The 224,308-nt window shown below is 43.3% G+C and overlaps 1 protein-coding gene across 4 annotated transcripts; it reads left to right on the top strand.

Annotated features, from left to right (window-relative positions):
- Positions 1–37,415: 37,415 nt before the first annotated feature.
- LOC115129601 (ecto-NOX disulfide-thiol exchanger 2-like) lies at positions 37,416–202,404 on the top strand. 4 transcript variants are annotated; one of them, XM_065018692.1, is made up of 15 exons: positions 37,416–37,560; positions 96,759–96,890; positions 118,842–119,000; positions 124,543–124,749; positions 126,188–126,421; positions 130,514–130,726; positions 135,998–136,104; positions 150,133–150,238; positions 169,332–169,534; positions 173,553–173,699; positions 179,912–179,968; positions 180,702–180,758; positions 192,060–192,168; positions 194,440–194,525; positions 201,472–202,404. In XM_065018692.1, exons 2-15 carry the CDS (start codon positions 96,773–96,775, stop codon positions 201,601–201,603), a joined length of 1,935 nt encoding a protein of 644 aa, XP_064874764.1. In that variant the 5' UTR covers positions 37,416–37,560; positions 96,759–96,772; the 3' UTR covers positions 201,604–202,404. The 4 variants fall into 4 exon arrangements, with proteins under 4 accessions (XP_064874764.1, XP_064874761.1, XP_064874762.1 ...); XM_065018689.1 differs by lacking the exons at positions 194,440–194,525; positions 201,472–202,404 and having other exon boundaries at positions 37,477–37,560; positions 191,348–192,143; XM_065018690.1 differs by lacking the exons at positions 194,440–194,525; positions 201,472–202,404 and having other exon boundaries at positions 37,477–37,560; positions 191,351–192,143.
- Positions 202,405–224,308: the final 21,904 nt, after the last annotated feature.

The following is a 224,308-nucleotide window of genomic DNA, read 5'->3' on the forward strand; positions in this document are numbered from 1 at the left end:
TTATTGACTAAAATGATTAAAATGATACAGTACTGCTGAAGTAGGCTAGCTGGCAGAGGCTGCGTTGTTGACTATGTAGGCTAGCTGGCATTGGCTGCGTTGTTGACACTACACTAATCAAGTCGTTCCGTTGAGTGTAATAGTTTCTACTGTGCTGCTATTCGGGGCTAGCTGGCAAGCTAGCAGTGTTGATTACGTTACGTTGCGTTAAAAGAACGACAATAGCTGGCTAGCTAACCTAGGAAATCGCTCTAGACTACACAATTATCTTTGATACAAAGACGGCTATGTAGCTAGCTATGTAGCTAGCTACGATCAAACAAATCAAGCCGTTGTACTGTAATGAAATGAAATGAAAAATGTGATACTACCTGTGGAGCGAGCGAAATGCGACCAGATTGTTGAGTGCAGAAGTTCTGTTCGGTAGACGTTGGCTAGCTGTTGGCTAGCTAGCAGAGTCTCCTATGTTAAGGACGACATAAAACTACACACTCTAAACTACACAATTATCTTGGGTACGAAGACAGCATAGACAACTATGTAGCTAGCTAACACTACACTAATCAAGTCGTTCAGTTGAGTGTAATAGTTGTGCTGCTAATCGGTAGACGGTGGACTAGCTAACGGTGGACGTTAGCTAGCTGGCTAGCTGCAGGGCAGTGTAGACTGCATTAGGACGACGAAATACGATAATTACGCAATTATCTATGATACAAAGACGGCTATGTAGCTAGCTAAGAAGAAATTGCTAAGATTAGACAAATCAAACCGTTGTACTATAGTGAAATGTAATGAAATGTAATACTACCTGCGGACCGAGTGCAGATGCGACCGCTCGCTCCAACCCGGAAGTTACTAGTTATATAGCTGGAAAGTGTGGTTGTGGGGTTGGGTTGTAATTCAGACAGGATTACCATTCCCCAATGGTCAAACACATAAATAGCACAGGACAGCTATAATAGTATTGTGGAGCTACATAGGGACTTTAAGGAATTTTAGAAGCCTGTCTTTCAGAGGAGTCTTCCCCTTATATACCCCCTCTCCCCCTCTCTGTAATCTCTTATCATAATGCCTACACAAAATCAGCAAGTCTGTTCTGTTGCACAACTTCATTAGCCTTTGTAGTTTGGCAGGTCATAATCTTAATCCACAGTACACTCACAATCAGCATTGCTGATGTCTTCAAAGCAATGTCTTCAAAGTGTGTGTGTTTGCGTCTGGCTTGCCGTCTTAGCTGTCTCCGTGTATCTTCGTCTATTTTCACCAGTAAACACCGCCTAGATCTGTCTTTAGATATTTTTCCTTCCCGACCCCTTTCCTTTTGAGATCGTCTGACAATAATCAGCATCAGACACCTGTGACCATCCTCTGTTTGGATTCAAACAGAAAAAACTGTCCGAGATCAAAATATTCACAGTTTCTAACATCTGGTATTTTACTTCCATCTTTTGACCACTTAATTCTGAATTCAAGGCTTTCAGCTCTTGTTATACAGTCCACTGTAATAAACCATAAATGTGACTCACCACCTGGATTCGGTCTTATGTAGCAAAATTTGAAATGGTGTTTTTTACATTATATAAAAGTAGACACTCAGAGCTACATAATTGTATTTCATACACTGCATTTGAGGAACAATGGGGAAGTAATTCTGCTTTGAAAGTTGATCAACTTGTAAACTCACTTGAGAGGAAATGGCCTTTGAATGTTTTGCTATCTAGTGAAGAGCTCTTTGTCTACACCCATTCAGCATCATTCACACCCTCACCCTAAGCTTTAGCCCCACCCATCTCGTTTCGCTCTCAAAGCGCAAACTTGACGCTCTGGCCGATGGTTTGTTTACCTCAGAATAACATGAAACAGCTCTGCTGGCAACAATTTCCTTAAACTTTTTTGCAAATCTTTACTGACAACCGCCATATTCAATGAGCCGGCCAGCCAGCCAGCCAACGTTAGCTAGTTAAACATTAAACAGTGCCAGCAATGCCACATTCAATCCCACAGCTGGGAGCTAACCAACCATGTTCAATGTTAGATCAACTGTAATGTCAATACCATTGTAAAGCACAATTTCTCCCCTTTCCAACAAAATCCATGCCGAGACCTCCACACTGCCCGTTTCTGCATGATTCAAGGAGGCAATGAGCTCCGTCTGGTCTTTTTTTAAATGGCGTGTGGGGAAGCGAAACTAATGCGTGATAGTGAGAAGGAGAGATGTCATGTGGGGAAACTGCTTTTTTTCACTCGATCTGTCCAATTTATCACCTTATCGCCTCTAAAATGTAAATAAAACACTATAAATAGTTTATATAATGTGTCATTACATACGTATTTAAAGGTTTGTGTCGAATTTGAATCGGGTTTTAGGGCGGTGCTAAAGCAGTCAACACAGTCACTACAGTCCCATTAGTTTTCTTTGCAGCCTCGTTTGAATGTCATGGTTGCACACATTAGTACGGAATGGGTTGAGTTTACATTAATAATAAAATCAGTTAGGGAGCCAGCTAACTTTAGCTTGAAATGAAACCACTTTCTGTCAAAATTTGAAAACGTGTAATATCTGAAAATGTAACGTTAGTCTAGCGTCAGCTAGCTATCTTACATCATCATGCATGGATGCTTCTCCTTGTCAGGAATGCCATGCCACTGTTGCCCTTAGTTTGAAGATGAAATCCGGAGACAGGTGTTTTCTCCATCTCTTTAGCTATCATACTCTAATTCCACTGATTCCAATTCCAATTTCTTGATCCTCCAGAAAGTGGAGAGCCACACTTATGTAGCTCCACTACACAATACATTTTTTTAAAGGCTGCTTTCGACAGGATTACCAACACAGACTGACGAGCTTCTATGGCAGACCAATCCGAACTCCTCTCTACATGTCCAACCCACTCATCATCTCAGCCAATCATGGCTAGTGGGAAGGTTGCTAACTTTTTCTGTGGCTTTACCAACAAGGCTCATAATTTTAGCAATGTTATTCGTATTTTCAGATGGTATACGAGTTTGTTATTATGGCACATGAAAGTTCACATGTTCAAGAAGGCATTTCTGCCAAAACGGCTCTCCTGTTTAATAGTGACTTGCGACATCCCTAAATCAGGTCACAAATCTTCACCTCTATTACAAATGTTTAATCAATCTCTTGTTTTTGGTACTATCCATGTGCTTCTTGTAAAACCCTGTGCATGGCTTGAGCAAAATGGGACTGAGGATTTATTTGAGTACTGTACTATTGTTATTATTATTATTATTATTATAGAATCATACAGTTTGTTCAAGAGTTCTGTTAACATTCCTGGAAACTTGATTTAAGCATCTTACTTGGAGAGCAAATGAGCAAATCATGAGGTGCAGCAGTGCTCTCATCAACTCCTCTTTGTTGGGTTTCTGTCCTATGATGATGTTTATGGGCTGAATGGGCTCTGCTGACTTGGTTCCTCCTCACAGAGCTGCTACATTGTGATCTATGAACAGGCTAATTGTCATTGATCTTTACTACTGTAATGGCCTCTGTGACCTGTCCGTTTCCTGTCTCTAAAGATTGTTTCCCGTCCTGGTTCAATCGTTTCCATCATCACGACTCATAAACCCAATGAGAGGAGCTGGTGGGAAAATATTTAATGTGTTTCACTGTGTTATTTGTTTGAATTATTTTCCTCTCTTTAACCAGACTCTCTAGCAGAAACAAGAAAGTGCAAACAGCTGTGAATGCATAACTTGCTTCATTCAAGCCTTCAGATGGTTATCTGACCTCCCAATGCTGTCAGGCCACATTTTTAGAATGGACTGGTCAGGCTGAAAGATCTGAGAATCCATCCTCTTGTGTGTTTGTTGGTGTTCACTGCAGCACTGCAGGGTCCCTGTGTTTTGGATCTCATTTAGGACCTCAGTAGTCTAGCTCTGCTTTCAGAACAAGTGACTTTTGGGTTCTCTGTATGGTGACTGGATATTTTTGTGTAGCGATGGAATCTCTCTCTGAATTATTGAAGTTCAAATGGGCAAAGAACTGCTACTGCTTCTTTGTTCTGCTACAGAGCTGAGTCACCATCTCAAACCTCCCTTGCAGTTTCTGTCAGGTTGGCACCAGGGGTCACATTAGAATGATGATTCAATCTGCCTGGTCTTCTTACTCTCTCTCTCTCCCAGATGCCTCAGAGCTTTGTTTCTCCGGAAGCTTTGGTGGAAGCCCAAGACCTCTGAATAAATCATCATCATTGAGTGTTCAGTGTGGTATCCACTTGACTAAGGCCAATCTGCCATGACCTCTACAGCTCTTCCATTTCCCATTTCCCAGCCCGCCTGAAATGGAGAGAAGATGTTGCTCTTCACTTGCCCTACTCTGACCATTTGCTTAATTGATGCCCTGGATATCAAAGTGGCAGTCTTGGAAACGGTACTGTGATTTCATATTTGGGTCGTTCCTTGTCATTTCAGCAAGCCATGACACACACCATTTCAGATTCTTCTGAAATAGTTTCTGTAGTTAGAAACAGATAAGATGAGCATTCCTGCAACATATTTTGTTGAAATATAATTGGATCTCTGAGAAATAAAGCATTAGGATTCCCCCAAAAATGTTCAAAAGCCACCAACGGACACACCACTCCAATCCCAACCCAACAACTAGTATACAGTATCAGTTCTCTATTGACAAGTAGGATGGAGCTGTGACTCAGAATATTGTTTCTTTATCCCGTGTAATGCATTTTCAGTTATTTATTTTTTTCCTCATTCAGACAAATTCATCATTGAAGTTGTAAGGATTATGTCCCATCCTACATCTTGATATTACCATTTTCTGACCACTAGGTTCGTGCTATTAGGTGATTAAACCAAAAAAATAAGCCCCTCCCCTGAATGTTAGAGATTGGTTTCCTTACACTTTAAGCAGTCTATGCCCAATGTTTCAAATGTTAACTTTTTTGTATTTGTTGCACACATACAATGCAAATCAATGGTGCCTACAGTGCTTCCGGAAAGTATTCAGACCCCTTGACTTTTTCCACATTTTGTTACATTACAGCCTTATTCTAAAATGGAATAAAAAAAAAAATCCTCAGCAATCTACACACAATACCCCATAATGACAAAGTGAAAACAGGTTTTTGAGCTGAGGTGCACCCTGTTTCCATTGATCATCCGTGAGCTGTTTCTACAAGTTGATTGGAGTCCACCTGTGGTAAATTCAATTGATTGGACATTTTTGAAAGGCACACAGTCTATATAAGGTCCCATAGTTGACAGTGCATGTCAGAGCAAAAACCAAGCCCCAGGTCGAATGAATTGTATGTAGAGATCCGAGACAGGATTGTGTCGAGGCACAGATCTGGGGAAAGGTACCAAAAAATGTCTGCAGCATTGAAGGTCCCCAAGAACACAGTGGCCTCCATCATTATGAAATGGAAGATGTTTGGAACCACAAAGACTCTTCCTAGAGCTGGCTGCCTGGCAAAACTGAGCAATCGGGGGAGAAGGGCCTTGGTTAAGGAGGTGACCAAGAACCTGATGGTCACTCTGACAGAGCTCTAGAGTTCCTCTATGGAGATGGGAGAACCTTCCAGAAGAACAACCATCTCTGCAGCATGACAGCCCACTTGGAGTTTGCCAAAAGGTACCTAAACATGTGTACATGATATAGAGATCTCTGAATCTTTTAATACCGAGACTAGACCAGGTTGAGAAAGCACCATCAACCATAGATGGGGGGGGGAAACTGGGTTTGAGGCTTCGCGGAGCAAAATAAGAGGTTTTCTGAAACCCAAGGTGGCGCCTAAATTGATTCCAGATCTTCAATGTTGTTTTGACACATATTTTTGGTGAAGGAGGAGTAAGGGCCTGTAACGGAGGAGTGAGCGACGGAAGACAATGATGCCGGTATAGATGAGGCAGCCTCCATCTCTAGCCAAATTGGGGGTGGGAATATCTGAATGATCCTTAGGTTAGCAACCCAGTAATAGAATCTGAAATACGGTAGAGCTAGACCGCCGTCTGGTTTGGGCCTCTTCAAAAACTGTTTTTGAATCCTTGGGGGCTTTTTGTCCCATTTAAAAGGTAGAATTAGGCCATCGATCTTTTTGAAAAATGTATTGGGAAGAAAAATCAGTAGGCACTGATAGAGATATAGGAATTTAGGTTAGAGAGTATTCATTTTAATAGAATTAATTATTGCGACTAAGCAGAGGTGTAGCAAAGACCAGCGTTCCAAATTGTCCTTAGTACGGGTTAAAAGAGTAGCAAAGTTAGCTGTGAGCAATTTTAAATGGCAAGTTATGTAAAGGGGATTTTTTTGCGGCATCAATTCACTTTTACTGAGACTCGGTTTATACCCTGATAAGTGACCGAAGAATGTGAAAGTGGCAAGGGCAGCAGGAACAGAAACAGAAAGGTTGGATGTATATAATAATAAATCATCTGCATATCAAGACAGTTTGTCTTCGTATCTGACTATTCCTTTGATGAGGGGGTTGGAGCGAAGTGCTATTGCAAGGGGTTCTATGGCGAGGGCAAAGAGTAAGGGACTTAGGGAAACCCTGGCGTGTCGATCGTTACAAAGGGAGGAAATCTGATCGAGTGTTATTAGTCCTGACAGAGGCTTGAGGGGATGAGTACAGAAGTCTTATCCAAGTCATGAGTGTAAAAATGTATTTTCATTCCACCCGGTCAAACGCTTTCAATCCGGGAGAAGCTCAGAGCCTGACGGTTACTCAGCAGAGTTTTATAAAAAGTTTAGAGATATAGGACTCGTTTAACTGTGGATATAGATACTTTTGCACCTGTTTCCTCCAGCATCTTCACAAGGTCCTTTGCTGTTGTTCTGGGATTGATTTAAATATTTTTCACACCAAAGTACGTTCATCTCTAGGAGACAGAACGCGTCTCCTTCCTGTGCGGTATGACGCCTGCATGGTCCCATGGTGTTTATACTTGCGTATAGTGTTTGTACAGATGAACGTGGCACCTTCAGGCTTTTTGAAATTTCTCGCATGGATGAACCAGACTTGTGGAGGTCTACAATTTTTCTAAGGTCTTGGCTGATTTCTTTAGATTTTCCCATGATATCAAGCAATAAGGCAATGAGTTTGAAGGAAGGCCTTGAAAAACTTCCACAGATGCATCTCCAATTGACTCACATTTTGTAAATTAGCCTATCAGAAGCTTCTAAAGCTTTGACAATTTTCTGGAATTTTCCAAGCTGTTTAAAGGCACAGTCAATTTTGTGTATGGAAACGTCTGACCCACTGGAATTGTGATACAGTGACAAGAAATTTGTGGAGTGTTTGAAAAACGAGTTTGAATGACTCCAACCTAAGTGTATGTAAACCTCCGACTTCAACTATATATTTATATATATATATATATATATATATATATATATATATATATATATATATACACACACATGCATATTTGCATTGTTTCACATTATATCGGGGAGTCAACTGTATACTCATCAACAATGGGTTGGAAATGAAAAAAATAATAATAATAATGATTCAAGTGTCGATGAACCCAGCAAAGTTGGCTTTGTATGCCAACCTGCTAACTAGCCTGCTAAGAAGACCAGCTAACCTACCATTTGTTCCACACCATGCGATACAAGAGCTTCGTTCACGTTTTTGTTAATGAAATTGGCCGCTAAAGCCAGCTCCCCGAATCTGTGCGTCTCAGTCAGTCTCAGAACCGCAGGGCCGAACTTCACGCCCGGGCATGTGCGTAGCTGGCGCTTCACAGCTCCAAAGTTAGCCCGCTTCTTTGCCACAGCTGTGGTGTAGTCCGCAAATATCGAGACTCGTTTACTCTTGTAGAGGAGAGGAGATGCTTCTCCCGATCTCATCAGTAACTCATTGCGGACGTGAAAGAAATGCACCCTGAGTCTCAGTCAATTTTGTGGGGTCAGCTATGCAGGGTGCAGTGGGCCTGGTCTAGCAGCGGCTTCTCCTCCAGACTAAGCAGCTCCTGAAGCAGCTGGGCCATGAACTCCATCGGTCTTGGGCCCTCCACTTCCTTCGGCATTCCCAGTAGACGAATGTTGTTCGTGTCTATTGATGAGGTATGCCACCCTAGTTGTTAATGAGCCAACGTTAGCCTCTAGCTCGCTAATGCGAGTACTGTGGTATGTAGCACTGCGCTCCAGCTCCGATAAGAGCTTCTTCTGTATACTCTCAATATATTTTGTTAAGCTCGTCTTTGACCATGGGATATCTCTGACCTGAGATTGGTAGAGAGAATAGAGTGAATTTTACAGAAAATATAAGCTTTGAGGGTGCCCATCACGTAGTGTAGTAACTCCACAGTCAGTGTTCCCATGGGGCCGGCATTAGCAGCATGCGGTGGCGGGGGTGAATCAAGAGAGGGCGCGGGCTTGCCTGCTCTTGCAGGTAGACGACATTACAAAGTTACATTTCTCAAACTTGATCTGAATTGTTTAGGGGTCTCTTCAGATGCCTGGCCTAACAGAAATGCATACAATTTTACAAGGTTAAATATATACATTTCGTCACTAACTCAGGAGCGATAAGGAAACGCGTTCTACATCATTGGCTTCCAACACCTCGCCCCAGTGACCCCAAACTTTTGAACGGTAGTGTAGGTGTTCCTTTTGTCCAGGTGGGAGAGGGAACTGTGGAGTGAGATTGAGATTGCGTCATCTGTGGATCTGTTGGGGTGGTATGCGAATTGGAGTGGTTCTAGGGTATCTAGGAGGATGCTGTTGATGTGAGCCATGACCAGCCATTCAAAGCACTTCATGGCTACCAACGTGAGTGCTAAGGGGCGGTAATCATTTAGGCAGGTTACCTTCGCCTTCCTTGGGCACAGGGACTATGGTGGTCTCTTGAAACATGTAGGTATTAAAGACTCAGTCAGAGAGGTTGAAAATATCAGTGAAGACACTTGCCAGTGTCCATTCTGGAATGTTCTCACAGAATAGATGTTTCGGCTGTTGTCTGTATTCTCGTCATAGGTTTACGAAATTTCTAGCTGCAGGCTAGTAATTTGTGTCTAAGATTTTATATTATTCTGCAAGACTCGATAGTCTCCGAATCTAACCATTTCCAGCCGTGTAGCCAACGCTCTGAGTACACGTCCTGGTAATCCATCTGGCTCCGCGGCTTTGTGAAAGTTGACCTGTTTAAAGGTGTTGCTCACATCGGCTAAAGAGCGTTATCACACAGTCATCCAGAACAGCTGGTGCTCTCGTGCATGCTTCAGTGTTGCTTGCCTCGAAGCGAACATAAAAGGCATTTAGCTCGTCTGGTAGGCTCGCGTCACTGGGCAGCTCGCGTCTGGGTTTCCCTTTGTAGTCTGTAATGGTTTTCAAGCCCTGCCTCAGGTAGCCAGAGAGCCACTATTTCAAAGTATTCATGAACTCATTGGTGAGTATGGCTTTTCAGCAGATCCTCTTTTTAAAATATTTTAATATATGACCACTAGTGGGACATAACAAGAGCAACTGCAGTTTGTATCATGTTGTAGGTGTTATCTGAGTAAATTATGTGTGGTTGACAGATGTTTTTAGCTTTAGATTGTTTGAGTTTGTATTTTTTAGTCCTCTCCAATCTGACATCTTTAGACAATATGCAATCAATATTGTGTCAGGGTTCAGGTTACCTAATTAATTGGTTGTTTTTCTGAAAGTGAAACCTCCTTGCCTGTCTCCCTGATTTGTTTGGAGGTAAGTAATTTGATTGTTTTAAACTCTCACTCCATCCTCTTAGAGCTACCCCCCTACTTTTTTCAATTTCCACCTTGAGACATACCCAAATCTAACAGCCTGTAGCTCAGGCACAGAACCATGGATATGTATATTCTTGGTACCATTTGAAAGAAAACACTCTGAAGTTTGTGTAAATGTGAATTGAATGTAGGAGAATATAACACAATAGATCTGGTTTCGATAATACAATGAAAAAAAACATACGTTTTTTATTTTTTATTGTTGTATCATGATCTTTAAAATGAACAAGATAAAATAAACATTCAGATAAGATGATGGGGAAAATTTCAGTGAAAAACATAATAGGGCAACAGTACTTGTACAAAGTGTCAGAATGATAACTTCTAAAATGAGTGTGCTACATGACATTTATCATGAAGTGGCCAAATTGGTGAAGTTATACATTTTGAATGGAATAACTATATACAAAATACCAAAACGGTATTCTAACACACTCCCCCCAAAACAAAATGGAGAAGAAAACATGAAGAAAAAATATATATACATTTACAAAATAACACTTTCAATATTTGGAAGACCCTCAGTCCTCCACACAATATTATGCTGCTGATGCCAGGTGCCATAGCACATCCATGCCTGCAGAAATAAATTTGGGCAGATGAACAAAATCTTCTAGCAGGAGCTGGATGAACCAGCTGTCGTGGAATAATCAGAATTTGTTGGTAACATATGTAAGATGTGTTATATTCATCATATGTTTGTAAGTTACTTCTCATCAAGAATGTTATTTTTGTATAATACTGTGGCAGGGTTGCAGTATCTGTTCTATGTCAAGACTAAGTTGCATGGGCCGCAGAGAGGGGAGAGGTCAAAGTATCATCATGTGTAAACATATATCTTGGCTCCACAATGTATGTGTGCCAGTCAGTGTGTCTCTGTGATCTTATCAAGATAGGATTGGTTGTATTTAGAGTTGGTTGTATCTAAATGACAATTTGATATATGCCTGTTGATATGGAGGATTGGATTATGGTTCTGGGGTTTGAGAGGAGACAAAGCTGAACGATGAATTATGCCGATGCTGTCTTATCCTGTGTGTGTCTTTGCTATAAAGGACCTCATTTGAAATGTGGAGGGGGCTCTCAGAGAATTCATTGAGAGACACTAAATTACCTGAGAGTCACAGGGTTGTGATAGAGCTCATATAATTAAAGATGAACTTTGATAACTAACTCTGACTTGTGTGTGTGGTTTGCTCCCATGATTTGGTAAATAGAGGAAATTTCCACAACACAGCTTCAGTGGGGGATGGACACCTTGGGACTGGGGGCTCCCATTCGGAGTCAGTGTCACTGTGAAAGAAAATGTTCAGTTAGAATAGTTTCACATATGAGCCCTGTATCAACAGGTATAATAAACAGATATATATAGAGTACAGGGAACATAAGGTTGAATATATTATTATAGACCTGCTAGATCTACTGTCTCATTTATATTATGACATTTCAGCTAGAGCTACAGTCTTTATTATATTACAACAGACCAGCTGTATCTACTGTCTCCGTTTCACTTTGGCCATTGTTGTGGGCCTGCCCTCCCCTCAACAGCCTCAAATAGGCTATTTCATTTCACAAATAATATTTTATATTATTAATTTCAAACAACGGCATTAGCATGAGAACAACTCCATTTGGGAATCGCTAAATGAATCGTCCTCGATCAATTTCTTCTAAAATTATGTGTACATCTATATATCTAGACTTAGATTTAGTTGTGTTACAAACAAACAAGTTGATTGCAATGAAACCAAACATGACTGGAAAAGTCACATTCTGTGTGTGTATTTACCTCGAGTGGGTCGTCAAATGGAATGAGACGGAATTCACGACACAAGCGGTTCACAATGTTTCGTGTTAGGCTATAAAAATGCATTTTATCAAACAATAGACCATTCATTGTGTAACAATGAGCATTGGGATTGCAGACAGAGGAAGATCGTCAAAGGTAAACTATTTATTTTATTGCAGTTTGTGATTTTGTTACACCTGTGCTGGTTGAAATAGTTGTTTTTTATGGGTCTCTATCCTCAGATAATCACATTGTATTATTTCGCAGTAAATCCTTTTAAATCTGACAACACAGTTGGATTAGCAAGATTCTAGGCTGTCAAAGCATGTGAGGCACTTGTATTTTCATGAATATTTAATATGACTATTTATGTAGCGAACACCGTATGTTGTCGAATTTCATCCCGCCACCGGGGAGGTTAAACAATATGGTCCCTTACAATCTCTTACATATGCACACATGCATTCACACACGCACAGCCTTCTGTGGGATAAGCACCCACACTGTGTAACTGGAATCAAGATAGTCACTTGAATAACTTCTCTCACTTTTTGAAACCATGGGTTCAGTCCAGTCAACCAGCTTCCTTTACGACACATCCGCCCGTCTTCCCACTCACGTGGATTACATGGAGATTACTTTTAATTAGAATAGATGCTAATCATTTTCCACCGGCAATGGGGAAACAACATCACAGATGTGGAGGAAATCTAGGGTAGGCATTAGCTTTTCAAGCCTTCGTCAAAGGCAAGAAACATGCATTTTGTAAACAAATCAATGGAGTAAATAGACTGTGAAATCTACAGAGCAAAAAAAACTGTTTCTTCGATGAGCAGTAAACAGGTTAAGGCAAAAGCGATGCAACATAATGGATTAGAGGCTGGAAAAGGAGAGGGTGTATAGAAAAAAGTCAAGGGCGATGAAAAATGGAGAACTCTGAAATTGTGTTACATATGAAAAGCTGGTTTTATGTGCCAGTTAGGCCTAAGCGTTATGCAATCTTGGAAGCTGTGTATTGGAAAGGAAGTTCCTAATCTTAAATGTTGAATGCAAATGGCTGTGTTAGTATATATTTTCTACTACTAATGCCAGTCTATTTTTGACTGTGTAATGTTCTAGTAACAGTTTTGACAATACACGGCATTGTGCTAGCTGGGCTGCTAGCCAGGATACCTGTTGACTATTGAACTTCTCTAAATTAGTCTGGCAGCTTTTAATCAAAAACTGTCATAGCTTCTATGTCTTTCTGGCCTCCTCCACTACTATGATTTGAGAAAGCAATACCACTGAATGTGCCTAAAGCAAAAAATGTAGGAACATTACTCTGAGAGCTGTGTTTACCTCTGGATCTTCTCCAAAGACACATTTCTTACCAGCTGAGGGAAAGCGAGATGAATGAGAGAGAGTGTTGGGTCTGTCTCTAAAAGGCTCACAGTTCAGCTCAGTCTAAATCAGGACAGCATTTCCTGACCCAACAAAGCACTTGGCACTTCCAGCACCCACCTTTCCCTTAAATACTGTCCGTCACAGGCTGTAGAGCGCCATGCCTCAATCCCCCAGGTGTTTTTGGACTGCTCATCGTAAATTACCACACCATCTGCCAAGGGACGTTTGTGGCTGGCAATGCTCAAATTGACCGTAAATATCACAGTAGCCAGTAAGTATACTGAACATAAATATAAATACAACATGCAACAATTTCAAAGATTTTACTGAGTTACAGTCCATGTAAGGAAATCAGTCAGTTGAAATGAATTAATTAGGCCCTAATCTATGGATTTCACATGATTGGAATACAGATATGCATCTGTTGGTCACAGATACATAAAAAAAAGTGTGACCACCGTCTTCCTCATGCAGCGCTGCACATCTCATTCGCATAGAGTTGATCAGACTGATTGTTGCCCATTGTCTCACTCCTCTTCAATGGCTGTGCGAAGTTGCTGGATATTGGCGGGAACTGGAACCCACTGTCGATCCAGAGCATCCCAAACATGCTCAATGTCTGAGTATACAGGCCATAGAAGAACTGAGACATTTTCAGCTTCTAGGAATTTTGTACAGATCCTTACGACATGGGGCCATGCATTATCATGCTGAAACATGAGGTGATGGCGGCGGATGAATGGAACAACAGTTGGCTTTAGGATTACATCGTGGTATTTCAGTGCATTCAAATTGTCATTGATGAAATGCAATTGTGTTCGTTGTCCGTAGCTTATGCCTACCCATACCACAACCCAACCACCACCATCAGCCAACTGCCCAGTACAGTTGAAACTGGGATTTGTCTGTGAAGAACACACTTTTCCAGTGTGCCAGTGGCCATCGAAGGTGAGCGTTTTCCAACTGAAGTTGGTTACCATGCCGAACTGCAATCCGGTCAACACCTTGGTGAGAACAACGTGCAGGCAGATTAGCGTCCTTGGGACAGTTTCTGACAGTTTGTGCAGAAATTTTTGGGTTGTGCTAACCCACAGTTTCATCAGCTGTCCGGGTGGCTGTTCTCAGACGATCCTGCAGGTGAAGAAGCTGGGTGTGGAGGTCCTGGGTTACAGTGGTTACACGTGGTCTGCAGTTGTGAGGCTACAGACAAAATTCTCTAAAAGGGCTTATGGTAGAAAAATTAACATTCAATTATCTGGCAACAGCTCTGGTGGACATTTCTGCAGTCAGCATGCCAATTGCATGCTCCCTGAAAACGTTACTGTGGCATTGTGTTGTGTGACAAAATTGATCATTTTAGAGTGGCTTTTTATTGCCCCCAGTACAAGGTGCACCTGTGTAATGGCCATGCTGTTTAATCAGCTTCTTGATATGCCACACCTGTCAGGTGGATGGATTATCTTGGCGAAGGATCTCACTAACGGGGATGTTTGATTTGAGAGAGATATGCTTTTTGTGCCCCTAGAACATTTCTTGAATATTTTGTTTCTGCTCATGAAACTTACACTTTACAATCCTAGCAACTTTTCTTCTAAAACATATTACAATATTGAATAATGCAACCAAACCATATTACACTCTTGAATAATGCAACAATCCACAAGCATGTGCAGGCAATTAATGGTTTATTTCCTTGTCTGTTGTCATTAAATAAGCTGACAATACACTGCTAACTAACTAACAACATGCTTCATGATCAGGTAGCAGTAGCATATCAATAATGAACCTTTACTTTGATATTCGTATGGAAGGGGTAACATTAACATTATCATATCAGTGTCATTCATTTTTATAATACAGGCTACACAGCTAGGTAATGTTAGCCAGCAAGCTATCTAGCTAGCTAAACAAAATAATTGTTGCATCCTCACATAAATGTCCTGGCTGTAGCTAAGTGTTGATGTTTACCTGAACCATAGCTAGATAGGAGCTTGTACGCTTACACTAGCTACCGTATTAAAGTTACCTTAGAACAAACCAGGCTTCATTTGATCAATATCATGGAAGTCATTACATGAGGTAAAAGCTAATTGGCACTAATGACGTTGATATTTTCCTGGGGAGTTGCTTCTTGCCTGGTCCTCGATGGCTCAGTGCAATCAAGTTTAAAAAATAACTCAGTTGAGATTTAAAGCTAAGGCGCTAATTTCTGAATGTAACAGGCTATTACTACAATTGCAGGTAAAAACAAATCTAAAACATGAGGAAAATGTCTAATTTCAGCTGTTTCAAAAACACTACTATGATATTAAATGTTTTACTGTAAGATTGTTGGCTCAATGAGACAATTCTGTTTACACTGTCAGGCGTGTCTTGCGCCACCTCCAGAGGGAGTGGTTGAGATGTGACAAGTTTGCACGTTTACATTGCAGTATACGTTAGCCAAGGGTATATTTGTGAAAAGTTTAGTAAGTGTGAAGACTCTCTTAGTAGCTATACGTTCTGTGAGAGCGCTATCAAACTCCACACACACCTACAGTGTTCCTGGTGAGCTGATGCAGGCCTTTTGACAGTAAAAGCTGATTAGACTGCAAAGCAAAGATTCATTAGTTTAGTATAATGGAATTGAGACGAGTGGATGGGAGATTTAAATAAATTAACCTTCAGCGAATCCCTAGGCCATGTAGAAATGACAGAGGGATCTGAGGTTGAATTCTCCCCTTGTCACTGATATAATTAATACTGATTACATTATTTTGGCACAGAGTCTGTTGTCATTTAACCCTGGACACCAACCTGAGCATGTTGGAGAAACAGCAGGAGAGAGAGCTGGCGGAATGAACTGGCTTTAATGTTTTCCCCAGGAACCAACACAAGATAAGCGAGTTTCTGACAGCTTAACAGTGACAACTTGCTCTCAGTCTGCTAACTGTGTCTTCGCTTGTTGATTAGTTTACTTACTTTGCCTTCTTTCCTCATTTTCCTCTCCTTCTTCTACCATTTCAGTCACCCACCATTCATGTGTGTGTGTGTGTGTGTGTGTGTGTGTGTGTGTTGACTTAGAACGTTAAGCAGAAGGGGGTTTAGAAAAATGCACAAAGATGTTCAAAGAATTTAGCATAATTTGAAAATGTCACATCTTCAGCCGTGAATAGATTACATTTTACCAGGCCCCAGCAGGGGACATTTTTTGTCATGTTTACTCCTCACTGCATAGATTTAACCTTCATTAGTGTCTTCTTGTGAAATGTGGTTAATACCCTCTGTGGTTTGAGTTCAGGCTATTAGTCATCTTTATTTTACATATTTGAGTTGTTGGCAAATATTTTAAATTTGACTTCCCACCTGATAGAACTCATTCTGAAGATGTTCTGTTTTTTATTTATTTTACATTTCTCTGAAGTATCTGAGCAGAGGGCTACATTTGGCTTTATACCTAAAGCGAGAAGTATTTTTTCTTGAGTGACTTGTGCGTCTCTCTTGTGCGTCTCTTGTGCGTCTCTACAAAGAGACAGTCTCACCCCAGCAATCACATTCATCACGGCCTTCCTTTCTCTCAATACACGGCTCAGTTGCATAAAAGCTGCTATTGGCCTCTTATCAGAAACCAAACACTCTCCATAAAACACACTGTACTGAAAAGCAGGTAGAGTGGTTCCTGTGTTTGATTTAAGCCTATTTTCACACAAAGGTGCTAGCTTGATTAATCGACCGAACTGGCACAAGTGTGTGTGTGTGAGCATGCACGTGTGCATTTGTCTAAGAGAGATACTGAAGGAAAACGTGAGTGTAAGATACTGTTTGTCCACGTATATGTATTTAACATGTGTGTATTTGTGCCTATGTCTGTAACCAACAGATACGTGTCACCACGGACTACAGTGACGCCACAGATTCAAGTGACCGACTTAGTCAGTCTTCTCAAAGCCTAGGTGTCACACACACTTAACTGCGCTCCGCATAGTGACCCACTTTAACAGCTCACAATAAACACTCGCACAGTTTGCCAATCACTACATCTCATCACTTACAGATGTTAATTATCACCCTGTTCTTGCAGGATATGCAAATGTGTAGTGTATTCAAGGTTTAAAAAGGCTTCTTAGTTGAACATTTCACACTTGATTTGCCCTAACTAAAAATGTATCAACCCCTACAAAAATGTCCCTTAATTGTAATCTACACAATAATTCAGATTTCCTGTTGCTGCATGATTATTTTCCTGCTGTGAGAAACTGCTTACATTTCTTTCATCAAGGCTGTAATCAAAGAAGCCTGTGCTTTCTTAGTCAGTGGAATGCATGAAGTAAGAAGGAGAAACCCTGTAATCAGACCGGAGTCAAGCCATTTTACATTGGATCCTGGTTGTTTAATACTTCTCAGTCAACACACAGGCCCCTACTTGCATCGTTTCTCTTTATAGTACAGTATATAGGCCTTGTCTCTGCGAGTGTGGGTGTGTGCATATGTGTGGTTTGTGTAGTCTGGACTAGTAGCTCCTTTCATGTCCTCACCAGACCAGAGGCAGGTGTAGACAGAGAGCCATTGCTTGCTTTTTTCTTTTAAGTTCCTATTCTTTTTTTTCATCCATAAAGACACTGCTTGGATTGACCAAAGGAAGCTGTGCCATCCCATCAACCAACAGTGTTTGTGCATCTGGGGCCAAAAGGCCTGATGCATTAGAGGTTTTTCTCTGAAACGGAGCTCATGCGTTAATGCTTCACCGGATTGAGGCCTTTTGAAGCCTGTAGCTCAGGAACCAAAAACAATCCTTCAAACCCGCCTTTAAGTTTTCCCTTGGAAAACAGGGCCAATTAGAAAAAAAGCACCATTAAGTTTGTTCAACCATTTACAGTATTTATGATTTGTGAAAAGAGAAGGAGGAATAACCTCTGAGAAAGAGGCTGAGATAATGACATATTGGTGCCTTTCACTTTTTGATTCACTGCCTGTTTCAAATTGAACTCTCTCTAGTCTCAAGTGCTATAAATACACTTCTCGCTGTTTGTTATCTATAGTCACTTTACCCCGACCTACAGTTGAAGTCTGAAGTTTACATACACCTAAGACAAATATATTTAAACTCAGTTTTTCACAATTCCTGACAATCCTAGTAAAAATTCCCTGTCTTAGGTCAGGAACACAACTTTATTTTAAGAATGTGAAATGTCAGAATAATAATAGAGAGAATGATTAATTTCAGCTTTTATTTCTTTCATCACATTCCCAGTGGGTCAGAAGTTTACATACATTAAATTTGTATTTGGTAGCGTTGCCTTTAAATTGTTTAACTTGGGTCAATCGTTTCTTCAACCAGATTCCAACAATAAGTTGGGTGAATTTTGGCCATTCCTCCTGTCAGAGCTGGTGTAACTGAGTTAGGTTTGTAAGCCTCCTTGCTCGCACACGTTTTTTCAGATCTGCCCACAAATACTCTATAGGATTGAGGTCAGGGCTTTGTGATGGCCACTCCAATACCTTGATCTGCTCCCCTCTCCCTCCCCCTTTTCCTTGACTTTGTTGTCCTTAAGCCGTTTTGCCACAACTTCGGAGTGTGCTTGGGGTCATTGTCCATTTGGAAGACCCATTTGCGACCAAGCTTTAACTTCCTGGCTGAAATATTGAGATTTTGCTTCAATATATTCACATAATATTCCATAATGATGCCATCTATTTTGTGTTCACCGGTCCAAGTGCACCAGTCCCTCCTGCAGCAAAGCACCCCCACAACATGATGCTGCCACCCCCTTTCTTCACGGTTTGGATGGTGTTCTTCGGCATGCAAGCGTCCCCCTTTTTCCTCCAAACATAACGATGGTCATTATTGCCAAACAGTTCTATTTTTGTTTCATCAGACCTGAGGACATTTCTCCAAAGTACCATCTTTGTCCCCATGTGCAGTTAAAAACCGTCATCTGATATTTTAATGGCAGTTTTGGAGCATTGGTTTCTTCCTTGCTGAGCGGCCTTTCAGGTTATGTCGATATATAGGACTCGTTTTACTGTGGACATAGATACTTGTGTACCTGTTTCCTCCAGCATCTTCACAGGGTCCTTTGCTGTTGTTCAGGGATTGGTTTGCACTTTTCTCACCGAAGTATGTTTATCTCTAGGAGACAGAACGCATCTCCTTCCTGAGCAGTATGATCCCCCACCCCCAAGATGTTTATACTTGCGTACTATTGTTTGTACAGATGAACATGGTACCTTCAGGCATTTGGAAATTGACTATGGGTATCTGTGTTGGTCCAAATGTGACCTTGGTCCAACATCAGTAAAGAGCTTCTGGGTAGAGACTGTGACCCTTATCAGAAAGGAAGAGGCAATGCGAGAGCTTTTACACTGCCCAAAATCTGTCTGCGTTTGCATGGAGGTCTATGAGATTTTTATCAAGATTACGTTTTGTGATGTTTAGGCTGTTACACACACTGATATAAGTGGATGCATGTGACATTCTGGCAACTTTTGATAAAAACAACTTAGTTGTGCCAGTTGTGTATTTACCCTCTCATTTGCAATGGTCCCACCTGATCTCACATCCTCCCACCTGCCTTCCATCTTTGAGGAAATGACTTTTCATTGTTAGAGCATTCACTTGACTATTTTGTCAATATAATAGAACATCTTTGTCCTTATTTACTATCTGACAATCAGACAGGAAATCACTGTTCTCTGAGCAGGGGCCAGCTGACTCAAATGTGACATTTTACATGACATAGTCAAACAGGGCAGTGTTGTAATCCACGATCATAGAAGTCACAGTGTGCTGGGACTTTGGTTTTGCTTTCACTGGTAAAAGGAATGACCCCAAAAAGGTAGACTATTCTTCGAAATACTGTTGGTTTAGTTCAATCCTGTGGTCGACGGGACAAATCTGTTGTGTTGCTGGTCATCATCAATTTTTTTTTTTTTTATTGAACTAGGCGAGTCAGTGAAGAACAAATTCTTATTTACAATGATGGCCTACTCCGGCAAAACTCTAATCCAGACAACGCTGGGCCAATTGTGCACTGCCCTATGGGACTCCCAATCACGACCGGATGTGATACAGCCTGGATTTGAACCAGGGACTGTAGTGATGCCTCTTGCACTGATATGCAGTGCCTTAGACCGCTGCGCCAATCGGGAGCAGCATCTTATAAATGCCTTTAGCAAGGCATTTAACCGCCAAGTAATAATTTAATGAAAACTGAAAACGTTGAGGGGCCGCGTGTTTTGTCATAGTGGAATGTACTTGAACTTCCACTCAGAGACCAATGTTCTTCTGGTCTGAGGTGGAGAGTCTGAGCCCCCTTCCTCTTGTCTCCTAATTAGACAACAGAAAATTGATTTTCTGCCCTCTGGTTACCCTTTACGAAGCTTTCACTAATAATAGCAGCCTGAATGTTTTCATTTGCCAACATTAATTCATTAGAAATGGGAAAATGGCTCTTCCGAGAATAAGAGTTAGAAGTAGAACGAGGCATGTTTGTGTGACTTTTTTTCAATCAATGTGCTATACGGAAGGAAAATATGAAACTTAGTTCAGAGCAGATTTGCTTTGACTGTTCTTTCTTGATGCAATTTCGGGGAAATATTTGATTTCTGTTTTCATATTAAACCATCTTAGTCCCAACTTCTGTTGTCAAATCAGACATTCTTTATTAGATAAGGTTGTAGAATGTGTTTCAGAGTTTGTCTTTCAGAGTTTGAGGGAGCGGAAACCTCTACAGTCATAATTGGTCTGATAAGTGGCTCTGTCAACCAGCCACAGCGTTTGGTAAGATGAATCCGTGGAGCTAAATGTGCAGAACACAGGTCTTTGGGGACAGACAGCTTTGACTTGGTAATGGAGTGTAAAACCTAAAAGAAAAGCAGAATAGTATTCATGAGGTCACGTGTTCCTTTCTCTCTCTCATATGGATGAACAGGCTTTAAACCTACCTGTTCACTTGTTCTTCATGCACTAGTAAGATGGATGGTCCGCTCCCTCACCTCATGCCACCCACATTGTTACCACACAAAAACACACACAGACACACAACAGACAAATGGTCAGCAATATGTTTGGAACATCGATTCGCGATAAAATTCCAGAGTCCAATCGCAATACATAGAATCGCAATACATATCTTATTGACCCCAGCGTATCGTGATAATATCATATCGTGAGGTCCCTTGGAATTCTCAGCCCTAGAAACCACCTATATATCTCAGCCAGTTCAGTTCTGTATTTAATAGGAAAATACTGGTCTTGTCTATTTGTCTCTGTAGGTTTACAGCCTTTCTTATCTGGTTTTAGCTGTAAAAGCTCAGGTTTGATCTAACATTCCTCTCAAACATGGGAAATTTCACAGTGGTCTGTCTGTCCCCTCAGGTGTTTCTGGGTGTTAACTCAATTTAGCTGGATGTCGTGTTGACCAGAGTGACAAATATGAACACACTCTACCTGTCTGCCACACACACTCTAGCTGGCAGACACAACCTGCCACACACACTCTTCCTACTACACATACTCTTCCTACCACACATACAGTATTAGCCTGTCTGCTATCTCTCTCCTAAGCTCTCTTTTTTCCTCTCTGTAACAGTGTCACGATCTACCTTTCTCTCCCTCTTTCTCGGTCAGCATCTCTCACTCTCTCTGCCTCTCTTTGTCTCGGTCAGCATCTCTCCCTCTTTCTCTCTCTCTTTGTCTCGGTCAGCATCTCTCACTCTCTCTGCCTCTCTTTGTCTCGGTCAGCATCTCTCACTCTCTCTGCCTCTCTTTTTCTTTATCTCTCCTGCTGGTATTTGTCAGTGCTATTATCCTGTCTCATTTCTCCAGCTGAGAGTGCTGCAGGCTTTTTCCTCAGGCTGTCATCACGGAGCAGCTCTGAAGCGTCTCAGAGACACGGCCTGCAGCCCTCCACCCCACCCCTCACAGGGTCCTCTGTGCAGGGAGGAACCTGCAGAATGACACTGAAGGAGAGAGAAGCGAAAAACCTTACCTGCTCTCAGTTAGCTCTTTGATATTTGTGTGTGTGCAGGGAAGCAGTGTTCTTCCCAGCATCCCAAATGCTCTCTTGTAGTTACAGATAGTCGTAGCAGATTATTGACCGTGTTAGAAATAGCATTGGGTATCATTTTCACGAGGGACATTAGCGATAGCATCAGTTTTTCAAAAATTGTGTTTGTGATAGAGGAATTTTAGATTCCTCTATGCTTTAATTGCCAAAACCAATTAACACTCATTTCTAATTCATTAATGAATTGTAAGTTCATTAATTATGCATGAAATAGATTGAGACCAGTCTTAAAAGCCAGGTAAGAGCGTTTAATTCCAGAGAGTACTGAATGCTTACACACATTTCCACAGGTTATAAACTGAAAATGACGTCAGCGTTTTCCAAACGTTCCGTTTCACAAACAGAGGGCCCCTCTAACTTTCAAGCCTCCGCGTTATCAGCACGAAGTCAAGGCCAGTCAGCATAAATCAACATTCCCGACCATTTGGAGATGGCCCGTTCCCACCACCTGGAGATTTGTACAACTGAATGAACTAAGGAACAGACCTATTATTGTTACTAACTCCTGACTACATTATATACAATTGGGAAAGGGAGCAAGAGGGATAACTCACATGTACCGTACATTATAGCATTTGGACTAGTCAGTTTCTGATTGGAATGTATACATAATTAGTCATTTCAACCATATTTTCCTCTATCAGTTTGCATCAGTAGTTCAGAGATGTTGGGCTATTAGATGACCTTTTAATGTTTTACAGCTTTGCTGCTGGTCTACTCTCTACCATCTCACGTCACTCCTTCCCCCAAACTGGTTGTGTCTGCATTATGTATCTTGTACATTGTGTCCTATTAATACCACATTCATATTTGTCCTCTACGTATATCCTCTCTATATCCTGTGTAGCCTATCCTTCCTGTCTGTGTACCCTTTGCCTGCTCACTGTAGTCCTCTTAAGTCAGGTTTTAATTCCTGGTTCCTCCCTCCAGCCCCCCATATTTTTATTTATTTAACCTTTTATTTATTTTTATTTTTTTTACCCCTTTTTCTCCCCAATTTCGTGGTAGTAGTAGTCACTGTCTTGTCTCATCGCTGCAACTCCCGTATGGACTGGGAGAGGCGAAGGTCGAGAGCCATGCGTCCTCCGAAACACAACCCAACCAAGTCGCACTACTTCTTGACACAGTGCACATCCAACCCAGAAGCCAGCCGCACCAATGTGTCAGAGGAAACACTGTACACCTAGTGACCTGCCTGGTCAGCATGCACTGCGCCCAGCCCGCCACAGGAGTCACTAGTGCACCGGCTAAACCCTCCCTAACCTGTGCGTCTCCCAATAATGCGGCAGAGCCTGGGCTCGAACCCAGAATCTCTAGACCACTGCGCCACCCGGGAGGCCCCAATTTCACCTTTATTTAACCAGGTAGGCAAGTTAAGAACAAGTTCTCATTTTCAACTGCGACCTGGCCAAGATAAAGCAAAGACGCTCCTCTCATTCCTGCTGCCCAGACCCACATCCCCGGACTTCCTATTTACCTTGTGTTATTTATTGTCTCCGTTGGCCTTGGGACTGATACTTCCCCCTCTTCTCCTTGTAGCGTGAGCTGTGGTTATGGCCAGATAGTTTTTCCCAAACAGACCATCCACCAGTGTCCCTGTGGGGTAGAGGGTAGTGACTCAGCAGTTCTCCAGGGTCACTAGAGCACAGATGCTGTGTGTGTGTGCATGTGTGCATGTGTGTGTGTTAGAGGCGCGTGTGTGCCTGTGTGGTGGCCACGTGTTACCACAACACAGAGAGAGATCTACAGCACATTAGAGAGAGAGAGAGAGACCAGGCAGTGACTCAGCCTCAATAGCCAATTTACAGTGCATTCAGTGTAGGCCATCATTGTAAGTAAGAATTTGTTCTTAACTGACTTAAATAAAGGTTAAATAAAATAACCCCTTTGCTTTTTCCACATTTTGTTACGTTTCTGCCTTATTCTAAAAATGATTAAATTACCTTTTTTCCTCATCAATCTACACACGATACCCCATAATGAAAAAGTGAGAACCAGTTTTTAAAAATGTTAGAAAATGTATTAAAAATAAATAAGTAATCAGACCCTTCGCTATGAGATTCGAAATTGAGCTCAGGTTCATACTGTTTATCCATTGATCAGGCGCATCCATTGATCATCCTTGAGATATTTCTACAACTTGATTGGAGTCCACCTGTGGTAAATTAAATTAATTGGACATGATTTTGAAAGGCACACACCTGTCTACAGTGCTTTTGGAAAGTATTCAGACTTTTTCCACATTTTGTTACGTTACAGCCTTATTTTAAAATATTTTTTCCCCTCATCAATCTATGCACAATGCCCCTTTATTACAAAGCAAAAACTTTCCTTTTTTTTTAAATGGAAGAATTTTGGAACCTAGAGCTGGCTGCCTGGCCAGACTGAGGGAGAAGGGCTTTGGTCAGGGAGGTGACCAAGAAACCGATGGTAACTTTGACAGAGCTCCAGAGTTCCTCTGAGGAGATGGGAGAACCTTCCAGAAGGACAACCATTTCTGCAGCACTCAACCAATCAGGCCATTATGGTAGAGTGGCCAGATGAAAGCCACTCTTCAGTAAAAGGCACATGACAGCCCGCTTGGAGTTTGCCAAAAGGCACCTAAAAGACTCTCCGACCATGAGAAACAAGATTCTCTGGTCTGATGAAACCAAGATGGAACACTTTGGCCTGAATGCCAAGTGTCATGTCTGGAGGAAATTTGGTGAAGCATGGTGTTTGCAGCATCATGATGTGTGTATGTTTTTAACTGAGACTGCTCTTCTCTGTATCACGGAGGCCCTCCGCACTGCTAAAGCTAACTCTCTCTCCTCTGCTCTCATCCTTCTAGACCTATCGGCTGCCTTCGATACTGTGAACCATCAGATCCTCCTCTCCACCCTCTCCGCGTTGGGCATCTCCGGCGCGGCCCACGCTTGGATTGCGTCCTACCTGACAGGTCGCTCCTACCAGGTGGCGTGGCGAGAATCTGTCTTCTCACCACGCGCTCTCACCACTGGCGTCCCCCAGGGCTCTGTTCTAGGCCCTCTCCTATTCTCGCTATACACCAAGTCACTTGGCTCTGTCATAACCTCACATGGTCTCTCCTATCATTGCTATGCAGACGACACACAATTAATCTTCTCCTTTCCCCCTTCTGATGACCAGGTGGCGAATCGCATCTCTGCATGTCTGGCAGACATATCAGTGTGGATGACGGATCACCACCTCAAGCTGAACCTCGGCAAGACGGAGCTGCTCTTCCTCCCGGGAAGGACTGCCCGTTCCATGATCTCGCCATCACGGTTGACAACTCCATTGTGTCCTCCTCCCAGAGCGCTAAGAACCTTGGCGTGATCCTGGACAACACCCTGTCGTTCTCAACTAACATCAAGGCGGTGGCCCGTTCTTGTAGGTTCATGCTCTACAACATCCGCAGAGTACGACCCTGCCTCACACAGGAAGCAGCGCAGGTCCTAATCCAGGCACTTGTCATCTCCCGTCTGGATTACTGCAACTCGCTGTTGGCTGGGCTCCCTGCCTGTGCCATTAAACCCTACAACTCATCCAGAACGCCGCAGCCCGTCTGGTGTTCAACCTTCCCAAGTTCTCTCACGTCACCCCGCTCCTCCGCTCTCTCCACTGGCTTCCAGTTGAAGCTCGCATCCGCTACAAGACCATGGTGCTTGCCTACGGAGCTGTGAGGGGAACGGCACCTCAGTACCTCCAGGCTCTGATCAGGCCCTACACCCAAACAAGGGCACTGCGTTCATCCACCTCTGGCCTGCTCGCCTCCCTACCACTGAGGAAGTACAGTTCCCGCGCAGCCCAGTCAAAACTGTTCGCTGCTCTGGCCCCCCAATGGTGGAACAAACTCCCTCACGACGCCAGGACAGCGGAGTCAATCACCAGCTTCCGGAGACACCTGAAACCCCACCTCTTTCAGGAATACCTAGGCTAGGATAAAGTAATCCTTCTCACCCCTCCCCCTTAAAAGATTTAGATGCACTATTGTAAAGTGGCTGTTCCACTGGATGTCTTAAGGTGAACGCACCAATTTGTAAGTCGCTCTGGATAAGAGCGTCTGCTAAATGACTTAAATGTTAAATGTTTTAGCAGCAGGGATTGGGAATCTATTCAGGATCAAGGGAAAGATGAACAGAGCAGAGAGATCCTTGATGAAAACCTGCTCCAGAGTGCTCAGGACTTCAGACCGGGGCGACGGTTCACCTTCAAACAGGACAACGACCCTAAGCACACAGCCAAGACAACACAGGAGTGGCTTCAGGACAAGTCTCTGAATGGTCCTTAAGTGTCCCAGCCAGAGCCCGTACTTGAACCCGATCTCTGGAGAGATCTGCAAATAGCTGTGCAGCGACGCTCCCCATCCAACCTGACAGAGCTTGGGTGGATCTACAGAAAATAATGGGAGAAACTCCCCAAGTACAGGTGTGCCAAGCTTGTAGCGTCATACCCAAGACGACTCAGGGCTGTAATTGCTGCCAAAGGTGCTTCAACAAAGTACTGAGTAAAGGGTCAGAATACTTATGAAATTGTGATGTTTCAGATTTTTTTTGGCTTTTTATAAAAAAATAAAATGGGTTTTGCTTTGTCATTATGGGGTATTGTGTGTAGATTGATCATGGAAAAAACGATTGAATAATTTTTGAGAATAAGGCTGTAAACGTTACAAAATGTGGAATCAAGGGGTCTGAATACTTTTAAATTGCAATATACCCCAAAGAGGCCATCAATTTATCTGGTTGGCCACTTTCCTTCAATTGTCCTGTCTCTCTCTCTATCTAGCTCTCTTTTTCTCTGCATTTCCCCTTTATCTCCTGTTATTTCCTCTTGAACCTCTTAAACTCTGAGAATGAAAAGCTGGCTTTATTAAACTTTTACACTTACAGTGAAACTCTAGTGTGTTTATGAGATGAACTGAAGCATTTGACATCTGAGAGAATTTTGTGGACTGTTTTCTGGGAAAAGAGTGAGAGGAAGAGAGAGGCTGCCAGATGGAGGCTGACAGACAGACAGAGCAGAGAGAGGTAGGAAGATGGAGGGTGCGTGGGTGGATTTGTAAGTGAGCACTAGGTGTACCATGTGATGTCCCACAAACAGACAAACAGACAGCCAGTCAGTCGAGAGGAGTTCCATCACTTCCTTTTCATTCGATAAAACATTTGACTTTCTACATAATGTTTACAGGGCAGATTTCCCTGCTCGTTTCCCTTGCTTTGAGGGAAGGCAATTCTGCTCTTTTCTTCAACAGATTGTCGTCTGTTTATTAGCCTGTTGTTTACCCATCTTCTCTCTTCATGTGGAAAGCCCTGATGACACAGAGAGAGAACAGGATGGTTGGTTCTCATTGTGATGGAAATGTGGTTAAATAAAGAACACTAAACAGAGAGAGCGAAAAAGGAAGGAGAAAAGGAAGGAGAGAAGTAAAACAGATTGGAGAAGGGCCTGATGTGGAGAGGTTCTATCAAGCTCTCTATAATAGAAAATGGGGTAGAAGGCGCATCATTTGAACGGAGTCAGACCTTTAAAATCGCCCTGTAAACACATTAAGGATGGTTTTGTGTTGTGGAGAAGAGCTAGAGAAACTTCCATAAAAATCCTGCTACCCATAATTGTATGAGGGTGTCGGAGTCCATTGGTAACTTTCTGAGCCCCCGATGCAGATCGGAAAGAGAGAAATACATAGATGGAGAGAAAGAGAGCTTTCTATTTCCATGCTGAAAGAATGCCTGATCAGTCACACTCACTTCACGGCTCCAAGTGATGTGATCTACATGCTTCACTACTTCACCAGTCTGTACTTAATTGGTACTCAACTTATGGCCATCAAAAATGTATGTGATGCAACACATAGGCCTGCTGTACTTCTGTTTTCAGGGGTTGAGCAGAAGTTCAGCAAATCACTTTACCACAGGTTTTCAGGACTTCAACAGCATGGGGCTGTGGTTTGTATTTTGTCTGTAGCTTGTCCCTGTATGTCCTGCCTACAGCTGCGGTCACTTGCTTGTCCCGAGCACTTAAAAACACACAAAGATAAATAGTAATACCTAATTCTTCATATGGTTGGAAGCCAGTGACCAATTCTCCACCTCAGCTCATCCTCCGTACCCTCAAATATGTTTGTTTCAAAGACCATATAAGGCCTCCTTTCACCATAACATTAAGCTTTGGGCATGAGCGTTCACACGCGTACAACTGCTTTGAATCAATAACCATAGCAGAGTGGAAATTCTCTAGAAATGATTCTAGTAAATGATGCACATGAACACACACACATCAAGTAATTGAAGGATATAAGGGATCTGATGGTGTCCTGCGATATATGTCTGTCTTCTGAGCCCTGTGTATTTCTACTCAGGGGTTGCAACCGGTTCAGGGAATAGAACTGAAAACGGAACTAAACAGAAACGCAACCGAAAACGAAAGTGATCCATACTGTTCCGGAACAAAACCGTTATATTAAATGCATGGAAAACCTGTACCACAAAAAAAATGCAATAGAGTGCCTGTGCAAAGCCGTCACTCTGTCACTCAGAAATGTATCCCAGCATCTGCCTGCAAGCTGAAAATATTTGCCAGTGCGTGTTTAGGCTATCTGATAAGGAGAGAGGTTTTTAATTAGCTAGCGAAGAATGGATCAACTTTTTCAATGATCGTTAATGATACTATAGGCCTAGTTATTCTGGTGGCGCTCTGAACACACAAGCTTGTTAGCTAGCTAGCTCAAAGGACATTTAAGCTGCTCCTCCTAGGTATAATTCTGTGGACCTAATTCAGATAATGCATGTCATAACAAAATGCCTAGCGCTTTAAGCCTGTTCCTCAACCCTCTCTCGCTCTCTCCACACATAGGCTACACTTTTCTGTCCATCACGCATCTAAACAACAAGCTTTCCTGCTCTAAGTGCACTGATTGGAGAAGTAATTTAATGAACTAAATGTAAAAAACTGTTCACAGGTCGAAAAAGGAAACGGATACTTATTTGGGGGTTCGAACCAGTTCAGAACTTTATTTTAACTGTTGGAATTCATTTAGGTTCCAACCCGTTTCTACTGCAGAGCAGATATGGACTCTCTGTTAAAGACAAGTTTGCTATTCTCCATCTTCAGAGATTCCGTTTTCTGACTACAACAAGGCCTAGCAAAACAAGTGTAAACCGAGAGAAGTGATACATTTTTCATGAGCATAGGCCTTGTCTCTCCCAGACCCTGTTCTGAATTATAAATAACACAAATCCAATTTTGGAACAGGAAATCACTGATATATTAGGGTCGGAACACAAGTTAATGTGTTTGTTTCCTGGGATTTTGGGGAAATATTCACATTGTTATTGTTTCCATAATTTATCAGCCTCTACTCTCCTTATTGCTTTATCCTTTGGAAGACGCTATCGGTCAGAAAAGTAGAAGGACTGGTTTTGGAAAATAATTGTCTGCTTGTAGCTGTTGGACAGATTGGCCCATTTCTATATCGGCACCTGTACTCACTTTAGATAATTTAATATAATTATATTAAGAGTGTGTGTCTTAGGTTCTTAACTAATGGTGGTCTTTGTGTTTTAATCCTGTCGTTGTTACTCTCAGGACAGAAATATGCTGGAATGGAAATTAAACTTCTGGATTAGTTTGGAGATGCTACCTAGTGTCCTCACTGTCTTAAGACCAGTGGCTTCAATTATAAACTGTGCATACGTACAGTACCCCAAAATGTGCGTGCACCAGTTGTCATGCAAAAGTGAGCATTTTTTGTATTCTTATATTTGAGTTGAGAAGGCTCACATCCCCACAAACTTTAGACTATAAGTACGCACAGGTTGAAATATTGTATTGCAAGCTGGCAAGTAAACATTTTGTGCAAATTATGACTCGCTTATTCATTAAAACTGAAAACACAAACAAAAATGCAGCCATTTGCCGTAGTGAAAAGAGTAAAAACCTATGCATTTTAATTTTAGAATCTAAAATAGTTAGACATAGGAATCTATTTCCTATTTATTTTATTTTCCTAACCATTACAGAATACATTCTTCACCTTTTCTGGCTGTGATGGGTGCATATTCCCGAAATAGCCATGTGCATCTCTCATTTAATTGTACCTATAGCCAAATCACTCTGAGAGAGTTCTAGAGTGCCTCCGGAAAGTATTCAGACCGCTTAACATTTTCCACATTTTGATACAATACAGCCTTTTAAAAAAAATACATTTTAGAATAAAAAATGCTCAGCAATCTACACACAATACCCCATAATGACACAGCTAAAACAACCTAATTGGAGTCCACCTGTGGTAAATTCAATTGATTAGACATTATTTGGAAAGGTACACACCTGTCTATATAAGGTCCCACAGTTGACAGTGCATGTTAGACAAAAACCAAGCCATCAGGTCGAAGGAATTGTCCAGAGAGCTCTGAGACAGGATTGTGTCGATGCACAGATCTGGGGAATGGTACCAAAACATTTCTGCAGCATTGAAGGTCCCCAAGAACACAGTGGCCTCCATCATTCTTAAATGGAAGAAGTGTGGAACCACCAATACTCTTCCGAGAGCTGGCTTCCCAGGCAAGCTGAGCAATTGGGGGAGAAGGGACTTGGTCAGGGAGGTGACCAAGAACCCGATGGTCACTCTGACAGAGCTCCGGAGTTGCTCTGTGGAGATGGGAGAACCTTCCAGAAGGACAACCGTCTCTGCAGCATTCTACCAATCAGGCCTTTATAGTAAAGTCGCCAGACGGAAGCCACTCCTCAGTCAAATGCACATGATAGCACCTAAAGGACTAAAAGACACCTAAAGGACTCTCAGACAATGAGAAATAGTCTGATGAAACCAAGATTGAACTCTTTGGTCTGAATGCCTAGCGTCACATCTGGAGGAAACCTGGCCCTTCTGGGAGGATGTTTTTCAGTGGCAGGGACTGGGAGACTATTCAAGATCGAGGGAAAGATGAACGGAGCAAAGTACGTAGACATCCTTGATGAAAACCTGCTGCAGAGTGCTCCAGACCTCAGACTGGGGAGAAGGTTCACATTCCAACAGGACAATAACCCTAAGCATACAACCATGACAAAGCAGAAGTGGCTTCTTGAGTGGTCCTTGAGTGGCCCAGCCAGAGCTTGAGAGGATCTGCAGAAAATAATGGGAGAAACCGCTAATACAGGTGTGCCAAGCTTGTAAACGTCATATCCAAAAATACTCAATACTGTTATCGCTGCCAAAGGTGCTTCAACTAAGTACTGAGTAAATGCTCTGAATACTTATGTAAATGTGATATTTCAGTGGTTTACTTTTTATAAATTAGCAAACATTTCTAAAAAACTGTTTTTGCTTTGTCACTATGGGGTATTGTGTGTAGATTGATGAGGGGTGAAAAAACCATTTAAGCAATTTTAGAATAAGGCTGTAATGTAACAAAATGTGGAAAAAGTCATGTGGTCTGAATACTTTCCCGAAGGTATTTAAAGTTTTTTAATCCCATAGGCAGTATGGTTTATAATATTCAGTCAATTTTAACAGGTGAACAGTTGATATGTGATGTTGCAGTAGGCCTATGCTACTGTAAGTAGGCCTACTGTAATAATACAAAAAAATTGTAGCATGGCCTAGACAATCCAGCATATTTGGGTTGGGGGAAAAATCAATGCAAAACATTGCTGAATTTAAATTTTCTGCTGACAGCTCCACAACAATTTCAAAAACGGACACAGTCCTTTGCTAGATACAACATAAATTACTGCAAAAGATTATAACATTCTGCCAACTACAGTAAATTGACAGTATGGGTAGGCTACAGTATTGCTGTTTAATATGAGCGTGACATCATTGCCTAGTTTTCATCTCAGAGCCTATACCAAAGCAGGAGATAGAAACACAATCATTTATTGATTTAACGAAAGATTGAACCACAATTCATATTTTGCATAGATGTGTGGGTTGTGGCATTTCGTCTACTTTTAAATTGTTTCGAATATACAATCAATCTTGCTATAGGCAGAATGCACGTTTAGTTTGAGAAAATCACTGCCAAATATTCTGCTCGCAGCTATACAGAAATGTGATCAAATTTGCCATTGTTCTTTCATATAAAAACTGATGAAACCTATTTCGAATAGTTCCAAATTATACAACAAATAAAATACATTATTGTCACCATAAATGGTGAATGGAGGGCGTTTTCCAAATGGAGTTATACTGCTTGTTCACATGAACACAATTTAAGGACAGGTCTAATTTATAATGGGAAACATGTGTACATGGCGTGTGGCAAGTTCAGAAATCTCTATGTTTTTGCCTGTGCAGTTTTCAAAAATGGCGCACACAGACAATTCATTTGAAACGCACCGGTTATAAATTGGGCCCCTGAACAGAAAGACACAACAATCTGTAGATTTTGACATACACTTGAAGTCGGAAGTTTACATACACTTAGGTTGGACTGTTTACAGACAGATTATTTCACTGTATCACAATTCCAGTGGGTCAGAAGTGTACATACAAGCTGACTTGTGCCTTTAAACAGCTTGGAAAATGCAATAAAATGATATGGCTTTAGAAGCTTCTGATAGGCTAATTGACATCATTTGAGTCAATTGGCGGTACCTGTGTATGTATTTCAAGGCCTACCTTCAAACTCAGTGCCTCATTGCTTGACATCATGGGAATATCTAAAGAAATCAGGCAAAAACTGTAGACCTCCACAAGTCAGGTTCATCCTTGGGAGCAATTTCCAAACGCCTGAAGGTACCAAGTTCATCTGTACAAACAATAGGAAGCAAGCATAAACACCATGGGACCACGCAGCCATCATACCGCTAAGGAAGGAAACGCGTTCTGTCTTCTAGAGATTAACGTACTTTGGTGTGAAAAGTGCAAATCAATCCCAGAACAACAGCAAAGGACCTTGTGAAGATGTGGAGGAAACCGGTACAAAATAATCTGTATCCACAGTAAAACGAGTCCTATATCGACATAACCTGAAAGGCCGCTCAACAAGGAAGAAGACACTGCTCCAAAACCGCCATAAAAAAGACAGACTATGATTTGCAACTGCACATAGGGACAAAAATCATTATTTTGGAGAAATGTCCTCATCAGGTCTGATGAAACAAAAATAGAACTGTTTGGCCATAATAACCATCATTATGTTTGGAGGAAAAAGGCTTGCAAGCCGAAGAACACATTTACATCATTTACATTTAAGTCATTTAGCAGACGCTCTTATCCAGAGCGACTTACAAATTGGTGCTTTCACCTTATGACATCCAGTGGAACAGCCACTTTACAATAGTGCATCTAGGTCTTTTAAGGGGGGGGGGAGAAGGATTACTTTATCCTATCCTAGGTATTCCTTAAAGAGGTGGGGTTTCAGGTGTCTCCGGAAGGTGGTGATTGACTCCGCTGTCCTGGCGTCGTGAGGGAGTTTGTTCCACCATTGGGGGGCCAGAGCAGCGAACAGTTTTGACTGGGCTGAGCGGGAACTGTACTTCCTCAGTGGTAGGGAGGCGAGCAGGCCAGAGGTGGATGAACGCAGTGCCCTTGTTTGGGTGTAGGGCCTGATCAGAGCCTGGAGGTAGTGAGGTGCCGTTCCCCTCACAGCTCCGTAGGCAAGCACCATGGTCTTGTAGCGGATGCGAGCTTCAACTGGAAGCCAGTGGAGAGAGCGGAGGAGCGGGGTGACGTGAGAGAACTTGGGAAGGTTGAACACCAGACGGGCTGCGGCGTTCTGGATGAGTTGTAGGGGTTTAATGGCACAGGCAGGGAGCCCAGCCAACAGCGAGTTGCAGTAATCCAGACGGGAGATGACAAGTGCCTGGATTAGGACCTGCGCCGCTTCCTGTGTGAGGCAGGGTCGTACTCTGCGGATGTTGTAGAGCATGAACCTACAGGAACGGGTCACCGCCTTGATGTTATTTGAGAACGACAGGGTGTTGTCCAGGATCACGCCAAGGTTCTTAGCGCTCTGGGACGAGGACACAATGGAGTTGTCAACCGTGATGGCGAGATCATGGAACGGGCAGTCCTTCCCGGGAGGAAGAGCAGCTCCGTCTTGCCGAGGTTCAGCTTGAGGTGATGATCCGTCATCCACACTGATATGTCTGCCAGACATGCAGAGATGCGATTCGCCACCTGGTCGTCAGAAGGGGAAAGGAGAAGATTAATTGTGTGTCGTCTGCATAGCAATGATAGGAGAGACCATGTGAGGTTATGACAGAGCCAAGTGACTTGGTGTATAGCGAGAATAGGAGAGGGCCTAGAACAGAGCCCTGGGGACACCAGTGGTGAGCACGTGGTGAGGAGACGGATTCTCGCCACGCCACCTGGTAGGAGCGACCTGTCAGGTAGGACGCAATCCAAGCGTGGGCCGCGCCGGAGATGCCCAACTCGGAGAGGGTGGAGAGGAGGATCTGATGGTTCACAGTATCGAAGGCAGCCGATAGGTCTAGAAGGATGAGAGCAGAGGAGAGAGAGTTAGCTTTAGCAGTGCGGAGCGCCTCCGTGATACAGAGAAGAGCAGTCTCAGTTGAATGACTAGTCTTGAAACCTGACTGATTTGGATCAAGAAGGTCATTCTGAGAGAGATAGCGGGAGAGCTGGCCAAGGACGGCACGTTCAAGAGTTTTGGAGAGAAAAGAAAGAAGGGATACTGGTCTGTAGTTGTTGACATCGGAGGGATCGAGTGTAGGTTTTTTCAGAAGGGTGCAACTCTCGCTCTCTTGAAGACGGGAGGGACGTAGCCAGCGGTCAGGGATGAGTTGATGAGCGAGGTGAGGTAAGGGAGAAGTTCACCGGAGATGGTCTGGAGAAGAGAGGAGGGGATAGGGTCAAGCGGGCAGGTTGTTGGGCGGCCGGCCGTCACAAGACGCGAGATGTCATCTGGAGAGAGAGGGGAGAAAGAGGTCAGAGCACAGGGTAGGGCAGTGTGAGCAGAACCAGCGGTGTCGTTTGACTTAGCAAACGAGGATCGGATGTCGTCGACCTTCTTTTCAAAATGGTTGACGAAGTCATCTGCAGAGAGGGAGGAGGGGGAGGGGGAGGAGGATTCAAGAGGGAGGAGAAGGTGGCAAAGAGCTTCCTAGGGTTAGAGGCAGATGCTTGGAATTTAGAGTGGTAGAAAGTGGCTTTAGCAGCAGAGACAGAGGAGGAAAATGTAGAGAGGAGGGAGTGAAAGGATGCCAGGTCCGCAGGGAGGCGAGTTTTCCTCCATTTCCGCTCGGCTGCCCGGAGCCCTGTTCTGTGAGCTCGCAATGAGTCGTCGAGCCACGGAGCGGGAGGGGAGGACCGAGCCGGCCTGGAGGATAGGGGACATAGAGAGTCAAAGGATGCAGAAAGGGAGGAGAGGAGGGTTGAGGAGGCAGAATCAGGAGATAGGTTGGAGAAGGTTTGAGCAGAGGGAAGAGATGATAGGATGGAAGAGGAGAGAGTAGCGGGGGAGAGAGAGCGAAGGTTGGGACGGCGCGATACCATCCGAGTAGGGGCAGTGTGGGAAGTGTTGGATGAGAGCGAGAGGGAAAAGGATACAAGGTAGTGGTCGGAGACTTGGAGGGGAGTTGCAATGAGGTTAGTGGAGGAACAGCATCTAGTAAAGATGAGGTCGAGCGTATTGCCTGCCTTGTGAGTAGGGGGAAGGTGAGAGGGTGAGGTCAAAAGAGGAGAGGAGTGGAAAGAAGGAGGCAGAGAGGAATGAGTCAAAGGTAGACGTGGGGAGGTTAAAGTCGCCCAGAACTGTGAGAGGTGAGCCGTCCTCAGGAAAGGAGCTTATCAAGGCATCAAGCTCATTGATGAACTCTCCGAGGGAACCTGGAGGGCGATAAATGATAAGGATGTTAAGCTTGAAAGGGCTGGTAACTGTGACAGCATGGAATTCAAAGGAGGCGATAGACAGATGGGTAAGGGGAGAAAAGAGAATGACCACTTGGGAGAGATGAGGATCCCGGTGCCACCACCCCGCTGACCAGAAGCTCTCGGGGTGTGCGAGAGCACGTGGGCGGACGAAGAGAGAGCAGTAGGAGTAGCGGTGTTGTCTGTGGTGATCCATGTTTCCGTCAGAGCCAAGAAGTCGAGGGACTGGAGGGAGGCATAGGCTGAGATGAACTCTGCCTTGTTGGCCGCAGATCGGCAGTTCCAGAGGCTACCGGAGACCTGGAACTCCACGTGGGTCGTGCGCGCTGGGACCACCAGATTAGGGTGGCTGCGGCCATGCGGTGTGGAGCGTTTGTATGGTCTGTGCAGAGAGGAGAGAACAGGGATAGACAGACACATAGTTGACAGGCTAGAGAAGAGGCTACGCTAATGCAGAGGAGATTGGAATGACAAGTGAAGCGTGAAGCACGGGGGTGGCAGCATCGTGTTGTGGGGGTGCTTTGCTGCAGGAGGGACTGGTGCATTTCACAAAATGGATGGCATCATGAGGTAGGAAAAGTATGTGGATATATTGAAGCAAAATCTCAAGACATCAGTCAGGAAGTTAAAGCTTGGTCGCAAACGGGTCTTCCAATTCGACAATGACCCCAAGCATACTTCCAAGGTTGTGGCAAAATGGCTTAAGGACAACTAAGTCAAGGTATTGGAGTGGCCATGACCTCAAAACTATAGAAAATGTGTGGGCAGAACTGAAAAAGTGTGTGCGAGCAAGGAGGCCTACAAACCTGACTCAGTTACACCAGCTCTGTCAGGAGGAATGCGTCAAAATTCACCCAACTTATTGTGGGAAGCGTGTGGAAGGCTACCCAAATGTTTGACCCAGTCAAACAATTTTAAGGCAATGCTACCAAATACTAATTGAGTGAATGTAAACTTCATACCCACTGGGAATGTGATGAAAGAAATAAAAGCTGAAATGAATCATTCTCTCTACTATTATTCTGACATTTCACATTCTTAAAATAAATTGGTGATCCTAACTGACCTAAAACAGGGATTTTTTTACTAGAATTAAATGTCAGGAATTGTGAAAAACTGTTTTTAAATGTATTTGGCTAAGGTGTATGTAAACTTCCGACTTCAACTGTAGTACTCACTTGTAGGGGTCTCTAATGTGTGTCCTTGAAGAAGTGAAACAACGTTAAAAGGGGATAATTATTATTCTTTAGTTTGAACTCCTGACTGTTAAATAGGGAACATTTGTTTTACTTATGGTTGAATATAGTTGTATTTCCACAGTCTTTGGGGGTCTTGCCTGTTTTTATTTAGTTTAGACTTCCCCAATGGAAGTCAAACACTGTATGGTATACATTTTTCTCTCCTTGTGCTCTCTCCTTCACATACCGTATTAAATCATTTGGAACCAACATGTACTCTGCACTGAATTGGATATATTGTGAATGAGTTTACACAATAGTATCTATAACTGATGGCCCATCAGCTCTAACATGGCTGCTTGTTGTGTTTCTGTCGTGGTTTGTAGAGCTATGGTCCATCTGGTTTAACATGGCTGCTTGTTGTGTTTCTGTGTGTTTCAGGACTGAATCCGCTATCCTTTGACCCGTCCTCCAACAACGAGCCACTGCAGTTCAGCACCTCCAACGGGCCACTGGTGTCAGACTGTCCTCTGGAAAACGGAGCTGAGAACCGCAATAAGAGGAAGAGACCCAGCCTACCTCCAGGTACAATAAACTATGATAATTAACAAGGTGTACATCAGTCGTACCAATACATTTTATACTGTGAGCCTGTGATTGGGGGAGTAATTTAAAGTGAGGTAGAGACTTGGTAGAGGCGCTTTCATGTTTTCCATCCTGAGGGGCTTATTGCCAGCTAGTCCTGTGGAGGTCAGGGCCATCTGTCTAAAGCCACAGGATTCTGCGTTGCTATGATTGCCGCTCTCACACCTTAGGCTGGCTGCTACCATGCCACAGCACCTGCCAATCAAAGCACAGAAGTGCCTTCAGCTTTCTCTCACAGAGTGAGTGACCTGTCGCACGGAAAACAATGTTCTGTGTGTGTGTGTGTGTGTGTGTGTGTGCGCGCGTGCCCTCATTCGCTTGTTGACTTCTCATTACTAAATTACACTTCATTTTAAATCTGTGACTGTGTGCATTCTAATTAAGGAACGCATCTCTAATTAATGGCATTATGACAAGTAGAATGAAGAGGGCCTTAAGACAGAGGTGTTGCTGTATGTGCTCTGCTGTCTTGAATGACCTTAATTAGTCGGGATTAATTGTCAGTGTTATGAACCACTCTTTTTACCATTCGTCTTTGTGCACAATTTTAAACAAATGACCTTAGTGAGTTTGAGTTCTCACTCATTCATGTCTGTTCATTTCATCTCATTTATTATGTCATTACCAACTCAGAACTAGACCTGAAGACCTTGAGGAGGTTTAGATTGCAGGTACAACGGACATGTTAGATGTGTACATAATAGACATTGAGTGTTAATGCAGAACAATGTTACAATGTCGATTAACAGATGCACTTAAATTGAGTAGAGCCACAGAGCAAATACCCTGAGTAGAATGAATACACTTCAATGATTTTTTATTTTATTTTACCTTTATTTTACCAGGTTAGTCTCATTGAGATTAACACTCTCTTTTATGAGAGCTGGCCAAAATAGCAGCACACAAAGTTGCAGACATTTGCAATTTTTAAAATCAAAGCAAAAAAGTTTAAAAACATTTTCACTCTTGCCTCAGTATGTGCTCTTTAGTGTGCTGCATGTCAATGGATGTTTAGGTCTTAATTGTGTAATTCATAGACCGGTTGACCCGACCATAGAAATATAATTTATTTCTATGGACTGGACATTGTGTGAGTCCCCATAAATTGGTAATTTTGAGATTTTGAAGCGGTGAGTTTATCCGAAGTTCACTTACAAAGAATCAGATGTTATGGTTATGTATCTAAGGTCTAACAGACCTTGAAGACCTCCGTTGGATTTCAGTGGGTGTACTGTATAGGCTATAGGCCTATTGAGTGAGTGAATAACAGAGAGTGTTAGTATTGTCCTGTATATATACCCAAACCACAGAGAGAGACACAATACAATATCAGCTCACATTAAGTACTGGTCATAGTGAAAACCTGTGTGAATGGCCGTTTCCGAATACCGGTAATTGCGTTCTAAATAGTAGGCTGATTGGCTATGCTAAAAATAGAATGTTAAACCTGTCTGACTGTTTGAGTACAGCCAGTCAGAGATTTAGATCAAAGACTCTGCACACAAATCTAATATGACCACTCATTATTTTACAGAATCTTAGCAGTAGAGAGAGTCATAGACGGAGAGTGACTAATCAGAGTATGGTGTTTTTAAGAACAGACTTTTCACACTAAAACCTTGCGCTGTGTGCTGGTTTAGACAGCAGTCACACCTCACTAAACCTCAGAAGTGGCTCTATGTGCCCCTGCTTAGCAACAGAACATTAAATAATGATGACATACAATTAACGACAGCTCTAGTCTTCAACAGCCTTTCATAACATTGGCCTTATGTATATTATTGCGGTGTGACAATCTGCAGCATCTGGAGCTGGGTATATTTAGTGGCGTTAATGTTCACTAGCATCACGAGACACAGTCAAGTCTTCCAGCTCTCTGAGGAGAGAAGATGCAGCTCGGAAAAGTTACCAGCCATGTGGGTTTACAGTCGTTAATGGCAATTCATTAGACCTTGAAACACATACATACAGGAACACTGTTCCTCTGGTGATGGGGGGAAGGGAGGGGGTGATTATTTAGGGAGCAAGACGTTCCCAACACTCAAACAGTGTTGATAAGAGAATGTTTACTCCATGTGTTGGTTTAAACCACAAAACTTCTAAATGGCTCAAACAGGCAGCAGAATGGCTCAAACAGGCAGCAGAATGGCTCAAACAGGCAACAGAATGGCTCAAACAGGCAGCAGAATGGCTCAAACAGGCAGCAGAATGGCTCAAACAGGCAACAGAATGGCTCAAACAGGCAGCAGAATGGCTCAAACAGGCAACAGAATGGCTCAAACAGGCAGCAGAATGGCTTAAACAGGCAACAGAATGGCTCAAAGAAGGCAGCAGAATGGCTCAAACAGGCAGCAGAATGGCTCAAACAGGCAGCAGAATGGCTCAAACAGGCAGCAGAATGGCTCAAACAGGCAACAGAATGGCTCAAACAGGCAACAGAATGGCTCAAACAGGCAGCAGAATGGCTCAAACAGGCAGCAGAATGGCTCAAACAGGCAGCAGAATGGTTCAAACAGGCAGCAGAATGGCTCAAACAGGCAACAGAATGGCTCAAACAGGCAGCAGAATGGCTCAAACAGGCAGCAGAATGGCTCAAACAGGCAGCAGAATGGCTCAAACAGGCAGCAGAATGGCTATCTCAGAGCGCTAATGGGGGTCCATTTGACTTAACAGATACTGCAACTGTTTAGCAAAGTAAATGAATAATGAAGTCTTTAGTTTGAATGGCTTTGCCACTGTATTAGTAGCCACAGCTAGAAAGAAATCTGAATTCATGTCCATTCAACACCTTGTAATGAATGTAATTTAACCAAATACTTTTAGTTGTTATGATGACGATATTAATAAGTCAGCCCTCGAAACGTCTGGAAAGTTCAAGTGCAAAGGGGAGTCTGCCCACTCAGCACTTTGTTAGAGAATACCCAGCACAGCGTTGGCTTATTGTGACCTATTTAGGAAGGTATAAAAGGAAATGCAGTGAATTCAGTATTATGTCTTTGCCTTGGGCCAGGTAGAATGGAGTCACTGAATATTTCAGCACATTAGCTTGCTTTCATTAGCAAACACGCTAAGATTAGTTTTACAGTCCTCCATACACGCACCATGACTATTCTTCATGCTGTCTTTTATATAACCAACCAGCCCACAAAAGACCAAAATAACATACTTATATTGTATAGCTGTTGGGGATGCAGAGGATAAGCTAGAATGGTGTTGGTTAATTGTGAAGCATTCTTTTCATACAATCAAAATGAACAGTAGTTCACTGCATTTATTGTAGCTGGGGATTTTAACAAAGAAAATTTGAGAACAAGGCTACCTAAATTCTATCAGCATATTGATTGCACTACGCACATGGGCAATACCCTCGACCACTACTACTCTAACTTCCGCGATGCATGCAAAGCCCTCCAGACCCTTCCTTCGGCAAGTCCTACCACAACGCCATCTTGCTCCTACCGTCTTATAGGCAGAAACTCAAACAGGATGTACAAGTGACGAGAACCATTCAATGCTGGTCTAACCAATCGGAATCCACGCATCACGCGTCATGTGCTGAATAACATTGACCCATACGCTGACTCGGTAAGTGAATTTTTTTAAAGTGCATTGAAGATGTTGTACCCGCTGTGACTATTAAAACCTACCCTAACCAGAAACCGCAGATGGATGGCGGCATTCGCGCAAAACTGAATGCGCGAACCACCGCATATAACCAAGGAAAGAGATCTGGGAATATGGATCAATATGAACAATGTAGTTATTCCCTCCGCAAGGCAATCAAACAAGCAAAAATGCCGCTATAGGGACAAAGTGGAGTTGCAATTCAACGGCTCAGACATGAGACATATGTGGCAGGGTCTACAGGGAATCACAGACTACAAAAAGAAAATCAGCCACGTCACAGACACCGACTTTACGCTTCCAGACAAACTAAACACCTTCTTTGCCCGCTTTGATAACAATACAGTGCCACCGTCGCGGCCCGCTAACAAGACCTACTCCCCCCCCACCTCCTTCTCCGTGGCCGATGTGAGTAAAACATTTTAACATTTCTAACCCTCGCAAGGCTACTGGCCCAGACAGCATCCCTAGCCACATCCTCAGAGCATGCGCAAATCAGCTGGCTGGTATGTTTATGGACAAATTCAATCACTCCCTATGCCAGTCTGCTGTCCCCACATGCTTCAAGATGGCCACCATTGTTCCTGTACCCAAGAAGGCAAATATAACTGAACTAAATGACTACCGCCCCGTAGCACTCAATTCTGTCATCATGAAGTGCTTTGAGAGGCTAGTCAAGGATCATATCACCTCTACCTTACCTGACACCCTAGGCCCACTTCAGTTTGCATACCGCCCTAACAGGTCCACAGAGATGCAATCGCCATCACACTACACACTGCCCTATCCCATCTGGACAAGAGACAAGAGAATGCTGTTCATTGACTACACCTCAGCATTCAACACCATAGTACCCTCCAAGCTCGTCATCAAGCTGTAGGCCCTGGGCCTCAACCCCGCCCTATGCAATTGGGTCCTGGACTTTCTGATGGGTCAACACCTCCACCTCGATGACCCGCAACACTGGGGCCCCACAACCCCCTCTTGTACTCCCTGTTCACCCACGACTGCGTGGCCATGCACGCCTCCCAACTCAATCATCAAGTTTGCAGGCGACACAACAGTAGTGGGCTTGATTACCAACAACAAGACAAGAGGTGAGGGCACTGGGTGTGTTATGTCAGTAAAATAACCTCACTCAACGTCAACAAAACAAAGGAGATGATCGTGGACTTCAGGAAACAGCAGAGGGAGCATCCCCCTATCCACATCGAAGAGACAGCAGTGGAGAAAGTGGAAAGAGTTAAGTTCCTCGGCGTACACATCAACGACCAACTGAAATGGTCCACCCACACAGACAGCATGGTGAAGAAGGTGCAACAGTGCCTCTTCAACCTCAGGAGGCTAAAGAAATTGGCTTGTCACCCAAAACCCTGACTAACAACCACCTGAGCCACAGCCTGTTAACCCCGCTATCATCCAGAAGGCGTAGTCAGCACAGGTGCATCACTCACGCCGCCAAGCTTACCCTAGTAAAACTGACTATCCTACCGATCCTCGACTTCGGCGATGTCATCTACAAAATGGCTTCCAACACTCTACTCAACAAACTGGATGCAGTCTATCACAGTGCCATCCGCTTTGTCACTAAAGCACCTTATACCACCCACCACTGCGACTTGTATGCTCTAGTCGGCTGGCCCTCGCTACATATTCGTCGCCAGACCCACTGGATCCAGGTCATCTACAAGTCCATGCTAGGTAAAGCTCCGCCTTATCTCAGTTCACTGGTCACGATGGCAACACCCATCCGTAGCACACGCTCCAGCAGGTGTATCTCATTGATCATCCCTAAAGCCAACACCTCATTCGGCCGCCTTTCGTTCCAGTACTCTGCTGCCTGTGACTGGAACGAATTGCAAAAATCGCTGAAGTTGGAGACTTTTATCTCCCTCCCCAACTTCAAACATCAGCTATCTGAGCAGCTAACCGATCGCTGCAGCTGTACATAGTCTATTGGTAAATAGCCCACCCATTTTCACCTACCTCATCCCCATACTGTTTTTATTTATTTACTTTTCTGCTCTTTTGCACACCAATATCTCTACCTGTACATGACCATCTGATCATTTATCACTCCAGTGTTAATCTGCAAAATTTTAATTATTCGCCTACCTCATGCCTTTTGCACACATTGTATGTAGACTCCCCCCCTTTTTTTTCTTTTTTTTTCCTACTGTGTTATTGACTTGTTAATTGTTTACTCCATGTGTAACTCTGTGTTGTCTGTTCACACTGCTATGCTTTATCTTGGCCAGGTCGCAGTTGCAAATGAGAACTTGTTCTCAACTAGCCTACCTGGTTAAATAAAGGTGAAATAAAAAAATAAATAAAAAAAGCTTGGACCGAGAGACTGAAAAACAGCTTCTATCTCAAGGCCATCAGACTGCTAAACAGCAATCACTAACTCAGAGAGCCTGCTGCCTACATTGAGACCCAATCACTGGCTACTTTAACAAAGGGATCACTAGTCACTTTATACAATGCCACTAAATAATGTTTACATATCTTACATTACTCATTATTTGTATTTGTTTTTATTAAGGGTCCCCATGCTGCCAACGCAGCAGCTACTCTGCCTGGCGTCCAACAAAATTAAGGCACTTTATACAATTCTAAAAACATTACAATACATTCACAGATTACACAACACACTGTGTGCCTTCAGGCCCCTACTCCACCATTACCACATATCTACAATTGTGTGTGTGTGTGTGTGTGTGTGTGTGTGTGTGTGTGTGTGTGTGTGTGTGTGTGTGTGTGTGTGTGTGTGTGTGTGTGTGTGTGTGTGCCAATATTTGTGTTGCTTCACATTCCCCGCTGTTCCATAAGGTGTTTTTTAAAATCAAAAATCTAATTTTACTGCAGTTACTTGATGTGGAATAAAGTTCCATGTAGTCATGGCTCTATGTAGTACTGTGTGCCTCCCATAGTCTGTTCTGGACGTGGGGACTGTGAAGAGACCTCTTGTGGCATGTCTTGTGGGGTATGCATGGGTGTCCGAGCTGTGTGCCTGTAGTTTATACAGACAGCTCGGTGTATTCAACATGCATTCAACCTCTCATAAATTAAAGTAGTGATGAAGTTAATCTCTCCTCCACTTTCTGCCAGGAGAGATTGACATGCATATTATTAATTTTAGCTCTCTGTGTACATCCATGGGTCAGCCGTGCTGCCCTGTTCTAAGCCAATTGCAATTTTCCTAAGTCCTTTTTTGTGGCACCTGACCACACGACTGAACAGTAGTCAAGGTGCAACAAAACTAGGGCCTGTAGGACCTGCCTTGTTGATAGTGCTGTTAAGAAGGCAGAGCATCCCATTATTATAGACAGACCTCTCCCAATCTTAGCTAGTACGGCATCAATGTTTTGACCAGTTTACAATCTAGGGTTACTCCAAGAAGTAGTCATCTCAACTTGCTCGATTTCCACATTATTTATTACAAGATTTAGTTGAGGTTAGGGTTTAGTGAGTGTTTTGTTCCAAATACTATGCTTTTAGTTTTAGAAATATTTAGGACTATCTTATTCTTTGCCACCCACTCTGAAACTAACTGCAGCTCTTTGTTGAGTGTTGCAGTCATTTCAGTCGCTGTAGTAGCTGATGTGTAAAGTGATGAGTCATCCGCATACATAGACACTGTGGCTTTACTCAAAGTCAGTGTCATGTTGTTCGTAAAAAAATTAAAAACCAAGGGGCCTAGGGAATTCCTGATTGTAACTGGATTACATTTGAGGCTTCCATTAAAGAACACCCTCTGTGTTCTGTTAGACAAGTAACTCTTTATTCACATTATAGCAGGGGGTGTAAAGCCATGAAACATAATTTTTTCCAGCAGACTATGATCAATAATGTCAAAAGCTGCACTGTAGTCTAACAAGACAGCCCCCACAATCAATTTCTCTCAACCAATCATCAGTCATTTGTGTAAGTGCTGTGCTAGTTGAGTGTCCTTCCCTATAAGCATGCTGAAATTCTGTTGTCAATTTGTTTACTGTGAAACAGCATTGTATCTGGTCGAACACCATTTTTTCCAGAAGTTTCCTAAGGGTTGGTAACAGGCTGATTGGTCGGCTATTTGTGCCAGTAAAGGGGGCTTTACTATTCTTGGGTAGTGCAATGACTTTAGCTTCCCTCCAGGCCTGAGGGAACACTTTCTCTTGTAGGCTTAAATTGAAAATGTGGCAAATAGGAGTGGCAATATCTTCTGCTATTATCCTCAGTAATTTTCCAACCAGATTGTCAGACCCCTGTGGCTTGTCATTGTTGATGGACAACAATATTTTTTTCCCCTCTTCCACACTGACTTTACAGAATTCAAAGTACAATTAATGTCTTTCATAATTTTGTCCGATACACAGTACTTGGATGTGTAGAGTAGTGTAAGCGTTTGTTGCGTTTGTTATCTTGCCAATGAAAAAGTAATTGAAGTAGTTTGCAATATCAGTGAGCCATCTGATTCTATGAATGAAGGAGCCATGTTGGCTTTTTTTTCCTCAAATTTTATTTATGGTGCCCCAGAGCTTTTGACTATTTTATCTTTATTTTACGAGGCAAGTCAGTTAAGAACAAATTCCTATTTTCAATGACAGCTGAGGAACAGTGGGTTAACTTCCTTGTTCAGGGGCAGAACAACATATTTGTATCTTGTCAGCTCAGTGATGAGCTCAGGGATGGACTAGTAATCTTCCGGTTACTAGTCCAATGCTCTAACCACTAGGCTACGCTGCCGCCCCTGTCATTCTTAATATCATTCATCTTTGTTTCTTTTTTTTCGGTCATTTTTTGTTTAGTCACTTTGATTTCTTAATTTGCAGTGCATTTGCCAATCGGTTGTGCAGCCAGACTTATTTGCCATACCTTTTGCCTCATCCCTCTCAACCATACCATTTTTCAATTCCTCATCAATCCGAGGGGATTTCATGAATCGATCAAGTGCAGCTTCTGGTAGCTCCTCATTACACACCACAGACCAGCAAATATTCTTTACATCATCAACATATGAATCACTTCAAAACTTCTTGTATGACCTCTTATACACTATTAGGCCCAGCCTTTGGAACTTTGGTTTTCCTAGATATGGCTATTATATTGTGATCACTACATCCTATGGATTTGGATACTATTTTAAAGCAAATATCTGCAGCGTTAGTAAAGATGTGATCAATACATGTTGATGATTTAAATTGTGTGCTGTTTGTAACTACCCTGGTAGGTTGACTGACAACCTGATCCAGATTGCAGGCACTGGTTACAGTTTGACGTTTATTCCTGAGTGGGCAGCTTGATGATAGCCAGTCAATATTTAAATCACCCAGTAAATATACTTCTCTGTTGATATCGCATACATTATCAAGCATTTCACACATACAGTATTATCCAGATACTGACTGTTAGCACATGGTCTATAGCAGCTTCCCCAAAAAATGGGCTTTAGGTGAGGCAGATGAACCTGTAGCTATATTACTTCGACAGTATTTAACATTAGATCGTCTCTAAGCTTCACAGGAATGTGGTTCTGAATATAGACATTAACACCGCCTCCGTTGGCATTTCTGTCTTTTCGGTAGATGTTATAACCATGTATTGCTACCACTATACCATCGAAGGTATTATCTAGGTGAGTTTCAGAGAATATGCATGTCATCTCTTACATGCAAGTTACTGACTTCATGAACCTTGTTTATTAGGCTACATATGTTAATATGGGCTATTTTTAGAACTTTTCTGGGTTGCTTGATTGTTTTTAACGCTTTACTGGGAAGCTTATCAGGGGTAGACTTACTCATGTTATTTACATTGGAGCTGATAGTGCAGGGTGAGCTGCATAAAGTGGTCTTGCTACTATTGCACACCGCCTCAGTGCTAAGAGTGTAACTCTGGTTTATTGGCTCATGATTACTGCTTACAATAGCTGTAGGATAAACAGATGTATTCGGTGCAATTAGGGGTACATAAATTAAATGACATACATTGTGTTTGCCAATGCCCCTAAGATCATGTACATTTGATGCAGCATTATGACGACTCATTGTAACAATGGTAGGGATTAACTGAGCTGGTCTTGGATCATTTACCAGTCATTGTTTCAACGCAGCCTTGAAATGCGTGGACAGAGTCCAGGAGCCAAGATGATTTGGATGGACTCCATCAGTATCTTCTGTTTCAGAAGGTGTCAAAGTTATCCATAAAAAAAAAACTCCAGCAGAGCTGCAGTAGTCTTTTAGCCAGATGTGTAATGCCAGCAGTCTGCTGAATCTTTTACACCCGCAGCCCAACGATGGTACTGGACCTGAAATTATTGGCTGTTTTTTGGAGTCTTTTAATGCTAATATCCTTTTCATAGACTACGGCAGTGTCAGCTCCTGGCATCTGTGGTAGAACAGTTGGAAGCAGCCTTGTTATGTCCTGTACTCGTGTTCCTGGGTAGCACAGGGTTTTTGACTTGGGGACCGAGATGTTTCTTACCATAGAGCTGCCTATGATGACAGCTGGTGATGTTGAATGGGCCGGTCTCTCAGGCAGCCTTACGGTCTGGTGAGGCTGGGAGCTCCGAGGAGCTGAACCCGAGGTAGAAGCCACCGGAGAGGGAGACCGAACCGAGGACGAAGACGCAGGTACCTCCGGATCCGATCTTGATTGGGAAGCCACCAAGGACAAAGGCGCCAAAACCTCTGGATCCAGGGCGGCAAAGCTGTTTCTGGTCTGTCAGTTCCAGGCTCAACATCTCTATGGATGTTGCCAGGTCGCAATTGTAAATGAGAACTTTTTCTCAACTTGCCTACCTGGTTAAATAAAGGTGAAATAAATAAAATGAAATAAATGGAGACCCCCGCTGCCAGAGGACGCCTTCTTCGACTTCCACAGCGAGTGACGTACCTCCATTCATAATAAAAAAAAAGCCTGAATACAGTATATACTGTATTTTGTACCATCTATTGCACCTTGCCTAGACCTCTCGGCCATCGCTCATCCATATATTTATATGTACATATTCTCATTCAACCCTTTTAGAATTGTGTGTATTAGGTAGTTGTTAGGGAATTGTTAGATCACTTGTTAGATATTACTGCACTGTCGGAACCAGAAGCACAAGCATTTCGCTACACTCGCATTAACATCTGCTAGCCATGTGTATGTGACCAATAAAATTTGATTTGACACCTACTGTATTTTCAGGGAAGTGACATCATCAATGAGCTTCGCTCCTTCACAGGTACACTCAGGCTTCCTGTTATTGGGAGTATCTTTTGACATGGGATAAATCAAACTGTTGTTGACTTTTGTTGAATGTGTTTCAACCACCTTCTATATCAAGGCTTTTGCCCTGACAACAGTATTGAATTGAATCAAAAAACATCTGCTCCTCAAAAGCCATGTCTCTGTCAGGCCTTTTACAACAGCAATAAATCACATTACTATCATATTTGTGGAATGAATTGAATCCATAAAATGTTAATGTGTGAAAAAAGGCACTGATACTGCAAATAGCAGATGTGAATTTAGCCTTCTCCAATCCCGTGTGCATTAACCTTTAGCGAGTATTAGCAGAGCAGTGCTGAATACATTTTGATTCCCAGGGTGTGGAAGGTACGTGCAGAGGAGCTGAGCAGTAGAATGATACAGCAGCAGGGTGGTCCTCTCCTCCTGGTATTGAGGCAGCTCACAACAGACTGGTGTTGGTGTGAAGGGTAGCAAAGAGCAAAGGATCACAGCGGTGTCTGCATGGATGACAATAGTGTGTTTGGGAGATAACAGAAAAAAGTTGTTTGGCACTGGGTGGTCTATTTTATGTACACAATATTGCATGTGTGTGGCTATGAATTTGTGTTTGAATGAGTGCATCCATCCTTGTTGTCTGTGGAAACATTGTTGCCTGAATACATTAGTGTTTGTCAGTGCTGCAAACACATGTTCCGTGTGTCTCCCTGTCTCCTGTGCTCTAATGTGAGCTACTTATGTGAGACCTCGAGTGGCTGAGCTGCTGTGTAAAGCTGCTATTTTCTTTGAAAGATCACCTGTTTTCGCTTAAATGGCCACTGCAGATGTTTTTATATCAATCTCAAATCATTTCTGGGCTTACAATTAAGGTAGCTTTTTAGAAAAAACTATTTATTAAACGTGAATTTTGATAGGACTGTCTGGGAGTGAGTGGTCTGAGTGGGGGGGGGGGAGAACTAGATGTTCTTAGAAGAGAGGTTTGGAACTCTCTTTGTTATTGATCTATTAAGCAATTCACTTCATAGTGATTGATGTCTGTCGATATGATGTCTGTCCTGCGTAGATAGTTTCTGATTGAAAATCAGCATCATGCATTTTGACTGCGCTGGGCCTTTATGTACATTCTCTAAAGATCAGTAGCCTTCTCCATACAATCTTCACACAGTGTAATGGATCTGCTGAGGGCTGTCTGCCATTGTCCGTTGGGGTGTGTGAGACCCAGGTCCCGTTCTCTCCGCTTGCCTCCCTGTGACGGATCTCCTCTGCTCCAGTTCTGCTGACACACTGGTCACTGTGCCATAGAGCCTTAAGAAACTTAAGATCCTCTGTGTTACTCAGACCTCCACGCACTCATGTTCGAGGCATTTGCATGAACTTTCGAGTTACGGCTCTGGGTTCACTTGGGTCACTCTCTTTATACGAATGTTGGCAGGGGATGTGCTGTTTTTAAAAGGAGATACATAAGGTGTGGCTACCTTCCCTGTCAGAGCTGATCTGTGTTTAAAGTAGGCCTACATGAAGATACACTGCTATGTAGAGATAATAGAGAATGATATGGCTGGCTTACCTAAAGCCAGGCCCTAAGCACTTCTCTCAGATCTACAGCAGGATACTGTATCATGGTCTCTGTGACAGTGAGGGCATCGAGTCACATTCAGGATTATAGGACTAACACTGGCTGATGGCTGGAGATAAGACATGGTTGTGTTTAGCCTACATGGTATATACTCAGACACACACCAGGTTACTGCTTTATGGTCTGCCACAGTCTCTTTATTGAAATAACCTACCCAGCCACAGTGGGCACCATTGTATGTGACAGCATAAACCAATGTCTTTCATGGCCCGTAATCGAGAGACTGTATGTGGAACTAATATATGACACCTTGTAAATCCAGTTCAATGATCCAGTTCGGATTGATGTCATCTGCACCCTATTCCCTTTAGTGCACTACTTTTATTTAGCCCATAGCGCTCTTGTCAAAGTTAGTGCACTAAATAGGGAATAGGATGCCGTTTGGGACGGACACATTCAGTACTGTCTAGTAAACTAACGTGTTTCTACAGAGGAAGACTAAGCCTGTCTTGGTCAATGCCCTTTCATATTCACTACTGCAGCTTAACATTCCCCCCTCATTTATAAAACATTCAAACAACATTTGGAACAGAAAGGTAATTCCTTTGATCGGGGAACTCTCCAACACCAGCCTTCTTCTCCTCCACCTGTACCAGTGATGGATTCATTAGAGGAGGAGGGAACCAGGCGCTCCTTCCCCCTCCTCCTCTTTCATCCTTCTCTCTCCTTCCATCTCCTGTCCAAGTCCCATCAGTGCTTTCCTCTCAGCACATATCATCCCTCCTCTGGACTGCCAGAGCTCGGTGCAGCATGCAGCATTTCTCTCCGTCCTGAATACATAAAGTATGGGACCTGAGGAAGTGGAATTGCCAGAGGATACGGTCTTCAGTCTAAATGAACTAAATGGCTTCTGTCCTTTCTAAAGGTAGCAGTCATTTCAGTACTTTGTGTACAGAATGTCTTTCTAACGCTTGAGGCTAACGCTAGCTGCTGTGCGTTGTCACCGATCTGAAGGTAGAGGGAGAGTCTCGTATCCCAATTTGTTTTCTACTAGAACAGAGGAAACAGCTGCCAGTGTTTTCAGCCAACCAGACACAACACACTTGAGGGAAGATGAACAATTAGCTCTTTGTGATGAGTTTCTCCTCGATTTATCAGCCTGGGGAATATAGCAGCCCCACAGGAATAGACTGGATTCTAGTAGCTCAGATAGAGTTAATGCTGTCTCCCTGCAGTGCTGTTGTAGGAGAGACATGTTATTTTTGATTTGATTCAAAACTTTTTTAGTTTGTACATACTGCACCACTTTGCGCTAAGATTTTGGTATGGAATAATTCGTAAGTGAAGTTATTTAATCATTTCACATGCCTCTGTATGGAAGACCATATCTGTCACAGATTAAAATATATGTTTCTTACTTGAGGCAGCTCATGCTTTTAACTTTACGGAAGTGGTAAAATGGGTTGTACTTTAATCATAATTGCATAACAAGCAAAACATTTTGAACCATTGAAGAAGTCTGTTGGAAGGCAATTTGAGTTACAAATTAAATCAATGTTTAATTGTCACATACACATGGTTAGCAGATGTTAATGTGAGTGTAGCAAAATGCTTGTGTTTCTAGTTCTGACAGTGCAGTAATATCTAAAAAGTAATCTACCAATTCCCCAACAACTACCTAATACACACAAATCTAAAGGAGTGAAAGAATATGTACATGTAAGTATATGGATGAGCGATGGCCAAGCAGCATAGGCAAGGTAGATGGTATAAATAGATGGTATAAAATACAGTATATCCATGTGATATGAGTAATGTAAGATATGTAAAGATCATTACTAAACATTATTTAGGGTGGCATTGTATAAAGTGACTAGTGGTCCATTTATTAAAGTGGCCAGTGATTGGGTCTCAATGTAGGCAGCAGCCTCTGAGTTAGTGATTGCTGTTTAGCAGTCTGATGGCCTTGAGATAGAAGCTGTTTTTCAGTCTCTCGGTCCCAGCGTTGATGCACCTGTACTGACCTCACCTTCTGGATGGTAGCGGTGTGAACAGGCAGTGGCTCGGGTGGTTGATGTCCTTGATGATCTTTTGGGCCTTCCTGTGACAATGGGTGCTGTAGGTGTCATGGAGGGCAGGTAGTTTGCCACCGGTGATGCATTGTGCAGACCGCACCACCCTCTGGAGAGCCTTGCGGTCGAGGGCGGTGCAGTTGCCGTACCAGGCTGTGATACAGCTCGACTGGATGCTCTCGATTGTGCATCTGTAAAAGTTAGTCAGGGTTTTGGGTGGCAAGCCACATTTCTTCAGCCTCCTGAGGTTGAAGATTCGCTGTTGCTCCTTCTTCACCAGTCTGTCTGTGTGGGTGGACCATTTCAGTTTGTCCACCTTCTCCACTGCTGTCCCTTTGATGTGGATAGAGGGTGCTCCCTCTGCTGTTTTGAATTGTTTGAGGCAATTTGTAGTTACAATCTTTTACTGTAACATTATTACCTCTCTTCTGAGCTCAGCCCAGCTTCATAAAAACATGAAGCAGATCAAATTCTTTGGTCTTTTAAAAACTTGCTGTATGTAAAATATTGTGTGCTATAGCTTGGAAAATAAATACATGTGACTCTGGATTACAAGTCAGTGATTTAATTTCTAAAGAAGTTAAATCCGATTCATGTTTTGTTTACTTGCCACGATACTAATGAGTATCGGGATACTGGTAGCTTCCCTGCCCTGCTATACTTTGTGACACTTAACGTAATACAAACACGCCTAGTCCCAGTTCATGACCAAAAACACTGATATAAAGTAGACCAGTCAAGGCCAGCTGTTTTTGGTTTAAAAAGAGTAAAGAAAGGGAGAGAAAAAAGTGAGCTGTAAGCAAGAAACTCAAGAGCTGAAAGAAACTGAGAAATGCTATAGTCTGACTGTAAGGAAAGGTTTATCATGTTTATCCACATCCTTCTGTTAGTGGGCTTTCATTTTATCATAATATCTAATTCCCCCTCTGCTCTCCAGCAATAATTCAGACCCCCTCCTTTGGGGTGAAATGCAATCTGCCACTTCCTCCTAGCGAGGGACTATTCCTGTTACCCAGAAAGCAGTCTGAGATTTGAGGGATCACAGAGTTCAATTTACAAACCAAAGGTTGTTGAGGTGTTTTATCCCAACCTTCTTCATTAAAGTCAGCCGATGTAGGATTTACACCTCTGTATGAAACGCCATCCAAATACAAGAGGAATAACAGTCTCTCTGATAGGCCAGCTGGTAATAACACTCTCTGATAGGCCGCCTGGCCAGCCTGTTGAATAATGCATCTTCCATCTCTCGCTTTGTGCCTAAGTGGGCCAAACTATGGCTCCAGAGTCTCAGTACAACAGGAAGGACCCCAGGCTTTCTGTGGCCTCGTTTAATCAAAGTCCAGAGCTATTTGAGGTCCAGCGCTGGCTCCATTGTCACCTCCACTATGATATCAGCTCTTGTTGGAGACATTTAAAAAAGGAAGCCTTTAACTGGTACAGGAAAAAGGCAGGGCTACACTGAACTATAGACTGTGTCTGGCGGATGAAGACATGTGGAAGACCTGACTCAGGAATATTTCAACATCTCTTTCTTACGCTATCTCATTCTGCCCTCCCCTCTCTCCCACCACATCAATCATCTCCGTAATACGTGATATAGGAATCCGCCTTTTAACTCAGCACCATGCTCAGAGCAGCACAAGCATCAAAAGGGACCCTGTGGTCCTCTTTCTCGCTCTCTCTCTGTCTCGCTCTCTGTCTCAATTCAATTCAAGTGGATTTATTGGCATGGGAAACGTGTTAACATTGCCAAAGCAAGTGAGGTAGAAAATATACTAAAGTGAAATAAACAATAGAAAATTAACAGTAAACATTACACTCACAGAAGTTTCAAAATAATAAAGGCATTACAAATGTCATATTATGTATATATATATATATATATATATATATATATATATATATATATACAGTGTTATAACAATGTATAAATGGTTAAAGTACACAAGGGAAAATAAATAAGCATAAATATGGGTTACAATGGTGTTTGTTCTTCACTGGTTGCACAAATCTTGCTGCTGTGATGGCACACTGGAATTTCACCCAGTAGATATGGGAGTTTGTCAAAATTGGGTTTGTTTTCAAATTCTTTGTGGGTTTGTGTAATCTGAGGGAAATATGTGTCTCTAATATGGTCATACATTGGTCAGGAGGTTAGGAAGTGCAGCTCAGTTTCCACCTCATTTTGTGGGCAGTGTGCACATAGCCTGTCTTCTCTTGAGAGCCATGTCTGCCTACGGTGACCTTTCTCAATAGCAAGGCTATGCTCACTGAGTCTGTACATAGTCAAAGCTTTCCTTACGTTTGGGTCAGTCACAGTGGTCAGTCTGCCACTGTGTACTCTCTGTTTAGGGCCAAATAGCATTCTTGTTTGCTCTGTTTCTTTGTTAATTATTTCCAATGTGTCAAGTAATTATCTTTTTGTTTTCTCATGATTTGGTTGGGTCTAATTGTGTTGCTGTCCTGGGGCTCTGTGGGGTCTGGTTGTGAACAGAGCCCCAGGACCAGCTTGCTTATGGGACTCTTCTCCAGGTTCATCTCCCTGTAGGTGATGACTTTGTTATGGAAGGTTTGGGAATCGCTTCTTTTTAGGTGGTTGTATCATTTACCGGCTCTTTTCTAGTTTATGATAATTAGTGGGTATCGGCCTAATTCTGCTCTGCGTATATTATTTGGTGTTCTGCGTCGTACGCAAAGGATCTTTTTGCAGAATTCTGCATGCAGAGTCTCAATTTGGTTGATTGAGTCAAAGGCTTTTTTAAATCAACAAAGCATGAGAAGACTTTGGTTTGTTTTGATTTGTTTGTCAATTAGGGTGTGCAGGATGAATACATGGTCTGTTGCACGGTAATTTGGTAGAAAGCCAATTTGACATTTGCTCAGTACATTGAGGAAATGTACAAGTCTGCTGTTAATGATAATGCAGAGGATTTTCCCACGGTTGCTGTTGACGCATATCCCACGCTAGTTATTGGGGTCAAATTTGTCTCCATTTTTGTGGATTGGGTGATCAGTCCTTGGTTCCAAATATTGGGGAAGATGCCAGAGCTAAGGATGATGTGAAAGAGTTTTGGTATAGCCATTTGGAATTTGTTGTCTGTATATTTGATGATTTCATTGAGGATACCATCAACACCACATGCTTTTCTGGGTTGGAGGGTTTTTTATTTTGTCCTGTAGCTCATTCAAGGTAATTGCAGAATCCAGTGGGTTCTGGTAGTCTTTAATAGTTGATTGTAAGATGTGTATTTGATCATGCATATGTTTTTGTTATATAGCCAAAAAGATTGGAGAAGTGGTTTACCCATACATCTCCATTTTGGATAGATAATTCTTTGTGTTTAGTGTTTTCCAATTTTCCCAGAAGTGGTTAGAGTCTATGGATACTTCATTGAGCTGATTTCTGACGTGCTGTTCCTTCTTTTTCCATATTTTTCCATGTATTTCTGTATTGTTTTAGTGATTCACCATAGCGAAGGCGTAGACTCAGGTTTTCCAGGACTCTGTGTTTTTGGTTGGACACGTTTCTCAATTTCTTTCTTAGATTTTTGCATTCTTCATCAAACCATTTGTCATTGTTAATTTTCTTCGGGTTTTCTATTTGAGATTTTTAGATTTGATAGAGAAGCTAAGAGGTCAAATATACTGTTAAGATGATCTACTGCCAAGGTTCACCTTCACATTACAGTGGAACATTTTACCCAGGAAATTGTCTAAAAGGGAGAAGTGGAGTTTGTTGTTGTTGAATTTGTTGCCTAATTGTTTTTTGGTAGGTTTCCAAACTACATTCCTTCCATATATAGCATTTCTTAATGTTACTCAGTTCCTTTGACTTTGATGCCTCATGATTGAGTATTGCTCTGTTCAAGTAGACTGTGATTTTGCTGGGGTGTCAGTGGACTGACTGTGAACGCTCTGAGAGACTCTGGGTTGAGATCAGTGATAAAGTGGTCTACAGTACTACTGCCAAGAGATGAGCTATAGGTGTACCTACCATAGGAGTCCCCTCGAAGCCTACCATTGACTATGTACATACCCAGTGTGCGACAGAGCTGCAGGAGTTGTGACCCGTTTTTGTTGTCATAGTTGTGCCTAGGGGGGCATATGGGGGAGGGAATACTGTCACCTGCAGTCAGGTTCTTGTCCGGTTATGGCATTTAGGTCGCCACAGACTAGTACATGTCCCTGGGCCTGGAAATGATTGATTTCCCCCTCCAGGATGGAGAAGCTGTCTTCATTAAAGTATGGGGATTCTAGTGGGGGGGGGTATAGGTAGCACACAGGAGGACATTTCTCTGTTATAAGATAATTTCCTTTTGAATTTCTAGCCAAATCTCTCTCTCTCTCTGTCTGTCTCTGTCATCTTCCCCCTACAGCCATCTTCACTGACCCACAGCAGCGGCCTCTGTCACAGCGAGGCTTTTAACGAAGTGCTGCACTCCTCCACCCCTCCTTATCACACCATTGAGGCTTTTAAATACATTTTAAAAACCCACATTTTTAGCTAGGCTTTTAAGAAGTGATTGTTTTACATTTCCTCTGTTTTTTGTTATTTTCTTGTTGTTCCAATGTAAATTTGATTTCATCACAATCATCCTTCATCCCTCTTTTCTTCCCCTCTCTATATCTTTCCTCCTCTCTTTCTCAATGAGGAATGACTGCACAGCCACCACAGGAAAGGAGGGAAAAGTGATTAAAGATGGAGGCCACCATGGTGTGAAGTCCCCAGTCATCTAATGGCCATCTTCACCTCAGACACACACAAACCAGGGTTTCTGTAAGGACAATGTGGTGCCGTGCATGTGGACGTTTGACCGGCAGCATTTATAATTTACCAGACATCTGAGAAATTTACCAGACCCATATGCATTGGGTGCGTAACCTGATTATGGCGTCCACCCACGGTGCTCAGATTGACAGAAATCACATTTAGATTAAGGTCATTCATCTTAACACAACATGCAACTCGACGATGCAACGGTGTATGTCCTTACCGAATTAAGACGCACACTTTGTATGTAACAGCTGTCGTCTGTGGAAGAAGGAGAGGACCAAAGCGCAGCGTGGTTAGTGTTCATCTTTTTAATAAGAAACTGAACACTTCAAAAATACAAAACAACAAAGTGACAACCGAAACAGTTCTATCTGGTGCAGACACAAAAAGACTGAAAATAACCACCCACAAAACACAAAGGAAAACAGGCTACCTAAATATGGTTCTCAATCAGGGACAACGATAGACAGCTGCTTCTGATTGAGAACCATATCAGGCCAAACACAGAAATAGAAAAACTAACAGACTGCCCACCCCAACTCACGCCCTGACCATACTAAATAACTGTTCACATGTACTTTTCCTCAGCCAACATGACGAGTAAGGAATAGCGCACACATCACTGACAAACTGAAATGGACCACCCATGAAGAAGGCGCAACAGAGTCTCTTTAACCTCAAGACGCTAAAGAAATTTGGCTTGGCAACTAAAACCCTCACAAACTTTTACAGATGCACAATTGAAAGCATCCTGTCTGGCTGTATCAAACTACCCGCCCTCCATGACACCTACAGTACCCGATGTCACCGGAAGGCCAAAAAGATCATAAAGGACATGAACCACCCGAGCCACTGCCTGTTCACCCCCCTATCATCCAGAAGGTGAAGTCAGTACAGGTGCATCAAAGCTGGGACAGAGAGATTGAAAAAGAGCTTCTATCTCGAGGCCATCAGACTATTAAACAGCACATTAGAGGCTGTAGGCATAGACTAGAAATCACTGGCCACTAGAATGGGGACCCGAGTCACTTAAATAATGTTTACATATCTGGCATTACTCATCTCATATGTATATACCGTTTTCTATACTATTCTACTGTATCTTAGTCCGTTCCTCTCTGACATCGCTCGTCCATATGTACAGTATATAGTCTTAATTAATTCTGACTTAGATTTGTGTGTATTTGGTATATGCTTTGTAATTTGTTAGATATTACTTGTTAGATATTACTGCACTGTCGGAGCTAGAAGCATAAGCATTTCGCTACACCCGCAATAACATCTAATCACGTGTATGTGACCAATAAAATTTGATTTGAATATCCCTAGCCTATGTCAATCTTCTATTCCCCATAATAGAAAAGTTAACCTACTATATTCTATTGGTCAGCTTGTCATTCTGTGTGAGAAAGAAATTGCCTATTCTAAACAGACTCTGGGACAGTTTGTGGATCCCAAATTCATACAACCAGTACATCAAAATAGTTGTAAAAAGCATTGAGGCTGATGCAACAGATCACATTATAGCTGCGCAGCAATGCCCACACGCAGTAGGCTATGAGCAAATGTTTATTCCATTATGCAATTAGCAGGAAAACACCATTGTCAAAAGCGCACTGCACATGCAAGCGGTTTCATGTGACAGAGATGAAAATATCCATTCGAAATTTAAAGATGAGAGATCTAAAGATGCAACAAATAGCATGGATGACTAGGATTGTGCCTTTGGTTACTGGAAAATGAAAGAAAGTTGATCTGAAAAATAAAATGAGAGATATATGCTACTTGTTTCAATGGCATGTGAAAGTCTATTACATATTTGCCTCCACATTTATAGAAACAGTTTTTGGCTCTGCTAATTTGAAGCAAGGTAAGTATATGTTTTCAAAATGCATATTGCAAAATGCTTACATTTCAAAGTGGTGCTGAAGCCTGCCTACTGTTTCCTAAGCACTTGAATGGGAAGTGCGCTTTAATTACCACTTGAGAAAAAAAAAAGTTATTTTTAATCGTGGCCATCAAAACTGTTGGTTTCATGAGCTGAAATAAAATATCCCAGAAATATTCCATACGCACAAAAAGAATGTATTTCTCTCAAATTTTGTGCACAAATTTATATACATGTACATCCTGTTATTTCACCTTTATTTAACCAGGTAGGCCAGTTGAAAACAAGTTGATAATGCACATCATGATAATGCACAGCCCCGTGTCGCAAGGATATGTACACAATTGTTTCTGTTCTTCCATGGCCTGCATACTCACCAGACATGTCACCCATTGAGCATGCGTATGACAGTGTATGACATGTACAACAGTGTATTCTAGTTCCCGCCAATATCCAGCTACTTAAAACAGCCATTGAAGAGGACTGGGACAACATTCCACAGGCCAAAATCAACAGCCTGATCAACTCTATGCGAAGGAGATGTCATGCTGCATGAGCCCCTACATTTTTTTAAGCTATCTGTGACCAACAGATATACAGTATATCTGTATTCCCAGTCATGTAAAATCTATGGATTCGGGCCTAATTTATTTATGTAAATTGTTTGATATCTTTATATGAACTGTAACTCAGTACAATCTTATTAATTGTTGCATGTTGCGTTTTATATTTTTGTTCAGTGTAGAATTGTTATAAAAACACATTAGCCTTCAGCAGCAATGGGAGCTGGAGCTCTGTATCTGTGTGCTGTGCACGTGTGATAAATAAAAATCATAATAAAAATACACACACACACACAATTCAACTAAATGATGCTAATTAACCTATAGAACGATGAGCATGACCGGTCACATGTATTTCCATCGACTGGTATTATTAATACAGAGGCGGCAGAGTAGCCTAGTGGTTAGAGCATTGGACTAGTAACCAAACGGTTGCAAGATCAAATCACCAAGATGACAAGGTGAAAATGTGTTGTTCTGCCCCTGAACAAGGCAGTTAATCCACTGTTCCTAGGCCATCATTAAAAATAAGGATTTGTTCTTCATTGACTTGCCTAGTTAAATAAAGGTAAAAAGAATAATTAATGAATAGGCTAAAATGCATTGTACTGTTATAATCTCTACCTGGCACAGCCAGAAGAGGACTGGCCACCCCTCAGAGCCTGGTTCCTCTCTAGGTTTCTTCCTTTTTGTTTTTTTTTAGGCTGGGTTTCTGTATAGTTCTTCGTGACATTGGCTGATGTAACAAGGGCTTTCATATTTTGTAATGGGATTTTTTATTTTTTTGACAATTGGCCGTTGCCAATTTTATTTATCTTCTTTTCCTTTATTCATCGGCTACTACCGGCTAACTAAAACCCTGACACGCACATACAGTACATGCATTCACTGCTGTCCTCCTAATTGAATTCCCTACCTTGGTGATTTGTGAGTGTGTGGGGCTTGTTTTATGATTTAGTTGCATATTGATAATGGAACAGGAATAAAAGCCATCTAAATCAGCTGTGGCTCCCAGCAGATTTATTGAATTTAGTGTAAAGGAGATATTGTGGTTTAGCGAAGGAGATAGAGAGAGCGGCACAGAGAGGCAGAGATCCTTTTTGACTCATCATTCCCCTCCTTAAATTTGATTTTTAAATTGTGTTTTATAATTGATTTCAGAGGGTAGCAAAAGCCTTTGAAGTTTTACAGATGTGAAAAAGGTGGTGTAGGTGGCTTGACTGGTGTGTGTAGGTGTCTGTACGTGACATTATTCAGCAATTTGTACTCCTTTCTGTTACTCCTAAATTTACATTTAGCAGAGAACCAATGTTTCTATGGCTTCCCATAGATCCCTATGGCCTCTGCTAATTCCATAATCTCTACATTGCATAGTGGAACAGGGGTCTGTTCGGGTTCTGGCTCACAATGATAAATGTGTGGAAGCCACAGTTCAAACCTTTCCCAGAGCAACTCTCTTCCTTCTCTCCACCTATTTATCTCTCTCTCCTTTTCTCTCTCCCTCCTTCCCTTCCCCTCTCTCTCCTGGCAGCCCTTGCCCCAGTTTCCTCTGTGTTCGGTCAGCCAGACAGTGTTGAGGCCAGCTAGTCAATCAATTAAATGCATTTATAAAGCCCTTTTTACATGAGCAGATGTTACAAAGTATTTATACAGAAACCCAGCCCAAAACCCCAAAGAGCAAGCAATGCAGATATAGAAGCACGGTGGCTAGGAGAAACTGCCTAGAAAGGCAGGAACCTAGGATGAAACCTAGAGAGGAACCATACTCTGAGGGTTGGCCAGTGCCAATTATAAGAGTACATGGCCATTAAGGCTAGATCCTTCTTCAAGATGTTCAAAAGTAATAGAAGACCCGCAAGGTAAAATAATAATCAGTGGTTATACAGGGTGCAAAAGGTCAGCATCTCAGGGGAAAATAAGGTAGCAGGTCCAGTGAACAGGTCCAGGGTTCCATAGCCGCAGGCAGAACAGCAGAAACTGGATCAGCAGCACGACCAGTTGGACTTGGGATGGGGACAGCCCGGAGTCGTCAGGCCAGGTATTACTGAGGCATGGTCCTAGGGCTTAGGTCCTCCGAGAGGGGAGCGAGAGAGATGGGAGAATTAGAGGGAGCATACTCAAGATCACACAGGACACCAGATAAGACAGGAGAAATACACCAGATAGGACAGACTGACATAGACTATTGCAGCATAGATACTGGACACTCAATGTCCGCTCCCACAGTGCTGCAGTAAAGGGGCGTGGTTGCTGTCTGTTTCTGCAGATTGAAACCGGCTGCAGCCGACCTTATCCCTCCCCTCCTACTAGTTTTATTTCCAGCCTCGTCTCCTGTCCCCTCTGATGCTGACGCCCTCCAATGCCGCTAATGGTCAGATCACAGAGTATCTCTGTCCATATTCTCCTCTATCCTCCATCTATCTGTCTGACAATGAAACCTTTTATAACTGCTGTCAGGGAACCCACTCTGGTTCCATGGTCACTCTCTGTTCTCTCCTTCTCTCTTTCTGCACTTCTACTGATGCTGTCAGCCCCACTTGGTCATATCTCTAAAGATGATCCTCCAGTGCTATCGTATTCCACATTAGGTCTTAGAATGACCTGTTGTTTTTTATTGGCAGTTTTCTCATACAGTAGGACATGTGGTCTCACCTATCATTAGGTTACACTGTATCACAGATGGTATCTAGATCACTGTTCATCTCTGTTGGTCCTACTACACGAACAACCTCCGACAAATGACATTGACTCTAGTTTGAGTATTCATCTTGAAATTTGAGGTCATTGTGCAGCTCACTTGGTATCGTAGAGCACGGTGCTTGCACAACCAGTATTGTGGGTTGGATTCCCACTGTCCATAAGAAAACGTATGCTTGCATAACTGTATATCACTTTGGATAAAATCGTCTGGTAGAAACCATATATTATCATAAACACTGAATGTACAAAACTTTAAGAACACCTGCTCTTTCTGAGACATAGACTGACCAGTTGAATCCAGATGAAAGCTATGATCCCTTATTGATTTAATTTGTTAAATCCACTTCAATCAGTGTGGATGAAGGGGAGGAGACAGGTTAAAGAAGGATTTTTAAGCCTTGATAAAATTGAGACATGGATTGTGTATATGTGACATTGAGGGTGAATGGGCAAGACAAAATATTGAAGTGCCTTTGTACAGGGTATGCTAGCAGGTGCCAGGCTCACAGGTTTGAGTGTGTCAAGAACTGCAACGCTGCTGTGTTTTTCACACGCAACAGTTTCCTGTGTATCAAGAATGGTCTACCACCCAAAGGACATCCAACCAACTTGACACAACTTTGGGAAGCATTGGAGTCAACATGGGCCAGCATCCCTGTGGAAAGTTTTCAACACCTTGTAGTCCATGCTACGACGAATCGAGACTGTTCTGAGGGCAAAAGGGGGTGCAACTCAATAATGTGAAAGGTGTTCCTTATATTTTGTATTAATGCCATTGCGTTTTGATGAGCTGGGCTTATAAACTAATGAGCAAGTCAAGGTTATACCTAAGGAAGGTGTTGATGCTTCTTTAATAAAGGACCAAAGACTTCTTTGCCCTCCAAAAACATGAATCTTCAAGTCCTTGGCGACACCTACTCAGACAAACAGAAAATGACTGTACAGAGGCAAGTTTTATCAAGGCTTTTGTGTAGCCTGAATAAATGTAACGATCCCCTCTTTTTAGAATTTTATCATTTGCTTGGCAACCTCCTTTCGAACAATGACTTAACACCTCCCGATTTGGGATTTTCTCTCTAACCTATCTCTCTCTTTCCCCTCCCTCTATACAATATAGTATATCATTCCCTTGAGTGTGTGGAGGAGCAGGGGATGGCAGATCTTCATATTTCATAAGAGCTCCTGCACTTAGTTGCTACAACACAGTGTCATGCACTTGTGGCTTCTTGACAAGGAATGATGGTATTAGTGATATTATAACGTCACATTAAAAAGTTCTACATAACAGTCCAGATACTGAGCTGATTCAGTGTTCAGGAGCATAGAACTGGGAGGAACTGTCACGTTTGTCACAGATTACGATGATACACTGGGACATAAAAGGGAATAATGCAGGAGTCTATGCTGATTCTGTACGTGACATATCTAAATGAGCAACAGGGATATATATGAATGATGAACTCATTAACTCAGTACAAATGGACACCTCAAGTGGTTTTATACCCGAGTGTGTGTGTATAGAAAATGGATTCTTATTTACATTAGAATTGTAGTAAAAGTGTATAAACTGCATGGTAATTGAATGAGATAAATTGCCTTGTATTGCACATATTGTTGTTCATCTTGCTGCATTGAACAGACTGATATCCAACAGTTCTGAAGTGAGAACAAGCTCTCTCCCTTTGATGTTCATGAACAGTGTGGTCCAAAATGTTTGACCCTCCATGATAAAGATAAGCAATAATGACTGTATAAAATACTAACTTCAAAAGTCAACTGACAAGTTAACTAATGGCTGCAGGTTCTTGGGTGAAAACACGGTCTTTTTCTAAATGAAATCTGCAGAATACAAAACACAATATGGACTAAATATATAATTACAACGCAAACTGATTTTCAATATCCATCCTCTGTGAAGATAATCTGTTCTTGTTTTCATGGTGTGTTTCTGAGTCTTTCACCATAGAAATGGCCCTTCTCAACTTAGATTGATTTCCAATGGATGCCAAGGATCTGGAAATGAAAATTACGAGGGTGTCAAGAAATGTTGATTGGTCCAACATCTCCAAATGTTACCACCTCCCAACGCCAAATATTGACGATATGCAACCAAGAGAGCGTGCGGTCCAAATGCAAATGAACGTTCTTATTCATTTCATCAACACTGTTAAGGTTATAGTATTGGAGAGAGCCATCAATCTAATGATTCATTCTATGTGATTTATAATGACATTGGACAAAGAACTGTTTTTATATTAAATTCGTAGCACCCACTTGAAATGCCCCATTTTTCAAATGTTTCAAAATGTTCTCATTCTAGAGCAGTGATTGAATGCCCTACACCCTACCAGAGTTGCCCTAGTGTTGATGCCCTGCATGGAGATTGATGGACTGATAGAGGAGCGTTTGAGAGCATAATTCATCCTTCATGGTATTCTTGTCAAGGAGAATAAGCCGAACGGGAAGTAATCTTTGCATCTCCTCTCCTGTAATCAATCTGAAAAGCCTGCTTTATCAAGATGCACACGTGTTGAGCGCTACAGGCTTGTCTGCTCCTTCATTGTCTGCTCCTTCCTCTGGTGATTTAGTTTTAATCCTATGTGTTTTAGCTTTGTTCGCTGGGAGGGTCAAACACACATCAGAGCAGCTGGAGCAGCCTTTTCATCATCTGGAGATAGGCCCACTGAATAAAATATCACCAGAGTCCAGTTATCAAGAGCATGTTGACATTGTTTGGGATTTTAAACAGAGTGAGAGTGTCTAGGATTGTTGTCCTTTTTGAAGCGAAGCGAGAGGTCACGGAGTTGTTGACATTTCCTCTGCTTCAACAGACTGCTACTGGATTACAGTCACTGGACCACTCTGATGCAGGACATTGGAGCACTGCAATGATGTGATATACACTGAGTATACCAAACATTAGGAACACCTTCCTAATATTGAGATGCACACCCCTTTTTCACTCAGAACAGCCTCAATTCATCTGGGCACGGACTCGACAAGGTGTCGAAAGCATTTCCCATGTTGACTCCATTGCTTTCCACAAGGAGCAGATGTCCTTTGGGTGGTAGACCATTCTTGATACAACACAAGAAACTGTTGAGTGTGAGCAGCGTTGCAGTTCTTGGCAAAAAAACGGTGTGCCTGGCAGCTACTGCCATTACCCCGTTGAAAGGCGCTTAAACCTTTTGTCACCCTCTGAATGGCACACATACACAATCCATGCGTCAAAAGGCTCAAGGCATAAACATCTTTCTTTATCCCCTTCATCTACAGTGATTGAAGTGGATTTAACAAGTGACATCAAATAAAGCATCACGGCTTTCACCTGGTCAGTCTGTCATCGAAAGAGCATGTGTTCTTAATGTTTTGTATAGTCAGTGTATTGTACTGGGTGACTGGGCCACTATGCCACTGGGAGAGTGCTATAGGATTGTCTTACTGGCATCATGCGTTCTCAGTTTTCACGCTAGCCAGCTTTAGCAAGCATCTGGTCAGCAGACTGTGGTAAAACCAGAGGACAGGGTTTAGGCTATATGGCATCGGAGACCTACTACATTGTGCTTGTTATACGCTGTTAAGCCACGCTCATCAGATTTGAATAATGGTTGCACAAAGGTTCTGTCTTTTGATATTGAATTTGATATTGCGGGACTTTTTCTCCTCCTCTACTCTTTAACCACAGCTACTCCCAATGTGTCATGCACTGAAGAGGATCCTCTGCAGTGAAATCAGATTGTGTGCATGTCCAAGCATGAGGTGACTGGATAATATGTTCATCTGTCTCCGACTAGCCTGTGGCCTTCTGTTATTGGCTAATGGTGCACGGAACACCCATTAGCTATGAGACCATAGACAGTGCACTTTCATCCCAACTACCTGCACACCATGTACCATAGAGCCCATTTAATATATGTTTATGGTATCTTGTAAAGTAGTCCAAGTGTGATGCAGGAAATTAAGTCATGACCCCCCCCCCCCCCACTGTGTTCCCCACCCAGGAGACACACTGGCCTCTAATGCATCATATCTACACACACTTAGAGATGCTTCATAGATCTGCAATGCATCTCAAGTAGACCACAGTGTTTCATGCAGTGAATAATGTCTTAGGCAGGATCACATTTCTCATGCCTGTTTTTCAATATGTATTTTCCCTCCCAACTCCAGTGGACTGGAGGAGAGCCGAGAAACAGACACTCGATATGAGGTGAATGTATCAGATAGAAACTCAATCTGTACTGTAGCAGGCTAGCAGACATGTAACCATGTAATGGTAGAACAGTATGGCAGACAAGGGCAGTGGAAGCGCTGTAGGACTAAACTTTATTCACATTCACCTCAAATCCCCCTCTGCAAAGAGATGTTGTAAAGAGCTGTCTAGCAACGTTTTATAGCTTTTCACTGCATCTTTGAGTTGCTGGAGGCTTCCTGTTTAACTGGCCAAAGATTCTAGCTTTAAAAAATGTGTTAAAAATGTGTTAACAACTTTTTGAAATCTTTGATCATTGATTTAGATCAAGCTGTGTCAGTCTGTTGGTGTTGTGAAATATCAATGGATCTGTTTACTCTCTATGCACCAATTTGGAGACAATAAGTGATACACTATACAGTTGAAGTCGGAAGTTTACATACTTAGGTTGGAGTCATTAACTGTTTTTTCAACCACTCCACACATTTCTTGTTAACAAACTATAGTTTTGCCAAGTCGTTTAGGACATCTAATGTGTGCATGACGTAAGTAATTTGTCCAACAGATTATTTCACTTATAATTCACTGTATCACAATTCCAGTGGGTCAGAAGTTTACATAACTAAATTGACTGTGCCTTTAAACAGCTTGGAAATTTCCAGAAAATGATGTCATGGCTTTAGAAGCTTCTGATTTACATCCTTTGATTCAATTGGATGTGTACCTGTGGATGTATTTCAAGGCCTACCTTCAAACTCAGTGCCTCTTTGTTTGACATCATGGGAAAATCTGGTTCAAAAGTCTGGTTCATCCTTGGGAGCAATTTCCAAACGCCTGAAGGTACAACGCTTATCTATACAAACAATAGTGCGCAAAAGTATAAACACCATTGGACCACGTAGCTGTCATACCGCTCAGGAAGGAGATGCATTCTGTCTCCTAGAGATGAACGTACTTTGGTGCGAAAAGTGCAAATCAATCCGAGAACAACAGCAAAGGACCTTGTGAAGATGCCTGAGGAAACAGGTACAAACGTATCTAACCTGAAAGGCCACCCAGCAAGGAAGAAGCCTGCTCCAAAACCGCCATAAAAAAGCCAAACTATGGTTTGCAACTGCACATGGGGACAAAGATTGTACTTTTTGAGAAACGTCCTCTGGTATGATGAAACAGAAATAGAACTGTTTGGCCATAATGACCATCATCATGTTTGGAGGAAAAAGGGGGAGGCTTGCAAGCCGAAGGTTACCATCCCAACCGTAAAGCACGGGGGTGGCAGCATCATGTTGTGTGGGTGCTTTGCTGGAGAAGGGACCGGTGCACTTCACAAAGTAGACGGCATCATGAGGGAGGAAAATTATGTGGATGTATTGAAGCAACATCTCAAGACATCAGTCAATAAGTTTATGCTTGGTCGCAAATGGGTCTTACAAATGGACAATAACCCCAAGCATACTTCCAAAGTTAAGAATAACAAAGTCAAGGTATTGGAGTGGCCATCACAATGCCCTGACCTCAATCCTATAGAAAATGTATGGGCAAAACTGAAAAAGTGTGTGAGCGCAAGGAGATCTACAAACCTGACTCAGTTACACCAGCTCTGTCAGGAGGAATGGGCAAAATTTCACCCAACTTGTTGTGGGAAGCTTGTGGAAGACTACCCGACATGTTTGACACAAGTTAAACATTTCAAAGGCAACGTTAACAAATACTAATTGAGTGTATGCAAACTTCAGACCCACTAGGAATGTGATGAAAGAAATAAAAGCTGAAATAAATCATTCTCTCTACTATTATTCTCACATTTCACGTTTTTAAAATAAAATGGTGATCTAACTGACCTAAGACAGGGGATTTTTACTCGGATTAAATGTCAGGAATTGTGAAAAACTGAGTTTAAATGTATTTGACTAAGGTGGATGTAAACTTCCGACTTCAACTGTACATACACTGCGTGCACAATTATTAGGCAAGTGAGTTTTATGATCTTATCATTATTTCTATGCACATTTCATTATTTCTACGCACATTTTCCAACTCCAAAACATATAAACTTGTGCTAATTGCTTATTGAGTGCTTATTGGATTGAATCATTTTCAGGTGTTATGTGCTTGGGTAATGAGGGATGTTGTGGCGAAAGTGAATAACACATATCAAAATGTGCATATTTGTTTGGCAGCTTCATTACCTCAGGTAAAATGGGCCAAAAAAGAGATTTAAGGGACACTGAAAAGTCTAAAATTGTCAAATGCCTTTCAGACGGATGCACTCTTGAAATAGCTAAACTGTCGAGGCGTGACCACTGGACAATCAAATGTTTTGTTGCGAATAGTCATCTGGGGTGCAAAAAATGCATGGAGAACAAAATGCGCAATTTATTAAAACCGCAAAAGATTTCAGAAGAATTAAACGTCAAGCTACCAGGAACCCATTATCCTCCAGTGCCACCATATTACAGAACTGCAACCTACCTGGAGTGTCCAGAAGTACATGGTGCCAAGTGCTCAGAGACATGGCCAAGGTCAAGATGGCTGAAACACGACCACCACTGAATATGATTCACAAGTTGAAGCGTCAAGACTGGGCAAAGATATACCTGAAAACAGATTTTTCTGTCTTAAGGTTTTATGGACAGATGAAATGAGAGTGACTCTTGATGGACCAGATGTTTGGGACCGTGGCTGGATCAGTAATGGACACGGGGCACCACTTCGAGTCAGGCACCAGCAAGGTAGAGGAGGTGTACTGGTATGAGCTGCTATCATTAAGGATGAGGTATTTGGACCTTTTCAGGTTGAAGATGGACTGAAACTCAACTCTCAAACCTCCTGCCAGTTTTTGGAAGATACTGTACTTTCTTCAAGCAGTGGTCCAGGAAGAAGTCCTCAGCGTTCAAGAAGGCCATGATCTTTATGCAGGACAATGCTCCATCACATGCATCCAAGTACTCCACTGCTTGGCTAGCCAGCAAGGGCCTCAAAGCTGCCCGAACAATGTCCTGGACCCCTTCCTCACCCAACTTAAATCCTATTGAGAACATGTGGGCCCTTCTCAAACGTGAGATTTACAGTGCGGGAAGAGGTGTACCTCTTTGAACAGCATTTGGGAGGCTGTGGTTGCTGCTTCAGCGAAAGTTGATTGTGAACAGATCAAGAAACTGACAGAATGAATGGATGAAACTGACTATCCTACCTACCGGTCCTTGACTTCGGCGATGTAATAAAAAATAGCCTCCAACACTCTACTCAGCAAATTGGATGCTGTCTATCACAGTGCCATCCGTTTTGTCACCAAAGCCCCATATACTACCCACTACTGCGACCTGTATGCTCTCGTTGGCTGGCCCTCACTACATATTCGTCGCCAAACCCACTGGCTCAAGGTCATCTATAAGTCTTTGCTAGGTAAAGCCCCGCCTTATCTCAGCTCACTGGTCACCATAGCTACAACCACCCGTAGCACGTGCTCCAGCAGGTATATTTCACTGGTTCCAATGACTGGAACAAATTGCTAAAATTACTGAATCACATCTCCCTCTCTAACTAGCAAATAGATTTTTTCCCCCACACCAAACGCGATCACGACACACAGGTTGAATATCAAAACAAACTCTGAACCAATTATATTAATTTGGGAACAGGTTGAAAAGCATTAAACATTTATGCCAATTTAGCCAGCTAGCTTCCTGTTGCTAGCTAATTTGTCCTGGGGTATAAACGTTGAGTTGTTATTTTACCTGAAATGGTCCTCTACTCTGACAATTAATCCACATATAAAACGGTCAACTGAATCGTTTCTAGTCATCTCACCTCCTTCCAGGCTTTTTCTTCTTTGAACTTTACGTGGCGATTGGCATCTAACTTTCATAGGTGTATTGTTACGACTGACCGACCTCCGTTCATCTTTCAATCACCCATGTGGGTATAACCAATGAGATAGCACGTGGGTGTCTGCTTCTATAAACCAATGATGAGATGGGAGAGGCAGGGCTTGCACCGCGTTCAGTGTCACAAATAGAACTGACTTCTATTTTAGCGCTTGGCAACACAGACACTCGTTGGCGCTCGCGAGCAGTGAAATAATTAAATAACGTGTCAATTTATTTTGCAACGCTCACGCACGCGACCCGAGTGGTGTGGTCAGTATGTTAGTTCCACTGAACGGAAATCTTAACGCTACAGCACACAGTGACATTCTAGATGATTCTGTGCTTCCAACTTTGTGGAAGGTCCTTTCCTGTTTCAGCCTGACAATGCCCACGTGCACATAGTTAGGTCCATATGGAAATGGTTTGTCGAGATCTATGTGGAATGGCCTGCACAGAGTCCTGACCTCAGCCCCATTGAACACCTTTGAGATTAATTGGAACGCCGGCTGCGAGTCAGGCCTAATCGCCCAATATCAGTGCCGACCTCACGAATACTTGTGCCTGAATGGAAGCAAGTCCCTGCCGCAATGTTCCAATATCGAGTGGAAAGCCTTCCCAGAAGAGTGGAGGCTTTTATAGCGGCAAAGAGGGGACCAACTCCATATTAATGCACATGATTTTGGAATGAGATGTCCGACGAGCTTTTGATCATGTAGTCTATCGTAGCCATTTTTAGACAGGCATGTCTCCTTCACAGCCAGCTCACGGAATAAAACAGCATCTTAGTTCATCAACTGCATACTTCGTCACTTACCGATGAGGCCACATTTATGATAACTTCCCTTTTGCTGTAGTCTGTAATCATCGGAGGTTATTTACATGGCTTTTAAAAGTGCCATCCCTTTTTCCCGACACATATTTGTGTTGTTACACTCTTATTTAGTCACTGCTATTGAATTAACACCATCAAAGGCGTGTTCTACTGTCAGCCTTGCCATGAGATAACAAGTCATTGGGAGCTTCGACTCTCATCCTGGCATTCCCTTTATTAATAAGAACAAAGCACCAGAGAGCATCATCTTTCTCCTCTTCAGCACTGGTCTATTCTATCATGCACCACTTCAAAAGAAAAACCTATGTGCCTCAAGTTCTCCTTTAGGCAACAATCAAAAATAAATGTTCTGTGCTTCTCTTTGACTGAACCAGAGTTAGCCTGTGTAGTGAACGTGTGTGTTTGAGCAGCAGAGGTGCTGGTGCTGAGCTGGACACAGTGACTTGTCCGTCTAGGTCAGTCGTTTGACCATATAATTAGAATACTAGAATAGAGATGAACATTCTTATTATGGGATAATAAACTTTCCATCAATGTCAGCAAAATAATGGAGCTGACCGTGGACTTCGGCGACCGCAGATAGAGCACGCTTCATCTTCAAGTTCCCCGGTGTGCACATCACTGATAACTTGAAATGGTCCATCCACGCATACACTGTGGTGAAGAAGGTGCAATAGCACCTCTTCAACTTCAGGAAGCTGAAGAAATTCAGCTTGGCCCCTAAGACCCTCACGAACTTCTACAGATGCACCATTGAGAGCATCCTGTTGGGCTGTGTCACCGCCTGGTGCAGCAACTGCAAGGCTCTCCAGACGGTGGTGCAGTCAACCCAACTCATCACCAGCGTTCACACTGCCTGCCCTCCAGGACATCTACAGCACCCGGTGTCACAGGAAGGCCAAGAAGATCATCAAGGACCTCAGCCACCCAAGCCATGACCTGTTTGCCCGGCTACCAACTATAAACAACTATATTGTTTTGTATTACTGCACTGGACCAATAAGACATGATAAAGGTTGGCCATTTTGGTCAGGAAGTAGGACAACTATGGTTTGCCAGTGATGTGATAAGATATTGTGTAAAATCTATGAATTTGAATAATTTATCTGCTAGCTAGCCAAACTGTTTTAGATTTTACATTTTTCAAGTTAACTGCCAATATGACAGCATTCCATTCAAACAATGATGTCAGTCCACAGCCATACCACTGGCTGACGTCAGTTGATGATAGGACCTAAACAAGTACTGATATTGTATTATATAATCGCACTCATAGCTTTCCAATAGATGTATTTTATATAGGGCTTTTCATTACAAAGACAATCTCAAAGACAGAACACAAACAGAACAAAAACAAATGTAGGGATCTGGTGGTGGCAGGTCTTGAGTTGGCAATGGTCTTCCATAGCTGATAGTGCCGTTAGTAATAGCTGATAAGTGTTGAGGCAGTTCAGAAAGGCAGTTATTGTGGAAGGAGTGTCTTGTCTTTGGCATCATTAAATGGAAGACTGTTATTTTATCAAATCAATTTTCTGTAATTATTTTTACGTGATTAAACTAATCATGTAAATGTAGTTAACTAGGAAGTTGGGGCACCAAGGATAATCTTCAGATTACAAAATTATAATTTTCCAAATATAACTTTTCAGATATTTTAACATCTGATCAATTAGTCTTCTAATTAATGAACTATTATTTACCTCACGTTAGTCTCATTCCAAACATCGTAAATAGTTGGTTATCTGCACGAACCCAGCCTTCACTATGAATCATCCACACATCAATTGTCTTAATCAGCATTTACTAACTAACTAAATAATCACAGAAATGCATAAACAAACAAACAAACAGTAGATATAGTTACAAGGAAATGATAGGTGATGGACCAGTCGTAGCTGGATTCTCCACCGACCATGTACACATTGTTCAGTTCTCAAGGTCTGTGATGTATAGGAAGTTCCTTTGTTCTACCGTGAAACCTTCTCTCTCTATACTGCCTGGCCATGACCTGCGATAACAGAGCCTGGGTGTATGGGGAAGAGAGAGGTGGTAAGAGAGAGAGGGGGATGATGCTCGCTATACCCAAAGAGGGCCACGTCATGACAGGAGTGGAAACTGTATTTAGAATTATATTACAACAGTTTAGGTTCACAATAATTATATTAGACAACTTCTGATATATCACATGCCTTTTATTTTTCTGTAAAAATAAAGTAAAATCTGCCTTTCATTCCAATTAGACTGCTTTGGATCTCTCCCTGAGCAATATGGCTGCCATGTTCAGCCCATTCTGGAACGTTGAGGGTTCATGACAAAGCCCCTCTACTAATTTTATAGGTCGTTATCCATAAAACGTCAGAGCATTCAATTTGCCTGCTGGGAGGGCAAAGGAGACCCCCAGCTCCGCTAAAACCATTGACAGCGGTGTGCCGTTTTCAAGGGATTATTAAATAAATGTTAACTATTTGGTTGTAATATCATCACTTCTTGAAGAGCATAGTCAGAACTACACATTCCCGAGTAGTCCATGCAAAACAATTGTGCACATTTAGCTCTATCACTTGAGTTATACTGCAAGTAAATGCACGCTTTTCATGATCATCAGTGGCAGAACAACAGATTTTTACCTTGTCAGCTTGGGGATTCGATCTTGCAACCTTTCAGTTACTGGCCCAACGCTCTAACCACTAGGCTACCTGCCACCCCGATTTTGCAAACTTTCAACGCTCGACCAACGCTCCAACCACTAGGCTACCTGCCACTCCATCATTGATTGATGGACCACGTCGAAAATGGCTAGCTAGCTAACCACAGAACACTTCAATATAGCTAGTTAACAAGCTAACTTTCAAGAGATAAACAACAACAGATTACTATTTCAAAATAAAGTTTTATTTGCTTGCCATCTATAGTCGTGTCAGTAGTCCGACTGACATCTTTACTTGCTTGCCGATGTGGAGCTCTTTCCTAAAGCCTCATCTCTGAGGAAGCCAGCTAAATGACACATGTTGTTTGCTTAGCTAGATAGCTAGCTACATACCAAATGGATAGGCTACTCTCACATATCTGAAATTACATGATCAATTGATGTTTACGGATCATGAAAAGCATGCAGGTACTTGGGGTACAACTCTGTTGATGGAGCTAAATGTGGAATAATCGGAAATGTGTAGTTCTGAATACCTTCTTCAAGAGTGATATTAAAACCAACTAGATATAACATGTATTTAACAATCCCATAAAAATGGCACATACTGTAGTTGTTAATTGTTTAGCGGAGCTGGTGGTCTCCTTGCCCCCCAGCAGCCAAATTGAATGCTCTGCACCATGTTGTGACGTCTTATTGTTAATGACCTATAGGATCTCCATGAGTTTGGCTGAGTAGTTATTGTTCTGTCTGATATTAGAAAAAAGGGTGTTACACTTTCAGTCCTAGAACATAAAAAAAATTAAGGAGTACAGGGCAACATTTCAAGATTCTCTCCCTGAAGTGCACAGGCAGACTGGACCTGAATGGAACCAAAATACAAAATACTATATCATGTTTTTCCTAGTTGAGAACTTTTGGTTTTGCAGGATAGTTTGGGGATCTCCTCCTGGGACATGTAGAGGATGTTGCAACTGGCAGTGTGGAGGAATGTTTTCTCAGGCTTTCGGGGCTGCCACTCTTGGGAGTCGCATGTTTGTTAAAAACATGTAAAATATATATATATATATATATATATATATATATATATATATATATATATATATATATATATATATATATACTCTAGTTTTGGTTCAGCCTTCTTTTGAGCTCTTGATACATTTGGGCCAAGGTTTGTAAAGGTCCACTGCAGACAGTTTCCCACAGAAACGTATGACTTAAAAGCTGGCTTCCCTCTGAAAGTCTATACTGCTCTGTATGCACTGAGCAAACATAGGCTGCACTGCACTAATCTAGTTACACATGTATGCAAACAGCAAAGAAACAAGCACATTAGAAGTAATTTACTCCCCTTACAGCTCAATAAAGAAACCTTCATATTTATTCTGTTTGAAGTTCATGTTTGACTTGCCTATTTAATGGTTTTGATGAACACCCTATGTTTCTGTTTAATGCACTTTATTGAAAGACACCCTCCTGAAATGATTGAAACACCTAGAATTATTAATGAGTTCACACAAGCTCATTGTTCGCTCTCAATGGGTTTTGAGTAACATGCTAATGCCTTGACATCTGCCTGAATTTTCTGTGGTAATCCGTCATGCGTGAAACAAGGGAAATGAAACCCACTTTGTTGACATGGAGGTGCTCTGCACATTTGTGACAAGCATTGCCAACGGAAGCCAAACGTCGACAACATGGTGGTGGAGCCTGGCTTTAAAATGTATTGATTATTTAATTGAGAGAAGTAAGGCCCATATTCAGGAAACTCATAATATTCAGTAGGCCTATATAGGCCTATTAGCGGATGATCCCTACATGGTGGATGGTACTAGGCCCTATATGTTTGCTATGATCGATGAGATAAGTAATTCTACTTGAGGTTCAAATCATTTGTTTCATTCCACATTTTCCAGGGATTCAAACAGACTTCAGGCAAGACCTTGAAGTTTAACGGCCAGGCGTTCCCTTTTCAAAGCATCTCCTTTGTTCTGTAATTAAGGTCTGTTAACGAAGCTATTTTGATTAATGACAGTTAATGTGGGGGAGAGCGTGCAAAGAGTACCCCGAGGCACAAAAGCAAACTGCTCCAGTATCTAAGAGGGAACTAGCAGCTCAGCCTACACCCTTTTCATTTGTACATGAATGAACAATTAACCACAGTCTGTGTTGATTTAGATCCAGGGGAGCTGAGATAGACACATCAGAGATAGAGACGAGGTTCACTCATATCTATCTTTATGTGTGTATGTCTTTCTGGTTCTGTGTGCGTGTGTGCCCTGTGTGTGTGTGTGTGTCTGTCAATCCATGCATGCATGTTGTTCTTTCATATATGGAACCGGACTGAGGGATAAGGAGATAAAGGACTGAAAAGAAGTGACACTTGGATCAATAATTCAGTGTGTGCTTGTCTCTTTGAAGTCTCTCTATTCCCCGAGAGTTAGTTACCTTGACCATGTGACGGTCTCAACAGAGAGTCTTTACTCTCCTCCCTATTCCCTGAGGAAACCGAAGGACAGAGGATAAAATGCCCCCACTTGGGGAAATGATTGGGTACTAGTGCATCATAACACATTAATAAAGTGTACAAGATGATGAGGAGTGGGTGAAAGGTGTGGGTGTTTTAGAACATCACAAATGACCCTGTCCTCTAAGTGGCCCCTGAGCTGTTGCGGAAGTGACATTTGTATTGATGTTAATGTCGGATAGTTTTATTGATGTAAATGTAGATCCAGTGATCTATGGAGGTAATGACAACCCCAGCGCTAATTACAGTCACCTCCAGGAGCCTGTTCAAAGCTATGTATCTCCCACACTAGTCCTATCTCTCTTTCAATGACCCAACTGAAGGTCAGCTTGTTAATGAATTTTCAGACACTCTGGATCTGTCAGAGTGATAAGACATACAGGACCTCTGTACCAGGCGGTGTCAGAGGAAGGCCCTAAAAATGGTCAGACTCCAGCCACCCAAGTTATAGACTGTTCTTTCTGCTACCGCATGACAAGCAGTACCGGAGCGCCAAGTCTGGGACCAAAAGGCTCCTGAACACCTTCTACCCCCAAGCCATAAGACTGCTGAACAGTTAATCAAATGGCTACCCTGACAATTTAAATTGACCCCCTCGAGTACTTATTTACCTTAATTGTTTTGCGCTGTGACTCCCTTGCACTGACTGCAAACTCACTATACTCTAGCCACACACTCACACATACTACACTGACACTCCAGCACGCACACACACACACACTACATACGCTCACACACACAAAACACACAGACACATGAAAATTGCCACCACACACACTCACACATATACACACTTTCACACGTCACATACGCTGCTGCTACTCTGTTTATTAATATATCCTGATTGCCTAGTCACTTTTACCCCTAACAACATGTAGATACTGTATTACCTCAATTACCTCACTTCGTACCCCTGCACATTGACTCGGTACTGGTACTCCTTATATGTACCCTCAATATTGTTTTTATTGTGTTACTATTTCCTTTTTTATTTAGCAAATACTTGTATTAATTTTTAACTCTACGTTGTTGGGAGCGGGCTTGTAAGTAATCATTTCGCTCTAAAGTCTCCAGCTGTTGTACTTGGCTCATGTGACCAATACAATTTGATTTGATTTGAAGACTAAGTAGCAGTGTGGATTATCTGTGGCAAATCTGCTCTCTCTGTAGGATTTTTATGACTGGCAAACTTGTGCACATACCATCAAAAGCTTTAATACTGTATTTTCATGATATAGGCCTAGATGTGTTTTGACTATTATAGGTTTGTTATGGCTGGCCGGTTTGTTTTGGTTATTATAAGCTTGTTGCGGCTGGCAGGTTAAAGTTGCTATGCAGGAGAGATGAATGTGGATTCAATTGGCTATGTACATCGCATGGCTCTAATGAATCCATCAAGTCTCCTCCTCACTGAACTCTTCTGACACACTGCATAATGGATGAACCATTTGAATCAGTTGAATGTATGTAGGCCTGCGTGTTTGTGAACTGCCTGATTTTATTTAATTGAAAGTTCCTCTAAATTCTCTGTAATGGCGTTTCTGCTCCAGCGTTGAGGCTTGAAGTCTTAATACATTGGCGCACATGAAGGCAAGCAACCCCTGAATAGTAATGTTTAATGATGAATCTAAGTTTATGCTCCCAACTGCATTTTCCCCTTAAACCATTCACTTTAATTATGAAATCGTAAAACATACTTTTTCAATTACTTTTTTCGGTGGGGGTTCTCTCCACTAATTACCAATATGCTCATCACTTCACCATTAATTTCCCCTCAAAATAATGAAATTATGTGTGGTGTATGTGTCAGGTCTGTTGTGATTCCATTAGTTTGTTACAAAATGAGATTACTGGTATTACTTGATGCCTACTGTATTTTGAGATCCACTCTTCCATTAAGGTTTACTAAGCTAGGGCTCAGTATGCTTTCCATTCCCCTCTCACTCCATTCCCCCTGTGTGCCTGAATTGTCAGGCCTATGTAATGTGCTGTACTTGACCCTAGCTTGCCTCTCTTCTCTGTACTGTAAAGAGTGGAGGAGAAGAGAAGAGAGTGGAGGAGAGGAGAGGAAAATTGGGAGGAGGATTCAGTGGAGGGGTTGGGGTGATAACCTAAGGACTAGTGTTGAGTGACTACTGTCCCTGTGTGTGTCCCTGTGGGCCTTGAAACAGCCCTGATTAACTGGAATATAGTGTTGGGCCCCTGGACCCCCCTAATGGCTCCTGAAAGGGACACTTTTCATTCCAAGCAAATCAAATCAAATCAAAATGATTTATATAGCACTTCATACATCAGCTGATATCTCAAAGTGCTGTACAGAAACCCAGCCTAAAACCCCAAACAGCAAGCAATGCAGGCGTAGAAGCAGGGTGGCTAACAAAAACTCTCTAGAAAGGCCAAAACCTAGGAAGAAACCTAGAGAGGAACCAGGCTATGTGGGGTGGCCAGGCCTCTTCTGGCTGTGCCGGGTGGAGATTATAACAGAACATGGCCAAGATGTTCAAATGTTCATAAATGACCAGCATGGTCAAATAACAGGCAGAACAGTTGAAACTGGAGCAGCAGCACGGCCAGGTGGAATGGGGACAGCAAGGAGTCATCATGCCAGGTAGTCCTGAGGCATGGTCCTAGGGCTCAGGTCCTCCAAGAGAGAGAAAGAAAGAGAGAAAGAGAGAATTAGAGAGAGCATACTTAAATTCACACAGGACACCGGATAGGACAAGAGAAGTACTCCAGATATAACAAACTGACCATAGCCCCCCGACACAAACTACTGCAGCATGAATACTGGAGGCTGAGACAGGAGGGGTCAGGAGACACTGTGTCCCCATCCTATGATACCCCCAGACAGGGCCAAACAGGAAGCAGTGTTGTCTGTCTCTGTAAACACACACAAAAAACACTTTTGTCCCATTCCTCCCACTAAAGCATTTTCATCTTCATAGTGCACAGATATTTATAACAGTCAAAGTGTCTATGAGTAATCACTAATTAATCCTGCTTTTAACTGTCGGTAATGTCTCGGTGATGGTTTGTTTTATAAATGGTGATTGGCTTTAATTGAGGACAGAGAGAACACCTTTGCTGACAATGACCCTCCAGGGTTATATGGACAAAGCGCAGTCTCTCTCTCTCTTCTTTAATTAAAAAAAAATGTAACCAGGAAGGCTAGTTGAGAACAAGTTCTCATTTACAACTGCGACCTGGCCAAGATAAAGCAGAGCAGTGCTACACAAACAACAACGCAGTTACACATGGAATAAACAAGAGTACAGTCAATAACACAATGGAAAAAAATAAAGTCTATATACAGTGTGTGCAAATGGCGTGAGGAGGTAAGGCAATAAATAGGCCATAGTAGTGGAGTAATTACAATTTAGCAAATTAACACTGGAGTGATAGATGAGCAGATGATGATGTGCAAGTAGAAGTACTGGTGTTCAAAAGAGCAGAAAAGTACATAAACACAATATGAGGATGAGGTAGATAGATTGGTTGGGCTATTTACAGATGGGCTATGTACAGCTGCAGCCATCAGTTAGCTGCTCAGATAGCTGATGTTTAAAGTTAGTCAGGGAACTATAATTCTCCAGCTTCAGTGATTTTTGCAATTCATCACAGTCACTGGCAGCAGAGAACTGGAAGGAAAGGCGGCCAAAGGATGTGTTGGCTTTGGGGATGACCAGTGAGAAATACCTGCTGGAGCGCGTGCTACAGGTGGGTGTTGTTATCGTGACCAGTGAGCTGAGATAAGGTGGGGCTTTACCTAGCATAGACTTATAGATGACGTGGAGCCAGTGGGTCTGGCGACGAATATGGAGTGAGGGTCAGCCAACTAGACCATACAGGTTGCAGTGGTGGGTGGTATAAGGGGCTTGGGTGACAAAACGGATGGCACTGTGCTAGACTATCCAGTTTGCTGATACATTGGAAGCTATTTTGTAAATGACATCGCCAAAGTCGAGGATCGGTAGGATGGTCAGTTTTACGAGGGTATGTTTGGCAGCATGCTTTGTTGCAAAATAGGAAGCCAATTCTAGATTTAACTTTGGATTGGATATGTTTGATGTGAGTCTGGAAGGAGAAGTTTACAGTCTAGCCAGACACCTAGGTATTTGTAGTTGTCCACATATTCTAACTCAGAACCATCCAGAGTAGTGATGCTAGTCGGATGGGCAGGTGCGGGCAGCGAACGGTTGAAAAGCATGCATTTGGTTTTACTAGCATTTAAGAGCAGTTGGAGGCCACGGAAGGAGCATTGTATGGCATTGAAGCTCATCTGGAGGTTAGTTGACACAGTGTCCAAAGGGCCAGATGTATACAGAACGGTGTTGTGTGCGTAGAGGTGGATCAGGGAATCACCCGCAGCAAGAGCGACATCGTTGATATATACGGAGAAAAGAGTCCAGAGGTCTGGACAACAGGCCCTCCGATTTGACACACTGAACTCTGTCTGAGAAGTAGTTGGTGAACAAGGCGAGGCAGTCATTTGAGAAACCAAGGCTGTCGATAAGAATACGGTGATTGACAGAGTGGAAAGCCTTGGCCAGGACAATGAAGACGGCTGAACAGTAGTCGATGGTGGTTATGATATCGTTTAGTACCTTGAGCGTCGCTGAGGTGCACCCGTGACCAGCTCTGAAACCGGATTGCACAGCGGAGAAGGTACGGTGGGATTCGAAATGGTCAAAGACTTTAGAAAGGCAGGACAGGATGCATATAGGTCTATAACAGTTTGGGTCCCTTTGAAGAGGGGGATGACCGCGGCAGCTTTCCAATCTTTATGGACCTCGGACGATACGAAAGAGGTTGAACAGACTGGTAATAGAGGTTGCAACAATGGCGGTGGATAATTTTAGAAAGAGAGGCTCCAGATTGTCTAGCCCAGCTGATTTGTATGAGTCCAGGTTTTGCAGCTCTTTCAGAACATCTGCTATCTGGATGTTGGTGAAGGAGAAGCTGGGGAGGCTTGGGCAAGTAGCTGCGGGGAGTGCAGAGCTGTTGGCCGAGGTTGGGGTAGCCAGGAGGAAAGCAGGACCAGCCGTAGAGAAATGCTTCTTGAAATTCTCAATTATCGTGGATTTATCGGTGGTGACAGTGTTACCTAGCCTCAGTGCAGTGGGCAGCTGGGAGGAGGTGCTCTTATTCTCCATGGACTTTAGTGTCCCAAAACTTTTTGGAGTTAGAGATACAGGATGCAAATTTCTGTTTGAAAAAGCTAGTCTTTGCTTTGTTGACTGCGTGTATTGGTTCCTGACTTCCCTGAAAAGTTGCAGATCGCGGGGACTATGCTAGTGCAGTCCGCCACAGGATGTTTAATGTGCTGGTCGAGGGCAGTCTGTCACGTTCTTTCAAAATCGAACCCAGAAGCAGACCAGGACAAGCAGAGTAGGAAGAAGGTGAGTATTTATTTACAAGTGAATGTGAATGGGTAGATATATCCAGGTGGCGTAGCGGGCAGCGGTGGTGAGTTGATGGGAGTAAATAGGTGGATCCAATGGGGTAGCGGAATCCTCTGACGACCAGGTGGGAATGGGGTAAATGATCCGGGTGAGTAACTGAAGACAGAACAAACGGAGGTAAGTTTAAGGCAAGCAATATGTAAAAAACAACACAACAAATGCTATCCAACTTGAGGCTGATACTCTGGCACAACATACTGTTCATGGCTAACGATCCGGCAGGGAATGGATGTCAGGTCCGGGCTTATGAAGAGGAGAGATGATGATCAGGACCAGGTGTGCAGATAGCTGATGGGATACAGGTGCGGGTAATCAGAACTCCCAACTGGCTACATAGCCCGGCAAACAGACAGGGTGCGTTCCAGGACGCCGGAAAAAACACTCCAGGACAGAACACAGGCAAAAAACAGACTCAGGAAACGGGATTCGTGACACAGTCAGGTCTGGAGTGAACCAAGTTCTTAGTTCTATATTTTTTGAAAGGGGCATGCTTATTTAAAGGTTGAGGAAATTACTTTTGAAGAACAACCAGGCATCTTCGACTGACGGGATGGGGTCAATATCCTTCTAGGATACCCGGGCCAGGTCGATTAGAAAGGCCTGCTTGCAGAGGTGTTTTAGGGAGCGTTTGACAGTGATAAGGGGTGGTCGTTTGACCGCGGACCCATAGCGGATGCAGGCATTGAGGCAGTGATCGCTGAGATCCTGATTGAAAACAGCAGAGGTGTATTTGGAGGGCAAGTTGGTCAGGATAATATCTTTGAGGGTGCCCATGTTTTCGGATTTAGGGTTGTACCTGGTGGGTTCCTTGATAATTTGTGTGAGATTGAGGGCATCTATCTTAGATTGTAGGACTGCCGGGGTGTTAAGCATTTCCCAGTTTAGGTCACCTAGCAGAACGAACTCTGAAGAAAGATGGGGGCAATCAATTCACATATGGTATCCAGGGCACAGCTGGGAGCTAAGGGGTCCTATAACAGGTGGCAACAGTGAGAGACTTATTTCTGGAGAGATTAAGTTTTTTAATTAGAAGCTTGAAGTGTTTGGGTATAGACCTAGAAAGTATGACAGAACTTTGTAGGCTATCTCTGGAGTAGATTGCAACTCCTCCTCCTTTCACAGTTCTATCTTGACGGAAAATGTTGTAGTTGGGTATGGAAATCTCTGAATTTTTGGTGGCCTTCCTAAACCAGGATTCAGACATGGCAAGGACTTCAGGGTTGGCGGAGTGTGCTAAAGCAGTGAGTAAAACAAACTTAGGGAGGAGGCTTCTGATGTTAACATGCATGAAACCAATGCTTTTTCAGTTACAGAAGTCAACAAATGAGAGTGCCTGGGGACACGCAGGGCCTGGGTTAACCTCCACATCACCTAAGGAACAGAGGAGTAGGATGAGGGTACGGCTAAATGCTATCAAATCTGGTTGTCTAGTGCGTTGGGGACAGAGAATAAAAATAGCAGATTTCTGGTCGTGGTAGAATAGATTCAGGGCATAATGAACAGACAGGGATATGGTGGGGTGCGGGTACAGTGGAGGTAAACCCACTGTATGAACCCAGTGATGACAAGAGATATTGCATCTCTGGACGCTCTAGTTATGCTGGGTGAGGTCACCGCATGTGTAGGAGATTGGACAAAGGAGGTATCTGAGGCATGTTGAGTGGGACTCGGTGCTCCGCAGTAAACTAAAACAATGAGAACTATCCTAAACAACAGTATACAAGGCATATTGACATTTGAGAGTGACATAAAGCGAGGCATAAAGCAATCACAACAACTTGTAATACAACAACAGCTAATCAGCTAAGACAACAACAACAGGTAAAATGGCGATGCATGGGCAGAGAGGGTCGGTTAACTAAAAACAGGGCCTGAGTTCGAGGCTGGGGCCGACAGATAAACAAAAAACTAAACTAAATGGAGTACTGTGATTAATGAACAGTCCAGCAGGCATCAGCTATGTAGCCAAGCGATCATAGGGTCCAGTGAACAGCAATAGATGGAACAGGGAAACCGCGGGGTAGTCGTTACTACGCTAGCACGTGGGAGACATTGCGATTAAAGTTAGCAGGCTGGGGTTAGTAGAAGCGTCTGCTCCGTCGTCCGACAAAGGCCGGTTGAGGGCACAGTGGATGGAGTTCCGTCGGCAGACCAGTCGTGGTGGTACGGAGAGGCGCCGTGTCGACAAAGGGTCCAGGCCAGATGGCAAAAGAGGTATTGTAGTTGTAGTAATTTTGTTTGCTAGCCGGGAGATGTGCCTGGCTCGCGGCTAACTGGTGCTAGCTTCGAGGCAGGGGCATTAGCCACTATAGCCACTCGGTAGCAGCTAGCTAGCAGCGATGATCCGCTACAAAGGTCAGAGCTCCAGAGCTTACGGTAAGTATCAGGTGGAGTAGTGGATTCTAGCCATGTTGGAGTAGAGTCCTGGAGGCATCTTCTGTGTAGCCGAGTGATCACTGAGTGGACCGGGAGGTCGGCCTGGCTCAGATACTGGCAGGCTGGCAATTATTATCCAGGCAAAAAAAAACGTCTAGTGTCTGTGCGGAAGGTAAAGGCCGCTGGCAGTGGCTGACAATGACTAAATAGCTAGTAGCTAATTAGCTGGTTAGCTACTGATGGCTAGCTACTGATGGAAGTTCTGGCTATAAGGTCTAAAACACATAGCAGATCCGTATCACATTGGGTGAGGTGGTAGGTATATTTAATTTAAAAATGGAAAAGAGGATAGAAATATATACGAAAAATACAAAAAGTACACGAAAGAACGACAAACCACGTCTGCACTGCTACGCCATCTTGGTTACTTTCACATAGGATTCATGGTATGTTGCCTGTAAAAACAATTGGGCTCCTGCTCCATTTGTCTAAAAATGGATCCTGAATAGACTATAGAAACAGAGGTTGGTTATCAAAAAGCACTCCTTCCTGGAAGTCCTCGGCAAAAATACTTCAAAGACAAAAATCACAGTCTATGGTGGCTGAGGTGGGGTTTTTCCTCTTCATGTTCAAGGTGAAGTTCTAAAAGAGGAAGTCAAGCCCGGGTGCTTTAATGTGGTGTCTTTCATTAGCTGCACTTCCCCAGATAAGTCAGCTCAGCTCTTCTCCAAGTGTCATCATCCTCCAAAAATATCTGATCTCCCCCATTAAAGTGAAGGATTTGAGAGAGTGATACACACACAAGAAACACTCACCTATGAGGGGTAGAGAATGTCAAGAAAGACACACTGGACAAAACATAAACACTAAGACCACATTAGAGAGTAGTGCTTCCTCTCCATTGTATTATGTCATTGCACAGCACTCTGATGAAGCCAATTTTGTTCCACATTATTCTGAATAAATGGCATTTCACTCCTCAACTCCTACCAAAGCACTGAGTGATGAATCAGTCCTTGCTTCCGAGTTTAATCACACAGCTCTTCAAGAGGGATCCATTAGTTTAAGACTAAATGGTGATCTCATTCAAGATACAGTATTATAAGGAAAGCTAATTTAGCTAATCAGGCAGTTAGCCTGTGCACATGCAGTAATCAGATGGAGTGCATGGCTTTGATTTATGTGCTCACTGCTCATGTCAATATCATTATGCTGTTAGAGTTCAGACCTGTATGATTTGTCCGGTTTGGAAGGAATATATGTGTGGATGATTCATTCAGCTCAAAGGTAAAGCAAGTAGCGCCAGAGTGGTGTTGTATATGATAAACATAATCTCTGATGTGCCTGAACAATCAACAAGTGCCTTGTCTCAGGTGGAAGTAAATAGTAATAAAAAATGTGAATAAAAATATGTTTACCTCTTATTGCAAAAGAGGAAAAACTATTAGTAAAGTTAAAAACAATATTTATCAGCCAAATTGTTGCAGCTGGATTTGATTAAGTATGCTATTCTAGCCTGTCTTCCAAACCTTTTGGAGGGTTGAACTACTGTAACAGTAGGACCTGTAGTTTGATGAAGAAGATAGATAGGGGAGACCTTTGATGAGGGAGATGAGGCCAACCATTCCCCTCTGAAAGCTTGGCAGGATTAGGCTGATGGATTCCCGGGTGCAGAGAAATGTGTCTTCAGGCTGCTTCTATCAGCTACTTCTGTCTGAACTCTAAATGAACAGATCTGTTATCTAGACCCCACACTGAGCTCTCTCTCCCAGCTCCACTGTTAATGAGAAGTGCTCTAAGATGTGTACATTATTAATAGATGAAAGGAGGGAAGAGAAGGCCACTCATACATCATTAAACATAAACACGCACACACTCATGTCTTTAGGTGGATGTGGATGCACACAGTAATGTATCCTATTCCTTACTTGGAATCAATACTCTCCACTTTTTAGTGTACTTCTAGTTGTGCTGATCTGGATTGAGGTGGAAGGAATCCCTGCTGACACACGAACAGAAGCACAGAGCTGAACACACAGATCTGCATCCACTAGATTAAGGTCAAACAAGCATCCATCCACTCCAAGAAAGCTGTTTTGCGATGCATGAATTTTATTCTGCCTGGTGAGGATGGACTGGCATCACTACTCTGAGGATTGTTTTTTGGCATTTGCCTCCTATATTAGGATCATGCTGTGAGGAAATCCGAGACATTTAATGTCATGGATGTTTTTACTTTTGATATAGATACATGCAGTGTAAATTAATTAGATTCTGCACCATTTCACCCACCAATTTTCTGTTCAGCAAGGACACATTTATAGGCTATTTGATAATTTTATGTTGATAAAACCCCTAATTATTTCTTACCAGGCATTACACTTTTCTGACAAACTCTCATTAGACCTAATTTTCTTTATGTGGATGGTCCAGATTGCGATAGAAAATGCCTGCAATTTGCCATTAGTTAGACCGTTCTCTCTTTCCCAACCTCTATTTCTCTTTCTCTCTTTTTCTCTCCCCCTCTCTCTCTTTTTCTCTCCCTCTCTCTCTACTCTCTCCCTCTCCCTCTCTCTACTCTCTCTACTCTCTCCCTCTCCCTCTCTCTCTACTCTCTCCCTCTCCCTCTCTCTCTACTCTCTCCCTCTCCCTCTCCCTCTCTCTACTATCTCAATCTGTCTGTCTGTCTGTCTGTCTGTCTGTCTGTCTGTCTGTCTGTCTGTCTGTCTGTCTGTCTGTCTGTCTGTCTGTCTGTCTGTCTGTCTGTCTGTCTGTCTGTCTGTCTGTCTGTCTGTCTGTCTGTCTGTCTGTCTGTCTGTCTGTCTGTCTGTCTGTCTGTCTGTCTGTCTGTCTGTCTGTCTGTCTGTCTGTCTGTCTGTCTGTCTGTCTGTCTGTCTGTCTGTCTGTCTGTCTGTCTGTCTGTCTGTCTGTCTGTCTGTCTGTCTGTCTGTCTGTCTGTCTGTCTGTCTGTCTGTCTGTCTGTCTGTCTGTCTGTCTGTCTGTCTGTCTGTCTCCGTTAGTTCTGAGTACAGTCTTCCTTCACTGTTCTGGGGGTATATGACCATGATAGTGTTCCAGGAGACCTTTCTTTGTTAGAGGCTGTAATTGGCCTGTTAGCTGTTAAGACCTTGTCCGTTGTAAACTAAATGTCCCTGAGCTTTTCTTGGCCTGTTTGGAGGCCTCCGGCCAATGGGCCTTACAGTTTTTCTCAGTCGCTTTGGTGCATTTCTTAGATCAAAAGTGCAATTCTTGAAACTACTTGTACAAATTCCAAAACATCTAGTCACTTGTGCACATCATTAAAGCAATTTCTTATTCCTTTTGAGCAAATTGCAATTGATAATGTACAAGTGTCAGCTTTTTTCCACATTATCAATTGCTCATGTCATGTTGATCAAAATGTAGTAGATGGTTCTCTGTTGAATAGTCTTACCCCTCAAAACATCTAGGCATTAGTTCCTTGCATAAGCCATTACATGCAAAATTGTTGAACTATTTGTCATAAACTGTCAAGCATAGTTTTACACATTTCTATTAGACCTTTTGTACAAAAACGTGAATTGATGAATCGTGCAGGTGAAATTGACCCTCACTCATGAAGGAATGTAAAGTGTTAGTTCAACCAACAATCAACCAGTTGTCTAAATTTCTCAAAGGTGCATCTCATGAAGAATCAATTGGCAAGCATATATAGACCAAAAACACAGAGTTGCAATTTTCCAATAATGGATGGACCAGGAAATGAACAGGGTCAACAGCCAAGAGGAGGAGGAAGAAGAGGAGCAAGGATGCATGGTGGAAGGCAAAACAGAGGAAGAGGCAGAAGAGGACATAGGCTCCACCCGGCACAGCCAGAAGAGGACTGGCCACCCCACATAGCCTGGTTCCTCTCTAGGTTTATAATCTCCACCCGGCACAGCCAGAAGAGGACTGGCCACCCCTCATAGCCTGGTGGAAGGTGGAAGGAACATGCAATATATGTACATGTTATGTCACTCTTCATTACCAAAACAAATTCAACTGTGTGTTCTGGGATATAGCGTATAATGGAGTTGGAATCAAGTTAACCCTCCCACAACTTTGTATACGTGGATGAGGCTGGCTTCAACCTGACCAAATGCAGAAGACGGGGTCGGAATATCATCGGTCACAGAGCTACTGTGGATTTGCCAGGCCAACGGGGAGGAAATATCACCATGTGTGCTGCTATTTCGGAGCATGGTGTCCTAACCCATATCCCCCTTATAGGGCCATACAACACCCAGCATCTACTCAACTTTTTAGAGACTCTCTACAGGCCTCTCATCCCTGATGATGGGAGGGGTCTGTTTAGAGAGGATTTGCCAAAGTATGTGGTCATTTGTGATAATGTGAGTTTCCATCGATCAAACATAAGGCAATGGTTTGTGACCCACCCGAGGATGCTCATAAAATTCCTCCCACCTTATTCACCATTCCTTAAGCAAAATGAGGAGTTATTTTCAGCATGGAGGTGGAAGGTGTACGATCGTCAGCCACACACACAGATGACCCTGCTGGCTGCAATGGATGCAGAATGTGAGGACATCACAGTAGACGCCTGCAGAGGATGGATAAGGCATTCCAAAAGATTCTTTCCACGTTGCATTGGAAGGGAAAATATCCGGTGTGATGTGGATGAGAATATGTGGGTCGACAGACAGGAACGTCTGGATGTGTAGAGACAGCACAACAGTGCTGCGGGCAAAGTTGTGCCTTAGGGGTGGTTTCCGGTGTTTCTTTCTAATTTAGTTTTTTTTCCTTTGTGCCTCATGGGTTGTCCAGTCTCTTTCAATCGATAACCCACATACAGTAATAAGTAAATAGCACTGTTAAAATTGATATATGCCATAGAAGTGCAGCCTTGTGCATTTTCAATACAGTAGCTGTCATCCAAACTGTAGCCCAAGTTTACATCAGGTAATACTGTCAAAGTACACAGTTACATTGACAACATGCCTAAACATTTTGACGACCTTGTTCGTGAACAATGACTCAATGACTTATCATTCTGATGACACTGACATGATCATTGGCATGAATATTTACTTTTGAGAGATGTACTAAGGATTTTTAGTGACTGACTAGCTTTAGAAACATATCTATTGTATATTGCAATTTGTACAAATTGTTCTGAGAAATGCACTTATTATTTTGCACATGTTAGGGATGATGTGACAAATGCACCAAAGCGACTGAGAAAAACTGTAAAACTGATACATTTCCCATCAGCACCCTGGGGGAGCCTGTACTGCAGTTCAAAAGCCTGTACTGCAGCTCATAGGCAAGTAAGGCTGAGATCAGGCCTGTGGCAGTGTTTCTCATGCCATTACTTTGGTACGGTGGGAGTCCAGGTAGAGATTTGTCACTTCAATTATTTTCAATTGAAAACGTGTTTTTTTTGCAGCTGGTTAATTTTAGGCTTTTTTCCAACTAAAACAGAATCAGATCGATCAAGGGCTCAATGTGAATTGATTCTATTAAATCAATAACGACTATAATTAAACTGCAAAATGATTGATTGTTTAGAACAACTCCTCACTAATCAGATTACAGCAAGGTTTTCACAGCATAGCCTACACTATAGCCCCAGACTAAGCATAGTAACCCAATAGTAACCCAACCTAATCCACATTGATTTTCATCTACCTCTTTGACCAGTTAAATGTTGAAATAGAGGTTACACATTGAATCGATCCCTGCCAAACTTTAGGCAGTGCATTTCTTTTGTTAAACTGTAGAACAGGTTCAGTCTTAGACATATTTGTATTCAATGCTTCCTCTTGATGACAGATGTGTATTTTCAATGGCTGACGTTTCTTCTGGTTGGGCCAGCAAGCGTGTGCGCTAGTGTTGATCTTTCCACTGCTGCTTGCTATTCAGACACACTCCCTCTCAGCTCTCAAGTGAACGAGAGCTGAGGGAACCATGCCAGACCTCTGTCCTCAAGGTCACTCTGTTAAAGCCCTAAATCCCAGAGGTCAGTGCCTAGGGAGGGAAGGGAGTGATGGGTGAATGGAGAGAGGGAGGGAGCTAGCAAAGAGCAGACTGGAGGACAGAGAGACTCCGTGTGTGACGTGGTGAGGTTGAACTCAGGTGCAGAGAATGGACTAGACGAGGAATCAATGATTTAGGATAAAGTAAATACTTTACTGAGAAACAAGGGAACAGAAGAATCATAGTAATACTGGAACAAAGCAACAAACACCACAGTGGTTCCTCCTTTAAAGTTGCGAGTTTACACTGTGGGACTTACAGGTCATTTGTGGTTTAGCACTGTACCCTGCGCCACCACTTCACTGCTCTAGACCAGCGCAAGGGCGAGTTAGAGCACTGATTATGCTTTTGGGTCCTACTGTGTCTCTGACAATGAATGGGCAACATAAACCTAAATAGACACGGATAATTATGCACGACTTCAGTATTGCTTACTAAAACTGTTGTTACACTAAGGTTTTTATTATTTTTATTATTTTGTTTTTATAATTTTATTAGGATTATTTTTCTCTTACTGTAGTGCTGTAAACCACATCTGACCGGTCTCGTTGTACAGCGACTGAGTGGGGCAAAGTCTAAGACACTGCAAAGCAGTGCAAGCTGTGTTGCTACAGATGCTGGTTTACCCCATGTTCACCCCATGTTCAAGAGTGCCATTTTTCTCGCTCATTTTATATTATTTGAAAATGAAATCATCTCCAAAATATTGTTATTTTTAAAACCAAGTGATTATTATTAATATTGACACTAATAAAGGCATCTTTATGCTTTTATTAATAAAATAATGGTAAAAATACTCTTTCAAAATGCCGATGTTTATTTAGTCATGGATCCATAATGAATTACTATGGGAATAAATATCACTGAATTACAGAAATATCCTCCAATCCTCTATATGTAATTATTGAGTCACACATTTGAGTGTAGAAATGTTATGCTCCTAGTGTAACCTTTATTTAACTAGGCAAGTCAGTTAAGAACAAAGTCTTATTTACAAGGACAGCCTACTCCTTCCTCCCTGTCAGGAACCCCGGTCTCCTGCGTGCCTGCAGGACGCTGTGTTCATTAGCTAAATAGCCCAGTACTGTACTCCCGATAACATGCCAATGTATGTTATGTTGTGATTTTGAATATGAATTATGCCCCTATTTCAGATTACTCTGACGTTTTTCTTACGTTGTACCCAATGATTTATGAAAACTTGCTCGGTAGGTCGATGTCCTCATTGTTGTTTTACATACGTGTTTAATACGTCTTTACACACTTTATTCGAATGATTATGATATGCATATTGTTATATTTGGCAGCACTTATTTGTTTTTCCTTCGCCTCCAACCCCATTCGATGCGTGGAACGGATGTGGGTGGGGCCAGGTCTAAATAAGGTGGATCATTTTTTTTAAACTCCCAAAAGCTCTGATGAAGGCCGTGAGGCCGATACATAAGCTTATTAAAGATCAATGATACTATCAAAAGCAGTGTGCGGTTTCCTTTTCCCCTTCATCTTGTCCAATTGTTACCATACACCTGCAAAAAGATTGCTCAGATGTGCGAGTGCCTTTTGAATTTTGAATTTTTATTTTCACTGAAACCAAATCTCCATTTGGAGAAATGTTATGCTCTTAGGGCAACCTTTATTTAACTAGGCAAGTCAGTTAAGAACAAATTCTTATTTACAAGGACAGCCTACTCCTTCATCCCAGTCGAGGAAGTGAAACCCGGTCTCCCGCTTTACCGCATTCTCTAGTTCAGTCATTATTGAAGGCTATCAAATGCTTCTCGAAGATGGTTAAAGCGGGAGACCGGGTTAAACTAGCACTAACTAGCATTAATGGTACCAGAGGTTGACACTTAAATAAAGTGCCATAGAATTCTACGGCACCATGCAAGCTGCGCCGCAGTACGCTGCAACTTTTAATGGAGGAACCACTGTATGATTAGAAAACTTACTCAGGGGACAGACACACATGGCAACCGAAAATCCAGCTCCTGCAAAACAGAGACAGAAACACACCTCTTTTAAAAGGGGAAATCATAATGGCAAATAGATAACACCTGAGTGTCCTAATTGTCTCTAAGATTGTCTCTGGTGACCGGTGGAACCATGATACTTTGGACAATTCGTCTACAGCGTCTTACCATTTCAGGGCGTGAGGCCAGCAGCACTAACCTTGACCTCGACCAGCACTCTACCAATCTCTCAAAGCCTTCAACTCTTAGATTACTATAAACCTCTTGATACGATCAGTTCTAAGATCTCCCATGACAACACAGTTAGTTGTTGAGTGATGAGCTAAATCCTGTGGAGGTATCTGGATCCTATCGGAAACTGAGACTTATACGGTTGTCACTGATTCTAAACCATCTCATTGCATTTATGCCCTTTTTGTTTTGACTGGTCAGTGAGACTAGTCAGTTTTGTTATAACTGATGAGTGAGGCTGTTTACACGACTCCTGTTTGACCTGCTGTAAAACAGCTCCAACTCCCCCTTCTGCAATTAGAGCACCTTTAGTTGTTGTTGCAGTGGACCCTCTAAGGAGGGTATCAACGGTTAACAAGCCTCTGAGCCTCAACTATGCCTTGACTATTTGGTCAGTTGACAACATGATGACTGGTGTAAAACTGCAGTAAAATACAACACCTCTCTCTTCTCCGTTATACAACCGTTTTAACAGCCTTTGCCATGGCAACCCAAGGATGGGAGTATAATGAGAGTATCTGAGATGCAGGAGACAGAGAAAGCAGAATTAGTCCTTTATCATATTAGACAGAGGAAGTAAGCCGGTGACGTCGACCGCCGAACGCCGCCCGAACAAGGAGAGGGACCGGCTTCGGCGGAAGTTGTGACAGATGTATCAGCATTAGTCCTGTATTATACCAGACAGATGTATCAGCATTAGTCCTGTATTATACCAGACAGAGGTAACATCATTAGTCCTGTATTATACCAGACAGATGTATCAGCATTAGTCCTGTATTATACCAGACAGATGTATCAGCATTAGTCCTGTATTATACCAGACAGATGTATCAGCATTAGTCCTGTATTATACCAGACAGAGGTAACAGCATTAGTCCTGTATTATACCAGACAGAGGTATCATCATTAGTCCTGTATTATACCAGACAGAGGAAACAGCATTAGTCCTGTATTATACCAGACAGAGGTAACAGCATTAGTCCTGTATTATACCAGACAGAGGTATCATTATTAGTCCTGTATTATACTAGACAGAGGTATCATCATTAGTCCTGTATTATACTAGACAGAGGTATCATCATTAGTCCTGTATTATACCAGACAGAGGTAACAGCATTAGTCCTGTATTATACCAGACAGAGGTAACAGCATTAGTCCTGTATTATACCAGACAGAGGTATCAGCATTAGTCCTGTATTATACCAGACAGAGGTATCATTATTAGTCCTGTATTATACCAGACAGAGGTAACAGCATTAGTCCTGTATTATACCAGACAGAGGTATCATCATTAGTCCTGTATTATACCAGACAGAGGTAACAGCATTAGTCCTGTATTATACAGGACAGAGGTATCATCATTAGTCCTGTATTATACCAGACAGAGGTAACAGCATTAGTCCTGTATTATACCAGACAGAGGTATCATCATTAGTCCTGTATTATACCAGACAGAGGTAACAGCATTAGTCCTGTATTATACCAGACAGAGGTATCAGCATTAGTCCTGTATTATACCAGACAGATGTATCAGCATTTGTCCTGTATTATACCAGACAGAGGTAACATCATTAGTCCTGTATTATACAGGACAGAGGTAACATCATTAGTCCTGTATTATACAGGACAGAGGTAACATCATTAGTCCTGTATTATACAGGACAGAGGTATCGTCATTAGTCCTGTATTATACCAGACAGAGGTAACAGCATTAGTCCTGTATTATACCAGACAGAGGTAACATCATTAGTCCTGTATTATACAGGACAGAGGTAACATCATTAGTCCTGTATTATACAGGACAGAGGTATCATCATTAGTCCTGTATTATACCAGACAGAGGTATCATCATTAGTCCTGTATTATACCAGACAGAGGTAACAGCATTAGTCCTGTATTATACCAGACAGAGGTAACATCATTAGTCCTGTATTATACAGGACAGAGGTAACATCATTAGTCCTGTATTATACAGGACAGAGGTATCATCATTAGTCCTGTATTATACCAGACAGAGGTATCATCATTAGTCCTGTATTATACCAGACAGAGGTAACAGCATTAGTCCTGTATTATACCAGACAGAGGTAACAGCATTAGTCCTGTATTATACCAGACAGAGGTAACAGCATTAGTCCTGTATTATACCAGACAGAGGTAACAGCATTAGTCCTGTATTATACCAGAGAGAGGTATCATCATTAGTCCTGTGTTATACCAGACAGAGGTATCATTATTAGTCCTGTATTATACCAGACAGAGGTAACAGCATTAGTCCTGTATTATACCAGACAGAGGTATCATCATTAGTCCTGTATTATACCAGACAGAGGTATCATTATTAGTCCTGTATTATACTAGACAGAGGTATCATTATTAGTCCTGTATTATAACAGACAGAGGTAACAGCATTAGTCCTGTATTATACCAAACAGAGGTATCATCATTAGTCCTGTATTATACCAGACAGAGGTAACAGCATTAGTCCTGTATTATACCAGACAGAGGTATCATCATTAGTCCTGTATTATACCAGACAGAGGTATCATCATTAGTCCTGTATTATACCAGACAGAGGTAACATCATTAGTCCTGTATTATACTAGACAGATGTATCATCATTAGTCCTGTATTATACCAGACAGATGTATCATCATTAGTCCTGTATTATACCAGACAGAGGTACCATCATTAGTCCTGTATTATACCAGACAGAGGTACCATCATTAATCCTGTATTATACCAGACAGAGGTACCATCATTAGTCCTGTATTATACCAGACAGAGGTAACATCATTAGTCCTGTATTATACTAGACAGATGTATCATCATTAGTCCTGTATTATACCAGACAGAGGTAACATCATTAGTCCTGTATTATACTAGACAGATGTATCATCATTAGTCCTGTATTATACCAGACAGAGGTAACAGCATTAGTCCTGTATTATACCAGACAGATGTATCAGCATTAGTCCTGTATTATACAGGACAGAGGTATCATCATTAGTCCTGTATTATACCAGACAGATGTATCAGCATTAGTCCTGTATTATACCAGACAGATGTATCAGCATTAGTCCTGTATTATACCAGACAGATGTATCAGCATTAGTCCTGTATTATACCAGACAGATGTATCAGCATTAGTCCTGTATTATACCAGACAGATGTATCAGCATTAGTCCTGTATTATACCAGACAGATGTATCAGCATTAGTCCTGTATTATACCAGACAGATGTATCAGCATTAGTCCTGTATTATACCAGACAGATGTATCAGCATTAGTCCTGTATTATACCAGACAGAGGTAACATCATTAGTCCTGTATTATATAGGACAGAGGTATCATCATTAGTCCTGTATTATACCAGACAGAGGTACCATCATTAGTCCTGTATTATACCAGACAGAGGTACCATCATTAGTCCTGTATTATACCAGACAGAGGTATAATCATTAGTCCTGTATTATACCAGACAGAGGTAACATCATTAGTCCTTATTATACCAAACAGAGGTATCATCATTAGTCCTTTATTATACCAGACAGAGGTATCATCATTAGTCCTGTAATATACCAGACAGAGGTATCATTTACTGAAGTATGAAGTGTTTTCTTCAGCCCTCCTCCTCATTAGCACCCACTGTTTATTTTGGCACCATGAGAGCAGTTTAGTCCCCCTGCCAGCCGTCACACTTTTCCCTGTCCGTCAGAGGGGGAGGTCAAATAAAGTAGAGAAAGAAAGCCCATTTAGTGTTGTGAAATTGTGTGGTTTGTCAGAAAACGGTGGTCTTTGAATTTCGTGATGTGTTCTTATTTACTCTGAGCCTTTTACTCTAGGGATCTGTATGTGTTGGATTTACTGTGTAAGACGTTACACTTGGCAGAAAACCAGACCGCCGTGGGCTGTATGAATAGATGTGTGTTGGTAGCATTTGGCCAGAGATGTTTTAGTTTCAGAAGCCCTAATGCCTTATAAATTCCCTTCAGTGTCTGGATTTCAGTTTTTATTATCACCGTAATGTTTTGTGTTTGCTGGAGAATTATTATTATTTACTGTGACAGTCAAACATAAACCAGCTTTTCTCTCTCACTGGCGTTTTATTGGGTAGATTCTAGTTTAACTGTGTGTGTGTGTGTGTGTGTGTGTGTGTGTGTGTGTGTGTGTGTGTGTGTGTGTGTGTGTGTGCGCGCGTGTGTGCGCGCGTGTGTGTGCGCGTGTGTGTGGTTCCTTCTGAGAGTGTGTGGTGTCGGTCAGGGAGGAGAAGCAGCATCATCAGGAGGCTCTCTTAGTAGAGATCAGAGACCAGGGGATTCAGCTAGGAGGGGATTGAACCTCTGAATTCAATGTAAAGGGCGTGTCACTGTACTGACACTGTCTCTCGCCACTCTGAGAGCACAAAGATGAAGTATACCTCTCTTCTATTGCCAGACATGAGTAAAGACTCTATTTCATTTCCTTTGTAACGCCTCACAGGTTTATGGAAGATATTAAATAGGAAATGTGAGGAAATTGAACAAAGCAGACAAAATGATTTGAGACCATATCTGATTGTACCATATTCTGACTGACTCTCGCTCTCTTTTGCAGAAGGGATTCATAACATGTCCATGGACTCCAGCCCAATGACAATGCCTATGTCAGACCCCAACGCCTGGGCCACAGCTATGAATAACCTGGGCATGGCTCCCATGGGCATGACAGGACAACCCCTTATGTCAGGTACAGCTACTGTATTATAACCATAATCCAGTTATAATCCTAACCATACGTCTACTGTAGTTATAACCCTAACCATACCTCTACTATAGTTATAATCCTAACCATACCTCTACTATAGTTATAACCCTAACCATACCTCTACTATAGTTATAACCCTAACCATACCTCTACTATAGTTATAACCCTAACCATACCTCTACTATAGTTATAACCCTAACCATACCTCTACTATAGTTATAATCCTAACCATACCTCTACTATAGTTATAACCCTAACCATACCTCTACTATAGTTATAACACTAACCATATCTCTACTTTAGTTATAACACTAACCATACCTCTACTATAGTTATAACCTAACCATACCTCTACTATAGTTATAACACTAACCATACCTCTACTGTAGTTATAACACTAACATACCTCTACTAGTTATAACACTAACCATACCTCTACTGTAGTTATAACACTAACCATACCTCTACTATAGTTATAACACTAACCATACCTCTACTATAGTTATAACCCTAACCATACCTCTACTGTAGTTATAACCCTAACCATACCTCTACTAGTTATAAGTTATACTGTAGTTATAACTAACCATACCTCTACTGTAGTTATAACACTAACCATACCTCTACTGTAGTTATATAACACTAACCATATCTCTACTGTAGTTATAACCCTAACCATACCTTTACTGTAGTTATAACACTAACCATACCTCTACTGTAGTTATAACACTAACCATACCTCTACTATAGTTATAACCCTAACCATACCTCTACTATAGTTATAATCCTAACCATACCTCTACTGTAGTTATAACCCTAACCATACCTCTACTATAGTTATAACCCTAACCATACCTCTACTATAGTTATAATCCTAACCATACCTCTACTGTAGTTATAACCCTAACCATACCTCTACTGTAGTTATAACCCTAACCATACCTCTACTGTAGTTATAACCCTAACCATACCTCTACTATAGTTATAATCCTAACCATACCTCTACTATAGTTATAACCCTAACCATACCTCTACTATAGTTATAACCCTAACCATACCTCTACTATAGTTATAACCCTAACCATACCTCTACTATAGTTATAATCCTAACCATACCTCTACTATAGTTATAACCCTAACCATACCTCTACTATAGTTATAACACTAACCATATCTCTACTTTAGTTATAACACTAACCATACCTCTACTATAGTTATAACCCTAACCATACCTCTACTATAGTTATAATCCTAACCATACCTCTACTGTAGTTATAACACTAACCATACCTCTACTGTAGTTATAACACTAACCATATCTCTACTTTAGTTATAACACTAACCATACCTCTACTGTAGTTATAACACTAACCATACCTCTACTATAGTTATAACCCTAACCATACCTCTACTGTAGTTATAACACTAACCATACCTCTACTATAGTTATAATCCTAACCATACCTCTACTATAGTTATAACCCTAACCATACCTCTACTGTAGTTATAACCCTAACCATACCTCTACTGTAGTTATAACACTAACCATACCTCTACTGTAGTTATAACACTAACCATACCTCTACTGTAGTTATAACACTAACCATACCTCTACTGTAGTTATAACACTAACCATATCTCTACTGTAGTTATAACCCTAACCATACCTTTACTGTAGTTATAACACTAACCATACCTCTACTGTAGTTATAACACTAACCATACCTCTACTATAGTTATAACCCTAACCATACCTCTACTATAGTTATAATCCTAACCATACCTCTACTGTAGTTATAACCCTAACCATACCTCTACTATAGTTATAACCCTAACCATACCTCTACTATAGTTATAATCCTAACCATACCTCTACTGTAGTTATAACCCTAACCATACCTCTACTGTAGTTATAACCCTAACCATACCTCTACTGTAGTTATAACCCTAACCATACCTCTACTGTAGTTATAACCCTAACCATACCTCTACTGTAGTTATAACCCTAACCATACCTCTACTGTAGTTATAATTGTCACGGTTTTCATATGGTGAAGGAGAGTCGTTCCCAATCAGAGACAACAATAAACACCTGCCTCTGATTGAGAACCACTCCAGACAGCCATAGACTTTCCTAGAACACCCTACTAAGCTACAATCCCACTAACATACACACCAAAACCCCCAGACAAAACACACCACAATACAAAAACTCCATGCCACACCCTGGCCTGACCCAATACATGAAGAAAAACACAAAATACTTAGACCAGGGCGTGACAGAACCCCCCCCCCCTAAGGTGCGGACTCCCGAACACACCTCAAAACAATAGGGAGGGTCCGGGTGGGCGTCTGTCCATGGTGGCGGTTCCGGCGCGGGATGTGGACCCCACTCAGTCAATGTTTTAGTCCCTTTCTCTCGCGTCCCTGGATAGTCCACCCTCGCCGCCGACCATGGCCTAGTAGTCCTCACCCAGAACCCCACTGGACTGAGGAGCAGATCGGGACTGAAGGACAGCTCGGGACTGAGGCAGCTCGGGACTGAGGGGAAGCTCAGGAGTGAGAGAAAGCTCGGGAGTGAGAGAAAGCTCGGGAGTGAGAGAAAGCTCGGAAGTGAGAGGAAGCTCGGAAGTGAGAGGAAGCTCGGGAGTGAGAGGAAGCTCGGGAGTGAGAGGAAGCTCGGGAGTGAGAGGAAGCTCGGGAGTGAGAGGAAGCTCAGGAGTGAGAGGAAGCTCAGGCAGGTAGATAGATCTACCAGATCCTGGCTGGCTGGTGGTCTCAGCAGATCCTGGCTGACTGGCAGATCCTGGCTGACTGGCAGATCCTGGCCGACTGGCGGATCGTGGCCGACTGGCAGATCTGGAAGAGTCTGGTTGACTGGCAGATCTGGAAGATCCTGGCTGACTGGCAGATCTGGAAGATCCTGGCTGACTGGCGGATCCTGGCTGACTGGCACTTCTGGCGGATCCTGGCTGACTGGCACTTCTGGCGGATCCTGGCTGACTGGCAGATCCTGGCCGACTGGCAGATCCTGGCCGACTGGCGGATCCTGGCCGACTGGCAGATCCTGGCCGACTGGCAGATCTGGCAGATCTGGAAGAGTCTGGCAGATCTGGAAGAGTCTGGTTGACTGGCAGATCTGGAAGAGTCTGGTTGACTGGCAGATCTGGAAGAGTCTGGTTGACTGGCAGATCTGGAAGAGTCTGGTTGACTGGAAGATCTGGAAGAGTCTGGCTGACTGGCAGATCTGGAAGAGTCTGGCTGACTGGCAGATCTGGAAGAGTCTGGCTGACTGGCAGATCTGGAAGAGTCTGGCTGACTGGCGGATCCTGGCTGACTGGTGGATCCTGGCTGACTGGCGGATCCTGGCTGACTGGCAGATCCTGGCTGACTGGTGCTACTGGCAGATCCTGGCCGACTGGCACTTCTGGCGGATCCTGGCTGACTGGCACTTCTGGCGGATCCTGGCAGACTGGTGGATCCTGGCTGACTGGTGGATCTAACTGATCCTGACAGACTGGCGACGCTGGGCAGACTGGCGGCACTGGGCAGACTGGCTGCGCTGGGCAGACTGGCGACGCTGGGCAGACTGGCGACGCTGGGCAGACTGGGAGCACTGGCGGCGCTGGGCAGACTGGCGGCACTGGCGGCGCTGGGCAGACTGGCGGCACTGGCGGCGCTGGGCAGACTGGCGGCTCCTTGCAGACTGACAGCTCCTTGCAGACTGGCAGCTCCTTGCAGACTGGCAGCTCCTTGCAGACTGGCAGCTCCTTGCAGACTGGCAGCTCTGGCTGCTTCATGTAGACTGACAGCTCTGGCTGCTCCTTGTAGACTGACAGCTCTGGCTGCTCCATGCAGACTGGCTGCTTCATGCAGACTGGCATCTCTGGCTGCTCCATGCAGACTGACAGCTCTGGCTGCTCTATGTAGACTGACAGATCTGGCTGCTCCATGCAGACTGACAGCTCTGGCTGCTTCATGCAGACTGGCAGCTCTGGCTGCTCCATGTAGACTGACATCTCTGGCTGCGCTAAACAGGCGGGAGACTCCGGCAGCGCAGGAGAGGAGAAAGGCTCTGGCTGCGCTAAACAGGCGGGAGACTCCGGCAGCGCAGGAGAGGAGACAGGCTCTGGCTGCGCTGAACAGGCGGGAGGCTCCGGCAGCGCTGTAGAGGAGGAAGGCTCTGGCTGCGCTAAACAGGCGGGAGACTCCAGCAGCGCAGGAGAGGAGAAAAGCGCTGGCTGCGCTGAACAGGCGTGGCGCACTGAAGGCCTGGTGCGTGGTGCTGGAACTGGTGGTACTGGATCGAGGACACGCACAGGAAGCCTGGTGCGGGGAGCTGCTACCGGAGGACTAGAGTGTGGAGGTGGCACAGGATGGGCTAGACCGTGAAGGCGTACTGGAGATCTTGAGAGCAGTGTTGGCACAGGACGTGCAAGGCTAGGGATGTGCACAGGAGGCCTGGTGCGTGAGGCTGGCACCAACTTCACCAGCCGACTAACATGCACCTCAGGACGAGTATGGAGCGCTAACCCAGGTGCCATCAAATCCCCGACACGTTCCGTCGGTCGAATTCCATGCAAAAAGCACCAACACAGCAACTCCCTCGTTTCTCTCTCCTCCAATTTCCCCATTAACTCCTTCACAGTCTCTGTTTCGCTCACCTCCAACACCGGCTCTGGTTCTGGTCTCCTCCTTGGCTCCTCACGATAAACAGGGAGAGTTGGCTCAGGTCTGACTCCTGACCCTGCCACTCTCTCCCTGAGCCCCCCCCCAATACATTTTTGGGGCTGATTCTCCGGCTTCCGTCCGCGCCGTCGAGTTTGCTTCGCCAACTCCATTCTCCGATAACCTTCCGCGCACTGCTCCATCGAATCCCAGGCGGAATCCGGCACATTCCCTGGGTCGACCGCCCACCGGTCTATCTCCTCCCAATAAGTATATTCCATACTGTCCTCCTTTTTGGGCTGCTCCTGTTGCCTCTTCTCCTGCTGCACCTTTGGGTGGCTACACTCCCCTGGTTTAGCCCAGGGTCCTCTCCCGTCGAGGATTTCCTCCCATGTCCAGAAATCCTTATTCCTTATCTTCTCTTTGGGCTGCTCCTGCCTGTTAACACGCTGCTTGGTCCGTTGGTGGTGGGTGATTCTGTCACGGTTTTCATATGGTGAAGGAGAGTCGGACCAAACTGCAGCGTGACGATTGCGATTCATCTTTATTAAACAAACGTAAAACATGACAAAAGACTAACACTACAAAAACAACAAACGAAACCCGAAAACAGCCTATACATGTGTCTACTAACCTCTAACAAGGACATCAAGACACTCAGGACAATCACCCACAATACAACCAAAGAATATGGCTGCCTAAATATGGTTCCCAATCAGAGACAACGATAAACACCTGCCTCTGATTGAGAACCACTCCAGACAGCCATAGACTTTCCTAGAACACCCTACTAAGCTACAATCCCACTAACATACACACCAAAACCCCCAGACAAAACACACCACAATACAAAAACTCCATGCCACACCCTGGCCTGACCCAATACATGAAGAAAAACACAAAATACTTAGACCAGGGCGTGACAATAATCCTAACCATACCTCTACTGTAGTTATAACCCTAACCATACCTCTACTGTAGTTATAATCCTAACCATACCTCTACTGTAGTTATAACTCTAACCATACCTCTACTGTAGTTATAATCCTAACCATACCTCTACTGTAGTTATAACCCTAACCATACCTCTACTGTCGTTATAACCCTAACCATACCTCTACTGTAGTTATAACCCTAACCATATCTCTACTATAGTTATAATCCTAACCATACCTGTACTATAGTTATACCCTAACCATACATCTACTATAGTTATAACCCTAACCATACCTCTACTATAGTTTTAACCCTAACCATACCTCTACTATAGTTATAATCCTAACCATACCTCTACTGTAGTTATAACCCTAACCATACCTCTACTATAGTTATAATCCTAACCATACCTCTACTGTAGTTATAACCCTAACCATACCTCTACTATAGTTATAACCCTAACCATACCTCTACTATAGTTATAATCCTAACCATACCTCTACTGTAGTTATAACCCTAACCATACCTCTACTGTAGTTATAACCCTAACCATACCTTCACTATAGTTATAACCCAAACCATACCTCTACTATAGTTATAACCCTAACCATACCTCTACTATAGTTATAATCCTAACCATACCTCTACTGTAGTTATAACTCTAACCATACCTCTACTATAGTTATAATCCTAACCATACCTCTACTATAGTTATAACCCTAACCATACCTCTACTATAGTTATAATCCTAACCATACCTCTACTGTAGTTATAACCCTAACCATACCTCTACTGTAGTTATAACCCTAACCATACCTTCACTATAGTTATAACCCAAACCATACCTCTACTATAGTTATAACCCTAACCATACCTCTACTATAGTTATAATCCTAACCATACCTCTAATGTAGTTATAACTCTAACCATACCTCTACTGTAGTTATAACCCTAACCATACCTCTACTGTAGTTATAACCCTAACCATACCTCTACTGTAGTTATAACACTAACCATACCTCTACTGTAGTTCGTCTACTCAGACAGGCGTGAATGAGTGTGACAAATAGTTTTGTATATACAGTGCATTTGGAAGGTATTCAGACCACTGGACTTTTTCCACATTTTGTTAGCCTTATTATAAAAATAGATTCAATGAATTTGTTTCCCTCATCAATTTACACACAATACTCCATAATAACAATGCGAAAATTGTTTTTTTGAAATGTTTGCAAATTGAAATATCACATTTACATACATTTTCAGACCCTTTGCTATGAGACTCGAAATGTCGGTTTCCATTGACCATCCTTGGTAAATTCAATTGAATGGACATGATTTGGAAAGGCACACACCTGTTTATATAAGGTACCACAGTTGACGGTGCATGTCAGAGCAAAAACCAAGCCATGAGGTCAAATAAATTGTCTGTAGAGCTCTGAGACAGGATTGTGTCGAGGCACAGATCTGGGAAAGGGTACCAAAAAATGTCTGCACCATTGAATGTCCCCAAGAACACAGTGGCCTCCGTCATTCCTAAATGGAAGTAGTTTGGAACCACCAAGACTCTTCCTAGAGCTGGCCGCCCGGCCAAACTTAGCAATCAAATAACATTTGATTTGATTTGATCAAGGGAGAAGGGCCTCGGTCATGGAGGTGACCAAGAACCCAATGGTCACTCTGACAGAGCTCCAGAGTTCCTCTGTGGAGATGGTTGTCCTTCTGGAAGGTTCTTCTATCTTTGCAGCACTTCACCAATCAGGCCTTTATGGTAGAAAACCAGTCCTCAGTAAAAATGCACGACAGCCCGCTTGGAGTTTGACAAAAGGCACCTAAAGAACTCTCGGACCATGAAAAACAAGATTCTCTGGTGTGATGTAACCAAGATTGAACTCTTTGGCCTGAATGGAGGAAACTGGCACTATTCGTATGGTGAAGCATGGTGGTGGCAGCATCATGCTGTGGCCTGTGGGGATATTTTTCAGTGGCAGGTACTGGTAGACTAGTCATGATCGAGGGAAAGATGAACCATGCAAAGTACAGAGAGATCCTTGATGAAAACCTGTTCGAGAGCGCTCAGGACCTCAGACTGGGGTGAAGGTTCACCTTTCAACAGGACAACGACCCTACGCACAAAACCAAGACAACGCAGGAGTAGCTTCAGGACAAGTCTCTGAATGTCCTTGAGTGGCCCAGCCAGAGCCCAGACTGGAACCCAATCGAACATCTCTGGAGAGACCTGAAAATAGCTTTGCTGCGATGCTCCCCATCCAACCTGACAGAGCTTGATAGGATCTGCAGAGAAGAATGCTGGTGTGCCAAGCTAATTGCATCATACGAAAGAAGACTCACAGTTGTAATCGCTGCCAAATGTGCTACAACAAAGTACTTAGTAAAGGGTCTGAATACTTATGTAAATGTAATGTATCTGTTTTTTTATTTTCAATAAATTGAAAAAATTAATAAAAATGTGTTTTTGCTTTGTCATTATGGGGTATTATGTGTAGATTGATAGGGGGGGGGGGGGTATTTTAATCAATTTTAGAATAAGGCTGTAACATAACAAAATGTGAAAAAAGGCTAGGGGTATGAATACTTTCCAAATGCACTGTATATTTGCCTCTGCACTACAAAAAAAACTTTCAGTCAACCATCAGCCTATCAACCAAACAATGGGGTCAGCCATACAGGATTCCTAGGACCTTTTCTGAGATGCTTTGTGTATACGGGCCCAGAGCTCCTTCTAGACTGATGACGTTCCATTAGCATTTGTTTAATGCTTTGGTACCGAGAGGTCGAGATGAATGAAGAAACGCAATAAGGTGCTACGTTTCTGGTGTTTATTATTTTTTAAATATCATTAAAAGAACTGCGGAGCATTTATCACTTTACCATTACATTTCTACTTCACCATTTCACCCCACCATCTACATTGATTTATGCAGCCATGTGTCTATTTTCTGTCCTTATTATATATCTTCTTTCCCAAAGCTTTTTATAAACCACATCCTTCAGCTTGTTTAAAAGCACATTCATGTCAACAGAGCTACTGAATTATAGGCCTCACGGCAACTCCACTCCGCCACATATTTCAAATGAAGTGGGCATGGAGAATGCTATTCCCACCTACTGAGTTTTCCCTATTTCATTTCAATTGTACAGTTTACTGAGCTTCTTCCAGACGTAGCAAACTCTCTGTCCTAGTTTACTGTGCTGCCTACGCAAAATAAAATTATATTTTGTTGAGCGAGTTATAGTCTTAGTACTGTGTTGGAGAGGAAAACTCTGGTGTGCGTGCGCGTGTGTGTTTTGTCACTGAGCGCCTTGAGCCATTGGACAGCATAATGCTCTTAGTGCTGTTACCTTATTAGAGGACTCTCTCTCCCACAGCTGCATTGGTATCATACCAACATTGCCAGCAGGTAGGGCTGTAGTCAGGTTGGCTGTGTAGTAGTGGGATTGGGGTTTCGGGGTGAGAGGGCTGTAGTCCTACTTATGAATCACCTGGAGAAACATCTGTTCCGTAGCTTGTTATCTCTTTCTCCCACCTCTCTCTCCATCTCTCTATTCCTCTACTCTGTCCCCGTTGTCTCTCTCTCTCCACTTTCCCTCTTCTCTCTCTACTCTCCACCCCTCTCTCTCATTCTCCACCCCTCTGCTCTGAAACTCAAATTATCCAAAAGCTTCATTACGGCCATCTCTATACTGAGTTACCACTCTGCTCCACTGCTACAAAACTCCGAACCAAAGTAAAGTAGGACAAATAATACTAATATGGCTATCACACTGAATAGTTACTTATACATTTATACAGTTGAAGTCAGAAGTTTACATACACCAAATACATTTAAACTCAGTTTTTCACAATTCCTGACATTTAATCCTATTAACAAATCCCTGTCTTAGGTCAGTTAGGTTCACCACTTTATTTTAAGAATATGAAATGTCAGAATAATAGCAGAAAATTATTTATTTCAGCTTTTATTTCTTTCATCACATTCCCAGTGGGTCAGAAGTATTTCTCCTGACAGAGGTGGTGTAACTGAGTCAGGTTTGTAGGCTTCCTTGCTCGCACAAGCTTTTTCAGTTCTGCCCACAAAGTTTCTATTGGATTGAGATCAGGGCTTTGTGATGGCCACTCCAATACCTTGACATTGTTGTTCTTAAGCCATTTTGCCACAACTTTGGAAGTATGCTTGGGGTCATTATCCATTTGGAAGACCCATTTGCGACCAAGCTTTAACTTCCTGACTGATGTCTTGAGATGTTGCTTCAATATATCCACGTAATTTTTAGATGATGCCATCTATTTTGTGAAGTGCACCAGTCCCTCCTGCAGCAAAGCACCCCTACAACATGATGCTGCCACCCCCGTGCTTCACGGTTTGGATGGTGTTCTTCGGCTTGCAAGCCTCCCCCTTTTTCCTCCAAACATAAGAATGGTCATTATGGCCAAACAGTTCTATTTCTATTTCATCAGACCAGAGGACATTTCTCCAAAAAGTACAATCTTTGTCCCCATGTGCAGTTGCAAACCATAGTCTGGCTTTTTTACGGCGGATTTTGGAGCAGTGACTTCTTCCTTGCTGAGCGGCAATTCAGGTTATTTCAATATAGGACTCGTTTTAATGTGGATATAGATACTTTTGTACCTGTTTCCTCCAGAATCTTCACAAGGTCCTTGCTGTTGTTCTGGGATTGATTTGCACTTTTCACGCCGAAGTACATTAATCTCTAGGAGACAGAACGCGTCTCCTTCCTGAGCGGTATGACAGCTGGGTGGTCCCATAGTGTTTTTACTTGCGTACTATTGTTTGTACAGATGAACGTGGTACCTTCAGGAGTTTGGAAATTGCTCCTCTCTGAGGTCTTGGCTGATTTCCTTTGATTTTCCGATGATGTCAAGGAAAGAGGCAATGAGTTTGAGAGTAGGCCTTGAAATGCTTCCACAGGTACACCTCCAATTGACTCAAATTATGTCAATTAGCCTATCAGAAGCTTCTAAAGCCATGACATCATTTCGGGAGCAGTCAATTTAGTGTACTTCTGCTCCATTGGAATTGTGATAAAGTGAATTATAAGTGAAATAATCTGTCTGTAAACAATTATTGGAAAAATGACTTGTGTCATGCACAAAGTAGATGTCCTAACCGACTTGCCAAAACTATAGTTTGTGAACAAGAAATTTGTGGAGTGGTTGAAAAACAAGTTTTAATGACTCCAATCTAAGTGTATGTAACTTCTGACTTCAACTGTATTTCATCAAGTGTTGGCTTGGTACCACTCTGAAGGACCTATCCCTTGGAACACAGAACAACCCTACCACAGAACAATCACAACTGGACACTTTCTGGGCCTCTGTCTCAATTTGAGTCCACATCTGCTCTCAATGGCCCAGAAAGGAAGAGACTAACATTGCAATACAGTAGCATTTGTCATGGCTTTTATAAAACCTGATTGAAGACAAACCAATCCAGACTATAATTAGGACCATATGAAATCTTCTATGGCTTTCTTATCTCTGTTTCCGCCTCGTCTTTTCCTTCTCTCTCGCTCTGTCTTGTTTTCAAAGTGGGGACCTCTCCAGAAACCATCTATTATCCAAGACACTTGACACATTAAAGGGGAATGGAAACACTTTAGGAAGTAAATCTAAGCAAAGAGATGTATTCGATCCACTAATACTAAACGTGTGCATTTAACATAAAAACATCTCTATATTTTGTATTTTGATCGTCAACCAGGTTTATTTGATCTATGGTCAGCGGAATTTTTAATTGCCATAGTAACGACTGACGCCAGTGCTTCACTGGCAGGAATCAAGTGGTATTGAGTTTTCGCGAGGAGATTGAATTGAAGAGAGTTAAATTAGGAGCGGACAACGAAGATGGCAATAACAAGTAGTAATTCAAACATGAACTGTATAGCGCCAGTCTGTATGAATTGGCAACAAAAAAATCCCTCGGTAAACTACCATCCTGCCCAAGGACCCACAACTTTTGAAGAAGTGGCTCCATGTCCTGAAGAGGAAGGACGTGCCAGCTCGAGCTAGCAGGATCTGCAGACAGCACTTCGCAGAGGCAGACCGTTGCGATGAAGGGCACTTTCAGTCAGGCAACTGGGAGTTTCCGAATGGAAAGGAGTCATGCGCCTACGTTGGAGCCCTCTGCTAGTGCCTCCGTTTGTTATGGTGTAGGGGTTACCGACCAACCATCATCAACATCGCTGACTTTGGAGTCAAGCAAAAGCGACTGAACGCGAGCCAATGCAATGAAGTCTGAGGTAACGTTAACCGGTCATGACTGTTGTTGACTAGGCTAGCGTTAGACACTGGACAACTTTGTTGCAACTCTAGTTGAAGGTAACCAGCTAATTGCATCCGAAGTGTTTTGTGTAACACCCCCAGCAAATAACTTTAGCAAGCAACTCAACTGCAACTAAAATTGCAACAGTTTATCCGTGTACCCCTGTTATTAGGTAGTTACTGTAGCTAGCTTCCACCTCAGATAGTCAAGTACTGTAATACATTTTGTTGACAGATGTGTTTTTGTATTGTTTTGTTAGCTCCACCTCATTTAGCTAGACTGAAGTTGACATAGCTAATGTTTGCTGAAAAGTAAATGTCCCTGTATTTGCTGTGTGTGTGTGTGTTGACAAAGCATTCAAGACAGGAAGCTTGTTAATGCCAACTGGGTTCAGTTGTCTTAACAAAAGTTTATTTTTTATTTTTAGGATGACATCTTCATCCCTGAAAATGTTTTCATCCTGGAGGAGACTGTGCAGGAGGCAGAGGAGGTACATGCAAATCCATGTTTTTTCAAGTATTTGCAGTGATTATTGAATATAACTATAGCCTAATAGATGCCCTAATTGTTTTCTAGCACCAGGGAAGAACGGTTAGTACAGCATGCCAAACTGACTCCTGGGTGCCAGAGTGTTCCTGTGCTGCGGTGGAGAAGAGGTCCACCGGGACCATCACTAAAGAGCTCGGGGCCCAGCTAGATTGAGCTCACAACCATCAGTATATAACTGAGTTGTGCCCCTATACTCCACTGATGGAGCTGACAGAGAGTGAGATCAGTGAAGACCACAACTTGCCGTATGAACCTGAGAGCTCAGAATCACGATCATCACAGTGCGAGCCAAGATATACTATCGATCACTTTGGGGGAGCGGGATGGTGTTCCGAAAATGGAGAAGGAGCAGGCCATTCAACAGCGAATTAAAAGATACACACATCCACAAAGAAGGAAATCGGGGTGGAATTGTTTTTCAGCTGATTTTTTTTTAACCCATTTCAACCCGTTTTTAACCTTGTCCCAATGGATGTGCTACCTTGTCCGGGTCCTGCTGTTTTGACTCTCTCTCTCAACCTATGAATGCTCGGCTATGAAAGCCAACACCTCAGGAGCAAATGTCAGTTGAACTGTTGCACCCTCTATAACCACTGTGGACTGTGGTTGTTGTTTTGATGTAAAAATGGTTTTTGTAAAATACATTTGAGTGATTGATTGTTTGCTGTGCTGGATGCTGTGTATTCACTGTCTGAGTGATGGGACATTTTTATAGTATCTGTAACATATTTTGGGGTGTATTTAATCTGCATCTTAACTTCATAAAAGTGGCAATTAGCAGTAGAAATAATAACAAAGTGTCTCCCTGCTCCTCTTTGGGTAAAAAGCTGAGGCATTGGGGCTGGAGAAATGTAACCACTCTTAAATTCAAAGACAGAGCTATAGATGCAAGGACGGACCATCCATGATATCAACATTGTAATCCTGTTTCTATGATCTGTTTCCACTACCATGTACCCAGTTCGCTTTGGATAAAGGCGTCTGCTAAATGGCATATAGTATTGAAGTCTACTTTGACTCTGCCAACTAGCTGCCCAGTGTAGTTACCATTCCTTTCCAATAGATGGCAGCCAAAGCTAGTGGAATTCAGTACTCTGATGACAGGGGCACGGGATTAGTTATCTTCAAAGCAAGTTTATCTGATTACGCTTGAACCTGTTGTTATAGTGGACAGGCTAACAAATACTATTTTTACATAAGGCGCAGGCATAGATTTACTAAATTAACTGCTTTTGCTTTTGGGTGTGCTCACCTTATGGAAGAAACAACATGCGCAGGGATGAGACGATGTACACCTCGTCTAATTCTCACTTGTGCCCATAGCTTGAACTGCCGATAAACTGCCAGCCTGTGTGCTCCGCAAACAAAATCATAAGAAAAGTTAGTCTGATACCGAAACTAAATAACAATATATTTATAATGAGCACGCCACATTATTGGTTAGAATGAGATTTCATGAATCATGATGCTTTCTGCGATTCGAACTGGGGATAAACATTGTTATAGGATACTGATTGTATATATTGAGCACCTATCCACTGCTGATATTAACCTTAAACAATTTATATTCAAGCAACATTTCACCAATTATTTAACTGGCATATTGGCTGCTAACTGGTCGCGTAACCTCTTCTGCCAGGACACGTCCAATAAATACATCGCCATCCAGACAGACTGACAGGAACCTCTGACTGGATGTAATACATCACCATCTAGACAGACTGACAGAAACCTCTGACTAGATGTAATACAGTCACCACCCAGACAGACTGACAGAAACCTCTGACTGGAAGTAATACATCACCATCCAGACAGACTGACAGGAACCTCTGACTGGATGTAATACATCACCATCCAGACAGACTGACAGGAACCTCTGACTGGATGTAATACATCACCATCCAGACAGACTGACAGGAACCTCTGACTGGATGTAATACATCACAATCCAGACAGACTGACAGGAACCTCTGACTGGATGTAATACATCACCATCCAGACAGACTGACAGGAACCTCTGACTGGAAGTAATACAGTCACCAGACAGACTGATAGAAACCTCTGACTTGGATGTAATACATCACCATCCAGACAGACTGACAGAAACCTCTGACTGGATGTAATACATCACCATCCAGACAGACTGACAGAAACCTCTGACTGGAAGTTATACAGTCAACATCCAGACAGACTGACAGGAACCTCTGCCTAGATGTAATATAGTCACCAGACAGATTGACAGAAACCTCTGACCTGGATGTAATACATCACCATCCAGACAGACTGACAGGAACCTCTGACCTGGATGTAATACATCACCATCCAGACAGACTGACAGGAACCTCTGACCTGGACGTAATACATCACCATCCAGACAGACTGACAGAAACCTCTGACGGGACGTAATACATAGCCATCCAGACAGACTGACAGGAACCTCTGACTGGATGTAATACAGTCACCAGATAGACTGACAGGAACCTCTGACTGGATGTAATACATCACCATCTAGACAGACTGACGACAACCTCTGACCTGGATGTAATACATCATCATCCAGACAGACTGACAGGAACCTCTGACTGGATGTAATACATCACCATCCAGACAGACTGACAGGAACCTCTGACTGGATGTAATACATCACCATATAGACAGACTGACAGGAACCTCTGACTGGACGTAATACATCACCATCCAGACAGACTGACAGGAACCTCTGACTGGATGTAATACATCACAATCCAGACAGACTGACAGGAACCTCTGACCTGGATGTAATACATCACCATCCAGACAGGAACCTCTGACCTGGATGTAATACAGTCACCAGACAGACTGACAGAAACCTCTGACCTGGATGTAATACAGTCGCCAGACAGATTGACAGAAACCTCTGACCTGGATGTAATACATCACCATCCAGACAGACTGACAGGAACCTCTGACCTGGATGTAATACATCACCATCCAGACAGACTGACAGGAACCTCTGACCTGGATGTAATACAGTCACCATCCAGACAGACTGACAGGAACCTCTGACTGGACGTAATACAGTCACCAGACAAACTGACAGAAACCTCTGACCTGGATGTAATACATCACCATCCAGACAGACTGACAGGAACCTCTGACTGGATGTAATACAGTCACCAGATAGACTGACAGGAACCTCTGACTGGATGTAATACATCACCATCTAGACAGACTGACAGAAATCTCTGACTGGATGTAATACATCGCCATCCAGACAGACTGACAGAAATCTCTGACTGGATGTAATACAGTCACCAGACAGACTGACAGGAACCTCTGACTGGATGTAATACATCACCATCCAGACAGACTGACGGGAACCTCTGACTGGATGTAATACAGTCACCATCCAGACAGACTGACAGGAACCTCTGACTGGATGTAATACAGTCACCATCCAGACAGACTGACAGGAACCTCTGACTGGGTGTAATACATCACCATCTAGACAGACTGACGACAACCTCTGACCTGGATGTAATACATCATCATCCAGACAGACTGACAGGAACCTCTGACTGGATGTAATACATCACCATCCAGACAGACTGACAGGAACCTCTGACTGGATGTAATACATCACCATATAGACAGACTGACAGGAACCTCTGACTGGACGTAATACATCACCATCCAGACAGACTGACAGGAACCTCTGACCTGGATGTAATACATCACCATCCAGACAGGAACCTCTGACCTGGATGTAATACAGTCACCAGACAGACTGACAGAAACCTCTGACCTGGATGTAATACAGTCGCCAGACAGATTGACAGAAACCTCTGACCTGGATGTAATACATCACCATCCAGACAGACTGACAGGAACCTCTGACCTGGATGTAATACATCACCATCCAGACAGACTGACAGGAACCTCTGACCTGGATGTAATACAGTCACCATCCAGACAGACTGACAGGAACCTCTGACTGGATGTAATACAGTCACCAGATAGACTGACAGGAACCTCTGACTGGATGTAATACATCACCATCTAGACAGACTGACAGAAATCTCTGACTGGATGTAATACATCGCCATCCAGACAGACTGACAGAAATCTCTGACTGGATATAATACAGTCACCAGACAGACTGACAGGAACCTCTGACTGGATGTAATACATCACCATCCAGACAGACTGACGGGAACCTCTGACTGGATGTAATACAGTCACCATCCAGACAGACTGACAGGAACCTCTGACTGGGTGTAATACATCACCATCTAGACAGACTGACGACAACCTCTGACCTGGATGTAATACATCACCATCCAGACAGACTGACAGGAACCTCTGACCTGGACGTAATACATCACCATCCAGACAGACTGACAGAAACCTCTGACTGGATGTAATACATGCACCAGACAGACTGACAGGAACCTCTGACTGGATGTAATACATCACCATCCAGACAGACTGACAGGAACCTCTGACTGGACGTAATACATCACCATCCAGACAGACTGACAGGAACCTCTGACTGGATGTAATACAGTCACCATCCAGACAGACTGACAGGAACCTCTGACTGGACGTAATACATCACCATCCAGACAGACTGATAGGAACCTCTGACTGGACGTAATACAGTCACCATCCAGACAGACTGACAGAAACCTCTGACTGGATGTAATAGTCACCATCCAGACAGACTGACAGGAACCTCTGACTGGATGTAATACAGTCACCATCCAGACAGACTGACAGGAACCTCTGACTGGACGTAATACATCACCATCCAGACAGACTGACAGGAACCTCTGACTGGATGTAATACAGTCACCAGATAGACTGACAGGAACCTCTGACTGGATGTAATACATCACCATCTAGACAGACTGACAGAAATCTCTGACTGGATGTAATACATCGCCATCCAGACAGACTGACAGAAATCTCTGACTGGATATAATACAGTCACCAGACAGACTGACAGTAACCTCTGACTGGATGTAATACATCACCATCTAGACAGACTGACGACAACCTCTGACCTGGATGTAATACATCATCATCCAGACAGACTGACAGGAACCTCTGACTGGGTGTAATACATCACCATCTAGACAGACTGACGACAACCTCTCTGGTAAGCAACACCACCTGCCACCAAGTCATTGCATCATCAGTCTTTCTAGAGCCAAGTATACTGAACAAAAATATAAATGCAACATGTAAAGTGAAATAAAAGATGGCAGAAACTTTCCATATGTACAAAAATTGTATTTCTCTGAAATTGTGTGCACAAATTTGTTTACATCCCTGTTAGTGAGCATTTCTCCTTTGCCAATATAATCCATCCACCTGACAGGTGTGGCATATCAAGAAGCTGATTAAACAGCATGCTCATTACACAGGTGCAACTTGTGCTGGGGACAATAAAGGGACATTCTAATTGTGCAGTTTTCTCATACAACACAATGCCACAGATGTCTCAAGTTTTGAGTGAATATGCAATTTACATGCTGACTGTAGACATGTCCAACAGAGCTGTTGTCAGAGAATTGAAAGTTAATTTATCTACCATAAGCCGGCTCCAACGTCATTTTTAGAGAATTCGGCAGTACATCCAACCGGCCGCACAACCGCAGACCACGTGTAACCAAGCCAGCCCAGGACCTCCACATCCAGCTTCTTCACCTGCAGGATCGGATGAGGAGTGGCGTGCTCAGGAATATTTATGTCTGTTATAAAGCCCCTTTATGGGGGAAAAATTAATTCTGATTGGCTGGACCTGGCTCCCAAGTGGGTGGGCCGGCATGGTACGTTGCGGGGACAGGCTACTGTAGAGACTCCACTATGGGGGCATGGTATGTTGCGGGGACAGGCTACTGTAGAGACTCCACTATGGGGGCATGGTACATTGCGGGGACAGGCTACTGTAGAGACTCCACTATGGGGGCATGGTACGTTGCGGGGACAGGCTACTGTAGAGACTCCACTATGGGGGGATGGTACGTTGCGTGGACAGGCTACTGTAGAGACTCCACTATGGGGGCATGGTACGTTGCGGGGACAGGCTACTGTAGAGACTCCACTATGGGGCATGGTACGTTGCGGGGACAGGCTACTGTAGAGACTCCACTATGGGGGCATGGTACGTTGCGGGGACAGGCTACTGTAGAGACTCCACTATGGGGCATGGTACGTTGCGGGGACAGGCTACTGTAGAGACTCCACTATGGGGGCATGGTACATTGCGGGGACAGGCTACTGTAGAAACTCCACTATGGCGACATGGTGCCTTGTGGGCACATGGTACCATAAACCCTCCACTGTGGGGACATTGTGCCTTTTGCGGACATAGCGTGCCTTGTGGAAATAATTGTGTTAGGGCCTCTTCTAGTCCTTATAGGAGAGAGCATGCTGGCTTATAGGGACCAGGCTTCCATAGAGTCCCCACTCAAAGGACTTGTTGTCTTTCCAACTGCAGAATCGCTGCAATATAAGACTTGGTGTTCTATATTCACAACGATGATGTCATTGATTTGTTTGTTTGGATTTTGATTAGAGTTGTGAGTTCTCCAGACACACTACTGTGTATGAGGAAGATGTGTGGACAGACCAAGCTAGTTGTCAAGCCTGATGCATGTTAAACACCCACAGGGAAGCATTTAGTCTGCAACACACACACTCATACACACCCACACACTCTTCTCTGAATTGATTTAGCCTGACAAACACACCCCTCTGAACACATAAACAGGCTCTAGGGAGGGTTCCCTGGGGACTCATACAGTTCTGTTATATCCTCAACAGTCACTGGCCCCTTCTAACACACACACACACACACACTGGGTGTATAGTCTTACTGTCATCCCCCTTTTAACTATTTATACAATATACTAACTAATAGAAGCAGCAGGCAGTGAAATTAGCAAGCAAATGTTTTGGTCTCATAGGTTTGTAGCTGATAATATATATGAACTATTCATATTATACTAGTAGAAGCAGTGGATATAAGGAGCTTCTTGTGTTCCTGGCTTAAACATTTATGTACCTAAATAAATAACTAAGAAAAAGAAAACCCTTCCAATTGCATTTGACTCTTGGCCCTCTGTGTCTCCGTAACTGCTGACTTAGTGTTAAGGAGCTGTAAGTGGTTCCAAGGTGTGCAGCCAGTGCTGTTGGCAGAACGAGGACTGATAGAGACACAGAGAGTGAGATCTGTAGCTGCACATTCATAGGCTGAGAGAAGTAGGCTAGTTTTCTGACAGAGGTACAGAAGTATGCTGCGCATTCAGGCTGGAGAGGACTAAGAGAGAGTCAGATCTTTGGCAGAGATGAAGATAGAGGGATATCTGTTTCAAAAGTGTGGAGGAGATTGAAAGAGTATCTCTGATAGTGATTTAAAGAGATACATTATGTTAAGTAGAGATGATGTCTGGCAGCACATTGAGACTGGAGCCTCTGTTCGTGTTCTAGGTGCTCCGACCTGCTCTCCTCATCAGAAACTATTACCCAGCATGCCTCATTGCATTCCTTCCTCCCTCCACCCAGTACCTACTCTGCTGGAGGGGTGGTTTACCCTGTAAAATAGGGGGAGGAAGGGGGGACAGGAGGAGGATAAAGGGAGGACTAATGTGATGTGTTGGATGGCCAGGAGGTATCTCGAGTCAAATGCCACATTTTTTCTTCTGGCTGGACTTTTGATTGACGGGCAGCATGAAATGTAATGACCTGAACAAACCTCTTGGAAGTCGATTGTTTAACATGGAAGGATGTGTGTGTGTTGGCGACCGTGCTTGCGTGAAAGAGAGAGAAGAGGAGAGATGAAGAGACATAAAGATGGAGGGAGAGGGAAGAGATGGCGAGAGAGACCTCGTGTGGGTGGAGAGAATAAAGTTCTCCACTGATGTTTCTGTTCAAGAGGAGATCCCTGCTCTCTGTGTCTCTACAGAGTTTTACCTCTGACTGAAAGAGGCCTGTTTCACACTGACGATAGTGTTTTTGTTAGTGTGTGGGTGTTTTCAACCGAAGATGTTGAAAGATGTGAAACTTGAATCCGGGGGTTGAGTCTCCATTGTTCTGTCTGTACAGAGAATCCTACTGTAGCTACTGTAGCTGAATATCCATGAGAAGAACAGCTCTACTGCATGCCTCTGTCCTCTGGCTCTCAATGGAATTGGACACACACACACACACACACACACCGCACGCACACACACACTGGAAGGAATAAGGAGAAGGCAGCAGCGAAATGGAAACAGCTTTGTCTTGATCAAACCAGATCTTCTCTGTGCTCAGAATGGGTGTATGAGTGTGCCAGCTAGGAGTGTTTTCTTCAGCACTGTTCCCATTTCCTCAGTGTCAGGGTACTAAGGGGCAGTTATGAATCAGCTCACACCTGCCACAATACGGCCCATGACAGAGCTCTGCAGTGGGCCTCACTGCATCATTCAGAAAAGGACCACTTCCACTTCTCTCTGAGACCCACCAGAGAGCTCCTCTGTGGGCCTCTCAGCCAGCCCGGAGACCAGAGCTGCCACTGAGACTGGCCTTGGTATTCAGCAGACACAGAGTCTGCTGTACCGCTCCCTCCTCTATTTCTACTCCTGCCATCACTTCACCTCTCCTCTGTGTCGCTGGTCTGGGGAAGTCATCACCCGGGCATGAATATAAGATATGAGGTCATCAATAACGGCCACAGAGAGGGATTAAGCAGACCTAGACTTCCGGTTACTGTCTTCCCCTCTGATTGGTCCAGCTACATGTCCGGCGTGTGACCCCCTCACTTCCTCATCCTTCATCGTCATTTATACCTTCCTCAGTCACACACAAAAAGCTGAAATGATTGAAAAGCGTCCTTGTCTCTCTCACAAAGTGGGATTTAAACATAATTTACATAGAGGTTAAAAAGTGGTACTTTGTTATACTCTTTTCAGTTTTGTCACAGTCAGGCCTCACATTGTGGTCCATCACACACACACACACACACACACACACACACACACACACACACACACACACACACACACACACACACACACACACACACACTAAAACCCTCTGCAGATACAGTGTGTCTGTGTGTGCAGAGTGTATCCAGCTGCAGTCTAAATCAATAGTCCCCTACCTGTGAAGGAAGGCTGGTTCTTCGATCCATCTCGCTCTCTCTTCAGACAGAACATTAAAGGTCAGCCAATCAGCAACAGACAAGAGAGTCAGTAGAATCTCATGTAGCCGTAGCTCCACTTTAAATATGCAGGATGTCTGAATGTTATTGTATTCATGAGAGCATGGATTCAGTTATTTATAAACTGTTTGTGTTTCACCAGTGTTGACAGAACCTCCACAAAGTGCTCAAGGAGAAATGTATAATGTCACATGAAACATGAGAATGTAATAACACACATAGAAAAACACACATTTCCACAGGTTCATCCCACATTGAGATTTTCATGTGTGTGTGCATCTCCTTCAGATTTCGACTCAGGCCTTGGCATGATGACGGGCATCGCTCCCATGAACCCCATGATGCCTGGCCTTGGTTACATACCCCCGCCCCCCCTTCCCCAAGATCTGCCCATCGTCAAGGAGATCATCCACTGCCAAAGCTGCACCCTCTTCCCCCCCAACCCACGTAAGTCCATTTCCCTCTTTTTACCTTTAGCCACAACACGCTACAAATCTATGGAAGTGATTGGGACAACCAAGCGCTGTTAATTATATTATGGCCAAATCACCTTTAGATAATATCAAACCAAATAATTAACTTTACAAATTGCACAGTTGCCCCTATCACTCCCATGGGTTTTTAGCCAGTGGCAGCTAAAATTAGCTGAAGTTTGTAGTGGCTGTTTAAAGAAAACCGAACCATGCATTCCAGTTTCTCCTGGCCCATAGACTACTTTCAGGGTGAGAAACCATCTTCATTGTAAAGGGTTTAAACACTATTTCCCATGCTTGTTCAATGAACCATAAACAATTAATGAACATGCACCTGTGGAACGGCTGTTAGGACAGCTTACAGATGGTTGGCAATTAAGGTCACATTTATGAAAACTTAGGACACTAAAGAGGCTTTTCTACTGACTCTAAAAAACACCAAAAGAAAAGTGCCCATGGTCCCTGCTCATCTGCGTGAACGTGCTTTATGCATGCTGCAAGGAGGCATAAGGACTACAGATGTGGCCAGGGCAATAAATTGCAATGTCCGTACTGTGAGACGCCTAAGACAGCGCTACAGGGAGACAGGACGGACAGCTGATCGTTCTCGCAGTGGCAGACCACGTGTAACAACACCTGCACAGGATCGGTACATCCAAACGTCCCACATGTGTGACAGGTACAGTATGGCAACAACAACTGCCCGAGTTACACCAGGAACGCACAATCCCTCCATCAGTGCTCAGACTGTCCACAATAGGCTGAGAGAGGCTGGACTGAGGGCTTGTAGGCCTGTTGTAAGGCAGGTCCTCACCAGACATCACCGGCAACAACATCACCAATTGGCAGAAACCCACTGTCGCTGGACCAGACAGGACTGGCAAAAAGTGCTCTTCACTGACAAGTCGAGTTCTGATTATCATCGAAGGAATGAGCGTTACATCGAGGCCTGTACTCTGAAGCGGGATCGATTTGGAGGTGGAGGGTCCGTCATGGTCTGGGGCCGTGTGTCACAGCATCATCGGACTGAGCTTGTTGTCATTGCAGGCAATCTCAATGCTGTGCGTTATTGGGAAGACATGCTCCTCCCTCATGTGGTACCCTTCCTGCAGGCTCATCCTGACATGACCCTCCAGCATGACAATGCCACCAGCCATACTGCTCGTTCTGTGCGTGATTTCATGCAAGACAGGAATGTCAGTGTTCTGCCATGGCCAACGAAGAGCCCGGATCTCAATTCCATTGAGCACGTCTGGGACCTATTGGATCGGAGGGCGAGGGCTAGAGCCTTTCCCTCCAGAAATGTCCGGGAACTTGCAGGTGCCTTGGTGGAAGACTGGGGTAACATCTCAAAGCAAGAACTGGCAAATCTGATGCAGTCCATGAGGAGGGGATGCACTGCAGTACTTAATGCAGCTGGTGGCCACACCAGATACTGACTGTTACTTTTGATTTTTATCCCCCTTTGTTCAGGGACACATTATTCCATTTATGTTAGTCACAGTGTCTGTGGAACTTGTTCAGTTTATGTCTCTCCAACCAAGTAGAACGTTTCATGGGTACCCGCACACCTTGTAGAGACAGACTAGGGCTGTCTCCGAATACAACAAATCTTGGTCGACCGAAAGTCGTATATACCTGTATATAGACACACCATGTGTTTTATAAAATCAACAATATGCATTGAGCTTGTCTGATGCTTTACACTTACTGTTTGATGAAATAAGACACAAATAACTCAAGAGGGAACCAGAAATCTAGAGGAAGAAAAAAACCTTAGCCTGACCCCACCATTTTTGCCATTACTCTCCTGAAGTTGCCGGTAATAGGCTACAGGAGGAGTTGGCAACCTTTATAAAGTGGAATGCCAATTTATTTGACCATTTATACCGATCTGTGTGCCAGTTACGGTTGTCATATGCACATTTTCGTGGAGCAGTTTAATTTTATATACAGTTGAAGTCGGAAGTTTACATACACTTAGGTTGGAGTCATTAAAACTGGGTTTTCAACCACTCCACAAATTTCTTGTTAACAAACTATAGTTTTGGCAAGTCAGTTAGGACATCTAGTCTGTGCATGACACAAGTCATTTTTCCAACAATTGTTTTCAGACAGATTATTTCACTTATCATTCACTGTATCACAATTCCAGTGGGTCAGAAGTGTACATACACTAAGTTGACTGTGCCTTTAATAAACAGCTTGGAAAATTCCATAAAATGATGTCATGGCTTTAGAAGCTTCTGATAGGCTAATTGACATAATTTGAGTCAATTGGAGGTGTACCTGTGGATGTATTTCAAGGCCGACCTTCAAACTCAGTGCCTCTTTGCTTGACATCATGGGAAAATCAAAAGAAAATCAGCCAAAACCTCAGAAAAAAATGGTAGACCTACACAAGTCTGGTTCATCCTTGGGAGCAATTTTCAAATGTCTGAAGGTGCCACGTTCATCTGTACAAACAATAGTACGCAAGTATGAACACCATGGGACCACATAACCGTCATATCGCTCAGGAAGGAGACGCATTCTGTTTCCTAGAGATTAATGTACTTTGGTGCGAAAAGTGCAAATCAACTCCAGAACAACAGCAACGGACCTTGTTAAGATGCTGGTACAAAATAATCTATATCCACAGTAAAACAAGTCCTATATCGACATAACCTGAAAGGTCGCTCAGCAAGGAAGAAGACACTTCTCCAAAAGCGCCATAAAAAAGCCAGACTATGGTTTGCAAGTGCACATGGGGACAAAGATTGTACTTTTTGAAGAAATGTCCTCTAGTCTGATGAAACAAAAATAGGACTGTTTGGCCATAATGACCATTGTTATGTTTGGAGGAAAAAGGGGGAAGATTTGCAGGCTGAAGAACACCATCCCAACCGTGAGGCACGCCCTAACCTCAATCCTGTAGAAAATTTGTGGGAAGAACTGAAAAAGTGTGTGTGAGCAGGGAGGCCTACAAACCTGACTCAGTTACACCAGCTCTGTCAGGAGGAATGGGCCAGAATTCACCCATCTTATTGTGGGAAGCTTGTGGAAGGCTACCCGAAACGTTTGACCCAAGTGAAACAATTTAAAGGCACCAAATAAAATAAAATACCAAATAAAATTGAGTGTATGTAAACTTCTGACCCACTAGGAATGTGATGAAAGAAATTAAAGCTGGAATAAATCATTCTCTCTACTATTATTCTGACATTTCACATTCTTGAAATTAAGTGGTGATCCTAACTGACCTAAATCAGGGAATTTTTACTGGGATTAAATGTCAGGAATTGTGAAAATCGGAGTTTAAATGTATTTGTCTAAGGTGTATGTAAACTTCTGACTACAACTGTATAGGTAGGGGTATAGTGACTAGCAGCAGTGTGTGTGCGGCGTCAGTATGCATTTGTGTGTTGGCATATTTAGTGTGTGTTTTGGGATGTAAGTATGTGTGGGTAGAATCCCCAAAAAGGATCAATGCAGGTAGCAATTTGATTTGCTATTTAGTAGTCTTGTTTTGAAGTCTTATGACTTTGGTGTAGAAGCTGTTCAGGGTCGTGTTGGTTCCAAACTTGGTGTGTTGGTATCGCTTACTGTGCGGTAGCAGAGAGAACAGTCTGTGGCTGGAATCTTTGACAAATTTGTTGGCCTTTCTCTGACATTGCCTGGTATAAAGGTCCAGAATGGCAGGAAGCTCGGCCCCAGTGATGCACTGGGCAGTACGCACTACCTTGCAGTCAGATGCCAAGCAGTTACGATACCAAGCGGTGATGCAGCCTGTCAAGATGCTCTCGATGGTGCAGCTGTATTACTTTTTGAGGATCTGAGGGCCCGTACCACATATTTTCAGAGGCATTGTTATGCCCTCATCACAACTGTGTTGGTGTGTTTGGGCCATGATAATGATGTGGCCATCGAGGAACTTGAAGCTCTCTACCTGCTCCACTATAGCCCCATCGATGTAAATGGGGGTGTGCTCGGCTCTCCGTTCCTTGTAGTCCACGATCAGCTCCTTTGTCTTACTGATGTGAGTAAGAGGTTGTTGTCCTTGCACCACACCTCCGTAAAGGCTGTTTCATTGCTGCCGGTGATCATGCCTACCACCATCGTGTGGTAGGTGTTGGAGTCGTGTGCGGCCACACAGTCGTGGGTGAACAGGGAGCACAGGAGGGGATTAAGCATGCACCCCTTAGGGGCCCCCATGTTGAGGGTCAGTGTTGCAGATGTGTTGTTGCCTACTCTCACTGCCTGGGGGCGGTCCGTCAGGAAGTCCAGGATCCAGTTGCAGAGGGAGAGGTTAAGTCCCAGGAACCTTAGCTTAATGATGAGCTTCGGGGTACTATGGTGTTGAACTCTAAGCTGTAGTCAATGAATAGCATTCTCACGTAGGTGTCCCTTTTGTCCATGTGGGAAAGGGCAGTGTGGAGTGCAATAGAGATTGCATCATCTGTGGATCTGTTGGGGTGGTCCAGGGTGTCTGGGATGATGGTGTTGATGTGAGCAATGGCCAGCCTTTCAAAGCATTTCATGGCTACAGATGTGAGTGCTACGTGGCGATAATCATTTAGACAGGTTACTTTGGTGGTCTGCTTGAAACATGTAGTTATTACAGATGGGGTCAGGGAGAGGTTGAAAATGTCAGTGAAGACACTTGCCAGCTGGTCAGCGCATGCCCTGAGTATGCATCCTGGGAATATGTCTGGCCCTGCAGCCTTGTGAATGTTAACTTGTTTAAAGGTCTTACTCATATCTGCTATGAAGAGCGTGATCATACAGTCGCCCACAACAGCTGGTGCTCTCACGCGTGTTGCTTGCCTCGAAGTGAGCATTGAAGGTATTTAGCTCGTCTGGCAGTGTGTGACTTGGTTTCCCTTTATAATCTGTGATAGTTTGCAAGCCCTGCCACATTTGACAAGCGTCAGAGCCGGGGTAGTAGCATTTGATCTTATTGATGCTTTCCTGTTTGATGGTTCGTTGGGGGGCGTAGCGGGATTTCTTTTAAGCGTCAGCTGTCAGAGCAGCTTACCGATCGCTGCAGCTGTACACAGGCCATCTGTAAATAGCCCATCCAACCAACTACCTACCCCATCCCCATATTTGTTTCAGTTTTTCTACTCTTTTGCACACCAGTATTTCTACTTGCACATCCTCATCTGGACATATATCACTCCAGTGTAAATTGCTAAATTGTAATTACTTCAACACTATTGGCCTATTTATTGCCGTACCTCCTTCCTTCATTTGCACATAATGTATACAGATTTTTCTATTGTGTTATTGACTGTACGTTTGTTTATCCCATGTGTAACTCGGTGTTGTTTATGTCGCAATGCTTTGCTTTATCTTGGCCAGGTCGCAGTTTTAAATGAGAACTTGTTCTCAACTGTCCTACCTGGTTAAATAAAGATGAAATAAAATAAATATTTAAAAAAACTCAGGTCCAATTAATACTTTATTGTCATTCTTTGTTTCCAAGTTTACAGTTAGTTCTCTGTTTTGATGACTCTCTCTCTTCTCATCTACAGACCTTCCCTCTCCGGCCATGAGGGAGCGCCCTCCAGGTTGTAAAACGGTGTTTGTGGGCGGTCTGCCAGAGAATGCCACCGAGGCACTCATCGTGGAGGTGTTTGGCCAGTGTGGTGACATCATCGCCATCCGCAAGAGCAAGAAGAACTTCTGCCACATCCGATTCACTGAAGAGTTCACTGTAGACAGAGCCCTCTTCTTGTCTGGTACGCTTCCTATGTTTCCTATTAAACATCATGAAATGAATGCAACCTGTTTCCAGACCTTAACTATGCTGGTCAATGAGAAAACGACTAGGTGTGTTGTGGAATAAATGTTCCCTCTCTTGACTCAGACCATCACTATGCAGGTCAATGAGAAGACAACTAGAGGTGTAGTGGAATAAATGTCTTCGATACCCTTTACTATTGAGGTGACAATAGCAGATGTGTAGTTAAATAAATAGAGTTCTGAATGGAGGAAATGAATCACCAGTACCAGTCCCATTAGTCATGTGACACCAGAGGGTGTTTTGTTATCTTATCTCCTTTTTCCAGCTTAAATCTCTCTCTTTTCTAAAGCTACTAGACTCCAGCCACATCTTAAATCTCTCTCTTTTCTAAAGCTACTAGACTCCAGCCACATCTTAAATCTCTCTCTTTTCGAAAGCTACTAGACTCCAGCCACATCTTAAATCTCTCTCTTTTCTAAAGCTACTAGACTCCAGCCACATCTTAAATCTCTCTCTTTTCTAAAGCTACTAGACTCCAGCCACATCCTAAATCTCCCTCTTTTCTAAAGCTACTAGACTCCAGCCATATCTTAAATCTCTCTCTTTTCTAAAGCTACTAGACTCCAGCCACGTATTAAATCTCCCTCTTTTCTAAAGCTACTAGACTCCAGCCATATCTTAAATCTCTCTCTTTTCTAAAGCTACTAGACTCCAGCCACATCTTAAATCTCTCTCTTTTCTAAAGCTACTAGACTCCAGCCACGTATTAAATCTCTCTGTGTATGCAAACTGAAGGACATATATCACAGCCCCACAAAACGCAGAGAGGCAGAAGTCAACTGGAAGCCCACGCTAATTTCTCCCTTTTGGCAGAGACTGGAGAGAGAGAAACAGAGAGTGAGAGCAACAGAATGAGCGAGCGGGAGAGACACCAGAAAGAGAGAAAGAGAAACAGATATGAGTGGCAGAGAGAGAGAGAGGAAAGAAGGATGAGAGGAGGAAAGGAGGGAAAAGGAAAGAGGACCAATTAGCAATTTCTACCATGTCACTAGAGGAGCAATTAGTCTCTCTTAAGGTCTCCTCTATAAATTAGTATAGAGAGAGCAGAGTCGTTTCCTACTCCAACCGAGAAAAGCTACTTTAGCTGGGATGCAGCTGTGACAGAGGATGAAACAGATTAAAAATAGAGAGAGAGCCTCAGAGGGATGGAGAGACAGGTGGATGGACATATCATTTTAACCCAAATAGAGGATGTCAGGCATCAAGATAGAGATGCAGGTGGCTGACAGAAAGTGGTGTGTGTATTTCCCGCATTCTACTGCCCTGCACCTTTTCGATTAACAGAGTGAAATGTCACTGTGATGTTACCACCTGGTTCTAACTCTCTCCCCTCCTCCCTCCCCCCTTTGCTCTCGCTCCCCCCTCTTCCCCAGGCTACCGTATGCGTCTGGGCTCCAGTACAGACAAAAAGGACACAGGGCGGCTCCATGTGGATTTTGCCCAAGCCAGAGATGACCTGTATGAGTGGGAGTGTCGTCAGCGCATGTTTGCCAGAGAGGAGAGGCACCGCAGGAGGATGGAGGAGGACCGTTTCAGACCCCCCTCTCCTCCACTCATCGTCCATTACACAGACCACGAGTGTAGTCAGCTGGGAGACAAGATTAAAGGTGGGGCTCCACGACTTATCGAAGAGTATCCCTTTAATGTGTTTGATTGATGTGTGCATGCATGCGTTTGTGCGTTTGTATTTATAGACTTAAAGATGGCGAAAGGAAAGCGTATAGGCTTCCCCGCTACTGTAATCTTCTGTAGTACAAAAATATCCCCTCCCACAACTTGTACTACTTAAAGATGTCCGAATGTGAGGATTCCAGTGGAAAGTAAGTCAACATCATGTTTTGTGAATAACCGGTAGTGATGAGGTTAGCAAAACCGTTAGCCTCGTTGCTATCTTAGCCCAAACACCTTGACATGTTCTCCATTGACTGTTTCACAGAGAGAGCAGTAACATTTTAACTGCGGAAGTTATGAATGTGGCTTCTCTACTTTCAGTTGAGCTGCTAGATATGAACATTTGTGACAGCCAGGCAGCAGCCGGATGATTTTTCAGCGCCGATACCGATTATTGGAGGACCAAAAAAGCCGATACCGATTAATCGGACGATTCATTTTTATTTTATTTGTAATTATGACAATTACAACAGTACTGAATGAACACCTATTTTAACTTACTATAATACATCAATAAAATCAATTTAGCCTCAAATAAATAATGAAACATGTTCAATTTGGTTTAAATAATGCAAAAACAAAGTGTTGGAGAAGAAAGTAAAAGTGCAATGTGTGCTATGTAAGTAAGCTAACGTTTACGCTCCTTGCTCAGAACATGAGAACAAATGAAAGCTGGTGGTTCCTTTTAACAGGAGTCTTCAATATTCCCAGGTAAGTCGTTTTAGGTTGTAGTTATTGTAGGAATTATAGGACTATTTCCCTCTATTCCATTTGTATTTCATTAACCTTTGACTATTGGATGTTCTTATAGGCACTTTAGTATTGCCAGTGTAACAGTATAGCTTCCGTCCCTCTCCTCGCCCCTACCTGGGCTCGAACCAGCAACACAACGACAACAGCTACCATCGAAGCAGCGTTACTCCATGCAGAGCAAGGGGAACAACTACTAGAAGGCTCAGAGCGAGTGACGTTTGAAACCCTATTACCGCGCGCTAACTAGCTAGCCATTTCACTTCGGTTACACCAGCCTCATCTCGGGAGTTGATATGCTTGAAGTCATAAACAGCGCAATGCTTGACCCACAACGAAGAGCTGCTGGCAAAACGCACAAAAGTGCTGTTTGAATGAATGTTTACGAGCCTGCTTCTGCCTACCACCGCTCAGTCAGATACTTAGATACTTGTATGCTTGTATGCTCAGTCAGATTATATGCAACGCAGGACACGCTATATAATATCTAGTAATATCACTAGTTAACTAGTGATTAGGATTGATAGTTTTTTATAAGATAAGTTTAATGCTAGCTAGCAACTTACCTTGGCTTACTGCATTCGCGTAACAGGCAGGCTCCTTGTGGAGTGCAACGAGAGAGAGTCAGGTCGTTATTGCGTTGGACAAGTTAACTGTAAGGTTGCAAGATTGGATCTCCCGAGCTGACAAGGTGAAAATCTGTCATTCTGCCCCTGATCAAGGCAGTTAACCCACCGTTCCTAGGCCGTCACTGAAAATAAGAATGTGTTCTTAACTGACTTGCCTAGTTAAATAAAAGTATTAAAAATATATATTATAATTTTAAAAATCGGCAAATCGGCAAAATCGGCCCAAAAATACAGATTTCCGATTGTTATGAAAGCTTGAAATCGGCCCTAATTAACCGTCCATTTCGATTAATCGGTCGATCTCTAGTATCTACACATCTCTTCAACACATCCCGCTGCTCTTACTGTATTTGTGCATTGACTCTTAGGGACCTCGTCAAAGTGTGTTATGTTGATAAGCCTATTAGCTCCCTAGATGTGTAGATGCATTGTATGACATTGAAGGTGATAATTATGTTCATCAGATGCCACAGCCTCACAGTTAAACACTCATTCAGTCCAACTCTGAATAATCTATGGGCCCTGGTCATTGTCAGTGATTGACTAGTATTGATACCTACTGAGAATGTGTATTAATAATGGAACTGTAGTTACCAGGAAGGACTAGTGACTGTCGAGGGCCTGGAAATCTAAATAATTCTATAATATAGAGTAACACCTCAGCGAGTTCTAGTTATGACACATTCATTTCTGACACCTTGATTCAATATCGAAAGCAGTGATGGATGTATGTGTGTGTGGGGAGGGGGTCCATGTGTGCGGGGGAGGCTTCTGTGGGCTTCATCTTAAATCAACTGAAAAGACTTCCAGCTGCTCAATCTGTGTTAGTATGTGTGTGTTAGAGAGCCTGTGAGTGATTTGTCATTTCTCTCATACCCTCTCTTCCCCTCCTTGTGTCGAGTTAGAGGATTTATTAGGAAACCAATTAGCACTAATCAAATGTAATGTAATGAGCAACCAGTGTCATTATTGGTGCCTGGAGAAATGGCTATACGCAGAAACAGAAGAGTGATCAAATTAAGATCTTACATCTGTACACTCTAGATGACATGAAATGATCAATCCCATATTGGTCTTTCACAGTCAGGCCAGCCCAAGCTGCACTGTGCAAGTAGGCCTACTAGACTGTCAACTGAGTACGACATTCACAGGTTTCAGATGTTCAACAAATCAAATTAGTTTTCGCTCTCAAGTCACACTTTATTCATAGAAAAACAACAATTGGATGTTCTAAGCCCACAACCATGCTTAAACCACATCAGGAGACCACTTGAGGCCTGGGAAAATTATCATTTTCAATTAATCTGAGCAGGCACCTAACACTGTTGCTTGGTTAGCAGTGTTTCTGTAGCGTTTGCAAAAACAAATGCCCACTGGATTGACGCAAATAATCATGATATCAGGTATCGGTTCATTTTTAGCTAGTTAACATTTCATTTTTGGGAAAGCCTTTCCATTTACCAGAAGACGGTTAGGCCTGTCATTAACGTCACTATATTTTTCTTGTTCCTTAATTGTTTGAAACCTGGACTTTTTACTTCATATTATGAGGAATGTCTGACCTTGCTTCAAAGTAGCCTGTAGCCAAAATCCCACCATAGAAACGCGGAGGCAATTATTTTATATAGACTTTCTCATTTGCGCTTTCCTGTTCTATTGGTTTTCAAACTTTCTTTGTCTAGCAGCCAAAGGCATTATCCTAGTCGTATTAACAACCCATGATTTCCATTTTGTAGCATTTGAGCGTAGGCCTACCGCTGTGTGCGCATTGCAGCGCTTAAAATGTGAAGAAATAATAGTTTATCAACATTTTAAGCTAAACATTATGTTCTGTTCCATCAGCCTTATTAAATGATACGGCATATACCTCCACTACTTTGATACGCATCGTGGGGATTCAAATGTGAGTATATGCAATTCCCACTGAAAACAAAGTGAGTATACGGTGTATTCCGGCGTATACCCTCCATTACACCACTGAGTGTCATTAACAATGAAAATCAATAACTCTCTTGTCTCTTGACATCACCTTATCAGTCTACGACCCAAAAATGAATAATGCAAAACAGCCACTGTTGTTCATACAAAGGCATTTGAAACATTATATTTATTCCATTCATTCACTGCCCTCTAGTTCACATTCAGAGCAGTACTGGAGAAAAGCCAGAAGCTGTGGTGCCATTTATAATGAATTTGAGGGATTTCATTAAAGATATCACTATTCTTTCTCCTCTCCTGTCTCCCCTCCTTCCCTATTCTCCCCTCCGTTCCTCTCCTCTCCTGCTATCAGCTTTGGGATGAATTAATACACTTTTTTTCTCTAATGAACTGTGACACATCAAGGTCTCCACAGAAATGGTTTGGTCTGCAAACACTGTGACTTCCTGCTTCTCTGCTCTCTCTGTGGTGCCTCTCTTCTCAGTTCACTATCAGGCCTTGATACATAGGACAGAATAACTTTCAAACCATCCTACTGAATTATTTGTTATTTAATGCAGAAATTCATGTTCTAATTCTGAATCCAAGTTTCAAACCACAAATGGATTCTTACCCCTAACCCTAACATTACATCTTTTTTTGACCCCTAAAAAAATCTAGCTACTGACCCTAACCTCAAGTTTGACTTTAATAACCCTATCCTCTCCTCAGATGAGGCAGCGTTTGCAGAGGCGGTGCGCGTGCTGCTGACGTGGGTGGAACGCGGCGAGGTGAACCGTCGTAACGCCAACAACTTCTATTCCATGATCCAGTCGTCCAACAGCCACATCCGCCAGCTGATGTGTCAAAAGGCCACCCACGAGAAGGAGATGGAGGAAGCCAAGGACAAGTTCAAGAGCGCTCTATCTGGCATCCTGGCACAATGTGAGTACACACTAGACTGACATCACACACCCACATACAGAGGGAAAGAGAAACATGTCCCACTCCTTGCGTTCTCTTGAGGCAACGTCAACATTGTCTCTGTAAAAGTTCCCCATACTCAAGTGATTTTCATGTCACAAGTTCACTTGTCCTATTATTACAGGTTAGTGCTCCATACATGATGGAACAAATACTCGGGACATTAAACAGAAATGGTATTTTCTGAAAACACACACACAGCAGGGCACAAACCCCTTTATGGGAATACTCTTTGAAGGAGCAGTTTGGCTGCTAAAGGCCAGTGATGGCAGCAATAACACTGAACAGGTTATTTAGGGAGCTGTTAGCTATCTTTCTTAGCACATCATCATTAAACCCAGAGTGGCCATCTCTCTAGCTCCATCTCCCAATCTCTCTCTCCATCTTTATTGTCTTTCTACAAGCTTCCCTCTCCCTCACTCTCTCTTTCTCTCTCTGTCTCTCCATCTCTCCATCTCCTAGTGATTGACACCTTGAACACCTCTGTCTGAGGAGAGCAGCTGTATGGCAGATTCACTAATGAGGCTTTTAGGTGCTAATCTCACTGTCACTCCTGTAGAGCTGACCTTGGGTCAGTCAGAACCATTAGACTACCCAGGTCAGCCAGAGACATTCAGATATTACCAGTACCTGGGTCAGCCAAAGACATTCCGATATTACCAGTACCTGGGTCAGCCAGAGACATTCAGATAATACCAGTACCTGGGTCAGCCAGAAACATTCAGGTAGTACGAGTGCCTGAGTCAGCCAGAGACATTCAGGTAGTACCAGTGCCTGAGTCAGCCAGAGACATTCAGGTAGTACCAGTACCTGGGTCAGCCAGAGACATTCAGGTAGTACCAGTACCTGGGTCAGCCAGAGACATTCAGGTAGTACCAGTGCCTGAGTCAGCCAGAGACATTCAGATAGTTCCAGTACCTGGGTCAGCCAGAGACATTCAGATAGTACCAGTACCTGGATCAGCAAGAGCAAATTCATATAGTATCATCCAGAGGTGGGACCAAGTCACTCAAGTCAAGACCGTCAAGTATCAAGTCAAGTCTCAAGTCTTTAACTTTGAGTTTTTTTTAGTCCTAAACAAGTCATAATGTGCTCTTTTTTCACCTTTATTTAACCAGGTAGGCCAGTTGAGAACACGTTCTCATTTACAACTGTGACCTGGCCAAGATAAAGCAAAGCAGTTCGAGACATACAACAACACAGAATTACACATGGAATAAACAAACATACAGTCAATAATACAGTGTGTGCAAATGTGATCGACTATCGAGGGTCGCTATGGGGCGCAATCGGGCGATGTAGGCTCGTACACAATTGCCCAACCTAGTTTTAGGAACATCAGGTAGGATTTAGACTACCAACTGCCTAGCTAGTTGTAGCTCAGTCTTGGGTGCAATGATCATGTTCCCGCGCTGACTGACTGTGTAGAGGCTCATTGATTTAACTTTACGCTAGCCTACATGATACACTAGTAAAGTAATAAAATATATAGCTGTCGGCTATATTAGCCACGACTTACCGTTCTTTGTGCAGCTTCAAATGTCGAACAAAGTTAGAAATTGTTGCGCCTCCGTCTGCAATTTTCTTCCCGCATGTTTTGCAAGTTCCAATCCATTTTTTTTGTTGATACAGCGTTGTCTTTATATCATCTTTCCAAGGGCTAAATCTGAATTTAGCCGCCAACGTTCCTCTGCACTGCCACGCACAATTTGATTGGCTGCTGTCCGATTCCAACTTTAATCAAATGAAGAGTTGATGCGCTGCACACTTTTTTTAATAGCATCGTTTTTCATATTTAGGCTTGGGGAGGGTATCGAGTCAGAAGGCTCAAGTTCAAGTCAAGTCATGAGTCTTTGGTGTTAAAGTCAAAGTCGAGTCCAAGTCATCATATTTGTGACTCGAGTCTGACGCGAGTCCAAGTCATGTGACTCGAGCCCACACCTCTGGTATCATCATCCCATCCATATTATCATTCTGAGCGCCAACTGGGGAACTCATTAAGCTTGAGGCGGGACTACCCTGGGGCATGTTGGTAGTCTACAGATGTAACACTTGTTTGTCAGCCGTTCAGCTGTAACTCCTGTGCTTCAATAGACAACATCCCAAAGGGAGCAGACATAGTTTTATAAACCTGCTTTAACCTTCTCTGTGGCAGTCTCTCTGTATCCCACAGCTGTGACAGGCGTGACACTAAGAACCAAGGATATAACACACTCCCATACCTGCAGGGGGGGATTAGAGATATCCATGTCTGAGGTTGCAGGAGACCTGTGATGGGCGGAGCTACCTCGCACAAGGACTATATGAACGCGTTCGGGTGATCATTGAATGGCGATGATCTGTCATTGGGCCTGTGAAATATTGATATCACATACAGTAACTTATGTACTAAGTACTCTTTCTATTGTGGGATTCATGAAACCTCCGCTTCAATGGCTCTCGTTTTTGAGTATGATTGACACCAACACAATCGCCACAGATAGACATAACGATAATCACATAGACATAACAATCATCACAGACAGACATATAAACAAAGAAATCATCAGAGATAATAAAATGCGTAGCAAAGAAACACCAACTGTAGCCACTCAATGCACTCTAAATTCTTACAAAAAGCATGCTGTTGTATACCTCTTGTGTGTTAAACTAGTATTTAGGAGCAATGTTTATTTGATGATAAAGAAGGTACGTTTGTTTTTTGGCCCCGCAAGTACAGAATCTAGTGTTGCATGTAGAAATATTCCAGTGAAATCTCCCCCCCAGAGGTCTGACACAAACTCCTCTAGTGGACGTTAGCCTGCGTTAGCCTGTGGTCGGCTGATATGAAGGAACCCATAGCCATATAATCAAAGTAAGTAACACCTCTCTACATGAAAACAAATGGAAGCAATTAAATGAGTCATATCGATGATTGAAAAGGTCAAAAGGGAAAATGTATAGCTGACCTGATTCACAACTGCCAATGCTAAGAGCATGCAGGAGTTCAGATGTCTTTGGTGATACACCACCTACAGTAGTGTGTTAGCATGGACATTGAGATGGAGCACATAATTGGTTTTCTTTATACAGTGATGTATTTGAAAGAACAACGTGGGTCTCTCTCTTGTTCTCTTTTAAAGTCCACCCTCCTCCATCACAATAATCCATACAAACATGTATTTCTATTCAGGAGTTTGTCTGCGGTTTCACCCTTACAAATGTCAACACAGACTTTGGTGTCCTGGGAGGCGGGGATACACTGTCGTTCCGTGAACAAAGCCACATCCATATTTACCAGGATTTCTCACAGCTGTACATTTGAATACATAGACATGTTGTTTCCAAATGTAATATAATTCAATATCACATATCCCTCCATTTGGCATTTGGTTGTTGTCACCTTGAATGGAATGGTTCCTTTAAAAAGCCTGCTCTGAAGCAGGTTATTTAAACAGGGGATGTGTCCAAAATGGCACCCTATTCCCTATATAGTGCACTGCTTTTGACCAGAGTCCTGCTTCGTATTTCACTCAGGGTGATCTTTATAGAAGATCACAGCTAGATTTGGATCTGTGTCCATCAGGTTTGGTGGATTTTAGTTTGTCTTTTTGCCACTGCAAATTTCATCTACAAGATAAACCTGGTTGACAGATAGTTAATGGCCTCATTTAGAAATGCTGGCACAACTCTAGCTGGAGTTCTACAAATAACAACAATGAACATACACTTATCCATCAGCTATCTCTCGGACTCAGACACACACACCCATAAAAGGCGAGGCCACAACCTATACTTTGCTCTCCCCTTCCTTCCCCATCAATCTCTTCCATCAAATGAAGGATTCTGAGAAGCCACTACTGATCTAGACATAAACCTCTCACTCCACCATTTCTTCCCTTTCTACCTCCCTCCCTGTCAAGGCTACAACTGTGGTGGCCCTATTTACTCCCCCCTTAGATCATTAAGACCCCTTTGGCAAAAAGAGAAACCCTTTAACATGACCTGTTCCGATATAAAGCTGTGGTAAAACTGTGGGAGTGTTCATGCTTCCACATTGGACTTCACAAATGAAAAGCTGACCAGTTCTTAAATATTGTATATTATGAGTTGTTGAACATTTATTGAACTATGTCTTGTGTGAGTACTCTGTCTGGACAATCTGTGACTATGCTGCATTATATCAACAGGTGAGTAAATGGGTCATTCTGACACGCACACACTCAACCATACACATATACACTACACTCACACACATTCATTATGAGAAACGAAAAATGTTATGACAATTAGTACAGTCTCACAATCTCTAGCTTGATCTATTTTCACCTATTGAGTCATTTTCTCCATTGCTCTGGGTTCACACACTGAGCGTGTTCTTGTAACTAATCTGAGGCTGGTTGTTAATACCAGGCCCAGCTGTCAATCACAGGAGTGATTAGGAGGGTGTGATGAACAGACACCTGTCTTACACCAGCCCTGAATCAAAGCTGTCATCTTACTCAGGCTCAGGGATATGACCACTCAGCCCTTCTATTTAACCCACGATAAGAACAGTAATGAGGAGAGCCAAGTTGTATCCCAAATTGCACCTTGTTCCGGGGGCACTACATTTGACCAGAGGCCTATGGGCACTGCGTAGGGAATAGGTTGCCATTTGACACACAGCCCCAGTCTCAGAAACAGGCTTTAGACACAGAGACAGCCTTTGATTGTGGCCTTCAGAGCGTCTGAGTGTCGTCGAAGATTAGATGTGTTGTAATTAAAAACAGGAGAGGCTTTAGACGAAAAGAGGGTTTCAGTTAGTGGTAGAGACTTTACTTTGATCTCTTGATAAGATCTCTGTCCCTTCAGAGAATTCCCTTGTTCTACAGTCAATCTCTACTGAGTCTGTATCACTGTGGAGGAGAGGAGAGAAAGAGGAGCAGGTAGTGTGCGTGGGCACGTGCGTGTGTGTGCAAGCAAGTGTGTGAGGCCATGGTCAGGGCAGGGGTGTGTGTGAATAGAGCAGGAGCCTGCTGCTAGGCGTCTGATCTTCCTGTTGCGTTTTTAGGACGGGCTCTCGAGGCGGGGTGACTCACGACTCTGACCCAGAGCTGTACTATACAGTATAGAACAGAAAATGACAGTAAAAACACATCAACATACAGTAAGGTGTCTTCCTACCTGATTCCACTTTCTCACTCCTCTGCTCCTTCCCACCCGCCCTCTCTCTCTCTGGATGGTAACTGGCCCCTGCATCCCCTGCTACAGTTGAGCAGATTGTGTCTGTATTCCACGCTGCTTCCAAACAAAAGGCATGGGACCATTTCTCCAAAGCTCAACGCAAGAACCTGGACGTGTGGCGCAAGCAAGCAGAGGTTGGTCCTTTTACTTTTTCTACAATTATTTAAGCATTCTATTAATTTGGTGAAGTGCAGTATAGTCTCCATATTATTGTGTCCTTTATGTGAACAATATGTAAACATCTCTCCAGTATTCCAGCCTCCAACTACGTTTTGTGAAATTCATGGTGTTGTCTTGGCAGGATGATTTGTGTTGGAGTAGTAAAAGCAAACACTAGCTTTAAAACAAGGCTTAACATTAGCCTTATATTAATTTAAATGGTAAAAAGAACTGGTCCTAAAATGGAACCTTGTGGTATTCTTTAAGTATTATAAAGGAACTGAGATTGTAGAACATCAACATTAAGTACTAGCCTACGAGGTAAATACTAGAGCTAGCCTAATAAACACAGGATGAAGGCTAGGCTACACCCTTTCTCTCTACTTAGTTCAGTCCCAGACTAGGAGCTCCGGTCAGGACCAGGTACAGGCTACTTACCCCTCTCTCCTCTGAAGGGAGTCCAGTCCGGTGAGTGCTCAGTCTCACTGCCAGGAACAGGTAACAGTAGACTCACCCTTTACCTCAACCAGAGTACACTGGATCTCTTTTTACATAACACCTCAAAACACACTTATGTTTTCTTTATTTTATGACCCTCTGATTGTGCTTTCTTCCAGTAGGTGAATGTTGAAGGAATTCTAAATTCCTCCGTATTATTTCCCAATCAGAATGTAATACTCTGTCAATGCATTCGAAGGGTTTGTAAGACCCTTAATTTATAAGAATGGACAGAGCCCCGGTCTTAAAAGTCAGGTAACAGCGTTTAATTCAAGAGAGTACTGGGTACATACACATTTTTCCACAGGTTATAAACTGAAAATGACGTCAGCGTTTTCTAAATGTTCTATCTCTTCATGACACTAGTAGAGAGGCCCTATAGTTCTCGAGCCTTCCCTCCTCGCCTGAAGCCAAGGTCAGTCAGAGTAGATAGCATTCTAGACAGTCTGGAGATAGTCCGTCCCTGCCATCTGGAGATAGTTCATTCATTTGTACCAAGGCACTGTTCTAAACTCTTGACTATATTATATACAATTGGGAATGGGAGCAAGAGAGAAAATTAATATATGTACAGTACATAATAGCATTTGGACTAGTCAGTCCTGATTGAAATGTATACATAATTAGTCATCATTGATAAAAATTCCCTTAACATATCCACCCTTTGATTAAATATTATACATTCAAACACAAATTGTAGTTATATTGTAATATTGAAAAGCCCATTTCTATTTTTGTTAGAGATATTTCTTGTCATCAAAACATCACCTAAACATAACCCAACACTTGCATTCGCCATAACTGTTTCTCAGGCCTACATCAGAATCATAACTCTTCTTATCAGTATTTTTGTTACAATCTTCATTAAAAAACAGTCTAATATTGAGATGGGATACAACCTAGCCTCCCTAAACATCAAAAATTGTCTCATCAAATATAAATTCCCCACAAATAAAAGATCCAGATTCGTCCACTTGTTCTGTAGACATGCATTCAGTCCTCCACGGGTCAGAACCTGGAATCTGCCCATACCGCACAAATGTATACATAATTAGTCATCATTGATAAAAATTCCCTTAACAATGAACAAATAACCTACTTTAATGTTTTGTTTTGTGTAAAATGTAGGTCATGCTCAGATTTGTTCTCTATTTCTTCGTTGTTTCCAACAAATGCTGCATTAATTACCACAAACACGTTTCCCTCTTTAATGGAGGGTGTTCAAGTGTGGTGCTGCTGTCATTTTAGGGCCAAACGGGTAAGTTTGATCTGAGTATAAATCTCTGAGGCCACCAATGTGTAAACAGCAGATATGGTGTGTAATTAACAGCCTAATCTCTATCTCACAGTAACACTGACACGGTCACCGTGGATCACAGGCTGGAGACAGTGTAGCTCTTCTATGGAGATCCTAGTGCAGGAGATATATGCACGGTGCACGGTGGCAGTGTATAGGTGTTCTGTAAAGTGAGAATCATTTTTATGTGCAGGTCATGTGTAACTGACGGTATACAGTTTGATGGGTTGGTAGCTGTGTGTTTGGGTGAGTGTATATCATGATGGACTCAATCAGAGGTATAGCTGGTATGTCTTGATCTCAGACTGTAGAGATTCTTATGCTCTAAAGGTAGGTGTGAGGTGGTGTGTGTAGACTAGTGACATCACTCCTCACTAAGAAGAAAATTACAATCATGCCTAATTTACCCCTTGCGTGTATATACGCAACACAAGAACCCAAGTTCATTATTGCAGGGTTGCACTTTTCTGTGTACGTTTGCTACGTAACTATGCAGGACCACGGTTTTGCATAGGTCATTGTAGTTCTTGTGTTGGGTAAAAAGGTAAAAATGTGGCTTAATACACATAAACATGACATTGCCTGTTTATTTTTCACAGCATGGAGCTAAAACATCCCTGCACACATCTCAATGAAGCTCTATGTGAATATTAATGCATTAAAAACACAGTTGCAATATAATACAGTACAATCCTAATGACACCAGGAATAGAACTCTGGAGAGTTAACAACTCATACTGAGAACTGAAAGTGCCTCTTTGTGTATAGATGCATATTAACACTCTACTGTTGGCTGTGAATATTCAGTTATTGTGATCCAGCAACACTATTCCCTGCAGAATCATAAGCATGCGTATGGTGATACCTGGAACTGAGCTTTTAACACAGATGTATCACCTTCTGTTGTAAGTGTAGATGGCTTAATGACGCAGCTTTACCCTGTCATATACTACTGTCAATGGATATCTGTCGTCACCAGGGCCAATCTTTTACTGTTCTACTGGACATAATCTCTGTCACCACAAGGGCCAATCTTCTACTGTTCTACTGGACATAATCTCTGTCGTCACAAGGGCCAATCTTTTACTGTTCTACTGGACATAATCTCTGTCGCCACAAGGGCCAATCTTCTACTGTTCTACTGGACATGATCTCTGTCGTCACAAGGGCCAATCTTCTACTGTTCTACTGGACATAATCTCTGTCGTCACAAGGGCCAATCTTCTATTCTTCTACTGATTTTGTCAGACCTTGAGTCTCAGGGATCAAGTCCTTAGAGGAATATTAGAGCTCTCTTATTGGGAGTTTATTTATTGATAGACAATGTCTTTCAATGCAGAAAGACTGTTGTGGTGTGTGTGTCACTGTGCTGTAAATGGAGAACAGTGATGTAGCAGTCACACAGTAATCCAGCAAAAATATTCCAACATTTCCCCAAAATTCCTAGGTTTTCCAGAAATCCTAGTTGGACGATTCCAGATTTCCTGTTTATTCCATACTGATTCCAGAAATCTTCCAACCAGGAAGTTTTTTCCCACCCTACAGCAGTATCTTTATTGAAGGTCTGTATTTGTCAGACAACAGGATGCACAGAATAGCAGGACTGAAAGAGTGCAGAAGTTTCACTTACAGTCTGAAACAATCACAACAAACATCTGCTACCTTCCATCCATTCGTTTATCCATTTGCCTCCTCACACAGTCACTCATCCATTTACCTTATTTATCCATTTACCTATTCAGATCCAGCCATCTATCCATTCCACGAAATGGGTGCCTTTTGCTTCCCTTTGATATTTTAAGTAGAAATTATGCACTGATACTGAATTTTAAAAGCTTGTTATTTTAAATGAAGTGCACGGTAATATATACCACATGGATCATTTAATAAATCTGATTTTTCTTTACACAAATAAAGGATTAAGTAAGGGTTCTCACTCTTTTTGGTCTATTTACACGTCAACCCTCTTCGCCCAATTAATTTGAGGAACATTTTACTTTATTAAACTTTCATTATGTGTGAAACATGTATCATTCTTAATTTCGTGAACACCATATGGTCCAGTGCTCTTCACCGCATGAGGAGTAATGGCCGAGGAGTAATGGCCCCACAGTAACTTAATAGGTTTGATATTATATATCAGTGTATTTGTACAAGAGATACTTGATCAATGAGAAAATGTTGGATTTATCGCAAACATGCCTTTAAATAATATTCTGAAAGAAATATGAATGCAACATGCAACAATTTCAATGATTTTTTTGAGTTACAGCTCATATGGAAATCAGTCATTTGATATAAATTAATTAGGCCCTAATCTATGGATTTTACATGACTGAGAATACAGATATGCATCTGTTGGTCACTGTATATACAAACGTATGTGGACACCCCTTCAAATTAGTGGATTCGGCTATTTCAGCCACACCCGTTGCTGACAGGTGTATAAAACACAGCCTTGCAATCGCCATAGACAAACATTGGCGGCATAATGGCCTTACTGAAGAGCTCAGTGACTTTCAATGTAGTGGAAAGGATGCCACCTTTCCAAAAAGTCAGTTCGTCAAATCTCTGCCCTGCTAGAGCTGCCCCGGTCAACTAAGTGCTGCTATTGTGAAATCTTTATTTGCCACATGCGCCGAATACAAGTGTATACTTCCCCATGAAATGCTTTCTTGCAAGCCCTTAAACCAACAGTGCAGTTCAACACTTTACATGTTGGGTTTATTTTTTTATTCAGTGTAGTTACGCAGTTGCATAAGTGTCTGTGACAGGGTTGACAGTGTGCAGATAACATGCTCTTAGTTCATAGGATTTTAATGCATGTGATGGGGAAAAGTGTTTTTCCATAGGCTAAACATATCCTACATGCAATAGAAAGTTGAACGAAAATATATTTGAAAGTTAATTTCTTTAGAATGTGCATGTCCAAAAGGCACCTATATGTGGAACAACCCAACACATCTATCCATCTCTCAACTACACATATTTGTCTTCTGGTACAGGGTTTCCCAACTGTACCAGAAGACAGCCAGTTATTGTCATACATAAGACTGCCGGTCTCGCTGTGATTGACCGTTAGTTAACATAAACACGTTTAGTATCTCCAGGCCTCCGCTCATACAAGCAGATGTGTAGCTTTGTAATATGTATAAAAGTCTAAGTAAATTGAATACACACCATCACAATGAATCCAATATTTATTTTTGTCAGGTCTGAAGAAACATGATATGAAAATGTTTTATTACAGAAGAAGGGAATATGAGTTGGCCTACTGTACGTTATCTGGCTATGCTCCATGTCGGTTCGTTTAGCTGACAAGATATGCTTATAAGTCCCACACCATTATTTTATATTATATGATTTTATAGTAAGAAGAATGTAATTGAATTTAGCTGAATAAAATAGAAGGGTCAATGTTGAGCATAAAAGTGATCATTTGAAACAGGTCCGAGATTTAGAGTTATTTGGCAACTTTAGTTGTGAATGATGCAATCCTTAGAATGTCTTAGAAATCAAAATGTATATGGGCTACATGATTGTATTGATGATTTGAGAAAGTAGCAAAAAAAAGCTCACTCTCTGTTCCTTGACTTAGGCTGCACAGCTGTCCTCTGCACAGCTGAACCTCTCCCCCTTCCATTTGTTGCTACTCGCTGTTTATTATCTATGCATAGTCACTTCACCCCTACCTTCATGTACAAATGACTTCTAACCTGTACCCCCACACACTGACTCGGTACTGGTACCCCCTGTATATAGCCTCATTATTGTTATGTTATTCTGTTACTTTTTATCATTTTTTACTTTAGTTTATTTAGTAAATATTTTCTTAACTCTTCTTGAACTGTACTGTTGGTTAAGGGCGTGTAAGTAAGCATTTCACTGTGAGGTCTACACTGTTGGTTAAGGGCTTGTAAGTAAGCATGTCACTGTGAGGTCTACACTGTTGGTTAAGGGCGTGTAAGTAAGCATGTCACTGTGAGGTCTACACTGTTGGTTAAGGGCGTGTAAGTAAGCATTTCACTGTGAGGTCTACACTGTTGGTTAAGGGCGTGTAAGTAAGCATGTCACTGTGAGGTCTACACTGTTGGTTAAGGGCGTGTAAGTAAGCATGTCACTGTGAGGTCTACACTGTTGGTTAAGGGCGTGTAAGTAAGCATGTCACTGTGAGGTCTACACTGTTGGTTAAGGGCGTGTAAGTAAGCATTTCACTGTGAGGTCTACACTGTTGGTTAAGGGCGTGAGGTCTACACTGTTGGTTAAGCATTTCACTGTGAGGTCTACACTGTTGGTTAAGGGCGTGTAAGTAAGCATTTCACTGTGAGGTCTACACTGTTGGTTAAGGGCGTGTAAGTAAGCATTTCACTGTGAGGTCTACACTGTTGGTTAAGGGCGTGTAAGTAAGCATTTCACTGTGAGGTCTACACTGTTGGTTAAGGGCGTGTAAGTAAGCATTTCACTGTGAGGTCTACACTGTTGGTTAAGGGCGTGTAAGTAAGCATTTCACTGTGAGGTCTACACTGTTGGTTAAGGGCGTGTAAGTAAGCATTTCACTGTGAGGTCTACACTGTTGGTTAAGGGCGTGTAAGTAAGCATTTCACTGTGAGGTTTACACTGTTGGTTAAGGGCGTGTAAGTAAGCATTTCACTGTGAGGTCTACACTGTTGGTTAAGGGCGTGTAAGTAAGCATTTCACTGTGAGGTCTACACTGCTGGTTAAGGGCGTGTAAGCATGTCACTGTGACTGTTGGTTAAGGGCGTGTCACTGTGAGGTCTACACTGTGGTTGGTTAAGGGCGTGTAAGTAAGCATTTCACTGTGAGGTCTACACTGTTGGTTAAGGGCGTGTAAGTAAGCATTTCACTGTGAGGTCTACACTGTTGGTTAAGGGCGTGTAAGTAAGCATTTCACTGTGAGGTCTACACTGTTGGTTAAGGGCGTGTAAGTAAGCATTTCACTGTGAGGTCTACACTGTTGGTTAAGGGCGTGTAAGTAAGCATTTCACTGTGAGGTCTACACTGTTGGTTAAGGGCGTGTAAGTAAGCATTTCACTGTGAGGTCTACACTGTTGGTTAAGGGCGTGTAAGTAAGCATGTCACTGTGAGGTCTACACTGTTGGTTAAGGGCGTGTAAGTAAGCATTTCACTGTGAGGTCTACACTGTTGGTTAAGGGCGTGTAAGTAAGCATTTCACTGTGAGGTCTACACTGTTGGTTAAGGGCGTGTAAGTAAGCATTTCACTGTGAGGTCTACACTGTTGGTTAAGGGCGTGTAAGTAAGCATGTCACTGTGAGGTCTACACTGTTGGTTAAGGGCGTGTAAGTAAGCATTTCACTGTGAGGTCTACACTGTTGGTTAAGGGCGTGTAAGTAAGCATTTCACTGTGAGGTCTACACTGTTGGTTAAGGGCGTGTAAGTAAGCATGTCACTGTGAGGTCTACACTGTTGGTTAAGGGCGTGTAAGTAAGCATTTCACTGTGAGGTCTACATGGTTCACACTGTGAGGTCTACACTGTTGGTTAAGGGCGTGTAAGTAAGCATTTCACTGTGAGGTCTACATTGTTGGTTAAGGGCGTGTAAGTAAGCATTTCACTGTAAGGTCTACACTGTTGGTTAAGGGCGTGTAAGTAAGCATTTCACTGTGAGGTCTACACTGTTGGTTAAGGGCGTGTAAGTAAGCATTTCACTGTAAGGTCTACACTGTTGGTTAGGGGCGTGTAAGTAAGCATTTCACTGTAAGGTCTACACTGTTGGTTAGGGGCGTGTAAGTAAGCATTTCACTGTAAGGTCTACACTGTTGGTTAGGGGCGTGTAAGTAAGCATTTCACTGTAAGGTCTACACTGTTGGTTAAGGGTAAGTAAGCATTTCACTGTGAGGTCTACACTGTTGGTTAAGGGCGTGTAAGTAAGCATTTCACTGTGAGGTCTACACTGTTGGTTAAGGGCGTGTAAGTAAGCATTTCACTGTGAGGTCTACACTGTTGGTTAAGGGCGTGTAAGTAAGCATTTCACTGTGAGGTCTACACTGTTGGTTAAGGGCGTGTAAGTAAGCATTTCATTTCACTGTTAAGGGCGTGGTAAGCATTTCACTGTGAGGTTACACTGTTGGTTAAGGGCGTGTAAGTAAGCATTTCACTGTGAGGTCTACACTGTTGGTTAAGGTAAGCATGTCACTGTGAGGTCTAACTGTTGGTTAAGCATTTCACTGTGAGGTCTACACTGTTGGTTAAGGGCGTGTAAGTAAGCATTTCACTGTGAGGTCTACACTGTTGGTTAAGGGCGTGTAAGTAAGCATTTCACTGTGAGGTCTACACTGTTGGTTAAGGGCGTGTAAGTAAGCATGTCACTGTGAGGTCTACACTGTTGGTTAAGGGCGTGTAAGTAAGCATTTCACGGTAAGGTCAACACTTGTACTCGGTGCATGTGACAAATAAAGTTTGATTTTATCAAGTGATCATATTTTCACCCATCAGAATATTATCAGTTTAATATATTTACTAGTATGTAAAATTTGTTTTGATTATGAATGGTCCAATTCACCTTCAGCTCCAATCCACTGTGACTCTGCCCAGGAAATAGACCCAAACAAAAAGCTTATTTCTCTCAAATTTTGTGCACAAATGTGTTTACATCCCCGTCAGTGAACATGTCTCCTTTACCAAGGTAATACATCCACCTGACAGGTTTGGCAAATGAAGAAGCTGATTAAACAGCATGATCATTACACAGGTGCATCTTGTGCTGGGGACAATAAAAGGTCATTCTAAAATGTACAGTTTTGTCACACAACACAATGCCACAGATGTCTCAAGTTTTGAAGGAGCATGCAATTGGCATGCTGACTGCAGGAATATGCACCAGAGCTGTTGCCAGATAATTTAAAATACATTTCTCTAAGCCGCCTCCAACATTGTTTTAGAGAATTTGGCAGTACGTTCAACTGGCCTCACAACCTCAGACCACGTGTAACCACACCAGCCCAGGACCTCCACATCCAGCCACCCGGACAGCTGATGAAACTGTGGGTTTGCACAACCGAAGAATATCTGCACAAACTGTCAGAATGCTTCTCAGGGAAGCTCATCTGCATGCACATAGTCCTCACCAGGGTCTTGACCTGACAGCAGTTCCTCGTCGTAACCGACTTCAGTGGGCAAATGCTAACCATCGATGGACCACTAGCATGCTGGAGAAGTATGCTCTTCATGGATGAATGCCGGTTTCAACTTTATCGAGCAGATGGCAGACAGTGTTTATGGCATCGTGTGGGCAAGCGGTTTGCTGATGTCAACGTTGTGAACGAAGTGGTGGTGGTGGGGTTATGGTATGGGCATGCATAAGCTGACAGAGATGGCCGCCTCGCTTCGCGTTCCTAGGAAGCTATGCAGTTTTTTGTTTTTTTTACGTGTTATTTCTTACATTAGTACCCCAGGTCATCTTAGGTTTCATTACATACAGTCGAGAAGAACTACTGAATATAAGATCAGCGTCAACTCACCATCAGTACGACCAAGAATATGTTTTCCGCGACGCGGATCCTGTGTTCTGCCTTTACAAACAGGACAACGGAATGGATCGCATGCAGTGACCCAAGGAAACGACTCCGAAAAAGAGGGAAACGTAGCGGTCTTCTGGTCAGACTCAGGACAAGGGCACATCACGCACCACTCCCCAGCATTCTTCTTGCCAATGTCCAGTCTCTTGACAACAAGGTTGATGAAATCCGAGCAAGGGTAGCATTCCAGAGGGACATCAGAGACTGCAACGTTCTCTGCTTCACGGAAACATGGCTTACTGGGAAGACGCTATCCGATGCAGTGCAGCCAACGGGTTTCTCCACGCATCGCGCCGACAGAAACAAACATCTTTCTGGTAAGAAGAGTGGCGGGGGCGTATGCCTCATGACTAACGAGACATGGTGTGATGAAGGAAACATACAGGAACTCAAATCCTTCTGTTCACCTGATTTAGAATTCCTCACAATCAAATGTAGACCGCATTATCTTCCAAGAGAATTATCTTCGATTATAATCACAGCCGTATATATCCCCCCCCAAGCAGACACGTCGATGGCTCTGAACGAACTTTATTTAACTCTTTGCAAACTGGAAACCATTTATCCGGAGGCTGCATTCATTGTAGCTGGGGATTTTAACAAAGCTAATCTGAAAACAAGACTCCCTAAATTTGATCAGCATATCGATTGCGCAACCAGGGGTGGTAAAACCCTGGATCACTGTTACTCTAACTTCCGCAACGCATATAAGGCCCTGCCCCGCCCCCCTTTCGGAAAAGCTGACCACGACTCAATTTTGTTGATCCCTGCCTACAGGCAGAAACTGAAACAAGAGGCTCCCACGCTGAGGTCTGTCCAACGCTGGTCAGACCAAGCTGACTCCACACTCCAAGACTGCTTCCATCACGTGGACTGGGACATGTTTCGTATTGCGTCAGATAAAAATATTGACGAATACGCTGATTCGGTGTGCGAGTTCATTAGAACGTGCGTTGAAGATGTCGTTCCCATAGCAACGATAAAAACATTCCCTAACCAGAAACCGTGGATTGATGGCAGCATTCGCGTGAAACTGAAAGCGCGAACCACTGCTTTTAATCAGGGCAAGGTGTCTGGCAACATGACCGAATACAAACAGTGCAGCTATTCCCTCCGCAAGGCTATCAAACAAGCTAAGCGTCAGTACAGAGACAAAGTAGAATCTCAATTCAACGGCTCAGACACAAGAGGCATGTGGCAGGGTCTACAGTCAATCACGGACTACAAGAAGAAACCCAGCCCAGTCACGGACCAGGATGTCTTGCTCCCAGGCAGACTAAATAACTTTTTGCCCGCTTTGAGGACAATACAGTGCCACTGACACGGCCTGCAACGAAAACATGCGGTCTCTCCTTCACTGCAGCCGAGGTGAGTAAGACATTTAAACGTGTTAACCCTCGCAAGGCTGCAGGCCCAGACGGCATCCCCAGCCGCGCCCTCAGAGCATGCGCAGACCAGCTGGCCGGTGTGTTTACGGACATATTCAATCAATCCCTATACCAGTCTGCTGTTCCCACATGCTTCAAGAGGGCCACCATTGTTCCTGTTCCCAAGAAAGCTAAGGTAACTGAGCTAAACGACTACCGCCCCGTAGCACTCACTTCCGTCATCATGAAGTGCTTTGAGAGACTAGTCAAGGACCATATCACCTCCACCCTACCTGACACCCTAGACCCACTCCAATTTGCTTACCGCCCAAATAGGTCCACAGACGATGCAATCTCAACCACACTGCACACTGCCCTAACCCACCTGGACAAGAGGAATACCTATGTGAGAATGCTGTTCATCGACTACAGCTCGGCATTCAACACCATAGTACCCTCCAAGCTCGTCATCAAGCTCGAGACCCTGGGTCTCGACCCCGCCCCTGTGCAACTGGGTACTGGACTTCCTGACGGGCCGCCCCAGGTGGTGAGGGTAGGCAACAACATCTCCTCCCCGCTGATCCTCAACACGGGGCCCCACAAGGGTGCGTTCTGAGCCCTCTCCTGTACTCCCTGTTCACCCACGACTGCGTGGCCACGCACGCTCCAACTCAATCATCAAGTTTGCGGACGACACAACAGTGGTAGGCTTGATTACCAACAACGACGAGACGGCCTACAGGGAGGAGGTGAGGGCCCTCGGAGTGTGGTGTCAGGAAAATAACCTCACACTCAACGTCAACAAAACTAAGGAGATGATTGTGGACTTCAGGAAACAGCAGAGGGAACACCCCCCTATCCACATCGATGGAACAGTAGTGGAGAGGGTAGAAAGTTTTAAGTTCCTCGGCATACACATCACAGACAAACTGAATTGCTCCACTCACACTGACAGCGTCGGGAAGAAGGCGCAGCAGCGCCTCTTCAACCTCAGGAGGCTGAAGAAATTCGGCTTGTCACCAAAAGCACTCACAAACTTCTACAGATGCACAATCGAGAGCATCCTGGCGGGCTGTATCACCGCCTGGTACGGCGAATGCTCCGCCCTCAACCGTAAGGCTCTCCAGAGGGTAGTGAGGTCTGCACAACGCATCACCGGGGGCAAACTACCTGCCCTCCAGGACACCTACACCACCCGATGTTACAGGAAGGCCATAAAGATCATCAAGGACATCAACCACCCGAACCACTGCCTGTTCACCCCGCTATCATCCAGAAGGCGAGGTCAGTACAGGTGCATCAAAGCTGGGACCGAGAGACTGAAAAACAGCTTCTATCTCAAGGCCATCAGACTGTTAAACAGCCACCACTAACATTGAGTGGCTGTTGCCAACACACTGTCATTGACACTGACCCAACTCCAGCCACTTTAATAATGGGAATTGATGGGAAATGATGTAAATATATCACTAGCCACTTTAAACAATGCTACCTTATATAATGTTACTTACCCTACATTATTCATCTCATATGCATACGTATATCCTGTACTCTACATCATCGACTGCATCCTTATGTAATACATGTATCACTAGCCACTTTAACTATGCCACTTTGTTTACTTTGTCTACATACTCATCTCATATGTATATACTGTACTCGATACCATCTACTGTATGCTGCTCTGTACCATCACTCATTCATATATCCTTATGTACATATTCTTTATCCCCTTACACTGTGTATAAGACAGTAGTTTTGGAATTGTTAGTTAGATTACTTGTTGTCCAATTTGTAAGTCGCTCTGGATAAGAGCGTCTGCTAAATGACTTAAATGTAAATGTAAATGTTGTTGGTTATCACTGCATTGTCGGAACTAGAAGCACAAGCATTTCGCTACACTCGCATTAACATCTGCTAACCATGTGTATGTGACAAATAACATTTGATTTGATTTGATTTGATTTGGACAACGAACACAATTGCATTTTATTGATGTCAATTTGAATGCACAGAGATACTGTGATTAGATTATTCCGCAGCCATCACCTCAAAATGTCAGCATTACGATGAACGGACAACATTGCAAGAATCTCTACACAATTCTTGGAAGCTCTTCCATGGCCTGCCTACTCAGACATTTCACCTATTGAACACGTTTGGGATGCTCTGGATCGGTGTGTACGACAACGTGTTCCAGTTCCTGCCAATATCCAGCAACTTCGCACAGCCATTGAAGTGGAGTGGGACAACTTTCCACAGGCCACATTCAACAGCCTGATCAACTCTATGTGAAGGAGATGTGTCACGCTGCATCAGGCAAAAGGTGGTCACACCAGATGCTAACAGGTTTTCTGATCCACGGCCCTACTTGTTTTTAACGTATAATATCTGTGACCAAAAGATGCATATCTGTATTCTCAGTCATGAAATTCATAGATTAGGGCCTAATGAGTTCATTTCCATTGAAGTGTAGCTTGTAGCAGTGTAACTTGATCTGATGGAATGGCTTGTCCGGCACTTTGTAAAAACCAAGAGTGCATTGAGTGAATGTTGGAAGGAGATCCTGGTTCCTTTCTAAACATAGCAATGTGAATACACAGGATTCGGACCACAAAATAGGTGAAGTGTATGAAAAAGAGTTGAGTCCACATTCAAAGGATTGAGATCGGTTATTTTAAAGAGGACTATGTGTGAACACACCCTAAGGGGAAGTTCACTCTACTCTGAGCTAGACACAGGCAACAGCACAGTGGCTACAGCAGTATGCTTATAGGACAATTATATCAGTACAGTTATACTCAAAACAGTATAGGACATACATTACATGCAGGCTGCTGCTCTCTGCTATCTGCTGTCCCATCACTGCAGCAGAGGGAGAACTCAGTCCTGCTCTGAGACCTGCCATCATGTCTTATCTCATCTCCACTCCTCATGCTCTCTGTGTATCGCTCTGGGTAGAAGCTGCCTTTAGGTACAGCTCTAGGATCAGCTCACCCTCTCAATATCCTAAACGTACCGATATAGATGGAAAGCAAATCTGAACCTTAAATCACACCACTGTGTGTGTGTGTGTGTGTGTGTGTGTGTGTGTGTGTGTGTGTGTGTGTGTGTGTGTGTGTGTGTGTGCATGAGTGTCTGTGAGCTTTCAAGTGTATGTACTGTATGTATCTATCTGAATGTGTGTGTGTGTGTTTGCGCCATGTCTGCAGCCAGGCTACCCAGGAGGAGTTTGTTCAGAAGGAACATTGTCATAATCCTGTTTTGTTGTGTTGTTTCCCTCCAGGAGATCAGAAACATGCAGAATGAAGAGCTGATGGGTATCAGACGAGAGGAGGAAATGGAGATGTCTGACGATGACATGGAGGATACACACAACCCTGACGAATCAGGTACACACACACCTGATAGAAAAACTAACATTAACTACACACACACCACACACACTTTCGGGATATGGTTGCTTCCTTTTCTTCTTAGTTGGAGAATAGATCTGTAGCACAGCCCTCTGTCTCAGTGTCATCAGCTCATTCAGTCTCTAAATGGACAAATTAAGTTGGAGAGGAGACCATGCAGAGACAATATAATGGGCTTCTCCAGGCTGAGTGTGTACGCGTGTGTACTTGTAGAACTGTGTGTGCGTGCGTGCCACTCTAATTGGGGATGCTCACAGCTGGAACTGTGTGTGTGTGTGCGCATACTTGTACACTCAAGTGTGTGTGTGTGTGTGAGAGAGTCAGAGAGAGAGAGTGTGTGTGTGTGCACGGCTGGTAGACACTCTGAGACAACTATCAATCATCCAGTAAGCCCTTCTCTATGGCAAAATAACAGGTCATATATCAATATGGAGCAGGGGTGACAAACATATGGCCTACGGGTCCAATACAGTGGGGGATTAGCTCATCTAGCCTAAAACCAAATCGAAACTGTGTAGAAATTATAATGGACCTACATTCATACTGTTTATTGACTATGCCCAGCTCACGAATACAGTGTTTCCTCTGCAGTCATTTAGCTGTGGCGCTGCTAAAAATCATTGCCGCCACGGCAAAAAAATATAAACAAATCTTTCTGCTGAGGTGTACTTTGAAGATACTGGAACAGTCCACAATTAATTTTCCTTTGCATACAAAATAAGTAATGACCTATCCGGCTTGTTGTGATTGTTGTGTGAGAGAAATATTCCAAATCAAATCAAATTTTATTTGTCACATACACATGGTTAGCAGATGTTAATGCGAGTGTAGCGAAATGCTTGTGCTTCTAGTTCCGACAATGCAGTAATAACCAACAAGTAATCTAGCTAACAATTCCAAAACTACTACCTTATAGACACAAGTGTAAGGGGATAAAGAATATGTACATAAGATATATGAATGAGTGATGGTACAGAGCGGCATAGGCAAGATACAGTAGATGGTATTGAGTGCAGTATATACATATGAGATAAGTATGTAAACAAAGTGGCATAGTTAAAGTGGCTAGTGATACATGTATTACATAAGGATGCAGTAGATGATATAGAGTACAGTATATACGTATACATATGAGATGAATAATATAGGGTATGTAAACATTATATTATGTAGCATTGTTTAAAGTGGCTAGTGATATATTTTACATCATTTCCCATCAATTCCCATTATTAAAGTAAGTGTGTTGGCAGCAGCCACTCAATGTTAGTGGTGGCTGTGTAACAGTCTGATGGCCTTGAGATAGAAGCTGTTTTTCAGTCTCTCGGTCCCAGCTTTGATGCACCTGTACTGACCTCGCCTTCTGGATGATAGCGGGTTGAACAGGCATTGGCTCGGTGGTTGTTGTCCTTGATGATCTTTATGGCCTTCCTGTGACATCGGGTGGTGTAGGTGTCCTGGAGGGCAGGTAGTTTGCCCCCGGTGATGCGTTGTGCAGACCTCACTACCCTCTGGAGAGCCTTGCGGTTGTGGGCGGAGCAGTTGCCGTACCAGGAGGTGATACAGCCACAGGATGCTCTCGATTGTGCATCTGTAGAAGTTTGTGAGTGCTTTTGGTGACAAGCCAAATTTCTTCAGCCTCCTGAGGTTGAAGAGGCGCTGCTGCGCCTTCTTCACGATGCTGTCTGTGTGGGTGGACCAATTCAGTTGGTCTGTGATGTGTACGCCGAGGAACTTAAAACGTATTACCCTCTCCACTACTGTTCCATCGATGTGGATAGAGGGGTGTTCCCTCTGCAGTTTCCTGAAGTCCACAATCATCTCCTTAGTTTTGTTGACGTTGAGTGTGAGGTTATTTTCCTGACACCACACTCCGAGGGCCCTCACCTCCTCCCTGTAGGCCGTCTCGTCGTTGTTGGTAATCAAGCCTACCACTGTTGTGTCGTCCGCAAACTTGATGATTGAGTTGGAGGCGTGCGTGGCCACGCAGTCGTGGGTGAACAGGGAGTACAGGAGAGGGCTCAGAACGCACCCTTGTGGGGCCCCAGTGTTGAGGATCAGCGGGGTGGAGATGTTGTTGCCTACCCTCACCACCTGGGGGCGGCCCGTCTGGAAGTCCAGTACCCAGTTGCACAGGGCGGGGTCGAGACCCAGGGTCTCGAGCTTGATGACGAGCTTGGAGGGCACTATGGTGTTAAATGCCAAGCTGTAGTCGATGAACAGCATTCTCACATAGGTATTCCTCTTGTCCAGATGGGTTAGGGCAGTGTGCAGTGTGGTTGAGATTGCATTGTCTGTGGACCTATTTGGGCGGTAAGCAAATTGGAGTGGGTCTAGGGTGTCAAGTAGGGTGGAGGTGATATGGTCCTTGACTAGTCTCTCAAAGCACTTCATGATGACGGAAGTGAGTGCTACGGGGCGGTAGTCGTTTAGCTCAGTTACCTTAGCTTTCTTGGGAACAGGAACAATGGTGGCCCTCTTGAAGCATGTGGGAACAACAGACTGGGATAGGGATTGATTGAATATGTCCGTAAACACACCAGCCAGCTGGTCTGCGCATGCTCTGAGGGCGCGGCTGGGGATGCCGTCTGGGCCTGCAGCCTTGCGAGGGTGTTTTCCTCACGTCGGCTGCAGTGAAGGAGAGTCCGCATGTTTTAGTTGCGGGCCGTGTCAGTGGCACTGTATTGTCCTCAAAGCGGGCAAAAAAGTTATTTAGTCTGCCTGGGAGCAAGACATCCTGGTCCGTGATGGGGCTGGTTTTCTTTTTGTAATCCGTGATTGACTGTAGACCCTGCCACATACTTCTTGTGTCTGAGCCGTTGAATTGAGATACTACTTTGTCTCTATACTGACGCTTAGCTTGTTTAATTGCCTTGCAGAGGGAATAGTTACACTGTTTGTATTCGGTCATGTTTCCAGTTGTAACGGCGTTCGTCTGGTGAACACTACACAGAGACAGGAACACTCACCCACAAAATACACAGTGAAACCCCGGCTACCTAAATATGGTTCCCAATCAGAGACAATGAGAATCACCTGACTCTGATTGAGAACCGCCTCAGGCAGCCAAGCCTATGCTACACCCCTACTCAGCCGCAATCCCAATGCCTACAAAACCCCAATACGAAACACAACAAAATAAACCCATGTCACACCCTGGCCTGACCAAATATATAACGAAAACACAAAATACTATGACCAAGGCGTGACAGAACCCCCCCTAAGGTGCGGACTCCCGGACGCACCTCAAAACCATAGGGAGGGTCCGGGTGGGCGTCTGTCCATGGTGGCGGCTCCGGCTCGGGACGTGGACCCCACTCCATTAATGTCGTAGTTCCTCCCCCTCGCGTCCTGCGATAATCCACCCTCGCCGCCGACCATGGCCTAATAGTCCTCACCCAGAACCCCACTGGACTGAGGGGCAGCTCGGGACTGAGGGGCAGCTTGGGACTAAGGGGCAGCTTGGGACTGAGGCAGCTCGGGACTGAGGGGAAGCTCGGGACTGAGGGGAAGCTCGGCACTGAGGGGCAGCTCAGGACTGAGGGGAAGCTCGGGACTGAGGGGCAGCTCGGGACTGAGGGGCAGCCCTGGACTGAGGGGCAGCCCAGTACTGAGATGAAGCTCAGGCAGGTAGTTGGCTCCGGTAGATCCTGGCTGGCTGGCGGATCTGGAAGATTCTGGTTGACTGGCAGATCTGGAAGAGTCTGGTTGACTGGCAGATCTGGAAGAATCTGGTTGACTGGCAGATCTGGAAGAATCTGGTTGACTGGCGGATCTAGCTGCTCTGGCTGCTCCATGCAAACTGGCAGCTCTGACTGCTCCATGCAGACTGGCAGCTCTGGCTGCTCTATGCAGACTGGCAGCTCCATGCAGACTGGCAGCTCTATGCAGACTGGCAGCTCTGGCTGCTCCATGCAAACTGACAGCTCTGGCTGCTCCATGCAGGCTGACAGCTCTGGCTGCTCCATGCAGGCTGACAGCTCTGGCTGCTCCATGCAGGCTGACAGCTCTGGCTGCGCTGAACAGGCAGGAGGCTCCGGCAGCGCAGGAGAGAAGGAAGGCTCTGGCTGCGCTGAACAGGCGGGAGACTCCAACAGCGCAGGAGAAGAGGAAAGCGCTGGCTGCGCTGAACAGGCGGGAGGCTCCGACAGCGCTAGAGAGAAGGAAGGCTCTGGCTGTGCTGAACAGGCGAGGCGCACTGAAGGCCTGGTGCGTGGTGCTGGAACTGGTGGTACTGGATCGAGGACACGCACAGGAAGCCTGGTGCGGGGAGCTGCTACCGGAGGACTGGTGTGTGGAGGTGGCACTGGATAGACCGGACCGTGCAGGCGCACTGGAGCTCTTGAGCACCGAGCCTGCCCAACCTTACTTGGCTCGATGCCCACTCTAGCCCGGCTAATACGAAGAGCTGGTATGTACCGCACCGGGCTATGCACCCGCACTGGAGACACCGTGCGCTCCATAGCATAACACGGTGCCTGCCCGGTCTCTTTAGCCCCCCGGTAAGCACAGGGAATTTGCGCAGCTCTCCTACCTGGCATAGCCATACTCCCTGTAAGCCACCCCCCAATACATTTTTGGGGCTGACTCTCAGGCTTCCATCCGCGTCGCCGTGCTGCCTCCTCATACCAGCGCCTCTCCGCTTTCTCCGCCTCCAGTTCTTCCTTGGGGCGTCGATATTCACCAGGCTGTGCCCATGGTCCTTTTCCGTCCAATATCTCTTCCCAAGTCCAGAAGTCCTTTGATCGCTGCTCCTCACGATTAACAGGGAGAGTTGGCTCAGGTCTGACTCCTGACTCTGCCACTCTCTCCCTGACCCCCCCCCAATACATTTTTGGGGCTGACTTTCGGGTTTCTTTCTGCGCCGCCGTGTCTTTCTCTTCGACTCCATTCTCCTATAGCCCTCTTCGCACTGCTCCAGCGAATCCCAGGCGGGCTCCGGCACTCTCTCTGGGTCGACCGCCCACCTGTCTATTTCCTCCCAAGTCGTATACTCTAAACTCCTGCTGTCCATAACGTCCTCCCATGTCCATTCCTCCTTTCGCTGCTCCTGCTGTCGCTGCCTGTTACCACGCCGCTCGGTCCGAGTGTGGTGGGTGATTCTGTAACGGCGTTCGTCTGTTGAAGGAGAGTCGGACCAAAATGCAGCGTGGTGGTTACTCATGTTCTTTAATGACAAAATAGCGATACATGAAATAACTAAATAAATACAAAAACAACAAACGAAACGTGAAAACCTAATTACATTATCTGGTGAACACTACACAGAGACAGGAATAATCACCCACAAAATACACAGTGAAACCCCGGCTACCTAAACGAGAATCACCTGACTCTGATTGAGAACCGCCTCAGGCAGCCAAGCCTATGCTACACCCCTACTCAGCCGCAATCCCAATGCCTACAAAACCCCAATACGAAACACAACCAAATAAACCCATGTCACACCCTGGCCTGACCAAATATATAACAAAAACACAAAATACTATGACCAAGGCGTGACACCAGTCACCTTGATTTGGACTGCGTATGGTCTAATGAAGGAAAGTCTGAATAAATGTAATAATGAACTGATAATTAACTGAATTATCGAAAATTAATCAGCCTACCTGCTTGCACTTTGTGCAGGCTGTGTATCCATCTACCGCATTGTCCTTCTAAACTAGGGATTTCACTCTAGCAGCACCTGTTTCCACGATAGTGTCGTATTCCCTTATCATAACCGTTCTTTTTTTTCTCTCCGGTTAGGCCAACATTAGTAATTTTCATTTGAGCTAAGCTATCCAGGGAAAGTAATCTGGGTAACATATTCTCACTTGGGGAGAGGGAAATAAACTCTGCGAGTGGACATATTAGAATGTTTTAGCACCACACGAGTAAGGGACAGTTCCCAGGTCCACACCCACTCATGGATGAGTGGCTGGTAGCCTTATGTCTGCCTCACTGCTCATAGAATGGAATTCGCAACACAACAAGCTACTGGGTTTTTTCAAAGTCTTATCTTGATTTCAGATGTCTCCAACCCGCAATGTAATTGTTCTGAACCTAGAGCCGTCCCAAGGGTTGAAAGAATGTTGTCGTTCCACCTGTCAGCGGATTATTTTGCGGCTCACCAACGGGTAACCATGGGTATCCGACCCCATGCAGGACTCTACTAATGATTAGCCCAATAGGGTAAATGCAGATAGGCAACCCCATGCTTCAACCAATTTATTTATAGCCACTATGCTGCTAGTGGACCACGCATATAGCATACCAGGCTATATGCGTGGTCCAATATGTTAATCATTTGTAAAAATAATTTTACCAATTTCTGGAGGTGGAAATTTTATTTCCACCTTTTCAGACCCCAAAAACAGTTCAACCCCTCCTCTCTGCAACTTTTTCCCCCCACTGCTAAACATTTTTCCAGAGGATACACTGAGCTAATAAAAGCTGAAATGAAAAGTAGACCGTCAGGGAGCACAGAAAATACCAAAAACGACTGATTGAGGAATATTATTTGTACATTTTGAAGGAAATATAATGGAAAAAATATTTTTTATCCTGAAAAACTCCCCAGTCCTTAACGATTACAAGCATACACATAATATGAAGCAGCCAACACTATGCTTAAAATATGGAGAGTAGTGCTCAGTAATGTGTTGTGATGGATTTTCCCCTAACATAAAGCTTTGTATTCAGGACAAAAGTAAATTGATTTGCCACATTTTTTTGCAGTATTACCTTAGTGCCCTGTTGCACACAGTGTCATGACGTGACAGTTATTTATCGAATAATTACCTACTATGTTTGTTCTTGGATTAAATTAATCATGTAACATTTAACTCATTAGGAATTTGGGGCACCACAGGAGAAGTTGTTTACCGAGTTACCGTCTCCCGAATTAACTCAAGAATATACAGTTGAAGTCAGAAGTTTACATACACTTAGGTTGGAGTCATTAAAACTGGGTTTTCAACCACTCCACACATTTCTTGTTAACAAACCATAGTTTTGGCAAGTCGGTTAGGTAATCTACTTTGTGAATGACACAAGTAATTTTTCCAACAATTGTTTACAGACTGATTATTTCACATAATTCACTGTATCACATTTCCAGTGGGTCAGAAGTGTACATACACTAAACTGACTGTGCCTTTAAACAGCTTGGAAAATTCCAGAAAATTATGTCATGGCTTTAGAAGCTTCTGATAGGCAACATAATTTACATAATTTGAGTCAATTGGAGGTGTACCTGTGGATGTATTTCAAGGGCTACCTTCAAACCCAGTGCCTCTTTGCTTGACATCATGGGAAAATCTAAAGAAATCAGACCTCTGGTCTGGTTCATCATTGGGAGCAATTTCCAAACGCCTGAAGGTGCCACGTTCATATGTACAAACAATAGTATATTTCACATAAACACTATGGGACCACGCAGCCGTTATATCACTCAGGAAGAAGCCATGTTCTGTCTCCTAGAGATTAACTTACTTTGGTGCGAAAAGTGCAAATCAATCCCAAAACAACAGCAAAGGACCTTGTGAAGATGCTGAAGGAAACAGGTACAAAAGTATCTATATCCACAGCAAAACAGTCAACTGTCCTCTGGTCTGATGAAACAAAAATGGAACTGTTTGGCTATAATGACCATTGTTATGTTTAGAGGAAAAAGGGGGAAGCTTGCAAGGTGAAGAACACCATCCCAACCGTGAAGCACGGGGGTGTCGGCATCATGTTGTCAGGATGCTTTGCTTTAGGAGGGACTGGTGCACTTTACAAAATAGATGGCATCATGAGGCGGGAAAATTACGTGGATATATTTAAGCAACATCTCAAGACATCAGTCAGGAAGTTAAAAACTTGGTCGCAAATGGGACTTCCAAATGGACAATGACCCCAAAGTTGCGGCAAAATGGCTTAAAGACAAAAAAGTCAACGTATTGGAGTGGCCATCACAAAGCCCTGACCCCAGTCCTATAGAAAATTTGTGGGCAAAACTGAAAAAGCATGTACGAGTAAGGAGGCCTACAAACCTGACTCAGTTACACCAGCTCTGTCAGGAGAAATGGGCCAAAATTCACCCAACTTATTGTGGGACGCTTGTGGAAGGCTACCCGAAATACTAATTGAGTGTATGTAAACGTCTGACCCACTGGGAATGTGATGAAATATTTTTTTTTTTTAATAAATCACTCTCTGCTATTATTCTGACATTTCACATTCTTAAAATAAAGTGGTGATCCTAACTGACCTAGGACAGGGAATTTTTACAAGTACTAAATGTCAGGAATTGTGAAAAACTGAGTTTAAATGTATTCGGCTAAGGTGTATGTAAACTTCTGACTTCAGCTGTATGTTTATCGATAACAGTCAGTAATTGATCATTTCCTCATATCAGTATCATTCTGAACGTCGCAGACTTCATAAATCTGCACAAACCCGAGTCTTTCTAATCATTCCATACCACACAAATTGATTTGATTATTTATTTACTAACAAACTAAATGATAACACAAGATACACACACGGTATAGGTTATTGATTAGAAACTTAATAAAGTTAGACAACAATATGACACTTGTTACACAAGATGGAGAGTTAAAGAGAGAGAGAACAACACTTGTATACACTCACAGTAACCCTAATACCTGCCCCGAATGCCGCTCTTTTGTGTAAGAAGTAATGCATGTATTTACGTGTTGAATGTCTTTGTCTGGTATCTCTGTTGGGCCCAGGCCTTCGTGGAAAGGGTTGCGCTTTGTGAGAAGGGTTTCGATTGGGCCTTCTTCTTCGGATGGCCTTCTCCTTCGTTCTCGGGTGTAAATCTCTGATTGTTCACAATGTCACAATGTCCTTCTTATTAGTTGTCTGTTTACTTGCACTCATTCTGGAAGAGTGGTCTGAGGACGGCTAATCAACCGTGTCGATGATCCCCAGACAGGTGATGAGAGCAGTGAGGATTTGAAGAGAATAACCGGATGGTCCAACTTAAATTCACTTTCTTAGATACAGTACTTAGAACAGCTACTCAACCGTAACATTGATTGTTAGAGGTTCGTTTGTCTTCAACCTCGTGTTGAGTTCCAGGGTTGTGACAAATGTAGACCTAGCTGCAGCTTGTGGTCCATTTAGTCTGGTATGTTAATTCTTAACTTTAATACCCTCTGTAAAAAAGGGGGTGTTTTTGTCTTGCTGACACGCTCTCTGGGCTCCCTGGAGCGTGGATAGTTACGAGGCAAAGTATCCTAATTACTATGAGGTCGTTAGAGAACAAAAAAATCACAATCCTATCGTCACACAAACGTTCTCTTCATCCTTGATATTTTCTACACCACGTAAAGGATGTAAACCTGATATACACCGTGTAAAAGCTCAAGTTACAATGTTTTTGTTATAACGTCTTTATATCATTTTTAATGACATCATAAAGTAGACGTTCATTTTCCATATTCCATCTCTCATCATTCCCAACATTTAGGTGATGAAATGTATTGTCCAGGGTTCATTGTTTGATGTTGAAGTTTTGGGCGGCAAACTCTTCTGTAACAAAAAGACATTTCCATTCACCCATACTAAAGACCAGAAAGGAGTCATCTGCTGCATTACAATATTCGATTGACGTGAGGTGTCATAAAACCACCATATCAACCCCCCTCTGCGGGTGAGAGGGTTCTGTAGACGCTGATCCACTGTCCTGATCTTTGGAAATGCTCACACAGAAGCACCGCTCCTAGTGGCTGGGGACTTTAATGCAGGCAAGCTTAAATCAGTTTTACCAAATTCTTACCAGCATGTCACTGTGGCTTCTGTGCAACCAGGGGGGGAAAAATCCTAGACCACCTTTACTCCACACAGAGATGCATAAAAAGCTCTCCCCCGCCCTCCATTTGGAAAATCTGACCATAATTCTATCCTCCTGATTCCTGCGTACAAAGCAAAAACTAAAGCAGGAAGTACCAGTGACTCGCTCAATACGGAAGTGGTAAGATGACGTGGATGCTACACTACAGGACTGTTTTGCAAGCACAGGCTGAAATATGTTCTGGGATTCATTTGGATTTTAAATTTTTTTATTTAACCTTTATTTAACCAGGAAGAGCTCATTGAGATTAAAATCTTTTTTAATCTCTTTTAAGAGCGCCCTGGCCAAGATAGGCAGTACCAAGTCATTACAAAAAAATTACAGACAGACATGAAAAAACTACAAGTAATCTAGTAAAAACCATTGAATTCACAAGAGTATAAAACAGCAAATTAAAAGCATTGACACGTCAGGGAATCAGCCTCAAAATCCTTCATCAGTGATTTACAAACACCAATCGGAAACAAGTTCTTCCAGTTTAAAAGTATTTTGTAAGGTGTTCCAAGACGATGGCGCAGAGTACATAAAAGCCCTTTTACCAAATTCATTTCAGACATTTGGAACAGTTAGCAGGATAAAGTCCAGCGAACACAGAAAGTACCCACCACATTTCTGAACAATAAAAATGCACAAATAAAAAGGAAGTAAACCCAAAATGGCTTTGTAAATAAAAGAATACCAGTGACTGAGCCTATGAGTGACTATTGAAGGCCAGCCAACCCTGGTATACAAAGTGCAGTGGTGCGTAAGGGTTTTGCAGTTTAAATTAAATCTCAAAGTGCCATGGTAAATAGTGTCAATTGATCTCAAACACTGAGTGGAAGCATTCATATATAAAATATCCCCATCCAATGGCATTGAGGAATACGCCACCTCAGTCATCGGCTTCATCAATAAGTGCATCCCCACAGTGACTGTATCTGCATATCCTGACCAGAAGCCAGGGATTACAGGCAACAACCGCATCGAGCTAAAGGCTAGAGCTGCCGCTTTCAATGAGCGGGAGACTGATCCGGACGCTCATAAGAAATCCCACTATCCCCTGAGACGAACCATCAAAAAAGCAAAGCGTCAATACAGGATTAAGATTGAATACTGCTACACCAGCTCTGACACTCGTCGGATATGGCAGGGCTTGAAAACTATTAAGGACTACAAAGGGAAACTCAGATGTGAGCTGCCCAGTGACGCGAGCCTACCAGACGAGCTAAATGCCTTTTATGCTCGCTTCGAGGCAAGCAACACTGAAGCATGCACGAGAGCACCAGCTGTTCTGGATGACTGTGTAATAACGCTCTCCGTAGCCGATGTGAACAAAACCTTTAAACAGGTCAACATTCACAAAGCTGTTGGGCCAGACGGATTACCAGTATGTGGACTCAAAGCATGCGTGGACCAACTGTCAAGTGTCTTCACTGACATTGACCTATTTGAGAATGCTGTTCATTGACTACAGCTCAGCGTTCAACACCATAGTGCCCACGAAGCTCATCACTAAGCTATGGACTCTGGGGAAAAAACACCTCCCTCTGCAACTGGATCCTGGACTTCCTGACGAGCTGGCCCCAGGCTGATCCAGCTGATCCTTAACACTGGGGCCCCTCAGGTGTGTGTACTTAGCCCCCTCCTGTGTTCCCTGTTCACCCACGACTGTGTGGCCAAACACAACTCCAACACCATCATTAAGTTTGCTGACGACACAACAGTGTAGACAACGATGAGGCGGCCTATAGGGAGGAGGTCAGAGAACTGGCAGCATGGTGCCAGGACAACAGCCTCTCCCTCAATGTGAGCAACACAAAGGAGCTGATCGTGGACTACAGGAAAAGGCGGGCCGAACAGGCCCCCATTAACATCGACGGGGCTGTGGTGTCCACATCAACAACTAACTATAATGGTCCAATACATACCAAGACAGTCATGAAGAGGGCACACCAAAACATTTTCCCCCTCAGGAGACTGAAAAGATTTGGCATGGGTCCCCAGATCCTCAAAAGGTTCTACAGCTGCACCTGACCAGTTGCATCAGTAGGGCATCCTGACCAGTTGCATCACCACCTGGTATAACAACTGCTAGACATCTGACCGTAAGGTGCTACAGAGGGTAGTGCAAATGGCCCAGTACATCACTGGGACCAAGCTTCCTGCCATCCAGGATCTACATACAGTGGCTTGCAAAAGTATTCACCCCCATTTGTCCTGTTTTGTTGCCTTACAACCTTAAATTAAAATGGATTTTTTAGGGGGGTTGTATCATTTGATTTACACAACATGCCACTTTGAAGATGCAAAATATTTTTTCGTGTGAAACAAAAAAGAAATAAGACAATAAAAAAAACAGAAAACTTGAGGGTACATAACTATTCAATCCCCACCCCCCTCTATGTCAATATTGTGTAGAGCCACCTTTTGCAGAAATTACAGCTACAAGTCTCTTGGGGTATGTATCTATAAGCTTGGCACATCCAGCCATGGATTTTTGCCCATTCTTCAAAACTGCTCCAGCTCCTTCAAGTTGGATGGGTTCCGCAGGTGTACAGTAATCTTTAAGTCACACCACAGATTCTCAATTGGATTGAGGTCTGGGCTTTGACTAGACCATTCCAATACATTTAAATGTTTCCCCTTAAACCACTTGAGTGTTACTTTAGCAGAATGTTTAGGGTCATTGTCCTGCTGGAAGGTGAACCTCTGTCCCAGTCTCAAATCTCTGAAAGACTGAAACAGGTTTCCTTCAACAATTTCCCTGTATTTAGCTCCATCTATCATTCCTTCAATTCTGACCAGTTTCCCAGTCCCTGCCAATGACAAACATCCCCACAGATTGATGCTGCCACCACCATACTTTACTATGGGGAGAGTGTTCTTGGGGTGATGAGAGGTGGAGGTTTGCGCCAGACATAGCGTTTTCCTTGATGGCCAAAAAGGTCAATTATAGTCTGATCTGACCAGAGAACCTTCTACCATATGTTTGGGGAGTCTCCCACATGCCTTTTGGCGAACAACAAACGTGTTTGCTTATTTATTAGCGTCCCACCTGGCCAACATCCAGTGAGATTGCAGAGTGCCAAATACAAATACAGAAATACTCATTATAAAAATTCAGAAAAGATAAAACTATTAAACATAGGTTTAAAGATTAACTTCTTGTGAATCCAACCACAGTGTCAGATTTTTTAAAAAGCTTTATGGCGAAAGCATACCTTACAATTATTTGAGAACATAGCCCAGCAGACAAATCATTACAAACAGTAACCAGCCAAGTAGAAGAGTTACACAAGTCAGAAATAGAGATAAAATTAAGCCCTTACCTTTGATGATCTTCATATGTTTGCACTCAGAAGACATTCATTTATTCAATAAATGTTTATTTTGTTCGATAAAGTCTCTCTTTATATCCGAAAACCTCTGTTTTGTTTGCGCGTTTTCTTCAGTAATCCACAGGTTCAAACACAGTCACAATAGGCAGACAAAACAAATCCAAATTGTATCCATAAAGTTCATAGAAACATGTTAAACAATGATTATATAAAATGTTCAGGTTATTTTTAGCCTAAATGATCTATAATATTTCAATAACGTCTTCAATATAAACTAGGCACTCTCTCTGGTCGCGCGCATGAAAAAGCTCTGTGACACGGCAGGGTCCACTCATTCAGACTGCTCTTACTCTCTCATTTTTCCCAATACAAGCCTGAAACAATTTCTAAAAACTGTTGACTTCTGGTGGAGGCGTAGGAACTGCAATTTGAGTCCGAAGTCAATGGATACTGTAATTGCATTGAATAGAAAACGAATGGATTTCGCACCATACTTCCTGAATTGATTTTTCTCAGGTTTTCGCCTGCCAAATCAGTTCTGTTATACTCATCAGACATTATTTGAACAGTTTTGGAAAGTTTAGAGTGTTTTCTATCCAAATCTACTAATTATATGCATATTATATCTTCTGGGCCCGAGTAGAAGGCAGTTTAATTTGGGCATGCTTTTCATCCAAAATTCCAAATGCTGCTCCCTACCCTAGAGAAGTTAAGCAATGGCTTTTTTTCTGGCCACTCTTCTGTAAAGCCTATCTCTGTGGAGAGTACGGCTTAAAATGGTCCTATGGACAGATACTCCAATCTCCACTGTGGGGCTTTGCATCTTTGGTCTATATTTTGCCTCTCTGATTAAAACCCTCCTTGCCTGGTCTGTGAGTTTTGGTGGGCAGCCCTCTCTTGGCAGGTTTGTTGTGGTGCCATATTCTTTCTATTTTTTATAATGGATTTAATGGTGCTCCGCGGAATGTTCAAAGTTTCTGATATTTTTTATATCCCAACCGTGATCTGTACTTCTCCACAACTTTGTCCCAGACCTGTTTGGAGAGCTCCTTGGTCTTCATGGTGCCGCTTGCTTGGTTGTGCCCCTTAGTGGTGTTGCAGACTCTTTCAGAACAGGTATATATATATATACTGAGATCATGTGACAGATCATGTGAAACTTCGATTGCACACAGATGGACTTTATTTAACTAATTATATGACTTCTGAAGGTAAAAAATGAAATAAAAATATTTATTTTTACTTCTTATGGCTAGCGGAACCCCTCGACAACATTCCGCTGAAAAGGCAGCGTGCAAAATTCAAAGATATATATTTTTAACATGTAACTTTCATACATTCACAAGTGCAATGCACCAAATGAAAGATAAACGTATTGTTAATCTACCTATCGTGTCCGATCTCAAAAAGGCTTTACAGCGAAAGCACAACATATGATTATGTTAGGTCAGAGCCTAGTCACAAAAACACACACAGCCATTATCCAGCCAAAGAGAGGAGTCACAAAAAGCAGAAATAGAGATAAAATTAATCAGTAACCTTTGATGATCTTCATCAGATGACACTCATAGGACTTCATGTTACACAATACATGTATGTTTTGTGGATATTTATATAAAAAAATCTCAGTTTACATTGGCGTGTTATGTTCAGTCATTTTTGCTTCCAAAACATCCGGTGATTTTGCAGAGAGCCACATCAATTTACAGAAATAGTCATCATAAACTTTAATATAAGATACAAGTGTTATACACAGATTTAGAGATATACTTCTCCTTAATGCAACCGCTGTGTCAGATTTTTTAAAAACTTTACGGAAGAAGCAAACCATGCAATAATCTGAGTACGTCGCTCAGACAACAAATCAAGCCATACAGATATCCGCCATGTTGGAGTCAACAGAAGTCAGAAATAGTGTTATAAATATTCACTTACCTTTGATGATCTTCATCAGAATGCACTCCCAGGAATCCCAGTTCCACAAAAAAAATTGATTTGTTCAATAAAGTCCAACATTTATGTCCAAATACTTCCTTTTGTTAGCACTTTCAGTTCACATATCCAAACTCACGATGCGTGGGTAGGTCCAGGCGAAAGTTCAGATGAAAAGTCATATTACAGTTCGTAGAAACATTTAAAACGGTGTATAGGATCAATCTTTAGGATGTTTTTATCATAAATCTTCAATAATGGTCCAACCGGAGAATTCCTTTGTCTTCGGAAATGCAATGGAATGCAAGCTAACTCTCACATGAACGAGCGTGACCAGCTCATGGCACTCTGACAGACCACTGACTCATTCAGCTCCCATTCCCCCCTCCTTTACAGTAGAAGCATAAAGACTGTTGACATCTAGTGGAAGCCTTAGGAAGTGCAATTTGACCCCATAGACACTGTATATTCGATAGGCAAATAGTTAAAAAACTACAAACATCAGATTTCCCACTTCCTGGTTGGATTTTTCTCAGGTTTTCGCCTGCCATATGAGTTATGTTATACTCAGACATCATTCAAACAGTTTTAGAAACTTCAGAGTGTTTTCTATCCAAATCTACCAATAATATGCATATATTAGCAACTGGGACTGAGTAGCAGGCAGTTTACTCTGGGCACGCTTTTCATCCAAACATGAAAATGCTGCCCCCTATCCCAAACAGGTTTTAAACAAGTAATTTTTAACATTTCACTTCACCAATTTGGACTATTTTGTGTATGTCCATTACATGAAATCCAAATAAAAAAATCTATTTAAATTACCGGCAGTAAAAATGCCGAGGGGGATGAATACTTTTGCAAGGCACTCTAATAGGCGTTGTCAGAGCAAAGACCATAACATTTTTAGAGTCTCCAGTCACCCAAGTTAAAGACTGGGTGTGGTGACTGGGTGTATTTAAACACCATCCAAAGTGTTATTTAATTGTGACGACCCTCCCACTCTGTCTGCCGTATTCTCTCTGTTATTTCCTTATTAGGATGCTGGTGGGCGGAGTTGGGAGGGTCGTCAGCTACATGGGAAACACCTGGGCCCGGTGTCTCCCAGGATAAATACACCACTTCCCCATTCATGGAGGAGACTCTCTCCATGCAGACACCCTCTGTAGATTGTGTTGTGGTTCTTGATGGCCGTTTGTTTGTTTGTTTGTTTGCTTTGGCACCTTTCATCACCCTGCATTATCACATTCACGCATGCAAAACACTCACTTACACTACTGATTACTGATTACACACACCATTGTATATTATATTTATTTGCTTTAGGTAATAAATATATATCTTTCTACTCATTATCTCCACGTTGTCTCCCTTTGTTACGGGCTTTGAGCCGGTTCGTGACATAATTTTTACCCATCTACCAATCGGTGCCCTTCTTTGCAAGGCATTGGAAAACCTCCCTGTTTTTTTGGGTTGAATCTGTTTGAAATTCACTGCTCGCTTGAGCGACCTTGGGGTACAGAGATGAGGTAGTCATTCAAAAATTATGTTAAACACTATTGCACACAGAGTGAGTCCAGGCAACTTATTATGTGACCTGTTAAGCAAAAGTTTACTCCCGAACTTATTTAGGCTTGCCATAACAAAGTGGTTTAATAATTATTTACTGTGGACATTTCAGCTTTTAATTTTTAATCAAGAACCTAATTCCAGTGACAAAAAAATATCTACATTTAATCCATTTTAAATTCAGGCTATAATACAACAAAATGTAGAAAAAGATAAATTCCTTGCTCAAGGGAACATCGGCGGAAGGTGACACCGGAGATATTGGTGCCAGAAACCCTCTGGTTGCCCCCCCACCCCTTCATGTCTTTTAGTTTCTGCTTGTTAATCGTTGTGATCTCCGCCAGTTGCCAATATGACGGCCTCCCTCGTTATTATGCAGATATATGCAAACGTTATCATCAGCCTACCAGGTTCGGTTTCCCACCTCGTTTCATGTGCGTCTTTGCTTATTAGAAAACACAGATAACAATCGTTGTCAGGAGGCTGTCACATTGTTGGATGGGAACGCTGTGGAGAAGGGCACAGGATGTGCTGAGGGGACAGGTGTTGTAAAACCCCTTCATATTTACAGCATTAGCTCACACCTGCTAAGGATCCTTGTAACCCAGGAACACAGGAGGAGCCCACCCAGCCTGTTTCTTTAAAAGCTAATCGATGCTAATGGTTAAGTGTTCTATTGATACATAGTGCAGAGTGTGAATGGCTTGGTGCTTCTACATTCATGCAGTATAGAGTGGGAATATGCTTGTGCTTCTCTCCTGTCAGCAGCCCTGTGCTGAGCTGCTGGAGTCAATGCTAAAGCCTGTCACGTTGTGGAGGGGGAATCGGCTGGCTACCCCAGACAGCAACTTGATGAGGCTCCCTGATTAATACACACCTCACCCATAACCTCCCTGCTGCTAGATCTCTCACACTCACACACACACACACACACACACACACACACACACACACACACACACACACACACACACACACACACACACACACACACACACACACACACACACACAGATGACTCAGAGGTCTCTGTGTCTTAGAAGTCTGTATCTCTTGGTTCAAACACACCCTATGCCTGATTCAAAGAAGCCAGCATGAGTCTCTATGCTCATTCTAACACGAGCACACACTGTGCTAGGCCTCTCTTACACAATCACTCTCAGGTCTTATGTCTCCAGCTCAGCTACACAAACACACCCTCTCATTACATCACACATGTCCCCTCAGACAGCATTGGAGAATGAAGACTCTCCTTTCAAAGCCCAAAGGAACAGGGGCTGAGTAGTTTTCATCAGCGTCTCATCCTGTCTGTTCAATAGGACAGGTTAGGATTTCATGAGTAGTTCTGATCACATTGTCTTTCCTGTCTGTTCAATATAGGACAGGTTAGGATTTCATGAGTAGTTCTCATCACATTGTCTTTCCTGTCTGTTCAATATAGGACAGGTTAGGATTTCATGAGTAGTTCTCATCACATTGTCTTTCCTGTCTGTTCAATATAGGACAGGTTAGGATTTCATGAGTAGTTCTCATCACATTGTCTTTCCTGTCTGTTCAATATATGACAGGTTAGGATTTCATGAGTAGTTCTCATCACACTGTCTCTCCTGTTTGTTCAAAATAGGACAGGTAAGGATTTAATGAGTAGTTCTCATCACACTGTCTCTCCTGACTTAAATATAGGACAGGTTAGGATTTCATGAGTAGTTCTCATCACATTGTCTTTCCTGTCTGTTCAATATAGGACAGGTTAGGATTTCATGAGTAGTTCTCATCACATTGTCTTTCCTGTCTGTTCAATAAAGGACAGGTTAGGATTTCATGAGTAGTTCTCATCACACTGTCTTTCCTGTCTGTTCAATATAGGACAGGTTAGGATTTCATGAGTAGTTCTCATCACACTGTCTCTCCTGACATAAATATAGGACAGTTTAGGATTTCATGAGAATTTCTCATCACACTGTTTCTCATGTCTGTTCAATATAGGACAGGTTAGGATTTCATGAGTATTTCTCGTCACACTGTTTCTCCTGTCTGTTCAATATAGGACTGGTTAGGATTTCATGAGAATTTCTCATCACACTGTCTCTCCTGTCTGTTTAATATAGGACAGGTTAGGATTTCTTGAGTATTTCTCATCACACTGTCTCTCCTGTCTGTTCATTATAGGACAGGTTAGGATTTCAAAGCCTCTCCTGTAGAGTTGCAGTATGTCCTCAGATCATCAATAGACATTTGAAGGCTGTTTACACAGTATAATGTTATGATACTGCAGTTGTGATGTTCTATGTCTCTTGTGCATGTGTGTGTGTGTGTGTGTGTGTGTGTGTGTGTGTGTGTGTGTGTGTGTGTGTGTGTGTGTGTGTGTGTGTGTGTGTGTGTGTGTGTGTGTGTGTGTGTGTAGGCCCTGTGTCCCAGGCGGAGGCTCTAAAGGAGGAGAATGACTCTCTGCGCTGTCAGCTGGATGCCTACAGAAACGAGGTGGAGCTGCTGAAGCAGGAGCAGGGCAAGAACCAAGAACACACACCTCCACAACACAGTGAAGAGGACGCCTGCAGGCAGCAACAACTAACCTTTCTACAACAGGCACTACAGGGCATGCAGAAGGTATACTTCAACCACACCCACTATAGCTTAACTTTTTGCAGCAAGTCCTGCAGATTCTAGCTGGTGAGAGTCATAATCTGTTGGTTTTGATGAAAAGTCACTTTTAATGGAGGTGGATAGAGAACTGCCCTCTCAATCACACACACACAGGCACGTGCACACGTACACACAGCACTAATAAAGAGATGAGAGAGTGGTAGGGAGAGATGCAAGCTGAAAACAATGCACTCAGAGTTAGATGGATGGTTAGAGAGAAAAAAGAAAGAACAATAGAAAGACGTCAGAGGGAGTGAGTCATTCTAGAATCTGGTCACTCTGCTGTCCTCGACGCTCTACAGCAGGGGTGTCAAAGTCAAATGGACGGAGGGCCAAATAAAAAAATCAGCTACAAGACGAGGGCCGGACTGTTCGAATGTTCATTGAAAAATTTTTAAATGACGCATATAGTCTAGTGAACCTAATTGAACCTACTGAAAACCTAACAAATATATTACAATATGATCAGATAAATAAAGCAATATTTTCTTATGGCTCTGTCAGTAATCTTTAATTTTCAACAGACACAAAAGACAAATTTCCTTTATATAAATATCCCCATAACATGAACATTAAATGAAAGAAACCGGTATTCAAGGCACCATCAGTAGACTATATTTTGTATTTTAGCAAAAGTGGGCTAAATTTACTTCAAAGAAAAAACAATAATAGCAATTTTCTATCATCCACTCAACTGAAATATTTAAAAATATAATTGGATTGAAATACAAAAAAATAAAGTGCAAAATCTATTAATCAAAAACAACACTTTGTTTAAGGAGAAGTAACATGCAGTGAAAACAAATATTAAATTTTAACTTTTAAACTTGAACTGAGTAAAAACTCTAAATATGTGATTGCACAGTAATGTTCACTTGTTTGAGGTTGAGGGTGATACTTGGTGGTGTCCCATCTTTTCCACAAGTTCATCAATGTTCGGGGTAAGGCTCTGAGCTGAAGAAATCCTCAGAATTGAGTGGAGGTGTTCAGCAGTAAGTCGACTTCTGTGTGATGTTTTGTTCAGGTTCATCAAAGAAAACAGTTGTTCACACAGGTATGTGCTGCCAAACATAGACAACGTTTGAGCAGCCTGGATGCGCAGCTGGGGCATTGTGCCGGGAGGAAACGGGCGAACTCCGCAGCACCCACTGCCGCATATTTTGCCCTCAGTGCATCATTGCATTGGAGGTCAATCAACTCCATTTGGAGGTTTGGTGGTGAGCTTTCCACGTCAACAGCAAATGGGTTACCGAGCAGTTCCAACCTGCTTTTTTGTGCTTCAAAGTCAGCAAATCGGGTCGAAAGTCAGCGGCAAGCATACCTATTTTATCAGCCAACTGTGTGCTCGGGAACGCACTGGTAGAGAGCTTCTCTTTCATGGTCTGGCAGCTGGGAAAGTGGCTCAAATTTTCTTTCCGCATCTGCGTCTCCCACAGAGTCAGTTTGGTTTTAAATGCCTTCACTGTACTGTACATATCAGAGATGACACGATCCCGACCCTGCAGCTGCAAGTTTATTGCATTCAGATGACTCGTAATGTCACACAGAAAAGCCATTTCACACAGAAACATTTCGTCTCGGAGTTGTGTTGTGTCTTTCCCTTTGCTGTCCAAGAACAGACAAATCTCCTCACGAAGCTCGAAACATCTTTGAAGCACCTTTCCCTGGCTTAGCCATCGCACCTCTGTGTGATAAGGCAAATCACCATGCTCCGTTTCTAACTCCGTCAGAAATGCCTTGAACTGGCGGTGATTCAAACCTTTGGCTCTGATAAAGTTAACTGTGCGCGTGATGAATTACATGCTCCATTTTCAAGGCTTTACCGCACAACGCTTCCTGGTGTATGATACAATGATAAGCTGTCAGCTCACCTGTCGCGTTTTCCTCTTGCATCTTTTCCCGTATCTTCGCCACCAGTCCGCTCCTGTGTCCACACATCGCAGGTGCTCCGTCGGTTGTCAAACCCACGAGTTTTTCCCAAGGCAGCTCCATCTCATTTACACATCTTGACACCTCTTCATACAAATCATGCCCCGTAGTTGTGCCATGCATAGGACGTAAAGCCAAAACTCCTCTGTCACGCTTAGGTTGGAGTCCACTCCGCGGATGAAAATTGACAACTGGGCAATGTCAGAAATGTCGGTGCTCTCATCCACAGCCAAGGAATATGCAATAAAATCTTTTCCCTTTTCACAAGCTGCTCTTTTAGATTGATGGACAACTGGTCTACTCTCTCGGCAATGGTGTTTCTGCTCAGACTCACATTTAAAAAGAGTTGCCTTTTTTCTGGGCAAACTTCGTCACAAACTTTAATCATGCAGTTTTTGATGAAATCCCCTCCGTAAATGGCCGGGCTGATTTAGCGATCTCTTCTGCCAAAATAAAACTGGCCTTGACAGCAGCCTGGCCTTGTGATTTGGCTTTTTGAACAGAGCCTGTCGAGATTTGAGGCCTCGTTTTAATTCCTCTGCCTTTTGTAGCCTTTGTTCCATGTCCATATTCTTGTTTTTGTCCGCGTGTTTCGTTTCATAATGTCGTCTCAGATTATACTCTTTCAGTACCGCCACACTTTCTCCACACAGAAGACACACAGGTTTTCCAGCTACCTTCGTGAACATATACTCCGACTCCCACCTTGTTTGAAACCCCCGGTTCTCAGTATCCACCTTCCGTTTTGCCATTTTTGATGGGTATCTGAAAGTTAATTTTACTGTGATGCTGACGACTGCTGTGCCAATAAATATTGAAATGAAGCAGCCTACTGCTCGGTGCGTCACCTTTGCATTGTGGGAAATGTAGTATTGGTGCGTGTAAAAGATCTGCGGGCTGCCGGCTTGCTGCGGGCCGGTTCTAATAATAAATCAAGATCATCCCAGGGGCCATAAAAAACCTTCTTGCGGGCCGGATGTGGCCCGCGGGCCTTGACTCTGACATATGTGCTCTACAGAAACCAATACCAACCAGCTCGAAGGGTTTTCTATTAAAATCTCCCTCTCAGAGAAAACAACCATCATACTATTGGTAAGGTAAACAACCCTCTGAGGCAGGAAATCTGTTGCTCCCATCACCTGCTAGGTCATCAAATATCCTCAAGTTGTCAGCGGTCATAGTTAATAGAAATGTTTTTTTTTAAATGTTGGTTTTGAGCATAAATAATGTGTCGTCCTCCTGCTCATTTGAATAGACAGATGGTAATTACATTTCTAACACGCAAGTTTGAACATGTCCATGGAAAGATTAAATGAATGGATTAAAATGAGGAGGAAGAGACCAATTGGATGCTTCTTATTGCTCCATGCTAAATTGCGTTGTCATGCAGGCTCTGGCAAATTACCATCAAATATTATCAGCAGGTGACTTGAGTGTGCCCAGGTTCTATGAATTTCTTTCACTTGTGAGTCATGTTATACTTCCGTATTTCAGCCTAAACCCAACTGAGACTGTGATGGATAAGCTGAAATGGATAAGGAGAAAGGACTTTTCAGCTCCTACGTGGTTCTAATTTGCAGCACCAGAGAGACTAGATAGATAAGCTATGAGCTAAAAGTTCCTACTCAATAGCAAACCCTGAAACATAAGCGCTAACTTGGTTTCCTCTCAAAAGCTGTTGCAAAAAAGGTTAATAACTAGCATGCGGTATATGCCTGTTGTAAGCAGGCATCTGTGGCTAACTGTGCCTCCTCTGTCTTAAGGGGGCTAGTTAACATTTGTGTCTTTAAAGATTAGTTAGCATCTGTAGCTAACTGTGCCTTCTCTCTGTAGCAAACCCTTAGTTAGTATCTGTGGCTAACTGTGCCTCCTCTGTCTTAAGGGTTAGTTAACATTTGTGTCTTTGAAGATTAGTTAGCATCTGTAGCTAACTGTGCCTTCTCTCTGTAGCAGACCCTTAGTTAGCATCTGTGGCTAGCTGTGCCACCTCTGTAGCAGAAAAGTACGGGTTAAATAGTATATGTGGCTAACTGTATCTCCTCTCTGTTTGCAGCAACTGCTGAAGATGTGTGAAGAAATGAAACAGCGGGAGGCAGAGATGGAGAAGACTGTGGAGGACAAACAGCAGCTGGAGAGTCAAGTAAAGAGCCTCAAGGAAGGACTGCAGAGCCTGAAAACACTGACAACACACACACCACAGGTCAGTAACACACACACACAACACATGCACACTTTACAGCTTGTTTGAAAAACTCCTGGGGTTTGAAATGGAATTACAATATCGGATTTGTGCTGTAATTGTAATGAAATTAGTTCAAAATGAGTTTCAATACATGAGAAATATTTCTGAAATAATTGGTCTGCTACTGGAACCCAGGCTGTGGTAGACTTGAATTACAGTGTATTTAATTTAATTCCAAATGGTATTGCATTTCTTCAATATCCCAGTGTCAGCTGATCTACCCCTATATATATATATATATATATATATATATATATATATATATATATGGGGTAGATCAGCTGACACTGGGATATTGAAGAAATGCAATTACATATATTCTAGTGTCCCCACTAGACATTGATTTCAAATAGTTAATTTGGAATCCCATAGAGAGAGGGTCAAATAGAATGCCATATACAGTGGTGAGAGAGAGAGAGACAGGTAATTTAGAATGGATAGAAAGAAGAGGGACAGGTCATTTAGTGTTATAACCCGTGTAATTTGGGTCCTGGATGCAGATTGGCTAAAACGGTCTTTCAGTCATGTGTACTGTATATCAGACAATATACCACGAGTATGACACAAAAATACAGTTCTATTTATGTTGGTAACCAGCTTATAATAGCAATAAGGCACTTCTGGGGTTTGTGGTGTATGGCCAATACACACGGCTAATGGCTGTATCCAGGCACTCTGCTTCGGGACTTGCCGAAGAACAGCACTTAGACGTGGTATATTGGCCAATATACCACATCCCCTCGCGCCTTATTGCTTAAGTATGCCATATATAGAGAGAGACGGGTCAATCCTCTTTACATCAAACTGGCCTATTCAAACTAACTACTAGTTTCACCACCACTTTATCAGAGGAGGATGAGCTGGCCAATCAGCGGTGTACTCCCTGATTCAAATGTGTCGGTCTGCGAACCCCAAACTGATCCAAATGTAACATGCATCGGTCAGACTGCATGTTATGTTTGTTAAAGTAACTGTCCAGTGGTTCCAGATCCAAATGTTTTCTCATATCATACTTTCTACCTTCCAAAAATACCTAATCTTTTGTGACAAATGATGCATCCTTTCCTTCAGTGTCAAACTGCATTTACCTGTGGTGACAGTCATTGATCTCTTAGTCGTGGCCAAAAGTTTTGAGAATGATACAAATATTAATTTTCAAAGTCTGCTGCCTCAGTTTGTATGATGGCAATTTGCATATAATCCAGAATGTTATGAAGAGTGATCATATGAATTCCCTCTTTGCCATGCAAATGAACTGAATCCCCCAAAAACATTTCCACTGCATTTCAGCCCTGCCACAGAAGGACCAGCTGACATCATGTCAGTGATTCTCTCGTTAACACAGGTGTGAGTGTTGACGAGGACAAGGCTGGAGATCACTCTGTCATGCTGATTGAGTTTGAATAACAGACTGGAAGCTTCAAAAGGAGGGTGGTGCTTGGAATCATTGTTCTTCCTCTGTCAACCATGGTTACCTGCTAGGAACACGTGCTGTCATCATTGCTTTGCACAAAAAGGGCTTCACATGCAAGGATATTGCTGTCAGTAAGATTGCACCTAAATCAAACATTTATCGGACCATCAAGAACTTCAAGGAGAGCGGTTCAATTGTTGTGAAGAAGGCCTCAGGGCGCCCAAGAAAGTCCAGCAAGTGCCAGGACCGTCTCCTAAAGTTAATTCAGCTGTGGGGATCGGGGCACCGCCAGTACAGAGCTTGCTCAGGAATGGCAGCAGGCACAGTGAGGTGAAGACTTATGGAGGATGGCCTGGTGTCAAGAAGGGCAGCAAAGAAGCCACTTCTTTCCAGGAAAAACATCAGGGACAGACTGATATTCTGCAAAAGGTACAGGGATTGGACTGCTGAGGACTGGGGTAAAGTAATTTTCTCTGATGAATCCCCTTTCTGATTGTTTGGGGCATGCGGAAAAAAGCTTGTCCGGAAAAGACAAGGTGAGCACTACCATCAGTCCTGTGTCATGCCAACAGTAAAGCATCCTGAGACCATTCATGTGTGGGGTTGCTTCTCAGCCAAGGGAGTGGGCTCACTCAGAATTTTGCCTAAGAACACAGCCATGAATAAAGAATGGTACCAACACAGCCTCTGAAAGCAACTTCTCCCAACCATCCAGGAACAGTTTGGTGACGAACAATGCCTTTTCCAACATGATAGAGCACCTTGCCATGAGGCAAAAGTGATAACTAAGTGGCTTAGGGGAACAAAACATTGATATTTTGGGTCCATGGAAACTCCCCAGACCTTAATCCCGTTGAGAACTTGTGGTCAATGCTCAAGAGGCAGGTGGACAAACAAAACCCCACAAATTCTGACAAACTCCAACCATTGATTATGCAATAATGGGCTGCCATCAGTCAGGATGTGGCCCAGAAGTTAATTGACAGCATGCCAAGGCGGATTGCAGAGGTCTTGAAAAAGAAGGGTCAACACTGCAAATATTGACTCTGCATCAACCTCATGTAATTGTCAATAAAAGCCTTTGACACACACTGAAATGCTTGTAATTATACTTCAGTATTCCATAGTAACATCTGACAAAAATATCTAAAGACACTGAAGCAGCAAACTTTGTGGAAATTAGTATTTGTGTTTTTCTCAAAACTTTTGGCCATGACTGTAAGTCAATTTGCATGCCGAACAACCCCAGACACTATCAGTAGCCTAGTCAAACTGCGCACTGTGCCCAGCTTCGTGTGCTGACCAAGGCAAGTTTAGGTTCCTGATCTTGCACATCTACGCAGCACCTTCAGCATTTAAATAGTAATTTGGCTTGCGTGACATTAGGCTTTGTCATTGAACTAATAATCTATGTAGTTTGATTTTTATTTAGAATGGAAAGTGTTTATGCAACAAATGTTAGTGCATCACATCGAAACGAATCTCATCGAATCATTCTCTAATTAAACCGAATCATTTCAAACTAAAACATATCGTTCCTGGATTGTATTGGAGCCCTTGACTAGAGATGGGTATCTTTAAGATTTTAACGGTGTTACTACTCTTACTGATACTGCTTATCGATCTGGTACTTCATCGGTTCTTTTTGTTATATTTTATGAAAAAAACGAAAGACATTAAGGACAGAATTAACATTGCTTTATTTTCTGAAATGTTAAATAAAAAATTGAACTATTATTTTACAGCAAAAGAAACAGCAATGTTTTGAACAAATCACTATTATCGGCTCTAATGTTGTGATGGTGAAAATGTAAAACCTTTTTTTTTTTTATTCCTGCAAAAGAAAATACAGTGGTATAGAGCAACACGGGTGGGGCACGCAGGTAGGCCGCAAAAGGACTAACAGTTCTTATCAGTTCTTCTGGAGAAAGATCAATATATTTGCCTTCTCTGGCAGAAGTCAGGACCTCTCCTGGCTTATTGTGTTCCCTGCAGTCGAAAATACCCTCTCGCTAGGGGTGGAGGAGACTTGAGCACAGAGGTAGCTTGTTGCAATGTTTGTGAGGAGGGGCAGAGTAGCTCACTTCTCCCACCACCACATCACAGGATCTTCAGCAATGGGGATGGGAGGCAGGCCTTTGTAGAGCTCGACCTCTAGGTCAACACAATCGCTGAGGGTGAGGGACGAGGTGTTCTGTTGGATCGTCAACCTCAACTCCCTGTCCTCCTCTGAGAACAGCTCCTCCAAGGCACCCCTTGTTTTGTACAATGGAGGGACTGCCTCCTCTATTTCTTTCTCCTTCAGACTCCTCCTCCTGTTGCTGGTACTCTGTGTCTGTCTTCTCCGGCTCCTTTGACAGCCTTGGTGTTGCTCCTGTCACATTGACCTCAACAGTTGCCTTCCTCAGCCTGTCTCAGGTGGCGTCACTCACCGGCCTCCCTTTAAATCTGGGGTCCAATGCTGTGGCCTCATGCAGGAAGGCATGAATGTCCTTATCCTGATAGCGCTCTGAGAGATTTTCCCACACCTTCTCTTTGATGGTTGCCACAAATGTTGTATCTTCATGCTCCACAGTTTAGTGCTCTAGCAGTTGTTGGAGGATGGGTATGATCTGTCCACAGGTGGCATTATTTTCACATGACACACATTGTGGATGTATAGAGGATTCTCATGAGCTGGACATACTCCTCAGCCTTACGGAAGTCCTCGTCCTTCAGACGGTCCAGGTTGTCTTTGGTCAATGCTTTTCGCAGCCGTGGGTCCAAGGCTGCTGCTTGGATCGCTGGATTCCATCTTGTCTTGACATCAAGTATGAGTTTTGAGTGTTGCGGAAGACCTGAAACAACAAGGAAAAACAACATACATTTAATTACAGCACACTTGAATATTTAATTAAATTGTTAAATGAGGGAATTTCAAAATAATACTTTAACAGGGTGAACTGGCTTCTTACTAAGTAAGGCGCTGCTCCTTTTCCTTCAAGATTGTTTTGGACATTGAGGATCTCTTGAACCACACGAACACTACTCTGATTCGGGCTGCCCATTTATCAATGGAAGTCATTTTGTAGATTTTCTGGGATGCCAGATTTAATGCGTGCACAAAGCATCCTATTTTTAGGATGTTTAGCCTCTTGATGGCAACATCCATATAGCCAGCATTATCAACAGTCACAGCTACAATCTTGCTTGCCTCTATCTCAAACTCTTCCAGAATGTCTGAGATCTCCTCTGCCACTACTTCGCCTGTTTGCGATTTGTATACTGCCCTGGTGTGGAGGACCTTCTGTTTTACACTGCCCTGGCTTGTGTAGGGCACTGTAACAGTGAGATAGTGGTCCTGACAGAGGCTGGTCCACCCATCTGATGTGATGGCCAGCTTTGGCACGTCCTTCAGCTCAGTGATCACATTGACATTTTCTACACCATACCAGGTAGGAATTAATGTATCACTGAGGTAACTCCTGGAGGGAGTGGTATATTTGGGGTTTAGTGCCTTGCTCATCTCCCTACAGTAAAAAAAAAATTGTTTTCATGTTGTTGAATTGTTCTTCTGGATTGGGAATAGCGAAAATGCATCATAGACGAATGGCTTAATCTTATTGCAAATTAGAAATGGTTGGTGAGACAAAATGTGCAAGATAATGTTTATGTAGCAACAATAAATAGGAAATGTATGTTCTTAATTTCTCCAGTATCGAAAGCAGAACTGATAACGTTGGAGCTTATCGTTACTACGGTCTTTCATAATTTAGCCCCAGGGCCCGTTTAATACCGGGTTTCGGTACCCATCGCTACCCTTGACAGTACCAGTCAAAAGTTTGGACACACCTACTCATTCTAGGGTTTTTCTTAATTTTTTACTATTTTTTACATTGTAGAATAATAGTGAAGACATGAAAACTATGAAATAATATTTGAAAACATGTAGTGGAATGGTGCAAAGCTTGCCGCCCTTAGACTCTGGGCAGTGGAAACGCGTTCTCTGGAGGGATGAATCACATTTCACCATCTGGCAGTCTGACGGACAAATCTGAGTTTGGCGGATGCCAGGAGAACGCTACCTGCCCAAATGCATAGTGCCAAATGTGAAGTTTGGTGGAGGAGGAATAATGGTCTGGGGCTGTTTTAGTGCCAGTGAAGGGAATTCGCTACAGCATACAATGACATTCTAGCTGATTCTGTCCTTTCCTGTTTCAGCATGACAATGCCACCATGCACAAAGCGAGGTCCATACAGAAATGTTTTGTCGATATCGGTGTGGAAGAGCTTGACTGGCCTGCACAGAGCCCTGACATCAACCCGATCGAACACCTTTGGGATGAATTGGAACGCTGACTGCGAGCCAGGCCTAATCGCCCAACATCAGTGGAAAGCCTTCCAAGAAGAGTGGAGGCTGTTATAGCAGCATAGTGGGGACCAACTCCATATTAATGCCCATGACTTTGGAAATAAATGTTCGAGGAGCAGGTGTTCACATATTTTTGGTCATGTATTGTACCTTACTTAGATTAGATTACCCCTAGGCGCTGAAATGTGTCACCAAGCAGTGATCCATGGGAAATATGGTCATTATAGCATGCGTACGTACAGAGATGAATCATTGGAAGGAAGATAAATCAATTTGCAGAGGGCGTTGCTCTCTATATTTGTGGTCAGTGTGAGTGTTTGTGTGTGTGTACACTCATGTCTACTTACATAAGAATCTGGCATGTTAGACAGTGTTGGCTTTTCTCATTTTTATAATTGACTCTAGCTGGAGATTTCCCTACAAGATGACAGAGGGAGCAAGGAGAGGGCTGATCAAGTCAATGTAGGTGGAAAAGGGCTGTGACACTTGCTCTACTTTTTCTCTTTCTCTTTCCCTCTCTCTCCCTTTTCCTCTATTCCCCTCTCTGTTAGTGTCTGTATCCTCCCTATTTCTCCTCTCCTCTCTCTTCTCTTCCAGTGACATGACAAATCATTACAGGCCAATCCAGTGCAGAATGACTTTATTTGTTGCCAGATAAATCAACCTTACACAACTGGGTTAGGAAGTCAAGGGCTTGTCCAATCACACACACATAATAGCATAGTGAGGAGTATTAGCCCACCACGACTGGGTCAGACAGGGCAGCGCCCACACACACAAACACATCAGTCATACAGACACAAACACCATTCCGTCCCTCCCTCCCCCTGCCTACCTGTCAGAAACCCACAGTAACCAACAGCTTGATCATTAGTATCGCTAGGACTCTCATCTCTCTCTCTCTCTCTTTTCTCTCTCTCTCTCTCTCTGTTTCCTCCCTCTGTTAGAACTATTGCCATCGGCTCCCTCTGTATTTTCTCCCCTCTCTCTGCCTCCTTTGTCTCTCCCCCTGTGTGTGTGTGTGTGTGTGTGTGTGTGTGTGTGTGTGTGTGTGTGTGTGTGTGTGTGTGTGTGTGTGTGTGTGTGTGTGTGTGTGTGTGTGTGTGTGTGTGTGTGTGTGTGTGTGTGTGTGTTTACATAAGAATCTGACATGTTAGACGGTGACGGCTTTTCTAATTTTCATAATTGACTCTAGCTGGAGATGTCCCTGCAAGACGACAGAACGAGCGAGGAGAGAGATAATCAAGTCAATGTAAGTAGAAAAGGGCTGTAAAATCTCTCTCTGTTCCTCTTTTTCTCTATTCCACTATATTTCTCTTTCTATCCTCGCTCTTTCTCCTCTTTTCTCCTCTCCTCTCCTTAGATCATTACATGACAGATCATTACAAGCGAATCTTATGCAGGAGGACTTTATTTGTTGCAGGATAAATCACCCAACACAACTGGTTTAGGAAATCAAGGTCCTGTCCCATAATATAGTGGTTCCCAAACAGTGTGCCTTGAGGAACTCTCAGGTGTGCCATGAAACCTTTCCTAATTTAGATCATTTAAATATTTTTACATTGACATATAAATGTGACCTCTGAAATGCACATGGAATTTGGACTTGCAAGCACTAGTACCGATCAGATAATACATTAAATGGCACATGGTTACATCTGTATCGTTGGTTCAAGTACAGTACATTGCAGGCTGATCTTACATTTGCATCATTTGATGGGTGCGCATCACAAGCATTAATTTGGTTAATTACGCTTTGTCTGTAATAATTTATCACAGGCAAATTTAATTAGGCTAAGCGAGAGTACACGCATGGTGCCCAAATTTATGACATATGTCGCGCAGCGAGAGTCGAGGGGAGACGAGCAGATTCGGTTCAATCAGTTGAATCAGTCGTCCTGCTTGAGCCCTTCCCAGCTAGCTAATAATGCTTGTGCTAGAAACTTCAGCGAGATTTTGAAACTTGTCAGAGTAATTTTTATCTGAGTAATTCTTTGCTTTTAATGACTACCTCATCTCTGTACCCCACACATACAATTGTCTGTAAAGTCCCTCAATCGAGTAGTGAATGTCAAGCACAGATACAACCAAAAATACCAGGGAGGTTTTTCAATTGCTCGTAAAGAAGGGCACCGATTGGTAGATGTGTAAAAAAAATTAAAAAGCAGATGCTGAATATCCCTTTGAGCGTGGAAAAGTTATTAATTAGTCTTTGGATGGTGTATCAATACACCCAGTCACTACAAAATGCAGGCGTCCTTCCTAACTCAGTTGCTGGAGAGGAAGGGAAACGCTCAGGGATTACACTATGAAGCCAATGGGGATTTTTAAAACAGTTACAGAGTTTAATGGTTGTGATATGACAGAACTGAGGATGGATGAACAATGTTGTAGTTACTCCACAAAACTAACCTAAATGATAACCAGATAAAATATTCCAAAACATGCATCCAGTTTGCAACAATGCACTAAAGTAATACTGGAAAGAAATGTGGCAGGGAAATGTACTTTTTTGTCCTCAATACAAAGCGTTATTGTTTGGGGCAAATCCAACACAACATATCACTGAGTGCTAGGGGTGTGAGCGTTTAAACTTTGAAACGAAGTTGGGATCCTTAACGTTATGAAAGATCCCTACCCGAAAAACAATGTTTTTCTTTTGTTCGTTTTTTTCACTTAATTAAAATCACAGTTCTGTTATGACAAAGCATATTATTGTTTTTGTTATAGCCGATAGTCTTGCGTGCACAGGGCTGCCTGCTCTTCGTTTTTTTTTCATATGAAATTACAGTAGGCTACCGGTAACCTGTATGATTACGCTTTTTAGGCATCATGGAATGTGGTCCCATGTATGTTTGATTGTCTGTCTGTTAGGGTAGGCTACACTACAGTTTTTTAAATGCCAACATGATGCCAACAAGAAACAGACATTTTACTTGACAATAAGGGAGCGGGATTTAAATCCACAACTTGGCAACCAGAATTGTCAATAAAATAATATTGAGCTGCTGCGCGCAGCCTGCATGTCTGCTGCCTGTGCGCAGACCACTCTCTCCTAAAAAAGTACTTTAAAGTTTGTTAAATACAGTGACTTACCAAAACATTTAGTTTAAATAAAACACATTGCTACCCTACCATAAAACACTGCATAAAAAACTATAGCAGCACATCAATCAGTGACGTTTATTGTTGTAAGGGAAAAAATACAGAACATTTTACAAAGGAGCAGAATTCTACTGTCTGAAAAGGTACAGACTTGATGTGGCACTTTTTTAATTGTCTGAAAAGTGTTGTCACTATCGACATGTTACTGTAACTGTGTTCTATGACTGTAAATGTTTGTGGTAGATATAACTTTATTCCTCGGCTGTAGCGGTCATACTTGCGTAATAGGACAATTATTCTGCATTGTAAATGGACTTGGATAAAAAACTCCAAAAAACTATTCATATCAGTTTAAAAGTTAAGCAAAATGGTTAATTGTCACACCCCTACTGAGTACTACTCATATTTTCAATCATGGTTGTGGCAGCATCGTGTTATGGGTATGCTTGTCATCAGCAAGGACTAGGGAGTTTTTTTAGGATAAAAACATAATACAACTAACTATAAGCACAGGTAAAATCCTATAGAAGAACTTGGTTCAGTCTGTTTTCCAACAGAAACTGGGAGATTAATTCACCTTTCAGCAGGACAATAACCTAAAACACAAGGTCAAATCTACACTGGAGTTGCTTACCGAGAGACACATTGAATGCTTCCGAGTGGCCTAGTTACAGTTTTGACTTAAATTGGCTTGAAAATCTATGGCAAGACTTGAAAATTGCTGTCTAGCAATGATCAACAATCAACAGAGCTTGAATATTTTTTTTAAGAATAAAGGGCAAATATTGTACAATACAGGTGTGCAAAGCTCTTAAACTTATCGCCGCCAAAGGTGCTTCTACAAAGTATTTACTCAGGGGTGTGAATATTTATGTCAAATTTATATTTCTGTATTTAATTTTCAATAAATTAGCAAAAAATTCTAAAAACATGTTTTTACTTTGCCGTTATCGGGTATTGTGTTTAGATGGGTGAGGAATTTTTTGAATTCATTTGAATTCAGGCTGTAACACCCCAAAATGTAGAATAAGTCAAGGGGAATACTTTCTGAAGGCACTGTACATCAGTCACAAACACACATACCTGACCCTCCTTCTGCCAGCCTGTCAGAAGCCCACAGTAAACAAAAGCTTGATCATTAGCATCGCTAACACTCTCAGCTTTCTCTCTCTATCTCTGTTTCCACCCTCTGGTAGAACTATTGCTGTCGGCTCCCTCTCTGAATTATCTTCCTGCATTTGTCTCCCCCCTGATCTTCCATTGCATCTGTCTGATATGAGTGTGTGTGGTGTGTTTTCAGGTGCTGCTAGGTACTGATTGTCTGTGTGTGTATGTGCTGTCAAACAATTAAAATAATTAATCTCATCATTTTCTGTAGTTAATTGTGATTAACAGCCATTTTTGAATTTGCTCAAATTTGACCATAAAGAAAGATGTTTCTATTTAAAAAGCAGTGCATTGAGTTACAGGCATACTATGCTGTGGGACGAAAACACAAAATAATCTGTATCAGAAACTAAATGCTTCCAATATTTAAGTAGGCCTGCCTACTCCCTCGATGTTCTTAAAGTTTAACACTTGAGCGCTCACTAATACACACACACTCAAGTACTGTTAAAGTGACAGCCAGGCATTCTAAATGAGTGTTCTCCCAATTTCAGATTGTATGGTTGACTACAGGAAAAAATAACTGGCTCTACAAAGAACAAAGAGCATTTAAACTTGCCCAACAGTGTTATGAATTCCACAGAAAACAATGACAACAGGTCAGCCCGGTCTGAATTAATGTAGGCTAAAACAACCATTAGATCTAGCCTAGACGACTTCAACATGCACTAGTCCACAAGCTACTACAACTAGAACTGGGATAATTGCGATAAATCTTTTGACCTGAGACCTATAACAAAAACAGTAGCTAAATGGAATGGATGTCCTGTTCTGATTAAAATAGTTGTGGGAAGTTAGTCATATCAAGAGGCATTCAGCCAAATGGCATTGTAAACATTATTTTGGTTAGCTAGTGAGCTAACGTTATTATAATTAGCTAGCTATTCTGTACAAATGATCTTGTGGCTGTTATCTAAAGAAATGTCTGGGAATGTGTTTGATTGAGCTCTCTGTAAGTCAAACCTGTGAGCATAGTGGATTCTTCAAACAGACAGCGCTACATAACAGCAGTTGCCACCGAGTGCAGTGTCTGTGAGGAAACACATATGCTTAAAAAGGGCCCATGCGGTGAAAAATGGAGATTCGATTAATGACATCAATAAAATCATTAACGGCATTAACTTTGTGTGTATGTCGAGGTTATTATAGTCAACGAAAACTGAAACTAAAATAAAAACAACAATTAGAAAATCTATTTAGTAACCTGAAATTAAACTAAAACTACTAAAACTATGTAAAAAAAAAATATTTAAAAAATAAAAATTGTTAAATTGTAGTTTTTTTCTTCTAATATTTGGATAAAAATCAAGTGGTATTCAAGTTTTTTTTTTCAACTTTTACCAACTTGCCGACCAATGACTGGGCCAAGCTAGAGCAGCTTGTGAAGTTCCTGGATCCGTTCGCAATTCACACCGACGAACTTCAAACTGATAGACAGTTGCTGTCTGATCTGGTGCCGTGCATTCTCAACCTTGAGGCACAGTTGCAGTCAACTACTGTGGTAAAACAGTTGGCACAGGTCCTCCTGAAGTCACCGCATCAGCGCTTTGCATGCATACTGAATCCTATGGCAGCCAACTTTGAGCCAACCCCTGCAGCATGTTGCCTGATGGACCTAAGGATGTGACTGGCACTTTACTCAATGGAGATAGAGCCACTGATGAGGGAAGCAGAGCCTTTTGTACTTCAGTAATTAGAGAGAACAGCCGTGGAGCAGCAGGACCCCAGGAAGATGCCAGCACGATGAATCATCTCGACCAAAGTGCTTCAGAAATATAGCTTCCTCGCATCGAAGATTGTGTTTGAGGTCACTGTCCAGCTGGATGGTCAACCTGGCAGAGCATTTAGTGTTACATGTGAGCTGCGGAAATACCAGTTCTGGCAAGCAAGGATGGCTGTTTATCCAAAAAAGTGCATTGTGGCACTGGATCTGGTTTCTTTCCCTGCATCCCAAGAGTTTTTGGAGAGCTGGCTGGCTGTTAACTGATATATTTGTGAAGTGTTGTACTGATTATGTTTTTGCTGTTGTTGCAGCTGTTTTTATTAGCCCTATTTGAAGGGGTTAGTCAGTGATGCATGTTTAATATTACATAAACATGAGTCAAATTTGTTCCGGCGCCGACAGAGATGGCCGCCTCGCTTCGCGTTCCTAGGAAACTATGCAGTTTTTTGTTTATTAACGTGTTATTTCTTACATTAGTACCCCAGGTCATCTTAGGTTTCATTACATACAGTCGAGAAGAACTACTGAATATAAGATCAGCGTCAACTCACCATCAGTACGACCAAGAATATGTTTTTCGCGACGCGGATCCTGTGTTCTGCCTTTCAAACAGGACAACGGAATGGATCCCATGCAGCGACCCAAAAACGACCAAGAAGAGGGAAACGAGGCGGTCTTCTGGTCAGACTCCGGAGACGGGCACATCGTGCACCACTCCCTAGCATTCTTCTCGCCGATGTCCAGTCTCTTGACGACAAGGTTGATGAAATCCGAGCAAGGGTAGCATTCCAGAGGGACATCAGAGACTGTAACGTTCTTTGCTTCACAGAAACATGACTCACTGGAGAGACGCTATCCGAGGCGGTGCAGCCAGCGGGTTTCTCCACGCATTGCGCCGACAGAAACAAACATCTTTCTGGTAAGAAGAGGGGCGGGGGCGTATGCCTTATGGCTAACGAGACATGGTGTGATGAAAGAAACATACAGGAACTCAAATCCTTCTGTTCACCTGATTTAGAATTCCTCACAATCCAATGTAGACCGCATTATCTACCAAGAGAATTCTCTTCGATTATAATCACAGCCGTATATATCCCCCCCAAGCAGACACATCGATGGCTCTGAACGAACTTTATTTGACTCTTTGCAAACTGGAAACCATTTATCCGGAGGCTGCATTCATTGTAGCTGGGGATTTTAACAAGGCTAATCTGAAAACAAGACTCCCTAAATTTTATCGGCATATCGATTGCGCAACCAGGGGTGGAAAAACCTTGGATCATTGTTACTCTAACTTCCGCGACGCATATAAGGCCCTGCCCCGCCCCCCTTTCGGAAAAGCTGACCACGACTCCATTTTGTTGATCCCTGCCTAAAGACAGAAACTAAAACAAGAGGCTCCCACGCTGAGGTCTGTCCAACGCTGGTCCGACCAAGCTGACTCCACACTCCAAGACTGCTTCCATCACGTGGACTGGGACATGTTTCGTATTGCGTCAGATAACAATATTGACGAATACGCTGATTCGGTGTGCGAGTTCATTAGAACGTGCGTTGAAGATGTCGTTCCCATAGCAACGATTAAAACATTCCCTAACCAGAAACCGTGGATTGATGGCAGCATTCGCGTGAAACTGAAAGCGCGAACCACTGCTTTTAATCAGGGCAAGGTGACTGGTAACATGACCGAATACAAACAGTGCAGCTATTCCCTCCGCAAGGCTATCAAACAAGCTAAGCGTCAGTACAGAGACAAAGTAGAATCTCAATTCAACGGCATGTGGCAGGGTCTACAGTCAATCACGGACTACAAGAAGAAATCCAGCCCAGTCACGGACCAGGATGTCTTGCTCCCAGGCAGACTAAATAACTTTTTTGCCCGCTTTGAGGACAATACAGTGCCACTGACACGGCCTGCAACGAAAACATGCGGTCTCTCCTTCACTGCAGCCGAGGTGAGTAAGACATTTAAACGTGTTAACCCTCGCAAGGCTGCAGGCCCAGACGGCATCCCCAGCCGCGCCCTCAGAGCATGCGCAGACCAGCTGGCCGGTATGTTTACGGACATATTCAATCAATCCCTATACCAGTCTGCTGTTCCCACATGCTTCAAGAGGGCCACCATTGTTCCTGTTCCCAAGAACGCTAAGGTAAGTGAGCTAAACGACTACCGCCCCGTAGCACTCACTTCCGTCATCATAAAGTGCTTTGAGAGACTAGTCAAGGACCATATCACCTCCACCCTACCTGACACCCTAGACCCACTCCAATTTGCTTACCGCCCAAAAAGGTCCACAGACGATGCAATCTCAACCACACTGCACACTGCCCTAACCCATCTGGACAAGAGGAATACCTATGTGAGAATGCTGTTCATCGACTACAGCTCGGCATTCAACACCATAGTACCCTCCAAGCTCGTCATCAAGCTCGAGACCCTGGGTCTCGACCCCGCCCTGTGTAACTGGGTACTGGACTTCCTGACGGGCCGCCCCCAGGTGGTGAGGGTAGGCAACAACATCTCCTCCCCGCTGATCCTCAACACTGGGGCCCCACAAGGGTGCGTTCTGAGCCCTCTCCTGTACTCCCTGTTCACCCACGACTGCGTGGCCACGCACGCCTCCAACTCAATCATCAAGTATGCGGACGACACAACAGTGGTAGGCTTGATTACCAACAACGATGAGACGGCCTACAGGGAGGAGGTGAGGGCCCTCGGAGTGTGGTGTCAGGAAAATAACCTCACACTCAACGTCAACAAAACTAAGGAAATGATTGTGGACTTCAGGAAACAGCAGAGGGAACACCCCCCTATCCACATCGATGGAACAGTAGTGGAGAGGGTAGCAAGTTTTAAGTTCCTCGGCATACACATCACAGACAAACTTAATTGGTCCACTCACACAGACAGCATCGTGAAGAAGGCGCAGCAGCGCCTCTTCAACCTCAGGAGGCTGAAGAAATTCGGCTTGTCACCAAAAGCACTCACAAACTTCTACAGATGCACAATCGAGAGCATCCTGGCGGGCTGTATCACCGCCTGGTACGGCAACTGCTCCGCCCTCAACCGTAAGGCTCTCAAGAGGGTAGTGAGGTCTGCACAACGCATCACTGGGGGCAAACTACCTGCCCTCCAGGACACCTACACCACCCGATGTTACAGGAAGGCCATAAAGATCATCAAGGACATCAACCACCCGAGCCACTGCCTGTTCACCTAGCTATCATCCAGAAGGCGAGGTCAGTACAGGTGCATCAAAGCTGGGACCGAGAGACTGAAAAACAGCTTCTATCTCAAGGCCATCAGACTGTTAAACAGCCACCACTAACATTGAGTGGCTGCTGCCAACACACTGACACTGACACTGACTCAACTCCAGCCACTTTAATAATGGGAATTGATGGGAAATGATGTAAATATATCACTAGCCACTTTAAACAATGCTACCTAATATAATGTTACATACCCTACATTATTCATCTCATATGCATACGTATATACTGTACTCTATATCATCGACTGCATCCTTATGTAATACATGTATCATTAGCCACTTTAACTATGCCACTTTGTTTACATACTCATCTCATATGTATATACTGTACTCGATACCATCTACTGTATCTTGCCTATGCTGCTCTGTACCATCACTCATTCATATATCCTTATGTACATATTCTTTATCCCCTTACACTGTGTATAAGACAGTAGTTTTGGAATTGTTAGTTAGATTACTTGTTGGTTATTACTGCATTGTCGGAACTAGAAGCACAAGCATTTCGCTACACTCGCATTAACATCTGCTAACCATGTGTATGTGACAAATACAATTTGATTTGATTTGATGACGTAATTTGTTGTTTGATCCTCTGTCAAATAAAGGTACTTGTTTCTTCTTATATCTACTACTAAAGTAAAAAACAACAACATTGGTTTGATGTAAACAGTTTCATTCCGCCAGATTTCTTGCACCAGTCTAGGCACTTATCCTTGAAATCCAAGTCACATTAGGATTGATTTATAGTTTAAACCTAACCAAAACCATGTCCTGGCCATAGAGTTCCTTGCTTGCCATCCTTGCTTGCCAGAACTGGTATTTCCGCAGCTCACACGCGACACTTAATGCTCTGCCAGGTTGACTCTCCATCTGGACAGTGACCTCAAACACAATCTTCGATGTGAGAGGAAGCTATATTTCTGAAGCACTGTGGTCGAGATGATTCATCGTGCTGGCATCTTATTTGGGTCCTGCTGCTCCATGGCTGTGCTCTCTAATTTGCCGAAGTACAAAAGGCTCTGCTTCCCTCATCAGTGGCTCCATCTCCATTGAGCAAAGTTGTATGGAGTCCTCTAGTGGCCAAAAGCCTGTGTTAGCATGGGCAACGCCATTCAGGGCTTTCGCTGTTTAGATTTAGTCAACTGGGCGGGACTTCCAACTTCATTGGCTGATCCCTTCTGATAACATGGTTGGCATGACCCAATGACCCAGTTGGAGTTGTACTATTTTAAGATGGAGATGGCCTCAATGCACACAGATGCCGTCATGACACCGATACAGAGATGTTATGTCTATCCAAGTCTATGGTCCTCGCCCATCACCTTATGTATTACTTCCCCCCCAGGGTCAAGAAGTTACAAAAAAAACGGACTATAGGCCTACAACACATAAATGGCTCCTAGCCTCCCACGCATAGGCTACTTTCTGTCGCGAACACTAAAACTCAAACTAAATCATATAAATTAAGTCTAAAAACGAACTGCAACTAAGCTGAATGTCATATAAAATTACTAAACTATATTAACTGTGTGTGTGGACGTGTTTAACTCTACCAGAAGTCCCCACAAGAATAGTAAACGAACAAAATAATGCTATTTCTATGGAGTTAGGATTAGGTTTGGGTTTAGGGTTAGGGTTAAATAAAATAAATACATAGGAGCTAGGGTTAGTTTTAGGGTTAGGAGCTACGGTTAGGTTTAGGGTTAAGGTTAGGTTTTTTGGTTACGGTTAGGGTTAGGGTTTAGGATTAGGGGTTAGGGGTTAGGGAAAGTAGGATTTTGAATGGGACTGAATTGTGTGTCCCCACAAGGTTATATAAACAAGAATGTGTGTGTGTGTGTGTGTTCCCCATATTATAATTGTATTTATTGAATGTTTGTTTCTATATAATCCAGGTACCAGCTGAGTTATTCCAGTTACAAACTTTTAAAATAATTATATTTTGTGGTTGTTTCATGTGTGTTTGGATGGGCTAGGCTAATGGTGTTAATTGAAAGCCCTCCCACCAAGTTAGCCTGCTTATTAGATACAGGTGCATAAAGGTTTGGTAGTATCACAGATTATCCATAATATTGACCACATACTCTATGAAAATAAATGTCTTAAAACATGTCAGGCAGTTTGGAGGAGGCATGATCTGCTGGGACCATTCTAGCCAATGAGAGGGCAGATACCCGTGTGAACGACCGGCACAACGGTTTCCACTAGTTACCACAGCCGCAGAAAGTAGCTCTATCATAGATAATCATGAAAACTAAAATGTACTTTTTGGTCATAATTTAAGATTAGGGTTACGGTTAGCAGTGTGGTAAATCACATTTTAATGATTGAAATTGGAGAAATAGGCGGATCTTATGACTGTGGCAACTAGTGATGACCAGGCACAACTCCGATATTAAGTGTTTTTCTCAAAGTTGCCAGCATATCACATGTCCTACTTATATCAGTACACTCGTAAAAAAAACAAATCATTACGAAACTTATATTCGATCAAATAAGCCACACATAGCAAAGTAAGCCATTACAATTTTTGTTAACCAAATTCGACACACTCTTCTTTTTTTTCAGCAGCAAACCACCCTGCATCCCACTGCTGGCTTGCCTCTGAAGCTAAGTAGGGTTGGTCCTGCTCGGGTCCCTGGATGGGAGACCAGATGCTGCTGGAAGTGGTGTTGGAGGCTCTCTTTCCTCTTGTTTAAAAAAAATATCCCAATGCCCCAGGGCAGTGATTGGGGATATTGCCCTGTCTAAGGTGCCGTCTTTCGGATGGGATGTTAAACGGGTGTCCTTACTGTCTGTGGTCACTAAAGATCACATGGCACTTATCGTAAGATTACGGTTTTAACCCCGGTGTCCTGGCTAAATTCCCAATCCAGCCCTCATACCATCATGGCCACCTTACTATCCCCTTTAACTATCTCTCAGATCGTTGTTGTAAATGCGAATGTGTTCTGTCAATTTATCTGGTAAAATAAGGGTAAAAAAATAAAATCCTGGCTTGGTGAGTGAAAATAAACGAAAAACTGCCACCTGCTGGAGAAGACAGATTTGGGGCTTAGTTATCCCTATCGCGTTACTTTTTCCTCTCTGAGAGAATGCAAGGATGAGTAGGGAGTATTTGCACATTTTTAGACCTAATAATAAAACTCAAGATTTTGAGGAAGTCTGTTCCAGTCATATTTTTAAAAAAATTATGTGACATGCAACAGCCAGATTCGTCACAGTGTGTGTTTGTGTGTCCTCTACCAGTCTAACAGTGTTTTCAACTCCTTTACTGTAGGAGGCATCAGCGTTAGAAGTGGTGTCCTGCAGTCAGGAGAAGGAGAGTCTGCCCCCGGAGAAGAGTCCCTCCAATCCTGTTCACTCTGAGAGAGAAGCCTTGCTAGTTGGTATGTTCACCTAACAACATTACTATAATGTTATATTAACCTAGTTGGAGGAGAAGATTCCCACAATTCCTGTCCACTCAGAGAAGCCCTGCTACTTGAAACATTCACCAAACATTATTGCAACCTTAGTCCGGTAAACTCTGAGGAAGAAGCCTTGCTTGTTGGTATGTTCAGACAACATTACTACAACCTTCTAACAACATTTGTACGTACAATGGAGAACATTCCCCTAGCGCTATCCACTCTAGGAAAAAGACCCTGCTTGTTCATACACTGCTTGTTCATTTAACTGGTTATTGTTAGCGAAACTATCCACAATCATCAAAGCTGTTTTTTTGTGGAAAGCCTGGTTTTCCTCCCCTGGTTATTCCCAGTTCTCTGGGCTGGTTCACATGTTTTCAATGTCTGGTTTACTGAGGCCTTCAGCATAGTTTTATGGCACATTCTCCACTTCAGTGGAGGGTTCTTTCCATGGGGAATGGTTGGTCCTGGATCAAATTGGTTTTACGAAAGTAAGGTCTTGCTGAGATACAAGGGAAAGTTATTGTGGCATTACGATTAGGCCTATGCCAGATGGCAGGATGCACACTATTGTGTGGTAGTGGGAGTTACCTGTCCTGTCCCACAGTGGTGTTATTCTAGAATGATCATATATTTGGCATAGTTGGTTAGGTAGTCAATGAGGCGCTCCTTCCCTCCATGCCGGCCCACTTTGGCTGCTCAGTGAAGTAGATGGCTGCTGAGGATTCTGGGTGTTCTCTGTCAGAATTGTTCTAAATTACATCTTGTTTGAAGATGAAGTGAGCACCGCTGAGAAAAAAAGGACATTGGCTCAAAAGTGAACTCATCTTTAACTGCTTTGTCTGTCCTTCTAGATGGCAAAATGTATATATATATCGTATATGTGCATCTGTATGTGCATCTCTGGGCAATGTTTTTATCGATTTCCGGGGTCATTTCATGTTTTATGTGTATCTGACCTATTCAGCGTTTAAGCAGGCAGAAAAACAGCCAGAATGATGCAGTTTGTATGCGTAACATTGTCTTTAAAAAGAAGAGAAAACGGATTACTAAACTCTGATCAAAACAAAGACATAGAGAAGGAAAGAACAGATGCTAGGCCTTTTTCAAGACTTGAAGTTTGATAATAACAAAGCACTTTCTATTGAACTTCCATGTTTCCCGGGGAGTGGCTGAATATCTAGGCTAGGCTATAATTACACATTCAGTTAGCAAATGATACTGTAGACATCACCAACTACAAAGTTAGCATTGTCAATTAGCATCAATATGACCTTTAGATAACTAGGCTTTGGAACAGAGCAGCTACTGCTTTCTCCACAAGTCCCTTTACAACTAAACATACAGTTCTGATTCATTTGCTATAAATGATTTGGACATTTGAAGGCTTTTGGACCCATTCAAAGTATATAGACTGATTTCAAGATATGCTTTTCTGTATATCATTGGTCCAAGCCCAGCCATTAAAACACACATCTGATCAGAATTGTTCTCCTCCAGTGTCTCACCTGGTGTGTCTGTTTTCTGAGCTGGCTCCTCAGTGGGATCATGTTATTACACAGGGGTTTAGGACTATCAGTAGTGCATCGTCATATCAATTAGCTGATAGCAGATGTTAGTGTTGGGATGAGCGAAACGCCTTTGTGTGTGTGTGCGTGAGTGCGGGCGTGAAGCCCCATGCTGCTCTGATCAGAGAAGCTTTAATGTAGAGAGCAGCATCAAAGTCTTCATTAAACCCTTCTCTTGATCTGGACGGTTTAAACACAGGTCTTCCACAGAGCTGGGAGTGTTTTGGGGAAGACAGACACACTTGAAGAGTACAGATACATTTTCACTTCAGTCAGACAAGATGAGTTAAGTAGAGTGGTCTCTTGAATGTGAGGTTCTCGCTGGCTTTCATGTTGGACAGATCGGTGAATGAATCAACATTCAAACGTAATGTTATTAGTTAGCTATAGATTAGCTTTACGTTAATGGTCTACAGTTTGATACTTTGGATGGCATGTTCTCATTGGCTTTCATGTTGGACAAATGGGTTGATGAACACTCAGACTGAATGGGATCATACCGTAGTATAACTTTAGTGTTTGAGTTATAGTTCTAAAGTAATAGCCTATACTACTGTGTGATAAGATGGGTGAATCAACCATTATATATATATATATAATGGTTATAGAGTTATAAGTATACAGTAATGCTAATGCCAGGTTAATTGATACTGTATTGAGGTATCTCTTTCTCCTTCCTCAGGGATCATCTCTGCATTCCTGCATGTCCATCCGTTTGGAGCCAGCATCGAGTACATCTGCTCCTATCTACAGCAGCTGAACACCAAGGTACTGCTGGCACAGGCTGACACACACACACACACACACACACACACACACACACACACACACACACACACATACACACTGACACTAACCAGGTTTCCATCCAACCATTTCATGTGGATGAATTTCACATGGAAAAGGTCACGCCTGGGCTGCAATAGGAAATGCCGGTACAATTCTATAAATGTCGACAGACAATGTGTCAGTTCGACGTGGTGGGATCATTTTGTGTTGGTAAAATGTACACTGCTCAAAAAAATAAAGGGAACACTTAAACAACACAATGTAACTCCAAGTCAATCACACTTCTGTGAAATCAAACTGTCCACTTAGGAAGCAACACTGATTGACAATACATTTGGCATGGTGTTGTGCAAATGGAACAGGTGGAAATTATAGGCAATTATCAAGACACCCCCAATAAAGAAGTGGTTCTGCAGGTGGGGACCACAGACCACTTCTCAGTTCCTATGCTTCTGCTGGCTGATGTTTTGGTCATTTTGGTTCCCTCGGAGAGTTCATCAATGAGCTTGATGCCTTGATAAGCTCCTTTCCTGAGGACGGCTCACCTCTCACAGTTCTGGGCGACTTTAACCTCCCCACGTCTACCTTTGACTCATTCCTCTCTGCCTCCTTCTTTCCACTCCTCTCCTCTTTTGACCTCACCCTCTCACCTTCCCCCTCTACTCACAAGGCAGGCAATACGCTCGACCTCATCTTTACTAGATGCTGTTCTTCCACTAACCTCACTGCAACTCCCCTCCAAGTCTCCGACCACTACCTTGTATCCTTTTCCCTCTTGCTCTCATCCAACACTTCCCACACTGCCCCTACTCGGATGGTATCGCGCCGTCCCAATCTTCGCTCTCTCTCCCCCGCTACTCTCTCCTCTTCCATCCTATCATCTCTTCCCTCTGCTCAAACCTTCTCCAACCTATCTCCTAATTCTGCCTCCTCAACCCTCCTCTCCTCCCTTTCTGCATCCCTTGATTCTCTATGTCCCCTATCCTCCAGGCCGGCTCGGTCCTCCCCTCCTGCTCCGTGGCTCGACGACTCATTGCGAGCTCACAGAACAGGGCTCCGGGCAGCCGAGCGGAAATGGAGGAAAACTCGCCTCCCTGCGGACCTGGCATCCTTTCACTCCCTCCTCTCTACATTTTCCTCTTCTGTCTCTGCTGCTAAAGCCACTTTCTACCACTCTAAATTCCAAGCATCTGCCTCTAACCCTAGGAAGCTCTTTGCCACCTTCTCCTCCCTCCTGAATCCTCCTCCCCTCCCCCTCCCTCTCTGCAGATGACTTCGTCAACCATTTTGAAAAGAAGGTCGACGACATCCGATCCTCGTTTGCTAAGTCAAACGACACCGCTGGTTCTGCTCACACTGCCCTACCCTGTGCTCTGACCTCTTTCTCCCTCTCTCTCCAGATGAAATCTCGCGTCTTGTGACGGCCGGCCGCCCAACAACCTGCCCGCTTGACCCTATTCCCTCCTCTCTTCTCCAGACCATTTCCGGAGACCTTCTCCCTTACCTCACCTCGCTCATCAACTCATCCCTGACCGCTGGCTACGTCCCTTCTGTCTTCAAGAGAGCGAGAGTTGCACCCTTCTGAAAAACCTACACTCGATCCCTCCGATGTCAACAACTACAGACCAGTATCCCTTCTTTCTTTTCTCTCCAAAACTCTCGAACGTGCCGTCCTTGGCCAGCTCTCCGCTATCTCTCTCAGAATGACCTTCTTGATCCAAATCAGTCAGGTTTCAAGACTAGTCATTCAACTGAGACTGCTCTTCCCTGTATCACGGAGGCCCTCCGCACTGCTAAAGCTAACTCTCTCTCCTCTGCTCTCATCCTTCTAGACCTATCGGCTGCCTTCGATACTGTGAACCATCAGATCCTCCTCTCCACCCTCTCCGAGTTGGGCATCTCCGGCGCGGCCCACGCTTGATTGCGTCCTACCTGACAGGTCGCTCCTACCAGGTGGCGTGGCGAGAATCTGTCTCCTCACCACGCGCTCTCACCACTGGCGTCCCCCAGGGCTCTGTTCTAGGCCCTCTCCTATTCTCGCTATACACCAAGTCACTTGGCTCTGTCATAACCTCACATGGTCTCTCCTATCATTGCTATGCAGACGACACACAATTAATCTTCTCCTTTCCCCTTCTGATGACCAGGTGGCTAATCGCATCTCTGCATGTCTGGCAGACATATCAGTGTGGATGACGGATCACCACCTCAAGCTGAACCTCGGCAAGACGGAGCTGCTCTTCCTCCCGGGAAGGACTGCCCATTCCATGATCTCGCCATCACGGTTGACAACTCCATTGTGTCCTCCTCCCAGAGCGCTAAGAACCTTGGCGTGATCCTGGACAACACCCTGTCATTCTCAACTAACATCAAGGCGGTGGCCCGTTCTTGTAGGTTCATGCTCTACAACATCCGCAGAGTACGACCCTGCCTCACACAGGAAGCAGCGCAGGTCCTAATCCAGGCACTTGTCATCTCCCGTCTGGATTACTGCAACTCGCTGTTGGCTGGGCTCCCTGCCTGTGCCATTAAACCCCTACAACTCATCCAGAACGCCGCAGCCCGTCTGGTGTTCAACCTTCCCAAGTTCTCTCACGTCACCCCGCTCCTCCGCTCTCTCCACTGGCTTCCAGTTGAAGCTCGCATCCGCTACAAGACCATGGTGCTTGCCTACGGAGCTGTGAGGGGAACGGCACCTCAGTACCTCCAGGCTCTGATCAGGCCCTACACCCAAACAAGGGCACTGCGTTCATCCACCTCTGGCCTGCACGCCTCCCATCCACTGAGGAAGTACAGTTCCCGCGCAGCCCAGTCAAAACTGTTCGCTGCTCTGGCCCCCCAATGGTGGAACAAACTCCCTCACGACGCCAGGACAGCGGAGTCAATCACCACCTTCCGGAGACACCTGAAACCCCACCTCTTTCAGGAATACCTAGGATAGGATAAAGTAATCCTTCTCACCCCCCTTAAAAGATTTAGATGCACTATTGTAAAGTGGCTGTTCCACTGGATGTCTTAAGGTGAACGCACCAATTTGTAAGTCGCTCTGGATAAGAGCGTCTGCTAAATGACTTAAATGTAATGTAAATGGTCACTTTTGAATGCTGGCGGTGCTTTCACTCTAGTGGTAGCATGAGACGGAGTCTACAACCCACACAAGTGGCTCAGGTAGTGCAGCTCATCCAGGATGGCACATCAATGCGAGCTGTGGCAAGAAGGTTTGCTGTGTCTGTCAGTGTAGTGTCCAGAGCATGGAGGCGCTACCAGAAGACAGGCCAGTACATCAGGAGACGTGGAAGAGGGCAACAACCCAGCAGCAGGACCGCTACCTCCGCCTTTGTGCAAGGAGGAGCAGGAGGAGCACTGCCAGAGCCCTGCAAAATGACCTCCAGCAGGCCACAAATGCGCATGTGTCTGCTCAAACGGTCAGAAACAGACTCCATGAGGGTGGTATGAGGGCCCGACGTCCACAGGTGGGGGTTGTGCTTACAGCCCAACACCGTGCAGGACGTTTATCATTTGCCAGAAAACACCAAGATTGGCAAATTCGCCACTGGTGCCCTGTGCTCTTCACAGATGAAAGCAGGCTCACACTGAGCACATGTGACAGACGTGACAGTCTGGAGACGCCGTGGAGAACGTTCTGCTGCCTGCAACATCCTCCAGCATGACCGTTTTGGCGGTGGGTCAGTCATGGTGTGGGGTGGCATTTCTTTGGGGGGCCGCACAGCCCTCCATGTGCTCGCAAGAGGTAGCCTGACTGCCATTAGGTACCGAGAGGAGATCCTCAGACCCCTTGTGAGACCATATGCTGGTGCGGTTGGCCCTGGGTTCCTCCTAATGCAAGACAATGCTAGACCTCATGTGGCTGGAGTGTGTCAGCAGTTCCTGCAAGAGGAAGGCATTGATGCTATGGACTGGCCCGCCCGTTCCCCAGACCTGAATCCAATTGAGCACATCTGGGACATCATGTCTTGCTCCATCCATGCTTTAGTCCAGGTCTGGGAGGAGATCCCTCAGGAGACCATCCGCCACCTCATCAGGAACATGCCCAGGTGTTATAGGGAGGTCATACAGGCACCTGGAGGCCACACACACTACTGAGCCTCATTTTGACTTGTTTTAAGGACATTACATCAAAGTTGGATCAGCATGTAGTGTGGTTTTCCACTTTAGTGTGACTCCAAATCCAGATCTCATTCAACTATGTAAAGAAAAAAGTATTTAATAAGAATATTTCATTCATTCAGATCTAGGAATGTGTTATTTTAGTGTTCCCTATATTTTTTTAGCAGTGTATTATGCGAGAAATGGAGGCATATTCTTGTGTTGGTAAAATATATTATGTGAGAAATGGCGGTGGAAAGGCCTTCATGCGCAAATATTGATATGATAACCATCACATGGAAGTAAACTTGGAGTGATGCGATGATATGTTGTGTGGTCCTCCCACTATGACTCGGGAAAGCATGCAGTTTATTAGGCTACAGATGAAATAAGTTATGATGAACTTTACAGGGTGGTGAATATGCAAGGGTGTATCAAGGGTCTTATTCTGGTGACATGATGATCGATGATGATCGCTGCTGTTTGGCAAATACAAATGATCTCATCCATAATAATCTTATTGTGCAGGTAGCATACGAGCTGTTGGCTAGAGCACACGTGCCAAGACCAGAGTGGGCACATTTGCTATTTTACATAACAGCTTTTGTGACAAAACCATCAGTAGAGTTGAAAATGCGATGGATACCCATTTAACTTGTATTTTTTTATTCAGTACATGGGAATTTAACCACAAAAAATTGTCTTAATGTGCACTACGTCATCAATCACAGAACATTCGTAGAAAAATCTAGCTACTGACACACACGCAGCATGTCATGATGAGCAGCAGGAGCCATCCTGGCGCACTATTCCAGCATGCACATGCAAGCACGCACACACACACACACACACACACACACACACACACACACACACACACACAGTCATCCTGGCGCCACAGACACACACACACACACACACTACTGGGCTGTCATACAGTATTGTCCTGATGTATTCCAGGGCCACACGGTGCAGTTGGAGCCCCCTGGTGCAGTCAGCCTCCCCCAAATGAAATGTGAATCATCCCCTTTTGACAGCAGAGCCCCATTGTGCAGCAAGAGTTTCCTCACATAGCCAGATCCTTCTCATCAAATTTGATCCCCCTGGTGCAGGAAGGCCCCTCTCATGATGCTGATCCCCAGGTTAGAGTTGGGGTTGAAGCAAAGGCAAGTCCCACTGCCTCCAATCTCTGTAGCTACCATATACATGAATATAGGACATTTCCTTGTATCCCCAGTGTTCTTGAGGAAGTGTCTGAGTGTAATTTCCCTGGACACTGAGACCTGTTAGATCTGGATCATTCCTGTCTCTCCCTGACAGAGCTGAGCTTTTTCATTTATTCTGACGCTTCGCTTAAACACCCATCTCCACATGTCGGGCTCCTCAGGGGCCTTCCATGGCTCTCACCTCTGTTGTCGTCTGCCAGAGAGATTATTTTCCTTTCTCTCAACCACATACACTGAGTGTTCAAAACATTCCATGACATAGACTGACCAGGTGAAATGTTTGGACCCGTTATTGATTTCACTTGTTAAATCCACTTCAATCAATGTAGACGAAGGGGAGGAGACAGGTTAAACAAGGATTTTTAATCCTTGAGACATGGATTGTGTATGTGTGCCATTCAGAGGGTGAATGGGCAAGACAAAAGATTGAAGTGCCTTTGAACAGGGTATGGTAGTATGTGCCAGGAGCACCGGTTTGTGTGTGTCAAGAACTCGAGCTTAGCAATTTCCTGTGTGTATTCAGAATGGAAAGCATTGGAGTCAACATGAAGCTTCGACACCTCGTAGAGTCCATGCCCCAATGAAAGCTGTTCCTAATGTTTTGTACACTCAGTGTATGAATAACGTCTCTTTTCAATCTATCGTGCCGACCCAAACCTCTATCCGATAACATGGCTGGTGGAAACCCAGAGGGGCAAAGTAGCCATGCCTTGCCTAAATCAGGCTGGACAAAATAATGTTTTGTACACAATGTATATGACCACTACACTCACTGCCACCACCGCAAGGAGGCCTTCAGATATAATATATGGCCACTCTCACTCTACCTCCATGATGAGGCCATCAGATAAAGGACTATGGGACCACCAGCCCACCTCCACCCTGAGGCCTTTAGACATGACTACTCTTACTGCTACCTCCATGAGGAGGCCCTCGTGAATATATTGTATGACCACTCCCCCCGCCAACTCATTAAAACCTCTGCGCCTTCACCACACTGACTCATTCCTTCTCTATCCTTTTGGCTTTTCCACTCTGTCTGAGGATGTTTTTGTTCCCACGCTACCTCTCTGTAACACCACACAACAAGCCCACAGGGCTTTGTCAACAGTACTGGCTGAATTCACCAATAACAACATTACTCTCTACTTATCTACTGTGTTCATGATGCACTGCTACATTGTTAATGGTGATACACACATATCTACGCTAATGCTTAATGCATAATGACAGGTTTACCAATCTGGTTCTTACAAATGTGTTTTTTCTCTGCATAAAATTATACAGTGCTTCCTGCTGTCATTGTTTTGTGTAATCTCACCTTTTTAAAGTGATGCTATATGCCAATGTGGTGCTATTGCATGTGTGTGTGTGTGTGTGTGTGTGTGTGTGTGTGTGTGTAGTGTGTAGTGTGTGTGTGTGCGTTTATTATTTGTCAATCAGATCCATTTTCCAGAGATGTGTGGCTCTTTTTGAGTTTGTAGGAGTGTGTGTCAGATCTGTGTGTTAACGTTGTATTGTGTTTGTACATGTGGGTGTGTGGGAGTGTATTTATCAAATTTGTGTATTTACATTGTGTGTGTGTGTTTCAGATAAATACAGGGGAGGTGGATGCTCTACTGGGTCGGCTGCCCTGTACCTTCAGACAGGAGTTGACGGGGGTAGGCGCCAGCCTGGAGAAACGCTGGAAGTTCTGTGGCTTCGAAGGCATCATGATCACATAGAGCATTACGGGGACACGGGGGAGGACATCACAGGGACACAGAAGAAACAGCATTGAGCTCAGGCTGAATTATTAGGACACTGTATTATGGAGACCGGTACTGGTCCCTGAGACGTTGCTCACCGGTCCCTGCGATGGTTAACTGGCCTTGGTTTAGTCAGTTCTTAAGAGCTAGTTATAATGTAAACAGTTTGCTGGTCCCAGGTATAAATAAGGTTGAGAAACACTGGCATAGAGCTCTGGCTGTATTATTAGGACACAGAAGTAAAAACATAGAGCTCAGGCTGCAGAGCAGGCTGTGACACTGAGGAAACAGCCTCTCTGTATGGATGACAGAGAGGGTGACTCGTCTCCAGGGTGATGGAGATCTCTATAACACCACCAAATCCACGATGCTCTTCTCTGTGCCCAATTTTGTAACGCCTCATGGGATAGAACACCACATTGGGAGTCCCAAATGAGTATCAGTCCGAAGGCGCCAGGGCATTGGCTGTTTGTCCTTCACATGGGCGGACCAGACCCTTCCCAGAGCCTCTAATTGGTTAACTCTGCTGTCACTCAGCTAGGAATGCTACCCAAGGAGGTTATCAGGATCTGCTGAACATTTTCCACCTCCCACCCCTCTGGCCTCTCTCACTCTCTCTTTTTTTTGTTCCTTGTTTTTATAATTCTATGAATAAAAATCAATATATTTCTTAATTTTCTGTAAAGGCTGTTAACAGTTGCATAGATTGATTTGTTTTACTACTCTGTAAATGCTTGGATGATATTTTTAAATAAAAGCAATCTGAAGAATTGAGAATAGAGTTTTATTGAATAGAGTTCTTCTCACTGGCGCTTAAGGCTATATACCGGTAAGCTGCTTGTATATGCAATGTGTGTAGATGTGGTATGTAGCATGAGTGTGAGTGTGAGTAAACTGCTAATCCAAGTCCCCAGCCACATGAGGAACCTTCAGCCTGCCAGCCTCCGGACATGAAGTCTCAGAGGTACACTCTCTCTCTCTCGCTCGCTCTCTTCTTTTCTCACATACATACACACACACTCTATCACGCGCACACACACACACACAGAGCAAAACGCAACTGCTACACTCCATTATGCCTGTGGCCAGCCATAACTGGAGAGATGCCTGAGACCGTAAGTGACTTGAGGCCACCTTTTGTGATGCTGGTTTTCTTCCCTCTTAGCTCTGGCCAAGGCAAATCATCAGACTTACAGAGATACACACTCTTGGGATCATCTTAATGAAGTATACAGACTTAATGAAGGCTGTATCACAACCAGCCGTGATTGGGAGTGCCATAGGGCAGCGCATAATTGGCTCAGGTTCGTCCGGGTTTGGCCGGTGTAGGCCGCCATTGTAAATAAGAATTTGTTCTTAACTGGCTTGCCTAGTGAAATACAGGTTAAATAAAACAGTTTATTTTTATCTTGACTAATTATCTAATTATAGAGGCAGGTGTATGTGTGTCTGCATGTGTGAGAATATGTGCTTGTCTGGGTGAGCATACATACATGTGTGTGTGTGTCTATAAAAGCCATTTTTATAACAAAATAGAGGTTGCCCCTCCAGGTTGAATCCTAGCAGCGAGGACCTGGAAGTTCTTCCCAAAAGCCAGTGAGAGCGTTCCAAATGCAATTTGTCTGCACGCTCTCTTCCCCTGTTTTGCTTGGGGAAACCAAACGATTTGCGCTCATGAGCCTCCGCCTTCTCCTAAGGCCTTGTGTATAGAACATCAAGTCCACGAGCTTGTCAGAACACCATCCATCCTACCTGAATTAATAATAGGTATTGAGTTGGTTTTCCCCCTGCAAGACTCCCTTCTATACATATTAATTTGTCTTGGCATGTATTATTAAGATGGTTCCAAAAGGGAGGAGTGAACACTCATATGGCAGAACCATAGAGCGGAGTGGAGATGTGTGTAGTGTAATATATATGGATCTATATAGTATTCTTCTAATCCCTAGGTATATATATACCCCTTTTTTCTCCCCAATTTTGTGGTATCCAATTTGTAGTAGTTACAGTCTTGTCTCATCGCTGCAACTCCCGTACGGACTCGGGAGAGGCGAAGGTCGAGAGCCATGCGTCCTCCGAAACACAACCCAATCAAGCCGCACTGCTTCTTGACACAATGCCCATCCAACCCAGAAGCCAGCCACACCAATGTGCCAGAGGAAACACCGGAGGAAGCCCGCCACCGGAGTTGCTAGTGCGTGATGAGACAAAGATATCCCTGCCGGCCAAACATTCCCTAACCCGGACGACCCTGGGCCAAGTGTGCGCCACCCCATGGGCCTCCGGGTCGCGGCCGGCTGCGACAGATTCTGGGCTCGAACCCAGAGTTGTCCGTGTTAGGGAGGGTTTGGCCGGCAGGGATATCTTTGTCTCAGGAACTTGTTCAGTTTGTCTCAGTTGTTGAATCTTGTTATGTTCATACAAATATTTACACACAGTGAGAGGACGTTTATTTTTTTGCTGAGTTTATGCAGCTTAAGAAACAAGGTTCATGAAATCAATAATTTGCTGGTAATAGATGACATTCATATTCTGACAATCTCTGAAACAAACTTAGATAATACATTTGATGATACAGTGGTAGCAATATATGGTTATGAGATATACAGAAAAGACAAATGCCAGAGGTGGAGGGGTGGTCGTTTATATTCAGAACCACATTCCTGTAAAGTTTAGAGAGAATCTCATGTTAAATACTGCTGAAGTAATATGGCTACAGGTTCATCTGCCTCACCTAAAGCCCTTTCTGGTGGGAAGCTGCTATAAACCACCAAGTGCTAACAGTCAGTATCTGGATAACGTGTGAAATGGTTGATAATGTATGTGATATCAACAGAGAAGTATATTTTCTGGATGATTTAAATATTGACTGGCTTTCATCAGGCTGCTCACTAAAGAGAAAGCTTCAAACTGTAACTAGTGCCTGCAACCTGGTTCAGGTTATCAGTCAACCTACTCATGGTAGTTACAAACAGCACAGGAATGAAATCATCTACATGTATTGATCACATCTGTTATGACTTCTATGAATGGCGGGTGGAGAAGTCAAGTGCTGAGAGCAGGTAGTTCCGTACGTGGATCTTTTATTCCAATGACAGCGGAAAAACGGACATGCAAAACACAAGGGCGCATGAAACAACCTGTCCAAATAAACAGGACTAATCTGTCCGGAAAAATAGAGATCACAATAATCAACCAACACCATAAAACAGAGAACAAGCCCGCACAATAACCAGCGGGCCTAGTGCCCTTAAATAGCCTACAAACAAAACTAAACTCAAAACAGGTGTAACCAATTAGACCCAACTAACAGAAACTAAAGGAAAGGGTATCGATGGCAGCTAGTAGGCCGGCGATGACGACCGCCGAGCGCCGCCCGAACAGGAAGAGGCACCATCTTCGGCGGGATTCGTGACAACATCTTTACTAATGCTGCAGAAATTAACTTGAACGCAGTATCCAAATCCATTGGGTGTGGTGATCACAATATAGTAGCCGTATCTAGGAAAACCAAAGTTCCAAACGCTGGGCCTAATAGAGTGTATAAGAGGTGATTCCAATGTTGTTGAAGCAAATAATATTTGTTGGTCCGTGGTGTGTAATGAGAACCAACCAGATGTTGAACTTGAGACATTTATGAAATTGCTTATCCCAGTTACTAATACCCATTAAAAAAATAACTGTAAAAACATTTAAACATTTAAATTGGTGAGGAATTGAAAAATGTTATGGTTGAGAGGGATGAGGCTAAAGAAATGGCAAATAAGTCTGACTGCACAACAGATTGGCAAACGTACTGCAAATTGAGAAATCATGTGACTAAACTGAATAAAAAGAAGAAACTACACTATGAAACAAAACTAAATGACCAAGAATGATAGTAAAAAGCTTTGGAGCAACTGAAATGAAATCTTGGGCAAAACATAAACTCCACTCCATCATTCAATGAATCAGATGGCTCATTCATCACAAAACCTACCTTTCCAACTACTTAAATTATGTTTTCATTTGTAAGATGAAAAAGAGCAACAAACGCTGACACTACACACCCAAGTATATCTGACCAAATTGTGAAAGATAAGCATTGTAATTTTGAATTCCGTAAAGAGTGTGGAAGAGGTGGAACAATTATTGTTGTCTCTCAACAATGACAAGCCACCAGGGCCTGACAACTTGGATGGAAAATTACTGAGGAGAACAGTGGACAATATTGCCATATCTTCCATTTGCTTTTTGAGTAAAGCAAGTTTGTCTAGAAATGCTGATGACTCAACACTATACACGTAGTTTCAGAATGAGTGACAAGGAAAAAGTTAGTCCTAAATATTTCAAAAACTACAAGCATTGTATTTGGGACTAAACCCTAAACTTCAACTAAATCTTGTATGGAATCATGTGGAAATTGAGAAAGTTGAGGTGACTAAACTGCTTGCAGTAACCCTGGATTGTAAACTGTCATGGTCAAAACATATTGATGCAACAGTAGCTAAGATGAGGAGAAGTCTGTCCATAATAAAGCTTTAGGCACTGCATCTCAGTGTTGAAGGTGTCACTACAGACCCTGGTTCGATTCCAGGCTGCATCACAACTGGCCGCGATTGGGAGTCCCATAGAGCGCCGCACAATTGTCCTTGCGTCATCCAGTTTAGGGTTTTGGCCAGGGTAGGCCATCATCAGGGTAGGCCATCATCAGGGTAGGCCATCAAATAAATTGTTCTTAACTGACTTGCCTGGTTAAATAAAGGTTAAATGAAAATAAATAGTTTTGTTGCACCTGGATGACTCTTCAGTCGTTTGGTCAGGTGCCATAAGGCGGGACTAAGGAAAGTTGCAATTGGCTCAGAACAGGGCAGCACGGCTTGCCCTTAGATGTACACAGAAAGCTAACATTAATAATATGCATGTCAATCTCTCCTGGCTCAAAGTGGAGGAGAGATGGACTTCATCACTGCATGTATTTGTGAGAATGCATCGAGCTTTCTGTTTGAACTACTGGCACACAGCTCAGTCCCCAAATCCAAAACAGACTATGGGAGGAGCACAGTACTACATAGAGCCATGGAACTCCATTCCACATCAAGTAAATCATGCAAGCAGTAAAATTATATTTAACAAAACAGATAAAAACACATCAAATCAAATCAAAATCAAATCAAATTTTATTTGTCACATACACATGGTTAGCAGATATTAATGCGAGTGTAGCGAAATGCTTGTGCTTCTAGTTCCGACAATGCAGTGATAACCAACAAGTAATCTAACTAACAATTCCAAAACTACTGTCTTATACACAGTGTAAGGGGATAAGGAATATGTACATAAGGATATATGAATGAGTGATGGTACAGAGCAGCATACAGTAGATGGTATCGAGTACAGTATATACATATGAGATGAGTATGTAGACAAAGTAAACAAAGTGGCATAGTTAAAGTGGCTAGTGACATAAGGATGCAGTCGATGATCTAGAGTACAGTATATACGTATGCATATGAGATGAATAATGTAGGGTAAGTAACATTATATAAGGTAGCATTGTTTAAAGTGGCTAGTGATATATTTACATAATTTCCCATCAATTCCCATTATTAAAGTGGCTGGAGTTGGGTCAGTGTCAATGACAGTGTGTTGGCAGCAGCCACTCAATGTTAGTGGTGGCTGTTTAACAGTCTGATGGCCTTGAGATAGAAGCTGTTTTTCAGTCTCTCGGTCCCAGCTTTGATGCACCTGTACTGACCTCGCCTTCTGGATGATAGCGGGGTGAACAGGCAGTGGTTCGGTGGTTGATGTCCTTGATGATCTTTATGGCCTTCCTGTAACATCGGGTGGTGTAGGTGTCCTGGAGGGCAGGTAGTTTGCCCCCGGTGATGCGTTGTGCAGACCTCACTACCCTCTGGAGAGCCTTACGGTTGAGGGCGGAGCAGTTGCCGTACCAGGCGGTGATACAGCCCGCCAGGATGCTCTCGATTGTGTATCTGTAGAAGTTTGTGAGTGCTTTTGGTGACAAGCCGAATTTCTTCAGCCTCCTGAGGTTGAAGAGGCGCTGCTGCGCTTCTTCACGACGCTGTCAGTGTGAGTGGACCAATTCAGTTTGTCTGTGATGTGTATGCCGAGGAACTTAAAACTTGCTACCCTCTCCACTACTGATCCATCGATGTGGATAGGGGGTGTTCCCTCTGCTGTTTCCTGAAGTCCACAATCATCTCCTTAGTTTTGTTGACGTTGAGTGTGAGGTTATTTTCCTGACACCACACTCCGAGGGCCCTCACCTCCTCCCTGTAGGCCGTCTCGTCGTTGTTGGTAATCAAGCCTACCACTGTTGTGTCGTCCGCAAACTTGATGATTGAGTTGAGGCGTGCGTGGCCACGCAGTCGTGGGTGAACAGGGAGTACAGGAGAGGGCTCAGAACGCACCCTTGTGGGGCCCCGTGTTGAGGATCAGCGGGGAGGAGATGTTGTTGCCTACCCTCACCACCTGGGGGCGGCCCGTCAGGAAGTCCAGTACCCAGTTGCACAGGGCGGGTCGAGACCCAGGGTCTCGAGCTTGATGACGAGCTTGGAGGGTACTATGGTGTTGAATGCCGAGCTGTAGTCGATGAACAGCATTCTCACATAGGTATTCCTCTTGTCCAGGTGGGTTAGGGCAGTGTGCAGTGTGGTTGAGATTGCATCGTCTGTGGACCTATTTGGGCGGTAAGCAAATTGGAGTGGGTCTAGGGTGTCAGGTAGGGTGGAGGTGATATGGTCCTTGACTAGTCTCTCAAAGCACTTCATGATGACGGAAGTGAGTGCTACGGGCGGTAGTCGTTTAGCTCAGTTACCTTAGCTTTCTTGGGAACAGGAACAATGGTGGCCCTCTTGAAGCATGTGGGAACAGCAGACTGGTATAGGGATTGATTGAATATGTCCGTAAACACACCGGCCAGCTGGTCTGCGCATGCTCTGAGGCGCGGCTGGGGATGCCGTCTGGGCCTGCAGCCTTGCGAGGTTAACACGTTTAAATGTCTTACTCACCTCGGCTGCAGTGAAGGAGAGACCGCATGTTTTCATTGCAGGCCGTGTCAGTGGCACTGTATTGTCCTCAAAGCGGGCAAAAAAGTTATTTAGTCTGCCTGGGAGCAAGACATCCTGGTCCGTGACTGGGCTGGGTTTCTTCTTGTAGTCCGTGATTGACTGTAGACCCTGCCACATGCCTCTTGTGTCTGAGCCATTGAATTGAGATTCCACTTTGTCTCTGTACTGACGCTTAGCTTGTTTAATAGCCTTGCGGAGGGAATAGCTGCATTGTTTATATTCGGCCATGTTACCAGACACCTTGCCCTGATTAAAAGCAGTGGTTCGCGCTTTCAGTTTCACGTGAATGCTGCCATCAATCCACGGTTTCTGGTTTGGGAATGTTTTTATCGTTGCTATGGGAACGACATCTTCGACGCACGTTCTAATGAACTCGCACACCGAATCAGCGTATTCGTCAATATTTCCATCTGACGCAATACGAAACATGTCCCAGTCCACGTGATGGAAGCAGTCTTGGAGTGTGGAGTCAGCTTGGTCTGACCAGCGTTGGACAGACCTCAGCGTGGGAGCCTCTTGTTTTAGTTTCTGCCTGTAGGCAGGGATCAGCAAAATGGAGTCGTGGTCAGCTTTTCCGAAAGGGGGGCGGGGCAGGGCCTTATATGCGTCGTGGAAGTTAGAGTAACAATGATCCAAGGTTTTACCACCCCTGGTTGCGCAATCGATATGCTGATAAAATTTAGGAGTCTTGTTTTCAGATTAGCTTTGTTAAAATCCCCAGCTACAATGAATGCAGCCTCCGGATAAATGGTTTCCAGTTTGCAAAGAGTTAAATAAAGTTCGTTCAGAGCCATCGATGTGTCTGCTTGGGGGGGATATATACGGCTGTGATTATAATCGAAGAGAATTCTCTTGGAAGATAATGCGGTCTACATTTGATTGTGAGGAATTCTAAATCAGGTGAACAGAAGGATTTGAGTTCCTGTATGTTTCCTTCATCACACCATGTCTCGTTAGTCATGAGGCATACGCCCCCGCCACTCTTCTTACCAGAAAGATGTTTGTTTCTGTCGGCGCGATGCGTGGAGAAACCCGTTGGCTGCACCGCATCGGATAGCGTCTTCCCAGTAAGCCATGTTTCCGCTCGGATTTCGTCAACCTTGTTGTCAAGAGACTGGACATTGGCAAGAAGAATGCTGGGGAGTGGTGCGCGATGTGCCCTTTTTCGGAGTCTGACCAGAACACCGCCTCGTTTCCCTCTTTTTCGGATTCGTTTCCTTGGGTCGCTGCATGCGATCCATTCCGTTGTCCTGTTTGTAAGGCAGAACACCGGATCCGCGTCGCGGAAAACATATTCTTGGTCGTACTGATGGTGAGTTGACGCTGATCTTATATTCAGTAGTTCTTCTCGACTGTATGTAATGAAACCTAAGATGACCTGGGTTACTAATGTAAGAAATAACACGTAAAAAAACAAAAAACTGCATAGTTTCCTAGGAACGCGAAGCGAGGCGGCCATCTCAGTCGGCGCCGGAAGTATCATCTTATGGAACATCAGGGACTGTGAAGCAACACAAACATAGGCACAGACACATGCATACAAACACACAGCATATTCACTGCACAAACGTACACATTGATTTTATGTTGTAGAGTAGGGGCCTGAGGGCACACCTTAATGCGTTTTGAAATCTGTTGTGAATGTATTGTAATGCTGGATGCCAGGAACGGAGTAGCTGCAGCAGCTAATGGGATCCATAATAAATACAAATAAAAATACCATACAAAACATACAGGGAGCATAGATTGTTTTGGAAACAAAAGCATTCATTTAATTTCTATTTTGCAGGAGCTGAAGTTGCAGGCTCTCGGTGCCCTTTAGACAGAGAGATGCAGACAGACAGGCACTGATCTGTGCCTCACTCCACTGGGCTTTCTGCTTCCCCTTCAAGCACTATAAAGTATACATCACATTACCGACAGTACGGGGACAACTGCTCGTCGAACATCGTCGAAGGCTGTCCACTAGATGTTTGAACATTGCTTCGTTGACTTGCTTCCGTTTAGCCACAAAAGCATTAGTGAGGTCGGGCACTGATGTTGGGCGATTAGTCTGCGTTTCAATTCATCCCAAAGGTGTTCGAATAGGGTTGAGCTCAGATTTCAGTGCAGGCCAGTTGTCACGGCTCCTCCTCTGCATTGCAGGGGCGGTTCCTCCTGCAGGCAGAGGAGGGTCGTTAGTGATTGGAGTCACCTGGGATCAGAGTATTTAAACTGTCACTAATCACCTCTCTCCCTCTCTCCGCTCCTCCAGGTATGAACCTGTTTTGTTTGTTCTTTTGCATAGTTTTCACTCAGTCATTCACACACACAGATTCATGCATCCATGCACTTTACATACACCTTACGTTATGATACTTCCACACCTCATTCCTTTTTCTTAGTTTAAAGTTAATAGTTTTGTTTACAATAAAGAACATTTTTTTAATTGGCCTATACCTGTTGTTCGCGTCCCCTCATTTTTGCCACAGGCTATGAGCCTAAGTTCTTCCACACCGATCTCAACAAACCATTTGTGTATGGACCTCACTTTGTGCGCGGGGTCATTGTCATGCTGAAACAGAAAAGGGCCTTCCCTAAACTGTTTCCACAAAATTGGAAGCACAGAATTATGTAGAATGTCATTGTTTTCTGTAGTGTTAAGATTTCCCTTCACTGTAACTAAGGGGCCTTGCCCCAGACCATTATTCCTTCTCCACCGTTATTGCTTCTAGACGTTTCCACTTCACAATAACAGCACTTACAGTTGATCGGGGCAGCTCTAGCATGGCAGAAATTTGACGAACTGACTTGTTGGAAAGGTGGCATCCTATGACGGTGCCACGTTGAAAGTCACATTCTACTGCCAATGTTTTCTATGGAGATTGCATGACTGTGTGCTCAATTTTATACACCTGTCAGCAACAGGTGTGGCTAAAATAGCCAATTACACTGATTTGAAGTGGTGTCCACATACCTTTGTATAAATAGTGTATCTTGTCATAGTGGGCGAATGACGGTGCAGTTGACAGATGCTTCAGTACTCGCCCACAACAGGGTTTCCCAACCTCGGTCCTGGGGTCTCCCCTGGGTTCAGGTTTGGTTTTTGCCCTAGCACTGCATAGCTGATTCAAATATCCAACTCCTTATCAAGCTTTCATTATTTGAATAATTTGTCTAGGGCAAAAAACAAAATGTGCACCCAGAGTGGGCCCCAGGACCGAGTTTAGGAAACCTTGTCCTACAACAACAGGCTCCGATGATAATACTGACCGTTTCTATCCTCACTGGAGTTGCAGTGTTCTGTCAAGCCCAATCTCCCTTGTAGACTTGATGCCTCTGTTAGACAGGAGACATTAATAATTAATATTTTCAGACTTGAGTGACATTTTCGGGGAACCCCAGCCTAATTAAGGGATCTCGGCCTAAATCCGCTCGCGGTCACCGGTCAATGTGTTTTCCATTTGGGGTTGTCTTATCACCGTACCGGAGAGAGTTTATCATTAATTAAATCCAAGGGGGATTCAAGATTCAACCAAAAGCTATTCAAGGGTGCCAGCGAGCCTGGGCAGCCACTAGTGGACTTCATGGATCTCTATTATCGTCTGGACTTGAGGTGCACAGCAGGTAATACACTCCTGTCCCCTGGCGACTGGTGCTTACATAAAACATACTTCCTGATGTTGCACCACACATTCAGCCAGGGGTTAACAACAGACTGCTGCAACCTGATTGGCTGAACATCAGGAAGTAGCATTCCTAGACATTGGAAAATGGTGTTTAATAAAGAAAGTATGCATATTTGCCCAGTTTTATCCCGTCTTCTTGCCATTAAATGTAGTTAAGGAGGAAATTGAAGCCTTTGCTGCCTGAATGTTTTATGTACGAACCGGTCGCCAGGGGACACGAGGGTATTACAGGCTACAAAAGCTGATGCACACATTTCCCCTCTTTGGATGATGAATTTACAGAAGGTGATGTTCGGAAGATGTCCTTGAGCAGCTTCTCTCATTCTGCTCGAGTTGTTTTGAATAACAAATACAGGAGCCTTTATCTCAGAGGCTGTAGTGTCAAACAATGAATACCCCAGAGTGTCATAAAATAGTTTAAATCCATTTTAAGACATTCAAGTTGTGTGTGATAGGAGTTATTGGATGTGAGACGATAAGGTTATTTTGGGAGATATGACATGCTTGAGATAATTCTAATTACTCCAGTCGCTATGACACTTCCTCAAGCCATCGAGATCCAGTTAATTATAAACATGGTCTCCCCTGAGTGTGTGTGTGGTGTGTGTGTTTGCATATTTGTGGTTGCAGCTTATAGTCCTATGTCTGTTTAGGGGTGTGAAACTTGAGGGTACTTCAGAAAAGTCGGAAAACTGTTCGAAGGGCATGGCTCCATTTTTCCCCGTGACCCCTAACCTGACTTTCCAGGCTGAGCAGGTTTGGCAGAAACAGAAAGCATCACATTTTCAGGCTTTGCGTCTTCTTAGCTTTTCCCCTAAAATGCGGATGTATCTGTTTTTTTACAACCCGCTGAGGGTGCGTGGCCCATCAAGGCCGCTACACACAGTGTTATTTTCTACATAGTTCTACATACTTTAATGCGGCTCAAATTTTGGGACGGACCATACACGACTCTCCGTCGCTCTCTTTGTGTAGGGTGTGTAGGGCCCTTAACAAAGCCCATCTGTAAACAACTCTGAGACGGAAGTTGCCAGTGACCCTACTGCACACAAAATGCTATACAATATAGAATTCAGATAACCCACTGAAAAGCCCTCACATGAGGTGGCGAGTCAATAACGCCCCCTATGGGCCACAAATGCATCTACATAACAATATAATATATTCCACAGCTGTGATGGTGATTTGCTATGGCAGATGGTACAGTGCCTTCAGAAACTATTCATACCCTTTCATTTTGTTGTGTTACAGCATGAAAAATGCATTAAATGTAGATTTTTTTTGTCACTGGCCTACACGCAATACCCCATAATGTCAAAGTGGAATTATGTTTTTCAAAATGTTTACAAATTCATTTCAAATGAAAAGCTGAAATGACTAGTCAATAAGTATTCAACCCCTTTGTTATGGTAAGCCTAAATAACTTCAGGAGTACACATGTTCTTAACAAGTCACATAAGTTGCATGGACTCACCCTGTGTGCAATAATAGTATTTACCGTGATTTTTTGAACGACTACCTCATCTCTGTAATACATTTGTCTGTAAGGTCCCTCAGTCGAGCAGTGAATTTCAAACACAGAGTCAACCACAAAGACCAGGGAGGTTTTCCAATACCTTGCAAAAAAGGGCACTTATTGGTAGAGGGGTAAACATTTTTAAAAGGTAGACATGGAATATTACTTTAAGCATGCAGAAGTTATTTGATTTTGATTTGATTTATTGGATACCCATTAGCCGATCCCAGTGGTGACAGCTAGTCTTGCTGGGGTCCAACATATAAAATAAATAAAAAGACAGACAAAAGACTTTACAATTTACATGCATTTAAAAACATGAACATGTAGTGTGCTTGCATGTGCATCTAACAGTTATACATATTGTACATGCCAGTGTTTCTTTAGCTATTTTTTTTTAGATGGAATGGAGTTCCATGCACTCATGGCTCTGTGTAATACTGTACGTTTCCTTGAATTTGTTCTGGACCTGGGGATTGTGAAAAGACCCCTGGTGGCATGTCTGGTGGGGTCAGTGTGTGTCACAGTGCTGTGTGTATGTTGACTATGCAAACAATTTGGTTTCTTCTAAAAACATGAAGTGATGCTGTTAGTCTTCCCTCCACTCTTAGCCAAAAGAGACTGGCATCCATAGTATTAATATTAGCACTCTGATTACAATGATGACACAAAAGCGGTAGGCCTGATCACCGACAACGATGAGAGACAGCCTATAGGGAGGAGGTCAGAGACCTGGCCGTGTTGTGCCAGGACAACAACCTCTCCCTTAACATGATCAAGACAAAGGAGATAATTGTGGACTGAGCACGCCCCCATTCTCATCGACAGGGCTGTAGAGGAGCAGGTTGAGAGCTTCAAGTTCCTTGGTGTCCACATCACCAACAAACTAACATGGTCCAAGCACACCAACACAGTTGTGAAGAGGGCATGACAAAACCTATTCCCCCTCAAGAGACTGAAAGGATTTGGCATGAGTCCTCAGATCCTCAAAAGTTCCTACAGCTGCACCATCGAGAGCACTGGTTGCACTACTGCCTGGTATGGCAACTGCAAGGCCTCCGACTGCAAGGTACAACAAAGAGTAGTGCGTACGGCCCAGTACATCCTGCCATCCAGGACCTCTATACCAGGCGGTGTCAGAGGAAGGCCCTAAAAATTGTTAAAGATTCCAGCCACCTTAGTCATAGACTGTTCTCTTAGCTACCACATGGCAAGCAGTACCGGAATGCCAAGTCTGTGTCCAAAAGGCTTCTAAACAGCTTCTACCCCCAAGCCATAAGACTCCTGAACATCTAATCAAACGGCTTCCCAGACTATTTGCATTACCCCCCCCCCCCCCCTCTTTACGCTGCTGCTACTCTCTGTTTATTATCTATGCATAGTCACTTTAATAACTCTAACTACATGTACAAATTGCCTCCATTACCTCGACTAACTTGTGCCCCCGCACGTTGACTCTGTACCGGTACCCCTTGTATATAGCCTCACTATCGTTATTTTACTAATGCTCTTCAATTATTTGTTACTTTTATTTCTTTTTTTTCCTTCTTTTTTTTCTTAAAACAGCATTGTTGGTTAATGGCTTGTAAGTCAGCATTTCACTGTAAAGTCGACACCTGTTGTATTCGACGCATGTGACAAATAAAACTTGATTTATTTTTATTTGGTCAAACACTTTTTTCAACAGCTTCCCTCCAGGCCTGAGGACAAACACTTTCCTCTTGGCTCAGATTAAAGATATGACAGATAGGAGTGGCTATAGACAGTGGCAACCTGTCATTCAGGGCAATGTTTGTTTTTTTTAGCCTTTTTTGCATGTTATTTTGCATGTTAATACATGTCACATATCAGTTTGCAAACAATCATTGAGTTAATAAAGCTGCATACAAAACATGGTCTCTTTTTTACTTTCTTGAGTAAGGCAGCTCCAAAATGCATGTGTTTCAGCCTAGCTCAGTGCTTTCTGTGGTGGTGGGGCAGCCAGTGGAAATACGGGGCGTAGGAGCTCGTAATGTTCTCTAGTTGCACCATGATTGGCTCAGTGTTCTGTCCCTCATAGAGACACTACGTCACCGCAAAATCTACAGGGAGAGCTCTACAATTCAAGCCCCTTGGGTGCTGCCGTAGTGTTACATTAGAAGTGCCCATCCAAGAAGGCTCAAGGTCATTTGCCAGAGATAAAATGTCAAATCAAGTTATATCTACAGTAGCTTTGATTGGACTGATCATGTCAATATCATACTTTCAAAATCTTACCTAGCAGTCATCTTGAATCAAGTCGTCAATCTACTGGCAAATCCTTTTCAACCCTTGTCATTTGAATAAAAATTATGAAGAGAAATTATAGATAAAAAGTATCGGTACTCATTGTCTGCTTATATGCCCCCTTTATTTAGCCTACAGTTCTGACTTGTACAGGGAGAATACTGTAAGAATGGCCCATGTTCTGAATTCTGTCGCTGTACATTTCAAAAGTCCTGAACAAATCGCTATATTGACTATGTCCGTCCTAGCTCGCTCATTAATGTCTTAATCGAAATGACGGATTGCCTCTTACATTGTCCCCTTATGCCATAGTTTGTACATCTCAATTGTCAGTAAAAAACACATTTGTTTAAGCAAGTCAGCTCTGTTTTTTTAAGGCTGGAAATGAGGCTTTTTAATTAACTGTTTTACTGCCAGACAAGGCTCCACTGATAGCCAGGTGGTAATGATTCACTCCATCGTGCTGAAAATAATGTTCTGCTGTTGGGACAGCTTTATGTAGGACCTAACAGTTTGTGGGCACCGTTTGTCACTGTTATAGTGCCATTAATGTATTGTTTAGCGTTGTGTTGTGTAGTGGCTTTGCTGGCATGTGTCTAAAACGTTGTTGTTTTTTGCCCCACCAAGATTTACATGCTAGAATTGCCACTGGCCATAGACAGCTACCAGCTTTCTATCTAAGCTACCAATGCCAGGAGGTTCAAACTTACAATGCTTTTTTTCAGTATTTGTTTTTTGTTATGCATGAATAAGATGCATTGTTCGTTGTTGGCATTTCCTGCCTAAGTTTAACCACTTTTCCAATGAAGTAATCATTAAAATAATTGGCAACATCAAATGGTCTTGTGACGAATAAGACATGATTTGATGAAAGATGGAGTTGAATGTCTTTCTGCCCATAATTTCATTTAAAGTACTAGTTCTTTATATCATTGATCTCGGCTTATAATATAGTTTCTTGTTTTTGTTAAGTTTAGTCACATTCATTTCTCAATTTGCAGTAAGTCAGCCAGTCAAATGTGCAGCCAGACTTATTAGCCAATCCTTTTTTCCCCCAAGAAGTTATTAATTTCACGTTGCTACAAAGAGTAACCCAGTAACTACAAAGATACTGGCATCCTTCCTAACTCAGTTCCTGGAGAGGAAGGAAACCGCTCAGGGATTTCACCGTGACTTTAAACAGTTAGTGTTCAATGGCTGTGATAGGAGAAAACTGAGGACATATCAACAACACTGTAGTTACTCCACAATACTATCCTAATTGACAGAGGGAAAAGAAGGAACCCTGTACAGAATAAAATATTCCAAAACATGCATCCTGTTTGCAACTGTCACGACTCCGACCGAAGGACACTCCCCTTCCCATTCGGGTGGCGCTCGGCGGTCGTCGTCGCCGGCCTACTAGCTGCTACAGATTATTTCCTCCCCCTCCTTATGTGTTGATTGAGTGCACCTGTTTTGAATTAGGTAGTAGGCTTTATTAGTCAGCCGGCCCGCAGAGTTCCTTGTGCGGGATTAATTATTGTGACCATCTGTTTTAGTGTACTTGTGTGCACGTCTATGGGTTTTGTGTTTTTCCCATTTTGTGGGTTTTTCCTGGACCATTTAAGTCCCCCTGTTTGTTCATTACGCCGTGTGTGTTCGTGTGGGTTGGCTTATGTTCGCCATTTGTCGGTGCATTAAAATGGCACTCACCTGAACTCTCTGCTTCCTGCGCTTGACTCCTCACCCACTACACTCAGATCGTTACAGCAACAAGGCACTAAAGTAATACTGCAAAACATGTGGCAACGCAATAAACTTTTAGTCCTGAATACAAAGTTTTACCTTTTGGGCAATTCGAAAACAACAAATTGCTGTGTACCACTCTCCATATTTTCAAGTATAGTGGTGGCTGCATCATGTTATGGACATACTTGTAATTGTTAAGGACTGGGGAGTTGTTTAGGATAAATAATAAACGCAATGGACCTAAGCACAGGCAAAATCCTAGAGGAAACACTGGTTCAGTCTGATTTGAACCAGACAATGGGAGATTAACTCACCTTTCAGCAGGAATAACACAAGGCCAAATCTACACTGGAGTTGCTTACCAAGAAGACCGTGAATGTAACTGAGGGGCCAAGTCACAGTTTTGTCTTCAATCTAATTGAAAATCTATGTCTAACAATGATCAGCAACCCATTTGACAGAGCTTGAAGAATTTGGGGCAAATGTGGAATAAGGGTATGAATACTTTCTGAAGGAAAACTTTTAGAGAGCTGCTCACGTGGACTCATGTCTCAATAAACCCTGCACAGAGCTCATGAATTTATGTATGCGCAGAAAGGGACTTTAAAAATCACAGTGTTCTCCAAGAGCCGGTGCTGCAGCAGAGACAGAGCACAGCCAGCACAGCGAGCACCACTCCAGAAACCCATGCCCACGGCGGGCAAATGGAACGGTGTCTTAGAAATTGCAGACTATTGAATATTAAAGCTTGGACTGTATATTTCTTTGAGGATACTAGTGGGAGAGAGCAGCCAATCTGTGCTTTGCACAAAGATCTTCTTGAATTATTTATATTCGGTTGAATAATTATTATCACCTCCAGACTTTGATTGACAGGTACGTTTTTGGCGGCTGTGCTTTCTTAGCTGGCACATAATACAGTATAATGTAGGCTACAAGCTTGGTGAAAGGGCGCATGTCAATAGTCTAAAGTGGCTTTCTCTCCTTGTCTTTATTCTTTCATTCTATAACATAGAATAAGTGGAATGTCCATCAGTTATCCACTCTCACCAGTCCAGTTTCTTCACATCAGTGCAGAGGACGGAAATGAGAAAAATAGAGAAAGCCACTTAAGACTACTGAGATGTACACATGGAGGGAGAATCTGTCAAAAACCATATTGAAGATTCCCGGGGAGAGAGTTGTATTGTCAGTTGTCTCTGTGTGTGCATGCAGTTGGGTACAATCGTGTTATTTTTTCTTACCCATTAATCAGTGTAATGACCACCCTGCACTGCACCTAAGGTGTGTTTGATGTTAAATGCCATCCCAGTGGTGCCAGCACCTAATGCCAGGGAGATGGCATAATGTAGCATGGCACAGCGCCTAACTGCACCTAATGAGTGATGTCAATATGCCTATTAGAATTGTCTGATCTTTTGCAGAAGAAGAGGAAACTGTTTGTACAGGAGGCAATTATGTGCACCAAAAGAAAGATGCTCGGGGTCCCTGCTCATCTGCGTGAACGTGCCTTAGGCATCCTGCAAGGAGGGATGAGGACCACAGATGTGGCTAGAGCAATAAATTGCAATGTCCGTACTGTGAGACGCCTAAGACAGCGCTACAGGGAGACAGGACGGACAGCTGATCGTCCTCGCAGTGGCAGACCACGTGTAACAACACCTGCACAGGATTGGTACATCTGAACATCACACCTGCGGGACAGGTACAGGATGGCAACAACAACTGCCCGAGATACACCAGGGACGCACAATCCCTCCATCCGTGCTCAGACTGTCCGCAATAGGCTGAGAGAGGCTGGACTGAGGGCTTGTAGGCCTGTTGTAAGGCAGGTCCTCTCCAGACATCACCGGCAACAACGTTGCCGATGGGTACACAACCACCGTCGCTGGACCAGACAGGACTGGCAAAAAGTGCTCTTCACTGACGAGTCGCGGTTTTGTCTCACCAGGGGTGATGGTCAGATTCGCGTTTATCGTCGAAGGAATGAGCGTTACACCGAGGCCTATACTCTGGAGCGGGATCGGTTTGGAGGTGGGGGGTCCGTCATGGTCTGGGCCGGTGTATCACAGCATCATCGGACTGAGCTTGTTGTCATTGCAGGCAATCTCTACACTGTGCCTTACAGGGAAGGCATCCTCCTCCCTCATGTGGTACCCTTCCTGCAGGCTCATCCTGACATGACCCTCCATGGCATGACAATGCAACCAGCCATACTGCTCGTTCTGTGCATGATTTCCTGCAATACAGGAATGTCAGTGTTCTGCCATGGCCAGCGAAGAGCCCGGATCTCAATCCCATTGAGCACATCTGGGACTTGTTGGATCGGAGGGCGAGGGCTAGAGCCATTCCCCCCAGAAATGTCCGGGAACTTGCAGATGCCTTGGTGGAAGACTGGGGTAACATTTCACAGCAGGAATTGTCAAATCTGGTGCAGTTCATGAGGATGCACTGCAGTACTTAATGCAGCTGGTGGCCACACCAGATACTGACTGTTACTTTTGATTTTGACCCCCCTTTGTTCAGGGACACATTATTCCATTTCTGTTAGTCACATGTCTGTGGAACTTGTATAGTTGATGTCCCATTTGTTGAATCTTGTTATGTTCATACAAATATTTACATATGTTAAGCTTGCTGAAAATAAGCCCTGTTCACAGTGAGAGAAGGTTTCTTTTTTTGCTGAGTTTATATGGATTTTACATGACTGGGCAAGGGCGCAGCCATGGGTGGGCCTGGGAGGAAATAGGCTCACTAAGATGGAAGCCAGGCCCACCCACTGGGGAACCAGGCCCAGCCAATCAGAATTGGTTTCAGCCAATCAGTCTTTAGACAGGGTTTCAGGCTTGTTTCTTGAAAAACGAACAAGTAGTTGTAGTTTATCCAAGGTGTCCCTCGTTAAAAAAGTAGTCTTGTTGCGGGTGTGAATGAGGTGCGAACTCTTTGTTATTTATCTTCCCTATTGAACATCCTATTCTTCGTCTTAAATATTATAATTTATTTAGATATTAGAGTACCTGAGGATTAATTAGAAACATTGTTTGAGTTGTTTGGACGAACTTTACCGTAACCTTTTGAATTCGTTTGTATGCATGTTGAACGAGTGTATTAGTGAAATCAATGGCGCCAACTAAACTGACTTTTTTGGATGTAAAGAAGGACTTTACAGAACAAAACGACGATTCATTGCGTAGCTGGGACCCTTGAGATTGCAAACAGAGGAAGATCTTCAAAGGTAAGTGATTTATTTTATCACTATTTGTGATTTTTGTGGTGCCTGTGCTGGTTTGAAAAAGTATTTTGATGTGGGGCGCTGTCCTCAGATAATTGCTTGGTATGCTGTCGCGGTGAAGCCTTTTTGAAATCTGACAACGTGGTTGGAATAACAAGAAGTTACACTTTTAAATGATGGAAGAGACTTGTATGTTCATGAATGTTTAATATTACGATTTTGTCATTTGAATTTGGCACGCTCCAACAAACTATAGTTTTCGCAAGTCGGTTAGGACATCTACTTTGTGCATGACACAAGTCATTTTTCCAAAAACTGTTTCAAAACAGGTTATTTCACTTATAATTCACTGTATCACAATTCCAGTGGGTCAGAAGTTTGCATACACTAAGTTGACGGTGCCTTTAAACAGCTTGGAACATTCCTGAAAATTATGTAATGGCTTTAGAATCTTCCGACAGGCTAATTGACATCATTTGAGTCAATTGGAGGTGTATCTGTGGATGTATTTCAAGGCCTACCTTCAAACTCAGTGCCTCTTTGCTTGACATCATGGGAAAATCAAAAGAAATTAGCCAAGACCTCAGAAAAATAATTGTAGACCTCCACAAGTCTGGTTCATCCTTGGGAGCAATTTCCAAACACCTGAAAGTACCACTTTCATCTGTATAAACAATAGTACGCAAGTATAAACATCATGGGACAATGCAGCCGTCATACCACTCAGATGCTTTCTGTCTCCTAGAGATTAATGTACTTTGATGCGAAAAGTGAAGATCAATCGCAGAACAACAGCCAAAGACCTTGTTAAGATGAGGGAAACGGGTACAAATGCATCTATATCCACAGTAAAATGTGTCCTATATCGACATAACCTGAAAGGCCGTTCAGCAAGGAAGAAGCCACTGCTCCAAGACCGCCATAGAAAATACAGACTATGGTTTGCAACTGCACATGGGGACAAAGATCGTACTTTTTGGAGAAATGTCCTCTGGTTTGATAAAACAAAAATAGAACTGTTTGGCCAAAATGACCATCGTTATGTTTGGAGGAAACGGGGGAGGCTTGCAAGTCGAAGAACACCATTCAAACTGTGAAGCACGGGGTGGCAGCATCATATTGTGGGGGTGCTTTGCTGCAGGAGGGACTGGTGCACTTAACAAAATTGATGGCATCATGAGGATGGAACATTATGTGGATATATTGAAGCAACATCTCAAGACATCCCGTCAGGAAGTTAAAGCTTGGTCGCAAATGTGTCTTCCAAATGGACAATGACCCCTAGCATACTTCCAAAGTTGTGGCAAAATACCTTAAGTACAACAAAGTCAAGGTATTGGAGTGGCCATCACAAAGCCCTGACCTCAATCCTATAGAAAAGTTGTGGGCAGAACTAAATAAGCGTGTGTGAGAAAGGAGGCCTACAAACAAACCTGACTCAGTTACACCAGCTCTGTCGGGAGGAATGGGCTAAAATTCACCCAACTTATTGTGGGAAGCTTGTGGAAGGCTACCCGAAACGTTTGACCAAAGTTAAACAATTTAAAGGCAATGCTACCAAGAACTAATTGAGTGCATGTGGTGTGGGGGCTGTGCTTTGGCAAAGTGGGTGGGGTTATATCCTTCCTGTTTGGCCCTGTCCGGGGGTGTCCTCGGATGGGGCCACAGTGTCTCCTGACCCCTCCTGTCTCAGCCTCCATTATTTATGCTGCAGTAGTTTGTGTCGGGGGGCTAGGGTCAGTTTGTTATATCTGGAGTACTTCTCCTGTCCTATTCGGTGTCCTGTGTGAATTTAAGTATGCTCTCTCTAATTCTCTCCTTCTCTCTTTCTTTCTCTCTCTCGGAGGACCTGAGCCCTAGGACCATGCCCCAGGACTACCTGACTTGATGACTCCTTGCTGTCCCCAGTCCACCTGGCCATGCTGCTGCTCCAGTTTCAACTGGCCTGGGCCCTAGGACCATGTCCCAGGACTACCTGACATCATGACTCCTTGCTGTCCCCAGTCCACCTGGCCATGCTGCTGCTCCAGTTTCAACTGTTCTGCCTTACTATTATTCAACCATGCTGGTCATTTATGAACATTTGAACATCTTGGCCACGTTCTGTTATAATCTCCACCCGGCACAGCCAGAAGAGGACTGGCCACCCCACATATGCTCTCTCTAATTCTCTTTTTCTTTCTCTCTCTCGGAGGACCTGAGCCCTAGGACCGTGCCCCAGGACTACCTGACATGATGACTCCTTGCTGTCCCCAGTCCACCTGACTGTGCTGCTGCTCCAGTTTCAACTGTTCTGCCTTATTATTATTCGACCATGCTGGTCATTTATGAACATTTGAACATCTTGGTCATGTTCTGTTATAATCTCTACCCGGCACAGCCAGAAGAGGACTGGCCACCCCACATAGCCTGGTTCCTCTCTAGGTTTCTTCCTAGGTTTTGGCCTTTCTAGGGAGTTTTTCCTAGCCACCGTGCTTTTACACCTGCATTGTTTGCTGTTTGGGGTTTTAGGCTGGGTTTCTGTACAGCACTTTGAGATATCAGCTGATGTACGAAGGGCTATATAAATACATTTGATTTGATTTGATTTGCATGTAAACTTCTGACCCACTGGGAATGTGATGAAATAAATAAAAGCTGAAATAAATAATTCTCTCTACTATTTATTCTGACATTTCACATTCTTAAAATAAAGTAGTGATCCTAACTGACCTAAGACAGGGAAGTTTTACTTGGATAAAATGTCAGGATTTGTGAAAAACTGAGTTGAAATGTATTTGGCTAAGGTGTATGTAAACTTCCAAATTCAACTGTATATACAGTGCCTTGCGAAAGTATTCGGCCCCCTTGAAGTTTGCGACCTTTTGCCACATTTCAGGCTTCAAACATAAAGATATAAAACTGTATTTTTTTGTGAAGAATCAACAACTGGGACACAATCATGAAGTGGAACGACATTTATTGGATATTTCAAACTTTGCAGTGGTCTGATACTCCTTCCATTTCAATATTATCGCTTGCACAGTGCTCCTTGGGATGTTTAAAGCTTGGGAAATATTTTTGTATCCAAATCCGGCTTTAAACTTCTTCACAACAGTATCTCGGACCTGCCTGGTGTGTTCCTTGTTCTTCATGATGCTCTCTGCGCTTTTAACGGACTTCTGAGACTATCACAGTGCAGGTGCATTTATACGGA

Source organism: Oncorhynchus nerka, linkage group LG5, assembly GCF_034236695.1.
Source record: "Oncorhynchus nerka isolate Pitt River linkage group LG5, Oner_Uvic_2.0, whole genome shotgun sequence".
In the NCBI taxonomy this organism is placed as follows: domain Eukaryota; kingdom Metazoa; phylum Chordata; class Actinopteri; order Salmoniformes; family Salmonidae; genus Oncorhynchus; species Oncorhynchus nerka.

Coding starts and splice junctions, on each gene's coding strand:
- LOC115129601 (XM_065018692.1), top strand. CDS start 96,773: ATGTCCATGGACTCCAGCCCAATGACAATGCCTATGTCAGACCCCAAC. Junction 169,535..173,552: donor CACTACAGGGCATGCAGAAG/GTATACTTCAAC, acceptor CTCTGTTTGCAG/CAACTGCTGAAGATGTGTGA. Junction 173,700..179,911: donor TGACAACACACACACCACAG/GTCAGTAACACA, acceptor AATTGACTCTAG/CTGGAGATTTCCCTACAAGA.